This window comes from Crinia signifera, chromosome 2, assembly GCF_055691185.1.
Source record: "Crinia signifera chromosome 2, ASM5569118v1, whole genome shotgun sequence".
Taxonomy (NCBI): Eukaryota; Metazoa; Chordata; class Amphibia; order Anura; family Myobatrachidae; genus Crinia; species Crinia signifera.
This window is the reverse complement of record NC_139218.1, coordinates 402,412,136-402,700,493: the sequence shown is the minus strand read 5'-3', so window position 1 is coordinate 402,700,493 and position 288,358 is coordinate 402,412,136. Positions and strand designations below refer to the sequence as shown.

The window sequence follows — 288,358 nt, the reverse complement described above, 5'->3', positions numbered from 1 at the left end:
GGTATATCGCCCAGATCCCCGGTCCGCGCCACAGTCGGCTTCGCTGCAGAGCCTATTAGAGAGGAGGATGATGCAGTTCTGGACCATAAGCCGAGCCAAGGCTTAAGAAGGCCACGGAAGGACAGCACAGAAGGGGGGAATCAAGAAACCCCTGGAAAACTTCACAGAAGGCACACACTGGCCTGCCTCCCTTACAAAGGGGCAATGACCATGCAGGCCATCCTCCTTTCCTCCCCAGCTGGACATTCTAATCCACCCCAAGACATAGAAGCTGAAACCTTTGTCTACCCTTCTCCTCCTTGCACCCCTAACACAGGATCCCTTAGCCGAGTCCGGAAGCCTCGGACTATAGAGAGTTCACCGAAGGACTCCGCTTCTCCTCCTAATTCATTCAGGCTGGGAGGAATATTTCAAAAGAAAGGATGTCTGAAAAGTCCGGAGCCTCCAATGGTTCCCCTGGCAGAGGATTCCCCACGAGGAGGTAACGAGGCCTCGGCACTTACCACCTTCCTCAGACGGTTTGATACTGCACTGCGCTCGCCTAAATAGGTGCAACTGGATTTTATCCCTAAATTGGAAACTTTGTGTATCCAGGTTTGTAGACCCATCGTCCAATTCCTACATGACTTCGCACATTAGTGTCCTGCGCAGGAGAACCGCTGGTCTTCTGCATGGAACCGGCCAGGGAGACTGGGTTATACGCAGCGCGATGATCACTTCATATATATATATATATATATGGAATCTTGGTTTTAATCTTGGAATATTTAGAAATGCTACAGACAAGTGAGGGGAGAAATGAACAGCGGACAAGTGACTGGGCCGGGTCACACAGAACGCGGGAGACCCCTCACCCCGATAATAGCACTTTATGGGTACTAGAAGAGACAGAATTAGAGCTGGCATTTTATCTGTTCTAACAATTATTTAGAAGTACAAACCGGACTGTCCTGCTCCAGCCATCATGTTCCCATCATGCACCTGGTTGGATTTGCGTGGCGTGCGTCTAAATTGTTTTTTTATTTTTATCTGCAGACAAAGACGGTTTGTAAGTGGATTTAATAAAGGGGATGTATACTGGAGAGAGTGTGAGATTTCTGCCCTAGAAGGGGGTGTAAGCGTGCCTGGTCATGTGACCCTGCCAGTTATGTCCAGCATGGACTGTGGCTTATTGCCTATAGCACGGGTTCCCAAACTTTTTTGAGTCACGGCGCCCTAGAGCATCAAAATGTTTTCAAGGCGCCCAGAGGCCAAATGTTTCTTATTGAGAAATTCGGGAAAAAATATAAAAGTAAGTGCATTATGTTTATGTCACAGTTATCTGGTGAGGGACAGGATTTGCTTCTGTTTGTCCACATACTGTATGTTATGATTGGCAGCCACAAGCACTGGTTTTGCCTGTTACATAATATGAATTGATCCTGGTCCACCAAACCAAGGCAACCCTGATGTCCTGATGCACCCCAGGGTGTCCAGGCACACAGTTTGGGAACCACCCCCCCCCCCCCCCCACGTGCACCACTACAAATCAGACTAGTGTATGGGAACTGTAACGGTCCTCTGTTAGTGATGTCCAGGCTTGAGCACAGGTGACATAATTAGTACCTCAGCTATTTTATACACCTGCACTGTTAGTGCACACCAGTCCCCGGGGTCCAGGGGGCCCCACACTGCAAATGGCTGCCATTTCCCAGAGATAGGCGCACTACACCTTGGGACAGTGATAGGGTCCCCTAGTGGCCGGCTAGAGATGAGGGGGCTCAGCCACATGGCACCTGCACACAGACCATCTCCCATGTCTCCAGCAGGGACCACCATCATTGTCCTACTCCTTTCTCTCTACAGCCTTGGTCGGATGCTATGTTACTGCCGGCTTGCGTTGGGGTTCTCCGGGGTAGTTACACCAGCCACCACTCTCCTGGTGCATATTAGTGTCTGCTGCCCCCTCTGGACGAGTTTGGTATTACATGTGCATTGTGCAGGCATTCCACCTCTGACGTAGCCAGCCACCACTCTCCTGGTGCATATTAGTGTCTGCTGCCCCCTCTGGACGAGTTTTCTTATTACATGTGCATTGTGCAGGCATTCCATCTCTGACGTAGCCAGCCACCACTCTCCTGGTGCATATTATATGTCTGCTGCCCCCTCTGGACAATCTTGGTATTACATGTGCTGGGATTACATTTCTGAGCCACCCACCGCTCTCATATACTGATTTCGAATCTGGGTCCGACATAAGTCACCCATTATACACAGGGCGATCTGGGTTTTAGGGGAGCGATTTATAGCGCATGCGCAGTCATTTATGCACATGTGCAGCTGCTGTGTGCTAGTAGCCGGGCGCTCGCACACAACAGTGGGCCGGGGGGAACGCCTAGCGTTTCATGGGTGTTCCCATGGTAATTCCCCGATGGGTGTCTCAGATCTGCGAGCGCTGGAGAAATTATTCGATGGTTGGCTACCATAAAATGATTTCTCCCCCGCATCCAAGGCTGCAAATGGATGTTTTGGTGCTTTCAACCCGGGTCTAACCGGTAATTACCCGGGTTAAAAGTAGGATGTGAATGGGGTAATAGTAAACCCTCATACAATGGCGCCTGCTGCCCTCCAGTGGTCACTTTATGATTTACTACTGCCATGCTGAGGGGAACATCATTCTGGTCACTTTCTCCATGCGGCATATTCCTGTCTGTCCGGCCACTACACCTGATATCTCTACTCAGCCTTCCATACATGGAGTCACCTCAACGTTGGTTCCCTCTTCTTGTGGGCCCAGTTTACCACCCATGGCCTCAGGCGGTCACTCTACTCCTGACCCTTGTACATCCGTGACCTCTATGTCTCCATACTGTAACTCTTCTATAACCATCTGCAGTCCCTACCAGACTGGACATCCAATTGTTGGAGAAAAGGATTCAGCACCAAAGAAGCAGAAACCAAGTACTGTTATCCCAGCGGGAACCTTACTGCTGCGGCCTGTTTCCTGTCACCTCAGTCTCCCGTGGGACTGTGGAAGGTCCAGGTAAATATCCTGTCACCAACCTGCATCTTTATGGTCTAGATCAGTGGTAGCCAACTCCAGTCCTCGAGAGCTACCAACAGTTCACACTTTCCAGACTGCTGCACAGGTGCACTCATTACTCGCTGACACGTTTTAAAAGATCCACAGGTGGAGCTAATTACTTCACTTGTGATTCTGTGAGGAGATCTGGAAAACATGCACTGTTGGTAGCTCTCGAGGGCTGGACTTGGCTACCCCTGGTCTAGATCAATGTTTCCTCCCTTCAGTCTGACCTCATGCAATTGGTGGACCGGGTAGTGTTGTCTGGGGGCCACAGGGAAAGTGGACACTGAACCTTTTCTCCAGTCAGTCAGTTTTGACGAATGATTGGGCGGTGGATGGGTGATATTGACAATACGGATCACCAGGACTGCGGACCAGGACCCTCACAGTCACCATTGTTAGTCATGACCATGATGGTCGGATATAGATTCACTGGAATATACAGCGGATCGGCTGGAAGGTGTCAGTGGTGGGAGGGGATTTGGGACATTTTCCGCTGGGGTAAAGATCATTACGTTGATAGGTCAACATACATTTGGTCGACACAAGCAAAAAGGTCAACGATTTTTTCCCCCCAGTTTTTATCAGTATGTGGGAGTGGACTCTGTATTAGGGAACCGTGTCTTTCAGACCGCCGCTGCCCAATAACCCTGCAATTACTCTCTACCGCCGCTGCCCAATAACCCTGCAATTACTCTCTACCGCCGCTGTCCAATAACCCTGCAATTACTCTCTACCGCCGCTGCCCAATAACCCTGCAATTACTCTCTACCGCCGCTGCCCAATAACCCTGCAATTACTCTCTACCGCCACTGCCCAATAACCCTGCAATTACTCTCTACCGCTGCTGTCCAATAAACCTGCAATTACTCTCTACCGCCGCTGTCCAATAACCCTGCAATTACTCTCTACCGCCGCTGTCCAATAACCCTGCAATTACTCTCTACCGCCGCTGTCCAATAACCCTGCAATTACTCTCTACCGCCGCTGTCAGACCCCTTCCCAAAGAGCAAATGTACAGATCCCGGTCATTTGCAGGGACGGAGACCCAGAGTTTGAGATCCAGAATGATCCTTTCACACAGAGAAAGGACCCGTGTATTTCATGATATTCCCAGGTGAAAATCTCATTTTCTGTCTGAAAGGGGTATTATTACTCTGTTTAAAAATCATGACCTTTTCGCTGTGTTTGTATCATACCTTCTGCCTGACAACCAATAGTGATTGACTTAATGACCACATTCCCTTCCTCTGATGCTCCTCAATCTTCTCTCCAAGAAGCCAGAAAGTTTAGACATCTCTTAAGGCCCATAAACACTAGAAGATTATCTGTACAATCTGGCTGGTTGGAATGAAAATGAAAATTGACCATTTGCTCCCAAACATGGAAAACAGACACAAATTGGTCAATTTAAGGCCCATACACACTAGAAGAGGTGAAAAACTAAATATATTGGTGACCATTTTCCCTTGAGCTGAAAGATATTGTGCATCCATACTGATGGGTGCATGAGCAATATTGCCATCAATATCACTCAGAAGCCCCTTTGTGAACAAGATTGTTGCCAATATCGTATAGTGTTACACAATATTCACCTAGTGGATTCCTTGGAGACTTGTGTGTTATCGCTTTACAAACACCCCCCCAATATCGATACTATTTGTGTAAATGCCAGATCTAACCATGCCCCCAATCCCTTTGACTCTGAATAGGATTCTATAAGATCCAGTTCATATCACATGAAGGCTGCCCTCTCTCCCCATTGGTCTTTGTATGGCGGCCCTGGTAGAGTAATACCAGCTAATTTGAATATTAATGGTTTGTGGGTCCTGACACCCCCACTCCCCCTTTCCCCGAACTCATCAATGACCTTGTCCTCCTACATCTCCCCTGCTGCCTCTTACCACGTCTTAGTAGCTGGACCCATATTGCCAGCATATGGGTCATTCCTACAGGGCCCAGCTTCCACCAATGTCCCAGGTTGTCTTTCATGGCCCTGCAGGTTTGCAGTATTAGTGCATATCTCCCCCGTGGAGTCCACCATGAAGTTCTCCTCATGCAGGGTCCTCCAGTGATAAATGCAGGGTCCTCTGTCCAACATCTGACACTGAGCAGAAACTGGAACAATAACCCTAAACCAACCAATGTTCTGGTATAGCCAAGCCCGGTACTCCGCCCCAACCAGATGCTGGGATGGAACCGTATGAGCCTGGGCACAAACAAATGGGTCCTACACCGTAGAAGTGGAGGAGATCTGGGTGTGGCAATAGCCCACAGATACAATAGAAGATGCTTTGTATTTTGTGGGTTTGTACCACACGGCTCTCACTGCAGGCATCAGATGGTGGGACTGTCCCCCATGCAGCAGCCCCAGCACTGTGTTCCTGGGAGCAGGAACGTGAGAACATCGACTCCTATAACAGACGCCACTAATGGGAGGTAATGGAGATAAAATGTGGGGGTACAACAGCAGTAACCAGGCTGTGGGGTGGTGTGACAAGGGTTTATTTGCAGCGAGCTGTTCAATCCGGACTCCCATATAAAGTGTATAATACAAGGGTCCAAAATTCAGGACCTGAAAATAGATACACAAGTCCCAGCATCGCCTCAGAATCTCACACTCCCATTGTCTCCTAAACCGTCTTTCATTACTCTTACTCACATGCCCCACCACACTGTAACACGTTACCCCCTTCCCAAATTCCATACGGTCTACTAATCTTCTCAGCAATCCTTGATCACACTTACCGAAAAAGAGCCAAGAACAATCCACATTCTCTAGTTCAGTGGTTCTCAAACTCGGTCCTCTGGACCCCACACGGTTCACATTTCCCAGGTCCCCCGGCAGGTGCACAGGTGCACTCATTACTCACAGACACATTATAAAAGAGCCACAGGTGGAGCTAATTACTTCACTTGCGATTCTGTGAGGAAACCTGCGAAACATGCACTGTGTGGGGTCCTGAGGACAGAGTTTGAGAACCTGTGCTCTAGATTCATTCCCCAAATGTCATTTTATAAATCCCACTTGTGCTTTTTTAAAACCTGTAGAGACAGCTAGTGTAAGGTACTAGTGAGGAACCGGATGCTTGTAGTCATAGACCATCCAAGCTGGTGGCAGGTACTAGTGAGGGACCATACAGAGTGGATGACCTCTGGCTAGGAAGATCCGGTTCCTCACTAGTGCCTGACATCACTCAGTCATGGACCATCCATACTGATGCCAGGCACTAGCGAGGAACAAGACGCTCATAGCCATAGACCATCCACACTGATGCCAGGCACTAGTGAGAGACCGGACACTCGTAGCCATAGACCATCCACACTGATGCCAGGCACTAGTGAGAGACCGGACACTCGTAGCCATAGATAGACCATCTACACTGATGCCAGGCACTAGTGAGGGACCGGACACTCGTAGCCATAGATAGACCATCCACACTGATGCCAGGCACTAGTGAGGGACCGGACACTCGTAGCCATAGATAGACCATCCACACTGATGCCGGGCACTAGTGAGGGACCGGACGCTCGTAGCTATAGATAGACCATCCACACTGATGCCAGGCACTAGTGAGGGACCGGACACTCGTAGCCATAGATAGACCATCCACACTGATGCCAGGCACTAGTGAGGGACCGGACACTCGTAGCCATAGATCATCCACACTGATGCCAGGCACTAGTGAGGGACCGGACACTCGTAGCTATAGATAGACCATCCACACTGATGCCAGGCACTAGTGAGGGACCGGACACTCGTAGCCATAGATAGACCATCCGCACTGATGCCAGGCACTAGTGAGGAACCGGACACTCGTAGCCATAGATCATCCACACTGATGCCAGGCACTAGTGAGGGACCGGACACTCGTAGCCATAGATAGACCATCCACACTGATGCCAGGCACTAGTGAGGGACCGGACACTCGTAGCCATAGATCATCCACACTGATGCCAGGCACTAGTGAGGGACCGGACACTCGTAGCCATAGATAGACCATCCACACTGATGCCAGGCACTAGTGAGGAACCGGACACTCGTAGCCATAGATCATCCACACTGATGCCAGGCACTAGTGAGGGACCGGACGCTCGTAGCCATAGACCATCCACACTGATGCCAGGCACTAGTGAGGCACCGGGCACTCGTAGCCATAGATAGACCATCCACACTGATGCCAGGCACTAGTGAGGGACCAGGCACTAGTGAGGGACCGGACACTCGTAACCATAGATAGACCATCCACACTGATGCCAGGCACTAGTGAGGGACCGGACGCTCGTAGCCATAGACCATCCACACTGATGCCAGGCACTAGTGAGGGACCAGACGCTCATAGCCATAGACCATCCACACTGATGCCAGGCACTAGTGAGGAACCGGACGCTCATAGCCATAGACCATCCACACTGATGCCAGGCACTAGCGAGGAACCAGACGCTCATAGCCATAGACCATCCACACTGATGCCAGGCACTAGTGAGGGACCAGACGCTCATAGCCATAGACCATCCACACTGATGCCAGGCACTAGCGAGGAACCAGACGCTCATAGCCATAGACCATCCACCCTGATGCCAGGCACTAGTGAGGAACCGGACACTCGTAGCCATAGACCATCCACACTGATGCCAGACACTAGTGAGGAACCGGACACTCGTAGCCATAGACCATCCACACTGATGCCAGGCACTAGTGAGGGACCAGGCACTAGTGAGGGACCGGACACTCGTAACCATAGATAGACCATCCACACTGATGCCAGGCACTAGTGAGGGACCGGACACTCGTAGCCATAGACCATCCACACTGATGCCAGGCACTAGCGAGGGACCAGACGCTCATAGCCATAGACCATCCACACTGATGCCAGGCACTAGCGAGGAACCAGACGCTCGTAGCGATAGACCATTCACCCTGATGCCAGGCACTCATAGCCATAGACCATCCACACTGATGCCAGGAACTAGTGAGAGACCGGACACTCGTAGCCATAGACCATCCACACTGATGCCAGGCACTAGCGAGGGACCAGACGCTCATAGCCATAGACCATCCACACTGATGCCAGGCACTAGCGAGGAACCAGACGCTCGTAGCGATAGACCATTCACCCTGATGCCAGGCACTCATAGCCATAGACCATCCACACTGATGCCAGGAACTAGTGAGAGACCGGACACTCGTAGCCATAGACCATCCACACTGATGCCAGGCACTAGTGAGGAACCGGACACTCGTAGCCATAGACCATCCACACTGATGCCAGGCACTAGTGAGGGAACGGACGCTCTTAGCCATAGACCATCCACACTGATGCCAGGCACTAGTGAGGAACCGGACGCTCGTAGCCATAGACCATCCACACTGATGCCAGGCACTAGTGAGGGACCGGACACTCGTAGCCATAGACCATTCACCCTGATGCCAGGCACTAGTGAGGGACCAGACACTCATAGCCATAGATAGACCATCCACACTGATGCCAGGCACTAGTGAGGGACCGGACGCTCATAGCCATAGACCATCCATACTGATGCCAGGCACTAGTGAGGGACCGGACGCTCATAGCCATAGACCATCCACACTGATGCCAGGCACTAGTGAGGGACCGGACACTCGTAGCCATAGACCATCCACACTGATGCCAGGCACTAGTGAGGGACCGGACACTCGTAGCCATAGACCATCCACACTGATGTCAGGCACTAGTGAGGGACCGGACGCTCATAGCCATAGACCATCCACACTGATGCCAGGCACTAGTGAGGGACCGGACACTCGTAGCCATAGACCATCCACACTGATGTCAGGCACTAGTGAGGGACCGGACGCTCATAGCCATAGACCATCCATACTGATGCCAGGCACTAGTGAGGGACCGGACGCTCATAGCCATAGACCATCCACACTGATGCCAGGCACTAGTGAGGGACCGGACACTCATAGCCATAGACCATCCACACTGATGCCAGGCACTAGTGAGGGACCGGACACTCGTAGCCATAGACCATCCACACTGATGCCAGGCACTAGTGAGGGACCGGACGCTCATAGCCATAGACCATCCACACTGATGCCAGGCACTAGTGAGGGACCGGACACTCATAGCCATAGACCATCCACACTGATGCCAGGCACTAGTGAGGGACCGGACACTCGTAGCCATAGACCATCCATACTGATGCCAGGCACTAGTGAGGGACCGGACACTCGTAGCCATAGACCATCCACACTGATGTCAGGCACTAGTGAGGGACCGGACGCTCATAGCCATAGACCATCCACACTGATGCCAGGCACTAGTGAGGAACCGGACACTCGTAGCCATAGACCATCCACACTGATGCCAGGCCCTAGTGAGGGACCAGACACTCGTAGCCATAGACCATCCACACTGATGCCAGGCACTAGTGAGGGACCATCCACACTGATGCCAGGCACTAGTGAGGGACCGGACGCTCATAGCCATAGACCATCCATACTGATGCCAGGCACTAGTGAGGGACCGGACGCTCATAGCCATAGACCATCCACACTGATGCCAGGCACTAGTGAGGAACCGGACACTCGTAGCCATAGACCATCCACACTGATGCCAGGCCCTAGTGAGGGACCGGACACTCGTAGCCATAGACCATCCACACTGATGCCAGGCACTAGTGAGGGACCGGACACTCGTAGCCATAGACCATCCACACTGATGCCAGGCACTAGTGAGGGACCGGACGCTCATAGCCATAGACCATCCACACTGATGCCAGGCACTAGTGAGGGACCGGACGCTCATAGCCATAGACCATCCACACTGATGCCAGGCACTAGTGAGGGACCAGACGCTCATAGCCATAGACCATCCATACTGATGCCAGGCACTAGTGAGGGACCGGACGCTCATAGCCATAGACCATCCACACTGATGCCAGGCACTAGTGAGGGACCGGACGCTCGTAGCCATAGACCATCCACACTGATGCCAGGCACTAGTGAGGGACCGGACACTCGTAGCCATAGACCATCCACACTGATGCCAGGCACTAGTGAGGAACCGGACACTCGTAGCCATAGACCATCCACACTGATGCCAGGCACTAGTGAGGGACCGGACACTCGTAGCCATAGACCATCCACACTGATGCCAGGCACTAGTGAGGGACCGGACACTCGTAGCCATAGACCATTCACCCTGATGCCAGGCACTAGTGAGGGACCGGACACTCGTAGCCATAGACCATCCACACTGATGCCAGGCACTAGTGAGGCACCGGACACTCGTAGCCATAGACCATCCACACTGATGCCAGGCACTAGTGAGGGACCGGACACTCGTAGCTATAGACCATCCACTCTAATGCCGGGCTCTAGTGAGGCACCGTACCTCACGCACCTTAACCATCTACTCATATGAAAGACAGATGTCACATTCAGAGTAGACCCAGTTCAACCCACACTAAAATTGCCCTGCTCCATACTGCATTGCTCATTGTGTTCATCCTCTCACACTACAGTCACCAGAGACTCCGCTTTCTCCCTCGCCACCCCTATCCCGGTCCTACAGGGTAACCAGGAATCACAGCGATCATTATATCCATGGTTAGTCAGCTCCCGTCCCCGCGTCATTACTCACTACAGATGCTGGTGGTACGTATGTGTGGCTCGGCGAGAGGCGTTACATTCAGAATGTGAATTCATTAAACAGTGTATATAAAATAAAATATCATTAAAAAAAATAAAATAATACAAATACAAATGGCAAAAAACAAGTAAAAAAAACACGATATGCAGACTGAAAAGGCGTAAATCCCAAACATTGGCGGGTCCTCATCACGGCACAATGATGTGCCCCCTGCAGGGTCACTTACCGGAGGCTGCACATGTCACTTCATACGTGTACGAAGGTCCTATATACTGGTACAGGGAAGGAGAGAGGGGACAATGTCCTGTAGGGGGGGTGAGGCGGAAGGTCCTATAACCTGGCAAGGAAGGAAGGAGAGAGGGGACTATGTCCTGTGGTGGGGGTGAGGGGGAAGGTCCTATACCATGGTAAGGAAGGAAGGAGAGAGGGGACTATGTCCTGTGGTGGGGGTGAGGGGGAAGGTCCTATACCATGGTAGAAGGAAGGAGAGAGGGGACTATGTCCTGTGGTGGGGGTGAGGGGGAAGGTCCTATACCATGGTAGAAGGAAGGAGAGAGGGGACTATGTCCTGTGGTGGGGGTGAGGGGGAAGGTCCTATACCATGATAGAAGGAAGGAGAGAGGGGACTATGTCCTGTGGTGGGGGTGAGGGGGAAGGTCCGATACCATGATAGAAGGAAGGAGAGAGGGGACTATATCATGTGGTGGGGGTGAGGGGGAAGGTCCTATACCCTGGCAGGGAAGGAGAGTGGGGACTATGCCCTGTGGTGGGGGAAAGGGGACTATGCCCTGTGGTGGGGGAAAGGGGACTATGCCCTGTGGTGGGGGAAAGGGGGAAGGTCCTATACCATGGTAGAAGGAAGGAGAGAGGGGACTATGTTCTGTAGGGGGGTGAGGGGGAAGGCCCTATACCCTGAAAGAGGGGTGGAGATAGGGGACTATGTTCTGTAAGGGGGTGAGGGGGAAGGTCCTATACCCTGGCAGGGAAGGAAGAAGAGAGGGGACTATGTCCTGTGGTGGCGGTGAGGGGGAAGGTCCTATATACTGGTACAGGGAAGGAGAGAGGGGACTATGTCCTGTGGTGGGGGTGAGGGTCCTATATACTGGTACAGGGAAGGAGAGAGGGGACTATGTCCTGTGGTGGCGGTGAGGGGGAAGGTCTTATATACTGGTACAGGGAAGGAGAGAGGGGACTATGTCCTGTGGTGGTGGTGAGGGGGAAGGTCTTATATACTGGTACAGGGAAGGAGAGAGGGGACTATATCCTGTGGTGGTGGGGAGGGGGAAGGTCCTATATACAGGTACAGGGAAGGAGAGAGGGGACTATGTCCTGTGGTGGGGGTGAGGTTCCTATATACTGGTACAGGGAAGGAGAGAGGGGACTATGTCCTGTGGTGGTGGTGAGGGGGAAGGTCCTATATACTGGTACAGGGAAGGAGAGAGGGGACTATATCCTGTGGTGGTGGGGAGGGGGAAGGTCCTATATACTGGTACAGGGAAGGAGAGAGGGGACTATATCCTGTGGTGGTGGGGAGGGGGAAGGTCCTATATACAGGTACAGGGATGGAGAGAGGGGACTATGTCCTGTGGTGGTGGTGGGGGGAAGGTCCTATATACTGGTACAGGGAAGGAGAGAGGGGACTATGTCCTGTGGTGGGGGTGAGGTTCCTATATACTGGTACAGGGAAGGAGAGAGGGGACTATGTCCTGTGGTGGTGGTGAGGGGGAAGGTCCTATATACTGGAACAGGAAAGGAGAGAGGGGACTATATCCTGTGGTGGCGGTGAGGGGGAAGGTCCTATATACAGGTACAGGGATGGAGATAGGGGACTATGTCCTGTGGTGGCGGTGAGGGGGAAGGTCCTATATACTGGTACAGGGAAGGAGAGAGGGGACTATGTCCTGTGGTGGGGGTGAGGTTCCTATATACTGGTACAGGGAAGGAGAGAGGGGACTATGTCCTGTGGTGGCGGTGAGGGGGAAGGTCCTATATACTGGAACAGGGAAGGAGAGAGGGGACTATATCCTGTGGTGGCGGTGAGGGGGAAGGTCCTATATACAGGTACAGGGATGGAGATAGGGGACTATGTCCTGTGGTGGCGGTGAGGGGGAAGGTCCTATATACTGGTACAGGGAAGGAGAGAGGGGACTATGTCCTGTGGTGGGGGGAAGGTCCTATATACTGGTACAGGGAAGGAGAGAGGGGACTATATCCTGTGGTGGCGGTGAGGGGGAAGGTCCTATATACTGGTACAGGGAAGGAGAGAGGGGATTATGTCCTGTGGTGGCAGTGAGGGGGAAGGTCCTATATACTGGTACAGGGAAGGAGAGAGGGGACTATGTCCTGTGGTGGGGGTGAGGTTCCTATATACTGGTACAGGGAAGGAGAGAGGGGACTATGTCCTGTGGTGGCGGTGAGGGGGAAGGTCCTATATACTGGAACAGGGAAGGAGAGAGGGGACTATGTCCTGTGGTGGGGGTGAGGTTCCTATATACTGGTACAGGGAAGGAGAGAGGGGACTATGTCCTGTGGTGGCGGTGAGGGGGAAGGTCCTATATACTGGAACAGGGAAGGAGAGAGGGGACTATGTCCTGTGGTGGCGGTGAGGGGGAAGGTCCTATACCCTGGTACAGGGAAGGAGAGAGGAACCTATACGGTGAAAGGGCTGGTGGCAGATGTATAGAGGCGCTTATACCTAAGTTGGGGGGGACAATGCTGTATCCTTTGAAAGGAATGGTGGTGGGATGTACAGAAGAACCTGAGCCCTAGCCAGAAAAAACAGTGAAGTGGTTGGGGGTCCTATACACTGAGATCCATGTAGATATAGCCCTGACACAGTCTGGAACCCTGCAGGGGTCACAATATGAAATAAATGCTGGGAAACCCTGTAACTGCTCCATGTGGAGACCCTGTTTACCCTCCAACAAGTTACATTCAGGAGCTGCCACGCACCGGTCTCCTCATATCTTCTTGTATAAGTAGTAAGATGCCGGTTCCACCTTCGTGTAACTCCCAGCGTCCAGGAGACCTCTGTAGTGCAGCCATACAACCACGGGTGTCCATATACTGATGTACACAACGTCACCGCCTGCCAGTGGGTGTAAGTTCAACAGGAACCATTTCCAGTCAGTGCAAATATCCATGGGCAGCCATCTTTCCCACAGCAGCCAGGTGGCAGCCATCTTTCCCACAGCAGCCAGGCGGCAGCCATCTTTCCCACAGTAGCCAGGCGGCAGCCGTCTACCCCCACAGCAGCCGGGCGGCAGCCATCTTTCCTGTGGCAGTCATGTGGCCGCCATCTTTCCCACTGCAGCCAGCTTTGTGGTGGTAGACATCCACAGTGGTGCAGCTGGTTGGACCCATGGAGCAAGAGGCCAGTCATAAGTCTTTATGTAAGCGCCCACTTTGGCCTGTAAACATTGGTGTAAGGACCAGGGGATCTCCCAGCATTCCCTGCACGGATACACATTCAGCAGCCATCCTTAGTAGTAGATCGTTGGGATCGGGGAACTGCAACGACAAGAGCAGGGTCACCGGGAGAAGCAGAAGGTCGCAAGGAAGCATGGCGGCTCAGTAGACCTTATTGTGCTGAGCAGAAGTCATTTGGCAGAACACAGAAGGGTACAGCGGTGTTTACACGTTGCGCCTGGCACTAGGACAAGAACTGGCACTCGCGGCTTATAGAACAGACAGGAAGGAGACACCACATCAGGACGGACTGGGCAGGCCGCTGGCATGCATGTGGCAATGTGCCAGCCGTGGCTCCTTTCCCCACACCATCACTGGAGGTACCGGTAGACTTTGAAGCAATGGTTTCCGGAGTCAGCCACCACCACGTGACCATCGGAGGTGAGCGCCAGCCCCTGCGGCCCATACAGAGGATCAGCCATGGTGTTAATGTAGGATAAAAAGGAGCCGGAACTGTCAAACACCTGAGATGGGAGACAACGGAGTATGAGGAAGACGAGGAGAAGAGACGTTATTAGGATCATTCAGCATGGTCATCGGCATACATACAACGCAATCCCATAATGCTCCATGTCAGATACTATATCCCACCAATCACATGCCACCCCTGCTGTGCCCATGCCCACTCACACATACCAGGTAATACCCACTTCCTCATTCATCCTTTCTGCTCTTTCTCCAATAGGGTCAACTCCCACCAGATTCCATCCCCACCATATGACAAGCTCAGGACCTGCTTCAGTAGTAACGGGTGTGCACCACGATGCCGCCAAGTTACCACCACCCAGGAACGCCCACTTCTCCCTGCATGCACCAAGCCATCTCCCTGTTGCCACCCAGGAACGCCCACTTCTTCCTGCATGCACCAAGCCGTGTCCATGTTGCCACCCAGGAACGCCCACTTTTCCCTGCATGCAGCAAGCCGTCTGCATGTTGCCACCCAGGAACGCCCACTTTTCCCTGCATGCAGCAAGCCGTCTCCATGTTGCCACCCAGGAACGCCCACTTCTCCCTGCATGCACCAAGCCGTCTCCATGTTGCCACAAAGGAACGCCCACTTCTCCCTGCATGCACCAAGCCGTCTCCATGTTGCCACCCAGGAACGCCCACTTCTCCCTGCATGCAGCAAGCCGTCTCCATGTTGCCACCCAGGAACGCCCACTTCTCCCTGCATGCACCAAGCCGTCTCCATGTTGCCACCCAGGAACGCCCACTTCTCCCTGCATGCACCAAGCCGTCTCCATGTTGCCACCCAGGAACGCCCACTTTGCCCTGCATGCACCAAGCCGTCTCCATGTTGCCACCCAGGAACGCCCACTTCTCCCTGCATGCACCAAGCCGTCTCCATGTTGCCACCCAGGAACGCCCACTTCTCCCTGCATGCACCAAGCCGTCTCCATGTTGCCACCCAGGAACGCCCACTTCTCCCTGCATGCACCAAGCCGTCTGCATGTTGCCACCCAGGAACGCCCACTTCTCCCTGCATGCACCAAGCCGTCTCCATGTTGCCACCCAGGAACGCCCACTTCTCCCTGCATGCAGCAAGCCGTCTGCATGTTGCCACCCAGGAACGCCCACTTCTCCCTGCATGCACCAAGCCGTCTCCATGTTGCCACCCAGGAACACCCACTTCTCCCTGCATGCAGCAAGCCGTCTGCATGTTGCCACCCAGGAACGCCCACTTTTCCCTGCATGTGCTTCAGATAACCACTGTCACAATCAGGATACAAGCGCAGTAGCACCACTACATTCTCCTCTGCGGCCATTACTGCGGCAGCCTGTCCCAGCCATGACGTGGTCCCCACCTGAATACGGCTGTTGCCCCAGTCAGCAACAATAATGTTTCCATTTGAATCCACAGCAACTCCAGTGGGAGCGTTAAACTGGCCGTTCCCCTCCCCGTGGGAGCCGAACTTGTAGAGGAACTCTCCTTCGGCACTGTATACCTACAGGGGGGGCAGTGAGATAGAACGTTTTACATATCTGACCACACAGTATAATATATCTCACATGTCGGATACACCGGTAACACTCACAATATAATGTAGAGCAATGGCGCCCTCTACTGGTGGTAGAAAGACCCACGAATTATAGGGAAAGAGTAGCACATGGCTATGCCGGGAGCACTAGTTCTCCAATAACACAGAGGGTAGTGGTCAGGCTGCATGTGCTGGAAGTAGAGGACTACAGCCAGGTGCACTTAGTCCCAATAACTTAGCTTTGAAGGACAGTAGAAATACACAGGAACTAGAGAATGGTGTGGAGTAAATTAGGTGTCATTGTCATACATACAGAGATGGTGTAAAGGGAGAAGTCAAGGGGACAGAAACAAACCGTGGAGCACACCAGCAGTGAGAGAGAGGAGCGCGACGAAAGTGGTTGATGCATATCTAGTAGGGAGCGCGGCGATAGTGGTTGGGGCATATCTAGGAGGGAACGCGGCGATAGTGGTTGGGGCATATCTAGTAGGGAGCGCGGCGATAGTGGTTGGGGCACATCTAGGGGGGAACACGACACAAGCATTTGGGGCACATCTGGGAGGGAGTAGGATGCAAGTGGTTGGATCAGGACTAGGAAAGAATATGATGCAAGTGGTTGGAATAGGAGGAAAGTGGTTGGAGCCGATCTAGGAAGGAACGGAACGCAAGTGGTTTTAGTCTTGCATAAGTGGTTCCAGCATATGTAGGCGGAAGTGGGACCTAAGTGGTTGGAGCAGGAATAGGAGGAAAATGGGACATAAATGGTTGGAGCAGGTCTAGGAAGGAATGGGATGCAAGTTTTGGGAGTGGGACGTAAGTGGTTGGAGCATATCTAGGCTTAAGTGTGAGGCAAATGGTTGAAGCAGTACTAGGACGGAATGGGACGATAGTGGTTGGAATAGGACACAAGTAATTAGAGCGGGTCAAGGAAGGAAGTGGCTAGAGAATATATCTAGGATGAAGCTGGACATAAATGGTTGGAGCACATCTAGGAGGGAGTGGGACGTAAGTGGTTGGAGTAGGTCTAGGATGGAATGGGATAGAGGTGGTTGGAGTGGAACGCAAGCAGATGGAGCACGTCTAGGAGGAAGTGACATGTACAGATGGAGTAGCCATCAGCCTGCCTGATTGACAGATCTCATGTGCTGGATGGTGGACGGCAGCTCCATCTGACAGGGACACGCGAGCGTCTCACTCACTTGCGCTTCCCTGTCAGCAAGGCGTCGGGGAGCGGCTTCCCTGCCCATCTCCGCTTCAGTAAGATGGGCAGGGTGCGAGGGCAGAGCGGGCAGAGGGCTGCTACAGCCTCCAACAGGACGGTGCGCGCGAGCATCTCGTGTCGGAGGATGGCAGCTGGCAGCGATTGGTGATCGAATCACCAGGAGCAGCTCAAATGAGAGCTGCTCCAACTATAAGTGGTTGGAGCACATCTAGATGCTCCATATAAGCGGTTGGAGTGGGACGTAAGTGGTTGGAGCATATAAGCGGTTGGAGTGGGACGTAAGTGGTTGGAGCATATAAGCGGTTGGAGTGGGACGTAAGTGGTTGGAGCATATAAGCGGTTGGAGTGGGACGTAAGTGGTTGGAGCATATAAGCGGTTGGAGTGGGACGTAAGTGGTTGGAGCATATAAGCGGTTGGAGTGGGACGTAAGTGGTTGGAGCATATAAGCGGTTGGAGTGGGACGTAAGTGGTTGGAGCATATAAGCGGTTGGAGTGGGACGTAAGTGGTTGGAGCATATAAGCGGTTGGAGTGGGACGTAAGTGGTTGGAGCATATAAGCGGTTGGAGTGGGACGTAAGTGGTTGGAGCATATAAGCGGTTGGAGTGGGACGTAAGTGGTTGGAGCATATAAGCGGTTGGAGTGGGACGTAAGTGGTTGGAGCATATAAGCGGTTGGAGTGGGACGTAAGTGGTTGGAGCATATAAGCGGTTGGAGTGGGACGTAAGTGGTTGGAGCATATAAGCGGTTGGAGTGGGACGTAAGTGGTTGGAGCATATAAGCGGTTGGAGTGGGACGTAAGTGGTTGGAGCATATAAGAGGTTGGAGTGGGACGTAAGTGGTTGGAGTACAGTAATGCAAGTCTATACATACAGTTGTGCTCATAAGTTTACATACCCTAGCAGAATTTGGGATTTTCTGGCCATTTGTCAGAGAATATGAACGTTTCTCTCACACCATGGTTAGTGGTTGGGTGACGCCATTTATTGTCAAACAACTGCGTGACCCGGATCAAAAGTTTACATACCCCAGTACTTAATACCATGTATTGCCCCCTTTAACATCAATGACCGCTTGAAGTCTTTTGTGGTAGTTGTGGATGAGGCTCTTTATTTTCTCAGATGGTAAAGCTGCGCATTCTTCTTGGCAAACAGCCTCCAGTTCCTGTAAGCTCTTGGGCCGTCTTGCATGAACTGCACATGTGCGATCTCCCCAGATTGGCTCAATGAAAGTCAGGAGACTGAGATGGCCACTCCGGAACCTTCACTTTATTCTGCTGTAGCCAATGACAGGTGGACTTGGCCTTGTGTTTTGGGTCATTGTCATGTTGGAACGTCCAAGTACGTCCCATGTGCAGCTTCCGGGCTGATGAGTGCACATTTTCCTCCAGTATTTTCTGATAACATGCTGCATTCATCTTGCCATCAATTCTGACCAAGTTTCCAGTGCCTTTGTAGCTCACACATCCCCAAAACATCAGCGATCCACCTCCGTGTTTCACAGTAGGAATGGTGTACCTTTCATCATAGGCCTTGTTGACTCCTCTCCAAATGTAACGTTTACGTCCAAATGACTTTGTTCCACAAGTTTTGAGGCTTGTCTCTGTGCTGTTTGGAGTATTGTAGGCAGGATGCTTTGTGGCATTTGCGTAGTAATGGCTTTCTTCTGGTGACTCGACCATGCAGCCCATTTTTCTTCTAATGCCTCCTTATTGTGCATCTTGAAACAACCACAGCACTTTATTTCAGAGAGTTCTGTATTTCAGCTGAAGTTATTTGTGGATTTTTCTTTGTATCCCGAACAATTTTCCTGGCAGTTGTGGATGAAATTTTTGTTGGTCTACCTGATCGTGATTTGGTTTCCACAGAATCCCTCATTATCCACTTCTTAATTAGAGTAGGAACACTGCTGATTGGCATTCTCAATTGCTTGGATATCTTTTTATACATATATATCGTATTATACAGTTCAATTATCTTTTCCTGAAGATCCTTTGAAAATTTGGTACTTATTTCCTAGCACGGCGCCCATCGCATAAGATTGTATGCCTTAATTAAAGCATACAATCTTATGCGATCACATACAATTGAAAAGATTTTTAATTGTATGTACAATATTGCATCTTATGGATCTCATCTTATGGATCTTATGCATCCATGAGATCCATAAGATGCCTTAAGATAAAAGATCCATCAACACCAACCCGAAGCATGGCGAGCGCAGCGCGCCCCGCGAGGGGACGCATAATACATGTGAAGTAATGCGCGTCACCCCGCGGGGCTCGTCACACTATATAAAATCAACTCCACACCGACGTGGATAGTGGGGGTATGAAAAGGTCGGAGGACGCGTACCGCTGCGCTCGCCACGCTTCAGGTTGGCGTCAATAGTGGGGTGGCGTTAACAATGGGGGGGGGGGGGGCAGCAATTGAAATTGGGGTTTTGGGGGCTTTTTACATTGGAATCAATGTAAAATTGACACATTGATTCCAATGTAAACTTCTCGGCGATCGCATCGCATGCATCTTATGCCGCACAAACACATAAGATGCATGCAATGCTTGCGATATCAGCCCGACACATACAATGTAGATCGTGGGCACCGTGCTAGGATACCGAAAATTATTTTGCTTTCCCAATGACTCAGAATCCAGACATGTCAGTGCAGCACTGAATGAAAGATGCAAGGGTCTTTCAGGAGACCAGAAAGTCACTGACCTTTTATACATATACACACCGATTACAAGCAAACAGATTTGTGTCGACTTGTGTGCATGTTATCAGGCCAAAATCTCCAGGGTATGTAAACCTTTGATCAGGGTCATTTGGGAAGTTTCTGTTGTCATTATGATGTAAAAAGAGTAAACACAGTTGTGTGACAATAAATGGCGTCACCCAACCACTGACCATGAGTGACAGAAAAGTGTGAGAGTTATCATTCAAATTCTCTGACAAATGGCCAGAAGATCACACATTCTGCTGCCAGGGTATGTAAACTTATGGGCACAACTGTATATATCCATAGCAGAAATACATCATCATAAATAACACTTTTCTGATGCCATTGCCTGAGTGCATCATATACCAAATTAACGCTCTTGCTCTGTAGATGTGCAGTATTATTTTGGCGTTGTTATCAGCCACTTCATTTTGGAGTTATGAAGCAAAAAATCCACCAGCCATTTACAGTTCATCACCATTGTGCTCTGGAAAATATGACAGTTGGAGAACTCTCCCTGTGCACCTGCTAGGTGACCTGGAACATGTAAACTGCTGGGTGGTATGGAAACTGTGACAGTTATTTGCAGCCACCCACTAAGCAGGGATATTATGGGGTATTGTCTCCTAAGGGGTCAAACGTTCTACACAGCAAATTTTTACCCACTTGAATCCGGACACATCAGCTGGCATTAAGTTCAACTTCTAGGTACAGTACATTCATTAATATGCTAGCTGCAGTACAGAGCAGATTGCTGGACGGTAGACACTCACCTTTACAGAATGGTTGTGGAAATCAGTCACTATAATCTCATTCTTGTTATTAACAGCAACAAAATGAGGGCCTAAAACACAGCATATTCATGTATGTCAATTACTGGTAACATGACACAACATCAGCCTCACCCACCAACCTCCAAACCCACTGCCCAGCCTCGTCCACACACCCTACAAACCCACTGCCCAGCCTCACCCACACGCCCTACAAACCCACTGCCCAGCCTTGTCCACCCCACCTCCACTCTACCCACTGCCCAGCCTCACCCACCCGGCCTACAAACCCACTGCCCAGCCTCGCCCACACGCCCTACAAACCCACTGCCCAGCCTCGTCCACACACCCTACAAACCCACTGCCCAGCCTCACCCACACGCCCTACAAACCCACTGCCCAGCCTCGTCCACACACCCTAAAAACCCACTGCCCAGCCTCGTCCACCCCACCTCCACTCTACCCACTGCCCAGCCTCGCCAACCCGGCCTGCAAACCCACTGCCCAGCCTTGCCCATCCAGACTACAAACCCACTGCCCAGCCTAGCCCATCCTACCTCCAAACCCACTGCCCAGCCTAGCCCATCCTACCTCCAAACCCCACTGTCCAGCCTAGCCCATCCTACCTCCAAACCCCACTGCCAAGCCTAGCCCATCCTACCTCCAAACCCCACTGTCCAGTCTCACCCACCCTACAAACCAACAGCCCAGCCTAGCCCATCCTACCTCCAAACCCCACTGCCCAGCCTCGCCCATCCTACCTCCAAACCCCACTGCCCAGCCTAGCCCATCCTACCTCCAAAACCCATTGCCCAGTCTCACCCACCCTACAAACCAACAGCCCAGCCTAGCCCATCCTACCTCCAAACCCCACTGCCCAGCCTCGCCCACCCGGCCAACAAACCAACAGCCCAGCCTAGCCCATCCTACCTCCAAACCCCACTGCCCAGCCTAGCCCATCCTACCTCCAAAACCCATTGCCCAGTCTCACCCACCCTACAAACCAACAGCCCAGCCTAGCCCATCCTACCTCCAAACCCCACTGCCCAGCCTCGCCCACCCGGCCAACAAACCCACTGCCCAGCCTCGCCCACACGCCCTACAAACCAACAGCCCAGCCTAGCCCATCCTACCTCCAAACCCACTACCCTACCTCCACTCTACCCACTGCCCAGCCTCACCCACCCAGCCTACAAACCAACTGCCCAGCCTCACCCGCCCTATCTCCACTCTACCCACTGCTCTGCCTCACCCACCCGACCTAGGAACCCACTGCCCAGCCTCGTGCACTTGGCCTAGAAACCCACTGCCCAGCCTCGTGCACCTGGCCTACAAACCCACTGCCCAGCCTCGCCCACCCGGCCTACAAACCAACTGCCCAGCCTCGCCCACCTGTCCTACAAACCCACAGCCCAACCCATCCTACTTACAAACCCACTTCCCAGCCTCACCCACCATACCTCCACTCAACCCACTGCCCAGCCTCACCCGCCCGGCCTACAAACCCACTGCCCAGCCTCACCCACTTGGCCTAGAAACCCACTGCCCAGCCTCGCCCAACCGGGCCTACAAACCCACTGCCCAACCTCACTTGCCCTACCTCCACTCTACAAGTGGAGTACCCCAGGGATCTGTACTTGGACCAGGGCTTGTTAATATCTTTATTGGTGATATTGAAAATGGAATTGAGGGTAAAATGTGCCTTTTTGCAGAGGATACAAAAGGTATGCAACAGGGTAGACCCACCAGGAGGGGTAAAACAAATGATTGATGATCTAGGTAGATTAGAGGAATGGTCAAGAGCATGGCAACTACAGTTTAATGCCAAAAAATGCAAAATCATGCACTTGGGTTGCAAAAATCCAAAGACTAAATATAGTATAAATGGCACTATAATGGAAACTACTGAGGAAGAGAGGAATCTAGGTGTCACTATTTCAGGGGACTTAAAAGCAGGTAGGCAATGTAACAAAGCAATGAAGAAGGCAAGTCAGATGCTTGGTTGCATAGGGAGAGGTATCAGCAGTAGAAAGAAAGAAGTAATAATGCCACTGTATAGGTCATTGGTACGACCTCACCTAGAGTATTGTGTTCAGTTCTGGAGGCCATATCTCCAGAAGGATATAAATACATTAGAGACTGTACAAAGAAGAGCAACTAAAATGGTGCATGGCCTACATCACAAAACGTACCAGGAAAGACTAAAAGATCTTAATATGTATACTTTAGAGCAGAGAAGGGAAAGGGGGGACATGATAGAAACTTTCACATATATCAAGGGCTTTAACAAGGTACAGGTGGGAGACATTCTTCACAGGAAGAGGAGCAGCAGAACACGAGGACATGCACTGACACTAGGGGGAGGAAGGTACAGGTGGGAGACATTCTTCACAGGAAGAGGAGCAGCAGAACACGAGGACATGCACTGACACTAGGGGGAGGAAGGTACAGGTGGGAGACATTCTTCACAGGAAGAGGAGCAGCAGAACACGGGGACATGCACTGACACTAGAGGGAGGAAGGTACAGGTGGGAGACATTCTTCACAGGAAGAGGAGCAGCAGAACACGAGGACATGCACTGACACTAGGGGGAGGAAGGTACAGGTGGGAGACAATAGTCACAGGAAGAGGAGCAGCAGAACACGAGGACATGCACTGACACTAGAGGGAGGAAGGTACAGGTGGGAGACATTCTTCACAGGAAGAGGAGCAGCAGAACACGGGGACATGCACTGACACTAGAGGGAGGAAGGTTCAGGTGAGAGACATTCTTCACAGGAAGAGGAGCAGCAGAACACGGGGACATGCACTGACACTAGAGGGAGGAATGTACAGGTGGGAGACATTCTTCACAGGAAGAGGAGCAACAGAACACGAGGACATGCACTGACACTAGGGGGAGGAAGGTACAGGTGGGAGACATTCTTCACAGGAAGAGGAGCAACAGAACACGAGGACATGCACTGACACTAGGGGGAGGAAGGTACAGGTGGGAGACATTCTTCACAGGAAGAGGAGCAACAGAACACGAGGACATGCACTGACACTAGAGGGAGGAAGGTACAGGTGGGAGACATTCTTCACAGGAAGAGGAGCAGCAGAACACGAGGACATGCACTGACACTAGAGGGAGGAAGGTACAGGTGGGAGACATTCTTCACAGGAAGAGGAGCAACAGAACATGAGGACATGCACGGACACTAGAGGGAGGAAGGTACAGGTGGGAGACATTCGTCACAGGAAGAGAAGCAGCAGAACACAAGGACATACACTGACACTAGAGGGAGGAAGGTACAGGTGGGAGACATTCTTCACAGGAAGAGGAGCAGCAGAACAGGAGGACACGCACTGACACTGGAGGGAGGAAGGTACAGGTGGGAGACATTAGTCACAGGAAGAGGAGCAGCAGAACACGAGGACACACACTGACACTAGGGGGAGGAAGGTACAGGTGGGAGACATTAGTCACAGGAAGAGGAGCAGCAGAACACGAGGACACGCACTGACACTAGAGGGAGGAAGGTACAGGTGAGAGACATTCTTCACAGGAAGAGGAGCAGCAGAACACGAGGACATGCACTGACACTAGGGGGAGGAAGGTACAGGTGGGAGACATTAGTCACAGGAAGAGGAGCAACAGAACACGAGGACATGCACTGACACTAGGGGGAGGAAGGTACAGGTGGTAGACATTAGTCACAGGAAGAGGAGCAGCAGAACACGAGGACATGCACTGACACTAGAGGAAGGAAGGTACAGGTGGGAGACATTAGTCACAGGAAGAGGAGCAACAGAACACGAGGACATGCACTGACACTAGAGGGAGGAAGGTACAGGTGGGAGACATTAGTCACAGGAAGAGGAGCAACAGAACACGAGGACATGCACTGACACTAGAGGGAGGAAGGTACAGGTGGGAGACATTAGTCACATGAAAAGGAGCAGCAGAACACGAGGACATGCACTGACACTAGAGGGAGAAAGGTACAGGTGAGAGACATTCTTCACCGGAAGAGGAGCAGCAGAACACAAGAACAGGCACTGACACTAGGGGGAGGAAGGTACAGGTGGGAGACATTAGTCACAGGAAGAGGAGCAGCAGAACACAAGGACACGCACTGACACTAGGGGGAGGAAGGTACAGGTGGGAGACATTAGTCACAGGAAGAGGAGCAGCAGAACACGAGGACACGCACTGACACTAGGGGGAGGAAGGTACAGGTGGGAGACATTAGTCACAGGAAGAGGAGCAGCAGAACACGAGGACACGCACTGACACTAGGGGAAGAAAGGTACAGGTGGGAGACATTAGTCACAGGAAGAGGAGCAGCAGAACACGAGGACACGCACTGACACTAGGGGAAGGAAGGTACAGGTGGGAGACAGTCACAGGAAGAGGAGCAGCAGAACACGAAGACACGCACTGACACTAGAGGGAGGAAGGTACAGGTGGGAGACATTAGTCACAGGAAGAGGAGCAGCAGAACACGAGGACACGCACTGACACTGGGGGGAGGAAGGTACAGGTGGGAGACATTAGTCACAGGAAGAGGAGCAGCAGAACACGAGGACATGCACTGACACTAGAGGGAGGAAGGTACAGGTGGGAGACAGTCACAGGAAGAGGAGCAACAGAACACGAGGACATGCACTGACACTAGAGGGAGGAAGGTACAGGTGGGAGACATTAGTCACAGGAAGAGGAGCAGCAGAACACGAGGACACGCACTGACACTAGGGGGAGGAAGGTACAGGTGGGAGACATTAGTCACAGGAAGAGGAGCAGCAGAACACGAGGACATGCACTGACACTAGAGGGAGGAAGGTACAGGTGGGAGACATTAGTCACAGGAAGAGGAGCAACAGAACACGAGGACATGCACTGACACTAGAGGGAGGAAGGTACAGGTGAGAGACATTCTTCACCGGAAGAGGAGCAGCAGAACACAAGGACAGGCACTGACACTAGGGGGAGGAAGGTACAGGTGGGAGACATTAGTCACAGGAAGAGGAGCAGCAGAACACAAGGACACGCACTGACACTATGGGGAGGAAGGTACAGGTGGGAGACATTAGTCACAGGAAGAGGAGCAGCAGAACACGAGGACACGCACTGACACTAGGGGGAGGAAGGTACAGGTGGGAGACATTAGTCACAGGAAGAGGAGCAGCAGAACACGAGGACACGCACTGACACTAGGGGGAGGAAGGTACAGGTGGGAGACATTAGTCACAGGAAGAGGAGCAGCAGAACACGAGGACACGCACTGACACTAGGGGGAGGAAGGTACAGGTGGGAGACATTAGTCACAGGAAGAGGTGCAGCAGAACACGAGGACACGCACTGACACTAGGGGAAGGAAGGTACAGGTGGGAGACATTAGTCACAGGAAGAGGAGCAGCAGAACACGAGGACACGCACTGACACTAGGGGAAGGAAGGTACAGGTGGGAGACAGTCACAGGAAGAGGAGCAGCAGAACACGAGGACACGCACTGACACTGGGGGGGGGAAGGTACAGGTGGGAGACATTAGTCACAGGAAGAGGAGCAGCAGAACACGAGGACATGCACTGACACTAGAGGGAGGAAGGTACAGGTGGGAGACATTAGTCACAGGAAGAGGAGCAACAGAACACGAGGACATGCACTGACTAGAGGGAGGAAGGTACAGGTGGGAGACTTTAGTCACAGGAAGAGGAGCAACAGAACACGAGGACATGCACTGACACTAGAGGGAGGAAGGTACAGGTGGGAGACATTAGTCACAGGAAGAGGAGCAGCAGAACACGAGGACACGCACTGACACTAGAGGGAGGAAGGTACAGGTGGGAGACATTAGTCACAGGAAGAGGAGCAGCAGAACACGAGGACACGCACTGACACTGGGGGGAGGAAGGTACAGGTGGGAGACATTCTTCACAGGAAGAGGAGCAACAGAACACGAGGACACGCACTGACACTAGGGGAAGGAAGGTACAGGTGGGAGACAGTCACAGGAAGAGGAGCAGCAGAACACGAGGACACGCACTGACACTGGGGGGGGGAAGGTACAGGTGGGAGACATTAGTCACAGGAAGAGGAGCAGCAGAACACGAGGACATGCACTGACACTAGAGGGAGGAAGGTACAGGTGGGAGACATTAGTCACAGGAAGAGGAGCAGCAGAACACGAGGACATGCACTGACACTAGAGGGAGGAAGGTACAGGTGGGAGACATTAGTCACAGGAAGAGGAGCAACAGAACACGAGGACATGCACTGACACTAGAGGGAGGAAGGTACAGGTGGGAGACTTTAGTCACAGGAAGAGGAGCAACAGAACACGAGGACATGCACTGACACTAGAGGGAGGAAGGTACAGGTGGGAGACATTAGTCACAGGAAGAGGAGCAGCAGAACACGAGGACACGCACTGACACTAGAGGGAGGAAGGTACAGGTGGGAGACATTAGTCACAGGAAGAGGAGCAGCAGAACACGAGGACACGCACTGACACTAGAGGGAGGAAGGTACAGGTGGGAGACATTAGTCACAGGAAGAGGAGCAACAGAACACGAGGACATGCACTGACACTAGAGGGAGGAAGGTACAGGTGGGAGACATTAGTCACAGGAAGAGGAGCAGCAGAACACGAGGACATGCACTGACACTAGAGGGAGGAAGGTACAGGTGGGAGACATTAGTCACAGGAAGAGGAGCAACAGAACACGAGGACATGCACTGACACTAGAGGGAGGAAGGTACAGGTGGGAGACATTAGTCACAGGAAGAGGAGCAGCAGAACACGAGGACACGCACTGACACTGGGGGGAGGAAGGTACAGGTGGGAGACATTCTTCACAGGAAGAGGAGCAACAGAACACGAGGACATGCACTGACACTAGAGGGAGGAAGGTACAGGTGGGAGACATTAGTCACAGGAAGAGGAGCAACAGAACACGAGGACATGCACTGACACTAGAGGGAGGAAGGTACAGGTGGGAGACATTAGTCACAGGAAGAGGAGCAGCAGAACACGAGGACATGCACTGTTAGTAGGGGGAGGATGGTACAGGTGGGAGACATTCTTCACAGGAAGAGGAGCAGCAGAACACGAGGACCTGCACTGACACTGGGGGGGAAGGTACAGGTGGGAGACATTAGTCACAGGAAGAGGAGCAGCAGAACACGAGGACACGCACTGACACTAGCGGGAGGAAGGTACAGGTGGGAGACATTAGTCACAGGAAGAGGAGCAGCAGAACACGAGGACACGCACTGACACTAGGGGGAGGAAGGTGCAGGTGGGAGACATTCTTCACAGGAAGAGGAGCAGCAGAACACGAGGACATGCACTGACACTAGAGGAAGGAAGGTACAGGTGGGAGACAGGTCACAGGAAAAGGAGCAGCAGAACACGAGGACACGCACTGACACTAGGGGGAGGAAGATTCAGGGGAAAAGTGAGGATGAATTTTTTCACAGAAAGAGTAGTAGATAAGTGGAATAGCCTCCCATCAGAGGTGGTAGAGGCAAATACAGTAGTACAATGTAAACATGCTTGGGATAGGCATATTGATATCCATACAAAGAAATAAGGATAAAATATTGTTTGAGGCAATATATTTAAAAAAGGGGCAGACTAGATGGGCCAAGCGGTTATCTGCCATCAAATTCTACGTTTACACGCTGCCCAGCCTCACCCACTCTACCTCCAAACCCATTACCCAGCCTCCCCCATCCTACTTTCAAACCCACTGCCCAGTTGCACTCATCCTACCTCCAAACCCACTGTCCAGCCTAATCCATCCTACCTCCCCCCTTCGCTCACTGCCCAGTCTCATACATTCAGCCTTTAATCCCACTGCCCAGCATCACCCACCCTACCTCCAAACCCACTGCCCAGACTCACCCATACAACCTCCACTCTATCCACTGCACAGCCTCACCCCATCTCCAAAACCCATGCCCAGCCTCCACTCTACCCACTGTCCAGCCTCACCCACCCTACCTCCAAACCCCATTAACCAGCCTCCCCCATCCTACTTCTAAACCCACTGCCCAGCCTAATCCGTCCTACCTCCCTCCGCACACTGCCCAGCCTCACCCACCCTACCGCCAAACCCACTGCGTAGCCTCACCCATCCAGCCTTAAAACCCTCTTCCCAGCCTCACCCAACCTACCTCAAAAGCCACTACCCAGCCTCCCTCATCCTACCTCTGCTCACTGCCCAGCCTCACCCAACCTACCTCCAAACCCACTGCCCAGTCTCACCCATCCTACCCCCCTCCGCTCACTGCCCAGCCTCACCACCTTCACACCCCCTGCCCAGCCTCACCCACCCAATCTCCAAAACCACTGCCCAGCCTCACCCACCCAACCTCCACTCTACCCATTGCCTAAACTCACCCACCCAATCTCCAAAACCACTGCCCAGCCTAACCCATTAGACCCCCCCCCTGCTCACTGCCCAGCCTCACCAATCAGGCCTTCAAACCCATTGTCCAGCTTCACCCACCCTACCTCCAAACCCATTACCCAGCCTCCCCATCCCACTACCAAACCCACTGCCCAGCCTCACCCACCCTACCTCCAAACCCACTGCCCAGCCTCACCCATCCTACCTTCACTGTAATACAGCAACCTTCAACTCTGTAGACCACCGACTAACCCACCCCTCTCCCCAATGCTGCTGCCACACTTTCATACTTCCGCACTTTTGCCCCTCTCTTGCTAATCCTCCCCAAAACTGCCTCCCCCTTTATAATTCGTCATAAGCACTCCCCTACAAAGCTGTTGCCCCCTTTTTGTTTAGCTACATCTCCAAATGTCCCGCCACTCTCCCACCCATCAGCCAATGACCTCCACACTCCCTCCTGTCAGCTAGTGACCCACAGCACAGTTACACATATTCTGGATCAGTCTCCACCAACATCATGAACCAGACTCATCGCCCCTTCCCCCATACAGTGTCTGCGTACCATCGCACTCCCCCTCTCCAGACTCCACCCACTGCCTACCATCGCACACCCCCTCTCCAGACTCCACCAACTGCCTACCATCACACCCCCCCCCCTCGCCAGACTCAACCCACTGCCTACCATCGCACACCCCCTCTCCAGACTCCACCAACTGCCTACCATCACACCCCCCCTCGCAAGACTCCACCCACTGCCTACCATCGTACACACCAACGCCAGACTCCACCCACTGCCTACCATCACACACACCCACGCCAGACTCCACCCACTGCCTACCATCACACACCCCCTCTCCAGGCTCCACCCACTGCCTACCATCGCACAACTCCTCTCCAGACTCCACCCACTGCCTACCATCGCACACCCCCTCACCAGGCTCCACCCACTGCCTAACATCGCACCCGCCCCTCTGCAGGCTCCACCCACTGCCTACCATCGCACACCCCCTCTGCAGACTCCACCCACTGTCTACTATCGCACACCCCCTCTGCAGACTCCACCCACTGTCTACAATCGCACACCCCCTCTCCAGGCTCCACCCACTGCCTACCATCGCACACCCCCTCTCCAGACTCCACCCACTGCCTACCATCGCACACCCTCTCCAGACTCCACCCACTGCCTATCATCGTACACCCCCTCGCCAGACTCCACCCACTGCCTAACATCACACCCGCCCCTCTGCAGGCTCCACCCACTGCCTACCATCATAGCCCCCGCTCCAGACTCCACCCACTGCCTACCATCGCACACACCCACGCCAGACTCCACCCACTGCCTACCATCACACCCGCCCCTCTGCAGGCTCCACCCACTGCCTACCATCGCACCCCCCATACAAAGTTCCTCTTTTCAGCCACATCAGCTGCTAATTACCATCCAGGGTTCCTGCTAAGTGCTTGTCTCCTGGACCACGACCTCCAAATCTCCCCACTAGTTTTCCATTGGACTGGAAGATGAAGATGCAACAGGACTTGTTATCCACCACGATGAGATGGCCATTGCGGTCTACGGCCACTCCTTTGGGACCCATCAGACGACCAACACCCACTTTGTTCTAGAAGCAGAGGAGGAGAAGCGAGTAAGAAAACATTGAGCATGTACGGGGAGCGGTCGCTGGGACACAGAAACAATGACGTTCTCCTCCGCTCTGTGCTCCTCAACTACCTTGAACTTGCCCTCTGGTGAGAAGATGCTGACCCAACGATTGTCATAATCTGCCACGATAATGTCACCATTCATGTCCACTGCCACACCAGTGGGGCGCTGCAACTGTCCTGGCGATCTCCCCCGGACCCCAAAACGCAGCTTAAACTGACCCTCATTTGAGAAGACCTACAGCAGAGATAAAAGCAGAGGAACATCAGGAACCCTAAGAGAAGGGGTGACGGGACGAGCAGAAGACTGAGGCACAACATTACCTGTATACACTGATTGTTACTGTCCGCCACCACGATGCGATTGTTACTGGATGCAGAGATGCCCTGTAGGTTGGAGAATTCCCCTTTTTCTCGGCCACGGGACCCTAAGGAGGAACAAGTCATGAGAAACAGACGCTCTGTCCCTACACGGTCTCCTCTTTATACTGCCAGCTGCTGACTATAACGGTACAGTCCCAATACCGGATCAGCCAATGCCCCACTTCTGCTAACCTAGTTACCCCAATCCACGGTCACCTAATGGCCTGGAAACTGTGGCTTCCTGGGATATTCACCAGCATCTCAGCTAGGACTAATGGGCCCCATACATCAGCAATTAATTGTGACAATCCTGAGATCTGGAGATAATTGCCACAATTAATTTTAGATGTGTAGGCTCCCCCTTTTGGCAATCCCAATCAAAAATGAATAGGGATCGCCAATCGATTGCTTAATCAGATTTTTAAACATGCTTAATAATCTGGTATTATCTGCGGATCTTTTTTATATGTGTGGGCATTCCCAATTCGTCTTCCTCATCTATTTACATTATGAACAGCAATCGATTGGGCAATTTCCAGATATGAAGATGCAATCTTTAGATGGAAAAATCTGCCGATCACTGAAATAAATCTGTAATGTGTGGGCAAAGTCAGATAGATTGTAAAATCCATTTATCTGGCAAAAATATCCCTGGATCTGGAAAATCCATTAATTGCGATTGCTGATGTATGGGGCCCATTACACTGGGTACACACACAGGCGTTTCCTGCTGACTACATACAGGTCACATCGGGGGGGGAAGAGTCCTGTAGATACCCCTAGCAGTGACGCCAGGGAGCCTGTCCCCAACACCCATCCTGCCCCCTCATGCTGACCCGTACCCCAGCACCATTCCTTCATCCTAGAAGTATCACTATAACACAGGGGTTCCCAAAGTCTTTGAATCACAGCACCAAAGCATCAATGTTTTCACGGTACCTTTAGTCTAGGTTTCTCATTGAGAAAGTCAGAAACAAATAATCAGATAAATAAATAGTGTTTATATCTCATCCTTAGGATCAGTTATGTGGTAATGGACAGGATTCCCTTCTGTTTGTCCACAATTTTATTATAATGGACATAAATAGCTTGAATTGGTCCTGGAGCACCAACCCAGGGCACCCCTGCAATCCACCAAGGCACCCCAAGGTGCCACGGCACACAGTTTGGGAACCACGGCTATAACATACACCAGACTCTAGGCACCATGGGCCACAGGACACTTGCAGGGGTACCTCGGATCGGTGGTCCAGGACCAAACCATATGAATTCTGGGCAAACGGATCAGGCACATGTGGACAACCAGAGGCAGGGATGCGCCATTTACCTCATTTCACCCAACTTTGCAGTGAGGAATGCACAAAATATCACTTTAGTTATTGCCGGCAAATGATCTTTAGTTAAATATTGCACCCAAAAAATAAATAAGTCGCTGTGAGCGAGGCCGGCATGTTTAGCGGATATTTTGCACATCTCACAGTAACACTGGCACTCAAAGAGTTAATAATGTTTTCCCAAAATGCTGATACTCTAGGGGGCTGCGATTCCAGAAAGTTTGTGAACCACTGACATATTGTGGGAAACTCACTAAGATTGGGAAATACGACTGGCCTCGTTCGTATTTTTGGGAAAATACAATTTGTAAATAGTGGAAAGTCGGCTCCTGATTGGCTGGTCGGTGGCCAATAGCGATATTCGGAGTAAAGGAGCGCTGGTCACTGTTCACACTGGTATAGGTACTTGGTTTGTTTTTTGCCAAGTACGTGGATTCTACAGGGGAAGAAGAAGATCCTCGCCAAGGAGCTGGTAAGTATCATTTCCATTACAGGTACCCATATGAAATATCTACTGGACAGGGTCCCAATACCTACGTGTCAATATAGTGTAGGGGAGTATAGTATGTATGGGGTGTGTGTAATAAAGTTAGACATTTCTGCCATGTGTCTGGCTATTGGTTCTGTTGCGGAACGAAGAGTCCCAGCATGACCATTAATGCTGGGACTTGTGGTTCTCCAAGTCCCAGTATGCGGGGTAGGCTTGCTGGGACTAGTTTATTCTTTATATTACACAAACGCTACCAGCCCGATGCCCACCGCCCTGGGGCAACAGAGACAACCCCAGGCTTCAGCCCGAGCAGGGTTAATCCTGGAAGGGGGGCACGCCGTTTAATATTTGTAAATATGACTGATCCATGCAGGCTTCTGTAATAATTTACTAAGCGGCTGTATGTAATATACGGCCGGTAATTGCCGCGAAAATACAACTCATTTCCCAGGCATATTATCACGGCAGTTACCAGCCATATATTACATGCGACCGCTTAGTAAATTAGGAATCATGATTGGACTGAATGGCGATTCCTACTCGTATTCTTTCAATGGCGTATCGTATACATTTGTAAATAACACTAATGTGCCATGAATACGAATAGGCGGATTTTCGGCATAGTAACTGGCAAAAATACATGCGGGCAATCGTATTTGCAGTAATACGCCAAATCCAGGAGTATGTCGGAATTGGCTACCCCGGCTGATGTTTGGCCAGGGGCGTTCTCTGACCCAGCACTCACCGACTCGGAGGATCATCTCATCTTCTATGGGATTTTCCTTCTTCTTGTTGGTGCTGTACATACTGGACGGCCTTCTCACAGCCTTCTGCCGTATGTGACCCCCGCTTGGAGACTTCACCCTGCGCTTCACATCCTCAGGCGAGGCTGGAATGTCTCCAGGCTTCACCGCTCTCACCTTGTATGGGCTCCCACGTAAGGGCTGGCCATAGAGGCGCAGGGAGAGGTGATGCTCTCCGTCATGACGTGGAGTGTAGAGAACCTCATAAGTCCCATTCTTATTATCCGTCACCTCCCCGTCCAGCGTTGCCCCGTCTGGACTGGTCAGTTGGGCCTTTAGGGTGGCGTTGCCAGTTTTGACCAGTTCTCCATCTTTGTCTTTAGTGGTGACAGTGACAGAAGTTTGGTGACCCACCAGGGCCTGGCGTAGGCCCTCTCCCGTAGCGACAGAGGAATAGGCCACGGCATTGGTGGTAAGAAGAGCTCCCAGATTCTGTAGGGAGCGACGGAGCCCTTCTGTCTCCACTCGGAATTCCAGCTGTGGGTTCTGCTGGGGGTGCAGATGGAAGTCGCGAGAACCCAGCTCATTCAGTCTCTCGCTCATCTGCTTCCTGACCAAGAGGACTTCTGTCTCCGAACCATGACCAAGAGCTTGCTCGGTGAAACGCAAGCTGCTCTCCATGTTATCCAGGCCTTGCCTCAGAGAGGAGAGCTGGGCTTGCAGAACCTGGCAGAGACACAGACAAAAGGAACATGAGGACTTAGAGAGAACGAGGTGAAACCAAATCTACATTCCCCTGTACACGGAGGTTACCGCTATGTGGGAGGAAACCTGGAGAACGTGGAGAGTCAGGTTCTTGGTGGGCCTCTAACCCCAGTGCTGCGAGTCTAAACTGGTAACCACTACCCCAACCGTGCTGGGTTATATATGAAAGGAAAACCAAAAGGGGTCTTCTGCTGGAACGTGTCCCGGTGGTGCTGGAACGGGTCACGGTGGTGCTGGAACGGGCCACGGTGGTGCTGGAAATGCCTGTATACATGGTGTAGGCCTAAACCAAACATCCACAGAGGGCTTCTAATCTGACCCTGGACATCTTCCAGGTGATTGGTTTACCGGCCCATACGTGTACTGCACCCAGATACGGCGGCAATGGAGGATCCGTGTACCAGGTGTACGAGATTCAGCAGATTATTTATCGCAGAGCTTTTATTAAAGGGTATTTCACAGAAGATTTTTTTGAGCTGGTTCCGATAATCATCAGGATATTCATGTTATAGGGTAACACAGGGTATAAACGTCTGCTTTCCTATCCGCTGGCATAGAGCTAGACACCCCAGCCACCTGCTGCCTGGCACACCTACCCACCACCTGCTGCCTGGCACACCTACCCACCACCTGCTGCCTGGCACACCTACCCACCACCTGCTGCCTGGCACACCTACCCACCGCCACATCTACCAGACACCTGCTGCCTGGCATGCACACCGCATCCTGCTGCCTGGCACACCTACCCACCACCTGCTGCCTGGCACACCTACCCACCACCTGCTGCCTGGCACACCTACCCACCACCTGCTGCCTGGCACACCTACCCACCACCTTCTGCCACATCTACCAGACACCTGCTGCCTGGCATGCACACCGCATCCTGCTGCCTGGCACACCTACCCACCACCTGCTGCCTGGCACACCTACCCACCACCTGCTGCCTGGCACACCTACCCACCACCTGCTGCCTGGCACACCTACCCACCACCTGCTGCCGGGCACACCTACCCACCACCTGCTGCCTGGCACATCTACCCACCACCTGCTGCCTGGCACACCTACCCACCACTTGCTGCCTGGCACACCTACCCACAACCTGCTGCCTGGCACACCCACCCACCACCTTCTGATACATCTACCAGACACCTGCTGCCTGGCATGCACACCGCATCCTGCTGCCTGGCACAACTTCCCACCACTTGCTGCCTGGCACACCTACCCACCACTTGCTGCCTGGCACACCTACCCACCACCTGCTGCCTGGCACACCTACCCACCACCTGCTGCCTGGCACACCTACCCACCACCTGCTGCCTGGCACACCTACCCACCACCTGCTGCCTGGCACACCTACCCACCACCTGCTGCCTGGCACACCTACCCACCACCTGCTGCCTGGCACATCTACCCACCACCTGCTGCCTGTCACTCCCACCCACCACCTTCTGCCTGGCACACCTACCCACCACCTTCTGCCACATCTACCAGACACCTGCTGCCTGGCATGCACACCGCATCCTGCTGCCTGGCACACCTACCCACCACCTGCTGCCTGGCACACCTACCCACCACCTGCTGCCTGGCACACCTACCCACCACCTGCTGCCTGGCACACCTACCCACCACCTGCTGCCTGGCACACCTACCCACCACCTGCTGCCTGGCACACCTACCCACCACCTGCTGCCTGGCACACCTACCCACCACCTGCTGCCTGGCACACCTACCCACAACCTGCTGCCTGGCACACCCACCCACCACCTTCTGATACATCTACCAGACACCTGCTGCCTGGCATGCACACCGCATCCTGCTGCCTGGCACAACTTCCCACCACTTGCTGCCTGGCACACCTACCCACCACCTGCTGCCTGGCACACCTACCCACCACCTGCTGCCTGGCACACCTACCCACCACCTGCTGCCTGGCACACCTACCCACCACCTGCTGCCTGGCACACCTACCCACCACCTGCTGCCTGGCACATCTACCCACCACCTGCTGCCTGTCACTCCCACCCACCACCTTCTGCCACATCTACCAGACACCTGCTGCCTGGCATGCACACCGCATCCTGCTGCCTGGCACATCTACCCACCACCTGCTGCCTGGCACACTTACCCACCACATGCTGCCTGGCACACCTACCCACAACCTGCCGCATGTCACTCCCACCCACCACCTTCTGCCACATCTACCAGACACCTGCTGCCTGGCATGCACACCGCATCCTGCTGCCTGGCACACATTCCCACCACCTTCTTACACTGCCTGGCACTCCCACCCACCACCTGACACTCCCACCCGCTGCCTGGCATGCACACTGCATCCTGCTGCCTAGCACACCTTCCCACACTGCCTGTCACTCCCACCCACCACCTGCTGCCTGGCATGCACACACTTTCATGCTGTTTGGCACACCTACCCACCACCTGCTCCCGCCTGGCACTCCTACCCGCTATTTTATTTATTATTAAATTAATAACTAATACCCACTATCTGATTTTTTTGCACGTACACCACTCCCTGCTGTCTGGCACACCCACCCGTTATTTGCTCCTGGCTGTCATGCCCACCAGCCACCTCCTGCTTCTGATGCTGGCAGAGACACCCACCTCCTGCTATGGCGGCAGGGACACCCACCTCCTGCTATGGCGGCAGAGACACCCACCTCCTGCTATGGCGGCAGAGACACCCACCTCCTGCTATGGCGGCAGAGACACCCACCTCCTGCTATGGCGGCAGAGACACCCACCTCCTGCTATGGCGGCAGAGACACCCACCTCCTGCTATGGCGGCAGAGACACCCACCTCCTGCTATGGCGGCAGAGACACCCACCTCCTGCTATGGCGGCAGAGACACCCACCTCCTGCTATGGCGGCAGAGACACCCACCTCCTGCTATGGCGGCAGAGACACCCACCTCCTGCTATGGCGGCAGAGACACCCACCTCCTGCTATGGCGGCAGAGACACCCACCTCCTGCTATGGCGGCAGAGACACCCACCTCCTGCTATGGCGGCAGAGACACCCACCTCCTGCTATGGCGGCAGAGACACCCACCTCCTGCTATGGCGGCAGAGACACCCACCTCCTGCTATGGCGGCAGAGACACCCACCTCCTGCTATGGCGGCAGAGACACCCACCTCCTGCTATGGCGGCAGAGACACCCACCTCCTGCTATGGCGGCAGAGACACCCACCTCCTGCTATGGCGGCAGAGACACCCACCTCCTGCTATGGCGGCAGAGACACCCACCTCCTGCTATGGCGGCAGAGACACCCACCTCCTGCTATGGCGGCAGAGACACCCACCTCCTGCTATGGCGACAGAGACACCCACCTCCTGCTATGGCGACAGAGACACCCACCTCCTGCTATGGCGGCAGAGACACCCACCTCCTGCTATGGCGGCGGAGACACCCACCTCCTGCTATGGCGGCGGAGACACCCACCTCCTGCTATGGCGGCGGAGACACCCACCTCCTGCTATGGTGGCAGAGACACCTACCTCCTGCTATGGCGGCAGAGACACCCACCTCCTGCTATGGCGGCAGAGACACCCACCTCCTGCTATGGCGGCGGAGACACCCACCTCCTGCTATGGCGGCGGAGACACCCACCTCCTGCTATGGCGGCGGAGACACCTACCTCCTGCTATGGCGGCGGAGACACCTACCTCCTGCTTGGTGGCGGAGACACCTACCTCCTGCTTGGTGGTGGAGATGGCCTCCAGGTCCTGGAGCAGGGAATTCTTCCTTTGCTGTAGGGCTCTTTCTAACTCCTCAAAGGTCGAGCAAATCTCGTTGACGGCGGCGCTTTTCCTCTCACTCAGCTGCCGACTGATCTCACTCACCAGGTCAATGGCGGAGGTCAACTGGGGATTCTGGGAGGAAAAGACGACATCTTTTATATGGGGTTATTTAATACCATCCTCTTTGGTCACATGTACCAGACACTGCCTGTGGTCACATGTACCAAACACTGCCTGTGTATAGGACACCCGTACCCACAAAGGTGCTGTGTGCAATGTGACAAGTATGGTGCATGCTGGAACACCACACTTTGTATAATAATAATTACATGTATGAGATATTTCCATTCATTCCGGAACCTCAAAGTACAGTCTGAGAAAAGGAGATTCCCTCATTGCCCCATGTTAGGGTTATACCCCACTCAGCACATGATGAACGCAGCAACATCCCCCCACCCTCCAACCACAGACCTTCAATGTGCCATGCCACATACCCAGCACACCACCCCCCAGCCACAGACCCCCACCACCCTCCAGCCACAGACCCCCACCACCCCTCCAGCCAACGCCCCCCAGCACACCACCCTCCAGCCACAGAACCACACCACCCTCCAGCCAAAGTCCCCCACCACCCTCCAGCCACAGAACCAGACCGCCCTCCAGCCACAGTCCCCCACCGCTCTCCAGCCACAGAACCCCACCGCCCTCCAGCCACAGTCCCCCACCGCCCTCAAGCCACAGTCCCCCACCGCCCTCAAGCCACAGTCCCCCACCGCTCTCCAGCCACAGTCCCCCACCGCTCTCCAGCCACAGTCCCCCACCGCTCTCCAGCCACAGTCCCCCACCGCTCTCCAGCCACAGTCCCCCACCGCCCTCCAGCCACAGTCCCCCACCGCTCTCCAGCCACAGAACCAGACCGCCCTCCAGCCACAGTCCCCCACCGCTCTCCAGCCACAGAACCAGACCGCCCTCCAGCCACAGTCCCACAGACAAGCTCCATGTGCAGACATTCACAGCGACACACCACCCTCCAGCTGCGGACCCCCGCCATGGCACCCTCCAGCTGCAGACCCCCGCCATGGCACCCTCCAGCTGCGGACCCCCGCCATGGCACCCTCCAGCTGCGGACCCCCGCCATGGCACCCTCCAGCTGCGGACCCCGCCATGGCACCCTCCAGCTGCAGACCCCCGCCATGGAACCCTCCAGCTGCAGACCCCATCCACTGCAGCCTCCAGCTGCGGACCCCCGCCATGGCACCCTCCAGCTGCGGACCCCCGCCATGGCACCCTCCAGCTGCGGACCCCCGCCATGGCACCCTCCAGCTGCGGACCCCCGCCATGGAACCCTCCAGCTGCGGACCCCCGCCATGGCACCCTCCAGCTGCGGACCCCCGCCATGGCACCCTCCAGCTGCGGACCCCCGCCATGGCACCCTCCAGCTGCAGACCCCCGCCATGGCACCCTCCAGCTGCGGACCCCCGCCATGGAACCCTCCAGCTGCGGACCCCCGCCATGGCACCCTCCAGCTGCGGACCCCCGCCATGGCACCCTCCAGCTGTGGACCCCCGCCATGGCATGCCACACACAGCTCCACTATACCTGCTCTTGATGCTGTCCAGCTGGATGCGCAGTGACGCTTTGTGCTGCTCTAGAACGTCTTTCAGGGGTACAGTACAATGTTCCCGGTGCTCTCCCTCTGTGCACTCCACACACATGGCGGTCTCACAGGGGCCACAGTAATACTCCATGGTCTGTAGGAGAAAGGGGAGTACACAGTTATGGGGTGGACACTCACCTACGTTACAGGAGGACAGCTACTTACCTTTCCCTGGTGGTTTGGGCAGGACAGCGGTACTGCGGGAGTGTGGCCCTCACTCGGGAGCACGCTCTGCTCTTGTCGGCCACTCTCTGGGCTCCGCTGCAGAACCTCCATTAGGTTTGTGATGAAGAAGTTGTTCTGCAGAGCCGAGACCCCGCGTTCGGGCAGGATGGAGGTCTGGCGGCACACTGGGCAGGAGAGGGTCAGGCTCTGAGGTGGGATGTAGCTCTGCAGACACCTGGAGGGGGCAGAGAGGGAGATTGTACCATAAGCCTGTTAAGCCCACATTGCTCCGTGGCCCCGGCTGCACCAATCAGTAGCAGGGCCCCATCTAGTGACTAACATGTGCACAGTGCCAGCAGGTTCCGGTAAGGAAGGCCCTGCTCGTAGTACCATGCAGTACATATCCTGCCATACCTCATTACCAGCACGCTATACCCCTCTGTCCTGCCATACCTCATTACCACCACTCTAACCCCTCTGTCCTGCCATACCTCATTACCACCACTCTATACTATCCCTATAACCCCTCTGTCCTGCCATACCTCATTACCAGCACTCTATACCCCTCTTTCCAGCCATACCTCATTACCACCACTCTATAACCCCTCTGTCCTGCCATACCTCATTACCACCACTCTATAACCCCTCTGTCCTGCCATACCTCATTACCACCACTCTATAACCCCTCTGTCCTGCCATACCTCATTACCACCACTCTATACTACCCCTATACCCCCTCTGTCCTGCCCTACCTCATTACCACCACTCTATACGCCCTCTGTCCTGCCTTACCTCATTACCACCACTCTATACACCCTCTGTCCTGCCATACCTCATTACCACCACTCTATACGCATCTGTCCTGCCATACAACATTACCAGCACTCTATAACCCCTCTGTCCTGCCATACCTCATTACCACCACTCTATAACCCCTCTGTCCTGCCATACCTCATTACCACCACTCTATAACCCCTCTGTCCTGCCATACCTCATTACCACCACTCTATACGCATCTGTCCTGCCATACAACATTACCAGCACTATATACTACCCCTATACCCCTCTGTCCTGCCATACCACATTACCAGCACTCTATACCCCCTCTGTCCTGCCATACCTCATTACCAGCACTCTATACCCCCTCTGTCCTGCCATACCTCATTACAACCACTCTATACTACCCCTATACCCCCTCTGTCCTGCCCTACCACATTACCACCACTTTATAACCCCTCTGTCCTGCCATACCTCATTACCACCACTCTATACGCATCTGTCCTGCCATACCTCATTACCACCCCTATACCCCGTCTGTCCTGCCTTACCATCACTATATACTACCCATATACCTCCTCTGTACTGCCCTACCTCATTACCAGCACTCTATACGCCCTCTGTCCTGCCATACCTCATTACCACCACTCTATACTACCCCTATACCCCCTCTGTCCTGCCCTACCTCATTACCACCACTCTATACGCCCTCTGTCCTGCCTTACCTCATTACCACCACTCTATACCCCCTCTGTCCTGCCATACCTCATTACCACCACTCTATAACCCCTCTGTCCTGCCATACCTTATTACCACCACTCTATACTACCCCTATACCCCCTCTGTCCTGCCATACCACATTACAAGCACTCTATACGCCCTCCGTCCTGCCATACCTCATTAACACCACTCTATACTACCCCTATTCCCCCTCTGTCCTGCCATACCTCATTATCACCACTCTATACACCCTCTGTCCTGCCCTACCTCATTACCACCACTCTATACCCCTCTGTCCTGCCATACCTCATTACCAGCACTCTATACCCCCTGTCCTGCCATACCTCATTACCACCACTCTAACCCCTCTGTCCTGCCATACCTCATTACCACCACTCTATACTACCCCTATAACCCCTCTGTCCTGCCATACCTCATTACCACCACTCTATACTACCCCTATAACCCATCTGGCCTGCCTTACCTCATTACCACCACTCTATACCCCCTCTGTCCTACCATACCTCATTTCCCAGCAATCTATACCCCCTCTGTCCAGCCATACCTCATTACCACCTCTCTATATCCACTCTGTCCTGCCATACCTCATTACCATCACTATATACTACCCATATACCCCCTCTGTCCTGCCATACCTCATTACCAGCACTCTATACGCCCTGTGTCCTGCCCTACCTCATTACCACCACTCTATACCCTGTCTGTCCTGCCATACCTCATTACCAGCACTCTAACCCCTCTGTCCTGCCATACCCCATTACCACCACTCTATACTATCCATATAACCCCTCTGTCCTGCCATACCTCATTACCAGCACTCTATACCCCCTCTTTCCAGCCATACCTCATTACCACCAGTCTATACTACCCCTATCCCCTCTCTGTCCTGCCATACCTCATTACCACCTCTCTATATCCCCTCTGTCCTGCCATACCTCATTACCATCACTATATACTACCCATATACCCCGTCTGTCCTGCCATATCTCATTACCAGCACTCTATACCCCCTCTGTCCTGCCATACCTCATTACCACCACTCTATACTACCCCTATACCCCCTGTCCTGCCATACCTCATTACCACCACTCTATACCCCCTCTGTCCTGCCATACCTCATTAACACCTCTCTATATCCCCTCTGTCCTGCCATACCTCATTACCATCACTATATACTACCCATATACCCCGTCTGTCCTGCCATACCTCATTACCAGCACTCTATACCCCCTCTGTCCTGTCATACCTCATTACCACTCTATACTACCCCTATAACCCCTCTGCCCTGCCATACATCATTACCACCACTCTATACCCCCTCTGTCCAGCCATACCTCATTACCACCTCTCTATATCCCCTCTGTCCTGCCATACCTCATTACCATCACTATATACTACCCATATACCCCGTCTGACCTGCCTTCCCTTATTACCATCACTATATACTACCCATATACCCCGTCTGACCTGCCTTCCCTTATTACCATCACTATATACTACCCATATACCCCGTCTGTCCTGCCTTACCTCATTACCAGCACTCTATACCCTCTGTCCTGCCATACCTCATTACCAGCACTCTATACCCCCTCTGTCCTGCCATACCTCATTACCACCACTCTATACTATCCCTATACCCCCTCTGTCCTGCCATACCTCATTACCACCACTCTATACCCCCTCTGTCCTGCCATACCTCATTACCATCACTATATACTACCCATATACCCCATCTGTCCTGCCATACCTCATTACCAGCACTCTATACCCCCTCTGTCCTGCCATACCTCATTACCACTCTATACTACCCCTATACCCCTTCTGCCCTGCCATACCTCATTACCAGCCCTCTATACACCCCTGTCCTGCCATACCTCATTACCAGCACTCTACACTACCCCTATACCCCCTCTGTCCTGCCATACCTCATTACCACCTCTCTATATCCCGTCTGTCCTGCCTTACCTCATTAGCAGCACTCTATACTACCCCTATACCCCATCTGTCCTGCCATACCTCATTACCACCACTCTATACCCCCTCTGTCCTGCCATACCTCATTACCACCCCTATACCCCGTCTGTCCTGCCTTACCATCACTATATACTACCCATATACCCCATCTGTTCTGCCATACCTCATTACCATCACTATATACTACCCATATACCCCATCTGTCCTGCCATACCTCATTACCTGCACTCTATACCCCCTCTGTCCTACCATACCTCATTACCACTCTATACTACCCCTATACCCCTTCTGCCCTGCCATACCTCATTACCAGCCCTCTATACCCCCCTGTCCTGCCATACCTCATTACCACCACTCTATACTACCCCTATACCCCTCTATCCTGCCATACCTCATTACCATCACTCTATACTACCCCTATACCCCCTATGTCCTGCCATACCTCATTACCACCACTCTACACTACCCCTATACCCCCTCTGTCCTGCCATACCTCATTACCACCTCTCTATATCCCGTCTGTCCTGCCTTACCTCATTACCAGCACTCTATACTACCCCTATACCCCATCTGTCCTGCCATACCTCATTACCACCCCTATACCCCGTCTGTCCTGCCTTACCATCACTATATACTACCCATATACCCCCTCTGTCCTGCCATACCTCATTACCACCCCTATACCCCGTCTGTCCTGCCTTACCATCACTATATACTACCCATATACCCCGTCTGTCCTGCCTTACCTCATTACCAGCACTCTATATCCCCTCTGTCCTGCCATACCTCATTACCAGCACTCTATACCCCCTCTGTCTTGCCATACCTCATTACCACTCTATACTACCCCTATACCCCCTCTGCCCTGCCATACCTCATTGCCAGCCCTCTATACCCCCTCTGTCATGCCATACCTCATTACCACCTCTCTATATTCCCTCTGTCCTGCCATACCTCATTACCATCACTATATACTACCCATATACCCCGTCTGACCTGCCTTACCTGATTAATATCACTATATACTACCCATATACCCCGTCTGTCCTGCCTTACCTCATTACCAGCACTCATTACCCTCTGTCCTGCCATACCTCATTACCAGCACTCTATACCGCCTCTGTCCTGCCATACCTCATTACCACCACTCTATACTACCCCTATACCCCTCTATCCTGCCATACCTCATTACCATCACTCTATACTACCCCTATACCCCCTATGTCCTGCCATACCTCATTACCAGCACTCTACACTACCCCTATACCCCCTCTGTCCTGCCATACCTCATTACCACCTCTCTATATCCCGTCTGTCCTGCCTTACCTCATTACCAGCACTCTATACTACCCCTATACCCCATCTGTCCTGCCATACCTCATTACCACCACTCTATACCCCCTCTGTCCTGCCATACCTCATTACCATCACTATATACTACCCATATACCCCGTCTGTCCTGCCATACCTCATTACCACCACTCTATACTACCCCTATACCCTTTTATCCTGCCATACCTCATTACCACCACTCTATACTACCCCTATACCCCATCTGTCTTGCCTTATGTCATTACCACCACTTTACCCCCTCTGTCCTGCCATACCTCATTACCACCACTCTATACTACCCATACACCCCCTCTGTCCTGCCATACCTCATTACCACTCCTATACCCCGTCTGTCCTGCCTTACCATCACTATATACTACCCATATACCCCATCAGTCCTGCCATACCTCATTACCACCACTCTATACCCCCTCTGTCCTGCCATACCTCATTACTACCCCTATACCTCGTCTGGCCTGCCTTACCATCACTATATACTACCCATATACCCCGTCTGTCCTGCCTTACCTCATTACCAGCACTCTATATCCCCTCTGTCCTGCCAAACCTCATTACCAGCACTCTATACCCCCTCTGTCTTGCCATACCTCATTACCACTCTATACTATCCCTATACCCCCTCTGTCCTGCCATACCTCATTACCACCACTCTATACCCCCTCTGTCCTGCCATACCTCATTACCATCACTATATACTACCCATATACCCCATCTGTCCTGCCATACCTCATTACCAGCACTCTATACCCCCTCTGTCCTGCCATACCTCATTACCACTCTATACTACCCCTATACCCCTTCTGCCCTGCCATACCTCATTACCAGCCCTCTATACACCCCTGTCCTGCCATACCTCATTACCAGCACTCTACACTACCCCTATACCCCCTCTGTCCTGCCATACCTCATTACCACCTCTCTATATCCCGTCTGTCCTGCCTTACCTCATTAGCAGCACTCTATACTACCCCTATACCCCATCTGTCCTGCCATACCTCATTACCACCACTCTATACCCCCTCTGTCCTGCCATACCTCATTACCACCCCTATACCCCGTCTGTCCTGCCTTACCATCACTATATACTACCCATATACCCCATCTGTCCTGCCATACCTCATTACCATCACTATATACTACCCATATACCCCATCTGTCCTGCCATACCTCATTACCTGCACTCTATACCCCCCTGTCCTGCCATACCTCATTACCACCACTCTATACTACCCCTATACCCCTCTATCCTGCCATACCTCATTACCATCACTCTATACTACCCCTATACCCCCTATGTCCTGCCATACCTCATTACCACCACTCTACACTACCCCTATACCCCCTCTGTCCTGCCATACCTCATTACCACCTCTCTATATCCCGTATGTCCTGCCTTACCTCATTACCAGCACTCTATACTACCCCTATACCCCATCTGTCCTGCCATACCTCATTACCACCCCTATACCCCGTCTGTCCTGCCTTACCATCACTATATACTACCCATATACCCCCTCTGTCCTGCCATACCTCATTACCACCCCTATACCCCGTCTGTCCTGCCTTACCATCACTATATACTACCCATATACCCCGTCTGTCCTGCCTTACCTCATTACCAGCACTCTATATCCCCTCTGTCCTGCCATACCTCATTACCAGCACTCTATACCCCCTCTGTCTTGCCATACCTCATTACCACTCTATACTACCCCTATACCCCCTCTGCCCTGCCATACCTCATTGCCAGCCCTCTATACCCCCTCTGTCATGCCATACCTCATTACCACCTCTCTATATTCCCTCTGTCCTGCCATACCTCATTACCATCACTATATACTACCCATATACCCCGTCTGACCTGCCTTACCTGATTAATATCACTATATACTACCCATATACCCCGTCTGTCCTGCCTTACCTCATTACCAGCACTCATTACCCTCTGTCCTGCCATACCTCATTACCAGCACTCTATACCGCCTCTGTCCTGCCATACCTCATTACCACCACTCTATACTACCCCTATACCCCTCTATCCTGCCATACCTCATTACCATCACTCTATACTACCCCTATACCCCCTATGTCCTGCCATACCTCATTACCACCACTCTACACTACCCCTATACCCCCTCTGTCCTGCCATACCTCATTACCACCTCTCTATATCCCGTCTGTCCTGCCTTACCTCATTACCAGCACTCTATACTACCCCTATACCCCATCTGTCCTGCCATACCTCATTACCACCACTCTATACCCCCTCTGTCCTGCCATACCTCATTACCATCACTATATACTACCCATATACCCCGTCTGTCCTGCCATACCTCATTACCACCACTCTATACTACCCCTATACCCTTTTATCCTGCCATACCTCATTACCACCACTCTATACTACCCCTATACCCCATCTGTCTTGCCTTATGTCATTACCACCACTTTACCCCCTCTGTCCTGCCATACCTCATTACCACCACTCTATACTACCCATACACCCCCTCTGTCCTGCCATACCTCATTACCACTCCTATACCCCGTCTGTCCTGCCTTACCATCACTATATACTACCCATATACCCCATCGGTCCTGCCATACCTCATTACCACCACTCTATACCCCCTCTGTCCTGCCATACCTCATTACTACCCCTATACCTCGTCTGGCCTGCCTTACCATCACTATATACTACCCATATACCCCGTCTGTCCTGCCTTACCTCATTACCAGCACTCTATATCCCCTCTGTCCTGCCAAACCTCATTACCAGCACTCTATACCCCCTCTGTCTTGCCATACCTCATTACCACTCTATACTACCCCTATACCCCCTCTGCCCTGCCATACCTCATTGCCAGCCCTCTATACCACCTCTGTCCTGCTATACCTCATTACCACCACTCTATACTACCCCTATACCCCGCCATACCTCATTATCATCACTCTATACTACCCCTATGTCCTGCCATACCTTATTACCAGCACTCTATACTACCCCTATACCCCCTCTGTCCTGCCATACCTCATTACCACCACTATACCCCCTCTGTCCTGCCATACCTCATTACGAGCTCTCTATATCCCCTCTGTCCTACCATACCTCATTACCATCACTATATACTACCCATATACCCCGTCTGTCCTGCCAAACCTCATTACCACCACTCTATACTACCCCTATACCCTTCTATCCTGCCATACCTCATTACCACCACTCTATACTACCCCTATACCCCATCTGTCTTGCCTTATGTCATTACCACCACTTTACCCCCTCTGTCCTGCCATACCTCATTACCACCACTCTATACTACCCCTATACCCCGCCATACCTCATTACCATCACTCAATACTACCCCTATGTCCTGCCATACCTTATTACCAGCACTCTATACTACCCCTATACCCCCTCTGTCCTGCCATACCTCATTACCACCACTCTATACCCCCTCTGTCCTGCCATACCTCATTACCATCACTATATACTACCCATATACCCCGTCTGTCCTGCCATACCTCATTACCACCACTCTATACTACCCCTATACCCTTTTATCCTGCCATACCTCATTACCACCACTCTATACTACCCCTATACCCCATCTGTCTTGCCTTATGTCATTACCACCACTTTACCCCCTCTGTCCTGCCATACCTCATTACCACCACTCTATACTACCCATACACCCCCTCTGTCCTGCCATACCTCATTACCAGCACTCTATACCCCCTCTGTCCTGCCATACCTCATTGCCATCACTCTATACTACCCCTATACCTCATTGCCATCACTTTATACTACCCCTATACCCCCTCTGTCCTGCAATACCTCATTGCCATCACTCTATACTACCCCTATACCCCCACTGTCCTGTTCTACTTCATTACTATCACTCTACTATACTACTACACCCACCCTCCCCATACACCCTCCAAAAAGATTGCCTCCCATACCCACACTCCCCAAACACCGTCTCCCACACCCACCATTCCCAAATACCGCCTCCCACACCCACCCTGCCCCAAGTACCACCCCCTAACCCACCCTCCCCAAATAGCGCTTCCAACAACCACCCTCCCCAAATACCAGGTTGTGCCCACTTAGTGGTGGCTGTCATGGACACTCGGAGTGACCCAGCATCCCATGCGAGGGCCACCTACCCGGCTGTGACAGGAACACCCCCATGCAAGGACCTTTGGGGTGACCCGGCCATGATAGGAATAACTCACGAGAGGACCTTCTACTCAGCAGAGACAGGAACTCCCCATGCAAGGACCTCACCTCTCGCAGAACGTGTGCAGACATGGGAGGACCTTGGGAATGTGGTACCTCTCCAAGCAGATGCTGCAGACGAGGAACTGCTTGTCTATCTGACGCACCACGGGGCTCGCCATGGTTACCCCCAGAGACACCAATCCAATACCTGCACACAAATCATATACAACACATCACTAATAAGGAAGGGAGGACAGGCAGAGGGAGGGGAGGCCAGGAGAGGGCAGGCAGGCAGTAGGAAGGGAGATGCATGCAGAAAGAAAGAGGGAGTCAGGCAGAGAAAGGGGCGGGAATGGACAGGCAGGTAGAGGAATGGGAGGCCGGGAGAGGGCAGGCAGGCAGAGGGAGGTGAGGTTGGGAGAGGACAGGCAGGCAGAGGGAGGTGAGGCCGGGAGGGGAAAGGCAGGCAGAGGGAGGGGAAAGGCAGGCAGAGGGAGGGGAAAGGCAGGCAGGCAGGCAGAGGGAGGGGGAGGGGGGGGGGGGGGCAAGAGGGGACAGGCAGATAGAGAGAGAGCAGGTAGGGAGAGGGCAGGCAGAGGTAGGAGAGGCCGGGAAGGTGCAGGTATAGGGAGGGGAGGCCGGGAGGGTGCAGGTAGGCAGAGGGTGGGGAGAGGACAGGCAGGGAGAGGGAGGGGAGGCCGGGAGGGTGCAGGGAGGCGGGCAGAGAGAGGGGAGGCCGGGAGGGTGCAGGTAGGCAGGTAGAGGAGGGAGGGTGCAGGTAGGCAGAGCAAGGGGAGGTCTGGAGGGTGCAGGCAGGCAGGTAGGGGAGGCCGGGAGAGTGCAGGCAGGAAGGTAGAGGGAGGGGAGGTCGGAAGAGGACAGGCAGGGAGATGGGAGGGGAGGCCAGGAGAAGGCAGGCAGTAGGAAGGGAGATGCATGCAGAAAGAAAGAGGGAGTCAGGCAGAGAAAGGGGCGGGAATGGACAGGCAGGTAGAGGGAGGGGAGGCCGGGAGAGGTCAGGCAGGGAGGGTACAGGCAGGTAGAGGGAGGGGAGGTCGGGAGGGTGCAGGCAGGCAAAGGGAGGGGAGGTCGGGAGGGTGCAGGCAGGCAAAGGGAGGGGAGGTCGGGAGGGTGCAGGCAGGCAAAGGAAGGGGAGGTCGGGAGGGTGCAGGCAGGCAGGCAAAGGGAGGGGAGGTCGGGAGGGTGCAGGCAGGCAGGCAAAGGGAGGGGAGGTCGGGAGGGTGCAGGCAGGTAGGTCGAGGGAGGGGAGGTCCGGAGAGTGCAGGCAGGCAGGGAGAGGGTCGGCAGATGGAGAGGGTCGGCAGAGGGAGGCCGAGAGGGTGCAGGCAGGTAGGTCGAGGGAGGGGAGGTCCGGAGAGTGCAGGCAGGGAGAGGGTCGGCAGAGGGAGAGGGTCGGCAGAGGGAGGGGAGGGTCGGCAGGGGAGGCCGAGAGGGTGCAGGCAGGCAGGGAGGGTACAGGCAGGTAGAGGGTGCAGGTAGGCAGGTAGAGGGAGGGGAGGTTGGGAGAGTGCATGCAGGCAGGTAGAGGGAGGGGAGGTCGGGAGAGGGCAGGTAGAGGGATGAGAGGTCGGGAGAGGGCAGGCAGGTAGAGGGATGAGAGGTCGGGAGAGAGCAGGCAGGTAGAGGGATGAGAGGTCGGGAGAGAGCAGGCAGGGAGGGTGCAGGCATGCAGAGTAGGTCGGGAGAGGGCAGGCAGGGAGGGTACAGACAGGTAGAGGGAGGGGAGGCTGGGAGGATGCAGGCAGGCAAAGGAAGGAGAGGTCGGGAGAGGGCAGGGAGGGTGCAGGCAAGCAGACGGAGGGGAGGTCTGGAGGGTGCAGGCAGGCAGGTAGAGGTAGGGGAGGCCGGGAGAGGGCAGGCAGGCAGAGGTAGGTGTGGCCGGGAGGGTGCAGGCCGGAAAGGTAGAGGGAGGGGAGGTTGTGAGAGGACAGGCAGGGAGAGGGAGGGGACCCGGGTAGAGGGCAGGCAGTCAGAGGGAGGGGAGGCCGGGAGGGGGCAGGCAGTCAGAGGGAGGGGAGGCCGGGAGGGGGCAGGCAGTCAGAGGGAGGGGAGGCCGGGAGGGGGCAGGCAGTCAGAGGGAGGGGAGGCCGGGAGGGGGCAGGCAGTCAGAGGGAGGGGAGGCCGGGAGGGGGCAGGCAGTCAGAGGGAGGGGAGGCCGGGAGGGGGCAGGCAGAGGGAGAGGTAGGGGAGGGTGCGGGCAGGCAGAGGGAGAGGTAGGGGAGGGTGCAGGCAGGCAGAGGTAGGGGAGGGTGCAGGCAGGCAGAGGGAGGAGAGGGGAGGTCGGGGAGGGTGCAGGCAGGCAGAGGGAGGAGAGGGGAGGTCGGGGAGGGTGCAGGCAGGCAGAGGGAGGGGAGGGTGCAGGCAGGCAGAGGGAGGGGAGGCCGGGGAGGGTGCAGGCAGAGGGAGGGGAGGCGGGGAGGGTGCTGCAGGCAGAGGGAGGGGAGGCCGGGAGGGTGCAGGCAGGCAGAGGGAGGGGAGGGGAGGGTGCAGGCAGGCAGAGGGAGGGGAGGGGAGGGTGCAGGCAGGCAGAGGGAGGGGAGGGTGCAGGTAGGCAGAGGGAGGGGAGGCCGGGAGGGTGCAGGCAGGCAGAGGGAGGGGAGGGTGCAGGCAGGCAGAGGGAGGGGAGGGTGCAGGCAGGCAGAGGGAGGGGAGGGGGCAGGCAGAGGGAGGGGAGGGTGCAGGCAGGCAGAGGGAGGGGAGGCCGGGAGGGTGCAGGCAGGCAGAGGATGGGGAGGCCGGGAGGGTGCAGGCAGGCAGAGGGAGGGGAGGCCGGGAGGGTGCAGGCAGGCAGAGGGAGGGGAGGCCGGGAGGGTGCTGCAGGCAGAGGGAGGGGAGGCCGGGAGGGTGCAGGCAGGCAGAGGGAGGGGAGGCCGGGAGGGTGCAGGCAGGCAGAGGGAGGGGAGGCCGGGAGGGTGCAGGCAGGCAGAGGGAGGGGAGGCCGGGAGGGTGTAGGCAGGCAGAGGGAGGGGAGGCCGGGAGGGTGCTGCAGGCAGAGGGAAGGGGAGGCCGGGAGGGTGCAGGCAGGCAGAGGTAGAGGTAGGGGAGGGTGCAGGCAGGCAGTGGGAGGGGAGGCCGGGAGGGTGCAGGCAGGCAGAGGGAGGGGAGGCCGGGAGGGTGCAGGCAGGCAGAGGGAGGGGAGGCCGGGAGGGTGCAGGCAGGCAGAGGTAGAGGTAGGGGAGGGTGCAGGCAGGCAGTGGGAGGGGAGGCCGGGAGGGTGCAGGCAGGCAGAGGGAGGGGAGGCCGGGAGGGTGCAGGCAGGCAGAGGGAGGGGGGGCCGGGAGGGTGCAGGCAGGCAGAGGGAGGGGAGGCCGGGAGGGTGCAGGCAGGCAGAGGGAGGGGGGGCCGGGAGGGTGCAGGCAGGCAGAGGGAGGGGGGGCCGGGGGATTATGGAGCCGGTGTAGCGGGCTGGGAGGCGGCGGGACACTCACTGTCAGGCCGCTGTCTGTGTCTCAGTCCCGGAGGCCGCAGCTTCCTTCTCCCCGGCTGCCATTGTACAGAGAACAGCTGAGCCTGACGTCACCGGCCCGCCCATAATGACGTCACTGTGACATCTCTGCCGCCCAGGGCATATATATATAGCAGCAGCGCTCTGCCTGGTATATACAGCATATAGTATAGTGTGTGTGTGTATATAGTGCAGTGTATATGTGTTATATTGTATATAGCATAGTATGTATCATATTGTATATATCAGCAGCGCTCTGCCTGGTATATACAGTATATAGTATAGTGTGTATATAGTGCAGTGTATATGTGTTGTATAGTGTATATAGTGCAGTGTATATGTATCATATTGTATATAGCAGCAGCGCTCTGCCTGGTATATACAGTATATAGTATAGTGTGTATATAGTGCAGTGTATATGTGTTGTATAGTGTATATAGTGCAGTGTATATGTATCATATTGTATATAGCAGCAGCGCTCTGCCTGGTATATACAGTATATAGTATAGTGTGTATATAGTGCAGTGTATATGTGTTGTATAGTGTATATAGTGCAGTGTATATGTATCATATTGTATATAGCAGCAGCGCTCTGCCTGGTATATACAGTATATAGTATAGTGTGTATATAGTGCAGTGTATATGTGTTGTATAGTGTATATAGTACAGTATATATGTATCATATTGTATATAGCATAGTGTGTATGTATCATATTGTATATAGCATAGTGTATATAGTACAGTATATATGTATCATATTGTATATAGCATAGTGTGTATAGTGCAGTGTATATGTATCATATTGTATATAGTGCAGTGTGTATAGTACAGTATATATGCATCATATTGTATATAGTACAGTATATATGTATCATATTGTATATAGTGTAGTGTGTATAGTACAGTGTATATGTATCATATTGTACATAGCATAGTGTATATAGCACAGTAAATATGTATCATATTGTATATAGCATAGTGTGTATAGTGCAGTATATATGTATCATATTGTATATAGTGCAGTGTGTATAGTACAGTATATATGTATCATATTGTATATAGCATAGTATGTATAGTACAGTGTATATGGTACAGTATATATGTATCATATTGTATATAGCATAGTGTATATAGTACAGTATATATGTATCATATTGTATATAGCATAGAATTAGTATGTATATAGTACAGTATATATATATATATATATGTATCATATTGTATATAGCATAGTGTGTATAGTGCAGTGTATATGCATCATATTGTATATATCATAGTGTATATAGTACAGTATATATGTATCATATTGTATATAGCACAGTATATATGTATCATATTGTATATAGCATAGTGTATATAGTACAGTATATATTTATCATGTTGTATATAGCATAGTGTGTATAGTACAGTATATATATCGTATTGTATATAGCACAGTGTATATAGTACAGTATATATGTATCATATTGTATATAGCGTAGTGTGTATAGTATAGTGTATATATCATATTGTATATAGCACAGTATGTATAGTACAGTATATATGTATCATATTGTATATAGTATAGTACAGTATATATGTATCATATTGTATATAGCACAGTGTATATAGCACAGTATATATGTATCATATTGTATATATCATAGTGTATATAGTACAGTATATATGTATCATATTGTATATAGCATAGTGTATATAGTACAGTATATATGTATCATGTTGTATATAGCATAGTGTGTATAGTACAGTGTATATGTATCATATTGTATATAGCGTAGTGTGTATAGTACAGTATATATGTATCATGTTGTATATAGCATAGTGTATATAGTACAGTGTATATGTATCATATTGTATATAGCACAGTATGTATAGTACAGTATATATGTATCATATTGTATATAGCATAGTGTATATAGTACAGTGTATATGTATCATATTGTATATATCATAGTGTATATAGTACAGTATATATGTATCATATTGTATATAGCATAGTGTGTATAGTACAGTGTATATGTATCATATTGTATATAGCATAGTGTATATAGTACAGTGTATATGTATCATATTGTATATAGCACAGTATGTATAGTACAGTATATATGTATCATGTTGTATATAGCATAGTGTATATAGTACAGTGTATATGTATCATATTGTATATAGCACAGTATGTATAGTACAGTATATATGTATCATATTGTATATAGCATAGTATGTATAGTACAGTGTATATGTATCATATTGTATATAGCATAGTGTGTATAGTACAGTGTATATGTATCATATTGTATATAGCGTAGTGTGTATAGTACAGTGTATATGTATCATATTGTATATAGCATAGTGTGTATAGTACAGTGTATATGTATCATATTGTATATAGCGTAGTGTATATAGTACAGTATATATGTATCATATTGTATATAGCGTAGTGTGTATAGTACAGTGTATATGTATCATATTGTATATAGCGTAGTTTGTATAGTACAGTGTATATGTATCATATTGTATATAGCGTAGTGTGTATAGTACAGTATATATGTATCATATTGTATATAGCGTAGTGTGTATAGTACAGTGTATATGTATCATATTGTATATAGCGTAGTTTGTATAGTACAGTATATATGTATCATATTGTATATAGAGTAGTGTGTATAGTACAGTATATATGTATCATATTGTATATAGCATAGTGTATATAGTACAGTGTATATGTATCATATTGTATATAGCACAGTATGTATAGTACAGTATATATGTATCATGTTGTATATAGCATAGTGTATATAGTACAGTGTATATGTATCATATTGTATATAGCACAGTATGTATAGTACAGTATATATGTATCATATTGTATATAGCATAGTATGTATAGTACAGTGTATATGTATCATATTGTATATAGCATAGTGTGTATAGTACAGTGTATATGTATCATATTGTATATAGCGTAGTGTGTATAGTACAGTGTATATGTATCATATTGTATATAGCATAGTGTGTATAGTACAGTGTATATGTATCATATTGTATATAGCGTAGTGTGTATAGTACAGTATATATGTATCATATTGTATATAGCGTAGTGTGTATAGTACAGTGTATATGTATCATATTGTATATAGCGTAGTTTGTATAGTACAGTATATATGTATCATATTGTATATAGAGTAGTGTGTATAGTACAGTATATATGTATCATATTGTATATAGCGTAGTGTGTATAGTACAGTGTATATGTATCATATTGTATATAGTGTAGTGTGTATAGTACAGTGTATATGTATCATATTGTATATAGCAGAGTGTATATAGTACAGTATATATGTATCATATTGTATATAGCATAGTGTATATAGTACAGTGTATATGTATCATATTGTATATAGCATAGTGCGTATAGTACAGTGTATATGTATCATATTGTATATAGCGTAGTGCGTATAGTACAGTGTATATGTATCATATTGTATATAGCGTAGTGTGTATAGTACAGTGTATATGTATCATATTGTATATAGCGTAGTGTGTATAGTACAGTGTATATGTATCATATTGTATATAGCATAGTGTATATAGTACAGTGTATATGTATCATATTGTATATAGCATAGTATGTATAGTACAGTGTATATGTATCATATTGTGTATAGCGTAGTGTATATAGTACAGTATATATGTATCATACTGTATATAGCATAGTGTATATAGTGCAGTGTATATGTATCATATTGTATATAGCGTAGTGTGTATAGTACAGTATATATGTATCATATTGTATATAGCGTAGTGTGTATAGTACAGTATATATGTATCATATTGTATATAGCACAGTGTATATAGTACAGTACATATGTATCATATTGTATATAGCACGGTGTATATAGTACAGTATATATGTATCATATTGTATATAGCATAGTGTATATAGTACAGTGTATATGTATCATATTGTATATAGCACAGTATGTATAGTACAGTATATATGTATCATATTGTATATAGCATAGTGTGTATAGTACAGTATATATGTATCATATTGTATATAGCACAGTGTATATAGTACAGTACATATGTATCATATTGTATATAGCACGGTGTATATAGTACAGTATATATGTATCATATTGTATATAGCATAGTGTATATAGTACAGTATATATGTATCATATTGTATGTAGCATAGTGTATATAGTACAGTACAGTATATATGTATCATATTGTGTATAGCGTAGTGTGTATAGTACAGTATATATGTATCATATTGTATATAGCATAGTGTGTATAGTACAGTATATATGTATCATATTGTATATAGCATAGTGTATATAGTACAGTATATATGTATCATATTGTATATAGCATAGTGTATATAGTACAGTGTATATGTATCATATTGTATATAGCATAGTGTATATAGTACAGTGTATATATATATTTTTTGAAAAAGCCACAAGCTAGTGGCGAAACGCGTCAGGTGTGGCCTCTCATCTCTATCCAATTGGATCCTCTAGCACCCTCCAGCTCACCATCTGCCTACTGTTGGGACCAAATCCACCGACTCCTTTCTGGGACCCTTCATATACACAGAACTCCAGGTGAGCCATTACCATCGCAGCCACCTGTTTGAGGTTCAGGCCCCCACTCAAGTGTCACACCTTTTAGACCCCACGCCCTTCCTCCTTGCTAGTGTGTGTAATACCAGCAGTGACTTTTATCTACAAGCCACACACAGGAGGTCCCCACTGTTTGGGTACATTGTGCCCTAAATCCTTCTCAAAGTCTTCAGAAGGGCCCTGGATATAGGGACCCAAACGGACATCCCCCCACTGATTCCTCCAGCGGCGTCAATCAAATTCCGTGATAATAGAGAGGACCAGTGAACCGTTCCCTCATACAATCCCATATCTTTCCCACTCGGCAGAGAACTTAAATGGTTAAGTGCACTTACCAATTGGACTGATACTGATCTGGGCAGTGGCCCCTGTGAATTCCGATCCAACTATAGAGTGAGACCATTCTTTTTATAAATTTATTTTTATTTGTGTTATAAGTATGTGTGTAAATGTCATTTAAATCGTGCAAATCTATATATAAAGGTAATTTTTCACTTTCAATTGTTTTTGTGTTCATTGTAACTCCAGCGCTGCTTCTTTGTTCTTTTTTGGTTATTCCTGGTGAATACCAACAGGGATTGACTACCCCTGTACCCCAGCAGCTGCTTTGAAAGAACACCTCCTACACCAGGCGCCCACTCTCTGTTCTCCAGTAGAACAGCTCTTTTTGGTACATACTGGCAAATGCCTCCTTCTCAAACCCCCACTATCCATGCCAGCCCGATGCGCAGCGACCCCCGTGAGGGGATGCGGTACGCCTCCTCCCGACTTGTTCATTCCCCCACTATCCACATTGGCGTGAAGTTGATTGTATAAAGTGTGACGAACGTAGCGATCCACTATGCCCGAAGCGTGGTGAACGCAGCGAGCCCCGCCACACATTAAATTGTAACTGACTACATAACTGCTGTCATGAAACTACACAAGTACCTTTTTATTTGTCCCCCATATTGTTGTAACCAGGACCAGTCCAAGAGCCTGGTGCTGGTTCAGGAAATACAAGGGACCCCCCTGTATTTCTGCAACCAGGATGTCTCAAAGAGCCCTGGTTATATTCGAGGAATGGGGGAAGGGGGGCACCACACTTTTTTTTTAATGATTTATTTTTCTCTTTTTTTACACTGAGAACCAGGGCACGGAACAGACTGATCTGACTGATACTGTGTGACTGATCTGACTGATACTGTGTGACTGATCTGACTGATACTGTGTGACTGATCTAACTGATACTGCGTGACTGATCTGACTGATACTGCGTGACTGATCTGACTGATACTGCGTGACTGATCTGACTGATACTGTGTGACTGATCTGACTGATACTGCGTGACTGATCTGACTGATACTGTGTGACTGATCTGACTGATACTGTGTGACTGATCTAACTGATACTGCGTGACTGATCTGACTGATACTGCGTGACTGATCTGACTGATACTGCGTGACTGATCTGACTAATACTGCGTGACTGATCCGACTCATACTGCGTGACTGATCCGACTGATACTGCGTGACTGATACTGCGTGACTGATCCGACTCATGATGCGTGACTGATCCGACTTCATGATGCGTGCTGATCCGACTCATGCTGCGTGCTGATCCGACTCATACTGCGTGGCTGATCTGACTCATACTGCGTGACTGATCTGACTTATCTGAATCATACTGCTTGGCTGATCCGACTCATACTGCGTGACTGATCCGACTGATACTGCGTGACTGATACTGCGTGACTGATCCGACTCACGCTGCGTGACTGATCCGGCTGATACTGCGTGACTGACCCGACTCATATTACGTGACTGATCCGACTCATACTGCGTGACTGATACGACTCATATTGCGTGACTAATCCGACTCATACTGCGTGACTGATACGACTCATATTGCGTGACTGATCCGACTCATACGGCGTAGCTAAACCGACTCATACTGCGTGGCTGATCTGGCTCATACTGCGTGGCTGATCTGGCTCATACTGCGTGACTGATCTGACTCATACTGCGTGACTGATCTGACTCATACTGCATGACTGATCTGAATCATACTGCGTGACTGATCTGACTCATACTGCATGACTGATATGACTTATCTGAATCATACTGCTTGGCTGATCCGACTCATACTGCGTGGCTGATCTGGCTCATACTGCGTGACTGATCTGACTCATACTGCGATACTGATCTGACTCATACTGTATGACTGATATGAATGATCTGACTCATACTGCGCGACTGATCTGACTGATACTGTGTGACTGAACTGACTCATACTGTGTGACTGATCTGACTGATACTGTGTGACTGATCTGACTCATACTGCGTGACTGATCTGACTCATACTGTGTGACTGATCTGACTCATACTGTGTGACTGATCTGACTCATACTGTGTGGCTGATCCGTGCAGGCTCCAGCCATATACACCTGGGAAATGTGTCACATTTACCATTCATATTTTGTGTGCCCTACAAATAATCGTACATGAGCCGACCACCATAGAACTCATGGTCATATACGACCGTGTTCTATCATAGTAATGCTGGGTACACACCAGGACGACTAGGGCACGATTCTGTCAATTTAGATCCAATTCCGACCGGTTGTATGCAGATTGTATGTACTATCGTGTGTTTTTGACATTTATTTGATCCGATTCCGATCAAATGCGCGTTCACGCCGCTCGTTTGGTCGCATCTTTGGTCCTACGTGCTGCAGGTAGGATCTGTCAATCCCAGGCCGACCGACCGTCAATCGTATGCAGATCGTGAGTGTTTTTTGCCGCCTCCGTCGTCCGTCCGTCGGTGCGTCCGTCGTTTGATCCAGCCTATTTGAGTGGCATTTCCTAAACACTCCCCCGGCGCCATGTTTTTCCACATAGCAAACAGCGCTGGCGCAGCAGTTGGACTCTCCTTCTTGTCTCATCTCCCAGAACAACAACCTGGTATGTTTGCACTCCCAATGCTCTTCTATGCATGCCCACTGTTGCCACCAATGTATATAGTGTGTATAAAGCACTGGTTTGGCAACCGTGCACCCGACCATGTCACTGTTTTTTTTGGGTGGGCCCCATGTCTGTGTGTATACATATAACCAATGTCCACCATTGCAGTATTCAAAGCACTCCTCTCTGCTAGGCCCCATTCACCTGTGTGTGTGTGTTTGTGTATATATAGATATATATACATAAACCATTGTCCACCATTGCAGTATTCCAAGCACTCCTCTCTGCTAGGCCCCATTCACCTGTGTGTGTGTGTTTGTGTATATATAGATATATATACATAAACCATTGTCCACCATTGCAGTATTCCAAGCACTCCTCTCTGCTAGGCCCCATTCACCTGTGTGTGTGTGTTTGTGTATATATAGATATATATACATAAACCATTGTCCACCATTGCAGTATTCCAAGCACTCCTCTCTGCTAGGCCCCATTCACCTGTGTGTGTGTGTTTGTGTATATATAGATATATATACATAAACCATTGTCCACCATTGCAGTATTCCAAGCACTCCTCTCTGCTAGGCCCCATTCACCTGTGTGTGTGTGTTTGTGTATATATAGATATATATACATAAACCATTGTCCACCATTGCAGTATTCCAAGCACTCCTCTCTGCTAGGCCCCATTCACCTGTGTGTGTGTGTTTGTGTATATATAGATATATATACATAAACCATTGTCCACCATTGCAGTATTCCAAGCACTCCTCTCTGCTAGGCCCCATTCACCTGTGTGTGTGAATAGCAATCTGCACAATAAAATGTATAGTGGTTTTCATAAAAGTTTATTAACATTTTAAATACTTAAAACATAAGAACTAGGTAAACTGGTAACTATAACTATAAAAATTTAAATATGAAACAAAACATGGGTATAACTATAACAACTAAAATGGTTTTATCTTTTTACAGTCCCAATGTCCAACGCAAAGGAACAAGAGTTTTTGGAAGGGTTTATTGAAAAATATCGTACACACGAATGCCTGTGGAGAACCAAATCCAAGGAGTATTCAAACAAAATGAAAAGAAACCAAGCCTTGGAGGAGTTGGCACGCTACAGTCTTCCATTTCACCCAGAGGCCAATGTTGAATGGGTGAGGAAACGCATCCAGAATATGCGCACGGTGTTCTTAAAGGAACACAAGAAGATGGAGGCTGCAAAGAAGTCTGGTGCTGGAGTCGACGAGATGTATCAAACATCGCTCTGGTACTATGACCGGTTGACATTCACCCTCAGCCAGGAGTCGATGAGGACAGGAGTAGTCCTTATGGTCGAACAGGAAAACCAAGAAGTCGCGGCGCAGGAGGAGGAGGAGAATTCGCAGTCTGCATCGGTGAGTCTATTTTTTTGGCTATCTAATTGATTCCTCCTGCCAATCCACAGCGCCCTCCCCATTAAAGTAGGCCATGTACTCTTCCCTCACCTGTTTGGCTCGTGCACTCCCTGTGTAGCGTTGTGTTGGGGTTTGCAAGGAGGATATCTGCACTACCTCCTCTGGCAGTTCTTGGTCTTCTTGGAGTGCTGTGCCTGTAGCCCTTTGCTGTGTGGCTTTTCTGCGGAGCAAATTGTGCAGGACACAGCACGCCGTGACAACCCAGTCAATTTTGTCCACCCTCAGGTTAATGGCAGTGTGAAAAATGCGAAACCGGCTTGCCAGGATGCCAAAAGCATTTTCCACAACACGCCGTGCCCTGGATAGCCTGTAGTTAAAGATCCTTTTGTCATGGTTCAGGCCCCTTTGCGCATATGGCTTCATGACATGCTCGTGCAGGCCAAAAGCCTCGTCAGCCACAAAAACAAAGTTAAGCCCCTGTTTAGTTTCCTGGACAGACGGCAAGTGAAGGGTGTTCGCTATGAGCCTTTCGTAGAACTTTGTGTCCTTGAAAGTGCCACCATCCGATGCACGGCCATTCCTTCCTACATCCAGGAAGATAAACTCATAGTTGGCATTCACCACAGCCATTAGTACAATGCTAAAATAGCCCTTGTAATTAAAATAGTAGGAACCACTATTGATAGGCTGGGCTATGCGGACATGTTTGCCATCAATGGCTCCACCGCAATTTGGGAAGTTCCATCGCTGTTCAAACTCCTCTGCGATGACTTTCCATTCATTCACGCTGGTAGGGAACTGAAATTAGAAGTAAATAGAATTGATTAGTAAACATGTTCAATTTTTTTACAGCTTGGTGACTACCCACCTGCAACCCCAGACCTATCTGTCCTATCTGATAATGCATGCACATCTAACGAAGTTCCTACTCCGGCACGCACTCCGCCACCCACCCTGGAACCCACTCCACCACTCCCCCGTGCCAAAAAAATGCGTGGCAAAGGAAAAAAAGGAGAAGCAGCGGCACATGAAGAATTTATGATGCGGGCACATCAAGTCCTGCAAAGAAACCCGGACAAACATGACAACTACTTCACTTATGTGGCAGAGTGTGTTCGCAACATGGCTCCTGACCAGCAACTTACTTTTGAAAAGTTATGCATGGAGTTGGTGTATAATGGCAGTTTAGGGTATCTCAACAGTGGCACTAAAATAGTTGGCATTGGTAGTGCACCAGACACACCACTGTCATTAGAATCACCAGTGCCTACTCCGCCTGCCACCGTAGCAGGCCAGTCGAGCACAATTCCAACACATACCCAGTCAACACCTACACAGCCTTCTCAACCCCCCCAGTACCGTCAATTCTACAGTTCTTTACTGATAGAAGATCCAGAGTGTCCTGTTTTTGAGGATCTGTCTTAAAAAATAGGCTACTTTATCATTTACCATCGACATGGTCTCAGCTGCAGGTATGTGATGGCCACTGCTCACATGGCGTATGGCGCACATCAATGGGGCCGGGACCATTGCATCTGCGCCATGCGCCATGTGGGCCGCAGCCTTTACATATCTGCAGCAGACATCCTCTGCCACACAAGGGCCACAGTGTGTATTTTTGTTTATTTATATGCTGCTACCTGTACCTGCATTACCAGAGGGAGAACAGGATTCTCCTCAATCTGGATAGCAAACTCCATTTATTGCCCTTTTGTCTTTACCAATAGTATGGGGTACTGTGCGGCAGACATGGTCTCGGCTGCAGGTATGTGATGGCCACTGCTCACATGGCGTATGGCGCACATCAATGGGGCGGGGGCCATTGCATCTGCGCCATGCGCCATGTGGGCCGCAGCCTTTACATATCTGCAGCAGACATCCTCTGCCGCACAGTACCTTATCCCTACTGTTGTAAGGGCATGTTCCAGAAGTTACCAGAGTGTGTTTTTTTTGTTTATTTATATGCTGCTACCTGTACCTGCATTACCAGAGGGAGAACATGATTCTCCTCAATCTGGATAGCAAACTCCATTTATTGCCCTTTTTTCTTTGCCAATAGTATGGGGTACTGTGCCGAAGACATGGTCTCAGCTGCAGGTATGTGATGGCCACTGCTCACATGGTGTATGGCGCACATCAATGGGGCGGGGGCCATTGCATCTGCGCCATGCGCCATGTGGGCCGCAGCCTTTACATATCTGCAGCAGACATCCTCTGCCACACAGTACCTTATCCCTACTGTTGTAAGTGCCTGTTCCAGAAGTTACCAGAGTGTGTTTTTTGTTTTTTTATATGCTGCTACCTGTACCTGCATTACCAGAGGGAGAACAGGATTCTCCTCAATCTGGATAGCAAACTCCATTTATTGCCCTTTTGTCTTTACCAATAGTATGGGGTACTGTGCGGCAGACATGGTCTCAGCTGCAGGTATGTGATGGCCACTGCTCACATGGCGTATGGCGCACATCAATGGGGCCGGGACCATTGCATCTGCGCCATGCGCCATGTGGGCCGCAGCCTTTACTTATCTGCGGCAGACATCCTCTGCCACACAGTAGCCCGTACTTATTGGGAAAGTTTAAACTGGGTCATACATACTTAAATCTTTATATATAGTGTGTGTTTTTGTACAATATCTTTTATATATGGTATTATAATATATTTTTGTTGACACAATCTATTTACTATTTTACATGTTTTAACCATGAAAGGCCTAAAAAACCTGTTTCTGTCCTAGGCCTAAATTATAAATAAAAATATTTTGTTTGCACAATAAAGTGTACAGTGTATATTTCATCCTTACCTTGCAATACTGGTACTGCAGCACCTTCACAATGGCTTTGCAGGTCTCCGGGATGATGAGGCCCAAAGCTTGCGGGGAGATGAGGGATCCAAACTTTAGGTCAGCAAGAGACCGTCCTGTCGCCAGAAACCTCAGGGTGACCACCAGCCGTTCCTCAGCAGGGATAGCCATGCGATACTTGGTATCCTGCTTCTCGATGTGGGGAGTCACCAGACGCAGCAATTCCTGGAATGTGGCATCATCCATCCTCAAGAAGTTACGGAAATCGTCTGGGTTATTCTCCCTGATGTCCCTGAGCAGTGGCATGTGCGAACGAGTCTGACGCTGAAGTAGCCACTGCTTTGTCCAGCATGATCTTTCTCTCCTGCGCTGGGCTCTCTGACGCCTGAGCTTCAAAACTGCATAATAGAGCAGGTACTGTTGCTGGTGACTACCCATCACTGCATTCTCCATAGTGCAGGGTTAAAAGACACTTTGTAATGGCAGGCAAAACAAAGTAATGTGTAAATAGCTATGTCCAGCGTTCAGCAGGTATAAACCAAGCCTCACTAGTAACAAAGCAGAAATACACTGGTTTAAAATGGCTGCTGCTATTCCTATCCCCCTCTGCTAGTCCTCCCCCTCTGCTAGTCCAGCCCCTTCATTCAAATTTCAAAGGCCCATCTGACGACGGTCGCATGTGTTCTTGCAAAAAAAACAAAAACCAGCGATCCGACCGTCTTAACGACCATCGCGGGCGCATCGGGATCGGATCTAGATCGTTCCGCAAAAAAACACAATTTTTGCTAATCGTTTGCTGGGGACTGCCTGGGAGCTCCCGGGAAGTCCAAGGGAAATCGTTCCATGGTCGTCTATCGGTCGTGAACGACGGTGGTCGTCCTGGTGTGTACCCCACATAACATAGTAATTAAGGCTGACAAGTCAGTCCATCGAGTCCAACCTATCTGACCTGTAACTACTGACATGAGTAAGTCATATCTATAGGATTCCCCTAGTGGCCAGTTCTGATATAAATTCATTATCAGTAGTTGCTGTAATCACCCCACCGGCAATGAGATCCAGAATGTTAAGGTGCGTACACACGGGGGCAATTTTGTACACTTTCGCGGGAAATATGGTTGCTAAGCGACCATATTGCCCACGATGGGAGTGTGCACCAGCGATATATCGCCGGGTGCGCGCTCCCGTTTTTACCCCTGTAGTGATCGCTGGTCGCTGCGAACATGCTGCTGCGACCAGCTGATTACCTCTGCGGCTCCCCGGCAGTTTCTTTTTTTTTCAGCGACTATCTCTGGTCACTGATGCACACGGGACACTGAGCGATATATCCCCCCGTGTGTACGGGGCTTAACTGCTCTGATGGTGAAGAATCCTCTTAATTCAGTCGGAATTTCTTTTCCGTCAATGGTTTATTGATCCGTACAACCGAACGACTGATCCCGGCCATAGGACCTTATTCTGATTGACTCGCAAGGCTGTGAAATTCTCTGCCTTGCAAGTCCCGTATCCCGCGAGGGGACGCGGATACCTTCACAGCTATCCGCCTCCCCTCGTGGGCTTCACAGGTGTCAGCGTCCGCTCGCCACGCTTCGGGCTCGGTGGATTGCTGCGCTCGCCACACTAATCTATTCTCAACTCCACGCCGACGTGGATAGTGGGGGTATGAAAAGGTCGTAGGACGCCTACCGCCGCCTCTCGCCATGATCGGGTGGGCGTGGATAGTGAGGCTGATTCAGGAACACATTCACCTCAGTGTCTCATACAGGGCTACTGCTGACTGACTGACTGACTGACTACGCAAACTGCTTAGCTCTCTGACTGACTACGTAACGCTGTCCGCGCGCGTCTAAGCCGAAGTGCTGGGAGTGTGAATTGAGACGCTAAAAGCGTCTCAAAACGGAATATAAGTTAGCGTCTACATTCGGGACACCCCCTGTGGTAGCGGTGTGCCGGGGTGTGCGATTTATAAGCCCCGTTTAGCCCTGTTTGTCTCCTTTTTACACTTCATTACATTTCAACTAGATTGGCACGCGCGCAGCGCTACGCTACATCACGTTACACTATAACACTTTAGCTAGAGCGGCATGCGAGCCTCTGGCAGGCTGCCAAGTTTCTGTTACTTCCGGCGCCGTGAAACTACAGAAGTACCTTATCCACTACTGCCGGAGGGCCGTAAGAAAGTGGAAATTCCACCGGGGGTAGATTCATCTGTTTCACGACTGTCTAAAAAGACTGTCCTTCCAGTCCCTGGGGCTACCACCCTCAAGGACGTCTCTGACCGTAGGTTGGAGATGACCTTGAAAAGCATCTTTTCAGCAGCTGGCGTGTTACAGCATCCGGCGCAGATTGGTTGTTGGGTGAACAAGGCAATAGGTGTATGGGCGTCACAAATCTCGGCTGAGGTGAGTGACAGGTCAGACCCAGCTACTATTATGTAGTTGTCTGAACAGATCCAGGATGCTTCAGCTTTCCTAATAGAGGCATCCTCAGATATATGTGTGGTGGCGGCTAGAATTTCTGCCTTATCCATTTCAGCCCGCAGAGGCCTCTGGCTGCGACAGTGGCAGGCTGATGCGGAATCAGAGGGCGGTGGAATCCATGGCCTTTAACGGCGAGCTCCTGTTCGGTCCAGAACTGGATAGATGGATATCCCAGGCCACAGGCGGGAAGTCACACTTCCTCCTGCTGGCAGCTCCACCCCGTCTTGCAGAACCGCTCACATGCCTGCCTTTGTCCCTCCAGTAGGTTCAGAGGTAGATCCAGGAGAGGTGTCCCTTCCCAGAGGGGGACCAGAGGTCGTGGAAGAGGCACTTTCACAACCACACTGGACCCCAAGGCAACCAAGCCTACTGCATGACGGTCCACCGTCACACTTGGGTGATCCCAGGGTGGGAGCTCGTCTACAGGACTTCGGCTCCGTTTGGCTCCAGTCCTGTCAGGACGCCTGGGTAAGAGAGCTTGTGACCCTAGGGTACAAGATTCGCTTCAGCATGTCTCTCCCAAACAGGTTTTTCAAGACCGGACTTCCACTTCCTCCAGAGAAAGGACAACAGCTATTGGCTGCCATCACCAAGCTTCAGGACATGGGAGTAGTGGTTCCGGTTCATGTAGAACAGCGTACCTGGGGCTACTACTCCAGTCTGTTCCTCGTGCCAAAGCCCGACGGCTCGGTACGTCCTATTCTCAATCTAAAGGATCTGAACCCGTACTTGCACGTGGTCAAATTCAAGATTGAGTCTCTACAGTCCGTGATCCAGGGTTTGGAAGAAGGAGAGTTCTTGGTATCCATAGATATCAAGGACGCCTACTTGCACATTCCCATTTGGCCCCCGCACCAAGCATATCTTCGGTTCGCTGTGCAGGAACGACACTGGCAATTTCAGGCCCTTCCGTTTGGCCTCTCGTCCGCACCTCGGATTTTCACCAATGGATGGATGGAGGTCCTCCGCAGGCAGGGAGTTACTATCATCCCCTACTTGGACGACCTTCTGCTGAAGAGTTGTTCCCGGGACACCCTGCTGGAGCTGATTCTTTTCACACAGAAGATCCTCACATCCCACGGGTGGATCCTCAACTTCACCAAGTCGCAGCTTCACCCCACTCAGCGTCTCTTGTTTCTAGGGATGATCCTGGACACCAGTCAGATGCGGGTGTTTTTGCCAGCGGACAAGATCCAGTCCTTACAGGCCTTGGTCAGGCTTGTCCTACGCCGCAGACAGGTGTCAGTGCACCTGTGCACCAGACTGCTGGGGAGGATGGTATCCACCTTCGAGGCGATACAATACGCCCGGTTTCATTCTCGCCCCTTCCAGCTATCGCTCCTCAATGGTCGGGCTCTCACCTGCATCTGCAGCAGAGGGTGACCCTGTCCCCTCGGGCTCGCTTGTCCCTGCTCTGGTGGCTCAACACCGCCAACCTACAACAGGGAAGGAGCATTGGGATTTGGGATTGGACCCTCATCACCACGGACGCCAGCCTCCATGGTTGGGGTGCGGTCACCCTGGACAGTCAGTTCCAGGGGTTATGGACACAACAGGAGAGTCTCCTCTCGATCAATGTTCTGGAGCTGCGAGCTGTCTATTACGCTCTTCTCCAGGCCAGACCCCTCCTACAGGGCAAGGCCGTTCGTGTCCAGTCCGACAACTCCACGACGGTGGCATATATCAACAAGCAAGGAGGCACCCGCAGTTGCGCAGCCATGAAGGAGGTCAGCAGAATCCTGATTTGGGTGCAGGCCCATGCACTGGCCCTGTCAGCCGTGTTCATTCCTGGAGTGGAGAACTGGGAGGCCGACTTTCTCAGTCGGCGGGACGTACATCAGGGAGAGTGGTGCTTGCACCCTCAAGTCTTTCAGAAGCTGGTCCATCGCTGGGGCTGCCCCCAAGTGGACCTGATGGCGTCCCGCCACAACTTTCAGCTTCCCCGGTGCTTCGCAAGAACGCGAGATCCTCAAGCAGAAGGGGTAGACGCGCGTGTGGCTCCTTGGCCCTTCCAGTATGTGTACCTCTTTCCACCATTTCCGTTGATACCCCGAGTACTTCAACGGATCTGGAGAGAGGGGGTCACGGCTCTGTTGGTGGCACCAGACTGGCCACGTCGGTCTTGGTACACCAATCTTCAGGACGACCTTCTTAGCCAGGGACCCTTTAACTACCCATATTTAGGTCGTCTTCATTTGACAGTGTGGCTGCTGAAAGGTCCATCCTGAGGAGGGCTGGCATACCTCGTGCGGTTATACCCACCATGCTACGTGCCAGGAAAGAGGTCACTTCATATGTGGTATGGTGCGAGAGGCGTGGGGTTTCCACGTGCCTGTTCAAGAAGGCGAGGCTCCTCCTTTTTCTGCAGGAAGGTTTGACTGCGGGGCTGAAGCTGAATACCTTAAAGGTTCAGGTCTCGGCTCTCTCCATCTTTTTTCAGAAGAAGTTAGCATTTCTTCCAGAGGTGCAAACCTTTTTCCAGGGGGTGCTTCATTTGCAGCCACCCATTCGCCCTCCAACGGCTCCCTGGGACCTGGACTTGGTGCTGCAGTACCTTCAGTCCTCTGTATTTGAGCCCTTGGAGGAGGTGGACCTTCGCTACCTCACGTGGAAGGTCGTATTATTGCTGGCTCTGGCATCTGCCAGACGTGTATCGGAACTGGGGGCTCTTTCTTGTCGCTCCCCTTTTCTTCAATTCCATTCTGACAGAGCGGAGCTCCGTAACAGCCTGGCCTTCCTTCCAAAGGTAGTGTCGGCCTTTCATTTGAATCAGCCCATTGTGGTTCCTGCTTTTCCAGAGGACTCACCTGAAGCGAGTTCCTTGGATGTGGTTAGGGCTCTGTGGATTTGTGTAGCCCGCACAGCCCCCATCAGGAAGTCTGATTCGCTTTTTGTTACCTATGACCATTTGCGTCGTGGATGGCCAGCTTCTAAACAAATGCTGTCCAGGTGGATTCGGTTGACTATCCGTCAGGCAATGTCACCTCTTCTCAGACTCCTCCTGCTTGCATAACGGCGCATTCAACCAGGTCGGTGGGGTCCTCTTGGGCGGCTGCCCGAGGGGTTTCTCTACAGCAGCTCTGCCGAGCGGCTACCTGGTCTGGCTGTAGAACCTTTGTTAAGTTCTACAGGTTTGATACCTTTCCGGCTCCTGCTTCAGTGTTTGGCCGCAGGGTATTAAGGGGTTCTCAGCGCTCACTCACCTGGGATTGAGGGCTCTGGGACGTCCCCAGTGTAACTCCAGTGACACCTAGTGGATGAAGGAGAAAGAGGGATTTTGTACTTACCATAAATCCTTTTCTCCGAGTCCACAGGTGTCACTGGACGCCCACCACAGCGCTGTTCTCTTTTATTCCCTTCGTGCTTATATCCTACAAGGACCATTATCTTGGAGTTTTCCTGCTAGGGTTACGTTGGTTATGTTAGTATGTTACATTGTCTGTTGACTATGTATGTTTGAATTTTCAGTGTTTTCTCACTGTTTTTCTTCTTTACTTTTTGTATTGAATGATGTATGTGGTATTAACCTCCTCTTCGGAAGTGTGTTTTATCTTCCTGCTCCCTTCCGGGCACAACCTTTCTGACTGACCTGGAGGGGAAGTAGAAGGGGAGGAGTTAGCCACTCTAATCTTTTATTTAAAGTGCCCATGCTCCCTGTGGTTGCCTTCTATTCCCCAGTGTAACTCCAGTGACACCTGTGGACTCGGAGAAAAAGATTTACGGTAAGTACAAAATCCCTCTTTCATGGCTGTTCATGTTGGGCAGATTTCTCTGGAACCAAACAGCCCAGTTTCACGGGGACAAAATCATTCGCCCACATGTAAATGGGTCAGTTGGTTCCAAAGATATAGCTGGTTGGTTAAAGGGGGGTAGGGAGAGGGAAGTGGTTGTCTCTCCCCCTCACACCAGAAAATGCAGGGACTAGGCTGGTGTAAAAGGGGCCAGCCCAGGAATGTCCCTGCATGATCCTGGGACCATATTCCCGGGTAAATCCCTGCATTTTCTGGTGTGAAAGGGGTATTATTTCAAATAGCCGGGACCTGCAGTGCTCTAAATACAGCCGGGCAGCCCCCTGCTCTCTGCCCAGTTGTCAATGGCTATCACTTCTGCCCGGGCAGCCCCCAGTTACTGCAAGCATGTATCCCCCCTTCGCAATGAGCATGTAATCCCACATGGCAACGAGCATTGAATCCCTGGCAATGAGCATGGAACCCTGTGCAATGAGCATGTAGGTAAGCAGCACTTATGCAGCATAATTTTTAATTGGCATTATGGTGTTTGGCATAATTCGTAATGGACATTATGGTGTGTGGCTTAACATGTAATGGGCATTATGGTGTAAATTTTATAAAGCGCTCCTTTGGCGCGCAATGACCTTGTTTATGAAGCATATTGTGCGATATTGCTCAATCTGTTTGGTATAGTGTGTATTTTGACTCAATCCATGTGGCAAAATGTGAATTTTGTATTAATCTGTGTGGCATAACATGAATTTTGACTCAATCCGTGTGGCATAGTGTGAATTTTGGCTCATTCCATGTGGCATAATGTGTAAGAGGCAAGTACAGTATAAGGGAGTTACTATTGTGTTGCATGATTTGTATAAGGGGTATATGGTGTGGTAAACTTAGGTGACCACATAAAAGGTGCTGAAATGTTGTCTACCAAGTTTCGGCTTTCAGTGTTTTTTATGACTGGAGTGCCGTCTCACCCCGCAAGTATCTTAGGACATCGGCATCCTGCGGGTGCACCCGCCAATATATCTTTCTGCATTTTTCCTATGCCAGCCCCCTGCCTATTCCAGACATACCATATATACTCGAGTATAAGCCTACTTTTTCAGAACATTTTTTATGCTGAAAAAGCCCCCTCGGCTTATACTCGAGTGAGGGTCCCACTTGAGTCAATAAGTTTTCCCAGTTTTTTGTTGTAAAATTATGTGCCTCGGCTTATTTTCGGGTCGACTTATACTCGAGTATATAGGTATATAATTAGTATTTACACAAATAGAGACACACCCATGAGCAGACCACCCAACCAGAACACTGGCCACGCCCCCCACATTATTAGGTGCTGGCCACAACCCCTATTATTGCGCAGAATAGGCCCTTGATAATTTTCAGATCCAGGCCCATTTAGACCTTAATCTGGCACTGCCCAACCCCCCTTATCTCTCTCTGACACTCTGATAGGCGTGCGGGGAGGGTGTTGCCAAGCCAGAGTGGCGCTCCCCTGCACCAGTGTGAGGGAGCTTTAAAAGGAAAACAAAAAAAAATATCCATTTTTCGATTGGTCAAAAGATTTCAGCTTTGAGTCTATGATGCCAAAAACAAAAATATTAGTCTTTGGACTCCCTTTACCCCTACAGATACAGCAAGGTTGCCGACTCCCCCGGAATGTCCGTGAGACTCCCGGAATCCTGGGACATCTCACGGACTCCGGGGAGAGGACCCTTTTCTCCCGGAGCTGCCTCTTTGCCTGCGCGATGCGTACTGCGCATGCGCAAGATAACGGCGATGACACCGCCTCATCATCGCGCCGGCGGCATCATCGCGATTACGCTGTCAGACAGACACAGAACAGAGACAGAGAACTGCGTGTCTAATAGGCGGGGCAAGTATTCACTCTCTTCTCTGTATGTTCCGTGTCGCTGCCTATATGACAGTCCTCTGCTACCTCTCCGGCACTGTCCCCACTAAAGTACACTACTCCTTCCTTGCCCTCCCCTCTGCCTGCTCTCCTGGCACTGCCCCCACTACTCCTTCCCTGCCCTCTCCCCTGACTCCTCTCTGCTCTCCCAGCATTGTCCCCACTACTCCTTCCATGCCCTCCCCTGACTCTTCTCTGCTCTCCCAGCATTGTCCCCACTACTCCTTCCCTGCCCTCTCCCTGACTCTTATCTGCTCTCCCAGCATTGTCCCCACTACTCCTTCCCTGCCCTCTCCCCTGACTCCTCTCTGCTCTCCTGGCACTGTCCCCACTACTCCTTCCCTGCCCTCTCCCTGACTCTTATCTGCTCTCCCAGCATTGTCCCCACTACAGTACACTACTCCTTCCTTGCCCTCCCCTCTGCCTGCTCTCCTGGCACTGTCCCCACTACTCCTTCCCTGCCCTCTCCCCTGACTCTTCTCTGCTCTCCCAGCACTGTCCCCACTACTCCTTCCTTGCCCTCCCCTCTGCCTGCTCTCCTGGCATTGTCCCCACTACTCCTTCCCTGCCCTCTCCCTGACTCTTATCTGCTCTCCCAGCATTGTCCCCACTACTCCTTCCCTGCCCTCTCCCTGACTCTTATCTGCTCTCCCAGCATTGTCCCCACTACTCCTTCCCTGCCCTCCCCCTGACTCTTATCTGCTCTCCCAGCATTGTCCCCACTACTCCTTCCCTGCCCTCTCCCCTGACTCTTCTCTGCTCTCCCAGCATTGTCCCCACTACTCCTTCCCTGCCCTCTCCCCTGACTCTTATCTGCTCTCCCAGCACTGTCCCCACTACTCCTTCCCTGCCCTCTCCCCTGACTCTTCTCTGCTCTCCCAGCACTGTCCCCACTACTCCTTCCTTGCCCTCTCCATGACTCTTCTCTGCTCTCCCAGCACTTTCCCCACTACTCCTTCCTTGCCCTCCCCTCTGCCTGCTCTCCTGGCATTGTCCCCACTACTCCTTCCCTTCCCTCTACCCTGACTCTTCTCTGCTCTCCCAGCATTGTCCCCACTACTCCTTCCCTGCCCTCTCCATGACTCTTCTCTGCTCTCCCAGCACTTTCCCCACTACTCCTTCCTTGCCCTCCCCTCTGCCTGCTCTCCTGGCATTGTCCCCACTACTCCTTCCCTGCCCTCTCCCCTGACTCCTCTCTGCTCTCCCAGCATTGTCCCCACTACCCCTTCCCTGCCCTCTCCCCTGACTCTTCTCTGCTCTCCCAGCATTGTCCCCACTACTCCTTCCTTGCCCTCTCCCCTGACTCCTCTCTGCTCTCCCAGCACTGTCCCCACTACTCCTTCCCTGCCCTCCCCTGACTCCTCTCTGCTCTCCCAGCATTGTCCCCACTACTCCTTCCATGCCCTCCCCTGACTCTTCTCTGCTCTCCCAGCATTGTCCCCACTACTCCTTCCCTGCCCTCTCCCTGACTCTTATCTGCTCTCCCTGCATTGTCCCCACTACTCCTTCCCTGCCCTCTCCCTGACTCTTATCTGCTCTCCCAGCATTGTCCCCACTACTCCTTCCTTGCCCTCTCCCCTGACTCCTCTCTGCTCTCCCAGCACTGTCCCCACTACTCCTTCCCTGACCTCCCCCTGACTCCTCTCTGCTCTCCCAGCATTGTCCCCACTACTCCTTCCCTGCCCTCCCCTCTGCCTGCTCTCCTGGCACTGTCCCCACTACTCCTTCCCTGCCCTCCCCTGACTCCTCTCTGCTCTCCCAGCATTGTCCCCACTACTCCTTCCATGCCCTCCCCTGACTCTTCTCTGCTCTCCCAGCATTGTCCCCACTACTCCTTCCTTGCCCTCCCCTCTGCCTGCTCTCCTGGCATTGTCCCCACTACTCCTTCCCTGCCCTCTCCCTGACTCTTATCTGCTCTCCCAGCATTGTCCCCACTACTCCTTCCCTGCCCTCTCCCTGACTCTTATCTGCTCTCCCAGCATTGTCCCCACTACAGTACACTACTCCTTCCTTGCCCTCCCCTCTGCCTGCTCTCCTGGCACTGTCCCCACTACTCCTTCCCTGCCCTCTCCCCTGACTCTTCTCTGCTCTCCCAGCACTGTCCCCACTACTCCTTCCTTGCCCTCCCCCTGACTCTTCTCTGCTCTCCCAGCATTGTCCCCACTACTCCTTCCCTGCCCTCTCCCTGACTCTTATCTGCTCTCCCAGCATTGTCCCCACTACTCCTTCCCTGCCCTCTCCCCTGACTCCTCTCTGCTCTCCCAGCACTGTCCCCACTACTCCTTCCCTGCCCTCTCCCCTGACTCTTCTCTGCTCTCCCAGCATTGTCCCCACTACCCCTTCCCTGCCCTCTCCCCTGACTCTTATCTGCTCTCCCAGCATTGTCCCCACTACTCCATCCCTGCCCTCCCCCTGACTCTTATCTGCTCTCCCAGCATTGTCCCCACTACTCCTTCCCTGCCCTCTCCCTGACTCTTCTCTGCTCTCCCAGCATTGTCCCCACTACTCCTTCCCTGCACTCTCCCCTGACTCCTCTCTGCTCTCCCAGCACTGTCCCCACTACTCCTTCCCTGCCCTCTCCATGACTCTTCTCTGCTCTCCCAGCACTGTCCCCACTACTCCTTCCCTGCCCTCCCCCCTGACTCCTCTCTGCTCTCCCAGCATTGTCCCCACTACTCCTTCCCTGCCCTCTCCCTGACTCTTCTCTGCTCTCCCAGCACTGTCCCCACTACTCCTTCCCTGCCCTCCCCCCTGACTCCTCTCTGCTCTCCCAGCATTGTCCCCACTACTCCTTCCCTGCCCTCTCCATGACTCCTCTCTGCTCTCCTGGCACTGTCCCCACTACTCCTTCCCTGCCCTCCCCCCTGACTCCTCTCTGCTCTCCCAGCATTGTCCCCACTACTCCTTCCCTGCCCTCTCCCCTGACTCTTCTCTGCTCTCCCAGCATTGTCCCCACTACTCCTTCCCTGCCCTCCCCCTGACTCCTCTCTGCTCTCCCAGCATTGTCCCCACTACTCCTTCCCTGCCCTCCCCCTGACTCCTCTCTGCTCTCCCAGCATTGTTCCCACTACTCCTTCCCTGCCCTCTCCCCTGACTCTTCTCTGCTCTCCCAGCATTGTCCCCACTACTCCTTCCCTGCCCTCTCCATGACTCTTCTCTGCTCTCCCAGCACTGTCCCCACTACTCCTTCCCTGCCCTCTCCCCTGACTCCTCTCTGCTCTCCCAGCATTGTCCCCACTACTCCTTCCCTGCCCTCTCCCCTGACTCCTCTCTGCTCTCCCAGCACTGTCCCCACTACTCCTTCCCTGCCCTCCCCCTGACTCCTCTCTGCCTGGCATACAGACAGCTGTACATAGACAATCGGTCACCATACCTATGTCTATAAAGATGTAAAGAAGCAGCTGAAGGAATGGGCCTGCAGAGAGCGGTGGCTGATGGGCCATGGAACTTTCTGTTTTTTTCTCTCACATCAAGGCCGCCGCTAAGCACTAGATCTAGAACTGTTATTAAACTTTTCACAGTAAATATTATTCCAAACAACTGATGGAGCAGCAGCCATCTTTCTGGAGACCTAAATGTGTACAATAACATGCAATTGTCTACATCAAAATGACTCCTTAACTGAAGACACTGTTTTTGCATGTATTTAACCACAGTCAGTGCCATTCTCTGGTCATGTTAATAACATGTCATTTTAGAAATAGCATCGCCCCCTGGCAAATTGCGTCACCCCCTGGCGACGCAAGGCCCATCCCTTGGTGACACAAGGCCCGCCCCCTGGATTTTACTTTTCTCCCTGAAATGATTTTTCAAAAGTAGGCAACCCTGAGATACAGTCTACTTGCTTTAGAAATCCACCTCTTTTTGCTTCATATTTAGTATTTCTAGCTTTATATTTTTCGTCTGTCACTATTTCCAAGGGTCCTTGTTCCGATGTTGTGCGATGTATGTTCTGCGCATATCTGTAACAAGCGAACTCGGTGAGAAGTCCGGTCGCCGAGTGCTCGCTCCTGGCCTTCTGAGCAGGGGGCGGAGAGGGGCGTTGCGGCCTGATCAGGGTCATTAGCATACACACACAGCCTGCATTTTATGGGGGGGCGAACAGCTTACTTAACTGGATGTCAGCTGCCCGTCGGTATCCCTGCTTTTCTTCGCTCATATGTACGAGTGGTCGGTGACCATCGAGTGATGGGGGAGGTTCCCACAGGTTCGCCCATTCGCATGCTGAGCGCCTGAATTCGGCGTGCGAATGGGCGGGGCGGCTGATCCATTAACTAGGCGGGGTTAGTGCATTTGCTTCGGCCCGTGCACATGATCAGAATAAGGCCCTTTTTTCATGGGTTTTATAAGTTAATCACTGTTTATATTAAATTGATATGGCACAGGTAGAAGAGTGACACTGTGCACATACCGTATATAGCAGTTCAAGCAATCATTTGTCTAATGGACCTACAGTACCTAGTGATTATTGAAGATAAGAAAGACTTCACCATCAGTAGCTGAGTTGGATTTGAGCTTGTAATCCTCCGTGGCAGTGAGCATGTAATCCCCCATGGGAATAAGCATGTATTCCTCCCCCATGGCAACAAGCATGTTATCCCCATCACCAATAGGCATGTATTCCCCCATGGCAACAAGCATGTTATCCCCATCGTCAATAGGAATGTATTCCCCCATGACAACAAGCATGTTATTCCCTTCGTCAATGAGCATGTATTCCACCAAGGCAATGAGCATGTTCCTCCCTTACCAGCAAGTATGTAACCCCTGGTATCAAGCAAGAAACCCCTGTCAAGCATGTAACTCCTGGTATGTGGGTAAGCAGCAACTGTGGGTGAAATTTACTAATATGAATTCGTAAAAAATAGGTGTATTCCTAGGCAGAAATACACCTATTTTTTACACATTTGTATTTTCGGGATTTACTATCCCAAAAATACAGCAATAGAAGGCCGCCTAGCGGCCAATCAGGAGCCAAGAAAGTCGGCTCCTGATTGGCCAGAAATCATTCTGAGTAGAGGCGCAGAGGAGGAAGGATCTCTGTGCCTCTGACAGTCCGCAGCGGGGAGATGCCGGAGTTGCCGGCAGCTTGAAGAACCTGAAAGAAAACCTGGACTACATCGGATGAAGACTGAAGAACTGCCTTGGAGGACCTGGGTGAGTTGGATTTCCTTCCACAGGTCCACCATGGATTTCTTCGGACCCCGGACCGGACGCCGACATGGAAATCGACATGCTGAAGAATGGCAACATGGATCCGGAACCAGGACAAGGCACCAGATCAAGACTCTGGGACCTACCTACGGGATCAAGATAGGTAAGTATCAGTATGTGTGTAATGTATGTATTAAACTTTTATTTTTCATGTGTCAGTGTGTATTTATTGATCTATTTTTTTTACTGTGGAACTACAAGACCCAGCGGGCCCTTTAATGCCCCACAGGCTGGGACTTGTGGTTCTCCAAGTTCCAGCTTGCGGGGGAGGCTTGCTGGGACTCATAGTTCCACAGTTTAAAACAATATTTTATTCATCTATTTTTTTTACACCACTATCAGCCCGGTGACCACCGCACAGGGCCACCGGGGACAGCACCAGGCTTCAGCCTGGTCAGGTAAGTCCTGGAGGGGGGGACCCCTTTATTGGGGGGGGTCCCTACTCCCCCAGGGCCCCTGGCCAGGCTGACTGGTCAGGGGGTTAATGCTTTGGCCGGGGGGACTTGTATAAAAAGTCTCCTCCCGGCTGCGGCATTACCCTGCTGTCTGGTTTGGCCTGGGGCTGGTTCTTAAAATACGGGGGACCCCTAGTCATTTTGTCCCCTGTATTTTGGGAACCAGCCCCGGACCTGGAGCCTGGGGCTGGTTGATAAAAATCGGGGAACCCCTATTTGTCGGGTTCCCTGATTTTTAATTACCGGCCCGGCTCTTTCAGCCTGGTTCTGGTTATGGCTGTGGGGGGGACCCCACGCTTTTTTTTTTTATTATTATTTTTTCTATTCTTTTTACACCTTGCAGCCTGCACGGATCTGACTGATATGATGGATCTGACTGATATGATGGATCTGACTGATCCGTGCAGACTGCCTCCACTAATTCGTATTAGCGTCCGTATATACGACCAGCTAATACGAATTAGTACGACATCGGAGGGTCGTATCTGACTGCTTTGTAAATCCCCCTCCGGAACACGACTTTGCATACGACTGAAACAGTCGTATGCAGTCGTAGGGAAAATACTAATACAAAAAACTAGGTTTTTCATATTAGTAAATTTCCCCCTATATGTCAGAATATGTAGTATAGGGAGTTATGCTTATCCATTTGAAATGATTTCACTGTGGTGGATCCATGCTGTACACACCTACTACCTTGAAAATATTATTGTATGGGTTCCATCCTGCTGAGCCTTACACCACGAAACAATCTTATTTTGAAGACAATCTTGGTTTTCGTGTTATTTTCCTGTCTGGATTATATTGAGAACACCACTCTGGATGCCTTTTGTTTGGATATACATAGTTGTATCGGTTGCATTGTTGCCCCTGATGAAGTCATAACCATGATGAAACGCGTTGGAATTTTTCCTCTGACTGAATCTATCAACCCACCAGAGTTGTACCTGTATTTGTGATAAATTAAAACTTTGTATACCTGTAACACCCTAATAAGGGTTTTTATGTTATTGTACTTTTTTATTCTTTTTTATGTTTTAAATATCAACTGTCAATTCAAATTGGTTTATTACGTGAGCGCCCTCTGAAACCCCATTTCTTTTCATTTCTATTTCTTGGATCCTCTCTAACAGGGGATCCCTCAGAGGTGCTGCCCTGAGTGCAGAGAGGGGACCACCACATTATATATATATATATATATATATATATATATTATACATGTAATCTTCTCATACCATAGTGCATCACCTGTGTACACATTCTGGATCAGTCTCGATCACGTGATTGGTTACGTTATTACTATCTCGTCTTTATCCTGTGGCGATTATCTGACAACGTTCCGTCTCCTGGATGCCTTGCAGGACGTATCTCCAGCATGAATACAGCTATGAGGAGGGAGAACTGGAGGGGCCCTCGTGTCAGGTTCTGAGGGGCCCTGAGATTCCCAGTGGTTGCCAATAGCAGCGGACAGGATATTAGGATTGTGTTGGTGTTGCCAGGGAACGATATAATGAAGATGAGATGATGGATCCTCCGTCCATGACGTAGTACATATGTGTCCTTAGCAGCCACTATTCTGCATGTGTAAAAGGGGCCCCAGGGGCAAGAACCGATGGGGCGCCAAAATCTCTATTGCTGGCCCTGACAGGACTTGTGAGAGAGTCTGGGCAGAACCTCGGGACAGCTGGAGACACCTGAACATCTGGACCTTATCTGTCGGCCACACCATACACGCAGACAGAGGACTCCTGACGCCAGATGTGTATTACATCCAAATAAAATCTCCACAATTATTCCCCATGGGATATCTACAGATGTTGTCCAACAAGATCCACACGCGTGACCGAACGCCTCTTCCACGCGCTTAGTGCATGTTTGGCTATTAGGATTAGATCACAGATTTGCATTTTGTACAGGTGCCCGTCCTTGTATGATCCACCATCAGGAGACTATGGCGTCGTTAGAGGACAGCAACCCCCCAACTGCGCTCCTCCTTTATACACAGAATTATAGCAGTATGACATTGTGGATCCAGCTCTGTACCATCCTTAATGCCCCATAGCGCCCGTATGCCGATGTGGTTTATGCGGTAGATGGTAAATCTGAACGTCCCTTAGCAGCTGACCGCACCATTTATGTGACATTTAGATGTGACTAGTCCGCCAATCAAGCTGAATCTTCCTTGTCAATCTGCAGCCCAGTAGAGCTGCTCCACCCAGTGGACGTGGGTAGTAAATACAGTTTATGTGTATTATCTTGGTATTTCCCAGCGGTGATACTGGTACGCCACCTCCACCGCAATACATCCGGCCCATTGTCGGCTACCTGATGCATGTGTGTGGATGTACTAACCCTTGGAGAGAGATAAGGTACCAGACAAAATGCTCCTACTGTAACATGGCAGTCAGGGGCCAATTGGCTGCTACTTTATCTCTCACCACTCTTCAAGGCTTGGTACATCTGGCCCATAGTCTTTTGACACTTGCAGGCAATAGTGTTTTCCCAAACTCATTGGAACAGCCTATAAGCATGGTGACCTTTCCTATACACTTGGTTATATGAAATAGGGCGTGAGTTCAGCGACAAAACTCACACATGTCATAGGCTGCAAGAGCATGCAAACTCACAAGTATCTGTGCAGGGGGGCATGTGAGGGAACAGCTGGTGAGCGAGGGGGCATGTGAGGGAAAAGCTGGTGTGCGAGGGGGCATGTGAGGGAAAAGCTGGTGAGCGAGGGGCATGTGAGGGAAAAGCTGGTGAGCGAGGGGGCATGTGAGGGAAAAGCTGGTGAGCGAGGGGGCATGTGAGGGAAAAGCTGGTGAGCGAGGGGCATGCGAGGGAAAAGCTGGTGAGCGAGGGGGCATGCGAGGGAAAGGCTGGTGTGCGAGGGGGCATGTGAGGGAAAGGCTGGTGTGCGAGGGGGCATGTGAGGGAAAAGCTGGTGAGCGAGGGGCATGCGAGGGAAAAGCTGGTGAGCGAGGGGGCATGCGAGGGAAAGGCTGGTGTGCGAGGGGGCATGTGAGGGAAAGGCTGGTGTGCGAGGGGGCATGTGAGGGAAAAGCTGGTGAGCGAGCGGGCATGTGAGGGAAAAGCTGGTGAGCGAGGGGGCATGTGAGGGAAAAGCTGGTGAGCGAGGGGGCATGTGAGGGAAAAGCTGGTGAGCGAGGGGGCATGTGAGGGAAAAGCTGGTGAGCGAGGGGGCAGGTGAGGGAAAAGCTGGTGTGCGAGGGGGCATGTGAGGGAAAAGCTGGTGAGCGAGGGGGCATGTGAGGGAAAAGCTGGTGAGCGAGGGGCCATGTGAGGGAAAGGCTGGTAAACGAGGGGGCATGTGAGGGAAAAGCTGGTAAACGAGGGGGCATGTGAGGGAAAAGCTGGTGAGCGAGGGGGCATGTGAGGGAAAAGCTGGTGAGAGAGGGGGCATGTGAGGGAAAAGCTGGTGAGAGAGGGGGCATGTGAGGGAAAGGCTGGTGAGCGAGGGGGCATGTGAGGGAAAAGCTGGTGAGCGAGGGGGCATGTGAGGGAAAAGCTGGTGAGCGAGGGGGCATGTGAGGGAAAGGCTGGTGAGCAAGGGGGCATGTGAGGGAAAAGCTGGTGAGCGAGGGGGCATGTGAGGGAAAAGCTGGTGAGCGAGGGGGCATGTGAGGGAAAAGCTGGTGAGCGAGGGGGCATGTGAGGGAAAAGCTGGTGAGTGAGGGGGCATGTGAGGGAAAAGCTGGTGTGCGAGGGGGCATGTGAGGGAAAAGCTGGTGAGCGAGGGGGCATGTGAGGGAAAAGCTGGTGAGCGAGGGGGCATGTGAGGGAAAAGCTGGTGAGCGAGGGGCCATGTGAGGGAAAGGCTGGTGAGCGAGGGGGCATGTGAGGGAAAAGCTGGTGAGCGAGGGGGCATGTGAGGGAAAGGCTGGTGAGCGAGGGGGCATGTGAGGGAAAAGCTGGTGAGCGAGGGGGCATGTGAGGGAAAAGCTGGTGAGCGAGGGGGCATGTGAGGGAAAAGCTGGTGTGCGAGGGGGCATGTGAGGGAAAAGCTGGTGAGCGAGGAGGCATGTGAGGGAAAAGCTGGTGAGTGAGGGGGCATGTGAGGGAAAAGATGGTGTGCGAGGGGGCATGTGAGGAAACAGCTGGTGTGCGAGGGGGCATGTGAGGGAAAAGCTGGTGTGCGAGGGGGCATGTGAGGGAAAGGCTGGTGAGCGAGGGGGCATGTGAGGGAAAAGCTGGTGTGCGAGGGGGCATGTGAGGGAAAAGCTGGTGAGTGAGGGGGCATGTGAGGGAAAGGCTGGTGAGCGAGGGGGCATGTTAGGGAAAAACTGGTGAGCGAGGGGGCATGTGAGGGAAAAGATGGTGTGCGAGGGGGCATGTGAGGGAAAGGCTGGTGAGCGAGGGGGCATGTGAGGGAAAAGCTGGTGAGCGAGGGGGCATGTGAGGGAAAAGCTGGTGAGTGAGGGGGCATGTGAGGGAAAGGCTGGTGAGCGAGGGGGCATGTTAGGGAAAAACTGGTGAGCGAGGGGGCATGTGAGGTAAAAGATGGTGAGCGAGGGGGCATGTGAGGAAACAGCTGGTGTGCGAGGGGGCATGTGAGGGAAAAGCTGGTGAGCGAGCGGGCATGTGAGGGAAAAGCTGGTGAGCGAGCGGGCATGTGAGGGAAAAGCTGGTGAGCGAGCGGGCATGTGAGGGAAAGGCTGGTGAGCGAGGGGGCATGTTAGGGAAAAGATGGTGAGCGAGGGGGCATGTTAGGGAAAAGATGGTGAGCGAGGGGGCATGTGAGGGAAAAGCTGGTGAGCGAGGGGCATGTGAGGGAAAAGCTGGTGAGCGAGCGGGCATGTGAGGGAAAAGCTGGTGAGCGAGGGGGCATGTGAGGGAAAAGCTGGTGTGCGAGGGGCATGTGAGAGAAAAGCTGGTGAGCGAGGGGGCATGTGAGCGAGGGGGCATGTGAGGGAAAAGCTGGTGAGAGAGCGGGCATGTGAGGAAACAGCAGGTGAGCGAGGGGGCATGTTAGGGAAAAGCTGGTGAGCGAGGGGGCATGTGAGGGAAAAGCTGGTGAGCGAGGGGGCATGTGAGGGAAAAGATGGTGAGCAAGGGGGCATGTGAGGGAAAAGATGGTGAGCGAGGGGCATGTGAGGGAAAAGCTGGTGAGCGAGGGGGCATGTGAGGGAAAAGCTGGTGAGCGAAGGGGCATGTGAGGGAAAAGCTGGTGAGCGAGGGGGCATGTGAGGGAAAAGCTGGTGTGCGAGGGGGCATGTGAGGAAACAGCTGGTGAGCGAGGGGGCATGTGAGGGAAAAGCTGGTGAGCGAGGGGGCATGTGAGGGAAAAGCTGGTGAGCGAGGGGGCATGTGAGGGAAAAGCTGGTGTGCGAGGGGCATGTGAGGAAACAGCAGGTGAGCGAGGGGCATGTGAGGGAAAAGCTGGTGAGCGAGGGGCATGTGAGGGAAAAGCTGGTGAGCGAGGGGGCATGTGAGGGAAAAGATGGTGAGCGAGGGGCATGTGAGGGAAAAGCTGGTGAGTGAGGGGGCATGTGAGGGAAACGCTAGTGAGCGAGGGGGCATGTGAGGGAAACGCTAGTGAGCGAGGGGCATGTGAGGGAAAAGCTGGTGAGCGAAAGGGCATGTGAGGGAAAAGCTGGTGAGAGAGGGGCATGTGAGGAAACAGCTGGTGTGCGAGGGGGCATGTGAGGGAAAAGCTGGTGAGTGAGGGGGCATGTGAGGGAAACGCTAGTGAGCGAGGGGGCATGTGAGGAAACAGCAGGTGAGCGAGGGGGCAAGTGAGGGAAACGCTAGTGAGCGAGGGGGCATGTGAGGGAAAAGCTGGTGAGCGAGAGGGCATGTGAGGGAAAAGCTGGTGAGCGAAAAGGCATGTGAGGGAAAAGCTGGTGAGCGAGGGGGCATGTGAGGGAAACGCTAGTGAGCGAGGGGGCATGTGAGGAAACAGCAGGTGAGCGAGGGGGCATGTGAGGGAAACGCTAGTGAGCGAGGGGGCATGTGAGGGAAAAGCTGGTGAGCGAGGGGGCATGTGAGGGAAAGGCTGGTGAGCGAGGGGGCATGTTAGGGAAAAGATGGTGAGCGAGGGGGCATGTGAGGGAAAAGCTGGTGAGCGAGGGGCATGTGAGGGAAAAGCTGGTGAGCGAGCGGGCATGTGAGGGAAAGGCTGGTGAGCGAGGGGGCATGTTAGGGAAAAGATGGTGAGCGAGGGGGCATGTTAGGGAAAAGATGGTGAGCGAGGGGGCATGTGAGGGAAAAGCTGGTGAGCGAGGGGGCATGTGAGGGAAAAGCTGGTGAGCGAGGGGCATGTGAGGGAAAAGCTGGTGAGCGAGCGGGCATGTGAGGGAAAAGCTGGTGAGCGAGGGGGCATGTGAGGGAAAAGCTGGTGTGCGAGGGGCATGTGAGAGAAAAGCTGGTGAGCGAGGGGGCATGTGAGCGAGGGGGCATGTGAGGGAAAAGCTGGTGAGAGAGCGGGCATGTGAGGAAACAGCAGGTGAGCGAGGGGGCATGTTAGGGAAAAGCTGGTGAGCGAGGGGGCATGTGAGGAAACAGCAGGTGAGCGAGGGGGCATGTGAGGGAAAGGCTGGTGTGCGAGGGGGCATGTTAGGGAAAAGCTGGTGAGCGAGGGGGCATGTGAGGGAAAGGCTGGTGTGCGAGGGGGCATGTGAGGGAAAGGCTGGTGAGCGAGGGGCATGTGAGGGAAAAGCTGGTGAGCGAGGGGGCATGTGAGGGAAAAGCTGGTGAGAGAGCGGGCATGTGAGGGAAAAGCTGGTGAGCGAGGGGGCATGTGAGGGAAACGCTAGTGAGCGAGGGGGCATGTGAGGGAAACGCTAGTGAGCGAGGGGGCATGTGAGGGAAACGCTGGTGAGCGAGGGGGCATGTGAGGGAAACGCTGGTGAGCGAGGGGGCATGTGAGGAAAAAGCTGGTGAGCGAAGGGGCATGTGAGGGAAAAGCTGGTGAGCGAGGGGGCATGTGAGGGAAAAGCTGATGAGCGAGGGGGCATGTGAGGGAAAAGCTGGTGAGGCAGCGGGCATGTGAGGAAACAGCAGGTGAGCGAGGGGGCATGTGAGGGAAACGCTGGTGAGTGAGGGGGCATGTTAGGTAAAAACTGGTGTGCGAGGGGCATGTGAGGGAAAGGCTGGTGAGTGATGGGCATGTTAGGGAAAATATGGTGTCCAAGGGGGCATGTTAGGGAAAAGATGGTGAGCGAGGGGCATGTTAGGGAAAAGCTGGTGTGCGAGGGGCATGTGAGGGAAAAGCTGGTGAGAGAGCGGGCATGTGAGGGAAAAGCTGGTGAGCGAGGGGGCATGTGATGGAAAAGCTGGTGAGTGAGGGGGCATGTGAGGAAACAGCTGGTGAGCGAGGGGCATGTGAGGGAAAGGCTGGTGAGTGAGGGGGCATGTTAGGGAAAATATGGTGTCCAAGGGGGCATGTTAGGGAAAAGATGGTGAGCGAGGGGCATGTTAGGGAAAAGCTGGTGTGCGAGGGGCATGTGAGGGAAAAGCTGGTGAGCAAGGGGGCATGTGAGGAAACAGCTGGTGAGCGAGGGGGCATGTGATGGAAAAGCTGGTGAGCGAGGGGCATGTGAGGGAAAGGCTGGTGAGTGAGGGGGCATGTTAGGGAAAAGATGGTGAGCGAGGGGCATGTTAGGGAAAAGCTGGTGTGTGAGGGGCATGTGAGGGAAAAGCTGGTGAGCGAGGGGGCATGTGAGGAAACAGCTGGTGAGCGAGGGGGCATGTGATGGAAAAGCTGGTGAGTGAGGGGGCATGTGAGGGAAAAGCTGATGAGCGAGGGGGCATGTGAGGGAAAAGCTGGTGAGGCAGCGGGCATGTGAGGAAACAGCAGGTGAGCGAGGGGGCATGTGAGGGAAACGCTGGTGAGTGAGGGGGCATGTTAGGTAAAAACTGGTGTGCGAGGGGCATGTGAGGGAAAGGCTGGTGAGTGATGGGCATGTTAGGGAAAATATGGTGTCCAAGGGGGCATGTTAGGGAAAAGATGGTGAGCGAGGGGCATGTTAGGGAAAAGCTGGTGTGCGAGGGGCATGTGAGGGAAAAGCTAGTGAGAGAGCGGGCATGTGAGGGAAAAGCTGGTGAGCGAGGGGGCATGTGATGGAAAAGCTGGTGAGTGAGGGGGCATGTGAGGAAACAGCTGGTGAGCGAGGGGCATGTGAGGGAAAGGCTGGTGAGTGAGGGGGCATGTTAGGGAAAATATGGTGTCCAAGGGGGCATGTTAGGGAAAAGATGGTGAGCGAGGGGCATGTTAGGGAAAAGCTGGTGTGCGAGGGGCATGTGAGGGAAAAGCTGGTGAGCGAGGGGGCATGTGAGGAAACAGCTGGTGAGCGAGGGGGCATGTGATGGAAAAGCTGGTGAGCGAGGGGCATGTGAGGGAAAGGCTGGTGAGTGAGGGGGCATGTTAGGGAAAAGATGGTGAGCGAGGGGCATGTTAGGGAAAAGCTGGTGTGCGAGGGGCATGTGAGGGAAAAGCTGGTGAGCGAGGGGGCATGTGAGGAAACAGCTGGTGAGCGAGGGGGCATGTGATGGAAAAGCTGGTGAGTGAGGGGGCATGTGATGGAAAAGCTGGTGAGTGAGGGGCATGTGAGGGAAAGGCTGGTGAGTGAGGGGGCATGTTAGGGAAAAGATGGTGAGCGAGGGGCATGTTAGGGAAAAGCTGGTGTGCGAGGGGCATGTGAGGGAAAAGCTGGTGAGCGAGGGGGCATGTGAGGAAACAGCTGGGGAGCGAGGGGGCATGTGATGGAAAAGCTGGTGAGTGAGGGGGCATGTGAGGAAACAGCTGGTGAGCGAGGGGCATGTTAGGGAAAAGCTGGTGTGCGAGGGGCATGTGAGAGAAAAGCTGGTGAGCGAGGGGGCATGTTAGGGAAAAGCTGATGAGCGAGGGGGCAAGAGAGGGAAAAGCTGGTGAGTGAGGGGGCATGTGAGGGAAAAGCTGGTGAGTGAGGGGGCATGTGAGGGAAAAGCTGGTGAGTGAGGGGGCATGTTAGGGAAAAGCTGGTGTGCGAGGGGCATGTGAGGGAAAAGCTGGTGTGCGAGGGGGCATGTGAGGTAACAGCTGGTGAGCGAGGGGGCATGTGAGGTAACAGCTGGTGAGCGAGGGGGCATGTGAGGTCATCTCAAGCTTCTCATTCACCAGGACCCTCCTCCTCAGTCACCAGGACCGTCCCCCTCAGTCACCAGGGCCATCCCCCTCAGCCACCAGGACCCTCCCCCTCAGCCACCAGGACCGCCCCCTCAGTCACCAGGACCCTCCCCCTCAGCCACCAGGACCCTCCCCCTCATCCACCAGGACCCTCCACCTCATCCACCAGGACCCTCCACCTCAGTTACCAGGACCCTCTGCCTCAGTCACCAGGACCATTTCCCTCAGTCACCAGGACCCTCCACCTCATTGACCAGGACCATTTCCCTCAGTTACCAGGACCCTCCGCCTCAGTCACCAGGACCGTCCCCCTCAGTCACCTGGACCTTCCCCCTCAGTCACCAGAACCGTCCCCCTCAGTCACCAGGACCATTTCCCTCAGTCACCAGGACCATTTCCCTCAGTCACCAGGACCATTTCCCTCAGTCACCAGGACCCTCCACCTCATTGACCAGGACCGTCCCCCTCAGTCACCAGGACTGTCCCCCTCAGTCACCAGGACCATCCCCTTTAGTCACCAGACCATCCCCCTAAGTCACCAGGAATGTCCACCTCAGTCTCCTACACCCCAGAACCTCACCACCAGGACCCACATCCCATCTCCCCATCCCCTCGTACACCCCACCTGTAACAGACACTCACTGCGACTCCAGAATTCTCATTTACTTTATTACAAAGAGATTTCCACATGTAAAAAGGAAGTTTGTATAAAAGTTGGCACTTGTGAACTGGTAACACGAAGGGGTGGTAGGGTACATAGCAGTGCCCCCCTCGTGCCCAATATCCACCCTGTAATACAATAATGACATACATCCCCTTTTCCCCAACACAGGCTTAAATACATAGAAAATGAAGCAACGCTGTTGTTTCTCTGGAGTATAATAAATAAGGATCTGAAATATATTGTTCATGAGCTGCGATGTGGAGGGTAAATCTTCTGTGCTGGACACCTGGGAGAACACAGACACCTGTAACTGCTGGCACATCATAGGCTGGGAAAATGCTGGCGCATCATAGGCTGGGGAAATGCTGGCGCATCATAGGCTGGGAAAATGCTGGCGCATCATAGGCTGGGGAAATGCTGGCGCATCATAGGCTGGGGAAATGCTGGCGTATCATAGGCTGGGGAAATGCTGGCGCATCATAGGCTGGGGAAATGCTGGCGCATCATAGGCTGGGGAAATGCTGGTGCATCATAGGCTGGGGTAATGCTGATGGGCGAGGAGCGGGCTACCAATACTCTCCTGTAATACTGATGGGAGAGGAGCGGGCTACCAATACTTTCCTTTAATACTGATGGGCGAGGAGCGGGCAACCAATACTCTCCTGTAATACTGATGGGCAAGGAGCGGGCTACTTATACTCTCCTGTAGTACTGATGGGCAAGGAGCGGGCAACCAATACTCTCCTTTACTAATGATGGGTGAGGAGCGGGCTACCAATACTTTCCTTTAATACTGATGAGCGAGGAGCGGGCAACCAATACTCTCCTTTACTAATGATGGGTGAGGAGCGGGCTACCAATACTCTCCTGTGATACTGATGGGCGAGGAGCGGCCTACTAATACTCTCCTGTACTACTGATGGGTGAGGAGAGGGCTACCACTACTCTCCTGTAATACTGATGGGCGAGAAGCGGGCTACCAATACTCTCCTGTAATACTGATGGGCGAGGAGCGGGCTACCAATACTCTCCTGTAATACTGATGGGCGAGGAGGGGGCTACCAATACTCTCCTGTAATACTGATGGGTGAGGAGCGGGCTACCAATACTCTCCTGTAATACTGATGGGCGAGGAGCGGACTACCAATACTCTCCTGTAATACTGATAGGTGAGGAGCGGGCTACCAATACTCTCCTGTAGTACTGATGGGTGAGGAGCGGGCTACCACTACTCTCCTGTAATACTGATGGGCGAGAAGCGGGCTACCAATACTCTCCTGTAATACTGATGGGCGAGGAGCGGGCTACCAATACTCTCCTGTAATACTGATGGGCGAGGAGCGGGCTACCAATACTCTCCTGTAATACTGATGGGCGAGGAGCGGGCTACCAATACTCTCCTGTAATACTGATGGGCGAGGAGCGGGCTACCAATACTCTCCTGTAATACTGATGGGCGAGGAGGGGGCTACCAATACTCTCCTGTAATACTGATGGGCGAGGAGCGGGCTACCAATACTCTCCTGTACTACTGATGGGCGAGGAGCGGGCAACCAATACTCTCCTGTAATACTGATGGGCGAGGAGCGGGCTACCAATACTCTCCTGTACTACTGATAGGCGAGGAGCGGGCTACCAATACTCTCCTGTACTACTGATGGGTGAGGAGCGGGCTACCAATACTCTCCTGTACGACTGATGGGTGAGGAGCGGGCTACCAATACTCTCCTGTACTACTGATGGGTGAGGAGCGGGCTACCAATACTCTCCTGTACTACTGATGGGCGAGGAGCGGGCAACCAATACTCTCCTGTAATACTGATGGGTGAGGAGTGGGCTACCAATACTCTCCTGTAATACTGTAGGGTGAGGAGTGGGCTACCAATACTCTCCTGTACTACTGATGGGTGAGGAGCGGGCTACCAATACTCTCCTGTACGACTGATGGGCGAGGAGCGAGCTACCAATACTCTCCTGTAATACTGATGGGCGAGGAGCGAGCTACCAATACTCTCCTGTAATACTGATGGGCGAGGAGCGGGCTACCAATACTCTCCTGTAATACTGATGGGCGAGGAGCGAGCTACCAATACTCTCCTGTAATACTGATGGGCGAGGAGCGGGCTACCAATACTCTCCTGTACTACTGATGGGCGAGGAGCGGGCTACCAATACTCTCCTGTAATACTGATGGGCGAGGAGCGGGCTACCTATACTCTCCTGTAATACTGATGGGCGAGGAGCGGGCTACCAATACTCTCCTGTAATACTGATGGGCGAGGAGGGGGCTACCAATACTCTCCTGTAATACTGATGGGCGAGGAGCGGGCTACCAATACTCTCCTGTACTACTGATAGGCGAGGAGCGGGCTACCAATACTCTCCTGTACTACTGATAGGTGAGGAGCGGGCTACCAATACTCTCCTGTACTAATGATGGGTGAGGAGCGGGCTACCAATACTCTCCTGTACTAATGATGGGTGAGGAGCGGGCTACCAATACTCTCCTGTACTAATGATGGGTGAGGAGCGGGCTACCAATACTCTCCTGTACTACTGATGGGTGAGGAGCGGGCAACCAATACACTCCTGTAATACTGATGGGCGAGGAGCGGGCTACCAATACTCTCCTGTAATACTGATGGGCAAGGAGCGGGCTACCAATACTTTCCTGTAATACTGATGGGGGAGGAGCGGGCTACCTATACTCTCCTGTAATACTGATGGGTGAGGAGCGGGCAACCAATACTCTCTTGTAATACTGATGGGCGAGGAGCGGGCTACCAATACTCTCCTGTACTACTGATGGGCGAGGAGCGGGCTACCAATACTCTCCTCTCACTCTTGGCCCAGTGACATTAGCTGCAAGGGCATGATGGGAAATATTCAACCATCTTATAGCTTGGACAGATGGGTGCAAAGTGGAGATGGCAGCATAGAAAGTGCAGGGTCTGTCATATGAGGGAAAGTTCCACAACGTCACTTTGTGAAAGAATAGAGGGCAGGGAGGCTGCAGGGCAACGCAGGGGGAAATAAGAGGGGTGCAATTATACAACACAAAGGTATTTGGAGGTGCTAGACCTAGCACCCCCTCTACACTAACTGGTGTGGGAGCAATGTGGTGCTGGGATCTCCCACGGCTAACAATACTGTGAAATAATGGAGAAGGGAATACACACAAGTGGTACATGTCCTCAGGAACATGTAGACTCTGCAATATATACGACACACATGTAGGGGGGGGGGGCCTGCGCCCCTTCTCGCATCCTTATTACTTTATATAAAGTGATAGGTACCGTACTTAACACACATTGGGGTGCATGGGAGGGCGGTCGCAGTGACATCAGGGTACAGGCCCCAGCAAGACAAACACAGATCACGGAATCACCCCGCTGACGCAGGAGTACAGAACTGAGTATATATTCTGCATGGTCCACACTTTCATTTTCTAATCTAAGGGATCCTAAATTCCCTGACTTTAGACAGGTAGGTAAAGAGATCTGTATAAGTGCACTGACTACTTTATTGGGCCATAAAGGTGCATGCGGTGACAGCCTGCAGGGAGCGGTGTGACGGTGGCTGGGGGGAAGTGCTGGAAGTGTTCCATGCAGAACGTATATACAGGACATGATATAACCTCCTATAGAACAGTATACAGTAAGTCAGTATATTGCTGGAAGGCGTTAGACTTACGGCAGCAGTGATATGTATTCTCTCACTATAAATATATGACATGGTTGGAGATGAGGCTTTCTGCCTGGGTGACTAATGGGCATCATGCATAATTCTGCAACGGATACTTTAACATACAGTATCTCATTCAATTTGGGCCTATCATTTGCCAAACAATTTTTTTTTGGTGCACTCCTTCTGTTAGTTACATGTTCCTCCACCAACTTCCTGTCTAGGTCACACATTCCAACACTGACTTTCTGTCTAGGTCACACATTCCTCCAGAAAACTTCCTGTCTAGTTCACGCGTTCCACTAGAAAACTTCTATCTAGGTCATTCCTTCCATCACAGACTTCCTGTCTAGTTCACGCGTTCCACCAGGAAACTTCCTGTCTAGGTCACACCTTCCATCACAGACTTCCTGTCTAGTTCACGCATTCCACCAGAAAACTTCCTGTCTAGTTCATGTGTTCCACCAGAAAACTACCTATCTAGGTCATGCGTTCCACCAGAAAACTACCTATCTAGGTCACGGGTTCCATCACAGACTTCCTGTCTAGTTCATGCGTTCCATCAGAAAACTTCCTGTCTAGTTCATGCGTTCCACCAGAAAACTACCTATCTAGGTCATGGGTTTCATCACAGACTTCCTGTCTAGTTCACGCGTTCCACCAGAAAACTTCCTGTCTAGGTCACTCCTTCCATCACAGACTTCCTGTCTAGTTCACGTGTTCTACCAGAAAACTTCCTGTCTAGTTCACGTGTTCCACCATATACTTTCTGTTCTGGGCACATTTTACATGGTAAAACTTCTTTCCTGGGCGCATTACACCATAAGCTCATAATATATTCATATCCTAATCATTGATGCAGACTACATATATTTTATGTTATCTTAAACTACAGTATAATGACCTTCTTATATGCAGCCCTTTAGGATGTAGAAAAATTACCAGGTGCAATTTTTTTACATAGTATTCCTAACAATGTGCATCCTTAATTTTAATTTTGATTACATCCAGGACATGTTGGGGGTGTAGTGTCCAATGTCTGTATAGGGTGTAATAGATGTATTATGGCCAGTGGTCAGGACATGTTGGGGTGTAGTGTCCTATGTCTGTATAGGGTGTTATAGATGTATTATGGCCAGCGGTCAGGACATGTTGGGGTGTAGTGTCCTATGTCTGTATAGGGTGTAATAGATGTATTATGGCCAGTGGTCAGGACATGTTGGGGTGTAGTGTCCTATGTCTGTATAGGGTGTAATAGATGTATTATGGTCAGTGGTCAGGACATGTTGGGGTGTAGTGTCCTGTCTGTATAGGGTGTAATAGATGTATTATGGTCAGCGGTCAGGTCCTGTTGGGGGAGTAGTGTCCTGTCTGTATAGGGTGTAATAGATGTATTATGGCCAGTGGTCAGGACATGTCGGGTGTAGTGTCCTATGTCTGTATAGGGTGTAATAGATGTATTATGGCCAGTGGTCAGGACATGTTGTGGTGTAGTGTCCTATGTCTGTATAAGGTGTAATAGATGTATTATGGCCGGCGGTCAGGACATGTTGGGGTGTAGTGTCCTATGTCTGTATACGGTGTAATAGATGTATTATGGCCAGTGGTCAGGACATGTTGTGGTGTAGTGTCCTATGTCTGTATAGGGTGTAATAGATGTATTATGGTCAGCGGTCAGGACATGTTGGGGTGTAGTGTCCTATGTCTGTATAGGGTGTAATAGATGTATTATGGTCAGCGGTCAGGACATGTTGGGGTGTAGTGTCCTATGTCTGTATAGGGTGTAATAGATGTATTATGGCCAGCGATCAGGACATGTCGGGGTGTAGTGTCCTATGTCTGTATAGGGTGTAATAGATGTATTATGGCCAGTGGTCAGGTCATGTTGGGGTGTAGTATCTTATGTCTGTATAGGGTGTAATAGATGTATTATGGCCAGCGGTCAGGACATGTCGGGATGTAGTGTCCTATGTCTGTATAGGGTGTAATAGATGAATTATGGTCAGTGGTCAGGACATGTTGGGGTGTAGTGTCCTATGTCTGTATAGGGTGTAATAGATGTATTATGGTCAGTGGTCAGGACATGTTGGGGTGTAGTGTCCTATGTCTGTATAGGGTGTAATAGATGTATTATGGCCAGTGGTCAGGACATGTTGGGGTGTAGTGTCCTATGTCTGTATAGGGTGTAATAGATGTATTATGGTCAGCGGTCAGGACATGTTGGGGTGTAGTGTCCTATGTCTGTATAGGGTGTAATAGATGTATTATGGCCAGCGGTCAGGACATGTTGGGGTGTAGTGTCCTATGTCTGTATAGGGTGTAATAGATGTATTATGGTCAGCGGTCAGGACATGTTGGGGTGTAGTGTCCTATGTCTGTATAGGGTGTAATAGATGTATTATGGCCAGCGGTCAGGACATGTTGGGGTGTAGTGTCCTCTGTCTGTATAGGGTGTAATAGATGTATTATGGCCAGCGGTCAGGACATGTTGGGGTGTAGTGTCAAATGTCTGTATAGGGTGTAATAGATGTATTATGGCCAGCGGTCAGGACATGTTGGGGTGTAGTGTCCTATGTCTGTATAGGGTGTAATAGATGTATTATGGCCAGCGGTCAGGACATGTTGGGGTGTAGTGTCCTATGTCTGTATAGGGTGTAATAGATGTATTATGGCCAGAGGTCAGGACATGTTGGGGTGTAGTGTCCTATGTCTGTATAGGGTGTAATAGATGTATTATGGTCAGCGGTCAGGCCATGTTGGGGTGTAGTGTCCTATGTCTGTATAGGGTGTAATAGATGTATTATGGTCAGCGGTCAGGTCATGTTGGGGTGTAGTGTCCTATGTCTGTATAGGGTGTAATAGATGTATTATGGCCAGTGGTCAGGACATGTTGGGGTGTAGTGTCCTATGTCTGTATAGGGTGTAATAGATGTATTATGGCCAGCGGTCAGGACATGTTGGGGGTGTAGTGTCCTATGTCTGTATAGGGTGTAATAGATGTATTATGGCCAGCGGTCAGGACATGTTGGTGTGTAGTGTCCTATGTCTGTATAGGGTGTAATAGATGTATTATGGCCAGTGGTCAGGACATGTTGGGGTGTAGTGTCCTATGTCTGTATAGGGTGTAATAGATGTATTATGGCCGGCGGTCAGGACATGTTGGGGTGTAGTGTCATATGTCTGTATAGGGTGTAATAGATGTATTATGGTCAGCGGTCAGGACATGTTGGGGGTGTAGTGTCCTATGTCTGTATAGGGTGTAATAGATGTATTATGGTCAGCGGTCAGGACATGTTGGGGGTGTAGTGTCCTATGTCTGTATAGGGTGTAATAGATGAATTATGGTCAGCGGTCAGGACATGTTGGGGGTGTAGTGTTCCATGTCTGTATAGGGTGTAATAGATGTATTATGGCCGGTGGTCAGGACATGTTGGGGTGTAGTGCCCTATGTCTGTATAGGTGTAATAGATGTATTATGGCCAGCGGTCAGGACATGTTGGGGTGTAGTGTCCTATGTCTGTATAGGGTGTAATAGATGTATTATGGCCAGTGGTCAGGACATGTTGGGAGTGTAGTGTCCTATGTCTGTATAGGGTGTAATAGATGTATTATGGCCGGTGGTCAGGACATGTTGGGGTGTAGTGCCCTATGTCTGTATAGGGTGTAATAGATGTATTATGGTCAGTGGTCAGGACATGTTGGGGTGTAGTGTCCTATGTCTGTATAGGTGTAATAGATGTATTATGGTCAGCGGTCAGGACATGTTGGGGTGTAGTGTCCTATGTCTGTATAGGGTGTAATAGATGTATTATGGTCAGCGGTCAGGACATGTTGGGGTGTAGTGTCCTATGTCTGTATAGGGTGTAATAGATGTATTATGGCCGGTGGTCAGGACATGTTGGGGTGTAGTGCCCTATGTCTGTATAGGTGTAATAGATGTATTATGGCCAGCGGTCAGGACATGTTGGGGTGTAGTGTCCTATGTCTGTATATAGTGTAATAGATGTATTATGGTCAGTGGTCGGGACATGTTGGGGTGTAGTGTCCTATGTCTGTATATAGTGTAATAGATGTATTATGGTCAGTGGTCGGGACATGTTGGGGGTGTAGTGTCCTATGTCTGTATAGGGTGTAATAGATGTATTATGTACAGTGGTCAGGACATGTTGGGGTGTAGTGTCCTATGTCTGTATACGGTGTAATAGATGTATTATGGCCAGCGGTCAGGACATGTTGGGGTGTAGTGTCCTATGTCTGTATAGGGTGTAATAGATGTATTATGGCCAGTGGTCAGGACATGTTGGGAGTGTAGTGTCCTATGTCTGTATAGGGTGTAATAGATGTATTATGGCCGGTGGTCAGGACATGTTGGGGTGTAGTGCCCTATGTCTGTATAGGGTGTAATAGATGTATTATGGTCAGTGGTCAGGACATGTTGGGGTGTAGTGTCCTATGTCTGTATAGGGTGTAATAGATGTATTATGGTTTGTGGTCAGGACATGTTGGGGTGTAGTGTCCTATGTCTGTATAGGGTGTAATAGATGTATTATGGCCGGTGGTCAGGACATGTTGGGGTGTAGTGTCCTATGTCTGTATAGGGTGTAATAGATGTATTATGGCCAGTGGTCAGGACATGTTGGGGTGTAGTGTCCTATGTCTGTATAGGGTGTAATAGATGTATTATGGTCAGCGGTCAGGACATGTTGGGGTGTAGTGTCCTATGTCTGTATAGGGTGTAATAGATGTATTATGGTCAGCGGTCAGGACATGTTGGGGTGTAGTGTCCTATGTATGTATAGGGTGTAATAGATGTATTATGGCCAGCGGTCAGGACATGTTGGGGTGTAGTGTCCTATGTATGTATAGGGTGTAATAGATGTATTATGGTCAGCGGTCAGGACATGTTGGGGTGTAGTGTCCTATGTATGTATAGGGTGTAATAGATGTATTATGGCCGGCGGTCAGGACATGTTGGGGTGTAGTGTCCTGTGTCTGTATAGGGTGTAATAGATGTAGTATGGCCAGTGGTCAGGACCTGTTGGGGTGTAGCGTCCTATGTCTGTATAGGGTGTAATAGATGTATTATGGCCGGCGGTCAGGACATGTTGGGGTGTAGTGTCCTATGTCTGTATAGGGTGTAATAGATGTATTATGGCCGGCGGTCAGGACCTGTTGGGGTGTAGCGTCCTATGTCTGTATAGGGTGTAATAGATGTATTATGGCCAGCGGTCAGGACATGTTGGGGTGTTGTGCCCTGTGTCTGTATAGGGTGTAATAGATGTATTATGGTCAGCGGTCAGGACATGTTGGGGTGTAGTGTCCTATGTCTGTATACGGTGTAATAGATGTATTATGGCCAGCGGTCAGGACATGTTGGGGTGTAGTGTCCTATGTCTGTATAGGGTGTAATAGATGTATTATGGCCAGTGGTCAGGACATGTTGGGAGTGTAGTGTCCTATGTCTGTATAGGGTGTAATAGATGTATTATGGCCGGTGGTCAGGACATGTTGGGGTGTAGTGCCCTATGTCTGTATAGGGTGTAATAGATGTATTATGGTCAGTGGTCAGGACATGTTGGGGTGTAGTGTCCTATGTCTGTATAGGGTGTAATAGATGTATTATGGCCAGTGGTCAGGACATGTTGGGGTGTAGTGTCCTATGTCTGTATAGGGCGTAATAGATGTATTATGGCCAGCGGTCAGGACATGTTGGGGTGTAGTGTCCTATGTCTGTATAGGGTGTAATAGATGTATTATGGCCAGCGGTCAGGACATGGTGGGGTTTAGTGTCCTATGTCTGTATAGGGTGTAATAGATGTATTATGGCCGGCGGTCAGGACCTGTTGGGGTGTAGCGTCCTATGTCTGTATAGGGTGTAATAGATGTATTATGGCCAGCGGTCAGGACATGTTGGGGTGTAGTGTCCTATGTCTGTATAGGGTGTAATAGATGTATTATGGCCAGCGGTCAGGACATGTTGCGGTGTAGCGTCCTATGTCTGTATAGGGTGTAATAGATGTATTATGTCCAGCGGTCAGGACATGTTGGGGTGTTGTGTCCTATGTCTGTATAGGGTGTAATAGATGTATTATGGCCAGCGGTCAGGACATGTTGGGGTGTAGTGTCCTATGTCTGTATAGGGTGTAATAGATGTATTATGGCCAGCGGTCAGGACATGTTGGGGTGTAGTGTCCTATGTCTGTATAGGGTGTAATAGATGTATTATGGCCAGCGGTCAGGACATGTTGGGGTGTAGTGTCCTATGTCTGTATAGGGTGTAATAGATGTATTATGGCCAGCGGTCAGGACATGTTGCGGTGTAGTGTCCTATGTCTGTATAGGGTGTAATAGATGTATTATGGCCAGCGGTCAGGACATGTTGGGGTGTAGTGTCCCATGTCTGTATAGGGTGTAATAGATGTATTATGGTCAGCGGTCAGGACATGTTGGGATGTAGTGTCCTATGTCTGTATAGGGTGTAATAGATGTATTATGGCCAGCGGTCAGGACATGTTGGGGTGTAGTGTCCTATGTCTGTATAGGGTGATATAGATGTATTATGGCCAGCGGTCAGGATATGTTGGGGTGTAGTGTCCTATGTCTGTATAGGGTGTAATAGATGTATTATGACCAGCGGTCAGGATATGTTGGGGTGTAGTGTCCTATGTCTGTATAGGGTGTAATAGATGTATTATGGCCGGCGGTCAGGACATGTTGGGGGTAGTGTCCTATGTCTGTATAGGGTGTAATAGATGTATTATGGCCAGCGGTCAGGACATGTTGGGGTGTAGTGTCCTATGTCTGTATAGGGTGTAATAGATGTATTATGGCCAGCGGTCAGGACATGTTGGGGGTGTAGTGTCCTATGTCTGTATAGGGTGTAATAGATGTATTATAGCCAGTGGTCAGGACATGTCGGGGTGTAGTGTCCTATGTCTGTATAGGGTGTAATAGATGTATTATGGCCAGCGGTCAGGACATGTTGGGGTGTAGTGCCCTATGTCTGTATAGGGTGTAATAGATGTATTATGGTCAGCGGTCAGGACATGTTGGGGTGTAGTGTCCTATGTCTGTATAGGGTGTAATAGATGTATTATGGTCAGCGGTCAGGACATGTTGGGGTGTAGTGTTCCATGTCTGTATAGGATGGGCTGTATCTTATACTGAAGCAATATTAAGGGGGTTGGATAGCCCCCAATGATCAAATATCCAACCCACAGGATATATTCTGTACGGAGCAATTCAGCATTGCTCCGGTGTTAGGGCTGCAGCTGTTACATGGTCAGTAAATACTGTTTGCTACAGTACTTCATTAGTCCCGTCACCAGATTCTGAGGTCACATGCGCAGAGCCGCTGGTCACACAGTAGGGAGGCGGCAGAGAAGTCCAAGCGGATACCTCTCAGCATCCCCAGAACTCCCATGGGAAGGAGCCCTGCAAACAAGCACTATCTGTAGAGAGCATTAATGTGACCTCATCACACAAGGCCATTGGGGAATTGGTTATGTCTAATGAGCTTTTACTGAGATTTGCAATATGTGTTCTAAGATCCAAATCCTTATCTGCAACCAAGAGACACATTATATGTACCCCTCCTCACACCCATCATCACCTGCCTTCTGTCTATGCCACCTGAGCCACTGAGGGTCACATAACATGAGGAAATGCAGTAATACATAATACATAGTATGTTCTACTAAGTTATCACCTTCACACTAAATGTATCACACGTGACATCACATTCTTGTCTGGGTCACATGTCTTTAATGCCAGCACCTGTTCCAGTGGCGTCAGCCTGGTCACTTCCTTTGTTGGCTGCATGCAGCTGCTGGTGAGCAGGTCCTGCCTGATGCGGAGAAGATGCTGAAAGGAAAGTAGCTGCCAGTGTGGGGCAGGACTGCGTCGGACAGCGGTATTGCTGAAGAATACGTTACAAGAAGAAATTAGACTAAAAGTCTCCAACCCAACTCTTTCGTTGTACGCTGCACCAGTCACGTAAGGCTACCCCTGGTCAACAGAGGGGGCACGAGAAGGATATACCATAGAAGAATTACCTATTAATAAAGCCTCCAAAAATAGCTCTGATCAGGGAGAGGTTTGTCCTAAACCGCATGATGCATCGTCTTTATCTTCCATTTTAGGCAGATTTTATGTCTTTTAAAGTTTTAGCCTCTTTCCATAAAATACTTTCTGACCAATCCTGACTACTGTTGGTTTTTAACTCTCTTCTATTTCTTAGGTGTCCTGTACCCTCCTGGACGGTTGGATGTTACTAAATGCTTAGCTCCCCATCACCAGCAGGGTCAAGGCTGTGCTCTGTGCTAAGGATAGATGCTGATGGACCTTGCGAGATACCAAAAGGGGACACAACAGGAGAGCGAGCTGCCAGTGGAGACAGAGATGGCGAGAAGCTGGGTGGTATAGCTGAGCTTGAAAGGGATGCCTCGTGAGTTATAGGGGAACGACGTAGAGAGGAGAAATTAGGGAAGGTTCTAGTGGCAGCAGGTTTAGGGGGCACGGTTTTCGCACCGGGGTGGGCAACAGAGGTGATAAGAGGAGGTGGATCAATGCGGGGTTGAGGAATGGCTTTGGGCTTTGGTTGGAAAGGTCTTCTCAATGCTGACTCATCCTTGAGCCTTGCAATCTCCATGAACACACTGGCCAGCGGCTGAAACTGAGGGCACCAATTCAGTAAATAATCCCAGTTGTAGCTGCCACGCAACTCCTCATCACTAGCCACAATAGCGGTCAGAGAGCCTTCCACGGATGGTTTGCCATCTTCGGGGAAAGTGTAGTCCTTGGGATGAGACATGTTAAGTCCACAACCTACCCCCATAAAAGCACCTCCTCCGCTATCATCTCGATAAAGTTGTGACTGACAAGAAGCCTTTTTGTTCTTGAACCATTGCCCACTATCCATGGAGGGGTCGCAGGAGATATCAGACAGTTGGTCAGCATCTTGCTGGATTCCAGAGTCAGGTCCACGTGCAGATATGTGCTCTTGCATGGAGGATGTAATACTTGCAACTCGAGGATATTCATTGATCATACGGATTTCATCATCTTCAGCAGCTTCAGCCGATCCACGACCACTGGAATGTGAGGGGTCTAGAGACCCTCCTCTAGTATACGAGCCATCTACGGTGGAAGATTCCATGGAGTAGCCTGGAAGAGTCTGGTGATAAATGCGATCACCACCGCCGAGTGCAGATTTGTCATGCCCAATCCTTTGCAAAGTACTGCCTTGTAAATTGTCCAATTGGGCATCAGCTTCTTGTCGTTTCTTCTGTGCCCCCCGAGACCTACAAACCACCAGAATAATGGCTACTGCAGCTAGTACCACCACCACTGCCAATGAAGAAGCCACAGATACTATGAGTAACAAATTCAGGTCAGGGGCCAAACCAAATGAAGTGTGAGTGATGTCCACAGTAAGCTGAGCCACAGCAACACGGGAAGATGGTAATGGGCTGTGGGCATGGACCTCCACTGTCATCTCCCTAGTCTCTCTTTTGGAACGGCCAGAACGGTGTCTTTGACCATCTACTTTCAAGTAAACATAACCAGTGGTTTCGTTGATCCCAAAGTATGGGGATGATTTGGAGAATGAGTAAAGAACCACCCCATCAGCTCCTTCATCTTCATCTGTGGCCTGAACACGCCCAATGGTCTGACCTTTAGCAGCTCCCTCTGGCACCTCAAAATTGAAGTATTGGGACACAAACACAGGGTCATACTCGTCTTCCCCAGTCACGAGGACCTGCACAGTGACTGTTGCTGAAAAGTTTCCAGCATCCGTTGCTTTTATAATCATATTGAAGGCTTTGCTCCGCTCATAGTCAAAGCTCTGCCGCGACAGCAGCTCCCCTGAAGTCCTGTTGACAGAGAACACATCTTTGCCAGTGAGCAGACCTGGTTCTGTTGCTGGGAGCTCCAGAACGGAGTAGAGCAGCTGACCAAACATGCCTGTGTCTAGATCAATGGCATGAATGACCGTGAGCAAGGTGTTTGCTGGCCGGTTTTCTCTAATATTGGTGGTCAGAATCTGGACTGGAAAGTAAGGCTTGTTGTCATTGATATCGCGCACCTCCACAGTAACAGGCACCAGAGCAAAATTGGCTTGACCACTGTTGCCATCAAAAGCCAGGACTACCAGGGTATGCGTAGCCTGCCTCTCCCTGTCCAGCTGGCGGACTAGCTTTATTGCCCCTGTCGCCTCGTTGATCTGGAAAAGCCGGCTCTCATCTCCAGATGTGATTCTGTAATGTATCATACCGTTGTCACCAGAATCAGAGTCCTGCGCCAAGACCCGGAGCACCTCGGCCCCCACAGGAGCAGCTTCGCTAAGGAGCACGTTGTAATCCGGCCGTGGGAATATTGGAGGATTATCATTGATGTCCAATATGGAGATGAGGACATGGACAGAGTGGCTTCGTTGGGGGACACCTCTGTCAGATGCCCCCAATGTCAGGTTATAAGTGTGAATGGTCTCGAAATCTAGGACGTCCATCAAGATGACTGAGGCAATGTGCTGAAAGTGACCGTTCCACAGGCGCACTCCACCCTGTACCTGGAAAACATTTCCAGCATTGCCGCTCAGAATGGTATAATCCAGCACTGAGTTTTCTGGAGTCAGGTCTGCATCCGTGGCCTCTAGAATCAGAAGAGTGCTCCCGAGTGGAAGGTCCTCGGGAACTGTAGCCGTGTATTGCTCTTGTGGGAAGGTCGGAGAATGGTCATTAATATCCATTATGAGGATTTGTACGGTTACAAGGGATGCGAGACTCGGTGAACCATGATCTCGGGCTTCTACCAACACATCCACCAGTGGCCTCGAGGCTTCCAACTCCATGGCCTGTGTTGTAAATAGGGTCCCTGAAAGAGAGAAGATGCATTATTGGCCAACAACCTTCAGACAGAAAGCGTGGACCCCCCCAGGCCAGCATGAGACATGGTCTATCGCACATCACTGGTGACAGCAGAGCGGGTCACATGGCTCCGTTATGCAGAGCCCTATGGGTGGCAGCACATGCAGGAAGAGACAGTAATGTGATCATACCATTGTCTGGGTGGATGTAAAATGTTCCGCTTCCGGCTGAAAGCACTTTGTAGGTGATTCTGCTGTTCTCACCGGAGTCACGATCGCTGGCTGAGATGCTGATCAGCGGGGTCCAAGCCTGAGTGTGCTCCGACACGGTCACCTGAGGAGATGGAGTGCGTGACTATCACTGCAATAGCAGGTTACCAACAGCAGAGGGCGTTCTCTACAATACAATATAATCCTACGAGACACGCGGGGCTTCCATCACAAATGCTGGGGCCCGGGACTGACAGAATGGTGGGGCCCCCATAGGGGAAAGGCGGGGTGCTACAGCATAACACACACATTCCATAATTCTATTTTATTTTACATTTGCTTAATGTCTCAGGTCACTGCTATTCCTTCATGCACCTCTCATAGGGGCTCATTTATCATTCAATATTTGGGCAAATTCCCCGAAAAATAGCAGCAAATATTAAATGTCCCCCGAATGAAAAAGCAGAGACCGCTGAAGGTATCTCCAATATCTGCTACGTCCCCCATGGGTTTCTATGGGGATGTGATGCTGCCATTTAGCAATATCCAGAATGCAAAGAATTCCAGATATTGGCTCCTGCGGCTCCTGCTGCTACCAGCATCTGAAATGGCGATAACCCATTGCAGCCTTCCGGCTACAAACCGCACTGCTGGACAGTGTTGCAGGGGCGGATTTGGATTGAAATCCGGCCCGTGAAGGGGGGACGCTACAGCCTGGGGGGTGTGTGTGTGTGTGTGCATGTGTGTGTGTTTGCGGTCGCCACAGGGGGGGGGGGGGTTCGGGGGTGGCGGGGGTGCGGACACTACTGACCACCGCCGCGCTTCCGTCGACATCCTGCTCACACAGTGCAGCATAGCTTAAAATAAATATGGCCGCCGCATATGTGCATTAAATATATGCATATATGCCGCGGCCATATTTGTTTTGGGCAATGCTGCCGTTTGTGACCAGGCTGGGCTGCGGCCGCTTCTAACCAAGGTAAGCGGCCCAGCCAAAGTGAAATCTGGTCCGGCCCACCGGGAACCGGCCCGGTTTCCCGGTGGGCCAATCCGCCTCTGTATTGTTGCCACGGAACCCACCCCAGAATCAGCTGATGTGCATAGCCGTCTGTACCTCTCATTCCCTTCATTTGCTCCAACTCCTCTCCTACTTAAATCTTCCATCTCTAACCACTGTACCTCACTCCATCCTTCTATGAGCCTTCCACCTCTTCTCCTCCTTCCACCGGAACCCTTGTATCTCTCTGTCCCTCCTCCCACCCGGAACCCTTGTACCAAAGGCGTAACTACCATAGGTGCAGGGGTGCAGCTGCTATGGGGCGCAGAGCTGAAGGGGGCCCATCTTTACTGTCTAAGTAATATGTTTTACACACATTTATCACCATCAGTTGCTAAATAGGGGCCCTTTAAAACCTTTTTTACTATGGGGCCTATGTATATCTAGTTACGCCCCTGCCTTGTTCATCTCCCTCCTTTCATCCAGAACCTTTGTACCTCTCCCTCCCTCCTTCCACTTGGAACCCTTGTACATCTCACGCTCTCCTTCCACCCGAACCCCTCTACTGGTTTATGTGCGGGTAGTCTGCACCCGTCCTTCATCCTCATGCGGCCTCCTGGACTCCAGAGCTCAGGGAGGGGAGTGGGGGACATGAAACAATGGAGGGGGCACCTGTTAGGCTGGAGCTGCAGAGACGGTGGGCACTGGTTGGTAGCAGGAGTGGGAAATGGAGCCGCTTATGCCGCCAGCTACCCATCAGCTCCCCCTCCTCACCTGCCTGGCAGAGCCGGGGATCACTAACAGCTCGTCCATGCACTACCCTTGCCAGAGACGCAAACAGAGCCACCAGCACCAGGATTACCAATATGGCTCCTGATTGGCTGGCAATCAGGAAGCTGGTGGCTAGTGCATCTGTAATGTGCTACTGCTGTCCGCGTCTCTGGCAGTGCACAGTACTAATCGCAATGCTGCCCTCCGGGCCCCAATTCTAGCTGGGCCCGGGACTCTGGTACCCCTAGGTGGATGGGGGTAAATGGATGGGGGGTAGCAGTGATAGGTCGGACACATATACTGAGCTATACCTGGTACAGGTTCTGCTTGAACTCTGGAGCATTATCATTGACGTCTTCCAGTGTCAGCCTCAGGTCTGCCCGTGTCTGGTGCTTCCCATCTGACGTCTGTATGGTTAGCGTGTACGATGTACGGTCCTCATAGTCCAACGGCTCCGTCAGCCATATCTGTCCACCGAAACGGAAGATGCTAAATGGTCCACCTGGAGATCCATCCACCGACAGGGAGTACCACAAGGGCGGGGACGAGTCCACGTCATTGGCGGTCACATGAGCAATCTCAGAGCCAATCAGCCCATCTGGAAAAGAGTCACCAGCGGTTATTCTGTATGGTGCACAATGAGGAGTCTGAATGAGGACCTTCTCTTCCAACAAGTGACCCACCACCATCTTCCCCCTACGCCCTCCGCAGGCATGGCACAGTAGAGGTGCCCTTATGTATGCAGAGAGGTGGCATGTAAAGGTTAGCTCCACCTATAACCGATCCCCCGGGGACTATGTACCCACCATGCAGACCCTCCATGCTCTTACACTACCAGATACAATGTGGACCAGGATATTCCACCTCATGTGGGCAGCATGCGGTACCGTACCCTCACGGACGCTCAGCTCCAGCTGCAGAGGAATAGTCGGACTGTTATCATTCACATCCATTACCACCAGGGTGAGGGTCGCTGTGCCGGTGAGAGGCGGAGATCCCCGGTCTGCTGCCATCACAACCAACCTGGAGAGTAAATCAGAGACTATCGTCATACGGATCCTCCTTTCCCCCATATACAGTAACGGTGGATCCTTCCTCCCCCTATATACAGTAATGCTGGATCCTCCCTCCCCTATATACGGAAACGCTGGATCCTTCCTCCCCTATATACAGTAACACCGGATCCTTCCACTCCGATATACGGTAACACCGGATCCTTCCTCCCCTATATACGGAAACAGGGCCGGCGCTACCCACTCAGCAGCTCCAGCAAAGCAGGGAGGCGCCATGCTGAAAAGGCGCTGTCTCTCTCCCTGCTCTGCTAAAGCTGCCTCAGCCCTCACTGTCACTGCCTCCTGCACGCCGCTCGCAGCGCCTGTCTGACAGCGGGTGTCAGTATGGAGAAGCTGAGCAGCTCCCTGCACCGCACACACACTGTCCTCCCCCTGAGACCTGCCCCCTCTTCCTCACGGACACTTGCACTGAGGCATGTAGTGATGTCTGTGAATGCCTGGATGACATGTCATGTCCGGATCCGCCCCCTACCCATTGCTCCCTGCGCCTGTCAGCTGTCAATCAAATGATGAACAGGCAGCAGGGAGCAATGGTTAGGGGGCGGATCCTCCCCTCTTATTCCAACTCCTCCCTCTCTCCCCTCCTTTCCCCCTCAGTCACGAGAGGGGTGTAATGGCGTCCTCAGCGTCCTGCCTACGCAGATAGAAGAGGAGGGACTGCACAAGAATTAAACAGCAAAAGAACTGAGTCTGTTATTATACATGTTTATAACAAATTTTTTAATCATTTTAATAATTGTAGATTTTTCTATATTAATTTAGACACTTTTCAAATAATGGGCTGGGTTATGTGTCTAATGGTGGCCATACACGCTGCAATAGCAGCGTGCGATGCGATGTGTGCTCCTGCGGGCATCGCACAGTACAAAAAGTATGTGCTGCACATACTTTTTGTACTGCTTTCGGATCGCATCGCACACACATTGCATGCATGCCGTGCGATGCGATCTAGCACATAACGTGTACGATTCTTGCAGCGTATATGGGCACCTTTAGTGCCTGCAACATTTTGCGGACACAGCACTGAGATGGTGTATGCATACATGTACATGCACCCGAGATCCTCCATAGGATCGCATGTTGCATATACTCCCACAATCGGGCTGCAGCTTGTTGCAAAGGCAATGTGAAAGGGCGCAAAATTCATGGTTTGCAGGAGGGCGCCGGACACCCTAGCACCGGCCCTGTACGGAAACACTGGATCCTTTCTGCCTTATATACGGTAACACGATTTCCTCCCTCCCCTATATACGGTAACACCGGATCCTCCCTCCCCTATATATGGTAACACGATTTCCTCCCTCCCCTATGTACGGTAACACCAGATCCACCCTCCCCTATATACGGTAACACCGGATCCTCCATCCCCTATATACGGTAACACTGGATCCTCCCTCCTCTATATACGGTAACACTGGATCCTCCCTCCCTTATATACGGTAACACGATTTCCTCCCTCCCCTATATACGGTAACACCGGATCCACCCTCCCCTATATACGGTAACACCGGATACTCCCTCCCCTATATACGGTAACACCGGATCCTTCCTCCCCTATATACGGTAACGTCTGACCTTTCCTCCCCTATATATGGTAACACCGGATCCTCCCTCCCCTATATACGGTAACGCTGGATCCTCCCTCCCCTATATACAGTAACGCTGGATCCTCCCTCCCCTATATACGGAAACGTGGATGTGTGTTACGGCCGCAGTGTATCACAGGCAGTGGGGGAGATGAGGGCCGCAGTGTGTCACAGGCAGTGGGGGAGGTTAAGGCCGCAGTGTATCACAGGCAGTGGGGGAGATGAGGGCCGCAGTGTGTCACAGGCAGTGGGGGAGATGAGGGCCGCAGTGTATCACAGGCAGTGGAGGAGGTTAGGGCCGCAGGGTATCACAGGCAGTGGGGGAGATGAGGGCCGCAGTGTGTCACAGGCAGTGGGGGAGATGAGGGCCGCAGTGTATCACAGGCAGTGGGGGAGATGAGGGCCGCAGTGTATCACAGGCAGTGGGGGAGATGAGGGCCGCAGTGTGTCACAGGCAGTGGGGGAGGTTAAGGTCACAGTGTATCACAAGCAGTGGGGGAGATGAGGGCCGCAGTGTGTCACAGGCAGTGGGGGAGGTTAAGGCCGCAGTGTATCACAAGCAGTGGGGGATGTTAAGGCCGCAGTGTATCACAGGCAGTGGGGGAGGTTAAGGCCGCAGTGTATCACAGGCAGTGGGGGAGATGAGGGCCGCAGTGTGTCACAGGCAGTGGGGGAGGTTAAGGTCACAGTGTATCACAAGCAGTGGGGGAGATGAGGGCCGCAGTGTATCACAGGCAGTGGGGGAGGTTAAGGCCGCAGTGTATCACAGGCAGTGGAGGTGGTTAGGGCCGCAGGGTATCACAGACAGTGAGGGAGATGAGGGCCGCAGTGTATCACAGGCAGTGGGGGAGATGAGGGCCGCAGTGTGTCACAGGCAGTGGGGGAGATGAGGGCCGCAGTGTATCACAGGCAGTGGGGGAGGTTAAGGCCGCAGTGTATCACAGGCAGTGGGGGAGATGAGGGCCGCAGTGTGTCACAGGCAGTGGGGGAGATGAGGGCCGCAGTGTATCACAGGCAGTGGGGGAGGTTAAGGCCACAGTGTATCACAAGCAGTGGGGGAGATGAGGGCCGCAGTGTATCACAGGCAGTGGGGGAGGTTAAGGCCGCAGTGTATCACAGGCAGTGGGGGAGGTTAAGGCCGCAGTGTATCACAGGCAGTGGGGGAGATGAGGGCCGCAGTGTGTCACAGGCAGTGGGGGAGGTTAAGGCCGCAGTGTATCACAGGCAGTGGGGGAGATGAGGGCCGCAGTGTGTCACAGGCAGTGGAGGAGGTTAGGGCCGCAGGGTATCACAGGCAGTGGGGGAGATGAGGGCCGCAGTGTGTCACAGGCAGTGGGGGAGGTTAAGGCCGCAGTGTATCACAAGCAGTGGGGGATGTTAAGGCCGCAGTGTATCACAGGCAGTGGGGGAGGTTAAGGCCGCAGTGTATCACAGGCAGTGGGGGAGATGAGGGCCGCAGTGTGTCACAGGCAGTGGAGGAGGTTAGGGCCGCAGGGTATCACAGGCAGTGGGGGAGATGAGGGCCGCAGTGTGTCACAGGCAGTGGAGGAGGTTAGGGCCGCAGGGTATCACAGGCAGTGGGGGAGATGAGGGCCACAGTGTGTCACAGGCAGTGGGGGAGGTTAGGGCCGCAGGGTATCACAGGCAGTGGGGGAGATGAGGGCCACAGTGTGTCACAGGCAGTGGGGGAGGTTAGGGCCGCAGTGTATCACAGACAGTGTGTGTGTATGGGGGAGGGGGTAGCTCCGCAGTGTATCATGGGCAGCGTGTGTGTCTGTGTGTGTGTGGGGGGGGGGGGTTTAGGGCCACAGTGTGTCACAACCCCAGAATATCATACACATGAGAGATGTGGACACATGAGAGACGTGGACGCAAGAGAGACGTGGCCTGGCACACACGAGCTGACACAGGTACATATCTTGGTACTTGTTTCCTAGCACGGCGCCACCGATTTTACTTGTATGCAATCGGGTTTCAAAAAAATCGGGCCAATTGCATCGCATGCAACCAAATTGCATGCAATGCGATTGACCCGACCGACTCGATGCCCCCCAGACCCCATTTTTCATTGTATGCCCCCTATTGTTAACGACACACCACGTTCAACGTGAACCCGAAGCGTGGCAAGCACAGCGAGCCCGCGAGGGGCGGCGGCACACGTCCTCTGACCTTTTCATACCCCCACTATCCACGTCGGCGTGGAGTTGATTTTATATAGTGTGGCGAGCGCAGCGAGCCAGAAGCGTGGCGAGCCCTTGCGAGCCCCACGAGGGGACGCGCATTACTTCACAGGTATTACGTGGCCCCTCGCCACACTATGTAAAATCAACTCCACGCCAACGTGGATAGTGGGGGTATGAAAAGGTCGGAGGACGCGTACCGCCGCCGCTCGCCACGCTTCGGGTTGGAGTTCATCGTGGGGTGGCGTTAACAAGGGGGGGGGGGGCATTTTACATACAAATTACCCATCAGGATGGGTATACAATCAAAAATTGGGTATGGGGGGGCATTTAACAATGGTTACTATGTAAAATCGGGTCCATCGTATTGGTCGCATTATAATGGCATGTGATGGACCCGATTTTAAATTTGTCGGGAAACCCAGGGCCGGTGCTACCACTAGGCAGCTTTAGGCAGCCTCAAAAATTTGTACCAAAGGATGGGTTAGTACACTACTGTGTACACCCTCAGGAGCGCTTAATTAGAGTTGCTGACTCAATAGGAGCAGCTGCTTGGGTGGGGAGGGTCAGTCCCCACACAACATAAGAAAAAAACACAATACAAAAAGCAGCGCTCACAATTAATGATGAGTGAATCAGATTTCAAAATTCATATAACAATTTATTAAAAAACAATATTAAAAATAATTCATATATAGCAGCATATTTTTAGACATATAATTGATGTAATTCAAGTGTACACTATTACAAAAAAACTGTTGTAGTAATTCATGAATAAAAAAAAAGAGGTTGTTTGTAAAAGCAATAACTGGTGACCAGATCTCACGTGTATCAGGATTTCCCCGTCCGGGGTAGGAGGAATAATGAAACCCGCACTGTCCACACTAGATGATAGTCCCAAAATTGTGATGGAGTCCGTAAACGGCGATTTGTAATCCTTGTGGGCACACTGAGGGAGTGGCTGATGTTGTGTTTGCCTACCTTCAACCTCGTGGCCAGGTATCCAGATGGAATTAGATGGTAAATTGAGCCGTAGACTTCCAATATTAGGTTGGTGTGTCACCTTGACAAAGCTGACGTTTGGACAGCGAAACGCGTTGGTTCTGCTGGTGCCAGATCCTGGATAACAGTTTGGAGGCTCCACCTGCTTAATCGTCTGACCACCAACCCACCCAACCTAATATTGGAAGTCTACGGCTCAATTTACCATCTAATTCCATCTGGATACCTGGCCACGAGGTTGAAGGTAGGCAAACACAACATCAGCCACTCCCTCAGTGTGCCCACAAGGATTACAAATCGCCGTTTACGAACTCCATCACAATTTTGGGACTATCATCTAGTGTGGACAGTGCGGGTTCCATTATTCCTCCTACCCCGGACGGGGAAATCCTGATACACGTGAGATCTGGTCACCAGTTATTGCTTTTACAAACAACCTCTCTTTTTTTTTATTCATGAATTACTACAACAGTTTTTTTGTAATAGTGTACACTTGAATTACATCAATTATATGTCTAAAAATATGCTGCTATATATGAATTATTTTTAATATTGTTTTTTAATAAATTGTTATATGAATTTTGAAATCTGATTCACTCATCATTAATTGTGAGCGCTGCGTTTTGTGTTGAGCTTTAGGCAGCTGCCTAGGGCGCCAGCCACTGGAGGGCGCCTCTTCAGCCCAACAATTAAATCCAATATAATTGTGGCAGGTGCTGGGAATAGCTATCTCTATTTTCCCAGCACCATTCTAAATCCCATCCCTGGTCCCTGCTGCTGGCGATGGCTGCCTAGCGCTGCTACCGCTGCCGCTGGTGGTGAGACACTGGTCCCAGAAGATGCCGCCCGCCCCTCACCATTGGCGTCAGCGGGGAACAGTGCCTCCGTGGCAGCAGCACTAGGCAGTCAGCGGCTGCAGCAGGGACTAGGGATGGGTCTCCCCACCAGCTGAGCTGCAGAAGAAGGAACCGCGAGGCGAGTGTCACCAGCGGCCTCCGATAACCCCCGCCACCCCCACCCCCAGCCCCGGGAAATGACGACGCGGCGGCCTGCCACCGCATCACACCGGGCATCACCCCCCCGCCCCGGAACACCGCGGTGGGCTGCTGGCGCAATCACCGCCACCCCCCCTGTACAGCGACCGGGGACAGATAGTAGCAGACCACCACATCCAGGTAAGTAACAGACCACCACATACAGGTAAGTAGCCCCATCAGAGATATCTCTCATAGACATAATATAATGACCTGTATACTGGGATGCTATATATTCAGGTTACACAGTAGTATATAGACGGATGGGATGAGGGCTCGGGGCACTTACTGTGCTATAATGACCTGTATACTGGGATGCTATATATATATAGACTGATGGGATGAGGGCTCGGGGTACTTACTGTGCTTCTGACCAGATCTCTCGGTCTAATATGGCTGTGGTTGTAACAACCCCGGTCTGGGGATCGATGCGGAACAGGTTCTTCATGGACTGCAGCTGCTGAAATGTATAAGTGACCTGTCCATTCAGCCCCTGGTCCGGATCCTCAGCGAGAACCTGATGGACAGAAGCAACAGTCTAATCTGATCCATCAGAGCCCGTAACGGCTGTCTAATTACTGTCCCAGCACCCGTACCTGCTGTCTAATCACTGCTCTGTGCCCTTACCTGCTGTCTAATTACTGTCCCAGCGTCCTTACCTGCTGTCTAATTACTGTCCCAGCACCCTTACCTGCTGTCTAATTACTGCTCTGCACCCTTACCTGCTGTCTAATTACTGTCCCAGCGCCCTTACCTGCTGTCTAATTACCGGCCTGCACCCTTACCTGCTGTCTAATTACCGGCCCGCACCCTTAACTGCTGTCTAATTACTGCTCCGCGCCCTTACCTGCTGTCTAATTACTGTCCCAGCGCCCTTACCTGCTGTCTAATTACTGCTCCGCGCCCTTACCTGCTGTCTAATTACTGTCCCAGCGCCCTTACCTGCTGTCTAATTACTGTCCCAGCACCCTTACCTGCTGTCTAATTACTGTCCCAGCGCCCTTACCTGCTGTCTAATTACTGCTCTGCGCCCTTACCTGCTGTCTAATTACTGCTCTGCGCCCTTACCTGCTGTCTAATTACTGCTCTGCACCCTTACCTGCTGTCTAATTACCGGCCTGCACCCTTAACTGCTGTCTAATTACCGGCCCGCACCCTTAACTGCTGTCTAATTACTGCTCTGCGCCCTTACCTGCTGTCTAATTACTGTCCCAGCACCCTTACCTGCTGTCTAATTACTGCTCCGCACCCTAACCTGCTGTCTAATTACTGCTCCGCGCCCTTACCTGCTGTCTAATTACTGCTCTGTGCCCTTACCTGCTGTCTAATTACTGCTCCGCACCCTTACCTGCTGTCTAATTACTGGGTACGCTTCCTTACCTGCTGTCTAATTACTGCTCCGCACCCTTACCTGCTGTCTAATTACTGCTCCGCACCCTTACCTGCTGTCTAATTACTGGGTCCGCTTCCTTACCTGCTGTCTAATTACTGCTCCGCACCCTTACCTGCTGTCTAATTACTGTCCCAGCACCCTTACCTGCTGTCTAATTACTGCTCTGCGCCCTTACCTGCTGTCTAATTACTGTCCCAGCACCCTAACCTGCTGTCTAATTACTGCTCTGCGCCCTTACCTGCCCTCTAATTACTGCTCTGCGCCCTTACCTGCTGTCTAATTACTGCTCTGCGCCCTTACCTGCCCTCTAATTACTGTCCCAGCGCCCTTACCTGCTGTCTAATTACTGTCCCAGCACCCTTACCTGCTGTCTAATTACTGCTCTGCGCCCTTACCTGCTGTCTAATTACTGGCTCCGCGCCCTTACCTGCTGTCTAATTACTGGCTCCGCGCCCTTACCTGCTGTCTAATTACTAGCTCCGCGCCCTTACCTGCTGTCTAATTACTGCTCTGCGCCCTTACCTGCTGTCTAATTACTGGCTCCGCGCCCTTACCTGCTGTCTAATTACTGGCTCCGCGCCCTTACCTGCTGTCTAATTACTGCTCTGCGCCCTTACCTGCTGTCTAATTACTGCTCTGCGCCCTTACCTGCTGTCTAATTACTGGCTCCGCTTCCTTACCTGCTGTCTAATTACTGCTCTGCGCCCTTACCTGCTGTCTAATTACTGCTACGCGCCCTTACCTGCTGTCTAATTACAGCTCTGCGCCCTTACCTGCTGTCTAATTACAGCTCTGCGCCCTTACCTGCTGTCTAATTACTGGCTCCGCGCCCTTACCTGCTGTCTAATTACTGCTCTGCGCCCTTACCTGCTGTCTAATTACTGCTCTGCGCCCTTACCTGCTGTCTAATTACTGGCTCCGCTTCCTTACCTGCTGTCTAATTACTGGCTCCACTTCCTTACCTGCCGTGTAATTACTGCTCCACACCCTTACCTGTTGTCTAATTACTGCTCCGCACCCTTACCTGCTGTCTAATGACTGCTCCGCGCCCTTACCTGCTGTCTAATTACTGGCCCAGCGCCCTTACCTGCCATCTAGTTACTGCTCCACGCCCTTACCTGCTGTCTACTGCTCCGCACCCTTACCTGCTTTCTAATGACTGCTCCAGGCCCTTACCTGCTGTCTAATTACTGCTTCGCGCCCTTACCTGCCGTCTAATTACTGCTCCGTGCCCTTACCTGCTGTCTAATAACTGCTCCGCCCCCTTACCTGCTGTCTAATAACTGGCTCAGTGCCCTTACCTGCTGTCTAATTACTGGCCCAGCGCCCTAATCTGCTGTTTAATTACTGGCCCAGCACCCTTACCTGCTGTCTAATTACTGGCCCAGCGCCCTTACCTGCTGTCTAATTACTGTCCCCCGCACCCTTACCTGCTGTCTAATTACTGCTCCACGCCCCTTACCTGCTGTCTAATTACTGCTCTGCGCCCTTACCTGCTGTCTAATCACTGGCCCAGTGCCCTTACTTGCAGTCTAATCACTGGCCCAGCGCCCTTACCTGCTGTCTAATTACTGCTCCGCGTCCTTACCTGCCGTCTAATTACTGGTTTAGCGCCCTTACCTGCCGTCTAGTTACTGCTCCGCGCCCTTACCTGCTGTCTAATTACTGGCCCGCGCCCTTACCTGCTGTCTAATTACTGGCCCAGCGCCCTTACCTGCTGTCTAATTACTGGCCCACGCCCTTACCTGCTGTCTAATTACTGGCCCACGCCCTTACCTGCTGTCTAATTACTGGCCCACGCCCTTACCTGCTGTCTAATTACAGCTCTGCGCCCTTACCTGCTAATTACCGGCCCGCACCCTTACCTGCTGTATAATTACCCGGACCGCACCCTTACCTGCTGTATAATTACCGGCACGCACCCTTACCTGCTGTCTAATTACCCGGCCCGCACCCTTACCTGCTGTCTAATTACCGGCCCGCACCCTTATCTGCTGTCTAATTACCCGGCCCGCACCCTTACCTGCTGTCTAATTACCGGCCTGCACCCTTACCTGCTGTCTAATTACCGGCCCGCACCCTTACCTGCTGTCTAATTACCGGCCCGCACCCTTACCTGCTGTCTAATTACCGGCCCGCACCCTTACCTGCTGTCTAATTACTGGCCCCGCACCCTTACCTGCTGTCTAATTACCGGCCCGTACCCTTACCTGCTGTCTAATTACCGGCCCGCACCCTTACCTGCTGTCTAATTACCGGCCCGCACCCTTACCTGCTATCTAATTACCGGCCCGCACCCTTACCTGCTGTCTAATTACCGGCCCGCACCCTTACCTGCTGTCTAATTACCGGCCCGCACCCTTACCTGCTGTCTAATTACCGGCCCGCACCCTTACCTGCTGTCTAATTACCGGCCCGCACCCTTACCTGCTGTCTAATTACCGGCCCGCACCCTTACCTGCTGTCTAATTACCGGCCCGCACCCTTACCTGCTGTCTAATTACTGGCCCGCACCCTTACCTGCTGTCTAATTACCGGCCCGCACCCTTACCTGCTGTCTAATTACCGGCCCGCACCCTTACCTGCTGTCTAATTACTGGCCCGCATTCTACCTGCTGTCTAATTACCGGCCTGCACCCTTACCTGTATTATGCGGCTCCCGTCAGCCTGCGCCTCCCTTATATAAGCTGTGTAGTGCGGGAGCTGGAAGCGGGGAGCGTTGTCGTTGGCGTCCTGCAGTAGGATGGTGACGGTGGTGAACGTGTAATATTGGGGCGTCTCTCCCTGCACCACCAGCTTGTGTCGGGCGTTCTGTTCATAGTCCAGCAATGCCGGCTTCCACACTGTGATTTGTCCTGCAGAAGAGACCAGCATCAGTGACCCCACGTTGCAGCATTTATCACAGTATTATCGCTGTACATGTGTGTCACATGTACGCGGCTGTTAGTACATACAATCTGATATTGCTGTAGATACGTGTCACGTGTACGCGGCTGTTAGTACATACAATCTGATATTGCTGTAGATACGTGTCACATGTACGCGGCTGTTAGTACATACAATCTGATATTGCTGTAGATACGTGTCACGTGTACGCGGCTGTTAGTACATACAATCTGATATTGCTGTAGATACGTGTCACATGTACGCGGCTGTAAGTACATACAATCTGATATTGCTGTAGATACGTGTCACATGTACGCGGCTGTTAGTACATACAATCTGATATTGCTGTAGATACGTGTCACATGTACGCGGCTGTTAGTACATACAATCTGATATTGCTGTAGATACGTGTCACATGTACGCGGCTGTAAGTACATACAATCTGATATTGCTGTAGATACGTGTCACGTGTACGCGGCTGTTAGTACATACAATCTGATATTGCTGTAGATACGTGTCACATGTACGCGGCTGTTAGTACATACAATCTGATATTGCTGTAGATACGTGTCACATGTACGCGGCTGTTAGTACATACAATCTGATATTGCTGTAGATACGTGTCACATGTACGCGGCTGTTAGTACATACAATCTGATATTGCTGTAGATACGTGTCACATGTACGCGGCTGTTAGTACATACAATCTGATATTGCTGTAGATACTTGTCACATGTATGTGGCTGTGAGTACATGTACCTACATCCACATACATGTAACATGTATCTGATGCAAAATCCTACCTCATGTACTATGACATTGTTGCAGATACATGTCACATGCTTGTCGCTGTCAGTATGAGCAGTTCCACCACCTGTATTTGTGATTACCTGCAGTGTGGATATCGCTGTGAGTATCTGAGGAATTGATATCGCTGTGAGTATCTGAGGCATGGCTATCACTGTGAGTACCTGAGGTAGAGATATTACTGTGAGTACCTGTAGTGTGGATTTCGCTGTGAGTACCTGAGGTATGGATATCGCCATGAGTATCTGAGGAATGGATATCGCTGTGAGTATCTGAGGAATGGATATCGCTGTGAGTATCTGAGGAATGGATATCGCTGTGAGTATCTGAGGAATGGATATCGCTGTGAGTATCTGAGGAATGGATATCGCTGTGAGTATCTGAGGAATGGATATCGCTGTGAGTATCTGAGGAATGGATATCGCTGTGAGTATCTGAGGAATGGATATTACTGTGAGTACCTGTAGTGTGGATATCACTGTGTGTATCTGAGGAATGGATATCGCTGTGAGTATCTGAGGAATGGATTTCGCTGTGAGTATCTGAGGAATGGATATCACTGTGAGTATCTGAGGAATGGATATAGCTGTGAGTATCTGAGTAATGGATATCGCCGTGAGTATCTGAGGAATGGATATCGCTGTGAGTATCTGAGGAATGGATATTACTGTGAGTACCTGTAGTGTGGATATCACTGTGTGTATCTGAGGAATGGATATCGCTGTGAGTATCTGAGGAATGGATATCGCTGTGAGTATCTGAGGAATGGATATCGCTGTGAGTATCTGAGGAATGGATATCGCTGTGAGTATCTGAGGAATGGATATCGCTGTGAGTATCTGAGGAATGGATATTACTGTGAGTACCTGTAGTGTGGATATCACTGTGTGTATCTGAGGAATGGATATCGCTGTGAGTATCTGAGGAATGGATATCGCTGTGAGTATCTGAGGAATGGATATTACTGTGAGTACCTGTAGTGTGGATATCACTGTGTGTATCTGAGGAATGGATATCGCTGTGAGTATCTGAGGAATGGATATCGCTGTGAGTATCTGAGGAATAATTATCGCTGTGAGTATCTGAGGAATGGATATCGCTGTGAGTATCTGAGGAATGGATATCGCCGTGAGTATCTGAGGAATGGATATCGCTGTGAGTATCTGAGGAATGGATATCGCTGTGAGTATCTGAGGAATGGATATCGCTGTGAGTATCTGAGGAATGGATATCGCTGTGAGTATCTGAGGAATGGATATCGCTGTGAGTATCTGAGGAATGGATATCGCTGTGAGTATCTGAGGAATGGATATCGCCGTGAGTATCTGAGGAATGGATATCGCTGTGAGTATCTGAGGAATGGATATTACTGTGAGTACCTGTAGTGTGGATATCACTGTGTGTATCTGAGGAATGGATATCGCTGTGAGTATCTGAGGAATGGATATCGCTGTGAGTATCTGAGGAATGGATATCGCTGTGAGTATCTGAGGAATGGATATCGCCGTGAGTATCTGAGGAATGGATATCGCTGTGAGTATCTGAGGAATGGATATCGCTGTGAGTATCTGAGGAATGGATATTACTGTGAGTACCTGTAGTGTGGATATCACTGTGTGTATCTGAGGAATGGATATCGCCATGAGTATCTGAGGAATGGATATCACTGTGAGTATCTGAGGAATGGATATTGCTGTGAGTACCTGAGGTTACGGATATCGTTTTGAGAAGTACAAATATCGCTGTGAGTACCTGTAGTGTGGATATTGCTGCGAGTATCTGAGCTATGGATATAACTATGAGGTTCTGGAGTGTGGGTATCGCTGTGAGTTGCAGAGGCATATACAGTAGTTGTAAGTACCTGTAGCAGTAGTACGTTTATTTATATACCTGTAGTATAAATATAATATGTGATATAAGGAGAGAGTACATGTAGTATAAATATAATATATGACATAAGGAGAGAGTAGGTGTAGTATAAATATAATATGTGATATAAGGAGAGAGAGTAGGTGTAGTATAAATATAATATGTGATATAAGGAGAGAGTAGGTGTAGTATAAATATAATATATGACATAAGGAGAGAGTACCTGTAGTATAAATATAATATGTGATATAAGGAGAGAGTACGTGTAGTATAAATATAATATATGATGTAAGGAGAGAGTACCTGTAGTATAAATATAATATATGTCATAAGGAGAGAGAGTACCTGTAGTATAAATATAATATATGATATAAGGAGAGAGTAGGTGTAGTATAAATATAGTTTATGATATAAGGTGAGAGAGTAGGTGTAGTATAAATATAATATATGATATAAGGAGATAGTAGGTGTAGTATAAATATAATATATGATATAAGGAGAGAGTACCTGTAGTATAAATATAATATGTGATATAAGGAGAGAGAGAGTACCTGTAGTATAAATATAATATATGATGTAAGGAGAGAGTAGGTGTAGTATAAATATAATATATGATATAAGGAGAGAGTAGGTGTAGTATAAATATAGTTTATGATATAAGGAGAGAGAGTAGGTGTAGTATAAATATAATATATGATATAAGGAGATAGTAGGTGTAGTATAAATATAATATATGATATAAGGAGAGAGTACCTGTAGTATAAATATAATATGTGATATAAGGAGAGAGAGTACCTGTAGTATAAATATAATATATGATATAAGGAGAGAGTAGGTGTAGTATAAATATAGTTTATGATATAAGGAGAGAGAGTAGGTGTAGTATAAATATAATATATGATATAAGGAGAGAGTAGGTGTAGTATAAATATAATATATGATATAAGGAGAGAGTACCTGTAGTATAAATATAATATGTGATATAAGGAGAGAGAGTACCTGTAGTATAAATATAATATATGATATAAGGAGAGAGTAGGTGTAGTATAAATATAGTTTATGATATAAGGAGAGAGAGTAGGTGTAGTATAAATATAATATATGATATAAGGAGAGAGTAGGTGTAGTATAAATATAATATATGATATAAGTAGAGAGTACCTGTAGTATAAATATAATATGTGATATAAGGAGAGAGAGAGTACCTGTAGTATAAATATAATATATGATATAAGGAGAGAGTAGGTGTAGTATAAATATAGTTTATGATATAAGGAGAGAGAGTAGGTGTAGTATAAATATAATATATGATATAAGGAGAGAGTAGGTGTAGTATAAATATAATATATGATATAAGGAGAGAGTAGGTGTAGTATAAATATAATATGTGATATAAGGAGAGAGTAGGTGTAGTGCAAATATAATATGTGATATAAGGAGAGAGTAGGTGTAGTATAAATATAATATGTGATATAAGGAGAGAGTAGGTGTAGTATAAATATAATATGTGATATAAGGAGAGAGTAGGTGTAGTATAAATATAATATGTGATATAAGGAGAGAGTACGTGTAGTATAAATATAATATATGATATAAGGAGAGAGTAGGTGTAGTATAAATATAATATATGATATAAGGAGAGAGTAGGTGTAGTATAAATATAACATATGATGTAATGAGAGAGTAGGTGTAGTATAAATATAATATATGATATAAGGAGAGAGTACGTGTAGTATAAATATAATATAAGGAGAGAGTAGGTGTAGTATAAATATAATATATGATATAAGGAGAGAGAGTAGTTGTAGTATAAATATAATGTATGATGTAAGGAGAGAGTACGTGTAGTATAAATATAATGTATGATGTAAGGAGAGATAAGTGTAGTATAAATATAATATATGATATAAGGAGAGAGTACCTGTAGTATAAATATAATATATGATATAAGGAGAGAGAGTACGTGTAGTATAAATATAATATGTGATATAAGGAGAGAGAGTACGTGTAGTATAAATATAATATATGATATAAGGAGAGAGTAGGTGTAGTATAAATATAATATATGATATAAGGAGAGAGTAGGTGTAGTATAAATATAATATATGATATAAGGAGAGAGTAGGTGTAGTATAAATATAATATATGATATAAGGAGAGAGTACGTGTAGTATAAATATAATATATGATATAAGGAGAGAGTTGGTGTAGTATAAATATAATATATGATATAAGGAGAGAGTACCTGTAGTTAGAATATATAATATACAGTGGCAGATTCAGGGGGGGGGGCACCCGGGCACGTGCCCCCCTGTCATTTCATTTTGTAGCTGAGGACCAGGGCTTTCCAACGAGCCCAGCCCCGTGTCTCTAGCCCCCCGGGAACCAGAGATATCGCCTGGCAAAGCTGTAACGGTTTTTCTCCATAGGATAATATGGGACCCGTCAATTCCGACCCCCACCCGGTTCCGAAGGCTGCCAGTTCCCCCCCCTGGCATCAGAGAAGCTTATGATTGATTAAATTAAATTCCAAATCGCTGGGCCTTCAATATGATACCAGGCTGGTCCATATCGGTCAATCGGTTCCAGAGATATAGCGTGTAAACCGATTTTTTTATTTTTTAAATGTAATTTCATGGCTGTTCATGTTCTTTGAGGGCAGATTACTCTGGAACCAAACGTTCCAGTTTCACAGGACCAAAATCATTCAAAGCCCACTCAAAAGTTCTTCAATATGATACTTGTCTCATGTAAATGGGTTAGTTGGTTCCAAAGATATAGCCGGTTAAATGAGATAACTGGTTAAAGGGGGGAGGGGTGGTTTTCTCTCCCCCTCACACCAGAAAATGCAGGGACTAGGCTGGTGTAAAAGGAGCCAACCTGGGAATGCATTTTCTGGTGTGAAAGGGGTATTATTTCAAATAGCCGGGACCTGCAGTGCTCTGAATACAGCCAGGCTCTGCCACTGTCAGCGGCTATCACTTCTGCCTGGCGGCGGTTGTCCCCCATTTACCGCGAGCATGTATTCCCCCTTGGCAATGAGCATGTAATCCCACATGGCAACGAGCATGGAACCTCTGGCAATGAGCATGGAACCCTTGGCAATGAGCATGTAGATAAGCAGCACTTATGTAGCATCATTTTTAATAGGCATTATGGTGTTTGGCATAATACATAATGGATATAATGGCGTGTAACTTAACGTGTAATGGACATTATGGTGTAAATGTTTAATGCGCGCCTTTGGTGGACAATGTCCCTGTTTATGAAGCGTATTGTGAATTTTGGCTAAATCTGTGTGGCATTATGTGAATTCTGGCTCAATCCATGTGGCATTATGTGAATTTTGGCTCAATCCATTTGGCATTTTATGAATTTGGCTCAATCCATGTGTTATTATGTGAATTTTGACACAATCCGTGTGGCATTATGTGAATTGTGGCTCAATCCGTGTGGCATTATATGAATTTTGGCTCATTCCATTTGGCATCATGTGTAAGGGGCAAGTATAATGGGGTCTAGTATTTTGTTGCATAATGTGTAGAAGTTGTTGTACACTACACTCAAGGACACGCCCCCTGTTGAGTGGCCACACCCCCTTTTCCGGAGCGCGCTTTAGGCGCGCGCACAACTACATCCTTCACTTTTGTTGCCATGGTGGGCCTGCGCACTTTAAATGCCAGGGCCTATTTTTAATCCCATTCCCACCCTCTCTCTGCCGCTCTCTTAGCATGTACACTGGCACCACTAACACCGCCCCTCCCCCACCTAAACCCTCTTTTATCATGGTGCCCCCCCTGTCATTTTATCCTGGATCCGCCCCTGATAATATATAATATATAATATACCATTAGCAGGGGCGTAACTATAGCACCGCAGCCCCCGCGGTCGCGGGGGGGCGCTGTGCATGTGGGGGCTCTGGGGGCCTGCGGTGCTATAGTAATGCCCCCGCCCCCCATCCCCCGCAGGCTTACCTGTCTGCGCGTCCCGGCTCCCCTCTTGGCTACAATCAATTCTATGGGGACGGACCACGATAAAATGGCCGTCCCATAAAGCAAACAGTTCTCTGAAACTGTCTGCGGTATGGGGGCGGCCATTTTATCGTGGTCTGTCTGCATAGAATTACTTGAAGCCAGGAAGGGCGCCGGGAGTAGTTGGGAGGTATGCATCAGCGCGTTGGACAGGACAGAAAGTGCGGGGACCCTGCATGTGCCCAGCCCGATATACGAGTCCAATAATGCAGCTACTGGCCCAGAGTGTAAGGGTGAATGTGCTGCTACACCAGACCACTCTGCTGACACACCGCCCGGGACGCGCAGACAGGTAAGCCGGCCGGCGGGGCGGGGGGGGGGGGGGGGGGTTGGGAAGACTGGCGGGGAGTGGGGGCGCCCCCCATTAACGACGGGGGGGCGCCCCAAAACAAGCTACGCCACTGACCATTAGAACGTATATGTTTAGATGAACCCCTTAAGAAGGGAGTGATCTCGTCAATATATAATCTGTTATTGCATTCATCCGAATCTCCCGCCTCCAAATTTGAACGACAATGGGAGGAAGATTTGGGAGACCCCCCAGATGAAGAGTCTTGGTCACTAATCCGTGAGAGATTATCCAAAAATTCTATCTCTACTCTGGTTAAGGAGAATGCATATAAGATTTATTATCGCTGGTACTTGGTTCCAGTTAGACTAAATAAGATGTATAGCTCTGCTTCACCTTTATGCTGGAGAGGCTGTGACGAGTTGGGCTCTTTCTTGCACATATGGTGGACTTGTCCTAAAATTAAGTATTTTTGGAACAAAGTAGCAAATCTATTAAGTAAGGTTTTGCTAACTACTGTAATTAGTAGAGACAGGATTATATGCATTTGCATATTTGCATATGCATTTGCATATTTTGCCTATTCTCACTGGTTATTGCATATTTGGTACTTGTTTCCTAGAACGGCGCCCATCGCGGGCATCGCATGTACATCGCATGCCATTATAATGGCATGCGATGCGACCGATGCGATGTCCGCGATTTTACATAGAAATGCATGGTAAAATGTAAATCGCGTGCGATGCGACCAGCGCGATTACCGATTTTACATAGGGAACAATGTTAAATGGCCCACAGACCCCAAATAGCCCCCTGAAGTGTGAAATGCCCCCCCCCAATTGTTAACTCCACCCCACGATCAACATCAACTCAAAGCGTGGCGAGCGCAGCGAGCCAGCGAGGGGCGGCGGTACGCGTCCTCTGACCTTTTCATACCCCCACTATCCACGTCGGCGTGGAGTTGAGAATAGAAAGTGTGGCGAGCGCAGCGAGCCACCGTGCCCGAAGCATGGCGAGCGCAGTGAGCCCCGCGAGGGGACGCAGATACCTGTGAAGCCCGCGAGGGGACGCGTATAGCTGTGAAGGTATCCGCGTCCCCTCGCTGCGCTCGCCACGCTTCGGGCTCGGTGGCTCGCTGCGCTCGCCACACTTTCTATTCTCAACTTCACGCCGACGTGGATAGTGGGGGTATGAAAAGGTCGCGTTTTGCCGCCCCTCGCGGGCTCGCTGCGCTCGCCACGCTTCGGGTTGATGTTGATCGTGGGGTGGCGTTAACAATTGGGGGGGCCATTTCACACTTCAGAGTGGCTATTTGGGGTCTGTGGACCATTTAACATTGTTCCCTATGTGAAATCGGGTCAATTGGGCCATTTAACATTGTTCCCTATGTAAAATCGCGGTAATCTTTGCGATGCCTAAGATCAATATCGTGGGCACCGTTCTAGGAAACAAGTACCGCATATTTTACCTAAAATCTAGTGATGGTGCATATTTTAGGCCCCGTCCTCTTCCCACCCGCGAGTCACATCACTGCTTTCCCTGCTGCTGCTGGCCAGGTAGTGGTAGAGTGTGCAGGCTGGGGCAATATGTGTGCAGTGTAGGGAACCTTGGATGTACGCTATGTCTGACACTGCTCTAGGCTGCCAATCCATGTTGATAAAAGTCAGTCGGGGCGGATACCATTATGAAGCTCCTGATTCTTTGCCTGCCCCTGACACCAAGAGACAGACTTCTGCAGCAGAGGAGGCAGGCGGAAGGGTTGTGACATCACGTGGCGCGGAGGAAATGCAGTGTCACAGTGAATATGTGGTGCAGGGAGGCAGCCTTCCACTGCGCCGCCCTCACACGCTATGCTGACATTTGATCCATCGGCGCTGGAGATGAGGCTCCGTGCAGTTGATGCAAGAAGAGCCTAGGACGCTGCAGTCTGCTGTAGCAGCCAGGGAGAAAAAAATCCTGTGTACAGCACTAGACATCTGCAGATGCTGTGGGCCTATTTTTGAGGTTTATTTGCAACTAATTGTATGCTAATTTTCAAATAATAAGTTAAAAATAGCTTTTTTTATTATGTAATGTACCATATTTTAACAATTTTCAAGCATATTTTAAGTATTTTTCATGCATATTTGCATGCATATTTCAAGCTTTTTATGTTGCATATAATCCTTTCTCTAGTAATTAGGGATCCATGGTCTTTCCTGCTAGGACATCCAATAAACTACCTAGATCCTCTATCAGAAAAATTAGCAAACCAGATATTAAGTGCAGCAAGATGTCTTATTGCATCACATTGGAAATGCGTAGAACCCCCTTCGTCTCAGATCTTGTCAAATAGAATTTGGTTTATTGCTTCAATGGAAAAGATTTCAGCATTTTTACAAAATAGATCCGTAAAATTTATTCAGATTTGGAACCCTTGGTTTGTTTATGCACAATCTCTACATGGTGGGGAAAAACGTGCCAAACTTGATCAATATGTATTCTGAATATTATATATGTCCTCTGTAAATAAGAATAGATGGGATAAGGGAAACACTTAACTGTGTTTTGTTTTGTTTTTCTTCTTTATATGATATGTATATAAATATATATATAAAACCTTCCGGGCAATTATTACTTTTTTTTTTTTTATTTATTTATTTTTTTTTTTTTTTTTTTTGTCTTGTTTTAATGTCATTTCATAATTTTAAGATTTGTAACTAATTTTGAGTTGAAAATAGAAATTCCAATGTTCTGAAAAATGTCAAAATGTTCTATGCAAATTATAAAACTGTAAAGCTGAATATTTCGAACTATATATATGTATATGTGTCTATTGATACGCTTGAACATTGTAAACTGTATATTAAATGTTAAATTGAATAAAATATATCAGTTAAAAAAAAAAAAAAAAAAAAAAATATATGATATAAGGAGAGAGTAGGTGTAGTATAAATATAATATATGATATAAGGAGAGAGAGTAGGTGTAGTATAAATATAATGTATGATGTAAGGAGAGAGTAGGTGTAGTATAAATATAATATGAGATATAAGGAGAGAGTAGGTGTAGTATAAATATAACATATGATGTAAGGAGAGAGTAGGTGTAGTATAAATATAATATATGATATAAGGAGAGAGAGTACCTGTAGTATAAATATAATATATGATGTAAGGAGAGAGTACGTGTAGTATAAATATAATATATTATATAAGGAGAGAGAGTACGTGTAGTATAAATATAATATATGATGTAAGGAGAGAGTACGTGTAGTATAAATATAATATATGATGTAAGGAGAGAGTACGTGTAGTATAAATATAATATATGATATAAGGAGAGTCTACCTGTACTTGGGTTGATGCTGAAAGCTGCATTCTCATTTCCACTGAGGAAGCTGTAAGTGATCTTTCCAGATGACCCACCCGTGTGAGCAGCCCTCACTGCCCCAACCACCACTCCTGTAATAGACAAACACAGAAACTAGATACATGGTAGTATCAAAGGTTGTAGAGCAGTGGCATCAGAGGTGGGACAGTGATAGTATCAGAGGGGCAAGTGATGGTATCAGCAGAGGGGCGAGGGATGGTATCAGAGAAGGGACAGCGATGGTATCAGAGAAGGGACAGCGATGGTATCAGAGAGGGGACAGCGATGGTATCAGAGAGGGGACAGCGATGGTATCAGAGAGGGGACAGCGATGGTATCAGAGAGGGGACAGCGATGGTATCAGAGAAGGGACAGCGATAGTATCAGAGAAGGGACAGCGATAGTATCAGAGAGGGGACAGCGATGGTATCAGAGAGGGGACAGCGATGGTATCAGAGAGGGGACAGCGATGGTATCAGAGAGGGGACAGCGATGGTATCAGAGAAGGGACAGCGATGGTATCAGAGAAGGGACAGCGATGGTATCAGAGAAGGGACAGCGATAGTATCAGAGAGGGGACAGCGATGGTATCAGAGAAGGCAAAGGGATGGTATCAGAGAAGGGACAGCCATACCCTCCAACTGTACCAAATTTGCCGGTACAGTACCGTTTTTTAACGAGCTGTACCGGCAAATTAAACTTGTACCGAATGTACCGATTTTTTTAAGAATTGACAGCCGGGCAGAGAGCGCTGTCTGTACGCTGCCCGGCTGGATCTAGTTTCTGACTTCTGCCGTATAGTCATGTCAAAGCAGCGGCAGCAGCCTGGTCCGACGCTGTTATCAATTCTCCCTAGTCTGGACGGCCGCGAGCCAATAGGAGCTCGCGGTCCGGCAGCCGCTCATGATTGGCTGCTTGGACCGGGAGCTCCTATTGGCTCGCGGCCGTCCAGTGGGATAATTGAAAATAGACCAGGCTGCTGCCGCTACTCAGCCATCTTACTACACCCCCCCTGCGGCGACCGCACTCCGATCTCCTCCGAGTCCCATGGGATCCCGGCGCCGACATCAGCCTGGGTGCACTGGGCGCATGTGTACACATCACTCTGCAAGGTAACGGCTGGCTATGCGGGAGACCGCCACGGGTGTCTTCCGTTCTGGAGAACTTGGGAGTATAAAGATGGCGGGTATACAGTGAAAGGAGGGCACAGTGGGGAGAGAGCACGCAGGAGACCATACCCATCCAGCCAGGCAGCGCACAGACAGCTCTCTCTGCCCCGCTGTCAATTCTGTGGCTCAGGCTGCACTGACTGAATAATAAAATCTCCTCACTTGACTCTGTAATACTCTGTCCATCATGTGACATGTGCCCCTGCTGCAGCTCATGTCACATGGTGGCTTGGTGGACTGCTAGCATATTAATTAAGTATATTTATTATACTTATCTATTATTTATTAAATAAGTATTAAATATACTTATTTAATATGCTAGCAGTACACCAAGCCACCATGTGACATGAGCTGCAGCAATTGCTGGGCCAGGGGGCAGGGTCCCTGGGGATGTGACAACGCCCACTTTACCCAAGGCCACACCCACTTTACCCATGGCCACGCCCCTTCCTAAATGTGTACCAATTTCTGCCCTTCAAATGTTGGAGGGTATGGACAGCCATGGTATCAAAGAGGGGACAGCGATGGTATCAGAGAGGGGAGTCAGCGATGGTATCAGAGAAATGAGGCAGTGATGGTATTAGAGAAATGAGGCAGCAAAGTCAGCAAAAGGGACAGTGATGGAATCAGAGAAGGGACAGCGATGGTATCAGAGAGGGGAGGCAGTGACGGTATCAGAGAGGGGAGGCAGTGACGGTATCAGAGGGGGACAGCGATGGTATCAGAGAAGGGACAGCGATGGAATCAGAGAAGGGAAAGCGATGGTATCAGAGAAGGGAAAGCGATGGTATCAGAGAAGGGAAAGCGATGGTATCAGAGAAGGGAAAGCGATGGTATCAGAGAAGGGACAGCAATGGTATCAGAGAGGGGACAGCAATGGTATCAGAGAAGGGAAAGGGGTGGTATCAGAGAGGGGACAGCGATGGTATCAGAGAGGGTACAGCGATGGTATCAGAGAGGGGAGTCAGCAATGGTATCAGAGAGGGGAGTCAGCGAAGGTATCAGAGAAACGAGGCAGCAATGGTATTATAGAAGGAAAAGCAATGGTATCAGAGAAGGGAGAGCGATGGTAACAGAGAAGGGACAGCGATGGTATCAGAGAAGGGACAGTGATGGTATCAGAGAAGGGACAGTGATGGTATCAGAGAGGGGAGGCAGTGAAGGTATCAGAGAGGGGAGGCAGTGACAGTATCAGAGAGGGGAGTCAGCGATGGTATCAGAGAAACAAGGCAGCGATGGTATTAGAGAAGGGACAGCGATGGTATTAGAGAAGGAAAAGTGATGGTATCAGAGAAGGGAGAGCGATGGTAACAGGGAAGGGACAGCGATGGTATCAGAGAGGGGACAGCGATGGTATCAGAGAAGGGACAGCGATGGTATCAGAGAAGGGACAGCGATGGTATCAGAGAAGTGAAAACTATGGTATCAGAGAAGGGACAGCGATGGTATCAGAGAAAGGACAGCGATGGTAACAGAGAGGGGGACTGCGATGGCATCAGAGAGGGACAGCGATGGTATCAGAGAGGGGACAGCGATGGTATCAGAGAGGGGACAGCGATGGTATCAGAGAGGGGACAGCGATGGTATCAGAGAAGGGACAGTGATGGTATCAGAGAGGGGAGGCAGTGATGGTATCAGAAAGACAACAGCGATGGTAACAGAGAGAGGACAGCGATGGTAACAGAAAGGGGGACTGCGATGGTATCAGAGAAGGGACAGCGATGGTATCAGAAAAGGGACAGCGATGGTATCAGAGAAGGGACAGCGATGGAATCAGAGAAGGGACAGCGATGGAATCAGAGAAGGGACAGCGATGGAATCAGAGAAGGGACAGCGATGGAATCAGAAAGAGGAGGCAGTGACGGTATCAAAGGGGGACAGTGATGGTATCAGAGAAGGGACAGCGGTGGTATCAGAGAGAGTAGGCAGTGACGGTATCAGAGGGGGACAGAGATGGTATCAGAGAAGGGACAGCGATGGTATCAGAGAAGGGACAGCGATGGTATCAGAGAAGGGACAGCGATGGTATCAGAGAAGGGACAGCGATGGTATCAGAGAAGGGACAGCGATGGTATCAGAGAAGGGACAGCGATGGTATCAGAGAAGGGACAGCGATGGTATCAGAGAAGGGACAGCGATGGTATCAGAGAAGGGACAGCGATGGCATCAGAGAAGGGACAGCGATGGTATCAGAGAAGGGACAGCGATGGTATCAGAGAGGGGAGTCAGCGATGGTATCAGAGAGGGGAGTCAGCGATGGTATCAGAGAAATGAGGCATCAATGGTATCAGAGAAGGGACAGCGATGGTATCAGAGAGGGGACAGCGATGGTATCAGAGAGGGGAGTCAGCGATGGTATCAGAGAGGGGAGTCAGCGAAGGTATCAGAGAAACGAGGCAGCAATGGTATTATAGAAGGAAAAGCAATGGTATCAGAGAAGGGAGAGCGATGGTAACAGAGAAGGGACAGCGATAGTATCAGAGAAGGGACAGCGATGGTATCAGAGAAGGGACAGTGATGGTATCAGAGAGGGGAGGCAGTGAAGGTATCAGAGAGGGGAGGCAGTGACGGTATCAGAGAGGGGAGTCAGCGATGGTATCAGAGAAACAAGGCAGCGATGGTATTAGAGAAGGGACAGCGATGGTATTAGAGAAGGAAAAGGGATGGTATCCGAGAAGGGAGAGCGATGGTAACAGAGAACGGACAGCGATGGTATCAGAGTGGGGACAGCGATGGTATCAGAGAGGGGACAGCGATGGTATCAGAGAGGGGACAGCGATGGTATCAGAGAGGGGACAGCGATGGTATCAGAGAGGTTAGTCAGCGAAGGTATCAGAGAAACGAGGCAGCAATGGTATTATAGAAGGAAAAGCAATGGTATCAGAGAAGGGAGAGCGATGGTAACAGAGAAGGGACAGCGATGGTATCAGAGAAGGGACAGTGATGGTATCAGAGAGGGGAGGCAGTGAAGGTATCAGAGAGGGGAGGCAGTGAAGGTATCAGAGAGGGGAGGCAGCAATGGTATTATAGAAGGAAAAGCAATGGTATCAGAAAAGGGAGAGCAATAGTAACAGAGAAGGGACACCGATGGTATCAGAGAAAGGACAGCGATGGAATCAGAGAAGGGACAGCGATGGAATCAGAGAAGGGACAGCGATGGAATCAGAGAAGGAACAGCGATGGAATCAGAGAAGGGACAGCGATGGAATCAGAGAAGGGACAGCGATGGTATCAGAGAGGGGAGGCAGTGAAGGTATCAGAGAGGGGTGGCAGTGAAGGTATCAGAGAGGGGAGGCAGTGAAGGTATCAGAGAGGGGAGTCAGCGATGGTATTAGAGAAGGGACAGCGATGGTATTAGAGAAGGAAAAGCGATGGTATCAGAGAAAGGAGAGCGATGGTAACAGAGAAGGGACAGCGATGGTATCAGAGAGGGGACAGCGATGGTATCAGAGAGGGGACAGCGATGGTATCAGAGAAGGGACAGCAATGGTATCAGAGAAGGGACAGCAATGGTATCAGAGAAGGGACAGCATTGGTATCAGAGAAGGGACAGCGATGGTATCAGAGAAGGGACAGCGATGGTATCAGAGAAGGGACAGCAATGGTATCAGAGAAGGGACAGCGATAGTATCAGAGAAGTGAAAACGATGGTATCAGAGAGGGGACAGCGATGGTATCAGAGAAACGAAGCAGCGATGGTATCAGAGAAACGAGGCAGCGATGGTATTAGAGAAGGAAAAGCAATGGTATCAGAGAAGGGAGAGCGATGGTAACAGAGAAGGGACAGCGATGGTACCAGAGAAGGGACAGCGATGGTACCAGAGAAGGGACAGCGATGGTATCAGAGAAGGGACAGCGATGGTATCAGAGAGGGGAGGCAGTGACGGTTTCAGAAAGACAACAGCGATGGTAACAGAGAGAGGACAGCGATGGTAACAGAGAGGGGGACTGCGATGGCATCAGAGAGGGACAGCGATGGTATCAGAGAGGGGACAGCGATGGTATCAGAGAGGGGACAGCGATGGTATCAGAGAGGGGACAGCGATGGTATCAGAGAGGGGACAGCGATGGTTTCAGAGAGGGGACAGCGATGGTATCAGAGAGGGGACAGCGATGGTAACAGAGGGGACAGCAATGGTAACAGAGGGGACAACGATGGTATCAGAGAGGGGGACTGTGATGGCATCAGAGAGAGGGACAGCGATGGTATCAGAGAGACAACAGCGATGGTATCAGAGAGGAGGGGGGGTGATGGTATCAGACATAATTGTGCTGGTGTAAATTATAGTCTATAGATACTTGTTTCCTAGCACGGCGACCAATGTTTTGATCATAGTACATCTTATACAATCGCATCGCATTGCATGCAATATAGCGGCATGCAATGTGATTCGATTTTTAATTGTACAAGCAATGCTTTCAATGTTAAATGCACCCCCATTGGCACTGCCACCCCCACTGTCAACACCAACCCGAAGCGTGGCGAGCGCAGCGAGCCCGCGAGGGGCGGCGGTACGCGCCCTCCAACCTTTTCATACCCCCACTATCCACGTTGGTGTGGAGTTGATTTTAGAAAGTGCGGCGAGTGCAGTGAGCCATCGAGTCCGAAGCGTGGCGAGCGGACACGGATTACTTTACATGTATTCCGCATCCGCTCGCCACGCTTCGGGGTCGTATTCCACGTCCGCTCGCCACGCTTCGGGCACGGTGGCTCGCTGCGCTTGCCACACCGTCAAAATTCAACTCTGCGCCGACGTGGATAGTGGGGGTATGAAAAGGTCGGAGGATGCGTACCGTCGCCCCTCACGGGCTCGCTGCGCTCGCCACGCTTCGAGTTGGCGTTGATAGTGGGGGTGGCGTTGACAATGGGGGTGCATTTAACATTGTAAGCACCCATCAGGGTGCTTGTACAATTAAAAATTGCATCGCATCGCATGCCATTTGCTAACATGCAATGCTATGCGATATTTTTGTACAAGCACTCCTGTTAATTTAACATGAATATTGCATCGCATCGCACGCATTGCACACCACTAAGTACGGTATGCCATGGGCGCCGTGCTAGGAAACAAGTACCAGTCTATACCTTCATCCCTATTGATCTCAGTGCCTAGTAGATACACTGCCGGTTTGTGTAACACTTTGCACTGACCCATCTGTGGTTTCCTCTATCCCGTTACCTTGTTGGCTATTTTCAGACAAGCTAAACTCAACGGCATCTCGTGGGAAGCGTGGACCCCGTGGCGCCTCCTCTCGCAGGTGGATGACCAGAACCGCCGTGGTTGATAGTGGCTGTTCTCCCAGATCGGAGGCCTGCACAAACACTGTGCGCTCTCGTGGACCCATGTCTTGTAGCGGCTCCAGTAGACGCACCTCGCCCGTGTAGGGGTCCACAGAAAACCCTCCTTTAGATGAATGTGGGGCCAGACGATACAAAATGGAAGCATTAGCGCCAGCATCCTTGTCTTCCGCTCTCATGGCAGCCAGTGTCCGCTTTATAGGGGTGTTACGGGACAGATTGAGGTGGAAAGGACTGCGCAGAAACGCCGGCGGATTGTCATTGACATCCTTCACTATCACTGTCACAGTGGCCTCCGTACTGCGTGGGCCGCAGGGGTCAGAGTCCATGACCCACGCCAGGAAGGTATAAGAAGATCGGCGTTCACGGTCCAGCTGAATGGCGGTGGTGATGTGTCCGGTCAGACCGTCTACATGGAAGGCGCCCTGCGTACCATTAGAGAGATGGAACGTCATCTGACCATTGGGACCATGGTCAGGGTCTAGGCCGGTCAGCTGCAGGACTGTACTGCCCACAGGGGTATCTTCTGGAACCTCCGCATGGAAGGATGCTGCGGTGAAGGACGGAGCATTGTCATTGAGGTCTAGCAAAGAGACGGTGACACTAGTGGTGGCACTTAGAGGTGGCGTGCCGGAATCTTGGACTAGCACCGCCAGCCGGTACTCAGACACAGACTCCCGGTCCAAAGCGCGTGACGTTGACAGTGCTCCGGACGTGGGATCCAGGGAGAAGTCATGCGATGGGTCTCCACCTATGGGAGAACAAAGTCATGTTAGAGATTCTGCACAATCTAGAACCATCCGCAACTCGGTACAGACAGACGCTGATGCGAGATTTACTAACGCTTCTAAAACAGACAAGAGGTTGTGATCCCCGAAGCATCCAATCAGATTTTAGCTCTCATTCTCTGGAGTGCAATAAATTAAAACTCAAATCTGATTGGTTGCTCAGGGCATGACCAGCACGTGTCTTAGTAAATCTGATGTTGCCGTATGGCAGAAAGAGGCCGCACGCTACATATACAGTCCCCGCGGTATCTAGTGTTCTTCCATCATAAATGAGGACGTGTGGCATGTAATGTGTCCAGAACTGGGATGGGCGCTTACCCAGGGCCAGATTAACAATGGGCCTGATGGAGCTACAGCTCCAGGCCCACTCTCCAAACAGGCCATTTATGATCCTGGGACCATATTTCTGGGTAAGTCCCTGCATTTTCTGGTGTGAAAGGGGTATTATTTAAAATAGCCGGGACCTGCAGTGCTCTGAATACAGCTGGGCAGCCCCCTGCTCTCTGCCCAGCTGTCAATGGCTGTCATTACTGACTGGCGGCGGCTGTCCCCCAGTTACCACGATCATGTAATCCCACATGGCAACAAGCATTGAACCCCAGGCAATGAGCATGGACCCCTGACAATGAGCATGTAGGTATGCAGCACTTTTGCAGCATAATTTTTAATAGGCATTATGGTGTTTGGCATAATATGTAATGGACATTATGGTCTGTGGCTTATAGGGTTACCACCTTTTTGTTGAGAGATTCCCGGACAGTGGCCCGCCCGTTGACCCACCCATTGACCCAGCCCCGCCACCTTGACCCACCTTAAAATGGCTTTTAACCTTTGCTTCAATTCTAGTATTGACTTTGCATACCATAATGCCACACACCATAATGCCCATTACACATTATGCCACACCGTGATGCCCATTACACGTTATGCCACACCGTAATTCCCATTACGCCATACACTGTGATGCCCATTGTATGCTATGCCATACACTGTGATGCCCATTACACATTAAGCCACACACTGTGATGCCCTATGCACATTACGCCACACATGGTGATGCCATTACACCACAGTCAATGATGCTCATTACACGTTACGCCACACACCGGGATGCCCATTACATGCTATGCCAACACCATGATGCCCATTACATGTTATGCCACACCGTGATGCCCAATGCACATTATGCCAGGGCTTGACAATTTATTTATTAAATCTAGAAGCCAGGATAAAAATGTAGGAGCCAGACAAAATAAAAATAGGGACAGTGCACGCCGTAAATCAAAAATGTACAACGTTATGTCTATTACACCCCACACATCCATTACATATTATATCACATGCCATAATACTCATTACACGTTATGCCACACATCGTAATGTCCGTTACATGTTACACCACATGCCGTAATGCCCATTACAAGTTATACCAAACACCATAATGCCCATCACACATTATACTAAACACGTAATGCCTATTACATATTATGTCACATAAGTGCCGCTTACCTACATGGTCGATGCTATGGGTTTCTTGCTCGATGCCAGGAATTGCATGCTCTTTGCCAGCAGGGGCCAGGGGGGCAACTTAGGGCTCCTCAGACAGCCACTGCCAGTCTGCCACACAGCAGAAGCCACAGGAGGGCTGTAGACTGGAGCACAGCACTTGCTGTTACTGGGGCAGCATTGGTAGGCAGTGGAGGCACAATAGAACTGGCCTGTTACCAGCCACCCTTGTAATTAAAACGGCGCCAGATCAGATAAGGAATTTAAAGATCTTCAGATCAAAGAAGCATGGCACCCCTATACTGTGTCGACCCTCTCCCAGCTGTATAACTCAATGGGTCTTAAATCCTTTCTACAGCTGAGGGAGGAATTCGTAATACGGCATACACATCGTTTCCGCTTCCTACAATTGAGAAGCGTTTTGGTTGGCTACTCTCTGGGTCAACCACCAACGTTTGGCGATTCCCCGATTAAACTGATACTGAGATCTAACAATAGAAAAAAAGTAGTCTCTAGACTGTATTGTACCTTGGATAGGAAGCGACATGAGGATGGGCTAAGTAAGCTGAGGGAGAAATGGGAGGTGGACCTGGGGACTTTGGGGGAAGACGAATGGACAGTGGCAAAGTCCTCTGCAGCGAAAGCCACAAACGCTCTTTGTACAACAGATACAACTGTACATTCTCCATAGAGCATAAATATCCGCCACTACATTATCCAAGTTCGCCGGCAGAGCATCTGCAACCTGCCCGAAGTGTGGATTATTCCCGGGTACCTTCAGGGCCCTGCAGTGATGCGCGCTATCCGGCAGCCAGGCGGCGCGGGAAGCGCTGATGGGTTTGAAAACTCGCCGCACGCTGATTGGCTGAATCTCAGCCAATCAGCATGCGGAATGTTTTAAAACCCAGCAGCGCTTCCCGCACCGCCGCCTGGCTGCCGGATAGCGCGCATCACTGCAGGGACCCCGCCGCCAGATCACACAGCGCCGCAGGTACCCGGCACGGACACCCCTGCAGCCTCCATGCGAGAGACAAAGGGCGAAGTGCCGCCCTCCAGTGGCTGGCGCCCTAGGCAAATGCCTAGATTTGCCTAGTGGTGGCGCCGGCCCTGGGTACCTTCATACATCTGTTATGGGAATGTCAGGTTGTAGCAGAATTCTGGGGTAGAGTCATTCAAACTATGGCGGATACTGGCCTCGCGAAGGAAGTCTTATCTGCCAAGTGTCGCATACTAGGGATAGTAGGAGATAGAATTCTGGGATATGAAAGATCCTATATAATTAACCTCTGCTCATTGGCAAAAGTAATAATAGCAAGAACATGGGTGTCTAATAAAGGCCCCGATTATAATAAATGGACGCCACTCGTCAACTACACCTATAGACAAGAAAAAACTATATATACTAAAGGGAACACCAGGGCTAAATTCGACAAGATCTGGCAATACTGGGCAAATTCTACCTTTCTCCAGGTCAATAACCACGATAAATAGAGATAGACGTCACATTACACTTTTAGAGTTATAAATAGGATATAGGATAGTAATATCTACGACCTCGGTACACGGCTATAAAGCCACGATAGATTCATAAATTATACACCTCATGCTGAATTGATATTCGATGGCCAGTCACTTACACGTAAGCAAGACGAAGGATATCGCTTTCTCTAACTTTAAGAAAAAAAGGGGGGGGGGGGGAATAGATATATACTCTCTCTGCTTTTTTTTTTTCTTTTTATTTCTTTCCTGGACACTTTATTAATTTTGTATGACGCTCGCGATATAACGCGACACACAAATACTCACCTACACGATAAAATGACGACACTTGATTGACACCATTTTACTACCATGATAAACACAATACTATTCAGGTAGAACTGAAGAATAAAGGCCCACCGATACTGTAGCATCTTTTTAATAGTCCGGGATAGGCCAAGAGATATTCCATATTAATAAGTAATAATTACACATCTAACTATTTCACTATATTGACATCGGACTCTGCCCCATCCAAATGAACTCAGAGGAAGGTTAAGTAGTTCCCTCTCCTACAACAAGCCCAATGTATTCCTCATGTGATATAGTGCTGTACCAATTAGGGGTAAACGACTCGATTACAGTAGTTCCCTATACGGCTCTGACTATGCCGAGCTAATATTCTCCCGATGTGGTTAGTTGAATAGCGCAGCCCCTAAGTAGATATTGTTTTTTGCTGTTTTTTCTATTAATTATGTTCCTTTTTTTCCTCTGCATTGTTTGGGTCATTTCTCTGCCATACGATCTGTACCAGTATATGTGTGTATGTTTACATGTTTATGTGATTGTATCTGTAATTTGTATGAAATATGAAATAAAGATTTGAAGTAGGAAAAAAAAAACGGCGCCAGCGTCTTTGAGGAGCTTTTGGTCATGTTCTGGAAAGAGTCAGCCCGGGCTGCGCCTGCTTTGGAAGCAGTTATGTTGCATAGTGTGCCACGCACAGGCAGAGCACACTCGGGTCGGCTACAGACGGCTGCGCGTCACCGTTCTCGCAGCATCCTCACGTGGTGTCACTGTTTATCAGCGCCACCGCGCCGGGGCCAGGGGGACTGCCTGCCACTGCTGCTGAGTGTGCCCAGTTGCCAGACTTTTAATAGTCCGGGAACGCCACCCGTCCGGACTCCAGACACCCGGCTTAATTACTGGACTGTCCAGAGTAATCCCGGACGGGTGGTAACCCTAGTGGCTTAACATGTAATGCGCATTATGGTGTAAATTTTTAATGCGCTCCTTTGGCGCGCAATGCCCTGAAGGATATTGTGCGTTATTGCTCAATCCATTTGGAATATTGTGTATTTTGGCTCAATCCATGTGGCATAACATGAATTTTGACTCAATCCCTGTGCCATAGTGTGAATTTTGGCTCAGTCGGGTGTGAATTTTGGCTCATTCCATTAGGGCATAATGTGTAAGAGGCAAGTACAGTATAAGGGGGTTACTATTGTGTTGCATCATTTGTATAAGGGGTATAAGGTGTGGTAACCTTAAGTGACCACATAAAAGGTGCTGAAATGTTGTCTACCAAGTTTCGGCTTTCAGTATTTTATGACCGGAGTACCGCCTCACCCCGCAAGTATATTAGGACATCGGCGTCCTGCGGATCCACCTTTGGAGTGCACCCGTGACCCGCCAATATTTCTCCCTGCATTTTTCCTATGCCAGCCCCCTGCCTTTTCCAGACATATATAATTAGTATTTACACAAATAGATACACACCCATGAGCAGACCACCCAACCAGAACACTGGTCACGCCCCCACATTATTAGGTGCTGGCCACAACCCCTATTATTGCGCATAATAGGCCTGTGATCATTTTCAGCTCCAGGCCCATTTAGACCTTAATCTGGCTCTGCACTCACCTATCAGCAGGTAAGTCAGCCGTCCATTGCTCCCAGTGTCCGGGTCCCAGGCACTGAGGACACACAGAGTAATCGGCTCCTGGTTCTCGGGGACTTCTAGGAAAACGTTGTCACTCTCAAATTTAGGGGTGTTGTCATTTTCATCGCCGACTGTGACGTGTACCCTGATCTCAGCCACACGTGGTGGAGAGCCCCCATCCCGGGCATACACTGCAATACAAAACGGAGCACATGGTCACTATGAAGTGTAAGGGTTGGTGGCCGTCTGGTGTCACCTGTAGTCGGCACTCACCGGCCAGCTTGTACATCTGCCTGACCTCTCTGTCCAGGGGCCGCCTTGTGGTCAGTACTCCAGTGTCGGCATCAAGGGAGAAGTCATCGCCAGTCACCCCGCCATAGGTGATATGCCCGCCAGGACCTGCAGCGACAGATCATACGGTGAGATATATATATAACGGGGATCTCCAGGGTAAGTTCCCTCATAACAGGAGTGTCTACCATACATAACGTGTCGGCAGCTTTGTGCCCTTTGATGAGCCACCAATATCACTGCGGCTGTATGCCTGTCCACTACAGGTTCTGTGCCTGAGCCCAGCGGCTGTACGCCCGTCCACTACAGGTTCTGTGAATGAGCCCAGTGGCTGTACGCCCGTCCACTACAGGTTCTGTGCCTGACTTTAGCGGCTGTACGCCCGTCCACTACAGGTTCTGTGCCTGACTCTAGCGGCTGTACACCCATCCACTACAGGTTCTGTGCCTGAGCCCAGTGGCTGTACACCCGTCCACTACAGGTTCTGTGCCTGAGCCCAGTGGCTGTACGCCCGTCCACTACAGGTTCTGTGCCTGACTCTAGCGGCTGTACACCCGTCCACTACAGGTTCTGTGCCTGAGCCCAGTGGCTGTACGCCTGTCCACTACAGGTTCTGTGCCTGAGCCCAGCGGCTGTACACCCGTCCACTACAGGTTCTGTGCCTGAGCCCAGTGGCTGTACGCCCGTCCACTACAGGTTCTGTGCCTGACTCTAGCGGCTGTACACCCGTCCACTACAGGTTCTGTGCCTGAGCCCAGTGGCTGTACGCCCGTCCACTACAGGTTCTGTGCCTGACTCTAGCGGCTGTACACCCGTCCACTACAGGTTCTGTGCCTGAGCCCAGCGGCTGTACACCCGTCCACTACAGGTTCTGTGCCTGAGCCCAGTGGCTGTACGCCCGTCCACTACAGGTTCTGTGCCTGAGCCCAGTGGCTGTACGCCCGTCCACTACAGGTTCTGTGCCTGAGCCCAGCGGCTGTACACCCGTCCACTACAGGTTCTGTGCCTGAGCCCAGTGGCTGTACGCCCGTCCACTACAGGTTCTGTGCCTGACTCTAGCGGCTGTATGCCCATCCACTACAGGTTCTGTGCCTGACTCTAGCGGCTGTACACCCATCCACTACAGGTTCTGTGTCTGAGCCCAGTGGCTGTACGCCCGTCCACTACAGGTTCTGTGCCTGACTCTAGCGGCTGTACACCCGTCCACTACAGGTTCTGTGCCTGAGCCCAGTGGCTGTACGCCCGTCCACTACAGGTTCTGTGCCTGACTCTAGCGGCTGTACACCCGTCCACTACAGGTTCTGTGCCTGAGCCCAGTGGCTGTACGCCCGTCCACTACAGGTTCTGTGCCTGACTCTAGCGGCTGTACACCCGTCCACTACAGGTTCTGTGCCTGAGCCCAGCGGCTGTACACCCGTCCACTACAGGTTCTGTGCCTGAGCCCAGTGGCTGTACACCCGTCCACTACAGGTTCTGTGCCTGACTCTAGCGGCTGTACACCCGTCCACTACAGGTTCTGTGCCTGAGCCCAGCGGCTGTACACCCGTCCACTACAGGTTCTGTGCCTGACTCTAGTGGCTGTACACCCGTCCACTACAGGTTCTGTGCCTGAGCCCAGCGGCTGTACGCCCGTCCACTACAGGTTCTGTGCCTGACTCTAGCGGCTGTACGCCCGTCCACTACAGGTTCTGTGCCTGAGCCCAGCGGCTGTACACCCGTTCACTACAGGTTCTGTGCCTGAGCCCAGTGGCTGTACACCCGTCCACTACAGGTTCTGTGCCTGTGCCCAGCGGCTGTACGCCCGTCCACTACAGGTTCTGTGCCTGAGCCCAGCGGCTGTACACCCGTCCACTACAGGTTCTGTGCCTGAGCCCAGCGGCTGTACGCCCGTCCACTACAGGTTCTGTGCCTGAGCCCAGCGGCTGTACACCCGTCCACTACAGGTCTTGTGCCTGACTCTAGCGGCTGTACATCCGTCCACTACAGGTTCTGTGCCTGAGCCCAGCGGCTGTACACCCGTCCACTACAGGTTCTGTGCCTGAGCCCAGCGGCTGTACACCCGTCCACTACAGGTTCTGTGCCTGAGCCCAGCGGCTGTACACCCGTCCACTACAGGTTCTGTGCCTGAGCCCAGCGGCTGTACACCCGTCCACTACAGGTTCTGTGCCTGAGCCCAGCGGCTGTACACCCGTCCACTACAGGTTCTGTGCCTGAGCCCAGTGGCTGTACACCCCCCCAGCGGGTCTGCCCTCCCCCCATCTGCGGCAGGTCTGACCGCAGACCCACTTCGGCATCGGCTGGGTTGGCTGGTGTGCTTAGGGCTTAGAGTACAGTATATATTGATAATAATACAATGCCTCCTGTGTCTGCCCGCCGGTAGATCTTCCACTATGGTGTCCTGAATGACGTGGGATGGAATAATGGAATAATCTGGGGTCTGGAGAACAGACGTGTAACCATGCTGCGTGTGCCGGGTAGGGCATGTCCTGTCCCCGGGATGGGTGTGGAGGTGACGTGGGACAATGATGAGGAAAGCAGATAGTTTGGACTGTAGCCTAGACAGGATCAGGGGGGATAGTATTAGGTAATTGGGTGTTTCATGGGGTAGAAGAGCACAGGCAGGAATATTGATATGGGCTAATGAGCGGATAACAGGATGTGCAGAGGACAGAGATAAACGGACATTACTCCACATGGGGTTGGGTGGTGGATGTTCTGCACTGAATGGATCCTGCAACCAGAGAAGGCCAGAGCCTGCCACCATAACCATTACATACCAAAAGCTGCTCACCACCTCCACCAGTGACAGCTCTGGCCATAGATAATCCGTGCCAGGGAATAGTGAGACTCAGAGGCATAGGTCTGGGAGGCAGTGGGGCTCCTGCTCCCAAGGGGTCACCTCTCTTCCACTATGAGTTTGGATCAGGTAATTGAAGGCTGTCTATAGCACTTCTGTGGCTGACTCCCACTCCTAACATCATTTTTGCAAGTGTCACACCCTGTATTAGACCCATGACCTGTCTTACTGGAGACAGACACCTTACTGACTGAGCTATTTGGGGGTCACTAATATTTATCTTGCCTCCGGGCAACTAGGACGAACATACACCACTGGTGAGACTCTCTGGGTACTTATATGTGAGACCCCCTGTAATAGAACTGTACCCCGACTTACCAAGGTCTCGGTCCACCGCCTGCAGTCTCAGCACAATGGAGCCAGCCGCCTGGTTTTCTGTAACTGTGGCTTCATACTGAGTTTTCTCAAATGCTGGTGTTTCATCGTTCACATCAAGAACACTGATAGAAAGTGTCTGTGTGGAGGACAGACGTGGAGAGCCGTGGTCCACAGCAACCACAGAAAGGTTATATCCTGGTGTCTCCTCCCGGTCTAATGCCCTCACCACAGAGAGAGCACCTATGTGGGAGGAACAGTGGTTATGGCAGGGGAACATACATCTCACACCTCTACGCCAACAATGATTCACTCCATTTACCACCAACTACTACTGCTACCCGTAACTCAGCGACCACCAACTACTACTGCTACCCGTAACTCAGCGACCAACAACACTACTGCTACCCGTAACTCAGCGACCACCAACTACTACTGCTACCCGTAACTCAGCGACCACCAACTACAACTGCTACCCGTAACTCAGCGACCACCAACTACTACTGCTATTCGTAACTCAGCGACCACCAGCTACTACTGCTACCCGTAACTCAGCGACCACCAACACTACTGCTACCCGTAACTCAGCGACCACCAACTACTACTGCTATCCGTAACTCAGCGACCAACAACACTACTGCTACCCGTAACTCAGCGACCAACAACACTACTGCTACCCGTAACTCAGCGACCACCAACTACTACTGCTACCCGTAACTCAGCGACCACCAACTACTACTGCTACCTGTAACTCAGCGACCACCAACTACTACTGCTACCCGTAACTCAGCGACCAACAACACTACTGCTACCCGTAACTCAGCGACCAACAACACTACTGCTACCCGTAACTCAGCGACCAACAACACTACTGCTACCCGTAACTCAGCGACCACCAACACTACTGCTACCCGTAACTCAGCGACCACCAACTACTACTGCTATCCGTAACTCAGCGACCAACAACACTACTGCTACCCATAACTCAGCGACCACCAACTACTACTGCTACCCGTAACTCAGCGACCAACAACACTACTGCTACCCGTAACTCAGTGACAGGGACCACCAACACTACCACTAACTCAGTGACAGGGACCACCAACACTACTGCTACCTGTAACTCAGCGACCAACAACACGAACCCTAAATCAGTGACAGGCACCACCCACACTACTACTACTACCCGTAATTCAGCGACCAACAACACTACCCCTAACAGTGACAGGGACCAATAACACTACTACTACCCGTAACTCAGCAACCACCAACATTACCCCTAACTCAGTGACAGGGACCACCAACACTACTACTACCCGTAACTCAGCGACCAACAACATTACCCCGAACTCAGTGACAGGGACCACCAACACTACTACTATCCATAACTCAGCAACCACAAACTCTACCCCTAACTCAGTGACAGGGACCACCAACACTACAACTACCCATAACTCAGCAACCACCAACACTACCCATAACTCAGTGACAGAGACCACCAACACTACTACTACCCGTAACTCAGCAACCACCAACACTACCCATAAGTCAGTGACAGGGACCACACACACTACTACTACCCGTAACTCAGCGACCAACAACACTTCCCCTAACTCAGTGACAGGGACCACCAACATTACTACTACCCATAACTCAGCGACCAACAACATTACCCCAAACTCAGTGACAGGGACCACCAACACTACTACTACACGTAACTCAGCAATCACCAACACTACCCCTAACTCAGTGACAGGGACCACACACACTACTACTACCCGTAACTCAGCGACCAACAACATTACCCCGAACTCAGTGACAGGGACCACCAACACTACTACTATCCATAACTCAGCAACCACAAACTCTACCCCTAACTCAGTGACAGGGACCACCAACACTACAACTACCCATAACTCAGCAACCACCAACACTACCCATAACTCAGTGACAGAGACCACCAACACTACTACTACCCGTAACTCAGCAACCACCAACACTACCCATAAGTCAGTGACAGGGACCACACACACTACTACTACCCGTAACTCAGCGACCAACAACACTACCCCTAACTCAGTGACAGGGACCACCAACATTACTACTACCCATAACTCAGCGACCAACAACATTACCCCAAACTCAGTGACAGGGACCACCAACACTACTACTACACGTAACTCAGCAATCACCAACACTACCCCTAACTCAGTGACAGGGACCACCAACACTACTACTACCCATAACTAAGCAACCACCAACACTACCCCTAACTCAGTGACAGGGACAACCAACACTACTACTACACGTAACTCAGCAACCACCAACACTACCCCTAACTCAGTGACAGGGTCCACCAACACTACTACTACCCATAACAAAGCAACCACCAACACTACCCCTAACTCAGTGACAGGGACAACCAACACTACTACTACCCGTAACTCAGCGACCAACAACACTACCTCTAACAGTGACAGGGACCACCAACACTACTACTACTACCCATAACTCAGCAACCACCAACACTACCCCTAACTCAGTGACAGGGACCACCAACACTACTACTACCCATAACTAAGCAACCACCAACACTACCCCTAACTCAGTGACAGGGACAACCAACACTACTACTACACGTAACTCAGCAACCACCATCACTACCCCTAACTCAGTGACAGGGACCACCAACACTACTACTACCCGTAACTAAGCAACCACCAACACTACCCCTAACTCAGTGACAGGGACCACCAACACTACTACTACCCGTAACTAAGCAACCACCATCACTACCCCTAACTCAGTGACAGGGACAACCAACACTACTACTACCCGTAACTAAGCAACCACCAACACTACCCCTAACTCAGTGACAGGGACCACCAACACTACTACTACCCGTAACTAAGCAACCACCATCACTACCCCTAACTCAGTGACAGGGACCACCAACACTACTACTACCCGTAACTAAGCAACCACCATCACTACCCCTAACTCAGTGACAGGGACAACCAACACTACTACTCAATACTACCACAACCAACATCACCACTGAGACCCCAGATACTACCAACATCACGAAAAGCATCCCCCAATAATACTACAACCAACATCACAATACCAAACAGCAATTCGTATATCCTCAATGCACAAGGTCGGTCTCCCCTTCAACAGATAACACAAGTCACATCTTCCCTGGAATCTCTGCCTCTTACCCCCTCATGTAGAAAGGGCTCTGATTGTATCTCACCTGTGCTTGGATGGATCTGGAACCTGCCCTCTTCATTGCCTCCAGTTAGTTGATAGCCAATCCTACCATTTTCACCCAGGTCTGGGTCTTGTGCCACCAGGAAGAGAGCTGTAGATCCCACAGGTAGGTCCTCGGACAACCATGCCGTAGACGGCATAATGAAGTGTGGTGTGTGGTCATTTCGGTCACTGAGAAATATTCTAGCGGTGACTGAAGTGGAGCGACGTTGGCTGGCATTTAATGCGCAGTCTCTAGCCTCCACCATTAGTAGGTAAGAGGGCACTGTTTCCCGATCCAGTGGGCGTGCGATACTCATGACACCCGTCTCTGCATCCATAAGAAATGTGCTTTCAGCTTGCTCTGGTTCCTGGCGCAATAAGGAATAACGGACCTGACTGTTGGGACCTGGCCCATCAAGGTCCAGAGCCTGGAAAGTGAAAATGGAGGAACCAACCTGAGCATCCTCTGGAACTACCAATGTCAATGGGTCTTCTGGAAACATTGGTGAGTGGTCATTTTTGTCCTGGACTTCAATCTCCACTTGGACAACTTGTGGAGGTCGGTACACTCCAGTCATCTTCCGGCCTTCTTCAACACTCACCTGAAGGCTATACCTAGATTGGGTCTCATAATCTAGCTCCTTTACTAGGAAGATATTGCCTGTTTGTCCATCCACCATGAAGGTCCCATGCGGGTCATCCAGTAAGGTGTAAATTGCAGAGTCATGGTGAATTTTGGGGGAAACAGAGCCCAAAAGAGATCCTGGCGGTAACCCTTCCACCGGTGTTAAAACAAGAACGCTGGGGTTAGGCTTTGATGGGTAACGGGAGGAAGGCAAGACCTGAAAGTAACAGATATCATGAGTGTAGTATTTATACCCCGATGTAGGAGTGTAGTAGTTATACCCCGATGTAGGAGTGCAGTAGTTATACCCCGATGTAGGAGTGCAGTAGTTATGTAGGAGTTAAGTAGTTATATCCCAATGTAGGAGTGTAGTAGTTATACCCCAATGTAGGAGTTTAGTAGTTATACCCCGATGTAGGAGTGTAGCCCAATGTAGGAGTGCAGTAGTTATACCCCGATGTAGGAGTGCAGTAGTTATACCCCGATGTAGGAGTGCAGTAGTTATACCCCGATGTAGGAGTGCAGTAGTTATACCCCAATGTAGGAGTGCAGTAGTTATACCCCGATGTAGGAGTGCAGCAGTTATACCCCGATGTAGGAGTGCAGCAGTTATACCCCGATGTAGGAGTGCAGCAGTTATACCCCGATGTAGGAGTGCAGCAGTTATACCCCGATGTAGGAGTGCAGCAGTTATACCCCGATGTAGGAGTGCAGCAGTTATACCCCGATGTAGGAGTGCAGTAGTTATACCCCGATGTAGGAGTGCAGTAGTTATACCCCGATGTAGGAGTGCAGTAGTTATACCCCGATGTAGGAGTGTAGTAGTTATACCCCGATGTAGGAGTGTAGTAGTTATAACCCGATGTAGGAGTGCAGTAGTTATACCCCGATGTAGGAGTGTAGTAGTTATAACCCGATGTAGGAGTGCAGTAGTTATACCCCGATGTAGGAGTGTAGTAGTTATACCACGATGTAGGAGTGTAGTAGTTCTACCCCGATGTAGGAGTGTAGTAGTTATCTGTCCGGGCCAAAATGTAATTCCCATAAAATACATTTTTGAGTGCTTTTTTTTCAGAATTATATATATTTTTTCTACTATCTATATATATATACAGTATAGGTTTTTGTAAATACCTCCCATAGTTCCTGAACTTAATTGGTAATATGTAATGGGCATTACGGTGAGGGGCGTAATTGTAATGGGAATTATGGTGTGAGGCAAAATATGTAATGGACATTATCGTGTGGGGCATAATATGTAATGGGCATTATGGTGTAGGGCATAATATGTAATGGGAATTATGGTGTGAGGCAAAATATGTAATGGGCATTACGGTGTAGGGCGTAATATGTAATGGGAATTATGGTGTGGGGTGTAATATGTAATGGACATTACGGTGTAGGGCGTAATATGTAATGGGAATTATCGTGTGGGGCATAATATATAATGGGCATTACGGTGTAGGGCGTAATATGTATTGTGCATTACAGTGTAGGGCATAATATGTAATGTGCATTACGGTGTGGGGCGTAATATGAAATGGGCATTACGGTGTGGGGCGTAATATGTAATGGGCATTATGGTGTTGGGCATTATAATAGGTAATGGTGGTTCTTCATTAATTGGATTGATTTCCCTTAGCTGCTTATTAGCGCACGGTCTATTAGTCTGAATTCTCTTTCCGTGCTCTGTAATATGTAATGGGCATTACGGTGTAGGGCATAATATGTAATGGGCATTACAGTGTAGGGCATAATACGTAATGGGCATTACGGTGTAGAGCGTAATATGTAATGGGCATTACGGTGTAGGGCATAATACGTAATGGGCATTACGGTGTAGAGCGTAATATGTAATGGGCATTACGGTGTGGGGCATAATGCGTAATGGGCATTACGGTGTAGGGCATACTATGTAATGTGCATTACGGTGTGGGGCATAATATCTAATGGGCATTACGGTGTGGGGCATAATATGTAATGGGCATTACGGTGTAGGGCGTAATATGTATTGTGCATTACAGTGTAGGGCATAATATGTAATGTGCATTACGGTGTGGGGCGTAATATGAAATGGGCATTACGGTGTGGGGCGTAATATGTAATGGGCATTATGGTGTTGGGCATTATAATAGGTAATGGTGGTTCTTCATTAATTGGATTGATTTCCCTTAGCTGCTTATTAGCGCACGGTCTATTAGTCTGAATTCTCTTTCCGTGCTCTGTAATATGTAATGGGCATTACGGTGTAGGGCATAATATGTAATGGGCATTACAGTGTAGGGCATAATACGTAATGGGCATTACGGTGTAGAGCGTAATATGTAATGGGCATTACGGTGTAGGGCATAATACGTAATGGGCATTACGGTGTAGAGCGTAATATGTAATGGGCATTACGGTGTGGGGCATAATGCGTAATGGGCATTACGGTGTAGGGCATACTATGTAATGTGCATTACGGTGTGGGGCATAATATCTAATGGGCATTACGGTGTGGGGCATAATATGTAATGGGCATTATGGTGTGGGGCATAATGCATAATGGGCATTACGGTGTAGGGTGTAATATGTAATGGGCATTACGGTGTAGGGTGTAATATGTAATGGGCATTACAGTGTAGGGCGTAATATGTAATGGGCATTACGGTGTAGGGCGTAATATGTAATGGGCATTACGGTGTAGGGTTTAATCCATCCATGAGGCGATAAATAGAGGGGTGTGGCCCGCGCACAATTTCTCATGGCAGCCCTGACGGTCACCATTATTACGGTCTGGTGATACTTACCGGACCGAGATAATTAATGAATATATCCCCCTCTCCTCTGTGGACAGACACTACACTGCTCCCAGAAATGCAGAGAACTATTATTAACATGGATTATTACTATTTACAGGACAGCACTAGAAGTCCACAGCGTAATGCCAGGTGTCCGGTGCTCTCAGCCCGCACTACAATCACTTGCAAAGAGGTGCTGCAGCAGCTCCGCCCACACCTAGTGTATATGCCAGCACTTACTACTGAGGCCACATCTAGTGACACCAGCAGGAGAGAGGGAGAAGGACAGCCGCCCCGTCATTACCTGTATGCGGAGGGTGGTCTCTGTACTCCTGGGTGGAGATCCTGAATCCCTGGCATGCACAGTCATGGTGTAGAGGGAACGTTCTGCATGGTGCAGAGCAGTTGCGGTGCGCAGCTCCCCAGTGTGTGGGTGCAGAGTGAAGCGTTCCACCCATGGTCCTGCAGGAGAATAAGGTGGATATCAGAACGCAGCCACGTGCAGCCACGTACAGCGTACATACAGATGTGGCCGCACTCATCAATTGCCATGTGCGACTCCTGGGGTGATTGGCGTGGTCCCAGTACCATGTGTGTGTGCCTAATTTGGGCGACAAATGGTAGCGAGCGGTGGCGATCTGGCAACGATAACGCGGCATCTGTACATACACATTGGTACTGTATACAGCGTATACAGAGCTCGCATTGGTATCTGCTAAATCACATTTTATATATATATATATATATATATATATATATATACACACACACACACACACACACACACACACACACACACACACACTGTATACAGTATATAACATGTTTGTGGGTACTCCCCCAGTCCCCCCACGTCTAATACGTACCGGACAAGCTGTACGTCACTGTGCCATTCTCCCCCTCATCCGCATCCTTGGCCAAGAGCAGGGCCACAAGCACACCGGATGTTTTCCCTTCCATCACCTGTAGGGGGCAGTGTGGTGCTAGGTCACAGATGGACATAAGGAACAGCAATATAGTGTCACTGGTGCCCTCTCCCCTACATTACCTGGATGGGGGTCTCCCTCCAATATTATTACCTGGATGGGGGTCTCCCTCTCCTATTGTTACCTGGATGGGGGTCTCCCTCCCCTATTGTTACCTGGATGGGGGTCTCCCTCTCCTATTGTTACCTGGATGGGGGTCTCCCTCCCCTATTGTTACCAGGATGGAGGGTCTCCCTCTCCTATTGTTACCTGGATGGGGGTCCCCCTCCCCTATTGTTACCTGGATGAGGGTCTCCCTCTCCTATTGTTACCTGGATGGGGGTCTCCCTCCCCTATTGTTACCAGGATGGAGGGTCTCCCTCCCCTATTATTACCTGGATGGGGGTCTCCCTCCCCAATAGTTACCTGGATGGGGGTCTCCCTCCCCTATTATTACCTGGATGGGGGTCTCTCTCCCCTATTATTACCTGGATGGGGGTCTCCCTTCCCTATAGTTACCTGGATGGGGGTCTCTCTCTCCTATTATTACCAGGATGGGGGTCTCTCTCCCTGATAGTTACCTGGATGGGGGGTCTCCCTCCCTGATAGTTACCTGGATGGGGGGTCTCCCTCCCTGATAGTTACCTGGATGGGGGGTCTCCCTCCCCTATTATTACCTGGATGGGGGGTCTCCCTCCCCTATTATTACCAGGATGGAGGGTCTCCCTCCCCTATGATTACCAGGATGGAGGGTCTCCCTCCCCTATTGTTACCTGGATGGGGGTCTCCCTCCCCTATTATTACCTGGATGGGGGTCTCCCTCCCCTATTATTACCAGGATGGAGGGTCTCTCTCTCCTATTGTTACCTGGATGGGGGTCTTCCTCCCCTATTGTTACCTGGATGGGGGGGTCTCCCTCCCCTATTGTTACCTGGATGGGGGGGTCTCCCTCCCCTATTGTTACCTGGATGGGGGGGGGGTCTCCCTCCCCTATTGTTACCTGGATGGGGGGGTCTCCCTCCCCTATTGTTACCTGGATGGGGGGGTCTTCCTCCCCTATTGTTACCTGGATGGGGGGTCTCCCTCCCCTATTGTTACCTGGATGGGGGGGTCTCCCTCCCCTATTATTACCAGGATGGAGGGTCTCTCTCCCCTATTGTTACCTGGATGGGGGTCTCCCTCCACTATCGTTACCTGGATGGGGTCTCCCTTACCTATTGTGACCTGGATGGGGGTCTCCCTCCCTTATCGTGACCTGGATGGGGGGTCTCCCTCCCCTATTGTTACCTGGATGGGGGGTCTCCCTCCCCTATCGTTACCTGGATGGGGGTCTCCCTCCCCTATAGTTACCTGGATTGGGGTCTCCCTCCCCTATAGTTACCTGGATGGGGGTCTCCCTCCCCTATTGTTACCTGGATGGGGGTCTCCCTCGCCGATAGTTACCTGGATGGGGGTCTCCCTCCCTGATAGTTACCTGGATGGGGGGTCTCCCTCCCCTTTCGTTACCTGGATGGGGGTCTCCCTCCCCTATTGTTACCTGGATGGGGGTCTCCCTCCCCTATTGCTACCTGGATGGGGGTCTCCCTCCCCTATTATTACCAGGATGGAGGGTCTCTCTCCCCTATTGTTACCTGGATGGGGGTCTCCCTCCACTATCGTTACCTGGATGGGGTCTCCCTTACCTATTGTGACCTGGATGGGGGTCTCCCTCCCTTATTGTGACCTGGATGGGGGGTCTCCCTCCCCTATTGTTACCTGGATGGGGGGTCTCCCTCCCCTATCGTTACCTGGATGGGGGTCTCCCTCCCCTATAGTTACCTGGATTGGGGTCTCCCTCCCCTATAGTTACCTGGATGGGGGTCTCCCTCCCCTATTGTTACCTGGATGGGGGTCTCCCTCCCCTATTGTTACCTGGATGGGGGTCTCCCTCGCCGATAGTTACCTGGATGGGGGTCTCCCTCCCCTATAGTTACCTGGATGGGGGTCTCCCTCCCCTATAGTTACCTGGATGGGGGTCTCCCTCCCCTATTGTTACCTGGATGGGGGTCTCCCTCCCCTATTGTTACCTGGATGGGGGTCTCCCTCGCCGATAGTTACCTGGATGGGGGTCTCCCTCCCTGATAGTTACCTGGATGGGGGTCTCCCTCCCCTATAGTTACCTGGATTGGGGTCTCCCTCCCCTATAGTTACCTGGATGGGGGTCTCCCTTCCCAGGCTGGGATTCAGAAACATTGGCGCATTATCATTGTCATCCAGGACAGATATGTGGATGATGCCAGTCACACTGCGTGGTGGTGCCCCTCCATCTTGGGCGATTACCAGCAGCTGGTAGGTTGCCTGATGTTCCCGATCTAGACTCCGTCTTACCGATAACTCTCCTGTATGGGGAAGGACATCAGAGACTTATGGTCAGTATATGGTGGCCCCCAGCGTCCTAGGGCCGGGATTGAAGGCAGCGATACATTTATACAATCATTATATAGGTCACTGCTTATAATAGTATAATGGAATGCAGTGTGCCTCCTGTGTGTGAGTATACAATACAGATGTAGAGATACAATACAGTGAACGTTCCTGTGTGTTGGTGTAAGCTGAGAGGTACTATACAGGGAACATACCAGTGTGTGGATAAATACTGAACAGTACCATACAGGGAATGTACCTGTGTGTGGGTGAATGTTGAGAGGTACCATACAGGGAACGTACCTGTGTGTGGGTGAATGCTGAGAGATACCATACAGAGAACGTACCTGTGTGTGGGTGAATGCTGAGAGGTACCATACAGGGAACGTACCTGTGTGTGGGTGAATGCTGAAGTCCGTTTCTTGTGCTGGAAGCCGATACGTCACACGGCCGTTCTGTCCCGCATCTCTGTCTGAGGCACTGACCCTTCCCACAACCTCGCCAGGAGGCCGGTTCTCAGAGATGCTCATAAAATATCTCTCCTCACTCAGCCGTGGAACGTTGTCATTCTCATCCGTCACTCGGACACGTACCGTGCAGGTGGCAGTGCGGCTGCCGGAACCCCCAGATGCCAACACTGCAAGCACATACACTTCCCGGCTTTCCCTGTCCAAGGCTCCTCGTACGTACAACCATCCCGTCTCTGGCTCCACGCTGAATCCCAGCGCATCCGCATCGGGCCTCAGCCTATAGCGCAATGGATTCTCACCACCTTCAGGAAGCAGCGCTTGGACCTGCACCAGCCTGTTCATTGGGGCGCTGGCCTCCCGAACTTCCACGCGATAATCCTGAGCTCCGCATGCTGGCTCCGACTCCTGCTCCATCACAAGGACGGTCACCTCCAACTTTGAGGACAGCTGGGGGAATCCGCCATCAAGAGCCAGAACCAGGAGCTCGTAGCTCTGCTGGGTCAGGGGTCCGGTGATTTGGATCTGTCCATGACTGTCGATGCTGAAGGGCCCCTGTGACAGCATCTGATAATGAACCTGTCCATTGGAACCGTCATCAGCATCTGTTGCTTTAGCAGTAAGGACGATGGACCCCGCGGGGGTGGAACCCTGGAGCCTCAGTGTATGAGATGAGGAGCTGAACGTTGGGGGGTTATCATTAACATCTGTAATTCTCAGGGATACGCGGGCTCGGGTGTAGGCTGGGGGGGACCCGCTGTAAGCCTGAACCTCGACATTCAGCTCAGCATCCTGTTCCCGATCCAGCTGCCGACGTGTCGACAATATTCCAGAATGGGCATCAAGAGACAGGAGTCCACGGGGATCACCAAAAGCTAAGGCGTACAGGATCTCACTGCTCACACCTAGACAGGACGGGCAAAGGATAACCATCATAATACTGTAATAATCATCATCACTGCTCACACCTAGACGGGACGGGCAAAGGATAACCATCATAATACTGTAATAATCATCATCACTGCTCACACCTAGACGGGACGGGCATAGGATAACCATCATAATACTGTAATAATCATCATCACTGCTCACACCTAGACGGGACGGGCAAAGGATAACCATCATAATACTGTAATAATCATCATCACTGCTCACACCTAGACGGGACGGGCATAGGATAACCATCATAATACTGTAATAATCATCATCATCACCGCTCACACCTAGACGGGACGGACATAGGATAACCATCATAATACTGTAATAATCATCATCACTGCTCACACCTAGACGGGACGGACATAGGATAACCATCATAATACTGTAATAATCATCATCACTGCTCACACCTAGACAGGACGGGCAAAGGATAACCATCATAATACTGTAATAATCATCATCACTGCTCACACCTAGACATAGGATAACCATCATAATACTGTAATAATCATCATCACTGCTCACACCTAGACATAGGATAACCATCATAATACTGTAATAATCATCATCACTGCTCACACCTAGACGGGACGGGCATAGGATAACCATCATAATACTGTAATAATCATCATCACTGCTCACACCTAGACGGGACGGGCATAGGATAACCATCATAATACTGTAATAATCATCATCACTGCTCACACCTAGACGGGACGAGTAAAGGATAACCATCATAATACTGTAATAATCATCATCACTGCTCACACCTAGACGGGACGGGCATAGGATAACCATCATAATACTGTAATAATCATCATCACTGCTCACACCTAGACAGGACGGGCATAGGATAACCATCATAATACTGTAATAATCATCATCACTGCTCACACCTAGACAGGACGGGCAAAGGATAACCATCATAATATTGTAATAATCATCATCATCACCGCTCACACCTAGACGGGACGGACATAGGATAACCATCATAATACTGTAATAATCATCATCACTGCTCACACCTAGACGGGACGGACATAGGATAACCATCATAATACTGTAATAATCATCATCACTGCTCACACCTAGACAGGACGGGCAAAGGATAACCATCATAATACTGTAATAATCATCATCACTGCTCACACCTAGACATAGGATAACCATCATAATACTGTAATAATCATCATCACTGCTCACACCTAGACATAGGATAACCATCATAATACTGTAATAATCATCATCACTGCTCACACCTAGACGGGACGGGCATAGGATAACCATCATAATACTGTAATAATCATCATCACTGCTCACACCTAGACGGGACGGGCATAGGATAACCATCATAATACTGTAATAATCATCATCACTGCTCACACCTAGACGGGACGGGCAAAGGATAACCATCATAATACTGTAATAATCATCATCACTGCTCACACCTAGACGGGACGGGCATAGGATAACCATCATAATACTGTAATAATCATCATCACTGCTCACACCTAGACAGGACGGGCATAGGATAACCATCATAATACTGTAATAATCATCATCACTGCTCACACCTAGACAGGACGGGCAAAGGATAACCATCATAATATTGTAATAATCATCATCATCACCGCTCACACCTAGACGGGACGGACATAGGATAACCATCATAATACTGTAATAATCATCATCACTGCTCACACCTAGACGGGACGGACATAGGATAACCATCATAATACTGTAATAATCATCATCACTGCTCACACCTAGACAGGACGGGCAAAGGATAACCATCATAATACTGTAATAATCATCATCACTGCTCACACCTAGACGGGACAGGCAAAGGATAACCATCATAATACTGTAATAATCATCATCACTGCTCACACCTAGACGGGACGGGCATAGGATAACCATCATAATACTGTAATAATCATCATCACTGCTCACACCTAGACGGGACGGGCATAGGATAACCATCATAATACTGTAATAATCATCATCACTGCTCACACCTAGACGGGACGGGCATAGGATAACCATCCTAATACTGTAATAATCATCATCACTGCTCACACCTAGACGGGACGGGCAAAGGATAACCATCATAATACTGTAATAATCATCATCACTGCTCACACCTAGACGGGACGGGCATAGGATAACCATCATAATACTGTAATAATCATCATCACTGCTCACACCTAGACAGGACGGGCATAGGATAACCATCATAATACTGTAATAATCATCATCACTGCTCACACCTAGACAGGACGGGCAAAGGATAACCATCATAATATTGTAATAATCATCATCATCACCGCTCACACCTAGACGGGACGGACATAGGATAACCATCATAATACTGTAATAATCATCATCACTGCTCACACCTAGACGGGACGGACATAGGATAACCATCATAATACTGTAATAATCATCATCACTGCTCACACCTAGACAGGACGGGCAAAGGATAACCATCATAATACTGTAATAATCATCATCACTGCTCACACCTAGACGGGACAGGCAAAGGATAACCATCATAATACTGTAATAATCATCATCACTGCTCACACCTAGACGGGACGGGCATAGGATAACCATCATAATACTGTAATAATCATCATCACTGCTCACACCTAGATGGGACGGGCAAAGGATAACCATCATAACACTGTAATAATCATCATCACAATCATTATTTTCTGTAATAATAATAACCACAAACACTATCTGTCTATGGGGGAAATTGCCTAAGATTTACGAATATGGCCGATGCCGGATATGATTGGAGATGACCGGCATCGGCCGTATTTTGGGAACAATATGACCTGTAAATGTAATAATCTGCCGTATTTCCATATTTATCTTATTTGTGTTTCCCGATGGCGTAGGTGATCGTATCTGTTTGTATTTAGCGGAGGCTGCTCTTGATTGGCTGGGTACGTGTGTCATCACCTGCCGGGATGCCTAGTTCGGGACAAAGCGGACAGGATCTTGGCTTGGTGCCTCGGTAAGTAGAATTTCCTTCTACAGGCACCCGCACTTGGATGTCTACGGGAGAAGGGATGGCCATCGTTGGAAGCCATAGGTAAGTATCATGTGATTTGGGATAACCAATAAGATCCTGCTTTGAAATCAGAGTAAATCAGAACCGTCACATCTCTGGTATATTTGGGAATGGATGTAGAGTGTATTAAAGTTGTATTTTTCTTGTTATATTGTCTGTATTATTGAACTATTTGTTCTGCCCGTTAATGCCCCGCATGATGGGACTTGTGGTTGAACACAAGGGTGGGGGACACCTTTATTGGGGGAGACCCCACTCCCTGCCAGTCAGGGGGATTATGCTTTGGCCGGGGGAACTAGTGTATGTAGTTTCCCCTGGCTGTGGCATTACCCTGCTGGCTAATTGGTTCCAGTGCTGGTTACCAAAATAAGGGGAACCCTTAGTCATTTTATCCCCACGTATTTTGGGAACCGGGACAAGCCCTTAAGCCTCGTACTGGTTTTATAAACAAGGGGGAACCCCATTCTTTTTGCGTTGTCTAATTATATATTTGTTTTATCTATTTGTACACTTCTGACTGATCCGTGCAGGCTTCTGCCATATATTGCTGGAAGATGAGGAGTATTTTACAGCCGTATTTTTGGGTAAATTTGGACTCACCATTCGAACGAATGGTGATTCCTATTCGAATTCTTTCGATGGCGTATAGGAATACGAATACCCCTCTCAATAGAATAGTAATGGACGTGCATTATACTGGTAGTAACAGATACGAATGCCTATTATACAGTGTGTATAGAGAGTAACCGCGCCCAGTGCTCCTCCTAGTATAATAATGTGCCAGGATCGCACCAGGTGGAGAGAAGGTGGACGTGTACCTGGAGGGTTGGTGGCCCTTATGCTGCCCAGGCTGGTTCCAGGAGGCGTGTCTTCTGGCACAATGATATCATATTGGGGTTTCAGGAAAGTAGGTATGTGGGCGGAGCTTGGTAGGATGCTGACATTCACCCGAGCATTCAGCTCAGCCCTGACTCCGCCTCCATCCTGTGCCCCCACTTCCAGATGCAGAACAGAGCCAGCCCATGCCGACAGAGACCGCGCCACCAAGAGCGTACCTGCAAGACATGGCATTACTCAAGTGCAAGTACCACAATTCAGTGCACCATCACCACCACACAGTGTACTGCTGCCCCTTACACGCCACTGCTGCCACCCTGTACACGCCACTGCTGCCACCCCTTACACGCCACTGCTGCCACCACACAGTGTACTGCCGCCCCTTACACGCCACTGCTGCCACCCCGTACACGCCACTGCTGCCACCACACAGTGTACTGCCGCCCCTTACACGCCACTGCTGCCACCCCTTACACGCCACTGCTGCCACCCCTTACACGCCACTGCTGCCACCACACAGTGTACTGCCGCCCCTTACACGCCACTGCTGCCACCCCTTACACGCCACTGCTGCCACCCCTTACACGCCACTGCTGCCACCACACAGTGTACTGCCGCCACCACACAGTGTACTGCCGCCACCACACAGCTCAATGCTGCCAGTATACAGTCCACTGCTGCCACCACACAGTGTACTGCCGCCACCACACAGCTCAATGCTGCCACCACACAGTCCACTGCTGCCACCACACAGTCCACTGCCGCCACCACACAGTCCACTGCCGCCACCACACAGTCCACTGCCGCCACCTCACAGTCCACTGCTGATACCACACACTCCACTGCTGCCACCACACAGTCCACTGCTGCCACCACACAGTCCACTGTCACACACCCCCACAGTTCACTGTCACCCTCTAACACTCCACTGCTGCCACCACACAGTCCACTGCCACCACTACACAGTCACCTGCCACCTTCCACTTCTACCACCACACAGTCCATTGCCACCCCCCACCACTACACTGCCACCACCACACAATCTACTGCCATCCCCTCAAATGCCACTGCTGCTGCCACCACACTCCATCCCGCACTCAGGAGACCCCCTCCATCCGGCACTGCAGAGACCCCTCCATCCACGCACTGCGGAGACCCCTCCATCCCGCACTGCGGAGACCCCTCCATCCCGCACTCACGAGACCCCCTCCCCCTCCTATTCCGCACTGCGGAGACCCTTCCATCCCACACTGCGGAGACCCCTCTATCCCGCACTGCGGAGACCCCCTCCATCCCGCACTGCGGAGACCCCCTCCATCCCGCACTGTGGAGACCCCCTCCATCCCGCACTGCGGAGACCCCCTCCATCCCGCACTGCGGAGACCCCCTCCATCCCGCACTGCGGAGACCCTAACATCCCGCACTGCGGAGACCCCTCTATCCCGCACTGTGGAGACCCCCTCCACCCCGCACTGTGGAGACCCCTCCATCCCGCACTGCGGAGACCCCCTCCATCCCTCACTGCAGAGACCCCCTCCATCCCGCACTGCGGAGACCCCTCTATCCCGAACTGCGGAGACCCCTCTATCCCGAACTGCGGAGACCCCTCTATCCCGAACTGCGGAAACCCCTCTATCTCGCACTGCGGAGACCTCTCCATCCTGCACTGCGGAGACCGCTCCATCCCGCACTGCAGAGACCCCTCCATCCCGCACTGCGGAGACCCCTCTACCCCGAACTGCGGAGACCCCTCCATCCCGCACTGCGGAGACCCCTCCATCCCGCACTGCGGAGACCCCTCCATCCCGCACTAATAAGTGCCCTCTATAGTGGTCAGCACTGGGAATGCGGATGGTAATTGCGGCCTGTATTCTGACCTGTGTCAGGCTCGATGCGTAGACGTGGCGGTTTATTTCCAGATACGATATGGTAGGTGAGAATGCCGTGGACGCCTTCATCCTTGTCACGGGCGGTCACACTTATTATGGGGGTTCCTGGTGGGCTGAGGGAACTTGTGCTGCATCCATACTCCAATGGATAGAAGACCGGCCGGTTATCGTTGACATCTTCTACAGAGACCCGGACAAGGCACTCGCTGCTGAGACCGCCCTTCAGGAGACAGGAGAGATGCGGGTTACATACAGTACATGGTGCAGATGGCCCCTGCCTACATCTGTGTGGCTGAGATGTGTAACCATCGGGTAGTATCACCATCGGGACATGTAACCATCGGGACGTGTAACCGGCTGTGTAACCATTGGGACGTGTAACCATCTGGTAGTATCACCATCGGACGTGTAACCATCGGACGTGTAACCATCGGGTCGTGTAACCGGCTGTGTAACCATCGGGTAGTATCACCATCGGACGTGTAACCATCTGACATGTAACCATCGGGATGTGTAACCATTGAGACGTGTAACCATCGGGACATGTAACCGGCTGTGTAACCATTGTGACATGTAACCATCGGGACGTGTAACCATTGTGACGTGTGACCATCGGGACGTGTAACCATCGGGACGTGTAACCATCGGGACCTGTAACCATCGGGACGGATAACCATCGGGACCTGTAATCATTGTGACGTGTAACAATCGGGTAGTATCACCATCAGGACGTGTAACCATTTGGAAGTGTACCCATTGTGATGTGTCACCATTGGGATGTATAACCATCGGAAATTATAACAATCGGGGTGTGTAACCATCGGGATGTATAACCATCGGGATGTGTAACCATCGGGACATATAACCATCGAAAAGTATAATTATAGGGACGTATAACCATCGGGACATGTAACCATCAGGACATATAACCATCGGGATGTATCGTGACGTATAACCATCGTGAAGTATAATTATAGGGACGTATAACCATCGGGACATATAACCATCAGGACATATAACCATCGGGATGTATCAGGACATATAACCATCGGGATGTATCGGGATGTGTAACCATCAGGACATATAACCATCGGGATGTATCGTGACGTATAACCATCGTGAAGTATAATTATAGGGACGTATAACCATCGGGACATGTAACCATCAGGACATATAACCATCGAGATGTATCAGGACATATAACCATCGGGATGTATCAGGACATATAACCATCGGGATGTATCAGGACATATAACCATCGGGATGTATCAGGACATATAACCATCGGGATGTATCAGGACATATAACCATCGGGATGTATCAGGACATATAACCATCGGGATGTATCAGGACATATAACCATCGGGATGTATCAGGACATATAACCATCGGGATGTGTAACCATCGGGACATGTGACCATCAGGACATATAACCATCGGGATGTATCAGGACATATAACCATCGGGATGTATCAGGACATATAACCATCGGGATGTATCAGGACATATAACCATCGGGATGTATCAGGACATATAACCATCGGGATGTATCAGGACATATAACCATCGGGATGTATCAGGACATATAACCATCGGGATGTGTAACCATCGGGACATGTGACCATCAGGACATATAACCATCGGGATGTATCAGGACATATAACCATCGGGATGTATCAGGATGTGTAACCATCAGGACATACAACCATCTGGATGTATCGGGATGTGTAACCATCGGGACATGTGACCATCAGGACATATAACCATCGGGATGTATCAGGACATATAACCATCGGGATGTATCAGGACATATAACCATCGGGATGTATCAGGATGTGTAACCATCAGGACATACAACCATCTGGATGTATCGGGATGTGTAACCATCGGGACATGTAACCATCGGGATGTATCAGGACGTATAACCATCGGGATGTGTAACCATCGGGACATGTAACCATCAGGACATATAACCATTGGGATGTATCAGGACATATAACCATCGAGATGTATCAGGACATATAACCATCGAGATGTATCAGGACATATAACCATCGGGATGTATCAGGACATATAACCATCGGGATGTGTAACCATCGGGACATGTAACCATCAGGACATATAACCATCGGGATGTATCGGGACGTATAACCATCAGGACATATAACATCGGGATGTATCGGGACGTATAACCATCAGGACATATAACCATCGGGATGTATCAGGACATATAACAATCGGGATGTATCAGGACATATAACCATCGGGATGTGTAACCATCGGGACATATAACATCGGGATGTATCGGGACGTATAACCATCAGGACATATAACCATCGGGATGTATCAGGACATATAACAATCGGGATGTATCAGGACATATAACCATCGGGACGTATAACCATCAGGACATATAACCATCAGGACATATAACCATCGGGATGTATCAGGACATATAACTATCAGGACATATAACCATCGGGATGTGTAACCATGGGGACATGTAACCATCAGGACATATAACCATCGGGATGTATCAGGACATATAACCATCGGGATGTATCAGGACATATAACCATCGGGATGTATCAGGACATATAACCATCGGGATGTGTAACCATCGGGACATGTAACCATCAGGACATATAATATAACCATCGGGATGTATCAGGACATATAACCATCAGGATGTGTAACCATCGGGACATGTAACCATCAGGACATATAATATAACCATCGGGATGTATCAGGACATATAACCATCGGGATGTGTAACCATCGGGACATGTAACCATCAGGACATATAACATCGGGATGTATCGGGACGTATAACCATCGGGATGTATCAGGACATATAACCATCGGGATGTATCAGGACATATAACCATCAGGATGTGTAACCATCGGGACATGTAACCATCAGGACATATAATATAACCATCGGGATGTATCAGGACATATAACCATCGGGATGTGTAACCATCGGGACATGTAACCATCAGGACATATAACATCGGGATGTGTAACCATCAGGACATACAACCATCGGGATGTATCGGGATGTGTAACCATCAGGACATACAACCATCGGGATGTATCGGGATGTGTAACCATCAGGACATACAACCATCGGGATGTATCGGGATGTGTAACCATCAGGACATATAACCATCGGGATGTATCAGGACGTATAACCATCGGGATGTGTAACCATCGGGACATGTAACCATCAGGACATATAATATAACCATCGGGATGTATCAGGACATATAACCATCGGGATGTGTAACCATCGGGACGTGTAACCATCGGGACATATAACCATCGGGATGTATCGGGACATATAACCATCGGGATGTATCAGGACATATAACCATCGGGATGTGTAACCATCGGGACATGTAACCATCAGGACATATAACCATCGGGATGTATCGGGACATATAACCATCGGGATGTATCAGGACATATAACCATCGGGATGTATCGGGACATATAACCATCGGGATGTATCAGGACGTATAACCTTTGGGACATGTAACCATCAGGACATATAATATAACCATCGGGATGTATCAGGACATATAACCATCGGGATGTGTAACCATCGGGACGTGTAACCATCGGGACATATAACCATCGGGATGTATCGGGACATATAACCATCGGGATGTATCAGGACATATAACCATCGGGATGTGTAACCATCGGGACATGTAACCATCAGGACATATAACCATCGGGATGTATCGGGACATATAACCATCGGGATGTATCAGGACATATAACCATCGGGATGTGTAACCATCGGGACATGTAACCATCAGGACATATAACCATCGGGATGTATCGGGACGTATAACCATCGGGATGTATAGTTAGACACTTGCCCGCCCCAGTATCGCCCCTGCGTCTGCACTCTCTGTGGTCTGGAACCTGTGGCCGATGGTTCCGACATACACTACATTACACACGGGTGTCTCACCCCATCTGTGGCCGTCACACGGAGGAGGAAGAATCGCTCCCCGTCATCTCGGTCCAGGCTCTCTGAGAGGCAGATGTCACCACTGTCTGGATGGATCCGAAATTGAGAGGAGTATGTTGGGGTAAGAGAGTAAGAGACTGTTCCGAGACTGCCACTATCTGCATCCGATGCCGAGACCTGCCGAATATAGTAGGGAAGAGACATGAGACAGACAGTAGTAGGGTAACCTCACCATGCACCCCAGTACAGCTACACGAGGGAACCCCAAGGCTTCATCTCCCACATCATCCATTGTTCCAGTTGGAACCCCAGAAATGAATGGCTTAGGTTATTATGGTGCCAGAGTTGCTTAATGTCTGCTGCCATATATGTGACAAAGTTCTGTTCACAGCTAAAGTTACAGGGGAAATGTACTAAGATCCGGTTGGTAAATATGCACCATGCACCCATTCGATCTTACTGCCGGGATCAGCTGAATGCCGTACGAATTCTGGTGTATTAATGAATACATCATCGATAGAACATGGCCATGAATTCTATGGCGATGTGCTCATTTCATATCGTTAGTAACGCTGAATGCAGGCGGTAATTCAGCAGAAAATACAGTCATGTCAGTCAGATCAGTCATCAGTCATGTCAGTCAGATCAGTCATGTCAGTCAGATCAGTCATCAGTCATGTCAGTCAGATCAGTCAGGTCAGTCAGATCAGTCATCAGTCAGATCAGTCATGTCAGTCATAACAATCAAATCAGTCATCAGTCAAATCAGTCATGTCAGTCAGATCAGTCATGTCAGTCAGATCAGTCAGATCAGTCATGTTAGTCAGATCAGTCATAACAATCAAATCAGTCATCAGTCATGTCAGTCAAATCAGTCATGTCAGTCAGATCAGTCATAACAATCAAATCAGTGATATCAGTCATGTCAGTCAGATCAGTCATGTCAGTCAGATCAGTCATGTCAGTCAGATCAGTCATGTCAGTCAGATCAGTCATGTCAGTCAGATCAGTCAGGTCAGTCAGATCAGTCAGATCAGTCAGGTCAGTCAGATCAGTCATATCGCGCTGAGTAACCCTTCCCCTCCCGCACACTGACCGGCCTAGCGCTGAATAACCCTTCCCTTCCCTCACACTGACCGGCCTAGCGCTGAGTAACCCTTCCCTTCCCTCACACTGACCGGCCTATCGCTGAGTAACCCTTCCCTTCCCTCACACTGACCCGCCTAGCGCTGAGTAACCCTTCCCCTCCCGCACACTGACCGGCCTAGCGCTGAGTAACCCTTCCCCTCCCGCACACTGACCGGCCTAGCGATGAGTAACCCTTCCCCTCCCGCACACTGACCGGCCTAGCGATGAGTAACCCTTCCCCTCCCGCACACTGACCGGCCTAGCGATGAGTAACCCTTCCCCTCCCGCACACTGACCGGCCTAGCGCTGAGTAACCCTTCCCCTCCCGCACACTGACCGGCCTAGCGCTGAGTAACCCTTCCCCTCCCGCACACTGACCGGCCTAGCGCTGAGTAACCCTTCCCCTCCCGCACACTGACCATCCTAGCGCTGAGTAACCCTTCCCCTCCCGCACACTGACCGGCCTAGCGCTGAGTAACCCTTCCCCTACCGCACACTGACTGGCCTAGCGCTGAGTAACCCTTCCCCTCCCGCACACTGACCGGCCTAGCGCTGAGTAACCCTTCCCCTCCCGCACACTGACTGGCCTAGCGCTGAGTAACCCTTCCCCTCCCGCACACTGACCGGCCTAGCGCTGAGTAACCCTTCCCCTCCCTCACACTGACCGGCCTAGCGCTGAGTAACCCTTCCCCTCCCGCACACTGACCGGCCTAGCGCTGAGTAACCCTTCCCCTCCCTCACACTGACCATCCTAGCGCTGAGTAACCCTTCCCCTCCCGCACACTGACCGACCTAACGCTGAGTAACCCTTCCCCTCCCGCACACTGACCGGCCTAGCACTGAGTAACCCTTCCCCTCCCGCACACTGAACGGCCTAGCGCTGAGTAACCCTTCCCTTCCCTCACACTGACCGGCCTATCGCTGAGTAACCCTTCCCTTCCCTCACACTGACCGGCCTAGCGCTGAGTAACCCTTCCCCTCCCGCACACTGACCGGCCTAGCGCTGAGTAACCCTTCCCCTCCCGCACACTGACCGGCCTAGCGCTGAGTTACCCTTCCCCTCCCGCACACTGACCGGCCTAGCGCTGAGTAACCCTTCCCCTCTGTCACACTGACCGGCCCAGCACTGAGTAACCCTTCCCCTCCCGCACACTGACCGGCCTAGCGCTGAGTAACCCTTCCCCTCTGTCACACTGACCGGCCTAGCCCTGAGTAACCCTTCCCCTCCCGCACACTGACCGGCCTAGCGCTGAGTAACCCTTCCCCTCCCGCACACTGACCGGCCTAGCGCTGAGTAACCCTTCCCCCCCTCGCACACTGACCCGCCTAGCGCTGAGTAACCCTTCCCCTCCCCCACACTGACCAGCCTAGCACTGAGTAACCCTTCCCCTCCGTCACACTGACCGGCCTAGCCCTGAGTAACCCTTCCCCTCCCGCACACTGACCGGCCTAGCGCTGAGTAACCCTTCCCCTCCCGCACACTGACCGGCCTAGCGCTGAGTAACCCTTCCCCTCCCCCACACTGACCGGCCTAGCGCTGAGTAACCCTTCCCCTCCCGCACACTGACCGGCCTAGCGCTGAGTAATCCTTCCCCTCCCGCACACTGACCGGCCTAGCGCTGAGTAACCCTTCCCCTCCCGCACACTGACCGGCCTAGCGCTGAGTAACCCTTCCCCTCCCGCACACTGACCGGCCTAGCGATGAATAACCCTTCCCCTCCCACACACTGACCGGCCTAGCGCTGAGTAACACTTCCCCTCCCGCACACTGACCGGCCTAGCCCTGAGTAACCCTTCCCCTCCCGCACACTGACCGGCCTAGCCCTGAGTAACCCTTCCCCTCCCGCACACTGACCGGCCTAGCGCTGAGTAACCCTTCCCTCCCCGCACACTGACCGGCCTAGCGCTGAGTAACCCTTCCCCTCCCGCACACTGACTGGCCTAGCGCTGAGTAACCCTTCCCCTCCCGCACACTGACCGGCCTAGCGCTGAGTAACCCTTCCCCTCCCCCACACTGACCGGCCTAGCTCTGAGTAACCCTTCCCCTCCCGCACACTGACCGGCCTAGCGCTGAGTAACCCTTCCCCTCCCGCACACTGACCGGCCTAGCGCTGAGTAACCCTTCCCCTCCCGCACACTGACCGGTCTAGCGCTGAGTAACCCTTCCCCTCCCCCACACTGACCTGCCTAGCGCTGAGTAACCCTTCCCCTCCCGCACACTGACCTGCCTAGCGCTGAGTAACCCTTCCCCTCCCGCACACTGACCGGCCTAGCGCTGAGTAACCCTTCCCTTCCCTCACACTGACCCGCCTAGCGCTGAGTAATCCTTCCCCTCCCGCACACTGACCAGCCTAGCGCTGAGTAACCCTTCCCCCCTCGCACACTGACCGGCCTAGCGCTGAGTAACCCTTCCCCTCCCCCACACTGACTGGCCTAGCGCTGAGTAACCCTTCCCCTCTGTCACACTGACCGGCCTAGCGCTGAGTAACCCTTCCCCTCTGTCACACTGACCGGCCTAGCGCTGAGTAACCCTTCCCCTCCCGCACACTGACCGGCCTAGCGCTGAGTAACCCTTCCCCTCCCGCACACTGACCGGCCTAGCCCTGAGTAACCCTTCCCCTCCCGCACACTGACCGGCCTAGCGCTGAGTAATCCTTTCCCTCCCGCACACTGACCGGCCTAGCGCTGAGTAACCCTTACCCTCCCGCGCACTGACCGGCCTAGCGCTGAGTAACCCTTCCCCTCCCGCACACTGACCGGCCTAGCGCTGAGTAACCCTTCCCCTCTGTCACACTGACCAGCCTATCGCTGAGTAACCCTTCCCCTCCGTCACACTGACCGGCCTAGCGCTGAGTAACCCTTCCCCTCCCTCACACTGACCGGCCTAGCGCTGAGTAACCCTTCCCTTCCCTCACACTGACGGGCCTAGCGCTGAGTAACCCTTCCCCTCCCGCACACTGACCGGCCTAGCGCTGAGTAACCCTTCCCCTCCGTCACACTGACCGGCCTAGCGCTGAGTAACCCTTCCCCTCCCGCACACTGACCGGCCTAGCGCTGAGTAACCCTTCCCCTCCCGCACACTGACCGGCCTAGCGCTGAGTAACACTTCCCCTCCCGCACACTGACCGGCCTAGCGCTGAGTAACCCTTCCCCTCCGTCACACTGACCGGCCTAGCACTGAGTAACCCTTCCCCTCCCGCACACTGACCGGCCTAGCACTGAGTAACCCTTCCCCTCCCGCACACTGACCGGCCTAGCGCTGAGTAACCCTTACCCTCCCGCGCACTGACCGGCCTAGCGCTGAGTAACCCTTCCCCTCCCGCACACTGACCGGCCTAGCGCTGAGTAACCCTTCCCCTCTGTCACACTGACCAGCCTAGCACTGAGTAACCCTTCCCCTCCCGCACACTGACCGGCCTAGCACTGAGTAACCCTTCCCCTCCCGCACACTGACCGGCCTAGCACTGAGTAACCCTTCCCCTCCCGCACACTGACCGGCCTAGCGCTGAGTAACCCTTACCCTCCCGCACACTGACCGGCCTAGCGCTGAGTAACCCTTCCCCTCCCGCACACTGACCGGCCTAGCGCTGAGTAACCCTTCCCCTCCCGCACACTGACCGGCCTAGCGCTGAGTAACCCTTCCCCTCCCGCACACTGACCGGCCTAGCGCTGAGTAACCCTTCCCCTCTGTCACACTGACCAGCCTAGCACTGAGTAACCCTTCCCCTCCCGCACACTGACCGGCCTAGCGCTGAGTAATCCTTCCCCTCCCGCACACTGACCGGCCTAGCGCTGAGTAATCCTTCCCCTCCCGCACACTGACCGGCCTAGCGCTGAGTAACCCTTCCCCTCCCGCACACTGACCGGCCTAGCGCTGAGTAACCCTTCCCCTCCCGCACACTGACCGGCCTAGCGCTGAGTAACCCTTCCCCTCCCCCACACTGACCGGCCTAGCGCTGAGTAACCCTTCCCCTCCCGCACACTGACCGGCCTAGCGCTGAGTAACCCTTCCTCTCCCTCCCACTGACCGGCCTAGCGCTGAGTAACCCTTCCCCTCCCGCACACTGACCGGCCTAGCGCTGAGTAACCCTTCCCCTCCCGCACACTGACCGGCCTAGCGCTGAGTAACCCTTCCCCTCCCGCACACTGACCTGCCTAGCACTGAGTAACCCTTACCCTCCCGCACACTGACCTGCCTAGCGCTGAGTAACCCTTCCCCTCCCCCACACTGACCGGCCTAGCCCTGAGTAACCCTTCCCCTCCCCCACACTGACCGGCCTAGCGCTGAGTAACCCTTCCCCTCCCGCACACTGACCGGCCTAGCGCTGAGTAACCCTTCCCCTCCCGCACACTGACCGGCCTAGCCCTGAGTAACCCTTCCCCTCCCGCACACTGACCGGCCTAGCGGTGAGTAACCCTTCCCCTCCCGCACACTGACCGGCCTAGCGATGAGTAACCCTTCCCCTCCCGCACACTGACCGGCCTAGCGCTGAGTAACCCTTCCCCTCCCCCACACTGACCGGCCTAGCGCTGAGTAACCCTTCCCCTCCCCCACACTGACCGGCCTAGCGCTGAGTAACCCTTCCCCTCCCTCACACTGACCCGCCTAGCGCTGAGTAATCCTTCCCCTCCCGCAAACTGACCAGCCTAGCGCTGAGTAACCCTTCCCCTCCCGAACACTGACCGGCCTATCGCTGAGTAACCCTTCCCCTCTGTCACACTGACCAGCCTATCGCTGAGTAACCCTTCCCCTCCCGCACACTGACCGGCCTAGCGCTGAGTAACCCTTCCCCTCCCCCACACTGACCAGCCTAGCCCTGAGTAACCCTTCCCCTCCCGCACACTGACCGGCCTAGCGCTGAGTAACCCTTCCCTTCCCGCACACTGACCGGCCTAGCGCTGAGTAACCCTTCCCCTCCCGCACACTGACCGGCCTAGCGCTGAGTAACCCTTACCCATACCTCCCAACTGTCACGATTCCGTCGGGACAGTCCCGATTTTCGGGTCCTGTCCCGACGTCCCACCCGCGGCAGGCATTGTCCCGCTGCGGGGGGTGGCAGTTGGGAGACCCCCCAATCTAGTAGAATAGACGCTGTGCGCATGCGCACAGCGTCTATTCTCGTATGAAAATGAGGTCGCGGCTAATTAGCATAAGCCGCGCCCTCATTTGCATACACCCCGCCCCCTTTTAGGGCGCTCGCGCGGCTTCGCCGCGCGAGTGTCCCTATTTCCTCCGGCCAGAAGTTGGGAGGTATGCCTTACCCTCCCGCACACTGACCGGCCTATCGCTGAGTAACCCTTCCCCTCCCACACACTGACCGGCCTAGCGCTGAGTAACCCTTCCCCCCTCGCACACTGACCGGCCTAGCGCTGAGTAACCCTTCCCCTCCCCCACACTGACCGGCCTAGCCCTGAGTAACCCTTCCCCTCCCGCACACTGACCGGCCTAGCGCTGAGTAATCCTTTCCCTCCCGCACTCTGACCAGCCTAGCGCTGAGTAACCCTTACCCTCCCGCGCACTGACCGGCCTAGCGCTGAGTAACCCTTCCCCTCCCGCACACTGACCGGCCTAGCGCTGAGTAACCCTTCCCCTCTGTCACACTGACCAGCCTAGCACTGAGTAACCCTTCCCCTCCCGCACACTGACCGGCCTAGCACTGAGTAACCCTTCCCCTCCCGCACACTGACCGGCCTAGCGCTGAGTAACCCTTACCCTCCCGCGCACTGACCGGCCTAGCGCTGAGTAACCCTTCCCCTCCGTCACACTGACCGGCCTATCGCTGAGTAACCCTTCCCGCACACTGACCGGCCTAGCACTGAGTAACCCTTCCCCTCCCGCACACTGACCGGCCTAGCGCTGAGTAACCCTTCCCCTCCCGCACACTGACCGGCCTAGCACTGAGTAACCCTTCCCCTCCCGCACACTGACCGGCCTAGCGCTGAGTAACCCTTCCCCTCCCGCACACTGACCGGCCTAGCGCTGAGTAACCCTTCCCCTCTGTCACACTGACCAGCCTAGCACTGAGTAACCCTTCCCCTCCCGCACACTGACCGGCCTAGCGCTGAGTAACCCTTCCCCTCCCGCACACTGACCGGCCTAGCGCTGAGTAACCCTTCCCCTCCCCCACACTGACCGGCCTAGCGCTGAGTAACCCTTCCCCTCCCGCACACTGACCGGCCTAGCGCTGAGTAACCCTTCCTCTCCCTCCCACTGACCGGCCTAGCGCTGAGTAACCCTTCCCCTCCCGCACACTGACCGGCCTAGCGCTGAGTAACCCTTCCCCTCCCGCACACTGACCGGCCTAGCGCTGAGTAACCCTTCCCCTCCCGCACACTGACCTGCCTAGCACTGAGTAACCCTTACCCTCCCGCACACTGACCTGCCTAGCGCTGAGTAACCCTTCCCCTCCCCCACACTGACCGGCCTAGCCCTGAGTAACCCTTCCCCTCCCCCACACTGACCGGCCTAGCGCTGAGTAACCCTTCCCCTCCCGCACACTGACCGGCCTAGCGCTGAGTAACCCTTCCCCTCCCGCACACTGACCGGCCTAGCCCTGAGTAACCCTTCCCCTCCCGCACACTGACCGGCCTAGCGGTGAGTAACCCTTCCCCTCCCGCACACTGACCGGCCTAGCGATGAGTAACCCTTCCCCTCCCCCACACTGACCGGCCTAGCGCTGAGTAACCCTTCCCCTCCCCCACACTGACCGGCCTAGCGCTGAGTAACCCTTCCCCTCCCTCACACTGACCCGCCTAGCGCTGAGTAATCCTTCCCCTCCCGCAAACTGACCAGCCTAGCGCTGAGTAACCCTTCCCCTCCCGAACACTGACCAGCCTATCGCTGAGTAACCCTTCCCCTCCCGCACACTGACCGGCCTAGCGCTGAGTAACCCTTCCCCTCCCCCACACTGACCAGCCTAGCCCTGAGTAACCCTTCCCCTCACACACACTGACCGGCCTAGCGCTGAGTAACCCTTCCCTTCCCGCACACTGACCGGCCTAGCGCTGAGTAACCCTTCCCCTCCCGCACACTGACCGGCCTAGCGCTGAGTAACCCTTACCCATACCTCCCAACTGTCACGATTCCGTCGGGACAGTCCCGATTTTCGGGTCCTGTCCCGACGTCCCACCCGCGGCAGGCATTGTCCCGCTGCGGGGGGTGGCAGTTGGGAGACCCCCCAATCTAGTAGAATAGACGCTGTGCGCATGCGCACAGCGTCTATTCTCGTATGAAAATGAGGTCGCGGCTAATTAGCATAAGCCGCGCCCTCATTTGCATACACCCCGCCCCCTTTTAGGGCAAGCCGCGCGAGTGTCCCTATTTCCTCCGGCCAGAAGTTGGGAGGTATGCCTTACCCTCCCGCACACTGACCGGCCTATCGCTGAGTAACCCTTCCCCTCCCACACACTGACCGGCCTAGCGCTGAGTAACCCTTCCCCTCCCGCACACTGACCGGCCTAGCGCTGAGTAACCCTTCCCATACCTCCCAACTTTTCATGCGAAGAAATAGGGACACTCGCGCGGCGAAGCCGCGCGAGCGCCCGAAAAGGGGGCGTGGCGTATGCAAATGAGGGCACGGCTTATGCTAATTAGCCGCGACCTCATTTTCATACGAGAATAGACGCTGTGCGCATGCGCACAGCGTCTATTCTACTACATTGGGGGGTCTCCCAACTGCCACCCCCCGCAGCGGGACAATGCCTGCCGCGGGTGGGACGTCGGGACAGGACCCGAAAATCGGGACTGTCCCGACGGAATCGTGACAGTTGGGAGGTATGCTTCCCCTCCCCCACACTGACCGGCCTAGCGCTGAGTAACCCTTCCCCTCCCCCACACTGACCGGCCTAGCGCTGAGTAACCCTTCCCCTCCCGCACACTGACCGGCCTAGCGCTGAGTAACCCTTCCCCTCCCCCACACTGACCGGCCTAGCGCTGAGTAACCCTTCCCCTACCGCACACTGACTGGCCTAGCGCTGAGTAACCCTTCCCCTCCCGCACACTGACCGGCCTAGCGCTGAGTAACCCTTCCCCTCCCGCACACTGACTGGCCTAGCGCTGAGTAACCCTTCCCCTCCCGCACACTGACTGGCCTAGCGCTGAGTAACCCTTCCCTTCCCTCACACTGACCGGCCTAGCGCTGAGTAACCCTTCCCCTCCCCCACAGTGACTGGCCTAGCGCTGAGTAACCCTTCCCCTCCCGCACACTGACCGGCCTAGCGCTGAGTAACCCTTCCCCTCCCGCACACTGACCGGCCTAGCGCTGAGTAACCCTTCCCCTCCCGCACACTGACCTGCCTAGCGCTGAGTAACCCTTCCCCTCCCGCACACTGACCGGCCTAGCGCTGAGTAACCCTTCCCCTCCCGCACACTGACCGGCCTAGCGCTGAGTAACCCTTCCCCTCCCGCACACTGACCGGCCTAGCGCTGAGTAACCCTTACCCTCCCGCGCACTGACCGGCCTAGCGCTGAGTAACCCTTCCCCTCCCGCACACTGACCGGCCTAGCGCTGAGTAACCCTTCCCCTCCCGCACACTGACCGGCCTAGCGCTGAGTAATCCTTCCCCTCCCGCACACTGACCGGCCTAGCGCTGAGTAACCCTTCCCCTCCCACACACTGACCGGCCTAGCGCTGAGTAACCCTTCCCCTCCCGCACACTGACCGGCCTAGCGCTGAGTAACCCTTCCCCTCCCCCACACTGACCGGCCTAGCGCTGAGTAACCCTTCCCCTCCCCCACACTGACCGGCCTAGCGCTGAGTAACCCTTCCCCTCCCGCACACTGACCGGCCTAGCGCTGAGTAACCCTTCCCCTCCCCCACACTGACCGGCCTAGCGCTGAGTAACCCTTCCCCTACCGCACACTGACTGGCCTAGCGCTGAGTAACCCTTTCCCTCCCGCACACTGACCGGCCTAGCGCTGAGTAACCCTTCCCCTCCCGCACACTGACTGGCCTAGCGCTGAGTAACCCTTCCCCTCCCGCACACTGACTGGCCTAGCGCTGAGTAACCCTTCCCTTCCCTCACACTGACCGGCCTAGCACTGAGTAACCCTTCCCCTCCCCCACACTGACTGGCCTAGCGCTGAGTAACCCTTCCCCTCCCGCACACTGACCGGCCTAGCGCTGAGTAACCCTTCCCCTCCCGCACACTGACCGGCCTAGCGCTGAGTAACCCTTCCCCTCCCGCACACTGACCTGCCTAGCGCTGAGTAACCCTTCCCCTCCCGCACACTGACCGGCCTAGCGCTGAGTAACCCTTCCCCTCCCGCACACTGACCGGCCTAGCGCTGAGTAACACTTCCCCTCCCGCACACTGACTGGCCTAGCGCTGAGTAACCCTTCCCCTCCCGCACACTGACCGGCATAGCGCTGAGTAACCCTTCCCCTCCCGCACACTGACCGGCCTAGCGCTGAGTAACCCTTCCCCCCCCGCACACTGACTGGCCTAGCGCTGAGTAACCCTTCCCCTCCCCCACACTGACCGGCCTAGCGCTGAGTAACCCTTCCCCTCCCGCACACTGACCGGCCTAGCCCTGAGTAACCCTTCCCCTCCCGCACACTGACCGGCCTAGCGCTGAGTAACCCTTCCCCTCCCGCACACTGACCGGCCTAGCGCTGAGTAACCCTTCCCCTCCCGCACACTGACCGGCCTAGCGCTGAGTAACCCTTCCCCTCCCCCACACTGACCTGCCTAGCGATGAGTAACCCTTCCCCTCCGTCACACTGACCGGCCTATCGCTGAGTAACCCTTCCCGCACACTGACCGGCCTAGCGCTGAGTAACCCTTCCCCTCCCGCACACTGACCGGCCTAGCGCTGAGTAACCCTTCCCCTCCCGCACACTGACCGGCCTAGCCCTGAGTAACCCTTCCCCTCCCCCACACTGACCGGCCTAGCGCTGAGTAACCCTTCCCCTCCCGCACACTGACCGGCCTAGCGCTGAGTAACCCTTCCCCTCCCGCACACTGACCGGCCTAGCGCTGAGTAACCCTTCCCCTCCCCCACACTGACCTGCCTAGCGATGAGTAACCCTTCCCCTCCCGCACACTGACTGGCCTAGCGCTGAGTAACCCTTCCCCTCCCGCACACTGACCGGCCTAGCCCTGAGTAACCCTTCCCCTCCCGCACACTGACCGGCCTAGCGCTGAGTAACCCTTCCCCTCCCGCACACTGACCGGCCTAGCGCTGAGTAACCCTTCCCCTCCCGCACACTGACCGGCCTAGCGCTGAGTAACCCTTCCCCTCTGTCACACTGACCGGCCTAGCGCTGAGTAACCCTTCCCCTCCCGCACACTGACCGGCCTAGCGCTGAGTAATCCTTCCCCTCCCGCACACTGACCGGCCTAGCGATGAGTAACCCTTCCCCTCCCGCACACTGACCGGCCTAGCGCTGAGTAACCCTTCCCCTCCCCCACACTGACCGGCCTAGCGCTGAGTAACCCTTCCCCTCCCGCACACTGACCGGCCTAGCGCTGAGTAATCCTTCCCCTCCCGCACACTGACCGGCCTAGCGATGAGTAACCCTTCCCCTCCCGCACACTGACCGACCTAACGCTGAGTAACCCTTCCCCTCCCGCACACTGACTGGCCTAGCGCTGAGTAACCCTTCCCCTCCCGCACACTGACCGGCCTAGCGCTGAGTAACCCTTCCCCTCCCGCACACTGACCGGCCTAGCGCTGAGTAACCCTTCCCCTCCCACACACTGACCGGCCTAGCGCTGAGTAACCCTTCCCCTCCCGCACACTGACCGGCCTAGCACTGAGTAACCCTTCCCCTCCCGCACACTGACCGGCCTAGCGCTGAGTAACCCTTCCCCTCCGTCACACTGACCGGCCTAGCGCTGAGTAACCCTTCCCCTCCCGCACACTGACCGGCCTAGCGCTGAGTAACCCTTCCCCCCCCCGCACACTGACCGGCCTAGCGCTAAGTAACCCTTCCCCTCTGTCACACTGACCGGCCTAGCCCTGAGTAACCCTTCCCCTCTGTCACACTGACCGGCCTAGCGCTGAGTAACCCTTCCCCTCCCGCACACTGACCGGCCTAGCGCTGAGTAACCCTTCCCCTCCCGCACACTGACCGGCCTAGCACTGAGTAACCCTTCCCCTCCCGCACACTGACCGGCCTAGCGCTGAGTAACCCTTCCCCTCCCGCACACTGACCGGCCTAGCGCAGAGTAATCCTTCCCCTCCCGCACACTGACCGGCCTAGCGATGAGTAACCCTTCCCCTCCCGCACACTGACCGGCCTAGCGCTGAGTAACCCTTCCCCTCCGTCACACTGACCGGCCTAGCGCTGAGTAACCCTTCCCCTCCCGCACACTGACCGGCCTATCGCTGAGTAACCCTTCCCCTCCCGCACACTGACCGGCCTAGCGCTGAGTAACCCTTCCCCTCCCGCACACTGACCGGCCTAGCGCTGAGTAACCCTTCCCCTCCCGCACACTGACCGGCCTAGCGCTGAGTAACCCTTCCCCTCTGTCACACTGACCGGCCTAGCGCTGAGTAACCCTTCCCCTCCCGCACACTGACCGGCCTAGCGCTGAGTAACCCTTCCCCTCCCCCACACTGACCGGCCTAGCGCTGAGTAACCCTTCCCCTCCCGCACACTGACCGGCCTAGCGCTGAGTAACCCTTCCCCTCCCCCACACTGACCGGCCTAGCGCTGAGTAACCCTTCCCCTCCCGCACACTGACCGGCCTAGCGCTGAGTAACCCTTCCCCTCCCCCACACTGACCGGCCTAGCGCTGAGTAACCCTTCCCCTCCGTCACACTGACCGGCCTAGCGCTGAGTAACCCTTCCCCTCCCGCACACTGACCGGCCTAGCGCAGAATAATCCTTCCCCTCCCGCACACTGACCGGCCTAGCGATGAGTAACCCTTCCCCTCCCGCACACTGACCGGCCTAGCGCTGAGTAACCCTTCCCCTCCGTCACACTGACCGGCCTAGCGCTGAGTAACCCTTCCCCTCCTGCACACTGACCGGCCTATCGCTGAGTAACCCTTCCCCTCCCGCACACTGACCGGCCTAGCGCTGAGTAACCCTTCCCCTCCCGCACACTGACCGGCCTAGCGCTGAGTAACCCTTCCCCTCCCGCACACTGACCGGCCTAGCGCTGAGTAACCCTTCCCCTCTGTCACACTGACCGGCCTAGCGCTGAGTAACCCTTCCCCTCCCGCACACTGACCGGCCTAGCGCTGAGTAACCCTTCCCCTCCCCCACACTGACCGGCCTAGCGCTGAGTAACCCTTCCCCTCCCGCACACTGACCGGCCTAGCGCTGAGTAACCCTTCCCCTCCCCCACACTGACCGGCCTAGCGCTGAGTAACCCTTCCCCTCCCGCACACTGACCGGCCTAGCGCTGAGTAACCCTTCCCCTCCCCCACACTGACCGGCCTAGCGCTGAGTAACCCTTCCCCTCCCGCACACTGACCGGCCTAGCGCTGAGTAACCCTTCCCCTCCCCGCACACTGACCGGCCTAGCGCTGAGTAACCCTTCCCCTCCCCCACACTGACCGGCCTAGCGCTGAGTAACCCTTCCCCTCCCGCACACTGACCGGCCTAGCGCTGAGTAACCCTTCCCCTACCGCACACTGACCGGCCTAGCGCTGAGTAACCCTTCCCCCCCCGCACACTGACCGGCCTAGCGCTGAGTAACCCTTCCCCTCCCCCACACTGACCGGCCTAGCGCTGAGTAACCCTTCCCCTCCCGCACACTGACCGGCCTAGCCCTGAGTAACCCTTCCCCTCCCGCACACTGACCGGCCTAGCGCTGAGTAACCCTTCCCCTCCCGCACACTGACTGGCCTAGCGCTGAGTAACCCTTCCCCTCCCCCACACTGACCGGCCTAGCGCTGAGTAACCCTTCCCCTCCCGCACACTGACCGGCCTAGCGCTGAGTAACCCTTCCCCTCCCGCACACTGACCGGCCTAGCGCTGAGTAACCCTTCCCCTCCCGCACACTGACTGGCCTAGCGCTGAGTAACCCTTCCCCTCCCGCACACTGACCGGCCTAGCGCTGAGTAACCCTTCCCCTCCCGCACACTGACTGGCCTAGCGCTGAGTAATCCTTCCCCTCCCGCACACTGACCCGCCTAGCGCTGAGTAACCCTTCCCCTCCCGCACACTGACTGGCCTAGCGCTGAGTAACCCTTCCCCTCCCCCACACTGACCGGCCTAGCGCTGAGTAACCCTTCCCCTCCCGCACACTGACCGGCCTAGCGCTGAGTAACCCTTCCCCTCCCGCACACTGACCGGCCTAGCGCTGAGTAACCCTTCCCCTCCCGCACACTGACTGGCCTAGCGCTGAGTAACCCTTCCCCTCCCGCACACTGACCCGCCTAGCGCTGAGTAACCCTTCCCCTCCCGCACACTGACTGGCCTAGCGCTGAGTAACCCTTCCCCTCCCCCACACTGACCGGCCTAGCGCTGAGTAACCCTTCCCCTCCCGCACACTGACCGGCCTCGGGTGGAGCATGACACGCCTATTGGGTGGAGCATGACACGCCTCCTCAATGGGCACTATGAAAAATTCTGTTTCCAACTATAATCTCCCTGAAGCTAGTTTTCAAAAGTAGGCAAGTTTGGTTACCACACACATGAGCTGAACAATAATTAATCTCTAGTGCAAAGTAAATATTAAGAGGTCACATTCCCAGCAGGGACTAATCTCCTGCACACCAAAAGCAGTCACATGCCCCATCCAGGGAAGCCTAGTAATTAACCCTTATATCCCTATAGCAAGGTTGTGTCACCCTGCAGTGGGAGGGGCAGGCTCCGTGGCTCATAGGTCCTCTGTCTGTGTCACCCTGCAGTGGGAGGGGCAGGCTCTGTGGCTCATATCGCCTCTGTCTGTGTCACCCTGCAGTGGGAGAGGCAGGCTCCGTGGCTCATAGCGCCTCTGTCTGTGTGTCACCCTGCAGTGGGAGGGGCAGGCTCCGTGCCTCATATCGCCTCTGTCTGTGTCACCCTGCAGTGGGAGAGGCAGGCTCCGTGGCTCATAGGTCCTCTGTCTGTGTGTCACCCTGCAGTGGGAGGGGCAGGCTCCGTGCCTCATATCGCCTCTGTCTGTGTCACCCTGCAGTGGGAGGGGCAAGGTCCATGGCTCATAGCGCCTCTGCCTGTGTCACCCTGCAGTGGGAGGGGCAGGCTCCGTGGCTCATAGCGCCTCTGTCTGTGTCACCCTGCAGTGGGAGGGGCAAGCTCCGTGGCTCATAGCGCCTCTGCCTGTGTCACCCTGCAGTGGGAGGGGCAGGCTCCGTGGCTCATAGCGCCTCTGTCTGTGTCACCCTGCAGTGGGAGGGGCAAGCTCCGTGGCTCATAGCGCCTCTGCCTGTGTCACCCTGCAGTGGGAGGGGCAGGCTCCGTGGCTCATAGGTCCTCTGTCTGTGTCACCCTGCAGTGGGAGGGGCAAGCTCCGTGGCTCATAGCGCCTCTGTCTGTGTCACCCTGCAGTGGGAGGGGCAAGCTCCATGGCTCATAGCGCCTCTGTCTGTGTCACCCTGCAGTGGGAGGGGCAGGCTCCGTGGCTCATATCGCCTCTGTCTGTGTCACCCTGCAGTGGGAGGGGCAAGCTCCGTGGCTCATAGCGCCTCTGTCTGTGTCACCCTGCAGTGGGAGGGGCAAGCTCCATGGCTCATAGCGCCTCTGTCTGTGTCACCCTGCAGTGGGAGGGGCAAGCTCCGTGGCTCATAGCGCCTCTGTCTGTGTCACCCTGCAGTGGGAGGGGCAAGCTCCGTGGCTCATATCGCCTCTGTCTGTGTCACCCTGAAGTGGGAGGGGCAAGCTCCGTGGCTCATAGGTCCTCTGTCTGTGTCACCCTGCAGTGGGAGGGGCAAGCTCCGTGGCTCATAGCGCCTCTGTCTGTGTCACCCTGCAGTGGGAAGGGCAGGCTCCATGGCTCATAGCGCCTCTGTCTGTGTCACCCTGCAGTGGGAGGGGCAGGCTCCGTGGCTCATATCGCCTCTGTCTGTGTCACCCTGCAGTGGGAGGGGCAAGCTCCGTGGCTCATAGGTCCTCTGCCTGTGTCACCCTGCAGTGGGAGGGGCAGGCTCCGTGGCTCATAGCGCCTCTGTCTGTGTCACCCTGCAGTGGGAGGGGCAGGCTCCATGGCTCATAGCGCCTCTGTCTGTGTCACCCTGCAGTGGGAGGGGCAGGCTCCATGGCTCATAGCGCCTCTGTCTGTGTCACCCTGCAGTGGGAGGGGCAGGCGCCGTGGCTCATAGCGCCTCTGTCTGTGTCACCCTGCAGTGGGAGGGGCAGGCTCCGTGGCTCATAGCGCCTCTGTCTGTGTCACCCTGCAGTGGGAGGGGCAGGCACCATGGCTCATAGCGCCTCTGTCTGTGTCACCCTGCAGTGGGAGGGGCAGGCGCCGTGGCTCATAGCGCCTCTGTCTGTGTCACCCTGCAGTGGGAGGGGCAAGCTCCGTGGCTCATAGGTCCTCTGTCTGTGTCACCCTGCAGTGGGAGGGGCAAGCTCCGTGGCTCATTGCGCCTCTGTCTGTGTCACCCTGCAGTGGGAAGGGCAGGCTCCATGGCTCATAGCGCCTCTGTCTGTGTCACCCTGCAGTGGGAGGGGCAGGCTCCGTGGCTCATATCGCCTCTGTCTGTGTCACCCTGCAGTGGGAGGGGCAAGCTCCGTGGCTCATAGGTCCTCTGCCTGTGTCACCCTGCAGTGGGAGGGGCAGGCTCCGTGGCTCATAGCGCCTCTGTCTGTGTCACCCTGCAGTGGGAGGGGCAGGCTCCATGGCTCATAGCGCCTCTGTCTGTGTCACCCTGCAGTGGGAGGGGCAGGCTCCATGGCTCATAGCGCCTCTGTCTGTGTCACCCTGCAGTGGGAGGGGCAGGCGCCGTGGCTCATAGCGCCTCTGTCTGTGTCACCCTGCAGTGGGAGGGGCAGGCTCCGTGGCTCATAGCGCCTCTGTCTGTGTCACCCTGCAGTGGGAGGGGCAGGCACCATGGCTCATAGCGCCTCTGTCTGTGTCACCCTGCAGTGGGAGGGGCAGGCGCCGTGGCTCATAGCGCCTCTGTCTGTGTCACCCTGCAGTGGGAGGGGCAAGCTCCGTGGCTCATAGGTCCTCTGTCTGTGTCACCCTGCAGTGGGAGGGGCAGGCTCCATGGCTCATAGCGCCTCTGTCTGTGTCACCCTGCAGTGGGAGGGGCAGGCGCCGTGGCTCATAGCGCCTCTGTCTGTGTCACCCTGCAGTGGGAGGGGCAGGCTCCGTGGCTCATAGCGCCTCTGTCTGTGTCACCCTGCAGTGGGAGGGGCAGGCACCATGGCTCATAGCGCCTCTGTCTGTGTCACCCTGCAGTGGGAGGGGCAGGCTCCGTGGCTCATAGCGCCTCTGTCTGTGTCACCCTGCAGTGGGAGGGGCAGGCTCCGTGGCTCATAGCGCCTCTGTCTGTGTCACCCTGCAGTGGGAGGGGCAGGCTCCGTGGCTCATAGCGCCTCTGTCTGTGTCACCCTGCAGTGGGAGGGGCAGGCGCCGTGGCTCATAGCGCCTCTGTCTGTGTCACCCTGCAGTGGGAGGGGCAAGCTCCGTGGCTCATAGGTCCTCTGTCTGTGTCACCCTGCAGTGGGAGGGGCAGGCTCCATGGCTCATAGCGCCTCTGTCTGTGTCACCCTGCAGTGGGAGGGGCAGGCGCCGTGGCTCATAGCGCCTCTGTCTGTGTCACCCTGCAGTGGGAGGGGCAGGCTCCGTGGCTCATAGCGCCTCTGTCTGTGTCACCCTGCAGTGGGAGGGGCAGGCACCATGGCTCATAGCGCCTCTGTCTGTGTCACCCTGCAGTGGGAGTGGCAGGCTCCGTGGCTCATAGCGCCTCTGTCTGTGTCACCCTGCAGTGGGAGGGGCAGGCTCCGTGGCTCATAGCGCCTCTGTCTGTGTCACCCTGCAGTGGGAGGGGCAGGCTCCGTGGCTCATAGCGCCTCTGTCTGTGTCACCCTGCAGTGGGAGTGGCAGGCTCCGTGGCTCATAGCACCTCTGTCTGTGTCACCCTGCAGTGGGAGGGGCAGGCTCCGTGGCTCATAGGTCCTCTGTCTGTGTCACCCTGCAGTGGGAGGGGCAGGCTCCGTGGCTCATATAGCATAGTGTGGCGCATGTGATCTCACACTCACGTTACACAATACAGCACAACAGGACCTGGGTACGATGCGAATGCTCAGTGCTACAGGCAGCACGTTTGCATGTATGTACACCTGTGCTCACCCACATCGACGTGTCTGCCAAGAGTAGTGTGCACGCCATTATTCACCGTATGCACACGCTTCCAAGGGAAATGCCCCACAGTGCCAAATACATATATGCCCCCACAGTACCTGTGCCGGCGACGAGGGAGGAGGATTGCGGTGGGACACTGGTGGGTGAGACGCTGCTGAGCTACTCAGGCAGTGTGCGCTATGCGCGCTGTCAGATGCCGGCGCCGCACAGCACACACAAGCTGGTCCACCCCACGTCCGCATATCACTCCGTGGACGGAATACACCATTCCCGCCGTCCCGGCATGCTGTTTCCCAGGCCGTGGGTCCGGCAATGCGGGTGCTGCAGCCGCAAATTAGCAGGTTTATACGGCTCAGACCCGTGGGTGCTCATCAATTTCCGTGGGTGCTCGGGCTCACAGAATCGGCGCCTATGTTTCCATGTATTAAAACATATAAATACATAATATCATATAAATATCTGCAATAGAAATTATATAAACAAAGTATTTACATATGACACACAAATACCTACTATTCCCAAATTGTACGGTAACACTGAGCAAGGTGCTATGGTGTATGCAAAGCTATGCCATCATCACATACATATTACACACGTCTATGGGACCAGCCAGACTCAGGAGGACCTCTACCACCTGCTCCATGAGGTAACCCTTCCAACAGGACCACCATCCTCCTCTCCTTATAATCCTCCACCACCATCCTCTCCTTATCCACAACCACCATCCTCTCCTTATCCACCACCACCATCCTCTCCTTATCCACCACCACCATCCTCTCCTTATCCATCACCACCATCCTCTCCTTATCCACCACCACTAATCTCTCCTTATCCACAACCACCACCATCCTCCTCTCCTTATAATCCTCCACCACCATCCTCTCCTTATCCATCACCATCCTCTCCTTATAATCCTCCACCACCATCCTCTCCTTATCCACCACCACATCCTCTCCTTATCCACCACCACATCCTCTCCTTATCCACAACCACCATCCTCTCCTTATCCACCACCGCCACCATCCCCTCCTTATCCACCACCATCCTCTCCTTATCATCCACCACCACCATCCTCTCCTTATCCACCACCACTAATCTCTCCTTATCCACAACCACCACCATCCTCCTCTCCTTATAATCCTCCACCACCATCCTCTCCTTATAATCCTCCACCACCATCCTCTCCTTATCACCACCACATCCTCTCCTTATCCACCACCACATCCTCTCCTTATCCACAACCACCATCCTCTCCTTATCCACCACCGCCACCATCCCCTCCTTATCCACCACCATCCTCTCCTTATCATCCACCACCACCATCCTCTCCTTATCCACCACCACTAATCTCTCCTTATCCACAACCACCACCATCCTCCTCTCCTTATAATCCTCCACCACCATCCTCTCCTTATAATCCTCCACCACCATCCTCTCCTTATCCACCACCACATCCTCTCCTTATCCACCACCACATCCTCTCCTTATCCACAACCACCATCCTCTCCTTATCCACCACCGCCACCATCCCCTCCTTATCCACCACCATCCTCTCCTTATCATCCACCACCACCATCCTCTCCTTATCCACCACCACTAATCTCTCCTTATCCACAACCACCACCATCCTCCTCTCCTTATAATCCTCCACCACCATCCTCTCCTTATAATCCCCACCCATCTCCTTATCCACCACCACATCCTCTCCTTATCCACCACCACATCCTCTCCTTATCCACAACCACCATCCTCTCCTTATCCACCACCACCACCATCCCTCCTTATCCACCACCATCCTCTCCTTATCATCCTCCCACCACCATCCTCTCCTTATCATCCTCCACCACCATCCTCTCCTTATCCACCACCACATCCTCTCCTTATCCACCACCACCATCCTCTCCTTATCCACCACCACCATCCTCTCCTTATCCACCACCACACCACCATCCCCTCCTTATCCCCACCATCCTCTCCTTATCATCCTCCACCACCATCCTCCTCTCCTTATCCACCACCATCCTCCTCTCCTTATCCACCACCATCCTCCCCTCCACCACCATCCTCCTCTCCTTATCCACCACCACCATCCCCTCCTTATCCACCACCACCACCCTCTCATTTTCCATCACCATCCTCTCCTTATCCACCACAATCCACCACCCTCTCCTTATCCACCAGCCATCCTCTCCTTATCCATCACCATCCACCATCCTCTCCTTATCCACCACCATCCACCATCCTCTCCTCATCCACCACAATCATCCTCTCCTTATCCACCACCATCCACCATCCTCTCATTTTCCACCACCACCATCCTCTCCTTATCCACCACCATACACCATCCACTCCTTATCCACCACCATCCTCTCCTTATACACCACCACCATCCTCTCCTTATACACCACCACCATCCTCTCCTTATACACCATCTACCACCCTCTCCTTATCCACCACCACCATCCTCTCCTTATACAACACCATCATCATCTCCTTATCCACCACCATACACCATCCTCTCCTTATACACCACCACCATCCTCTCCTTATCCACCACTACCATCATCTCCTTATACAACACCATCATCATCTCCTTATACAACACCATACACCATCCTCTCCTTATACACCACCACCACCCTCTCCTTATCCACCACCACCACCATCCTCTCCTTATACAACACCATCATCATCTCCTTATCCACCACCATACACCATCCTCTCCTTATACACCACCACCATCCTCTCCTTATCCACCACTACCATCATCTCCTTATCCACCACCACCATCCTCTTCTTATCCACCACCATCCACCATCCTCTCGTTATCCCCCACCACCATCCTCCTCTCCTTATCCACCACCATCCTCCTCTCCTTATCCACCACCATGATTCTCTCCTTATCCACCACCACCATCCTCTCCTCATCCACCACTATCCTCCTCTCCTTATTCACCACAGTCCATCCTTCCTTATGCACCACCACCCATCCTCTTGTACTTATCCACCACCATCCTCTTCTCCTTATCCACCACCATCCTCCTCTCCTTATCCACCACCATCCATCCTCTCCTTGTTCACCACCATCATCATCCTCTCCTTATCCACCACCATTATCCTGTCTTTATCCACCACATTCATCCTCTCCTTATCCACCACCATCCATCTTATCCTTATCCACCACCTTCCATCTTCTCCTTATCCACCACCATCATCCTCTCCACCTCCTTCAGATTCGCAGGGGAGACCTGACGCCAAGCCATATGCGATACCTAAAGAGCGGTTAAATTAAATATGGTTTGGATGCTCCATGGGCCTGAAAGGCATAGGATACGAAAAGCGTTATGTCTTGTACAGTAAAGTGGCACCTGGTGAGGTAGTGGACCATGGTCTCCGCCTACCTGAGGGCAACCACCATCATTGACACTTCCCTCTAGTGGTATCTCTGTGAAACCGTACCTTCCATCACCTGTAGGGGGATCCGTCCTTGCCTAGTACAGTATCTCAGTCACCCAGTACCTTCTGTCACCTGTAAGGGGGAAGCTCCCTTGTCTAGGACAGTGTTTCTGTTATGTAGTATCTTCTGTCGCCTATAGGGTCACCTCCCTTGTCTGATAGCTCTGCCACCTGTAGTGGGCACTTGACTGGTGTGGTATCTCTGTGAAGCAGTACTATCTATCACATGTAGGGGGCAACTCCCTGGTGTGGTATCTCTGTGAAGCAGTACCTTCTATCACATGACCAAATACCTGCTAAAGCATAGATGTAGAAGATATCCATAGTACATCCCCCACCACTGTCCTTCTGACTTTTCTGACCATACTAAAGTACATTGTGTTAATAGTGTAATGTTTCTCATCTAACCTTTAGGAAGCAGCTTCCCCGTGCAGTTCCCTCGCTCAGCGTTGCGTTATAGATGGCATTGGCAAAGATGGGCTCATTATCATTAACATCCATTAACTGGACCTTGACAATGGCTGTGGAGGTGAGAGCTGGCTTGCCACGGTCTGAAGCCACCACTGTTATCTTTGGCTGTGGGTCTTTCTCATAATCCAACCAGGGCTGCTGTTGTAATTACCCCAGTTTCAGAGTTTATGTGGAACCAAGGTGTGTCCAGTAAGCTGTATATTACATCTCCATTTTCTCCTTTATCCTTATCCCGGGCTGTCACCTGGAGGAGGAAACTCCCAGGGTGCACTGCTTCAGGCACACTGTGGATGTACTCTTGGCGGTCAAATATTGGTGGGTTATCATTGATGTCAGTCACTTCAAGGACAAATGAGGATTCTGCTCTCAATGGAGGACTACCTGTATCTGTAGCGAGCACCCGTAGGCGGTAAGAGTCTCTCTCCTCCCGGTCTAGTAACTTGTCCACACAAATGAGGTAGATGATGCTATCTTTTGTGGTCAAAGCAAACTTGCCCTCCCCACCCTCCAGAGTTACGTCCACATCGGGATGCTCTCCATAGTCCGGATCTGATACAGAAATTCGGGCTACGTATTGCCCAGGTGTAGCCCCCTCTGACACTCTTGGAGCCCCATCTTCACTCAGGAAGATGATGGTCATGCTTGGCTGGTTATCATTGGAATCCCGAACATGAATAGAAACAAACGCAGTACCTACTTCTGGCTGCGCTGCTCCATCCCTGGCTTGGACAACTAGTTCATGAGCTTTCCGAGTCTCATAATCCAAAGGTTTGCTAAGCTGAATAAGTCCAGAATTTGGATTGATGCTAAAGAAACCTTCAGGATCACTCTGCCTACGGTTAATTTCATAAGTGATTTCTCCATTTTGGCCCAGGTCGGCATCAGTGGCATAGACCTGAAGAACACTCGCCCCTGGCAAAAGGCTTTCCGAAATGAGTGTCTGGTAGCGGCTCTGGTTGAAAGTTGGGGCATGGTCATTGATGTCTAAGATGGTGACATGCAGTTTTGATTGTGTGCTGCGACTCGGGGAGCCACCATCATAGGCTTCCAGAGTTAAGGAGTAGGATGAACGGTTCTCACGGTCCAGATCTGAGTTTACAACCAGCTCTACAGAGAGTCCACCGCTGGACGTTCTGCGACTTTCTAGCCGAAATGTTTGCATGGGATCGCCACTTTGAATGAGGTAGCCCTGAATTCCCAGCACCCCACTGTCCTTATCCACAGCTGGTTCTAGTGGGTAGCGAGTGCCTTTAGGTGTGTGCTCTGGAATATCCAGCTGTGCACGATCTTTACTAAAAGTGGGTGAGTGGTCATTGATGTCATCCACATGAATATCCACCTCCACGGTAACACCATCTGGCGTGACGGCTATAAAACTATAGAGGTCGCGTTGCTCCCTGTCCAGGACTCGAGCAGTTTTGATGATCCCAGTGTGTTCATCTATATCTAAATCACTGGTAACACCGCTTCCTTCCTGTGCAGATATGAAGAACATGTGCCCGCTGGAGCCAGGTGGAAGACCGGCACTGATGTCACCAATTATAGTACCAGCAGGTTGCTCTTCATCAATGTGCAGCTCCAGTGTGCCCGGAGAGGAGGAAGATGGGGAACATGCCAAGAGCAAAAACAGGTAGAGCCTGGGTGCCAGCATAGTTCATACATCCACTTCAAGGTCAAAGATGCCTACGGTCCATTCTAAAGGAGACAATAAACAAGGATCCAGTGTGAGAAGTGTCTGTACACAACGGATGCAAGAGTCACATCAAGCTCTAGCTGAGGGAGGAGCTGACCCCATATCTAATGGCTGTCATATGTCGGTTACTCAGCTGTGGGAGGAGCTGACCCCAAGTACAATGGTTCTAATACGTCTGTCACTCAGCTGTGGGAGGAGCTGACCCCAAGTACAACGGTTCTAATACGTCTGTCACTCAGCTGTGGGAGGAGCTGACCCCAAGTACAACAGTTCTAATACGTCTGTCACTCAGCTGTGGGAGGAGCTGACCCCAAGTACAACGGTTCTAATATGTCTGTCACTCAGCTGTGGGAGGAGCTGACCCCAAGTACAACGGTTCTAATATGTCAGTCACTCAGCTGTGGGAGGAGCTGACCCCAAGTACAATGGTTCTAATATGTCAGTCACTCAGCTGTGGGAGGAGCTGACCCCAAGTACAATGGTTCTAATATGTCTGTCACTCAGCGGTGGGAGGAGCTGACCCCAAGTGCAATGGTTCTAATATGTCTGTCACTCAGCTGTGGGAGGAGCTGACCCCAAGTGCGATGGTTCTAATACGTCTGTCACTCAGCTGTGGGAGGAGCTGACCCCAAGTACGATGGTTCTAATATGTCGGTCACTCAGCTGTGGGAGGAGCTGACCCCAAGTACAATGGTTCTAATATGTTGGTTACTCAGCTGTGGGAGGAGCTGACACCAAGTACAATGGTTCTAATACGTCTGTCACTCAGCTGGGGGAGGAGCTGACCCAAAGTCCAATGGCACCTGTGTGTCTGTCACCCTGCAGTGGGAGGACTGACCCCATGCCACATAGCTCCCATGTGTGTTACCCTGCAGTGGGAGGAGTTGACCCCATACGCATAGCTCCCATATGTGTGTCACCCTGCAGTGGGAGGAGCTGGTTCATTTCTATCTTTGCTCATTCTCTCTCAGATGTCCGCTGCTCTCCTCCACCCTCAGGGCAGCTGCAGATTCCCAGTTATATTGGGCCTGCAGCTGCTTTTACTCTGAAATGTAGAGGAAACGAGTATTTGTATGATTTCTCTGTAATGTGAGAACTACTTCCCCTGTGCAGACTAATCACGTATTCTTCCCCGCACCACCTGTGTTACCCCATCACGTATCCTTCCCCGCACCACCTGTGTTACCCCATCACGTATCCTTCCCCGCACCACCTGTATTACCCCATCAGATATCCTTCCCCGCACCACCTGTATTACCCCATCACGTATCCTTCCCCGCACCACCTGTATTACCCCATCACGTATCCTTCCCCGCACCACCTGTATTACCCCATCACGTATCCTTCCCCGCACCACCTCTATTACCCCATCACATATCCTTCCCTGCACCACCTGTGTTACCCCATCACGTATCCTTCCCCCCACCACCTGTATTACCCCATCACGTATCCTTCCCCCCACCACGTGTATTACCCCATCACCTATCCTTCCCCGCACCACCTGTATTACCCAATCACCTATCCTTCCCAGCACCACCTGTATTACCCCATCACGTATCCTTCCCCGCACCACCTGTATTACCCCATCACGTATCCTTCCCCGCACCACCTGTATTACCCCATCATGTATCCTTCCCCGCACCACCTGTATTACCCCATCACGTATCCTTCCCCCCACCACCTGTATTACCCCATCACGTATCCCTCCCCGCACCACCTGTATTACCCCATCACGTATCCTTCCCCGCACCACCTGTATTACCCCATCACGTATCCTTCCCTGCACCACCTGTATTACCCCATCACGTATCCCTCCCCGCACCACCTGTATTACCCCATCACGTATCCTTCCCCCCACCACCTGTATTACCCCATCACGTATCCTTCCCCGCACCACCTGTATTACCCCATCACGTATCCTTCCCCGCACCACCTGTATTACCCCATCATTTATTCTGTTTGAGTGCACGGTCACGTCTACATAGTATACTCCCCATTAGATTGTCAGCTTTTTGGGATAGGTGATAACTGTCACTGTGTGAGTGCACAGTCACATATACATAGTATACACACCATTAGAGCGTCAGCTCTGTGGGATAGGTGATAACTGTCACTGTGTGAGTGCTCGGTCACATATACATAGTATACTCCCCATTAGAGTGTCAGCTCTGTGGGATAGGTGATAACTGTCACTGTGTGAGTGCACGGTCACGTATACTTAGTATACACACCATTAGAGCGTCAGCTCTGTGGGATAGGTGATAACTGTCACTGTGTGAGTGCACGGTCACGTATACTTAGTATACACACCATTAGAGTGTCAGCTCTGTGGGATAGGTGATAACTGTCACTGTGTGAGTGCACAGTCACATATACATAGTATACACACCATTAGAGCGTCAGCTCTGTGGGATAGGTGATAACTGTGTCTGTGTGAGTGCTCGGTCACGTAAACATAGTATACTCAGCATTAGAGCGTCAGCTCTGTGGGATAGGTGATAACTGTCACTGTGTGAGTGCACGGTCACGTCTACATAGTATACTCCCCATTACTCCCCATTAGAGTGTCAGCTCTGTGGGATAGGTGATAACTGTGTCTGTGTGAGTGCACGGTCACGTATACGTAGTATACTCCCCATTAGAGTGTCAGCTCTGTGGGATATGTGATAACTGTCACTGTGTGAGTGCACGGTCACGTATACGTAGTATACTCAGCATTAGAGTGTCAGCTCTGTGGGATAGGTGATAACTGTCACTGTGTGAGTGCTCGGTCACGTATACGTAGTATACTCACCATTAGAGTGTCAGCTCTGTGGGATAGGTGATAACTGTCACTGTGTGAGTGCTCGGTCACGTATACGTAGTATACTCAGCATTAGAGTGTCAGCTCTGTGGGATAGGTGATAACTGTCACAGTGTGAGTGCTCGGTCACGTATACATAGTATACTCACCATTAGAGTGTCAGCTCTGTGGGATAGGTGATAACTGTCACTGTGTGAGTGCACGGTCACGTATACGTAGTATACTCACCATTAGAGTGTCAGCTCTGTGGGATAGGTGATAACTGTGTCTATGTGAGTGCACGGTCACGTATACGTAGTATACTCACCATTAGAGTGTCAGCTCTGTGGGATAGGTGATAACTGTCACAGTGTGAGTGCTCGGTCACGTATACATAGTATACTCCCCATTAGAGTGTCAGCTCTGTGGGATAGGTGATAACTGTCACTGTGTGAGTGCACGGTCACGTATACGTAGTATACTCACCATTAGAGTGTCAGCTCTGTGGGATAGGTGATATCTGTAACTGTGTGAGTGCACGGTCACATATACGTAGTATACACACCATTAGAGTGTCAGCTCTGTGGGATAGGTGATAACTGTCACTGTGTGAGTGCTCGGTCACGTATACGTAGTATACTCCCCATTAGAGTGTCAGCTCTGTGGGATAGGTGATAACTGTGTCTGTGTGAGTGCTCGGTCACGTATACGTAGTATACTCCCCATTAGAGTGTCAGCTCTGTGGGATAGGTGATAACTGTGTCTGTGTGAGTGCTCGGTCACGTATACGTAGTATACTCAGCATTAGAGTGTCAGCTCTGTGGGATAGGTGATAACTGTCACTGTGTGAGTGCTCGGTCACATATACATAGTATACTCACCATTAGAGCGTCAGCTCTGTGGGATAGGTGATAACTGTCACTGTGTGAGTGCTCGGTCACGAATACATAGTATAATCCCCATTAGAGTGTCAGCTCTGTGGGATAGCTAATAACTGTCACTGTGTGAGTGCTCGGTCACATATACATAGTATACTCCCCATTAGATTGTCAGCTCTGTGGGATAGGTGATACCTGTGTCTGTGTGAGTGCTCGGTCACGTATACATAGTATACTCCCCATTAGATTGTCAGCTCTGTGGGATAGGTGATAACTGTGTCTGTGTGAGTGCTCGGTCATATATACATAGTATACTCCCCATTAGAGTGTCAGCTCTGTGGGATAGGTGATAACTGTGTCTGTGTGAGTGCACGGTCACGTATACGTAGTATACTCACCATTAGAGTGTCAGCTCTGTGGGATAGGTGATAACTGTCACAGTGTGAGTGCTCGGTCACGTATACATAGTATACTCCCCATTAGAGTGTCAGCTCTGTGGGATAGGTGATAACTGTCACTGTGTGAGTGCACGGTCACGTATACATAGTATACTCACCATTAGAGTGTCAGCTCTGTGGGATAGGTGATAACTGTCACTGTGTGAGTGCACGGTCACGTATACATAGTATACTCAGCATTAGAGTGTCAGCTCTGTGGGATAGGTGATAACTGTCACTGTGTGAGTGCTCGGTCACGTATACGTAGTATACTCACCATTAGAGTGTCAGCTCTGTGGGATAGGTGATATCTGTAACTGTGTGAGTGCACGGTCACATATACGTAGTATACACACCATTAGAGTGTCAGCTCTGTGGGATAGGTGATAACTGTCACTGTGTGAGTGCTCGGTCACGTATACGTAGTATACTCCCCATTAGAGTGTCAGCTCTGTGGGATAGGTGATAACTGTGTCTGTGTGAGTGCTCGGTCACGTATACGTAGTATACTCCCCATTAGAGTGTCAGCTCTGTGGGATAGGTGATAACTGTCACTGTGTGAGTGCACGGTCACGTATACTTAGTATACACACCATTAGAGTGTCAGCTCTGTGGGATAGGTGATAACTGTCACTGTGTGAGTGCTCGGTCACATATACATAGTATACTCACCATTAGAGCGTCAGCTCTGTGGGATAGGTGATAACTGTCACTGTGTGAGTGCTCGGTCACGAATACATAGTATAATCCCCATTAGATTGTCAGCTCTGTGGGATAGGTGATAACTGTCACTGTGTGAGTGCTCGGTCACGAATACATAGTATAATCCCCATTAGAGTGTCAGCTCTGTGGGATAGCTAATAACTGTCACTGTGTGAGTGCTCGGTCACATATACATAGTATACTCCCCATTAGATTGTCAGCTCTGTGGGATAGGTGATACCTGTGTCTGTGTGAGTGCTCGGTCACGTATACATAGTATACTCCCCATTAGATTGTCAGCTCTGTGGGATAGGTGATAACTGTGTCTGTGTGAGTGCTCGGTCATATATACATAGTATACTCCCCATTAGAGTGTCAGCTCTGTGGGATAGGTGATACCTGTGTCTGTGTGAGTGCTCGGTCACGTATACATAGTATACTCAGCATTAGAGTGTCAGCTCTGTGGGATAGGTGATGACTGTGTCTATGTGAGTGCACGGTCACGTATACATAGTAAACTCAGCATTAGAGTGTCAGCTCTGTGGGATAGGTGATAACTGTCACTGTGTGAGTGCTCGGTCACGTATACATAGTATACTCACCATTAGAGTGTCAGCTCTGTGGGATAGGTGATAACTGTCACTGTGTGAGTGCTCGGTCACATATACATAGTATACTCCCCATTAGAGTGTCAGCTCTGTGGGATAGGTGATAACTGTCACTGTGTGAGTGCACGGTCACGTATACGTAGTATACTCCCCATTAGAGTGTCAGCTCTGTGGGATAGGTGATAACTGTCACTGTGTGAGTGCACGGTCACGTATACATAGTATACTCCCCATTAGAGGGTCAGCTCTGTGGGATAGGTGATAACGGTCACTGTGTGAGTGCACGGTCACATATACATAGTATACTCAGCATTAGAGTGTCAGCTCTGTGGGATAGGTGATAACTGTCACTGTGTGAGTGCACGGTCACGTATACATAGTATACTCCCCATTAGAGTGTCAGCTCTGTGGGATAGGTGATAACTGTCACTGTGTGAGTGCTCGGTCACGTATACATAGTATACTCCCCATTAGAGTGTCAGCTCTGTAGGATAGGTGATAACTGTCACTGTGTGAGTGCTCGGTCACGTATACATAGTATACTCCCCATTAGAGTGTCAGCTCTGTGGGATAGGTGATGACTGTCACTGTGTGAGTGCACGGTCACATATATGTAGTATACTCCCCATTAGATTGTCAGCTCTGTGGGATAGGTGATGACTGTCACTGTGTGAGTGCTCGGTCACATATACGTAGTATACTCCCCATTAGAGTGTCAGCTCTGTGGTATAGGTGATACCTGTGTCTGTGTGAGTGCACGGTCACGTATACATAGTATACTCCCCATTAGAGTGTCAGCTCTGTGGGATAGGTGATAACTGTCACTGTGTGAGTGCTCGGTCACGTATACATAGTATACTCCCCATTAGAGTGTCAGCTCTGTGGGATAGGTGATAACTGTCACTGTGTGAGTGCTCGGTCACGTATACATAGTATACTCCCCATTAGAGTGTCAGCTCTGTGGGATAGGTGATAACTGTCACTGTGTGAGTGCTCGGTCACATATACATAGTATACTCACCATTAGAGTGTCAGCTCTGTGGGATAGGTGATAACTGTCACTTTGTGAGTGCTCGGTCACGTATACATAGTATACTCCCCATTAGAGTGTCAGCTCTGTGGGATAGGTGATAACTGTCACTGTGTGAGTGCACGGTCACGTATACATAGTATACTCCCCATTAGAGTGTCAGCTCTGTGGGATAGGTGATAACTGTCACTGTGTGAGTTCATGGTCACGTATACATAGTATACTCCCCATTAGAGTGTCAGCTCTGTGGTATAGGTGATAACTATCACTGTGTGAGTGCACGGTCACATATATGTAGTATACTCCCCATTAGATTGTCAGCTCTGTGGGATAGGTGATGACTGTCACTGTGTGAGTGCTCGGTCACGTATACATAGTATACTCCCCATTAGAGTGTCAGCTCTGTGGGATAGGTGATAACTGTCACTGTGTGAGTGCACGGTCACGTATACGTAGTATACTCACCATTAGATTGTCAGCTCTGTGGGATAGGTGATAACTGTGTCTGTGTGAGTGCTCGGTCACATATACGTAGTATACTCCCCATTAGAGTGTCAGCTCTGTGGGATAGGTGATAACTGTGTCTGTGTGAGTGCTCGGTCACGTATACATAGTATACACACCATTAGAGTGTCAGCTCTGTGGGATAGGTGATAACTGTCACTGTGTGAGTGCTCGGTCACATATACATAGTATACTCCCCATTAGAGTGTCAGCTCTGTGGGATAGGTGATGACTGTCACTGTGTGAGTGCTCGGTCACGTATACATAGTATACTCACCATTAGAGTGTCAGCTCTGTGGGATAGGTGATAACTGTCACTGTGTGAGTGCACGGTCACGTATACTTAGTATACACACCATTAGAGTGTCAGCTCTGTGGGATAGGTGATAACTGTCACTGTGTGAGTGCTCGGTCACGTATACGTAGTATACTCAGCATTAGAGTGTCAGCTCTGTGGGATAGGTGATAACTGTCACTGTGTGAGTGCTCGGTCACGTATACATAGTATACTCACCATTAGAGTGTCAGCTCTGTGGGATAGGTGATGACTGTCACTGTGTGAGTGCTCGGTCACGTATACTTAGTATACTCAGCATTAGAGTGTCAGCTCTGTGGGATAGGTGATAACTGTCACAGTGTGAGTGCTCGGTCACGTATACATAGTATACTCCCCATTAGAGTGTCAGCTCTGTGGGATAGGTGATAACTGTCACTGTGTGAGTGCTCGGTCACGTATACATAGTATACTACCCATTAGAGTGTCAGCTCTGTGGGATAGGTGATAACTGTCACTGTGTGAGTGCACGGTCACGTATACATAGTATACTCCCCATTAGAGTGTCAGCTCTGTGGGATAGGTGATAACTGTCACTGTGTGAGTGCTCGGTCACGTATACATAGTATACTCACCATTAGAGTGTCAGCTCTGTGGGATAGGTGCTGACTGTCACTGTGTGAGTGCTCGGTCACGTATACATAGTATACTCACCATTAGAGTGTCAGCTCTGTGGGATAGGTGATGACTGTCACTGTGTGAGTGCTCGGTCACGTATACTTAGTATACTCAGCATTAGAGTGTCAGCTCTGTGGGATAGGTGATAACTGTCACAGTGTGAGTGCTCGGTCACGTATACATAGTATACTCCCCATTAGAGTGTCAGCTCTGTGGGATAGGTGATAACTGTCACTGTGTGAGTGCACGGTCACGTATAAGTAGTATACTCACCATTAGAGTGTCAGCTCTGTGGGATAGGTGATGACTGTCACTGTGTGAGTGCTCGGTCACATATACGTAGTATACTCCCCATTAGAGTGTCAGCTCTGTGGGATAGGTGATAACTGTCACTGTGTGAGTGCTCGGTCACGTATACGTAGTATACTCAGCATTAGAGTGTCAGCTCTGTGGGATAGGTGATAACTGTCACTGTGTGAGTGCTCGGTCACGTATACGTAGTATACTCACCATTAGAGTGTCAGCTCTGTGGGATAGGTGATAACGGTCACTGTGTGAGTGCACGGTCACATATACGTAGTATACTCCCCATTAGAGTGTCAGCTCTGTGGGATAGGTGATAACTGTCACTGTGTGAGTGCTCGGTCACGTATACATAGTATACTCCCCATTAGAGTGTCAGCTCTGTGGGATAGGTGATAACTGTGTCTGTGTGAGTGCACGGTCACATATACGTAGTATACTCCCCATTAGATTGTCAGCTCTGTGGGATATGTGATAAGTGTCACTGTGTGAATGCACGGTCACGTGCACATAGTATACTCACCATTAGAGTGTCAGCTCCTGTGACGGCTGTATCGCAGTGTGTTGGTTGGCAGTCACACTTGGGTTAGATCCAGTTTCCATCCTACAGAGTCCGCACTCTCTCCTGTCCTAGGCCAGCGCCAAGCTGTCTCCTTTCTGTACCTGCCTTGGTGACGTCTCCTCTCCATATAGATGTCTCACAGGCCCTTACATCTGTGTGGAGTATTCCGGCTCTCTCTGCGCTTTGTTCTCACCCCAGGGATGTCTCTTTCATCCCCTTTGTGCACATTCTTAGGGCGGTCCCTTTGCAGTGGGTGACTATTGTTCTGTGTCAGAGATGTCTCCTGAGCAGAGGGCAGTCTCCCAGATGTGCGGTCTCAGCTGCTCTGCTGCGGTCTCTGCGCTCTCCCTGCAGTCTCTTTCTGTCTGCCTGTCTCTCTGGCTGGGACAATGGATTGAGACAGCTGTGGATGTGAGAGAGTGCAGCCAGAGCTGGGGGACTGAGAGCGCCAGGGCTGAAACATGACTCCCCCCCCCCCCCATCCTCCTCCAGCATCACCCCCCACTCACCTCCTCCTCCTCCTCCTCCTCCATCCTCTCCCTCCCCGCTATCCTCCATGCCTCATCTGGGTAATTTATGCTGGATTCCAGGACCAGGCTCTGCCCTGTGACATGCACACAGCTGGCACTTATTGTCTCCTGTGCCTCTGACATGTAGCGTGTGCGAGACATGTTACACTGTGTGCTGTGTGTGTGAGACATGTTACACTGTGTGCGTGAGACATGTTACACTGTGTGCTGTGTGTGTGAGACATGTTACACTGGGGGTTATGTGTGTGCAAGATTTGTTACACCTGGGGTTGTGTGTGTGTGTGCACAGGACATGTTACACTGAGAGAGATATTGCACTGTGTTCTGTGTGTGTGCGAGAAATGTTAGACTGGGGTTGTGTGTGTGCGAGACAGATTACAGGGGGGGCTGTGTGTGTGTGTGTGCATGACATGTTACACTTGGGGCAGCTCTGTGTTTGCGAGACATGTTACACTATGTTTCGTGTGTGTGTGAGACATGTTATACTGGGGGCTGTACGTGTAAGAGACATGTAACAATGTACTGTGCTCCTGTGTGGGGTGAGGTAAGTAGCAGTGGGGTAGGGGAGCTATGCTCATGTGTGGGGTGAGGTAAGTAGCAGTGGGGGTAGGGGAGCTATGCTCCTGTGTGGGGTGAGGTAAGTAGCAGTGGGATAGGGGAGCTATGCTCCTGTGTGGGGTGAGGTAAGTAGCAGTGGGGGTAGGGGAGCTATGTTCCTGTGTGGGGTGAGGTAAGTAGCAGTGGGGGTAGGGGAGCTATGCTCCTGTGTGGGATGAGGTAAGTAGCAGTGGGATAGGGGAGCTATGCTCCGGTGTGGGGTGAGGTAAATAGCAGTGGGGATAGGGGGCTATGCTCCTGTGTGGGGTGAGGTAAGTAGCAGTGGGGTAGGGTAGCCATGCTCCTGTGTGGGGTGAGGTAAGTAGCAGTGGGGTAGGGGAGTTATGCTCCTGTGTGGGGTGAGGTAAGTAGCAGTGGGGTAGGGGAGCTATGCTCCTGTGTGGGGTGAGGTAAGTAGCAGTGGGGATAGGGGAGCTATGCTTCTGTGTGGGTTGAGGTAAGTAGCAGTGGGGGTAGTGGAGCTTTTCTCCTGTGTGGGGTGAGGTAAGTAGCAGTGGGGTTGGGGAGCTATGTTCCTGTGTGGGGTGACATAAGTAGAAGTGGGGTAGGGAAGCTATGCTCCTGTGTGGGGTGAGGTAAGTAGCAGTAGGGGAATGGGATCAATGTTCCTATGTGGGGTGAAGTAAGTAGCAGTGGGGTAGGGGAGCTATGCTCCTGTATGGGGTGAGGTAAGTAGCAGTGGGGATAGGGGGCTATGCTCCAGTGTGGGGTGAGGTAAGTAGCAGTGGGGGTAGGGGAGCTATGTTCCAGTGTGGGTGAGGTAAGTAGCAGTGGGGATATGGGGCTATGCTCCTGTGTGTGGTGAGGTAAGTAGCAGTGGGGGTAGTGGAGCTATGTTCCAGTGTGGGTGAGGTAAGTAGCAGTGGGGATATGGGGCTATGCTCCTGTGTGGGGTGAGGTAAGTAGCAGTGGGGTAGGGGAGCTATGCTCCTGTGTGGGGGTGAGGTAAGTAGCAGTGGGGTAGTGGAGCTATGCTCCTGTGTGTGGTGAGGTAAGTAGCAGTGGGGTAGGGGAGCTATGCTTCTGTGTGGGTTGAGGTAAGTAGCAGTGGGGGTAGTGGAGCTTTTCTCCTGTGTGGGGTGAGGTAAGTAGCAGTGGGGTAGGGGAGCTATGTTCCTTTGTGGGGTGACATAAGTAGAAGTGGGGTAGGGAAGCTATGCTCCTGTGTGGGGTGAGGTAAGTAGCAGTGGGGATAGGGGGCTATGCTCCTGTGTGGGGTGAGGTAAGTAGCAGTGGGGGTGGGGGAGCTATGCTCCTGTGTGGGGTGAGGTAAGTAGCAGTGGGGGTAGGGGAGCTATGTTCCAGTGTGGGGTGAGGTAAGTAGCAGTGGGGGTGGGGGAGCTATGCTCCTGTGTGGGGTGAGGTAAGTAGCAGTGGGGGTAGGGGAGCTATGTTCCAGTGTGGGGTGAGGTAAGTAGCAGTGGGGGTGGGGGAGCTATGCTCCTGTGTGGGGTGAGGTAAGTAGCAGTGGGGGTAGGGAGCTATGCTGCTGTGTGGGGTGAGGTAAGAAGCAGTAGGGGAATGGGATCAATGTGGGGTAAGGTAAGTAGCTGTGGGGTAGGGGAGCTATGTTCCTGTGTGGGGTGAGGTAAGTAGCAGTCGGGGTAGGAGATCTATGCTGCTGTGTGGGGTGAGCTAAGTAGAAGTGGGGTAGGGAAGCTATGCTCCTGTGTGGGGTGAGGTAAGTAGCAGTGGGGTAGGGGAGCTATGCTCCTGTGTGAGGTGAGGTAAGTAGCAGTAGGGTAGGGGAGCTATGCTCCTGTGTGGGGTGAGGTAAGTAGCAGTGGGGTAGGGGAGCTATGCTCCTGTGTGGGGTGAGGTAATATGTAGTGGGGGTAGGGGCGCTCTGCTCCTGTGTGGGGTGAGGTCAGTAGCAGTGGGGTCGGGGAGCTATGCTCCTTTGTGGGGTGAGGTAAGTAGCAGTGGGGGTAGGGGAGCTCTGCTCCTGTGTTGGGTGAGGTAATTTGTAGTGGGGGTAGGGGCGCTCTGCTCCTGTGTGGGGTGAGGTAAGTAGCAGTGGGGTCGGGGAGCTATGCTCCTGTGTGGGGTGAGGTAAGTAGCAGTGGGGGTAGGGGAGCTATGCTCCTGTGTGGGGTGAGGTAAGTAGCAGTGGGTCAGGGAGCTATGCTCCTGTGTGGGATGAGGTAAGTAGTAGTGGGGGTAGGGGAGCTCTGCTCCTGTGCGGGGTGAGGTAAGTAGCTAAGTAGCAGTGGGGTAGGGAGCTATGCTCCTGTGTGGAGTGAGGTAATTTGTAGTGGGGGTAGGGGAGCTATGCTCCTGTGTGGGGTGAGGTAAGTAGCAGTGGGGGTAGGGGAGCTATGCTCCTGTGTGGGGTGAGGTAAGTAGCAGTGAGGTAAGGGGTGAGGTAAGTAGCAGTGGGGGTAGGGGAGCTATGCTCCTGTGTGGGGTGAGGTAAGTAGCAGTGGAGTAGGGGAGCTATGCTCCTGTGTGGGGTGAGGTAAGTAGCAGTGGGGTAGGGGAGCTATGCTCCTGTGTGGGGTGAGGTAAGTAGCAGTTGGGTAGGGGAGCTCTGCTCCTGTTTGGGGTGAGGTAAGTAGCAATGGGGTAGGGGAGCTATGCTCCTATGTGGGGTGAGCAGTGGGGGTAGGGGAGCTCTGCTCATGTGTTGGGTGAGGTAAGTAACAGTGGGGTAGGGTAGCTATGCTCCTGTGTGGGGTGAGGTAAGTAGCAGTGGGGTAGGGGAGCTATGTTCCTGTGTGGGTTGAGGTAAGTAATAGTGCGGGTAGGGGAGCTATGCTCCTGTGTGGGGTGAGGTAAGTAGCAGTGGGGGTAGGGGTGCTATGCTCCTGTGTGGGGTGAGGTAAGTAGCAGTGGAGGTAGGGGAGCTATGCTCCTGTGTGGGGGTGAGGTAAGTAGCAGTGGGGGTAGGGGAGCTATGCTCCTGTGTGGGGTGAGGTAAGTAGCAGTGGGGTAGGGGAGCTATGCTCCTGTGTGGGGTGAGGTAAGTAGCAGTGGGGGTAGGGGAGCTATGTTCCTGTGTGGGGTGAGGTAAGTAGCAGTGGGGGTAGGGGAGCTATGCTCCTGTGTGGGATGAGGTAAGTAGTAGTGGGGGTAGGGGAGCTCTGCTCCTGTGCGGGGTGAGGTAAGTAGCTAAGTAGCAGTGGGGTAGGGGAGCTATGCTCCTGTGTGGGGTGAGGTAAGTAGCAGTGGGGTAGAGGAGCTATGCTCCTGTGTGGGGTGAGGTAAGTAGCAGTGGGGGTAGGGGAGCTATGCTCCTGTGTGGGGTGAGGTAAGTAGCAGTGAGGTAAGGGGTGAGGTAAGTAGCAGTGGGGGTAGGGGAGCTATGCTCCTGTGTGGGGTGAGGTAAGTAGCAGTGGAGTAGGGGAGCTATGCTCCTGTGTGGGGTGAGGTAAGTAGCAGTGGGGTAGGGGAGCTATGCTCCTGTGTGGGGTGAGGTAAGTAGCAGTTGGGTAGGGGAGCTCTGCTCCTGTTTGGGGTGAGGTAAGTAGCAATGGGGTAGGGGAGCTATGCTCCTATGTGGGGTGAGCAGTGGGGGTAGGGGAGCTCTGCTCATGTGTTGGGTGAGGTAAGTAGCAGTGGGGTAGGGGAGCTATGCTCCTGTGTGGGGTGAGGTAAGTAGCAGTGGGGGTAGGAGAGCTATGCTCCTGTGTGGGGTGAGGTAAGTAGCAGTGGGGTAGGGGAGCTATGCTCCTGTGTGGGGTGAGGTAAGTAGCAGTGGGGTAGGGGAGCTATGCTCCTGTGTGAGGTGAGGTAAGTAGCAGTGGGGTAGGGGAGCTGTGCTCCTGTGTGGGGTGAGGTAAGTAGCAGTGGGGTAGGGGAGCTATGTTCCTGTGTGGGTTGAGGTAAGTAATAGTGCGGGTAGGGGAGCTATGCTCCTGTGTGGGGTGAGGTAAGTAGCAGTGGGGGTAGGGGAGCTATGTTCCTGTGTGGGGTGAGGTAAGTAGCAGTGGAGTAGGGGAGCTATGCTCCTGTGTGGGGTGAGGTAAGTAGCAGTGGGGTAGGGGAGCTATGCTCCTGTGTGGGATGAGGTAAGTAGCAGTTGGGTAGGGGAGCTCTGCTCCTGTTTGGGGTGAGGTAAGTAGCAATGGGGTAGGGGAGCTATGCTCCTGTGTGGGGGTGAGGTAAGTAGCAGTGGGGTGGTGGAGCTATGCTCTTGTGTGGGGGTGAGGTAAGTAGCAGTGGGGTAGGGGAGCTATGCTCCTGTGTGGGGTGAGGTAAGTAGCAGTGGGGGTAGGGGAGCTATGTTCCTGTGTGGGGTGAGGTAAGTAGCAGTGGGGTAGGGGAGCTATGCTCCTGTGTGGGGTGAGGTAAGTAGCAGTGGGGTAGGGGAGCTATGCTCCTGTGTGGGATGAGGTAAGTAGCAGTGGGGGTAGGGGAGCTATGTTCCTGTGTGGGTTGAGGTAAGTAGCAGTGGGGTAGGGGAGCTATGCTCCTGTGTGGGGTGAGGTAAGAGGCAGTGGGGTAGGGGAGCTATGCTCCTGTGTGGGGGTGAGGTAAGTAACAGTGGGGTAGGGGAGCTATGCTCCTGTGTGGGGGTGAGGTAAGTAACAGTGGGGTAGGGGAGCTATGCTCCTGTGTGGGGGTGAGGTAAGTAACAGTGGGGTAGGGGAGCTATGCTCCTGTGTGGGGGTGAGGTAAGTAGCAGTGGGGTGGTGGAGCTATGCTCTTGTGTGGGGGTGAGGTAAGTAGCAGTGGGGTAGGGGAGCTATGCTCCTGTGTGGGGTGAGGTAAGTAGCAGTGGGGGTAGGGGAGCTATGTTCCTGTGTGGGGTGAGGTAAGTAGCAGTGGGGTAGGGGAGCTATGCTCCTGTGTGGGGTGAGGTAAGTAGCAGTGGGGTAGGGGAGCTATGCTCCTGTGTGGGGGTGAGGTAAGTAACAGTGGGGTAGGGGAGCTATGCTCCTGTGTGGGGTGAGGTAAGTAGCAGTGGGGGTAGGGGAGCTATGTTCCTGTGTGGGGTGAGGTAAGTAGCAGTGGGGGTAGGGGAGCTATGCTCCTGTGTGGGGTAAGGTAAGTAGCAGTGGGGTAGGGGAGCTATGTTCCTGTGTGGGGGTGAGGTAAGTAGCAGTGGGGTAGGGGAGCTATGCTCCTGTGTGGGGGTGAGGTAAGTAGCAGTGGGGTAGGGGAGCTATGCTCCTGTGTGGGGTGAGGTAAGTAGCAGTGGGGTAGGGGAGCTCTGCTACTGTGTGGGGTGAGGTAAGTAGCAGTGCGGGTAGGGGAGCTATGCTCCTGTGTGGGGTGAGGTAAGTAGCAGTGGGGGTAGGGGAGCTATGTTCCTGTGTGGGGTGAGGTAAGTAGCAGTGGGGGTAGGGGAGCTATGTTCCTGTGTGGGGCGGTGGACACTATTTCCAGTGGTGGATGGGGTAGGACACCCGCAGGTCCAGGTGTCACAGGCTCTCCGGGGCCCCTGCTCGCCATGTAGTAGGCATGAGGGGATAGGGATTCGGGATCTTTCCCAGGAAGATAAAAGGTAGCTGGATATTTATATGTATCAGGGTGTGTACCAGAGATATCCCAAACTGGGAGTCTCGCAGACCTTGGCCACAGAGCTTACAGTCTGCAGTGCACACACTTTGGCCCCTATTTTGGTTCACTCACAAAGGCAAATTCCTTCTCAAATGGACATAACCATGTGCACTGCAGGTGGGGCAGATGTAACATGTGCAGAGAGAGTTAGATTTGGGTGGGGTGTGTTGAAACTACAATCTAAATTGCAGTGTAAAAATAATGCAGTCGGTATTTACCCTGCACAGAAACAAAATAACTCACCCAAATCTAATTCTCTCTGCACCTGTTACATCTGCCCCATCTGCAGTGCACATGGTTTTGTCCATTCGAGAAGGAATTTGCCTTAGCGTGTGAACCAGAATAAGGGCCTAGGAGTATGGCTGCTGTCCTGCATATCTACCAAGTAAGTGGGAATGAAAGTGTTAACAGGGTCGTCTCTGAAGGACTCCACCTTGATGGTCGGCATTGGGAATCTTTGGGACTTTCAGAGTTCAGTGCAGAGGACATGGAGGTACCCCCCACCCCTATTATGTGGTACCCCGATAACACCCCATTCTCCCTCTGCAGCCACAGTAGCGGATAGAGGAGACATGGCTGATAGAGGGGGGAGAGCAGCTGAGAGAACAGTTACAGGGGAGGGGAGCGGGAAGCAGCAGCTCACAGACAAAGAGGGGAGGAGACCACAGTAAGAGGGGGACGGTGGTCTCATCTCCATCGCTTCCCCCGTCCAACACACTGCACAGTCACAGCGGGTCCCCCAACTGCACAGTCACCCCACTAATCACTGCCACAGCGGGTCCCCCAACTGCACAGTCACCCTACTAATCACTTCCACAGCATATCCCCCAACTGCACAGTCACCCCACTAATCACTGCCACAGCGGGTCCCCCAACTGCACAGTCACCCCACTAATCACTGCCACAGCATGTCCCCCAACTGCACAGTCACCCCACTAATCACTGCCACAGCGGGTCCCCCAACTGCACAGTCACCCCACTAATCACTGCCACAGCGGGTCCCCCAACTGCACAGTCACCCCACTAATCACTGCCACAGCATATCCCCCAACTGCACAGTCACCCCACTAATCACTGCCACAGCGGGTCCCCCAACTGCACAGTCACCCCACTAATCACTGCCACAGCATGTCCAACACACTGCACAGTCACCCCACTAATCACTGCCACAGCGGGTCCCCCAACTGCACAGTCACCCCACTAATCACTGCCACAACATGTCCCCCAACTGCACATTCACCCCACTAATCACTGCCACAGCATGTCCCCCAACTGCACATTCACCCCACTAATCACTGCCACAGCGGGTCCCCCAACTGCACAGTCACCCCACTAATCACTGCCACAGCATATCCCCCAACTGCACAGTCACCCCACTAATCACTGCCACAGCGGGTCCCCCAACTGCACAGTCACCCCACTAATCACTGCCACAGCATATTCCCCAACTGCACAGTCACCCCACTAATCACTGCCACAGCGGGTCCCCCAACTGCACAGTCACCCCACTAATCACAGCCACAGCAGGTCCCCCAACTGCACAGTCTCCCCACTAATCACAGCCACAGCATATCCCCCAACTGCACAGTCACCCCACTAATCATTGCCACAGCGGGTCCCCCAACTGCACAGTCACCCCACTAATCACTGCCACAGCGGGTCCCCCAACTGCACAGTCACCCTACTAATCACTGCCACAGCGGGTCCCCCAACTGCACAGTCACCCTACTAATCACTTCCACAGCATATCCCCCAACTGCACAGTCACCCCACTAATCACTGCCACAGCGGGTCCCCCAACTGCACAGTCACCCCACTAATCACTGCCACAGCGGGTCCCCCAACTGCACAGTCACCCCACTAATCACTGCCACAGCATGTCCCCCAACTGCACAGTCACCCCACTAATCACTGCCACAGTGAGTCCCCCAACTGCACAGTCACCCCACTAACTAGTGTCACCACATCTCCCTCACACTGCACAGTCACCCCACTAATCACTGCCACAGCATGTCCCCCAACTGCACAGTCACCCCACTAATCACTGCCACAGCATGTACCCCAACCAACCAGTGTCACCACATCTCCCTCACACTGCACAGCCACCCCACTAATCACTGCCACAGCATATTCCCAAACTGCAGTCACTCCAATAATCACTGCCACAGCATGTACCCCAACTGCACAGTCACCCCACTAATCGCTGCCACAGCATATCCCCCAACTGCAATCACCCCACTAATCACTGCCATAGTATGTCCCCCACTACACAGCCACCCCACCAATCACTGCCATAGCACACACCCCAACTTCAGTCAACCCACTAATCGCTGCCACAGCATGTCCCCCAACTGCAGTCACCCCAATAATCACTGCCACAGTAAATCTCCAACTGCACAGTCACCCCACTAATCACTGCGACAGCATGTACCCCGACTGCACAGTCACCCCACTAATCACTTCCACAGCATGCAACCAACTGCACAGCACACACCCCAACTGCACAGTCACCCCACTAATCACTGCCAGAGCATGTCACCAATTTCACAGTCACCCCAATAATCAGGGCCGGCTCGACCATTAGGCAGCTGCCTAGGGCGCCAGGTTATGGGGTGGCGCCACCATGTCTGTCCAAGAAAAAATCAAATATTTCTATTGGGATCCTTCTACTTAATGTAGGTGGCTGCTGTGCAAATTCTAAAGCTGTGTCCACACACATTGATTTGCTTTAGATTCAATGTTAGATCGATTTTCTATTAGATCTGGCATTAGATCTGTACTTTTGCATTAGATCTCTTATATATTTGGCTACATCTGTCACTCAAAGTGTGTCTGGAGCTCTAACGCTGGGTGGAGCCTCTGACTCACATGACTGACTCACATGACAGAGAACCAGCCCAGTGAGCCCACAGACAGTGCCAGACACCCTCTGCCTCTCCATGTTTCACAACAAAGACACAGCTACTCACCAGACACACCAGGTGAGCGCCCCACACCTCCATACCTCCCAACATGACCCTCTCCAGGAGGGACAGAATGCTCTGTTTGTGGACTTCCATCTTAATCTATGATTGTCATCACCTGTTTTAAACAGGGTAATTGATAAGAGAGGTGTTTAAGCACAGGTGATGGTAATCCATAAATTAAGAAGAAAGTCCAGAAACAGAGCAATGTGTCCCTCCTGGAGAGGGTCATGTTGGGTATGCACCTCCCTCCCCCCCCCCCCCATTCACGGCATCCCCACGAATAAATGGCACATGCAAAACACTGACATGGCTATGGTCGACAATGAAAAAGGTTGACAAGATTTATTTTTCACTTTTTCAATGTTTTCATATTCATTCTCATGTGTCGACCTGGACACCAATGAAGTGCCACACTTATGTCAACATTTACATGTGTTGACCTTTCTGTGTTGATATTTTCTTGTGGCGATTCGCGGCACCCCTCGCGACCCCCCTCCCGCGATTTGCAGCCCCCCCCCACAATTCGCGGCACCCCCGGTGACTCCCACAATTCGCGGCCCCACCCTGTTACACCCCCCCCCCTCCTGCGATTCGCGGCACCCCCCCCCCCCCCCCCCCCCCTGTCATACATGGGATGGGCACTGATGTCATACATGGGATGGGCACTGATGTCATACATTATACAGGGGATGCGCACTAATGTCATACATGATACATGCACTTGCTTCGGTTCCCACAGTCTGTTCCCTTCCTCCGGATCCCGCCAGGCGTTCTAGTACTTTATGCAGGAAATGTACAGAAATAGCCGTTCCTGCACTCGCTCACAGCGGATGTCACTGTACACACATATACACAGGTGGAGTGCACTCTAGTGCAACAAGCGCCCAGTACCATAGAGGAGACTGACCCGTTCCTGCACTCGCTCACAGCGGATGTCACTGTACACACATATACACAGGTGGAGTGCACTCTAGTGCAACAAGCGCCCAGTACCATAGAGGAGACTGACCCGTTCCTGCACTCGCTCACAGCGGATGTCACTGTACACACATACACAGGTGGAGTGCACTCTAGTGCAACAAGTGCCCAGTACCATAGAGGAGACTGACCCGTTCCTGCACTCGCTCACAGCGGATGTCACTGTACACACATACACAGGTGGAGTGCACTCTAGTGCAACAAGCGCCCAGTACCATAGAGGAGACTGACCCGTTCCTGCACTCGCTCACAGCGGATGTCAGTGTACACACATATACACAGGTGGAGTGCACTCTAGTGCAACAAGCGCCCAGTACCATAGAGGAGACTGATCCGTTCCTGCACTCGCTCACAGCGGATGTCACTGTACACACATGTGGAGTGTACTCTAGTGCAACAAGTGCCCAGTACCATAGAGGAGACTGATCCGTTCCTGCACTCGCTCACAGCGGATGTCACTGTACACACATATACACAGGTGGAGTGCACTCTAGTGCAACAAGTGCCCAGTACCATAGAGGAGACTGACCCGTTCCTGCACTCACTCACAGCGGATGTCACTGTACACACATATACACAGGTGGAGTGTACTCTAGTGCAACAAGTGCCCAGTACCATAGAGGAGACTGACCCGTTCCATTTGTGGCTAGCAGAAAATTAGGTACTTGTGTAGTTTCACGGCGTGATAGTAACCAGAGTGGGCTTCCTCCACCACTAGCGTCTCCACCTCACTGTCAGTAACAGCCTGCTACCGACTGTGGTAATAGCACCTGAACCTACGTCTCCCAGGCCCCTATCACCGGAACCTGGAACCTAGCACCTGGCTCCTACCACTAACACCTGGAACCTAGCACCTGGCTCCTACCACCGGCACCTGGAACCTAGCACCTGGCTCCTACCACTAACACCTGGAACCTAGCACCTGGCTCCTACCACCGGCACCTGGAACCTAGCACCTGGCTCCTACCACCGGCACCTGGAACCTAGCACCTGGCTCCTACCACAAACACCTGGCTCCTACTACCGGCACCTTGAACCTAGCACATGGCTCCTACCACTAACACCTGGAACCATGTCTCCCTGCCCCTTACCACTGGCACCAGGAACCACATCTCCCTGCACATTACCACTTTTCCCACTCCCTACTACCGACACCTGGAACCTACCACTTGGAACCACGTCTCCCAGACTCCTGCCATCGGCAACTGGAACCATGTCTCCCTGGCTCTTACCTCCAGCACCTGAAACCATACAGTACCTCACAGGCTCTGACCACCGGCCCCTTACCACTGACACCTGGAAACTAGCACCTGGCTCCTAGCACCGGCACCTGGAACCTAGCACATGGCTTCTACCACCGGCACCTGGAACCACATCTCCCTGCCCTCTACTACTGGCACCTCGAACCATGTCTCACAGCCCCTTACCACTGGCACCTGGAACCATATCTCACAGGCTCTGACCACCGGCCGCTTACCACCGACACCTGGAACCTAGCATCTGGCACCTACCACCGGCACCTGGTTTCTACCACTGGCACCTGGAACCACATCTCCTTGCCCTCTACTACTGGCACCTGGAACCTAGTCTCACAGCCCCTTACCACTGGAACCATGTCTCACAGCCCCTTACCACCTGCAACTGGAACCACGTCTCCCTGGCTCCTATCTCTGGCACCTGAAACCATATCTCACAGACTCTGACCACCGGCCCTTTACCACTGGAACCTAGCACCTGGCTTCTACCACTGGCACCTGGAAGCATGTCTCCCAGTCCCTTACTACTGGCACATGGAACCACATTTCACTGGCTCCTACCATCGGCACCTGGAACCTAGCACCTGGCTCCTTCCACTGGCACCACATCTCCCTGCCCTCTACCACTGGCACCATGTCTCCCTAACCCCTACCACTGTGGCACCTAGCACCTGGCTCCTTCCACTGGCTCCACGTCTCCCTGCCCTCTACCACTGGCACAATGTCTCCCTAACCCCTACCACTGGCACCTGGAACCATGTCTCCCAGCCCTTACCACTGGCACCTGGAACCATGTCTCCCAGCCCTTTACCACTGACACCTGGAAACACATCTCCCTGGCTCCTACCACCAGCATCTGGAACCTACAACCTGGCTCCTACCACTGGCACATGGGACCTACTACCACCAGACTCATATCACTGGTACCTGGAACCATGTCTCCCTGCCCCTTACCACTGGCACCTGGAACCACATTTCAAAGGCTCCTACCACTGGCACCATATCTCCCTGGCTCCAACCACCGGCACCTGGAACCACTTTTCCCACGCCCCTACTACCGGTACCTGGAACTTACCACCTGCCTTCTACCACCAGCACCTGAAACTGTATCTCCCTGGCTCCTACCACTGGCACCTGGAACCACATCTCACAAGCTGCTACCACCCGCACCTCGAACCACATCTCAAAGTTCTTACCACCGGCACCTGGAACCACATCTCACAGGCTCCTCCACCGGCACCTGGAACCACATCTCACAGGCTCCTCCACCGCCACCTGGAACCACATCTCCCAGGCTCCTCTTCGGGACCTGGAACCACATCTCACACGCTCCTACCACCGCCACCTGGAACCATATCTAACAGGTTCCTACCCCCGGCACCTGGAACCACATCTCCAAGGCTCCCACCACCGCCACCTGGAACCACATCTCACAGGTTCTTACCCCCGGCACCACATCTCCAAGGCTCCTACCACCGAGACCTGGTACCACGTATCTCAGGCTCCGGTTCTTGTGTATTATCACGGCTCCCACGATTTCCATCTTATGGCATCTTATACAATTTAAAATTGTATACCATTGTATATGGCATACAATGGCATACGATGAGATGAGATTTTAAATTGTATAAGCACACTAATGGGTGCTTCAAGGTCAATTGGCCCCCCTATAAGATTTTTAATTGTATAAGCACCCTAATGGGTGCTTACAATGTTAAATGCACCCCCACGCCACCACCACTATCAACGCCAACCCGAAGCGTGGCGAGCCCGCGAGGGGCGGCGGTACGCTTCCTCCGACCTTTTCATACCCCCACTATCCACGTCGGGGTGGAGTTGATTTTATATAGTGTGGCGAGCGCACTGAAGAAGCTGGGTGTTTTGACCCAGGGAAACGCGTTGAGCCCTATATCATTGGACATATCCACATTGCATCACCCCACCGGGCCTATTCAAGACCACAGCGGACCTACGCCCTGTGCAATCTGCACCATCCCATCCGGACTCATCATCCGAGGCAGCGACCAGGAAAATTCAATCATCCTCCAGGTTTACCATCTTTCCCACCAGAGGAACCTAATTCCACCATTGGACTCTGTGTTTTGGGACTGCTTTTGGCCACCTGGCTATCTGCTGCTTTATGGGACTACCATCTGCGACATCCGTGTGGTAATATAAATCAATTGCCCGTTTAATCCATTAATTGTGATGCTTATGGAATGTCATATTGTGCTATTTTTATTGTAACCCCCTGTTTTACACAAAAGCATACCTAATATATCAATGGTACAGCTATTTTAGCATATTTTATTGACAAATAAATTTTGTAAAGGATACCGCTCTATCTATTATCATTTTTTTACAGCCAGCGCTGGTACATTTTTCTCTTTTCCTACCACAGGTACCTGGTACCACGTCTCTCAGGCTCCTACCACTGGCATCGGGAAACACATCTACCAGGCTTCTTGCGCCTACACCTATAACCACATCTCACAGGCTCCTTCCACTGACACCTGGAACCACATCTCACAGGCTCTTAGCACCGACACCTGGAACCACATCTCACAGGCTCCTTCCACCGCCACCTGAAACTACATCTCTCAGGCTCCTTCCACCGGAACCATGTCTCCCACGCTGGGGAGTCGGGGAGATGGCTGCTCTGTCAGGGGGTCAGGGAGGCGGCTGCACTATCAGGGGGTCAGGGAGGCAGCTGCTATGTCAGGGAGATGGCTGCTATGTCAGGGGGTCAGGGAGATGGCTGCTATGTCAGAGGGTCAGGGAGATGGCTGCTATTTCAGGGGGTCAGGGAGATGGCTGCTATTTCAGGGGGTCAGGGAGATGGCTGCTATGTCAGGGGGTCAGGGAGATGGCTGCTATGTCAGGGGGTCAGGGAGATGGCTGCTATGTCAGGGGGTCAGGGAGATGGCTGCTATGTCAGGGGGTCAGGGAGATGGCTGCTATGTCAGGGGGTCGGGGAGATGGCTGCTATGTCAGGGGGTCGGGGAGATGGCTGCTATGTCAGAGGGTCAGTGAGATGGCTGCTATGTCAGGGGGTCGGGGAGATGGCTGCTATGTCAGGGGGTCGGGGAGATGGCTGCTATGTCAGGGGGTCGGGGAGATGGCTGCTATGTCAGGGGGTCGGGGAGATGGCTGCTATGTCAGGGGGTCGGGGAGATGGCTGCTATGTCAGGGGGATGGCTGCTATGTCAGAGGGTCAGGGAGATGGCTGCTATGTCAGGGGGTCGGGGAGATGGCTGCATTATCAGGGGGTCGGGAGATGGCTGCACTATCAGGGGGTCGGGAGATGGCTGCACTATCAGGGGGTCGGGGAGATGGCTGCTATGTCAGGGGGTCGGGGAGATGGCTGCTATGTCAGGGGGTCGGGGAGATGGCTGCTATGTCAGGGGGTCGGGGAGATGGCTGCTATGTCAGGGGGTCGGGGAGATGGCTGCTATGTCAGGGGGTCGGGGAGATGGCTGCTATGTCAGGGGGTCAGGGAGATGGCTGCTATGTCAGGGAGATGGCTGCTATGTCAGGGGGTCAGGGAGATGGCTGCTATGTCAGGGGGTCAGGGAGATGGCTGCTATGTCAGGGGGTCAGGGAGATGGCTGCTATGTCAGGGGGTCAGGGAGATGGCTGCTATGTCAGGGAGATGGCTGCTATGTCAGGGAGATGGCTGCTATGTCAGGGGGTCGGGGAGATGGCTGCTATGTCAGGGGGTCGGGGAGATGGCTGCTATGTCAGGGGGTCGGGGAGATGGCTGCTATGTCAGGGGGATGGCTGCTATGTCAGAGGGTCAGGGAGATGGCTGCTATGTCAGGGGGTCGGGGAGATGGCTGCATTATCAGGGGGTCGGGAGATGGCTGCACTATCAGGGGGTCGGGGAGATGGCTGCACTATCAGGGGGTCGGGGAGATGGCTGCTATGTCAGGGGGTTGGGGAGATGGCTGCTATGTCAGGGGGTCGGGGAGATGGCTGCTATGTCAGGGGGTCGGGAGATGGCTGCTATGTCAGGGGGTCGGGGAGATGGCTGCTATGTCAGGGGGTCGGGGAGATGGCTGCTATGTCAGGGGGTCAGGGAGATGGCTGCTATGTCAGGGAGATGGCTGCTATGTCAGGGGGTCAGGGAGATGGCTGCTATGTCAGGGGGTCAGGGAGATGGCTGCTATGTCAGGGGGTCAGGGATATGGCTGCTATGTCAGGGGGTCAGGGAGATGGCTGCTATGTCAGGGTGTCAGGGAGATGGCTGCTATGTCAGGGGGTCAGAGAGATGGCTGCTATGTCAGGGGGTCAGAGAGATGTCTGCTATGTCAGGGGGTCAGAGAGATGGCTGCTATGTCAGGGGGTCAGAGAGATGGCTGCTATGTCAGGGGGTCGGGGAGATGGCTGCTATGTCAGGGGGTCGGGGAGATGGCTACTATGTCAGAGGGTCAGTGAGATGGCTGCTATGTCAGAGGGTCAGTGAGATGGCTGCTATGTCAGGGGGTCAGGGAGATGGCTGCTATGTCAGGGGGTCGGGGAGATGGCTGCTATGTCAGGGGGTCGGGGAGATGGCTGCTATGTCAGCGGGATGGCTGCTATGTCAGAGGGTCAGGGAGATGGCTGCACTATCAGGGGGTCGGGGAGATGGCTGCACTATCAGGGGGTCGGGGAGATGGCTGCACTATCAGGGGGTCGGGGAGATGGCTGCACTATCAGGGGGTCGGGGAGATGGCTGCACTATCAGGGGGTCGGGGAGATAGCAGCCATCTCCCCGACCCCCTGATAGTGCAGCCATCTCCCCGACCCCCTGATAGTGCAGCCATCTCCCCGACCCCCTGATAGTGCAGCCATCTCCCCGACCCCCTGATAGTGCAGCCATCTCCCCGACCCCCTGATAGTGCAGCCATCTCCCCGACCCCCTGATAGTGCAGCCATCTCCCTGACCCTCTGACATAGCAGCCATCCCGCTGACATAGCAGCCATCTCCCCGACCCCCTGACATAGCAGCCATCTCCCCGACCCCCTGACATAGCAGCCATCTCCCCGACCCCCTGACATAGCAGCCATCTCCCCGACCCCCTGACATAGCAGCCATCTCCCCGACCCCCTGACATAGCAGCCATCTCCCCGACCCCCTGACATAGCAGCCATCTCCCCGACCCCCTGACATAGCAGCCATCTTCCCGACCCCCTGACATAGCAGCCATCTTCCCGACCCCCTGACATAGCAGCCATCTCCCCGACCCCCTGACATAGCAGCCATCTCCCCGACCCCTGACATAGCAGCCATCTCCCCGACCCCCTGACATAGCAGCCATCTCCCCGACCCCCTGACATAGCAGCCATCTCCCCGACCCCCTGACATAGCAGCCATCTCCCCGACCCCCTGACATAGCAGCCATCTCCCCGACCCCCTGACATAGCAGCCATCTCCCCGACCCCCTGACATAGCAGCCATCTCCCCGACCCCCTGACATAGCAGCCATCTCCCCGACCCCCTGACATAGCAGCCATCTTCCTGACCCCCTGACATAGCAGCCATCTTCCTGACCCCCTGACATAGCAGCCATCTTCCTGACCCCCTGACATAGCAGCCATCTCCCTGACCCCCTGACATAGCAGCCATCTCCCTGACCCCCTGACATAGCAGCCATCTCCCTGACCCCCTGACATAGCAGCCATCTCCCCGACCCCCTGACATAGCAGCCATCTCCCTGACATAGCAGCCATCTCCCTGACCCCCTGACATAGCAGCCATCTCCCCGACCCCCTGACATAGCAGCCATCTCCCCGACCCCCTGACATAGCAGCCATCTCCCCGACCCCCTGATAGTGCAGCCATGTCAGGGGGTCGGGGAGATGGCTGCTATGTCAGGGGGTCGGGGAGATGGCTGCTATGTCAGGGGGTCGGGGAGATGGCTGCTATGTCAGGGGGTCGGGGAGATGGCTGCTATGTCAGGGGGTCAGGGAGATGGCTGCTATGTCAGGGGGTCAGGGAGATGGCTGCTATGTCAGGGAGATGGCTGCTATGTCAGGGGGTCAGGGAGATGGCTGCTATGTCAGGGGGTCAGGGAGATGGCTGCTATGTCAGGGGGTCAGGGAGATGGCTGCTATGTCAGGGGGTCAGGGAGATGGCTGCTATGTCAGGGAGATGGCTGCTATGTCAGGGAGATGGCTGCTATGTCAGGGGGTCGGGGAGATGGCTGCTATGTCAGGGGGTCGGGGAGATGGCTGCTATGTCAGGGGGTCGGGGAGATGGCTGCTATGTCAGGGGGATGGCTGCTATGTCAGAGGGTCAGGGAGATGGCTGCTATGTCAGGGGGTCGGGGAGATGGCTGCATTATCAGGGGGTCGGGAGATGGCTGCACTATCAGGGGGTCGGGGAGATGGCTGCACTATCAGGGGGTCGGGGAGATGGCTGCTATGTCAGGGGGTCGGGGAGATGGCTGCTATGTCAGGGGGTCGGGGAGATGGCTGCTATGTCAGGGGGTCGGGAGATGGCTGCTATGTCAGGGGGTCGGGGAGATGGCTGCTATGTCAGGGGGTCGGGGAGATGGCTGCTATGTCAGGGGGTCAGGGAGATGGCTGCTATGTCAGGGAGATGGCTGCTATGTCAGGGGGTCAGGGAGATGGCTGCTATGTCAGGGGGTCAGGGAGATGGCTGCTATGTCAGGGGGTCAGGGAGATGGCTGCTATGTCAGGGGGTCAGGGAGATGGCTGCTATGTCAGGGTGTCAGGGAGATGGCTGCTATGTCAGGGGGTCAGAGAGATGGCTGCTATGTCAGGGGGTCAGAGAGATGGCTGCTATGTCAGGGGGTCAGAGAGATGGCTGCTATGTCAGGGGGTCAGAGAGATGGCTGCTATGTCAGGGGGTCGGGGAGATGGCTGCTATGTCAGGGGGTCGGGGAGATGGCTGCTATGTCAGGGGGTCGGGGAGATGGCTGCTATGTCAGAGGGTCAGTGAGATGGCTGCTATGTCAGGGGGTCAGGGAGATGGCTGCTATGTCAGGGGGTCGGGGAGATGGCTGCTATGTCAGCGGGATGGCTGCTATGTCAGAGGGTCAGGGAGATGGCTGCACTATCAGGGGGTCGGGGAGATGGCTGCACTATCAGGGGGTCGGGGAGATGGCTGCACTATCAGGGGGTCGGGGAGATGGCTGCACTATCAGGGGGTCGGGGAGATGGCTGCACTATCAGGGGGTCGGGGAGATGGCTGCTATATCAGGGGGTCGGGGAGATGGCTGCTATGTCAGGGGGTCGGGGAGATGGCTGCTATGTCAGGGGGTCGGGGAGATGGCTGCTATGTCAGGGGGTCAGGGAGATGGCTGCTATGTCAGGGAGATGGCTGCTATGTCAGGGGGTCGGGGAGATGGCTGCTATGTCAGGGGGTCAGGGAGATGGCTGCTATGTCAGGGGGTCAGGGAGATGGCTGCTATGTCAGGGGGTCAGGGAGATGGCTGCTATGTCAGGGGGTCAGGGAGATGGCTGCTATGTCAGGGGGTCAGGAAGATGGCTGCTATGTCAGGGGGTCAGGAAGATGGCTGCTATGTCAGGGGGTCAGGAAGATGGCTGCTATGTCAGGGGGTCGGGGAGATGGCTGCTATGTCAGGGGGTCGGGGAGATGGCTGCTATGTCAGGGGGTCGGGGAGATGGCTGCTATGTCAGGGGGTCGGGGAGATGGCTGCTATGTCAGGGGGTCGGGGAGATGGCTGCTATGTCAGGGGGTCGGGGAGATGGCTGCTATGTCAGGGGGTCGGGGAGATGGCTGCTATGTCAGGGGTCGGGGAGATGGCTGCTATGTCAGGGGATCGGGGAGATGGCTGCTATGTCAGGGGGTCGGGAAGATGGCTGCTATGTCAGGGGGTCGGGAAGATGGCTGCTATGTCAGGGGGTCGGGGAGATGGCTGCTATGTCAGGGGGTCGGGGAGATGGCTGCTATGTCAGGGGGTCGGGGAGATGGCTGCTATGTCAGGGGGTCGGGGAGATGGCTGCTATGTCAGGGGGTCGGGGAGATGGCTGCTATGTCAGGGGGTCGGGGAGATGGCTGCTATGTCAGGGGGTCGGGGAGATGGCTGCTATGTCAGGGGGTCGGGGAGATGGCTGCTATGTCAGGGGGTCGGGGAGATGGCTGCTATGTCAGGGGGTCGGGGAGATGGCTGCTATGTCAGGGGGTCGGGGAGATGGCTGCTATGTCAGGGGGTCGGGGAGATGGCTGCTATGTCAGGGGGTCGGGGAGATGGCTGCTATGTCAGGGGGTCGGGGAGATGGCTGCTATATCAGGGGGTCGGGGAGATGGCTGCTATGTCAGGGGGTCGGGGAGATGGCTGCTATATCAGGGGGTCGGGGAGATGGCTGCTATGTCAGGGGGTCGGGGAGATTGCTGCTATGTCAGGGGTCGGGAAGATGGCTGCTATATCAGGGGGTCGGGGAGATGGCTGCTATATCAGGGGGTCAGAGAGATGGCTGCTATGTCAGGGGGTCAGGGAGATGGCTGCTATGTCAGGGGGTCAGGGAGATGGCTGCTATGTCAGGGGGTCGGGGAGATGGCTGCTATGTCAGGGGGTCTGGGAGATGGCTGCTATGTCAGGGGATCGGGGAGATGGCTGCTATGTCAGGGGGTCGGGGAGATGGCTGCTATGTCAGGGGGTCGGGGAGATGGCTGCTATGTCAGAGGGTCAGGGAGATGGCTGCTATGTCAGGGGGTCGGGGAGATGGCTGCTATGTCAGGGGTCGGGGAGATGGCTGCTATATCAGGGGGTCGGGGAGATGGCTGCTATGTCAGGGGGTCAGGGAGATGGCTGCTATGTCAGGGGGTCGGGGAGATGGCTGCTATGTCAGGGGGTCGGGGAGATGGCTGCTATGTCAGGGGGTCGGGGAGATGGCTGCTATGTCAGGGGGTCGGGGAGATGGCTGCTATGTCAGGGGGTCGGGGAGATGGCTGCTATGTCAGGGGGATGGCTGCTATGTCAGAGGGTCAGGGAGATGGCTGCTATGTCAGGGGGTCGGGGAGATGGCTGCTATGTCAGGGGGTCGGGGAGATGGCTGCTATGTCAGAGGGTCAGGGAGATGGCTGCTATGTCAGAGGGTCAGGGAGGCGGCTGCTATGTCAGGGGGTCGGAGAGATGGCTGCTATGTTGGTGGGTCGAGGAGATGGCTGCTATGTCGGGGGGTCAGGGAGATGGCTGCTATGTCAGGGGGTCGGGGAGATGGCTGCTATGTCAGAGGGTCGGGGAGATGGCTGCTATGTCAGGGGGTCGGGGAGATGGCTGCTATGTCAGGGGGTCGGGGAGATGGCTGCTATGTCAGGGGTCGGGGAGATGGCTGCTATGTCAGGGGGTCAGGGAGATGGCTGCTATGTCAGGGAGATGGCTGCTATGTCAGGGAGATGGCTGCTATGTCAGGGGTTCAGGGAGGCGGCTGCTATGTCAGGGGGTCGGGGAGGCGGCTGCTATGTCAGGGGGTCGGGGAGATGGCTGCTATGTCAGAGGGTCGGGGAGATGGCTGCTATGTCAGGGGGTCGGGGAGATGGCTGCTATATCAGGGGGTCGGGGAGATGGCTGCTATGTCAGGGGGTCAGGGAGATGGCTGCTATGTCAGGGGGTCGGGGAGATGGCTGCTACAGTATGTTGGGGGGTCGGGGAGATGGCTGCTACATTATGTCGGGGGGTCAGGGAGGCGGCTGCTATGTCAGGGGGTCTATCTTGCATACAGCGGATGTGGACAAGTCATCTCAGGACCGGCCATAGTAATGTCTCACAGGTCTGAGCTGATGCAGACACCAGGGCTGGTCCTCCATCATTACAGCACAGTAATAGGTGGCAGTGGGTACCGCATGTAGCTCAGGGGACAGATCCATCGCTGCTGTATCGCTGACCTGCGCTGTCTATTTGTGATCTGCCTGCTCAGCACTGAGATTGGCGGCTGCACAGTGGGATCTGGTTCCTACTGAAACGTAATAAGATCTGATGCAGCCGAAAACATGGAAAGTGCAATCTGTGGGGGAGAGAGAGTGCACATAAGAGGCGCAGCTATACACCCCCTCACAGCACACCACAGACACAGCAATATACCCCTCACAGCACACCACAGACGCAGCTATACTCCCCCCCACAGCACACCACAGACGCAGCAATATACCCCTCACAGCACACCACAGACGCAGCTATACTCCCCCCACAGCACACCACAGACACAGCAATATACCCCTCACAGCACACCACAGACGCTGCTATACTCCCCCCCACAGCACACCACAGACGCAGCAATATACCCCTCACAGCACACCACAGACGTAGCTATACACCCCCACAGCACACCACAGACACAGCAATATACCCCTCACAGCACACCACAGACGCAGCTATACTCCCCCCACAGCACACCACAGACACAGCAATATACCCCTCACAGCACACCACAGACGCTGCTATACTCCCCCCCACAGCACACCACAGACGCAGCAATATACCCCTCACAGCACACCACAGACGTAGCTATACACCCCCACAGCACACCACAGACACAGCAATATACCCCTCACAGCACACCACAGACGCAGCTATACTCCCCCCACAGCACACCACAGACACAGCAATATACCCCTCACAGCACACCACAGACGCTGCTATACTCCCCCCCACAGCACACCACAGACGCAGCAATATACCCCTCACAGCACACCACAGACGTAGCTATACACCCCCACAGCACACCACAGACACAGCAATATACCCCTCACAGCACACCACAGACGCAGCTATACTCCCCCCCACAGCACACCACAGACGCAGCAATATACCCCTCACAGCACACCACAGACGTAGCTATACTCCCCCCACAGCACACCACAGACGCAGCAATATACCCCTCACAGCACACCACAGACGCAGCTATACTCCCCCCCACAGCACACCACAGACGCAGCAATATACCCCTCACAGCACACCACAGACGCAGCTATACTCCCCCCACAGCACACCACAGACACAGCAATATACCCCTCACAGCACACCACAGACGCAGCTATACTCCCCCCACAGCACACCACAGACACAGCAATATACCCCTCACAGCACACCACAGACGCAGCTATACTCCCCCCCACAGCACACCACAGACGCAGCAATATACCCCTCACAGCACACCACAGACGTAGCTATACACCCCCACAGTGCACCACAGACGCAGCAATACACCCCCTCACAGCACACCACAGACGCTGCTATACTCCCCCCCACAGCACACCACAGACGCAGCAATATACCCCTCACAGCACACCACAGACGTAGCTATACACCCCCACAGCACACCACAGACACAGCAATATACCCCTCACAGCACACCACAGACGCAGCTATACTCCCCCCACAGCACACCACAGACACAGCAATATACCCCTCACAGCACACCACAGACGCTGCTATACTCCCCCCCACAGCACACCACAGACGCAGCAATATACCCCTCACAGCACACCACAGACGTAGCTATACACCCCCACAGCACACCACAGACACAGCAATATACCCCTCACAGCACACCACAGACGCAGCTATACTCCCCCCCACAGCACACCACAGACGCAGCAATATACCCCTCACAGCACACCACAGACGTAGCTATACTCCCCCCACAGCACACCACAGACGCAGCAATATACCCCTCACAGCACACCACAGACGCAGCTATACTCCCCCCACAGCACACCACAGACGCAGCAATATACCCCTCACAGCACACCACAGACGCAGCTATACTCCCCCCACAGCACACCACAGACACAGCAATATACCCCTCACAGCACACCACAGACGCAGCTATACTCCCCCCACAGCACACCACAGACACAGCAATATACCCCTCACAGCACACCACAGACGCAGCTATACTCCCCCCCACAGCACACCACAGACGCAGCAATATACCCCTCACAGCACACCACAGACGTAGCTATACACCCCCACAGTGCACCACAGACGCAGCAATACACTCCTCACAGCACATAACAGGCGCAGCTATACACCCCCCCACAGTGCACCACAGACGCAGCTATACACCCCCCCACTGCACACCACAGACGCAGCAATATACCCCTCACAGCACACCACAGACGCAGCTATACACCCCCACAGTGCACCAGACGCAGCAATACACCCCCACAGCACATAACCGACGCAGCTATACACCCCCCCACAGTGCACCACAGACACAGCTATACACCCCCTCACAGTGCACCACATACGCAGCAATACACCCCTCACAGCACATAGTAATGTCTCACAGGTCTGAGCTGATGCAGACACCAGGGCTGGTCCTCCATCATTACAGCACAGTAATAGGTGGCAGTGGGTACCGCATGTAGCTCAGGGGACAGATCCATCGCTGCTGTATCGCTGACCTGCGCTGTCTATTTGTGATCTGCCTGCTCAGCACTGAGATTGGCGGCTGCACAGTGGGATCTGGTTCCTACTGAAACGTAATAAGATCTGATGCAGCCGAAAACATGGAAAGTGCAATGTGTGGGGGAGAGAGAGTGCACATAAGAGGCGCAGCTATACACCCCCTCACAGCACACCACAGACACAGCAATATACCCCTCACAGCACACCACAGACGCAGCTATACACCCCCTCACAGCACACCACAGACACAGCAATATACCCCTCACAGCACACCACAGACGCAGCTATACTCCCCCCCACAGCACACCACAGACGCAGCAATATACCCCTCACAGCACACCACAGACGCAGCTATACTCCCCCCCACAGCACACCACAGACGCAGCAATATACCCCTCACAGCACACCACAGACGTAGCTATACACCCCCACAGTGCACCACAGACACAGCAATATACCCCTCACAGCACACCACAGACGCAGCTATACTCCCCCCACAGCACACCACAGACGCAGCAATATACCCCTCACAGCACACCACAGACGCAGCTATACACCCCCACAGTGCACCACAGACGCAGCAATACACTCCTCACAGCACATAACAGGCGCAGCTATACACCCCCCCACAGCACACCACAGACGCAGCAATATACCCCTCACAGCACACCACAGACGCAGCTATACTCCCCCCACAGCACACCACAGACACAGCAATATACCCCTCACAGCACACCACAGACGCTGCTATACTCCCCCCCACAGCACACCACAGACGCAGCAATATACCCCTCACAGCACACCACAGACGTAGCTATACACCCCCACAGCACACCACAGACACAGCAATATACCCCTCACAGCACACCACAGACGCAGCTATACTCCCCCCCACAGCACACCACAGACGCAGCAATATACCCCTCACAGCACACCACAGACGTAGCTATACACCCCCACAGCACACCACAGACACAGCAATATACCCCTCACAGCACACCACAGACGCAGCTATACTCCCCCCCACAGCACACCACAGACGCAGCAATATACCCCTCACAGCACACCACAGATGTAGCTATACTCCCTCCACAGCACACCACAGACGCAGCAATACACTCCTCACAGCACATAACAGGCGCAGCTATACACCCCCCCACAGTGCACCACAGACGCAGCTATACACCCCCCCACAGCACACCACAGACGCAGCAATATACCCCTCACAGCACACCACAGACGCAGCTATACACCCCCACAGTGCACCAGACGCAGCAATACACCCCCACTGCACATAACCGACGCAGCTATACACCCCCCCCCACAGTGCACCACAGACACAGCTATACACCCCCTCACAGTGCACCACATACGCAGCAATACACCCCCACAGGACATAACAGACGCAGCTATACACCCCCTCACAGCACACCACAGACGCAGCTATACACCCCCCCACAGACGCAGCAATATACCCCTCACAGCACACCACAGACGTAGCTATACACCCCCACAGTGCACCACAGACGCAGCAATACACCCCTCACAGCACATAACAGGCGCAGCTATACACCCCCCCAGTGCACCACAGACGCAGCTATACACCCCCCCACAGCACACCACAGACGCATTAATATACCCCTCACAGCACACCACAGACGCAGCTATACACTCCCACAGTGCACCAGACGCAGCAAAACACCCCCACAGCACATAACAGACGCAGCTATACACCCCCCCACAGTGCACCACAGACGCAGCTATACACCCCCCCACAGCACATAACAGACACAGCTATACACCCCCTCAGTGCACCACAGACGCAGCAATACACCCCCACAGGACATAACAGACGCAGCTATACACCCCCTCACAGCACATAACAAACGCAGCTATACACCCCCTCACCGTGCAGCAATACACCCCCACAGTGCACCACAGACGCAGCAATATACCCCTCACAGCACACCACAGACACAGCTATACACCCCCTCACAGCACATAACAGACGCAGCTATACACCCCCTCACCGTGCAGCAGTGCACCACAGATGCAGCAATATACCCCTCACAGCACACCACAGGCGCAGCTATACACCCCCTCACAGCACACCACAGACGCAGCTATACACCCCCTCACAGTGCAGCAATACACCCCCACAGTGCACCACAGACGTAGCAATATACCCCTCACAGCACACCACAGACGCAGCTATACACCCCCACAGCGCACCACAGATGCAGCAATATACCCCTCACAGCACACCACAGGCACAGCTATACACCCCCTCACAGCACACCACAGACGCAGCTATACACCCCATCACAGTGCAGCAATACACCCCCACAGCACACCACAGACGCAGCTATACACCCCCTCACAGTGCAGCAATACACCCCCACAGTGCACCACAGACATAGCAATATACCCCTCACAGCACACCACAGACGCAGCTATACACCCCCTCACAGTGCAGCAATACACCCCCACAGCGCACCACAGATGCAGCAATATACCCCTCACAGCACACCACAGGCGCAGCTATACACCCCTCACAGCACACCACAGACGCAGCTATACACCCCCTCACAGTGCACCACAGACGTAGCAATATACCCCCTCACAGCACACCACAGACGCAGCTATACACCCCCTCACAGTGCAGTAATACACCCCCACAGCTCACCACAGACGCAGCAATATACCCCTCACAGCACACCACAGGCGCAGCTATACACCCCCTCACAGCACACCACAGACGCAGCTATACACCCCCTCACAGTGCAGCAATACACCCCCACAGTGCACCACAGACGTAGCAATATACCCCTCACAGCACACCACAGACGCAGCTATACACCCCCTCACAGTGCAGTAATACACCCCCACAGCGCACCACAGATGCAGCAATATACCCCTCACAGCACACCACAGGCGCAGCTATACACCCCCTCACAGCACACCACAGACGCAGCTATACACCCCCTCGCAGTGCAGCAATACACCCCCACAGTGCACCACAGACGTAGCAATATACCCCTCACAGCACATAACAGGCGCAGCTATACACCCCCTCACAGTGCAGCAATACACCCCCACAGTGCACCACAGACGCAGCAATATACCCCTCACAGCACATAACAGGCGCAGCTATACACCCCCTCACAGTGCAGTAATACACCCCCACAGCGCACCACAGACGCAGCAATATACCCCTCACAGCACACCACAGGCGCAGCTATACACCCCCTCACAGCACACCACAGGCGCAGCTATACACCCCCTCACAGCACACCACAGACGCAGCTATACACCCCCTCACAGTGCAGCAATACACCCCCACAGTGCACCACAGACGTAGCAATATACCCCTCACAGCACATAACAGGCGCAGCTATACACCCCCTCACAGTGCAGCAATACACCCCCACAGTGCACCACAGACGCAGCAATATACCCCTCACAGCACATAACAGGCGCAGCTATACACCCCCTCACAGTGCAGTAATACACCCCCACAGCGCACTACAGACGCAGCAATATACCCCTCACAGCACACCACAGGCGCAGCTATACACCCCCTCACAGCACACCACAGACGCAGCTATACACCCCCTCACAGTGCAGCAATACACCTCCACAGCGCACCACAGACGCAGCAATATACCCTTCACAGCACACCACAGGCGCAGCTATACACCCCCTCACAGCACACCACAGACGCAGCTACACACACCCTCACAGTGCAGCAATACACCCCCACAGCTCACCACAGACGCAGCAATATACCCCTCACAGCACATAACAGGCGCAGCTATACACCCCCTCACAGTGCAGCAATACACCCCCACAGTGCACCACAGACGTAGCAATATACCCCTCACAGCACATAACAAGCGCAGCTATACACCCCCTCACAGTGCAGTAATACACCCCCACTGCGCACCACAGACGCAGCAATATACCCCTCTAAGCACACCACAGGCGCAGCTATACACCCCCTCACAGCACACCACAGACGCAGCTATACACCCCCTCACAGTGCAGCAATACACCTCCACAGCGCACCACAGACGCAGCAATATACCCTTCACAGCACACAACAGGCGCAGCTATACACCCCCTCACAGTGCAGCAATACACCCCCACAGTGCACCACAGACGCAGCAATATACCCCTCACAGCACATAACAGGCGCAGCTATACACCCCCTCACAGTGCACCACAGACGCAGCAATATACCCCTCACAGCACACCACAGACGCAGCTATACACCCCTTCACAGTGCAGTAATAAACCCCACAGCTCACCACAGATGCAGCAATATACCCCTCACAGCACACCACAGACGCAGCAATACATACCTCACCACGCACACAGATGCAGCAATACACCCCTCACAGCACATCACAGGCACAGCTATACACCCCCTCACAGTGCAGCAATACACCCCCACAGTGCACCACAGACGCAGCAATATACCCCTCACAGCACATAACAGGCGCAGCTATACACCCCCTCACAGTGCACCACAGACGCAGCAATACACCAACACAGCACATAACAGGCGCAGCTATACACCCCCTCACAGTGCAGCAATACACCCCTCACAGCACATAACAGGCGCAGCTATACACCCCCTCACAGTGCAGCAATACACCCCCACAGTGCACCACAGACGCAGCAATACACCAACACAGCACATAACAGGCGCAGCTATACACCCCCTCACAGTGCAGCAATACCCCCCACAGCGCACCACAGATGCAACAATATACCCCTCACAGCACATAACAGGCGCAGCTATACACCCCCTCACAGTGCAGCAATACACCCCCACAGTGCACCACAGACGCAGCTATACACCCCTTCACAGTGCAGTTATACACCCCAACAGCTCACCACAGACGCAGCAATATACCCCTCACAGCACACCACAGATGCAGCAATACATACCTCACCACGCACACAGACGCAGCAATACACCCCTCACAGCACACCACGCACACAGACGCAGCAATACACCCCTCACAGCACATCACAGGCACAGCTATACACACCCTCACAATGCAGCAATACACCCCCACAGTGCAGCAATACACACCCACAGTGCACCAGACGCAGCTATACACCCCCTCACAGTGCAGCAATACACACCCACAGTGCACCAGACACAGCTATACACCCCCACAGTGCAAAAATACACCCCCACAGTGCAAAAATACACCCCCACAGTGCACCACAGATGCAGCAATACACCAACACAGCACACAACAGGCGCAGCTATACACCACCTCACAGTGCAGCAATACACCCCCACAGTGCACCACAGACGCAGCAATATACCCCTCACAGCACACCACAGAAGCAGCTATACACCCCTTCACAGTGCAGTAATACACCCCCACAGCTCACCACAGACGCAGCAATATACCCCTCAAAGCACACCACAGACGCAGCTATACACCCCCTCACAGTGCAGTAATACACCCTCACAGCACACCACAGACGCAGCTATACACCCCCTCACAGTGCAGCAATACACCCCCACAGCGCACCAGGCACAGCAATATACCCCTCACAACACACCAGACACAGCAGTACACCCCCATAGTGCACCAGGCACAGCAATACATACCTCACCGCGCACGCAGCAATATACCCCTCACAGCACACCACAGACGCAGCAATACATACCTCACCATGCACACAGACACAGCAATACAATCCTCACAGCACATCACAGGCACAGCTATACACACCCTCACAATGCAGCAATACACCCCCACTGTGCAGCAATACACCCCCTCACAATGCAGCAATACACCCCCACAGTGCACCAAACATGGCAATACATACCTCACCGCGCACACAGACGCAGCAATATACCCCTCACAGCACACCACAGACGCAGCTATACACCCCCTCACAGTGCAGCAATACACCCCCACAGCGCACCACAGACGCAGCAATATACCCCTCAAAGCACACCACAGACATAGCTATATACCCCCTCACAATGCAGCAATACACCCCCACAGTGCACCAGGCACAGAAATATACCCCTCACAACACACCACAGACGCAGCAGTACACCCCCTCACAATGCAGCAATACACCCCCATAGTGCACCAGGCACAGCAATACATACCTCACTGCGCACGCAGACGCAGCAATATACCCCTCACAGCACACCACAGATGCAGCAATACATACCTCACCACGCACACAGACACAGCAATACACCCCTCACAGCACATCACAGGCACAGCTATACACACCCTCACAATGCAGCAATACACCCCCACCGTGCAGCAATACACCCCCACAGTGCACCAGACGCAGCAATACATACCTCACTGCGCACACAGACGCAGCAATATACCCCTCACAGCACACCACAGATGCCGCTATATACCCCTCACAGCGCACCACAGACACAGCTATACACCCCTCACAGCACACCACAGACACAGCTATACACCCCCTCACAATGCAGCAATACACCCCCACAGTGCACCAGACGCAGCAATATACCCCTCACAGCACACCACAGACGCATCTATACACCCCCTCACAATGCAGCAATAGACCCCCACAGTGCACCAGACACAGCAATACATACCTCACCGCGCACACAGACGCAGCTATACACCCCCTCACATCGCACCACAGATGCAGCAATACACCCCCTCACAATGCAGCAATACACCCCTACAGTACACCACAGATGCAGCAATACACCCCCTCACAATGCAGCAATACACCCCTACAGCGCACCACAGATGCAGCAATACACCCCCTCACAATGCAGCAATACACCCCCACAGCGCACCACAGATGCAGCAATACACTCCTTCACAATGCAGCAATACACCCCCACAGCGCACCACAGATGCAGCAATACACCCCTCACAGCGCAACACAGATGCAGCAATACACCCCCTCACAATGCAGCAATACACCCCTACAGCGCACCACAGATGCAGCAATACACTCCTTCACAATGCAGCAATACACCCCTCACAGCGCACCACAGATGCAGCAATACACTCCTTCACAATGCAGCAATACACCCCTCACAGCGCACCACAGATGCAGCAATACACCCCTCACAGCGCACCACAGATGCAGCAATACACTCCTTCACAATGCAGCAATACACCCCCACAGCGCACCACAGATGCAGCAATACACCCCTCACAGCGCACCACAGATGCAGCAATACACCCCCTCACAATGCAGCAATACACCCCTACAGCGCACCACAGATGCAGCAATACACTCCTTCACAATGTAGCAATACACCCCTCACAGCCCACCACAGATGCAGCAATACACCCCTCACAGCGCATCACAGATGCAGCAATACACCCCTCACAATGCAGCAATACACCCCTACAGCGCACCACAGATGCAGCAATACACCCCTCACAGCGCACCACAGATGCAGCAATACACCCCTCACAGCGCACCACATGTACTCAGGTTAGATGAGACGTTCAGATGGGATTTGAGGGTCTGTGGGGATGGTAGTGAGTTTCGCATGGGTCATGTGATTGGCTGCAGAATCCCCCTGCACCCGGGGGACCAGCAGGCCTTGCTCGCACGCGTTTGATATTGGGTTTTGTGGCCCTCTGGGGTGAATCACTGACCCGTAACTTGTCATATCCTCACATTCCATCCTCTGGCTGTAAACTCACACTCACTATGTCATGTTTCCCATAACCCCCCACTCGCACTTTCCATTACACAAAGCCACATCTGAATATAATCAGACGCAGCAGCAGCAGCAGCACGTGAGAGGACGCTGGAAGGCCTCAGTGGGTCCAGCTGTTCGGCCCCTGGAGAGGAAACACGGACAGGGGAGAGCAGAGCACTTCCCAGTCAGCTCTTATCAGCTTCTGTTCCCCAACTCAGCCTGTGCTGGAAGGAGGGCCTTCAGTGCAGCAATAGGCTTAGACAACAGGCACAGACTGGTATAGTAACAGGGCCAGACAACAGGCACAGACTGGTATAGCAACAGGGCCAGACAACAGGCACAGACTGGTATAGCAACAGGGCCAGACAACAGGCACAGACTGGTATAGCAACAGGGCCAGACAACAGGCACAGACTGGTATAGCAACAGGGCCAGACAACAGGCACAGACTGGTATAGCAACAGGGCCAGACAACAGGCACAGACTGGTATAGCAACAGGGCCAGACAACAGGCGCAGACTGGTATAGTAATAGGGCCAGACAACAGGCGCAGGCTGGTATAGCAACAGGGTCAGACAACAGGCACAGACTGGTATAGCAACAGGGCCAGACAACAGGCACAGACTGGTATAGCAACAGGGCCAGACAACAGGCGCAGACTGGTATAGCAACAGGGCCAGACAACAGGCGCAGACTGGTATAGTAATAGGGCCAGACAACAGGCGCAGGCTGGTATAGCAACAGGGCCAGACAACAGGCGCAGACTGGTATAGCAACAGGGCCAGACAACAGGCGCTGACTGGTATAGCAACAGGGCCAGACAACAGGCGCAGACTGGTATAGCAACAGGGCCAGACAACAGGCGCTGACTGGTATAGCAACAGGGCCAGACAACAGGCGCTGACTGGTATAGCAACAGGGCCAGACAACAGGCGCTGACAAATGTGAGGAGTAATGTATATACAGTATAAGGTAAAGCGGTACTACTGTGTGATGTAACGGGAATAAGGGACACCATCGCATGATCTAATGTGAGGAGTAATGTATATACAGTATATGGTAAAGTGGTACTACTGTGCGATGTAATGGGAATAAGGGACACCATCGCATGATCTAATGTGAGGAGTAATGTATATACAGTATAAGGTAAAGTGGTACTACTGGGCGATGTAACGGGAATAAGGGACACCATCGCATGATATAATGTGAGGAGTAACGTATATACAGTATAAGGTAAAGTGGTACTACTGTGCGATGTAACGGGAATAAGGGACACCATCGCATGATCTAATGTGAGGAGTAATGTATATACAGTATAAGGTAAAGTGGTACTACTGTGCGATGTAACGGGAATAAGGGACACCATCGCATGATCTAATGTGAGGAGTAATGTATATACAGTATAAGGTAAAGTGGTACTACTGTGCGATGTAACGGGAATAAGGGACACCATCGCATGATCTAATGTGAGGAGTAATGTATATACAGTATAAGGTAAAGCGGTACTACTGTGCGGTGTAACGGGAATAAGGGACACCATCGCATGATCTAATGTGAGGAGTAACGTATATACAGTATAAGGTAAAGTGGTACTACTGTGCGATGTAACGGGAATAAGGGACACCATCGCATGATATAATGTGAGGAGTAATGTATATACAGTATAAGGTAAAGCGGTACTACTGTGTGATGTAACGGGAATAAGGGACACCATCGCATGATCTAATGTGAGGAGTAATGTATATACAGTATATGGTAAAGTGGTACTACTGTGCGATGTAACGGGAATAAGGGACACCATCGCATGATCTAATGTGAGGAGTAATGTATATACAGTATAAGGTAAAGCGGTACTACTGTGTGATGTAACGGGAATAAGGGACACCATCGCATGATCTAATGTGAGGAGTAATGTATATACAGTATATGGTAAAGTGGTACTACTGTGCGATGTAATGGGAATAAGGGACACCATCGCATGATCTAATGTGAGGAGTAACGTATATACAGTATAAGGTAAAGTGGTACTACTGGGCGATGTAACGGGAATAAGGGACACCATCGCATGATATAATGTGAGGAGTAACGTATATACAGTATAAGGTAAAGTGGTACTACTGTGCGATGTAACGGGAATAAGGGACACCATCGCATGATCTAATGTGAGGAGTAATGTATATACAGTATAAGGTAAAGTGGTACTACTGTGCGATGTAACGGGAATAAGGGACACCATCGCATGATCTAATGTGAGGAGTAATGTATATACAGTATAAGGTAAAGTGGTACTACTGTGCGATGTAACGGGAATAAGGGACACCATCGCATGATCTAATGTGAGGAGTAACGTATATACAGTATAAGGTAACGTGGTACTACTGTGCGATGTAACGGGAATAAGGGACACCATCGCATGATCTAATGTGAGGAGTAATGTATATACAGTATAAGGTAAAGCGGTACTACTGTGTGATGTAACCGGAATAAGGGACACCATCGCATGATCTAATGTGAGGAGTAATGTATATACAGTATAAGGTAAAGCGGTACTACTGTGCGATGTAACGGGAATAAGGGACACCATCGCATGATCTAATGTGAGGAGTAATGTATGTACAGTGTAAGGTAAAGTGGTACTACTGTGCGATGTAACGGGAATAAGGGAAACCATCGCATGATATAATGTGAGGAGTAACGTATATACAGTATAAGGTAAAGCGGTACTACTGTGCGATGTAACGGGAATAAGGGACACCATCGCATGATATAATGTGAGGAGTAATGTATGTACAGTATAAGGTAAAGCGGTACTACTGTGTGATGTAACGGGAATAAGGGACACCATCGCATGATATAATGTGAGGAGTAATGTATGTACAGTATAAGGTAAAGTGGTACTACTGTGTGATGTAACGGGAATAAGGGACACCATCGCATGATCTAATGTGAGGAGTAACGTATATACAGTATATGGTAAAGTGGTACTACTGTGCGGTGTAATGGGAATAAGGGACACCATCGCATGATCTAATGTGAGGAGTAATGTATATACAGTATAAGGTAAAGTGGTACTACTGTGTGATGTAACGGGAATAAGGGACACCATCGCATGATCTAATGTGAGGAGTAATGTATATACAGTATAAGGTAAAGTGGTACTACTGTGCGATGTAACGGGAATAAGGGACACCATCGCATGATCTAATGTGAGGAGTAATGTATATACAGTATAAGGTAAAGTGGTACTACTGTGCGATGTAACGGGAATAAGGGACACCATCGCATGATCTAATGTGAGGAGTAACGTATATACAGTATAAGGTAAAGTGGTACTGTGTGATGTAACGGGAATAAGGGACACCATCGCATGATCTAATGTGAGGAGTAATGTATATACAGTATAAGGTAAAGTGGTACTACTGTGCGATGTAACGGGAATAAGGGACACCATCGCATGATCTAATGTGAGGAGTAATGTATATACAGTATAAGGTAAAGCAGTACTACTGTGTGATGTAACGGGAATAAGGGACACCATCGCATGATCTAATGTGAGGAGTAACGTATATACAGTATAAGGTAAAGTGGTACTACTGTGTGATGTAACGGGAATAAGGGACACCATCGCATGATCTAATGTGAGGAGTAATGTATGTACAGTATAAGGTAAAGTGGTACTACTGTGCGATGTAACGGGAATAAGGGACACCATCGCATGATCTAATGTGAGGAGTAACGTATATACAGTATAAGGTAAAGCGGTACTACTGTGTGATGTAACGGGAATAAGGGACACCATCGCATGATCTAATGTGAGGAGTAACGTATATACAGTATAAGGTAAAGCGGTACTACTGTGCGATGTAACGGGAATAAGGGACACCATCGCATGATCTAATGTGAGGAGTAACGTATATACAGTATAAGGTAAAGCGGTACTACTGTGCGATGTAACGGGAATAAGGGACACCATCGCATGATATAATGTGAGGAGTAATGTATATACAGTATAAGGTAAAGCGGTACTACTGTGTGATGTAACGGGAATAAGGGACACCATCGCATGATATAATGTGAGGAGTAATGTATATACAGTATAAGGTAAAGCGGTACTACTGTGCGATGTAACGGGAATAAGGGACACCATCGCATGATCTAATGTGAGGAGTAACGTATATACAGTATAAGGTAAAGTGGTACTACTGTGCGATGTAACGGGAATAAGGGACACCATCGCAGGATCTAATGTGAGGAGTAATGTATGTACAGTATAAGGTAAAGTGGTACTACTGTGTGATGTAACGGGAATAAGGGACACCATCGCATGATATAATGTGAGGAGTAATGTATATACAGTATAAGGTAAAGCGGTACTACTGTGCGATGTAACGGGAATAAGGGACACCATCGCATGATCTAATGTGAGGAGTAACGTATATACAGTATAAGGTAACGTGGTACTACTGTGCGATGTAACGGGAATAAGGGACACCATCGCATGATCTAATGTGAGGAGTAACGTATATACAGTATAAGGTAAAGCGGTACTACTGTGCGATGTAACGGGAATAAGGGACACCATCGCATGATATAATGTGAGGAGTAATGTATATACAGTATAAGGTAAAGCGGTACTACTGTGTGATGTAACGGGAATAAGGGACACCATCGCATGATCTAATGTGAGGAGTAACGTATATACAGTATAAGGTAAAGTGGTACTACTGTGTGATGTAACGGGAATAAGGGACACCATCGCATGATCTAATGTGAGGAGTAACGTATATACAGTATAAGGTAAAGTGGTACTACTGTGCGATGTAACGGGAATAAGGGACACCATCGCAGGATCTAATGTGAGGAGTAATGTATGTACAGTATAAGGTAAAGTGGTACTACTGTGTGATGTAACGGGAATAAGGGACACCATCGCATGATATAATGTGAGGAGTAATGTATATACAGTATAAGGTAAAGCGGTACTACTGTGCGATGTAACGGGAATAAGGGACACCATCGCATGATCTAATGTGAGGAGTAACGTATATACAGTATAAGGTAACGTGGTACTACTGTGTGATGTAACGGGAATAAGGGACACCATCGCATGATCTAATGTGAGGAGTAACGTATATACAGTACAAGGTAAAGCGGTACTACTGTGTGATGTAACGGGAATAAGGGACACCATCGCATGATCTAATGTGAGGAGTAATGTATATACAGTATAAGGTAAAGCGGTACTACTGTGTGATGTAACGGGAATAAGGGACACCATCGCATGATCTAATGTGAGGAGTAATGTATATACAGTATAAGGTAAAGTGGTACTGTGTGATGTAACGGGAATAAGGGACACCATCGCATGATCTAATGTGAGGAGTAATGTATATACAGTATAAGGTAAAGCGGTACTGTGCGATGTAACGGGAATAAGGGACACCATCGCATGATCTAATGTGAGGAGTAATGTATATACAGTATAAGGTAAAGTGGTACTACTGTGCGGTGTAATGGGAATAAGGGACACCATCGCATGATCTAATGTGAGGAGTAACGTATATACAGTATAAGGTAAAGTGGTACTACTGTGCGATGTAACGGGAATAAGGGACACCATCGCATGATCTAATGTGAGGAGTAACGTATATACAGTATAAGGTAAAGTGGTACTACTGTGCGATGTAACGGGAATAAGGGACACCATCGCATGATCTAATGTGAGGAGTAATGTATGTACAGTATAAGGTAAAGTGGTACTACTGTGCGATGTAACGGGAATAAGGGACACCATCGCATGATCTAATGTGAGGAGTAACGTATGTACAGTATGAGGTAAAGTGCTACTACTGTGTGATGTAACGGGAATAAGGGACACCATCGCATGATCTAATGTGAGGAGTAATGTATATACAGTATAAGGTAAAGTGGTACTACTGTGCGATGTAACGGGAATAAGGGACACCGTCGCATGATATAATGTGAGGAGTAACGTATGTACAGTATAAGGTAAAGTGGTACTACTGTGCGATGTAACGGGAATAAGGGACACCATCGCATGATATAATGTGAGGAGTAATGTATGTACAGTATAAGGTAAAGTGGTACTACTGTGCGGTGTAATGGGAATAAGGGACACCATCGCATGATCTAATGTGAGGAGTAACGTATATACAGTATAAGGTAAAGTGGTACTACTGTGCGATGTAACGGGAATAAGGGACACCATCGCATTCTATAATGTAAGGAGTAATGTATGTACAGTATAAGGTAAAGTGGTACTACTGTGCGGTGTAATGGGAATAAGGGACACCATCGCATGATCTAATGTGAGGAGTAACGTATATACAGTATAAGGTAAAGTGGTACTACTGTGCGATGTAACGGGAATAAGGGACACCATCGCATGATCTAAAGTGAGGAGTAATGTATGTACAGTATAAGGTAAAGTGGTACTACTGTGCGGTGTAATGGGAATAAGGGACACCATCGCATGATCTAATGTGAGGAGTAATGTATATACAGTATAAGGTAAAGTGGTACTACTGTGTGATGTAACGGGAATAAGGGACACCATCGCATGATATAATGTGAGGAGTAATGTATGTACAGTATAAGGTAAAGTGGTACTACTGTGCGGTGTAATGGGAATAAGGGACACCATCGCATGATCTAATGTGAGGAGTAATGTATATACAGTATAAGGTAAAGTGGTACTACTGTGCGATGTAACGGGAATAAGGGACACCATCGCATGATCTAATGTGAGGAGTAATGTATATACAGTATAAGGTAACGTGGTACTACTGTGCGATGTAACGGGAATAAGGGACACTATCGCATGATCTAATGTGAGGAGTAACGTATGTACAGTATAAGGTAAAGTGGTACTACTGTGTGATGTAACGGGAATAAGGGACACCATCGCATGATCTAATGTGAGGAGTAACGTATATACAGTATAAGGTAAAGTGGTACTACTGTGTGATGTAACGGGAATAAGGGACACCATCGCATGATCTAATGTGAGGAGTAATGTATATACAGTATGAGGTAAAGTGGTACTACTGTGCGATGTAACGGGAATAAGGGACACCATCGCATGATCTAATGTGAGGAGTAATGTATATACAGTATAAGGTAAAGTGGTACTACTGTGTGATGTAACGGGAATAAGGGACACCATCGCATGATATAATGTGAGGAGTAATGTATATACAGTATAAGGTAAAGTGGTACTGTGCGATGTAACGGGAATAAGGGACACTATCGCATGATCTAATGTGAGGAGTAACGTATATACAGTATAAGGTAAAGTGGTACTGTGCGATGTAACGGGAATAAGGGACACCATCGCATGATCTAATGTGAGGAGTAATGTATATACAGTATAAGGTAAAGTGGTACTACTGTGTGATGTAACGGGAATAAGGGACACCATCGCATGATATAATGTGAGGAGTAATGTATATACAGTATAAGGTAAAGTGGTACTACTGTGTGATGTAACGGGAATAAGGGACACCATTGCATGATCTAATGTGAGGAGTAATGTATATACAGTATAAGGTAAAGTGGTACTACTGTGTGATGTAACGGGAATAAGGGACACCATCGCATGATATAATGGCCCTTATTCAGAATCGTGCGGTACGGCCCGCGTGCGGCCGTACCGCCGATGTTTTTTGTCTGCACATGCGCAGAGGTCATTCTGCGCATGTGCAGCCCCCTTCGCCGCAGACGGATTTCGTCCGCCGCAAAGGGGGCGGATAGGGGCGTGAGGGGCTTCAGCCCCTCATTTCCCTATGTGTACGCCCCGCGTTTCATGGGCGTTCCCATGCAAACGCGGGGCGTATGCATGGTAATGAGGGCATGACGCCCTCATTACCATGACATGGGGGCGGAAAGCTGACGTCGCCGGATGTCAGCTTTCAGCCCCCTTACAAGCTCCCACACGGACGATTGTCCGTGTGGTCTGAGCTTGCGGGAGCTGCCGCGGCGTGCGGGCCTGCCTTCGATGGTCGTCGACCATCGAAGGCAGGGGGCAGCTCCCACCATGGTGGAGGCGTAGCCTCCACCATTTTTGAGCGGATCGCCAGCCGTCCGTGTATGGACGGCCGTGGCGATCCGTCTGGTGGGCGGCCCTTGGTTTGTGCGGTCGGAGCCCCGTGTGCGGCTCTGACCGCACCAACCAGAATAAGGGCCAATGTGAGGAGTAATGTATATACAGTATAAGGTAAAGCGGTACTACTGTGCGATGTAACGGGAATAAGGGACACCATCGCATGATATAATGTGAGGAGTAACGTATATACAGTATAAGGTAAAGTGGTACTACTGTGTGATGTAACGGGAATAAGGGACACCATCGCATGATCTAATGTGAGGAGTAATGTATATACAGTATAAGGTAAAGCGGTACTACTGTGTGATGTAACGGGAATAAGGGACACCATCGCATGATCTAATGTGAGGAGTAATGTATATACAGTATAAGGTAAAGCGGTACTACTGTGTGATGTAACGGGAATAAGGGACACCATCGCATGATCTAATGTGAGGAGTAATGTATGTACAGTATAAGGTAAAGTGGTACTACTGTGTGATGTAACGGGAATAAGGGACACCATCGCATGATATAATGTGAGGAGTAACGTATATACAGTATAAGGTAAAGTGGTACTACTGTGCGATGTAACGGGAATAAGGGACACCATCGCATGATATAATGTGAGGAGTAATGTATATACAGTATAAGGTAAAGTGGTACTGTGCGATGTAACGGGAATAAGGGACACCATCGCATGATCTAATGCAGGGCTGGGCAACACCGGCCCTCCAGATGTTGATGAACTACACATCCCAGCATGCCTTGCATCAGTTTCAGCATGGCCACATAGCAAAACTAATGCAAAGCATCCTGGGATGTGTAGTTCACTAACATCTGGAGGGCCGGGGTTGCCCAGCCCTGATCTAATGTGAGGAGTAACGTATATACAGTATAAGGTAAAGTGGTACTACTGTGTGATGTAACGGGAATAAGGGACACCATCGCATGATCTAATGTGAGGAGTAATGTATATACAGTATAAGGTAAAGTGGTACTACTGTGTGATGTAACGGGAATAAGGGACACCATCGCATGATCTAATGTGAGGAGTAATGTATATACAGTATAAGGTAAAGCGGTACTACTGTGTGATGTAACGGGAATAAGGGACACCATCGCATGATCTAATGTGAGGAGTAATGTATATACAGTATAAGGTAAAGTGGTACTACTGTGCGATGTAACGGGAATAAGGGACACCATCGCATGATCTAATGTGAGGAGTAATGTATGTACAGTATAAGGTAAAGTGGTACTACTGTGCGATGTAACGGGAATAAGGGACACCATCGCATGATCTAATGTGAGGAGTAATGTATATACAGTATAAGGTAAAGCGGTACTACTGTGCGATGTAACGGGAATAAGGGACACCATCGCATGATCTAATGTGAGGAGTAATGTATATACAGTATAAGGTAAAGTGGTACTACTGTGCGATGTAACGGGAATAAGGGACACCATCGCATGATCTAATGTGAGGAGTAACGTATATACAGTATAAGGTAAAGTGGTACTACTGTGCGATGTAACGGGAATAAGGGACACCATCGCATGATATAATGTGAGGAGTAATGTATATACAGTATAAGGTAAAGCGGTACTACTGTGCGATGTAACGGGAATAAGGGACACCATCGCATGATCTAATGTGAGGAGTAACGTATATACAGTATAAGGTAAAGTGGTACTACTGTGCGATGTAACGGGAATAAGGGACACCATCGCATGATATAATGTGAGGAGTAACGTATATACAGTATAAAGTAAAGTGGTACTACTGTGCGATGTAACGGGAATAAGGGACACCATCGCATGATCTAATGTGAGGAGTAACGTATATACAGTATAAGGTAAAGTGGTACTGTGCGATGTAACGGGAATAAGGGACACCATCGCATGATCTAATGTGAGGAGTAACATATATACAGTATAAGGTAAAGTGGTACTACTGTGCGATGTAACGGGAATAAGGGACACCATCGCATGATCTAATGTGAGGAGTAATGTATATACAGTATAAGGTAAAGTGGTACTACTGTGCGGTGTAACGGGAATAAGGGACACCATCGCATGATCTAATGTGAGGAGTAACATATATACAGTATAAGGTAAAGTGGTACTACTGTGCGATGTAACGGGAATAAGGGACACCATCGCATGATCTAATGTGAGGAGTAACGTATATACAGTATAAGGTAAAGTGGTACTACTGTGCGGTGTAACGGGAATAAGGGACACCATCGCATGATCTAATGTGAGGAGTAACGTATATACAGTATAAGGTAAAGCGGTACTACTGTGCGATGTAACGGGAATAAGGGACACCATCGCATGATCTAATGTGAGGAGTAACATATATACAGTATAAGGTAAAGTGGTACTACTGTGCGGTGTAACGGGAATAAGGGACACCATCGCATGATCTAATGTGAGGAGTAATGTATATACAGTATAAGGTAAAGTGGTACTACTGTGCGATGTAACGGGAATAAGGGACACCATCGCATGATCTAATGTGAGGAGTAACATATATACAGTATAAGGTAAAGTGGTACTACTGTGCGATGTAACGGGAATAAGGGACACCATCGCATGATCTAATGTGAGGAGTAATGTATGTACAGTATAAGGTAAAGTGGTACTACTGTGTAATGTAACGGGAATAAGGGACACCATCGCATGATCTAATGTGAGGAGTAATGTATATACAGTATAAGGTAAAGCGGTACTACTGTGCGGTGTAACGGGAATAAGGGACACCATCGCATGATCTAATGTGAGGAGTAACGTATATACAGTATAAGGTAAAGCGGTACTACTGTGCGGTGTAACGGGAATAAGGGACACCATCGCATGATCTAATGTGAGGAGTAACGTATATACAGTATAAGGTAAAGCGGTACTACTGTGTGATGTAACGGGAATAAGGGACACCATCGCATGATATAATGTGCGGAGTAATGTATATACAGTATAAGGTAAAGCGGTACTACTGTGTGATGTAACGGGAATAAGGGACACCATCGCATGATCTATTGTGAGGAGTAATGTATATACAGTATAAGGTAAAGTGGTACTGTGCGATGTAACGGGAATAAGGGACACCATCGCATGATCTAATGTGAGGAGTAATGTATATACAGTATAAGGTAAAGTGGTACTACTGTGCGATGTAACGGGAATAAGGGACACCATCGCATGATCTAATGTGAGGAGTAATGTATATACAGTATAAGGTAAAGCGGTACTACTGTGCGATGTAACGGGAATAAGGGAAACACCATCGCATGATCTAATGTGAGGAGTAATGTATATACAGTATAAGGTAAAGTGGTACTACTGTGCGATGTAACAGGAATAAGGGACACCATCGCATGATCTAATGTGAGGAGTAACGTATATACAGTATAAGGTAAAGTGGTACTGTGCGATGTAACGGGAATAAGGGACACCATCGCATGATCTAATGTGAGGAGTAATGTATGTACAGTATAAGGTAAAGTGGTACTACTGTGCGATGTAACGGGAATAAGGGACACCATCGCATGATCTAATGTGAGGAGTAATGTATATACAGTATAAGGTAAAGTGGTACTAATGTGTGATGTAACGGGAATAAGGGACACCATTGCATGATCTAATGTGAGGAGTAATGTATATACAGTATAAGGTAAAGTGGTACTACTGTGTGATGTAACGGGAATAAGGGACACCATCGCATGATATAATGTGAGGAGTAATGTATATACAGTATAAGGTAAAGCGGTACTACTGTGCGATGTAACGGGAATAAGGGACACCATTGCATGATATAATGTGAGGAGTAACGTATATACAGTATAAGGTAAAGTGGTACTACTGTGTGATGTAACGGGAATAAGGGACACCATCGCATGATCTAATGTGAGGAGTAATGTATATACAGTATAAGGTAACGTGGTACTACTGTGTGATGTAACGGGAATAAGGGACACCATCGCATGATATAATGTGAGGAGTAATGTATATACAGTATAAGGTAAAGTGGTACTACTGTGTGATGTAACGGGAATAAGGGACACCATTGCATGATCTAATGTGAGGAGTAATGTATATACAGTATAAGGTAAAGTGGTACTACTGTGTGATGTAACGGGAATAAGGGACACCATCGCATGATATAATGTGAGGAGTAATGTATATACAGTATAAGGTAAAGCGGTACTACTGTGCGATGTAACGGGAATAAGGGACACCATTGCATGATCTAATGTGAGGAGTAATGTATATACAGTATAAGGTAAAGTGGTACTACTGTGTGATGTAACGGGAATAAGGGACACCATCGCATGATCTAATGTGAGGAGTAATGTATATACAGTATAAGGTAAAGCGGTACTACTGTGTGATGTAACGGGAATAAGGGACACCATCGCATGATCTAATGGGCGGGATGCTATATGACTCACCGCCGCGGCCCCGGGTGTTTTTCTGCGCCGCTGTATGTTATATCCTCAGGCGGATCAGTGCTTCTCTCAGCACTTCCGCATTCTTGATGTTATCGGTGCGCGCTGCTCTCCCCATAGGGTTGTGCAGGAGAAGCGCGCGCACCCTATGCTGTTACATCCGCCGCGCTAGTACAAGCTGTGTGGTAACTCGCCTCCCTTGGCTGGCGGAGAGGCCAGCGGTAATAGAACAAATGTACACATACATACATTTAAACCATGGTGACCCATACCACACGATGACCCGTTTCACAAATATTTGGGCGCCATAATACATAGGAAACTTACTTGTCCCCGAGTGAAATGGCTGCCCTGACACAATTATGCAAGACGCGCACTTCTAGCTGAGCAGCGTCCAGGAAGGTGCCCAGTGCGCATGTCCGCTATGCACACAGCGGGCGCATGCGCACTAGACTAAAAACGGAGATCGCGCAGGGGTCAGTTACCGCAAACAGATTGCGGTAACTGAATTCTTACAGCATATGGAGATGAGAAGAGCGGAAACGCCGCGAAGTAGTGACGGTCACCTTGCGGTAAGTATGCACATTCGCCGCGATTATACCAGCATCCCGCCCAATGTGAGGAGTAATGTATATACAGTATAAGGTAAAGCGGTACTACTGTGTGATGTAACGGGAATAAGGGACACCATCGCATGATCTAATGTGAGGAGTAATGTATGTACAGTATAAGGTAAAGTGGTACTACTGTGTGATGTAACGGGAATAAGGGACACCATCGCATGATATAATGTGAGGAGTAACGTATATACAGTATAAGGTAAAGTGGTACTACTGTGCGATGTAACGGGAATAAGGGACACCATCGCATGATATAATGTGAGGAGTAATGTATATACAGTATAAGGTAAAGTGGTACTGTGCGATGTAACGGGAATAAGGGACACCATCGCATGATCTAATGCAGGGCTGGGCAACACCGGCCCTCCAGATGTTGATGAACTACACATCCCAGCATGCCTTGCATCAGTTTCAGCATGGCCACATAGCAAAACTAATGCAAAGCATCCTGGGATGTGTAGTTCACTAACATCTGGAGGGCCGGGGTTGCCCAGCCCTGATCTAATGTGAGGAGTAACGTATATACAGTATAAGGTAAAGTGGTACTACTGTGTGATGTAACGGGAATAAGGGACACCATCGCATGATCTAATGTGAGGAGTAATGTATATACAGTATAAGGTAAAGCGGTACTACTGTGTGATGTAACGGGAATAAGGGACACCATCGCATGATATAATGTGAGGAGTAACGTATATACAGTATAAGGTAAAGTGGTACTACTGTGCGATGTAACGGGAATAAGGGACACCATCGCATGATATAATGTGAGGAGTAACGTATATACAGTATAAAGTAAAGTGGTACTACTGTGCGATGTAACGGGAATAAGGGACACCATCGCATGATCTAATGTGAGGAGTAACGTATATACAGTATAAGGTAAAGTGGTACTGTGCGATGTAACGGGAATAAGGGACACCATCGCATGATCTAATGTGAGGAGTAACATATATACAGTATAAGGTAAAGTGGTACTACTGTGCGATGTAACGGGAATAAGGGACACCATCGCATGATCTAATGTGAGGAGTAATGTATATACAGTATAAGGTAAAGTGGTACTACTGTGCGGTGTAACGGGAATAAGGGACACCATCGCATGATCTAATGTGAGGAGTAACATATATACAGTATAAGGTAAAGTGGTACTACTGTGCGATGTAACGGGAATAAGGGACACCATCGCATGATCTAATGTGAGGAGTAACGTATATACAGTATAAGGTAAAGTGGTACTACTGTGCGGTGTAACGGGAATAAGGGACACCATCGCATGATCTAATGTGAGGAGTAACGTATATACAGTATAAGGTAAAGCGGTACTACTGTGCGATGTAACGGGAATAAGGGACACCATCGCATGATCTAATGTGAGGAGTAACATATATACAGTATAAGGTAAAGTGGTACTACTGTGCGGTGTAACGGGAATAAGGGACACCATCGCATGATCTAATGTGAGGAGTAATGTATATACAGTATAAGGTAAAGTGGTACTACTGTGCGATGTAACGGGAATAAGGGACACCATCGCATGATCTAATGTGAGGAGTAACATATATACAGTATAAGGTAAAGTGGTACTACTGTGCGATGTAACGGGAATAAGGGACACCATCGCATGATCTAATGTGAGGAGTAATGTATGTACAGTATAAGGTAAAGTGGTACTACTGTGTAATGTAACGGGAATAAGGGACACCATCGCATGATCTAATGTGAGGAGTAATGTATATACAGTATAAGGTAAAGCGGTACTACTGTGCGGTGTAACGGGAATAAGGGACACCATCGCATGATCTAATGTGAGGAGTAACGTATATACAGTATAAGGTAAAGCGGTACTACTGTGCGGTGTAACGGGAATAAGGGACACCATCGCATGATCTAATGTGAGGAGTAACGTATATACAGTATAAGGTAAAGCGGTACTACTGTGTGATGTAACGGGAATAAGGGACACCATCGCATGATATAATGTGAGGAGTAACGTATATACAGTATAAGGTAAAGCGGTACTACTGTGTGATGTAACGGGAATAAGGGACACCATCGCATGATATAATGTGAGGAGTAACGTATATACAGTATAAGGTAAAGCGGTACTACTGTGTGATGTAACGGGAATAAGGGACACCATCGCATGATCTAATGTGAGGAGTAACGTATATACAGTATAAGGTAAAGCGGTACTACTGTGTGATGTAACGGGAATAAGGGACACCATCGCATGATATAATGTGAGGAGTAACATATATACAGTATAAGGTAAAGTGGTACTACTGTGCGGTGTAACGGGAATAAGGGACACCATCGCATGATCTAATGTGAGGAGTAATGTATATACAGTATAAGGTAAAGTGGTACTACTGTGCGATGTAACGGGAATAAGGGACACCATCGCATGATCTAATGTGAGGAGTAACATATATACAGTATAAGGTAAAGTGGTACTACTGTGCGATGTAACGGGAATAAGGGACACCATCGCATGATCTAATGTGAGGAGTAATGTATGTACAGTATAAGGTAAAGTGGTACTACTGTGTAATGTAACGGGAATAAGGGACACCATCGCATGATCTAATGTGAGGAGTAATGTATATACAGTATAAGGTAAAGCGGTACTACTGTGCGGTGTAACGGGAATAAGGGACACCATCGCATGATCTAATGTGAGGAGTAACGTATATACAGTATAAGGTAAAGCGGTACTACTGTGCGGTGTAACGGGAATAAGGGACACCATCGCATGATCTAATGTGAGGAGTAACGTATATACAGTATAAGGTAAAGCGGTACTACTGTGTGATGTAACGGGAATAAGGGACACCATCGCATGATATAATGTGAGGAGTAACGTATATACAGTATAAGGTAAAGCGGTACTACTGTGCGATGTAACGGGAATAAGGGACACCATCGCATGATCTAATGTGAGGAGTAACGTATATACAGTATAAGGTAAAGCGGTACTACTGTGTGATGTAACGGGAATAAGGGACACCATCGCATGATATAATGTGCGGAGTAATGTATATACAGTATAAGGTAAAGCGGTACTACTGTGTGATGTAACGGGAATAAGGGACACCATCGCATGATCTATTGTGAGGAGTAATGTATATACAGTATAAGGTAAAGTGGTACTGTGCGATGTAACGGGAATAAGGGACACCATCGCATGATCTAATGTGAGGAGTAATGTATATACAGTATAAGATAAAGTGGTACTACTGTGCGATGTAACGGGAATAAGGGACACCATCGCATGATCTAATGTGAGGAGTAATGTATATACAGTATAAGGTAAAGTGGTACTACTGTGCGATGTAACAGGAATAAGGGACACCATCGCATGATCTAATGTGAGGAGTAACGTATATACAGTATAAGGTAAAGTGGTACTGTGCGATGTAACGGGAATAAGGGACACCATCGCATGATCTAATGTGAGGAGTAATGTATGTACAGTATAAGGTAAAGTGGTACTACTGTGCGATGTAACGGGAATAAGGGACACCATCGCATGATATAATGTGAGGAGTAACGTATATACAGTATAAGGTAAAGCGGTACTACTGTGCGATGTAACGGGAATAAGGGACACCATCGCATGATATAATGTGAGGAGTAATGTATATACAGTACAAGGTAAAGCGGTACTACTGTGCGATGTAACGGGAATAAGGGACACCATCGCATGATCTAATATAAGGTAAAGTGGTACTACTGTGCGATGTAACGGGAATAAGGGACACCATCGCATGATCTAATGTGAGGAGTAATGTATGTACAGTATAAGGTAAAGTGGTACTACTGTGTGATGTAACGGGAATAAGGGACACCATCGCATGATCTAATGTGAGGAGTAATGTATGTACAGTATAAGGTAAAGTGGTACTACTGTGTGATGTAACGGGAATAAGGGACACCATCGCATGATATAATGTGAGGAGTAATGTATATACAGTATATGGTAAAGTGGTACTACTGTGCGATGTAACGGGAATAAGGGACACCATCGCATGATCTAATGTGAGGAGTAACGTATATACAGTATAAGGTAAAGCGGTACTACTGTGCGATGTAACGGGAATAAGGGACACCATCGCATGATATAATGTGAGGAGTAATGTATATACAGTATAAGGTAAAGTGGTACTACTGTGCGATGTAACGGGAATAAGGGACACCATCGCATGATCTAATATAAGGTAAAGTGGTACTACTGTGCGATGTAACGGGAATAAGGGACACCATCGCATGATCTATTTTGAGGAGTAATGTATGTACAGTATAAGGTAAAGTGGTACTACTGTGTGATGTAACGGGAATAAGGGACACCATCGCATGATCTAATGTGAGGAGTAATGTATATACAGTATAAGGTAAAGTGGTACTGTGTGATGTAACGGGAATAAGGGACACCATCGCATGATCTATTGTGAGGAGTAATGTATATACAGTATAAGGTAAAGTGGTACTGTGCGATGTAACGGGAATAAGGGACACCATCGCATGATCTAATGTGAGGAGTAATGTATATACAGTATAAGGTAAAGTGGTACTGTGCGATGTAACGGGAATAAGGGACACCATCGCATGATATAATGTGAGGAGTAATGTATATACAGTATAAGGTAAAGCGGTACTACTGTGCGATGTAACGGGAATAAGGGACACCATCGCATGATCTAATGTGAGGAGTAATGTATATACAGTATAAGGTAAAGCGGTACTACTGTGCGATGTAACGGGAATAAGGGACACCATCGCATGATCTAATGTGAGGAGTAATGTATATACAGTATAAGGTAAAGTGGTACTACTGTGCGATGTAACGGGAATAAGGGACACCATCGCATGATCTAATGTGAGGAGTAATGTATGTACAGTATAAGGTAAAGTGGTACTACTGTGCGGTGTAACGGGAATAAGGGACACCATCGCATGATCTAATGTGAGGAGTAATATATGTACAGTATAAGGTAAAGTGGTACTACTGTGTGATGTAACGGGAATAAGGGACACCATCGCATGATCTAATGTGAGGAGTAACGTATATACAGTATAAGGTAAAGCGGTACTACTGTGCGATGTAACGGGAATAAGGGACACCATCGCATGATCTAATGTGAGGAGTAATGTATATACAGTATAAGGTAAAGTGGTACTACTGTGCGATGTAACGGGAATAAGGGACACCATCGCATGATCTAATGTGAGGAGTAATGTATATACAGTATATGGTAAAGTGGTACTACTGTGCGATGTAACGGGAATAAGGGACACCATCGCATGATCTAATGTGAGGAGTAATGTATGTACAGTATAAGGTAAAGTGGTACTACTGTGCGATGTAACGGGAATAAGGGACACCATCGCATGATCTAATGTGAGGAGTAATGTATATACAGTATAAGGTAAAGTGGTACTACTGTGCGATGTAACGGGAATAAGGGACACCATCGCATGATCTAATGTGAGGAGTAATGTATGTACAGTATAAGGTAACGTGGTACTACTGTGTGATGTAACGGGAATATGGGACACCATCGCATGATATAATGTGAGGAGTAATGTATGTACAGTATAAGGTAAAGTGGTACTACTGTGCGATGTAACGGGAATAAGGGACACCATCGCATGATCTAATGTGAGGAGTAATGTATGTACAGTATAAGGTAAAGTGGTACTGTGCGATGTAACGGGAATAAGGGACACCATCGCATGATCTAATGTGAGGAGTAATGTATATACAGTATAAGGTAAAGTGGTACTACTGTGCGATGTAACGGGAATAAGGGACACCATCGCATGATCTAATGTGAGGAGTAATGTATGTACAGTATAAGGTAAAGTGGTACTACTGTGCGATGTAACGGGAATAAGGGACACCATCGCATGATCTAATGTGAGGAGTAATGTATATACAGTATAAGGTAAAGCGGTACTACTGTGCGATGTAACGGGAATAAGGGACACCATCGCATGATCTAATGTGAGGAGTAATGTATATACAGTATAAGGTAAAGTGGTACTACTGTGCGATGTAACGGGAATAAGGGACACCATCGCATGATCTAATGTGAGGAGTAATGTATGTACAGTATAAGGTAAAGTGGTACTACTGTGCGATGTAACGGGAATAAGGGACACCATCGCATGATCTAATGTGAGGAGTAATGTATATACAGTATAAGGTAAAGTGGTACTACTGTGCGATGTAACGGGAATAAGGGACACCATCGCATGATCTAATGTGAGGAGTAATGTATGTACAGTATAAGGTAAAGTGGTACTACTGTGTGATGTAACGGGAATAAGGGACACCATCGCATGATCTAATGTGAGGAGTAATGTATGTACAGTATAAGGTAAAGTGGTACTACTGTGCGATGTAACGGGAATAAGGGACACCATCGCATGATCTAATGTGAGGAGTAATGTATATACAGTACAAGGTAAAGCGGTTCTACTGTGCGGTGTAACGGGAATAAGGGACACCATCGCATGATCTAATGTGAGGAGTAATGTATATACAGTACAAGGTAAAGCGGTTCTACTGTGCGGTGTAACGGGAATAAGGGACACCATCGCATGATCTAATGTGAGGAGTAATGTATATACAGTATAAGGTAAAGTGGTACTACTGTGCGATGTAACGGGAATAAGGGACACCATCGCATGATCTAATGTGAGGAGTAATGTATATACAGTACAAGGTAAAGCGGTACTACTGTGCGGTGTAACGGGAATAAGGGACACCATCGCATGATCTAATGTGAGGAGTAATGTATGTACAGTATAAGGTAAAGTGGTACTACTGTGCGATGTAACGGGAATAAGGGACACCATCGCATGATCTAATGTGAGGAGTAATGTATGTACAGTATAAGGTAAAGTGGTACTACTGTGCGATGTAACGGGAATAAGGGACACCATCGCATGATCTAATGTGAGGAGTAATGTATGTACAGTATAAGGTAAAGTGGTACTACAGTGCGATGTAACGGGAATAAGGGACACCATCGCATGATCTAATGTGAGGAGTAATGTATATACAGTACAAGGTAAAGCGGTTCTACTGTGCGGTGTAACGGGAATAAGGGACACCATCGCATGATCTAATGTGAGGAGTAATGTATATACAGTACAAGGTAAAGCGGTTCTACTGTGCGGTGTAACGGGAATAAGGGACACCATCGCATGATCTAATGTGAGGAGTAATGTATATACAGTACAAGGTAAAGCGGTTCTACTGTGCGGTGTAACGGGAATAAGGGACACCATCGCATGATCTAATGTGAGGAGTAATGTATATACAGTATAAGGTAAAGTGGTACTACTGTGCGATGTAACGGGAATAAGGGACACCATCGCATGATCTAGGGCGGGATGCTGGTATAATCGCGGCGAATGTGCATACTTACCGCAAGGTGACCGTCACTACTTCGCGGCGTTTCCGCTCTTCTCATCTCCATATGCTGTAAGAATTCAGTTACCGCAATCTGTTTGCGGTAACTGACCCCTGCGCGATCTCCGTTTTTAGTCTAGTGCGCATGCGCCCGCTGTGTGCATAGCGGACATGCGCACTGGGCACCTTCCTGGACGCTGCTCAGCTAGAAGTGCGCGTCTTGCATAATTGTGTCAGGGCAGCCATTTCACTCGGGGACAAGTAAGTTTCCTATGTATTATGGCGCCCAAATATTTGTGAAACGGGTCATCGTGTGGTATGGGTCACCATGGTTTAAATGTATGTATGTGTACATTTGTTCTATTACCGCTGGCCTCTCCGCCAGCCAAGGGAGGCGAGTTACCACACAGCTTGTACTAGCGCGGCGGATGTAACAGCATAGGGTGCGCGCGCTTCTCCTGCACAACCCTATGGGGAGAGCAGCGCGCACCGATAACATCAAGAATGCGGAAGTGCTGAGAGAAGCACTGATCCGCCTGAGGATATAACATACAGCGGCGCAGAAAAACACCCGGGGCCGCGGCGGTGAGTCATATAGCATCCCGCCATTTATGTGAGGAGTAATGTATATACAGTACAAGGTAAAGCGGTACTACTGTGCGGTGTAACGGGAATAAGGGACACCATCGCATGATCTAATGTGAGGAGTAATGTATGTACAGTATAAGGTAAAGTGGTACTACTGTGCGGTGTAACAGGAATAAGGGACACCATCGCACAATATAATGGGCGGGATGTTATAACATCCGCGGCCCCCCTTCGCCGGACATCGCATTTTTAATAACGGCATATGCTATAACATATGCCGTTATTCATGCAAGGGACAGCTCTTGCGGTAAGAGCTGTCCCTTGCGATGCGGTGCCGGCGCTGGACTTCCGGGTCTGTGACCCGGGAGTCCATCTGCGCATGCGCAGACCCCGGCGCCGGCCGCAGGGCACGCTGGGAGGGATCCGTGACGGATCCCTCAAACAGCGCTGCGGTAAGAAGCCCATAGGCTTCTGCAGGGATTCGCCAGCTTTAGCTGGCGATTCCCTCCGCAGCGCTGACACTGCGGAGGCGCCATATAGCATATAGAAATGCGGTAGAAACCCCGAAAACGGGGTTTTTACCGCATTTCTGCTATATAGCATCCCGCCCTATGTGAGGAGTAACGTATATACAGTATAAGGTAAAGTGGTACTACTGTGCGATGTAACGGGAATAAGGGACACCATCGCATGATCTAATGTGAGGAGTAATGTATGTACAGTATAAGGTAAAGTGGTACTACTGTGCGATGTAACGGGAATAAGGGACACCATCGCATGATCTAATGTGAGGAGTAATGTATGTACAGTATAAGGTAAAGTGGTACTACAGTGCGATGTAACGGGAATAAGGGACACCATCGCATGATCTAATGTGAGGAGTAATGTATGTACAGTATAAGGTAAAGTGGTACTACTGTGCGATGTAACGGGAATAAGGGACACCATCGCATGATCTAATGTGAGGAGTAATGTATATACGGTATAAGGTAAAGTGGTACTACTGTGCGATGTAACGGGAATAAGGGACACCATCGCATGATCTAATGTGAGGAGTAATGTATGTACAGTATAAGGTAAAGTGGTACTACTGTGCGGTGTAACGGGAATAAGGGACACCATCGCACGATATAATGTGAGGAGTAACGTATATACAGTATAAGGTAAAGTGGTACTGTGCGATGTAACGGGAATAAGGGACACCATCGCATGATCTAATGTGAGGAGTAATATATGTACAGTATAAGGTAAAGTGGTACTACTGTGCGATGTAACGGGAATAAGGGACACCATCGCACGATATAATGTGAGGAGTAATGTATGTACAGTATAAGGTAAAGTGGTACTACTGTGCGATGTAACGGGAATAAGGGACACCATCGCACGATATAATGTGAGGAGTAATGTATATACAGTATAAGGTAAAGTGGTACTACTGTGCGATGTAACGGGAATAAGGGACACCATCGCATGATATAATGTGAGGAGTAATGTATGTACAGTATAAGGTAAAGTGGTACTACTGTGTGATGTAACGGGAATAAGGGACACCATCGCATGATATAATGTGAGGAGTAATGTATGTACAGTATAAGGTAAAGTGGTACTACTGTGCGATGTAACGGGAATAAGGGACACCATCGCATGATATAATGTGAGGAGTAATGTATGTACAGTATAAGGTAAAGTGGTACTACTGTGCGATGTAACGGGAATAAGGGACACCATCGCATGATATAATGTGAGGAGTAATGTATGTACAGTATAAGGTAAAGTGGTACTACTGTGTGATGTAACGGGAATAAGGGACACCATCGCATGATATAATGTGAGGAGTAACGTATATACAGTATAAGGTAAAGCGGTACTACTGTGTGATGTAACGGGAATAAGGGACACCATCGCATGATCTAATGTATGTACAGTATAAGGTAAAGTGGTACTACTGTGCGATGTAACGGGAATAAGGGACACCATCGCATGATCTAATGTGAGGAGTAACGTATATACAGTATAAGGTAACGTGGTACTACTGTGCGATGTAACGGGAATAAGGGACACCATCGCATGATCTAATGTGAGGAATAATGTATGTACAGTATAAGGTAAAGCGGTACTACTGTGTGATGTAACGGGAATAAGGGACACCATCGCATGATCTAATGTGAGGAGTAATGTATATACAGTATAAGGTAAAGCGGTACTACTGTGCGATGTAACGGGAATAAGGGACACCATCGCATGATCTAATGTGAGGAGTAATGTATGTACAGTATAAGGTAAAGCGGTACTACTGTGTGATGTAACGGGAATAAGGGACACCATCGCATGATCTAATGTGAGGAGTAATGTATATACAGTATAAGGTAAAGTGGTACTACTGTGTGATGTAACGGGAATAAGGGACACCATCGCATGATCTAATGTGAGGAGTAATGTATGTACAGTATAAGGTAAAGTGGTACTACTGTGCGATGTAACGGGAATAAGGGACACCATCGCATGATCTAATGTGAGGAGTAATGTATATACAGTATAAGGTAAAGTGGTACTACTGTGTGATGTAACGGGAATAAGGGACACCATCGCATGATCTAATGTGAGGAGTAATGTATATACAGTATAAGGTAAAGTGGTACTACTGTGTGATGTAACGGGAATAAGGGACACCATCGCATGATATAATGTGAGGAGTAAATTTGCACTGCTGTGTGGCATAATTTGAAATGGGGTACTATTGTGTGGCCATGCCCCTTCCCAGCAAGTATTTAGATGGGAGAAGGGTAGTAAAGGGGATCTGGTAACTGAGCACATGCGACACTGGAAGGTTTTATCTCTAATTAAGTTCAGAAGGTAGTTACCACAGTGATTCTTGGTCAAGCAACCAATTAATTGTTGTATGGTGACGTGGCGGTGCTCCCCTGAGAGTAAGAGTCATGTATCGAAAATAAAGATGGAAAAGTACTCTCTTCTGTTTGGGGGCACTCTTTTAATTGTCAAATTATATGTCAAGGTTTTTTTAAATACAATGTAACTTTTAATGTTTTTTTTTTTTAAATAATTTTGTCAGACAGACAGACAGACAGAATTAATCATTGAGAGTGAACAGTTGAGTAATAATTTTATAGAATAAATTTGTATTCAACTGTTTGTATAGACCACACTGATTGTCTGATAGGAAAACACCTTGATCGGACAGTAACGGCTTGTATTTGAATGCCAGCCTGTGCCGGAATCCTGTTTAGGATTCGCTGCACATTCGCCACTGCCCGCCGCGTTCCGGAGCCTCGCCGGCTCCAGTATTCAACAAATCAGGGGCTCACTGCCCCTGACTGGCGAATTTTAACTTCTGCGGCGATGCCGCAGGGAGCCTGAGGACGGCGGCAGGCAGGGAGATGGAAGTCTCCCTGCCTGCCCCAGAATGTTTGTGGGGGGGAGGTGGGCCCCCCGGGATAGCCAACAGGGGACCGGGTATTCACTACACCCGATCGTGCATATGTAATGATCGGGTGCAGTGAATATATGAATATCTAATGAGAGGCTCGGCTCCCGGCCCCCTGCTCTGTGTAAAAAAGAAAAAAAAAAAATCCTTTTTTTTTTTATTAAATATACATTCAGTTGCTTACAGCACATGAATAAAAATAGCATGCCCCTCCTCAGAATAAAATTCCTGATTTTTTGACACCAAATGTAAAAAACAAAACACTTTATTTTAAAAGTTCACATTCCACTTCTCCATAAAAAGATAGCGATTGCTACTCGGTGAATCATGGCGAAAAAACCCTTGAAATGTATTCGCCATCTGGTCATTGAATAGGGTGATTCACCGTTTTAGTCAAAAAAAATCGCCTTACAGCACGAAAATAGCACAAAATCGCCATAAAACATGCCTAATCAGCCTCATTGAATACCGCCCAGTGAACGTTTGGCAATATTATTACTGTATGAACAGAGTGTCAGAATTTAGGAAAATGGGTTATCTGCTTTCTCCAGTTAGTAGCGCAGGTACCTTGTTGTATTGGATACAGTGCAGGGTTAAGTGCTATCTATGCTTGGTTGGAGATGAGAGTACCCCTAGAGGTTGGGGTTGTGTTAGTGGGATATAGTATATCAGGCGTCTTACTCTTGGGGGTAGGTGCACTGCTTTCTGCTATGTGCTATGGGGTAGAGCATTGATAGCAGATGAGCGGCACCTGCCTCCTGTCAGCGTGAGAGAGTAGTAATAGAATCTGGTGCCTGGGAGTCAAGGAGAGGAACAAACTGCTGTTTGCGGTGTGACAATGGTGGATTGCAGCAGTACAATAAGAAAATAGTAGCGGTTACCGCCGCTTACCTAAGAGTGGGTAAGGGCTGCATAAGCCAGAAATCCATATAAGAGCCCTGACTTAGGTTCATAGAAAGTTCAGCAAGATAGAAAAGCTTAGGGCTGTTTCACACAGTACGGTTCCTGCCGCACGGTGAAATCCCGTACGGTCAGGGAGCCGCGCCGCACTCAGAATTTTATAATGGCAGGGATGGCCACAGCCCGGCAGCCGTCCCTTCCAGTGGGGGGATCCGGCTGCAGCCGTGCGGCCGGGCCGTGGCCGTCCCGTGTGAATGGACACAATAGTGTCCATTCACAACTGCTGAGTGCGGCACGGCTCCCTGGCCGTACGGGATTTCACCGTGCGGCAGGAACCGTACTGTGTGAAACAGCCCTTAGGCTGGTTTCTGCCTGGATACAAGCTGGTGATGCAGGCATTGACCAATCAGGGGTTTAAGGGGAGTAGCCAGGCAAAGGTTATATAGGCCAGATGATCATGTGACCTCATCCTTCTTCTTGCCATTTTGAAGTGCTGGTGCTCCTGCGCGGATCTGAGGTAAGGATTTTTTCTCTGCTTTATAGCCAATTCATTGAACTATGCCCCGTCCAAGACGTTCTGCACCCCCCCCACGCCGCCTTGTGGACGCGGCCCGGCCGTTATCTGCGGCGGGGTACCGCCGACCGCGGGTGAGGGTGGTTGGAGTGCAGGAGGCCTCTTCACAGACAGGCTCACCTGTGGTGAGCCTGGCGTCTGATGTGCTGCTGCCCCCTGTGTTACAGGAATGCCCGGTGAGCGTGGCCAGCGCTGCACCGGGAACTGGGTATGCAGCTCCCACCGTGAGGGAGCCGCTTGTCCGTGTGGTCGCCGAGGTCCGGACGTCTCCGGGTCCCTCGGCGGGTGGCAGCGCCCCGCTGCTGCCTCAGGCCGCGTCCGTTATGGACGCGACGCTGGAGGCCGCCGAACCGGCGCCTGAGGTTCCCGCGGACACTCAGGCGGCGGTCGGGTATGGGGCGATGACGCGGGCCTCAGCGCCGGCTGGCGCGAGGCCCGCTCCTAACAGTGAAGCGGAGGGCGGGCTGGTGGGGATGCCGCGGGCTTCGGCGCCGGATGGCGCGGGGCCCGCGGCGGCGGCACGTATCGCCGACGGGGCTCCGAGTGGACAGGAGGCCCCGGGCATGCCGCGGGCCTTGGCGCCGGCTGGCGCGGGGCTCGCGGCGCTTTTACATGTAATGGACGCGGCTCAGGGAGGGCAGCAGGTCTCGGCGCCGGCTGACGCGTTGGTAGCGTCATCAAGGCCGGAGCCGGGGAGCCTGGCTGCTCCCGTCTCATTAAGCCAGGTCGCGTCGTCGGAGGGCGCGCGGCCTGGGCTTCCAAGTGTAATGCATGATGGAGAGGTGTCTTCCCTTGCGGGAAGAGGCCTCAGCAGTGTCGCTGCTGGTGGGGGAAGAACAAGTGGGGGGGATACAGGCAGTGGTGGGGGAGGAAGCGGGCAGGTGAACCCCAGGTTTTGCACGGGGATGGGAAGAGATATTGGTGGAAGGGGGGCATTAGAGTCTGCAGCAGCAGCTGCTGCAGGCACAGGGAATGGTGATCTGAGGGCAGGGGGTTATGCTGGGCTGGGGGGGATGAGCATGCCACATGCAGTTTTAGGAGTAAATCCCATGGGCAGTGCTGGGAGGGGGGTAGGGGTTCATTCACTATGGAACCCAGTTGTGTTTTCAACAGGGCTGCCCATCGGGTCTGGGACTATGGGGCAGATGGTTTATTCCAGTAGTACAGTGGCAACATCTTTGCAGTTGCAGGGCCCTCACCCAGGGGTCCAGCCCACAGCTTCTTGGGGGGGGGGAATGTCCACGCCATCTTGGCAGGGGGCTCATTTAGGAGTATCCGCACAAGTTGCCCCTACCGGGGGTTTCCACGGGCAGTGGCCCCTCACGGGTTCCCCGTATTTTCAGGCTCCCTTGGGGGGGGGGGGGGGGCTATGGGTCGTGGCCCCAAATCCCACCCTGGAGACACCAGGCGGTCCCAGGTGCCGGACCACATTTTTCCTCGGGGTATCAGGGTGTTCCCACCACCCAGCCACTCCTGTGGTCCACGGGGGCTCAGGCTTACAGCCCTCATAGTTCTGTCGGGTATGGGTGAGATCAGGGTTTCGCCCCTCCAGGTCCCTGGACATCCCCAAGATGCCAGGGTGGGCAATTACCCCAGGGCGGGGGTGGGGTTACGGGGACGCAGAGTGTGTTTCATCCAGCAGGGGTCCCACCAATGCCAAGGGGTCCCCCACCCAGTGCCACCATGTCAGTTCCACCTCCCCCTCCATTGGCCTCGCCGGTGGGGACAGGAGGTAGGGGCGGTTTGTTGTCATCTCTCCCCCCCCCAGCTGTGTGTTCACAGGATACAAGCATTCTAACAACATCGGGAGCGACCAGAAGGAGAAGTCGGGACATCAGAGAGGAGTCAAGGACGGCGTCGGAGTCAACATCAGCAGTTTCCAGGTCGGCCGTTGCGGCTGATGAAGTTCCGGGGACATCGGGTGCCGGTGAGTGTACGGTTCCTGATTCTTCATGTGATTCCTCTGTTAGCGATAGTACTAGCGGGGGGTCGGATTCCCCGCGGCGCCCGCGTAAGCTGGCCAGGCTTATTGCGCGTCACGTAGCGAAGGCAACGAGTAAGGATAAGGTCGCGAGCCCTGCGCCACCTCCTGCGGACCCCCCTTTGTTTACCGAAATGGTGCATTGCGCGAATACAGCAGTGACCAGGGGTCTCCGTAAGAGGATGAGGGAGAAGATCAGGAAAGGGAAATACGTTGACATGTTCACCCTTACGGAGGACATGAGACAGGCCTTTGATAAGGCAAAGAAGGCTGATGGCATAGGGGAGAATGCTTTTCGGAATTTCCATCAGTGGTTGAGGGGTTTCTTGGTTTTTGCGGCCTGTTACGCCGAAACCAGGCCTGCTGAATATCCCAACGTGGTTAAGTACTTGTTTTTGGTACATGAAATGTACCTAAAAACAAAAGGCTACTCGTGGAGGGATTACGACGAAAAGTTTCGCCGTAAGCAGGATGGGAATGCAGTTTTGCCCATGGGGTTCAAGGATGTGGAAGTCTGGTTAGAGGTCACACAACAGACCAAGCCACCAGGGGAGGGGGTGGCTAAGAAAGCAGTTGTGGTGGCATCCCCAGCCTCTAAGATAGTAGGAAAGGGCAAGTGCTTTGCTTTCAATGACGGCAAGTGTGCCAGAGGGGCGAATTGTCGTTTTCGTCACTCATGCAGAGTCTGTGGTGGCAACCATGCAGCAAAGGACTGCTCCGCAGCCCCTGCTGGGAAGTCAGCTGATACTGGGGATGCCGGGGGAAGTCACAAGTAAGGCGGATTCGCCGGTTGTGGTTTCCGAGCTTGTTAAGTGGCTCAGGGGGTACCCTGATGTAGAGGGGTCTCGTTTTTTAAGGGAGGGTTTTAGTTCAGGGTTTCGGTTGCCCGTTACGGGTTCAGTTCATGTAGTGGCGGCTAGAAATTTGAAATCTGCAAGGGATTTCCCTCATATCGTTAGGGAGAAAGTTGATGCCGAGATTAAGCTGGGGCGCATGTGTGGCCCTTTTAGTTTCCCTCCTTTGCAGGGTTTATGTATTTCCCCAGTGGGGGTGGTTCCCAAAAGCTCTCCTGGGAAGTTTAGATTAATTCAGCATCTTTCGCACCCGCATGGGGCCTCGGTTAATGATGCCATACCTGAGGAGCTCTGCAGGGTCAAGTACCAGCTGTTTGAGGATGCGCTTGTTTTGGTTCAAGGGTGTGGGCAGAATGCATTAATGGCAAAGGTGGATATTGAGGCTGCTTTCAGGTTACTCCCGATTCACCCAGAATCTTTGCGGTTTCTGGGTTTTAAATTAAAAGGGGAGTTTTTTGTGGATAGGTGTTTGCCTATGGGCTGCTCAATATCTTGCGCATATTTTGAAAAGTTTAGCTGTTTTCTACATTGGTGCATTCAGAGAGCTTCAGGTTGTCAGGGTATTGCGCACTATCTTGACGATTTCCTCTTTGTGGGCCCAGAGGGTAGCCCAGTTTGTGAGAATCTGTTGAAAGTTACGGAGCAGGTTTTAGGGGTGTTGGGGGTCCCCATTGCAGAGGGTAAGACGGAGGGACCCACGCACTGTCTGTGTTACCTTGGGATCGAGATTGATACAAGGGAGGGTTGTTGTCGTTTGCCAGCTAGCAAGGTACATAAATGGTTGGGCCTCATTCAGGATTGTCTGGAAAAAAGGAAGGTGAGGCTAAAGCAAGTCCAGTCTTTGCTGGGGTGCTTTAACTTTGCATGCAGGATTATCCCAATGGGCCGAGCTTTCAGCAGAAAGTTGGAGCGGGCGACGGCAGGGGTCGCCAGGCAGCACCATTCGGTGTACCTGTCTAAGGAGATCAAGGACGATCTGCGGACTTGGTCTTCCTTTTTGCAGTCATTTAACAGGGTGGTGTTGTGGCCGTCCCCTCCTTGCTTTAATAGTACGTTACAGCTTTTCACCGATGCATCGGGCAGTGTAGGTTTTGGTGCTTTCTTTGGGGTGGAATGGTGTGCCGAGGGGTGGCCGGAATCATGGGTGGATAGGGGTTTCACCAGGAACTTATTGCTGTTGGAATTGTTCCCAATAGTAGTAGCCTTGGAGTTGTGGGCCCGGGAGTTGGCGGACAAGCAGGTTGTTTTCCGTTGTGACAACATGGGTGTCGTCCACACCATTAACAATCAAAGGACTTCATGCCCTCTGGCCTTGCGGTTACTTAGGCATTTGGTCTTGCAGTGTCTGCGCTTTAATGTGGTTTTCTCGGCTTGTCACGTTCCGGGCATAGATAACAATATAGCGGATGCCTTGTCCCGTTTTCAGTGGGACAGGTTTAGAGAATTGGTGCCGGAAGCATCGGATGTAGGCTTACCTTGCCCACCTTATATCTGGCAGATTATCGAGCCGGTATAGTGGGATTGGCCAGAAATGCACTGGCGCCTTCCACGCAGAAGGCTTATGATGCGGCTTGGAGGGATTGGCAGGCTTTTCTGAGCAGGTATGGTCAGGAAGGTGAGTCCTTGGAGGATAGGTTATGTGTTTTTGCCTGGGAACACTTCAAGGCAGGGAGGGCAAAAGGGGCCATGTCCGCTGCCCTTGCGGGCATTGCTTTCCATTCGCGGATACGGGGGCAGGAAGACCCCACTCGGTCTTTTGTCCTAAAAAAGGCTATGAAAGGGTGGGCTAAGGTTTTTCCGGCAGGGAAGGACTCAAGGAGGCCCATTGACTTAGCATTATTAAAAGAACTAGTTAGGGTTTTAGCGGAAGTTGGCGAGTCCGAATACGAGATACTGCTTTTTCGCACTGCGTTTGTTTTGGCATTTTTTGGGGCTTTTAGGGTCAGCGAGCTGGTTGCCAAGAGTAAGACGGATGGTAAGTCTGGGTTGCTTAGCAGCGAGGTGCAACTTCGCAGCGATAGCGTGTGCTGCAAGATAGCTAGATCCAAGACGGATCAGGCTGGGAGAGGTAAGTGGGTTATCTTGCAAGCGCACAATGACGCGGAGATTTGCCCAGTTCAGTTGGTTCAGTCTTACTTGGGGATCCGACCAATAGGGGTTGGGGGGCAGTTTTTATTGCACGTTGATAAGTCCGCGCTTTCTAAATTTCAGTTTGCAGCTGTGTTAAAGCGATGTTTGAGTGTGTTGGGGCTCCCGCCTCAAGAGTATGGTACCCATTCCTTTCGGATTGGGTCAGCTACACAGGCTGCGGCAGCTGGGTTGTCCCCAGGGGCGATCCAGGCGCTAGGCCGGTGGAAGTCTGATGCGTATAAGAGTTATGTTAGATTAGATAAATTGTAGTTGCGCCTGTTGCGCCAACCCTAAAACGAAGTTTACTCCCGGTTTTTGAACGACAGCGTTCAGAAATCGTGGGTGTGAAGGTTGCTTTTACTTTTTCCTCCGAGGGGGCCTTAATTCAATTGGCAAACCAAGGTCCACGGGAGGTTTTTTAAGTTTTCTCCTTCACATGGGTTGATTATTTAAGTTTTGTAATATTGATAAGTTACTGACGGTAGGGATTTTTTTTTTTTCAGTTGCAATGGAATCCTCGGGGGAAATATGGCTCATTGGCCATTCCTTTATTTATTGGGCAGGGAGGCACCCAATGGGAAGGAGGTCGCATGATTATTTAGGAGACAGGACGGTCAGGTGGATAGGTGTGAGAGGCATGCGCTGGGGCGAGTTCTTGAACGAGCTTTTCAGGCATGAGAGGAGTTGGGGGCGTCCCCAGTGGCTGGTCATCCACTTGGGCGGCAACGACATGGGTGTGGTCAAGGGAATCGACTTGATCTTAAGTATTAAGTCCGATTTGGTGGCCGTTAAGGCACATTGGCCTGAGGTAAGGATAGTCTGGTCTGAGATTATCCCTCGGTTTCATTGGCGGGGTGCTGTTCGGACCTCAGCCATTGAAAAGGCAAGGAAAAAGGTGAACTCTGCCATAGGAGTCTTTGTTAGAGCGATGGGGGGTAGTGTGGTAAGGCATCCCTCATTGGTTCTAGATAATGTTAGGTACTATAGAGAGGATGGGGTGCATCTTTCCCTTGCGGGAAACTGCATGTTTCTGGAGGACATCTACCGGTTGTGGGCTTAAATAGTGGTTTAGGTTTTTTGAGGTTTTCTGAGTTTTATTGGGGATGGCGGCTGTTGTTAGTCAACCTTGTGGTGGCGGGAAGTCGCTACCAGCCAGCGGTCAAAGGGGGGCACAAGCGGTCATCGTGGGGCACCATCCCCTTCGTAGGACGGCGGGTGGTCCTTCCCGTGCGGGTGGACAGGGGGCGTTCCCCTGCGGGACCGTCCGCTAAGGGCTCAGCCAGGTTAGGGGGTGGTGAGACCCTCACGATGCAGGTTGTGCCATTAGGAGGCGGTGGTGAACCCCTCCTGCAGTTTTTTACGTTTATCAAGTTGACTGGGCTGGCGTGTTGGTAGCGGCTTAGTCTTTGCCATCCTCCAACCTTTAGTTTAAAAGTTAGGGACTGAAATCCAAATTCAAACCCAAATTCTTCTAGTTTAGTTACAAGGTCTTCAATAAACATTCCTCTGACCTTTTTAAATTTAACTCTCGGTGTCAGTGTGGTTATTTCTTGTCAGCGTGAGTTATTTGGTGTCGTCTCAATTATTTTAGTTAAGGGTTTTCGTTTGAATAATAATGTAAAGGTATTTTAAGGTATGGGCTACTTATAGCCTCTGCCCGGTCTGCTGTAACATTGGATCCGGATCTGCTGTGGCCGCTAGTGCGGCGGGGAGTGGGGGCTGGATCAGATGGCCGTTTCGCTGGGGGTGGAGCTTCCTCAGTGTCCGTGACCATGTTGGTCACGGCAGGGTTTATATAAGCCCTTGATTGGCTGATTTGAAACAGTGCGTGTGCATGCTGGGATGGCTGATTGGTAATCATAGCATTACCTATTTCAGCTGACATCGGGGGAAGGTTTCTTACCAGTAATCAGGAATAGTTGAGCTTTTGATATTCTAACATTACTATGCTTTAATTGGTAAACATATTGGGTGACATTCTATTTCGCTCCACATCGCCACTCTTCGCACTTTCTGAATTCGCATTTTTTAGTAATAAATCGCATATTTAATGGGATGCGCTTTGGAGGCTGAAAAGTGTGATGTAGTGCGATTTGCGGCGAAGTGGTGCGATTTTATGACACATAAAAGTGCGATTTCTTCCGCTGGTCATGTGCGAATTTTGGACCAACCAGAGTGCGATTTACAAGTCTCCGCATTCCTCCCTCCTGCGCAGCTCCTCCAAATGGGCCACATCACAAATCAGCAACTCCAAACCACTCTGCAAAATCTCCATGTCTCAAACTCTCACAGGAGTCCTTAATGATGTTGGGGTTTATGTAGAGGTGTTTCTGAGTGAAATTGAGAGCACCTGTGTTGAAATTAACCATTTGTGCACTTGATCAAAGTGAGTTCTGGGCCAAATCGCCCAACAGAACCTGGTCTGAAAAAAGTGCAATTATTAGACACCTAAAAAGTGCGATTTACAAAAACGCATTCCATTAAATAAGCGATTTCTATACTTTTCTGTACGAAAACATCTGGATGCGATAAAAGTGCGAACTTTTCCCACACTTTCAGTCCGCATGAGTTATCGCACATAATATGCGATATCCGTCCCTTAGCGCATCCTATTAAATATGCGATTTCAAGGAAAAATGCGATGTCGCCATTTATTTTTACTAATAATCGCCAAAAAACACACATCTCATCCCATAGAATGTCACCCGTTCTGTGATAATGTTGCATTTTTATTCCGCTGGTGCTGAATGATGTATAAAGGATTCATTCCGTGCTTTAAATGACTTCTCAGCGGGTTGTAAACTATATGGGCACCATTCTATATGTATCTCCGCATATGGAAAGACAACACAAAACGGTACTTATGTAGTATCTGGGCGTCCGATTTAGAAATCGGATCGGATCGCATCGGATCGCATCGGATCGCATCGCATCGCATGCGACCAAATCGTATGCGATGCGATGGTCAAGATTTTCCCATAGGATTCAATGTTAAAATGGTCTGAGTCCATTTTAACATAGAATTCATTGGGAAAAAGGGGTCCTTTTCCTTTCCCCACTATCCAAGTGGGCATGGAGTTGGATATAAACCTGTGGCGAGCCACCGAGCCCGAAGCGTGGCGAGCGTAGCGAGCCCCGCAAGGGGACACAGAATACTTTTTAAGAAATATGCGTCCCCTCGCGGGGCTCGCTTCGCTCGCCACGCTTCGCTCGCCACGCTTCGGGCTCGGTGGCTCGCTGCGCTCGCCACACTATATAAAATCAACTCTATGCCCACTTGGATAGTGAGGAAATGAACAGGACCTTCTTAACATTGAATCCTATGCAAAATCGCATCGAATCGCATCGAATCGCATCTGATTGTATGCCTTAAGGTAAGGCATACAATCACAAAATCGGCAGCCCAGATACTACATAAGTACCCACAAAACTATCTGTGCATATCGCTGTCATATGGGTTAAGATTGCTGGTTGTAGGTTAATGGCAGTATATTCTGTTTAGTGAGATTCTTAAGTTGGTGGTATTGGAATAATGGGATCTGTGGGAGGGAGAAGGTTAATATGAGCTGGATGAGTAGATGATTGAAAAACATCTCCTATATATTTGGCTACATCTGTCACTCAAAGTGGGTGTCTGTGTCTATAACGCTCTGTTCCTGGACTTTCCTCTTAATGTGTGATTGCCTTCATCTGTGCTGAACACCTTTCTGAGAAATTAACCTGTTTAAAACAGGTGATGGCAATCATACATTAAGGGGAAGTCTAGAAACAGAGCATTGTGTCCCTCCTGGAGAGGGTCATGTTGGGAGGTATGTGACAGAGAACCAGCCCAGTGAGCCCACAGACAGTGCCAGACACCCACTGCCTTCCCATGTTGCCCAGCACTGCTACTCCACAGCCACCAGGTGGGCGCCCCCCTCCCGCGATTTGCGGCAAAACCTCCCCCCCCCCCCCCCCGCACGCCCCCCCCCCCCCCCGCGATTCGCGGCAAAAACACCCGCTCCCCCGCGACCCCCCCTACCGCGATTCGCAGCAAAAACACCCCCGTGACCCCCCCTCCCGCGATTCGCTGCAAAAAGAACCCCCCCACGACCCCTCCCGCAATTCGCGGCATAACCACCACCCCGCGACCCCCCCCTCCCGCGAATCGCGGAAAAAACACCCCCCCCCGCGACCTCCCTCCCGCAATTCGCGGCAAAAAGAACCCCCCCGCGACCCCCCCTTGCACGATTGGCGGCACCCCCCCTGCGACCCCCCCCCCCGCAATTCGCAGCAGCCCCAGAATTAAATTGCACATGGAAAACACTGACATGGCTATGGTCGACAATGAAAAAGGTTGACATGAGTTTTTGAAGATTTATTTTTAATTTTTTTAATTTTTTCATATTCATTGTCATGTGTCGACATGGACACCAATGAAGTGGCACACTTATGTCAACATTTACATGTGTTGACCTTTCTGTGTTGATTTTTTCTTGTGGCGATTCGCGTCACACCCCCCCGCAACCCCCCCTCCCGCGATTCGCGGCACCCCACCCCGTGACCCCCCCTCCCGTGATTCACGGCACACCCCCCGCGACCCCCCCTACCATGATTCGCCGCAACCCCCGCCCCCGTAACCCCCCTCCCGCGATTTGCGGCAACCCACCCCGCGACCCCCCTCCCGCGATTCTCTGCAATCCCTCCCCTCCCGCGATTCGCAGCATCCACCCCCCCCACAACCCCCCTCCTGCAATTCGTGGCACCCCCCGCGACCCCCCCTCCTGCAATTCGCGGCACCCTCCGCGACCCCCCCTCCCGCGATTCGCGGACACCTAAGTTGCAATACAGGGCATCTTTCATACAATTCTAACCATATTTCTCATATACAAACGTTCACAAATTAAGGGGGCGCAGCCCCTTATGACGGTGTGAAGAGCGCCCGTAGGGCGCGATGAATCACCTAGTTGTTATATATTTGTTTAAATAGTTTGGGATACATGGTAACATCGAGAGTAATGTTGCTAGTTGTCTGCTATATGCTGGGCTATCGTCTACTATGATGTTCTTATGTGTGTTAGTTAAAAAGTTAAATATTGAGCTAATGTGAGGTTGTGCTGGGCTATTTTGGGGTTGCGGGTTTAAAGTGGGGGTAGCAGTGTCGATTGACATCTGTGAACCTAATGGCTAAAGGGGTGATAAGTGTTTTGAATACGGTGCTGAGTGAAAACTGTACAAATCGCTGTGTGAAAAGGGAATAGTAATAGTAAAGTGAGTGCTAGTGTATTAGAGTGATAGTGTTGTGAGAAATGGTCTGAGAAACATTCATGTTGGTATTTTAACCTAAGATGAGTGTCAGTGTTGGAGAGATAAAGTGGGGGTCTACAATTATTGACTGTGATTGTGGTGTATGTTATAATTGTGGCTGTTTTGTGTGCTGATTCTAGCTTAGCTACGGTGTCTTATTGGGGTGAAAGGCAGTAGTACCGCATGATCGCTGTAGACGGTGCATAAAAAGGGATATATGAAAGAGGCGGTGTGTTACTATTGTATCTTCAAAGGGAAAAAAATGTGCAGTTGTGTGGTTACACAGTGTGTGTTGCAGTATATATATGTGCAGTTGTGCGGTTACACAGTGTGTGTTGCAGTATATATAACGTGCAGTTGTGCGGTTACACAGTGTGTGTTGCAGTATATATATGTGCAGTTGTGCGGTTACACAGTGTGTGTTGCAGTATATATAACGTGCAGTTGTGCGGTTACACAGTGTGTGTTGCAGTATATATAACGTGCAGTTGTGTGGTTACACAGTGTGTGTTGCAGTATACATAACGTGCAGTTGTGCGGTTACACAGTGTGTGTTGCAGTATATATATGTGCAGTTGTGCGGTTACACAATATGTTGCAGTACAGTGTCAGTGTGTATATATTGTGCGGTTACACAGTGTGTTGCAGTACAGTGTCAGTGTGTATATATTGTGTGGTTACACAGTGTGTTGCAGTACAGTACAGTGTCAATGTGTATATATTGTGCAGTTGTGCGGTTACACAATGTGTTGCAGTACAGTGTCAGTGTGTATATATTGTGCGGTTACACAGTGTGTTGCAGTAAAGGTGTCAGTGTGTATATATTGTGCGGTTACACAGTGTGACAGTACAGTACAGTGTCAGTGTGTATATATTGTGTGGTTACACAGTGTGTGTTGTAATATATATGTGCAGTTGTGTGGTTACAGTGTGTGTGTGTGTGTTGCAGTATATATAATGTGAAGTTGTGTGGTTACACAATGTGTTGCAGTACAGTGTCAGTGTTTATATATTGTGCGGTTACACAGTGTGTTGCAGTACAGTACAGTGTCAGTGTGTATATATTGTGCGGTTATACAGTGTGTGTTGCAGTATATATATAAGAGCAGTTGTGTGGTTACAGTGTGTGTGTTGTAGTATATATAATGTGAAGTTGTGCGGTTACACAGTGTGTGTTGCAGTATATATATATGTGCAGGTGTGTGGTTACACAATGTGTTGCAGTACTGTGTCAGTGTGTATATATTGTGCGGTTACACAGTGTGTTGCAGTACAGTACAGTGTCAGTGTTTATATATTGTGCGGTTACACAGTGTGTTGCAGTACAGTGTCAGTGTGTATATATTGTGTGGTTACACAGTGTGTTGCAGTACAGTGTCAGTGTGTATATATTGTGTGGTTACACAGTGTGTTGCAGTACAGTGTCAGTGTGTATATATTGTGCGGTTACACAGTGTGTTGCAGTACAGTACAGTGTCAGTGTGTATATATTGTGCGGTTACACAGTGTGTTGCAGTACAGTACAGTACAGTGTCAGTGTGTATATATTGTGCGGTTACACAGTGTGTTGCAGTACAGTACAGTACAGTGTCAGTGTGTATATATTGTGCGGTTACACAGTGTGTTGCAGTACAGTGTCAGTGTGTATATATTGTGTGGTTACACAGTATGTTGCAGTACAGTACAGTGTCAGTGTGTATATATTGTGCGGTTACACAGTGTGTTGCAGTACAGTACAGTGTCAGTGTGTATATATTGTGCAGTTGTGCGGTTACACAATGTGTTGCAGTACAGTGTCAGTGTGTATATATTGTGCGGTTACACTGTGTTGCAGTAAAGCAGGGTTGCCGACCCCATACCTCCCAACTTTTCATTGGAAGAAATAGGGACACTCGCGCGGCGAAGCCGCGCGAGCGCCCGAAAAGGGGGCGTGGCGTATGCAAATGAGGGCGCGGCTTATGCTAATTAGCCGCGACCTCATTTTCATACGAGAATAGACGCTGTGCGCATGTGCACAGCGTCTATTCTACTACATTGGGGGGTCTCCCAACTGCCACCCCCCCGCAGCGGGACAATGCCTGCCGCGGGTGGGACGTCGGGACAGGACCCGAAAATCGGGACTGTCCCGACGGAATCGTGACAGTTGGGAGGTATGCGACCCTCCCGAAATTTCCGGGAGTCTCCCGAAAATCGGGGCTCCCTCCCGGTCCCCCGGAAGGGTGGGCAACCCTCCCGGATTCAGGGGGGACCCCCGCTGTCCCCCGGATCGCGGCATTAAAATGCCGCAATCCCCGGGTCTCAGAGGAGGGGGCGGAGCTAAAATGACACAATTGCGTCATTTTAGCCCCGCCCCCTCCACGGAGATCACTGAATTCCTTGGTTTTACAGCATGGGGGCGGGGCTTAGTGATGTCACGATTAAGCCCCGCCCCCTGAGCGGCTATTGAATCTCTCCTCTCCGGGCTTCTCCCGGAGAGGAGAATAACAAAGTCGGCAACCCTGCAGTAAAGGTGTCAGTGTGTATATATTGTGCGGTTACACAGTGTGTTGCAGTACAGTACAGTGTCAGTGTGTATATATTGTGTGGTTACACAGTGTGTGTTGCAGTATATATATATGTGCAGTTGTGTGGTTACAGTGTGTGTGTGTGTGTGTGTGTGTGTGTGTGTGTGTTGCAGTATATATAATGTGAAGTTGTGTGGTTACACAGTGTGTTGCAGTATATATATGTGCAGTTGTGTGGTTACAGTGTGTGTGTGTTGCAGTATATATAATGTGAAGTTGTGCGGTTACACAGTGTGTGTTGCAGTATATATATGTGCAGTTGTGTGGTTACACAATGTGTTGCAGTACAGTGTCAGTGTGTATATATTGTGTGGTTACACAGTGTGCTGCAGTACAGTGTCAGTGTGTATATATTGTGTGGTTACACAGTGTGTTGCAGTACAGTGTCAGTGTGTATATATTGTGCGGTTACACAGTGTGTTGCAGTACAGTACAGTGTCAGTGTGTATATATTGTGCAGTTGTGCGGTTACACAATGTGTTGCAGTACAGAGTCAGTGTGTATATATTGTGCGGTTACACAGTGTGTTGCAGTAAAGGTGTCAGTGTGTATATATTGTGCGGTTACACAGTGTGTTGCAGTAAAGGTGTCAGTGTGTATATATTGTGCGGTTACACAGTGTGTTGCAGTACAGTGTCAGTGTGTATATATTGTGTGGTTACACAGTGTGTGTTGCAGTATATATATATGTGCAGTTGTGTGGTTACAGTGTGTGTGTGTTGCAGTATATATATTGTGCAGTTGTGCGGTTACACAGTGTGTTGCAGTACAGTGTCAGTGTGTATATATTGTGCAGTTACACAGTGTATTGCAGTACAGTGTCAGTGTGTATATATTGTGCGGTTGCACAGTGTGTGTTGTGGCATGTGACTCCCGTGTTTGATCTATGTATAACTCTTTCCCTTTGTGTCTGTGCTGCTGGCGGCCTCCTCGCTCCTCACGTCATCGGGAATCAGGAAATGAAAACATCCTGTGGCCCCCGTACACGTGTGTGCTCATACATGGCTGATTACTGGAGCTGAGTCCTGTGGGCTTTACATGTATGTAGCGTTACAGCGGCATCCTATGTATGTATGGTGTGACAGCTGGCTAATCATGCAATTTATCCATGTATGTGATATTACAGGTACCCCGTATCCGTGTATGTCATATTACAGGTACCCCGTATCTGTGTATATGATATTACAGGTACCCCGTATCCGTGTATATGATATTACAGGTACCCCGTATTCGTGTATATGATATTACAGGTACCCCGTATCTGTGTATATGATATTACAGGTACCCCGTATCCGTGTATATGATACTAGGTGATTCATCGCGCCCTACGGGCGCTCTTCACACCGTCGTAAGGGGCTGCGCCCCCTTAATTTGTGAACGTTTGTATATGAGAAATATGGTTAGAATTGTATGAAAGATGCCCTGTATTGCAACTTAGGTGTCCGCGAATCGCGGGAGGGGGGGTCGCGGAGGGTGCCGCGAATTGCAGGAGGGGGGGTCGCGGGGGGTGCCGCGAATTGCAGGAGGGGGGTTGTGGGGGGGGTGGATGCTGCGAATCGCGGGAGGGGAGGGATTGCAGAGAATCGCGGGAGGGGGGTCGCGGGGTGGGTTGCCGCAAATCGCGGGAGGGGGGTTACGGGGGCGGGGGTTGCAGCGAATCATGGTAGGGGGGGTCGCGGGGGGTGTGCCGTGAATCACGGGAGGGGGGGTCACGGGGTGGGGTGCCGAGAATCGCGGGGGGGTGTGTGTGTGCCGTGAATCGCGGGAGTGGGGGTTGCGGGGGGGGGTGGGGGGGGGGTGTGACGCGAATCGCCACAAGAAATAATCAACACAGAAAGGTCAACACATGTAAATGTTGACATAAGTGTGGCACTTCATTGGTGTCCATGTCGACACATGAGAATGAATATGAAAACATTCAAAAAATGAAAAAAAAAACTTAAAAAACTCATGTCAACCTTTTTCATTGTCGACCATAGCCATGTCAGTGTTTTCCATGTGCAATTTAATTCTGGAGCTGCCGCGAATCGCGGGGGGGTGCCGCGAATTGCGGGAGGGGGGGTCGCGGGGGTGGGTGCCGCGAATCGCGGGTGGGGGGGGTTACGGGGCGGGGGTTGCGGGGAATCATGGGAGGGGGGGTCGCGGGGGTGTGCCGTGAATCACGGGAGGGGGGGTCACGGGGTGGGGTGCCGAGAATCGCGGGGGAGGTGTGTGTGTGCCGTGAATCGCGGGAGTGGGGGTTGTGGGGGGGGGTGGGGTGGGGGGGGGTGTGACGCAAATCGCCACAAGAAAAAATCAACACAGAAAGGTCAACACATGTAAATGTTGACATAAGTGTGGCACTTCATTGGTGTCCATGTCGACACATGAGAATGAATATGAAAATATTCAAAAAATGACAAAAAAACTTCAAAAACTCATGTCAACCTTTTTCATTGTCGACCATAGCCATGTCAGTGTTTTCCATGTGCAATTTAATTCTGGAGCTGCCGCGAATCATGGGGGGAGGTGCCGCGAATTGCGGGAGGGGGGGTCTCGGGGGTGTGTGCCGCGAATCGCGGGAGGGCGGGGTTCACAGGGGTTCCGGTGGGGGGTTGCCACGAATTGCGGGAGGTGGGGGGTCACGGGGGGTGCCGCGAATCGCGGGAGGGGGGGTTGCGGGGGGGTGTGACGCGAATCGCCACAAGAAAAAATCAACACAGAAAGGTCAACACATGTAAATGTTGACATAAGTGTGCCACTTCATTGGTGTCCATGTCGACACATGACAATGAATATGAAAAAATTAAAAAAATTAAAAATAAATCTTCAAAAACTCATGTCAACCTTTTTCATTGTCGACCATAGCCATGTCAGTGTTTTCCATGTGCAATTTAATTCTGGGGCTGCTGCGAATTGCGGGGGGGGGGGTCGCAGGGGGGGTGCCGCCAATCGTGCAAGGGGGGGTCGCGGGGGGGTTCTTTTTGCCGCGAATCGCGGGAGGGAGGTCGCGGGGGGGGGTGTTTTTTCCGCGATTCGCGGGAGGGGGGGGTCGCGGGGTGGTGGTTATGCCGCGAATTGCGGGAGGGGTCGTGGGGGGGTTCTTTTTGCAGCGAATCGCGGGAGGGGGGGTCACGGGGGTGTTTTTGCTGCGAATCGCGTTAGGGGGGGTCGCGGGGGAGCGGGTGTTTTTGCCGCGAATCGCGGGAGGGGGGGGGCGTGCGGGGGGGGGGGAGGTTTTGCCGCAAATCGCGGGAGGGGGGCGCTCACCTGGTGGCTGTGGAGTAGCAGTGCTTGGCAACATGGGAAGGCAGTGGGTGTCTGGCACTGTCTGTGGGCTCACTGGGCTGGTTCTCTGTCACATACCTCCCAACATGACCCTCTCCAGGAGGGACACAATGCTCTGTTTCTAGACTTCCCCTTAATGTATGATTGCCATCACCTGTTTTAAACAGGTTAATTTTTCAGAAAGGTGTTCAGCACAGATGAAGGCAATCACACATTAAGAGGAAAGTCCAGGAACAGAGCGTTATAGACACAGACACCCACTTTGAGTGACAGATGTAGCCAAATATATAGGAGATTACAGGTACCCCGTATCCGTGTATATGATATTACAGGTACACCGTATCCGTGTATGTGATATTACAGGTACCCCGTATCCGTGTATGTAATATTACAGGTAAGCCGTATCCGTGTATGTAATATTACAGGTACCCCGTATCCGTGTATGTAATATTACAGGTACCCCGTATCCGTGTATGTGATGATATTACAGGTACGCAGTATCCGTGTATGTGATATTACAGGTACCCCGTATCCGTGTATGTAATATTACAGGTATGCCGTATCCGTGTATGTGATATTACAGGTACCCCGTATCCGTGTATATGATATTACAGGTACCCCGTATCCGTGTATGTGATGATATTACAGGTACGCAGTATCCGTGTATGTGATATTACAGGTACCCCGTATCCGTGTATGTAATATTACAGGTATGCCGTATACGTGTATGTGATATTACAGGTACGCAGTATCCGAATATGTAATATTACAGGTAAGCCGTATCCGTGTATGTAATATTACAGGTACCCTGTATCCATGTATGTGATATTACAGGTACGCCGTATCCGTGTATGTAATATTACAGGTAAGCCGTATCCGTGTATGTAATATTACAGGTACGCAGTATCCGTGTACGTGATATTACAGGTACGCCGTATCCGTGTATGTAATATTACAGGTAAGCCGTATCCGTGTATGTAATATTACAGGTACCCCGTATCCGTGTATGTGATATTACAGGTACCCCGTATCCGTGTATGTGATATTACTGGTACGCCGTATCCGTGTATGTGATATTACAGGTACGCAGTATCCGTGTATGTGATATTACAGGTACCCCGTATCCTTGTATGTAATATTACAGGTACCCCGTATCCGTGTATGTGATATTACAGGTACGCAGTATCCGTGTATGTAATATTACAGGTACCCCGTATCCGTGTATGTGATATTACAGGTACCCCGTATCCGTGTATGTAATATTACAGGTACGCAGTATCCGTGTATGTAATATTACAGGTACGCCGTCCCCGTGTATGTAATATTACAGGTAAGCCGTATCCGTGTATGTGATATTACAGGTACCCCGTATCCGTGTATGTAATATTACAGGTACCCCGTATCCGTGTATGTAATATTACAGGTAAGCCGTATCCGTGTATGTGATATTACAGGTACGCAGTATCCGTGTATGTAATATTACAGGTACCCCGTATCCGTGTATGTAATATTACAGGTACCCCGTATCCGTGTATGTGATATTACAGGTCTTCCGTATCCGTGTATGTGATATTACAGGTACGCAGTATCCGTGTATGTGATATTACAGGTACGCCGTATACGTGTATGTAATATTACAGGTACGCAGTATCCGTGTATGTGATATTACAGGTAAGCCGTATCCATGTATGTGATATTACAGGTACGCAGTATCCGTGTATGTGATATTACAGGTACGCCGTATCCGTTTATGTGATATTACAGGTACGCCGTATCCGTGTATGTGATATTACAGGTACGCAGTATCCGTGTATGTAATATTACAGGTACGCCGTATCCGTGTATGTGATATTACAGGTACGCAGTATCCGTGTATGTGATATTACAGGTCTTCCGTATCCGTGTATGTAATATTACAGGTACGCAGTATCCGTGTATGTGATATTACAGGAACGCAGTATCCGTGTATGTAATATTACAGGTACGCAGTATCCGTCTATGTGATATTACAGGTACGCAGTATCCGTGTATGTGATGATATTACAGGTAAGCCGTATCCGTGTATGTAATATTACAGGTACGCCGTATCCGTGTATGTAATATTACAGGTACGCCGTATCCGTGTATGTGATATTACAGGTACGCCGTATCCGTGTATGTGATATTACAGGTACGCCGTATCCGTGTATGTGATATTACAGGTACGCAGTATCCGTGTATGTGATATTACAGGTCTTCCGTATCCGTGTATGTAATATTACAGGTACGCAGTATCCGTGTATGTGATATTACAGGAACGCAGTATCCGTGTATGTAATATTACAGGTAGGCAGTATCCGTGTATGAGATATTACAGGTACGCAGTATCCGTCTATGTGATATTACAGGTACGCAGTATCCGTGTATGTGATGATATTACAGGTAAGCCGTATCCGTGTATGTGATATTACAGGTACCCCGTATCCGTGTATGTGATATTACAGGTACGCAGTATCCGTGTATGTAATATTACAGGTACGCAGTATCCGTGTATGTAATATTACAGGTACGCCGTATCCGTGTATGTAATATTACAGGTACGCAGTATCCGTGTATGTAATATTACAGGTACGCCGTATCCGTGTATGTAATATTACAGGTACGCAGTATCCGTGTATGTAATATTACAGGTACCCCGTATCCATGTATGTAATATTACAGGTAGGCAGTATCCGTGTATGTGATATTACAGGTACCCCGTATCCGTGTATGTGATATTACAGGTACGCAGTATCCGTGTATGTGATGATATTACAGGTAAGCCGTATCCGTGTATGTGATATTACAGGTACCCCGTATCCGTGTATGTGATATTACAGGTACCCCGTATCCATGTATGTAATATTACAGGTACGCCGTATCCGTGTATGTGATATTACAGGTACGCCGTATCCGTGTATGTAATATTACAGGTCACCGTATCCGTGTATGTAATATTACAGGTATGCAGCATCCGTGTATGTGTTATTACAGGTACCCCGTATCCGTGTATGTAATGTTACAGGTACGCAGTATCCGTGTATGTGATATTACAGGTACCCCGTATCCGTGTATGTGATATTACAGGTACCCCGTATCCGTGTATGTAATATTACAGGTATGCAGCATCCGTGTATGTGTTATTACAGGTACGCCGTATCCGTGTATGTAATATTACAGGTATGCGATGGGTGTGATATGGGGGGATATAGGAGGGATGGGTGTGATGGGGGGTGGGATTCAGGAGGTATGGGTGTGATGGGGGGTGAGATACAGGAGGGATGGGTGTGATGGGGGGTGGGATACAGGAGGGATGGGTGTGATATGGGGGTACAGGAGGAATGTGAGGGATGGGTGTGATGGGGGGATACAGGAGGGATGGGTGTGATGGGGGGATACAGGAGGGATGGGTGTGATGGGGGGGATACAGGAGGGATGGGTGTGATAGGGGGGTACAGGAGGAATGGGTGTGATGGGGGGATACAGGAGGGATGGGTGTGATGGGGGGATACAGGAGGGATGGGTGTGATGGGGGGGATACAGGAGGGATGGGTGTGATAGGGGGGTACAGGAGGAATGGGTGTGATGGGGGGATACAGGAGGGATGGGTGTGATGGGGGGTGGGATACAGGAGGGATGGGTGTGATGGGGGGTGGGATACAGGAGGGATGGGTGTGATGGGGGGGATACAGGAGGGATAGGTGTGATATGGGGATACAGGAGGGATGGGTGTGATATGGGGATACAGGAGGGATGGGTGTGATATGGGGATACAGGAGGGATGGGTGTGATGGGGGGTGGGATACAGGAGGAATGGGTGTGATAGGGGGGATGCAGGAGGGATGGGTGTGTTAGGGGGGGTGCAGGAGGGATGGGTGTGATAGGGGGGATACAGGAGGGATGGGTGTGATAGGGGGGATACAGGAGGGATGGGTGTGATAGGGGGGATACAGGAGGGATTGGTGTGATGGGGGGTGGGATACAGGAGGGATGGGTGTGATAGGGGGGATACAGGAGGGATAGGTGGGGTGGGGGGGATACAGGAGGGATTGGTGTAATGGGGGGGATGCAGGAGGGATGGGTGTGATGGGGGGTGGGATACAGGAGGGATGGGTGTGATATGGGGATACAGGGGGGATGGGTGTGATATGGGGGTACAGGAGGGATGGGTGTGATGGGGGGGATACAGGGGTGATGGGTGTGATATGGGGGTACAGGAGGGATGGGTGTGATGGGGGGGTACAGGAGGTATGGGTGTGATATGGGGGTACAGGAGGGATGGGTGTGATGGGGGGATACAAGGGGGATGGGTGTGGGTACAGGAGGGATGGGTGTGATATGGGGATACAGGAGGGATGGGTGTGATGGGGGGGATACAGAAGGGATGGGTGTGATATGGGGGTACAGGAGGGATGGGTGTGATGGGGGGGTGGGATACAGGAGGGATGGGTGTGATGGGGGGGATACAGGGGGGATGGGTGTGGGTACAGGAGGGATGGGTGTGATATGGGGATACAGGAGGGATGGGTGTGATGGGGGGTGGGATACAGGAGGGATGGGTGTGATGGGGGGGATACAGGGGGGATGGGGGGGATACAGGAGGGATGGGTGTGATAGGGGTGGGTACAGGAGGGATGGGGGGTGGGATACAGGAGGGATGGGTGTGATGGAGGGTGATACAGGAGGGATGGGTGTGATGGGGGGTGATACAGGAGGGATGGGTGTGATAGGGGGGATACAGGAGGGATGGGTGTGATGGGGGGGATACAGGAGGGATGGGGGGATACAGGAGGGATGGGGGGTGGGATACAGGGTGGATGGGTGTGATAGGGGGGATACAGGAGGGATAGGTGTGATATGGGGGTACAGGAGGGATGGGTGTGATGGGGGGTGGGATACAGGAGGGATGGGTGTGATATGGGGGTACAGGAGGGATGTGTGTGATGGAGGGGATACAGGAGGGATGGGTATGATATGGGGGTACAGGAGGGATGGGTGTGATATGGGGGTACAGGAGGGATGGGTGTGATGGAGGGGGATACAGGAAAGATGGGTGTGATGGGGTAGGATACAGGAGGGATGGTTGTGATGGGGGGGGGATACAGGAGGTATGGGCAGAGGGCGGCAGCATAGCCAGGTAAGCATGGTGGGTGTGGGGGGACTCTCCCTTTGTCGGCTATCCCCGCTGGATCTCCAGCACCCGCTGTATAAATATATAAACCCCACGGGAGCCAGAATAAGTGGACGCACAGAGATGGGGGCCCCAGGGGTACCTCTAGCGTCTACATAAAATACAAAGGTGATAACACTACACACTTTAGGCGCACCTATACAGAATTATAACAAAATACCAAACATCCCTTTTTGTTAGTTGGACTTTGGGGGCATTCAGTCCCGTTCTCGGTCCGCTCGACTGTATCCCATGTCCCGCCTGCCGAGTGCCAAAAAGGGGTTATGGCAGCGAGATCCGGCTGTGAGCTCGATAGTCGGCAACATTTGCTTTTAAAGTTGTTTGACGAGATGCCTATCGGGAAAGATGGCACTGAAGAGGTGCCCACCGCTATTTCCCCCATCAATAATAGCTGCGGGGGATTGAATACCCCCCCTAAGTGTAGTTCCAGTTACTCATCTGTTTATCCAAACTCAGAATATCATATACAAAAGAAGACAAACAATGTGAGAACGTCCTACGCCACAATAAACCAATCTGGTCATCCTGGCCACCTGGGGCACACGCTGACTCTTAGTAAAGTATGGGAGGGTGCAGGGGGCGCCGGACACCCCTCTATATAGTATTAGAACTGCTGTACCACCGTATGTATTACTGTACTGCACCTGTACATACAGTACAGAGTATTTAAGGAGCATGACCTCGTTAGTAGGGGGTGTGGCTTTGCATGAATCGCTGTCACAATCCCCGCCCCCATTTTGGCACTATGTGGGGGGCGTGCCCAGTGCTCTCTCTCCCTCACAGCATAGCAGCGAGTGACAGGTGGTCTCCCAACTACCCCCCCCCCCCCCCGCACAATGGGACCCTGCGGTCTGTGGGTGGGATAGTCCCCACAAATAGGGCCTCATTTGGTAAGTAGACAGGTAAGTGTCCAGAACAGAAGGAAATAATCCCCAGTTACAGATAATATACAGTACACAGGTAACTTTGTCCTCAGGGGAATAGTAATCTCCATCTACCCCTGCCCCCTGGGTGCTCAGCGAGTCCCAGCAGCGGCTTATCCCCGGGGCCACAGACCCTGTATGAGGGCTGATATGGGCATAGTGACACATTGCCATGTATGGAGGGAGCGGATTGTCACCGCGCCTGGTGCACACATGTCCTCTGTCACCACAAGGGACTAATAAAAGTATTCTAATAAAAGGGCCAAATGTTTTCCGGAATCCCAGCTGCTCGCGTCTGATCCCGATCCCAGAACATATATAGTGGCATGTGCTGTGCGTGTTCTCACATCTCCCCCGCGTCACTCATCCCTGTCACTGGCAAACACCGCGGGACCGCTGCTATTATAGGGGGTGGGGGTGTACATTATACACAGGGTGTCACATTATACACAGGGTGTCACATTATACACAGGGTGTCACATTATACACAGGGTGTCGCTGAGCAGCACATTATACACAGGGTGTCACATTATATACAGGGTGTCACATTATATACAGGGTGTCACATTATACACAGGGTGTCACATTATACACAGGGGGTCACATTATACACAGGGTGTCACATTATGCTCAGGGTGTCACATTATACTCAGGGTGTCACATTATACACAGGGTGTCGCTGAGCAGCACATTATACACAGGGGGTCACATTATACACAGGGTGTCACATTATACACAGGGTGTCACATTATACACAGGGTGTCGCTGAGCAGCACATTATACACAGGGTGTCACATTATACACAGGGTGTCACATTATACACAGGGTGTCGCTGCACATTATACACAGGGTGTCACATTATACACAGGGTGTCACATTATACACAGGGTGTCGCTGCACTGCACATTGTACACAGGGTGTCACATTATACACAGGGTGTCGCTGCACTGCACATTATACACAGGGTGTCACATTATACACAGGGTGTCACATTATACACAGGGTGTCACATTATACACAGGGTGTCGCTGCACTGCACATTATACACAGGGTGTCACATTATACACAGGGTGTCACATTATACACAGGGTGTCGCTGCACATTATACACAGGGTGTCACATTATACACAGGGTGTCGCTGCACATTATACACAGGGTGTCACATTATACACAGGGTGTTGCTGACCTGCACATTATACACAGGGTGTCACATTATACACAGGGTGTCACATTATACACAGGGTGTCACATTATACACAGGGTGTCGCTGCACTGCACATTATACACAGGGTGTCACATTATACACAGGGTGTCACATTATACACAGGGTGTCGCTGCACATTATACACAGGGTGTCACATTATACACAGGGTGTCGCTGCACATTATACACAGGGTGTCACATTATACACAGGGTGTTGCTGACCTGCACATTATACACAGGGCGTCACATTATACACAGGGTGTCACATTATACACAGGGTGTCACATTATACACAGGGTGTCGCTGAGCAGCACATTATACACAGGGTGTCACATTATACACAGGGTGTCACATTATACACAGGGTGTTGCTGACCTGCACATTATACACAGGGTGTCACATTATACACAGGGTGTCACATTATACACAGGGTGTTGCTGACCTGCACATTATACACAGGGTGTCACATTATACACAGGGTGTCGCTGAGCAGCACATTATACACAGGGTGTCACATTATACACAGGGTGTCGCTGAGCAGCACATTATACACAGGGTGTCACATTATACACAGGGTGTCACATTATACACAGGGTGTCACATTATACACAGGGTGTCGCTGCACTGCACATTATACACAGGGTGTCACATTATACACAGGGTGTCGCTGCACATTATACACAGGGTGTCACATTATACACAGGGTGTTGCTGACCTGCACATTATACACAGGGCGTCACATTATACACAGAGTGTCGCTGAGCAGCACATTATACACAGGGTGTCACATTATACACAGTGTGTCACATTATACACAGGGTGTTGCTGACCTGCACATTGTACACAGGGTGTCACATTATACACAGGGTGTCACATTATACACAGGGTGTTGCTGACCTGCACATTATACACAGGGTGTCACATTATACACAGGGTGTCGCTGAGCAGCACATTATACACAGGGTGTCACATTATACACAGGGTGTCGCTGAGCAGCACATTATACACAGGGTGTCACATTATACACAGGGTGTCACATTATACACAGGGTGTCACATTATACACAGGGTGTCGCTGCACTGCACATTATACACAGGGTGTCACATTATACACAGGGTGTCGCTGCACATTATACACAGGGTGTCACATTATACACAGGGTGTTGCTGACCTGCACATTATACACAGGGCGTCACATTATACACAGAGTGTCGCTGAGCAGCACATTATACACAGGGTGTCACATTATACACAGTGTGTCACATTATACACAGGGTGTTGCTGACCTGCACATTATACACAGGGTGTCACATTATACACAGGGTGTCACATTATACACAGGGTGTTGCTGAGCAGCACATTATACACAGGGTGTCACATTATACACAGGGTGTCGCTGCACTGTACATTATACACAGGGTGTCACATTATACACAGGGTGTCGCTGAGCAGCACATTATACACAGGGTGTCACATTATACACAGGGTGTGCCCATGTCCGGCCTGAGCTTAGTGTCGCACTAGTGTCACAGCGCACATGTCCAGCCTGAGCTTAGTGTCGCACTAGTGTCACAGCGCACATGTCCAGCCTGAGCTTAGTGTCGCACTAGTGTCACAGCGCACATGTCCAGCCTGAGCTTAGTGTCGCACTAGTGTCACAGCGCACATGTCCGGCCTGAGCTTAGTGTCCCACTAGTGTCACAGGACACATGTCCTTCCTGAGCTTAGTGTCGCTCTAGTGTCACAGCGCACATGTTCGGCCTGAGCTTATTGTCGCGCTAGTGTCACAGCCCACATCTCCGGCCTGAGCTTAGTGTCCCGCTAGTGTCACAGCGCACATGTCTGGCCTGAGCTTAGTGTCGCACTAGTGTCACAGTGCACATGTCCGGCCTGAGCTTAGTGTCGCACTAGTGTCATAGGGCACATGTCCGTCCTGAGCTTAGTGTCGCAGGGCACATGTCTGTCCTGAGCTTAGTGTCGCACTAGTGTCACAGCGCACATGTCCGGCCTGAGCTTAGTGTCGCACTAGTGTCACAGGGCACATGTCTGTCCTGAGCTTAGTATCGCACTAGTGTCACAGCGCACATGTCCATCCTGAGCTTAGTGTCGCACTAGTGTCACAGCACACATGTCCGCAATGAGCTTAGTGTCGCACTAGTGTCACAGCGCACATGTCCGTCCTGAGCTTAGTGTCGCACTAGTGTCACAGCGCACATGTCCGTCCTAAGCTTAGTGTCGCACTAGTGTCACAGAGCACATGTCCGGCCTGAGCTTAGTGTCGCACTAGTGTCACAGGGCACATGGCCGTCCTGAGCATAGTGTCGCACTAGTGTCACAGCGCACATGTCCGGCCTGAGCTTAGTGTCGTACTAGTGCCACAGGGCACATGTCCGTCCTGTGCTTAGTGTCGCACTAGTGTCACAGCGCACATGTCCGTCCTGAGCTTAGTGTCGCACTAGTGTCACAGCGCACATGTCCAGCCAGAGCTTAGTGTCGCACTAGTGTCACAGCGCACATGTCCGGCCTGAGCTTAGTGTCGCACTAGTGCCACAGCGCACATGTCTGGCCTGAGCTTAGTGTCACACTAGTGTCACAGCGCACATGTCCAGCCTGAGCTTAGTGTCGCACTAGTGTCACAGCCCACATGTCCGGCCTGAGCTTAGTGTCGCACTAGTGCCACAGCGCACATGTCCGTCCTGAGCTTAGTGTCGCACTAGTGTCACAGCCCACATGTCCAGCCTGAGCTTAGTGTCGCACTAGTGTCACAGTACATATGTCCGTCCTGAGCTTAGTGTCGCACTAGTGTCACAGCGCACATCTCCGGCCTGAGCTTAGTGTCGCACTAGTGTCACAGGGCACATGTCCGTCCTGAGCATAGTGTCGCACTAGTGTCATAGGGCACATGTCCGTCCTGAGCTTAGTGTCGCAGGGCACATGTCTGTCCTGAGCTTAGTGTCACAGCGCACATGTCCGTCCTGAGCTTAGTGTCGCACTAGTGTCACAGCGCACATGTCCGGCCTGAGCTTAGTGTCGCACTAGTGTCACAGGGCACATGTCTGTCCTGAGCTTAGTATCGCACTAGTGTCACAGCGCACATGTCCATCCTGAGCTTAGTGTCGCACTAGTGTCACAGCACACATGTCCGCAATGAGCTTAGTGTCGCACTAGTGTCACAGCGCACATGTCCGTCCTGAGCTTAGTGTCGCACTAGTGTCACAGCGCACATGTCCGTCCTAAGCTTAGTGTCGCACTAGTGTCACAGAGCACATGTCCGGCCTGAGCTTAGTGTCGCACTAGTGTCACAGGGCACATGGCCGTCCTGAGCATAGTGTCGCACTAGTGTCACAGCGCACATGTCCGGCCTGAGCTTAGTGTCGTACTAGTGCCACAGGGCACATGTCCGTCCTGTGCTTAGTGTCGCACTAGTGTCACAGCGCACATGTCCGTCCTGAGCTTAGTGTCGCACTAGTGTCACAGCGCACATGTCCAGCCAGAGCTTAGTGTCGCACTAGTGTCACAGCGCACATGTCCGGCCTGAGCTTAGTGTCGCACTAGTGCCACAGCGCACATGTCTGGCCTGAGCTTAGTGTCACACTAGTGTCACAGCGCACATGTCCAGCCTGAGCTTAGTGTCGCACTAGTGTCACAGCCCACATGTCCGGCCTGAGCTTAGTGTCGCACTAGTGCCACAGCGCACATGTCCGTCCTGAGCTTAGTGTCGCACTAGTGTCACAGCCCACATGTCCAGCCTGAGCTTAGTGTCGCACTAGTGTCACAGTACATATGTCCGTCCTGAGCTTAGTGTCGCACTAGTGTCACAGCGCACATCTCCGGCCTGAGCTTAGTGTCGCACTAGTGTCACAGGGCACATGTCCGTCCTGAGCATAGTGTCGCACTAGTGTCACAGCGCACATGTCCGTCCTGAGTTTAGTGTCGCACTAGTGTCACAGCGCACATGTCCGGCCTGAGCTTAGTGTCGCACTAGTGTCACAGCGCACATGTCCGTCCTGAGCTTAGTGTCGCACTAGTGTCACAGGGCACATGTCCGTCCTGATCTTAGTGTCGCACTAGTGTCACAGCGCACATGTCCGGCCTGAGCTTAGTGTTGCACTAGTGTCACAGCGCATATGTCCAGCCTGAGCTTAGTGTCGCACTAGTGTCACAGCGCACATGTCCAGCCTGAGCTTATATAAAGGTGTGGTAATAAGCAGGTACATCCCGGTGTATTACTGTAATGGAGTAGAACGTTTCAGGGATCAGCACAGAGGTGGCGGGTGATACCACATGCTGTTATTGGTGCTCCTCTACCGCCGGGGCATCTGCGTCAGGGAGGTCTGGTGACGACAGACAATAACTGACGTCATCGCTGCGATGATACGGGACAGTACAGTAATATACTGCTGGCTATATACACAAATATGGCCCAGTGGTCAGAGAAGCTGGGTGTGACGCCGCGGAATGTCAGCCATGTACCACATCTGGTGACCGTGGCGGCTGTAAAAGTGTCAGAATGACACGGTTGCTAATGTTTCCCAGCATCCCCCTCCCCACCAGCCCTCACATATTTGTGCTGCATGTTCTGTCCCCTGGGGGGCTCCGGGCTGACCCGTACTGACCCCAGCACCTCTGCGGGGAGCCCACTCCTGCTTCCTATCACTCCCTTTCCTCTCCCAGTACACGGCTCTGCTTGTCTGGCCTCTCGCTCCCTGCAGGTAGCTGTCACATATCTGACAGGCCACTCTCCCCTCGTCTGAGACCCTCACTGGCCTTATCCGGGATCTGTCTGTTCCTCATCCGCTTCCTGCACCATCAGAGGCTCAGAGACCCCACCACCACCTTCCACGGCCTCCGTCTACACACCCAGTCATGCCCAGAGCGTCCCTGCCAGCGCCTGATGGGTGCCAGCAATGACACCCGACACACCTGGGTCACTGTGCCTCTATATACCTCTCACACAGACCCGCCACACCTGGGTCACAGTGCCTCCATATACCACACATCAGTGTCACAATGCCTCCGTATACCCACCACACCTGGGTCACCGTGCCTCCGTATACCTCCCACACAGACCCGACACACCTGGGTCACCGTGCCTCCGTATACCTCCCACACAGACCCGACACACCTGGGTCACCGTGCCTCCATGACATTTTCATGTGTCGACCATTGCCATGCCGACTTGGAATGGTGCAGACTGGTTACCTGGGCCCCTGTGCGCCGCCATGTGTAGTGCTGCAGCTCCCCAGGAGTGACGTGCGCCGCCATGTGCAGTGCTGCAGCTCCCCAGGAGTGACGTGCGCCGCTATGTGTAGTGCTGCAGCTCCCCAGGAGTGACGTGCGCCGCCATGTGTAGTGCTGCAGCTCCCCAGGAGTGACGTGTGCCGCCATGTGTAGTGCTGCAGCTCCCCAGGAGTGACGTGCGCCGCCATGTGTAGTGCTGCAGCTCCCCAGGAGTGACGTGCGCCGCCATGTGCAGTGCTGCAGCTCCCCAGGAGTGACGTGCGCCGCCATGTGTAGTGCTGCAGCTCCCCAGGAGTGACGTGCGCCGCCATGTGTAGTGCTGCAGCTCCCCAGGAGTGACGTGCGCCGCCATGTGCAGTGCTGCAGCTCCCCAGGAGTGACGTGCGCCGCTATGTGTAGTGCTGCAGCTCCCCAGGAGTGACGTGCGCCGCCATGTGTAGTGCTGCAGCTCCCCAGGAGTGACGTGTGCCGCCATGTGTAGTGCTGCAGCTCCCCAGGAGTGACGTGCGCCGCCATGTGTAGTGCTGCAGCTCCCCAGGAGTGACGTGCGCCGCCATGTGCAGTGCTGCAGCTCCCCAGGAGTGACGTGCGCCGCCATGTGTAGTGCTGCAGCTCCCCAGGAGTGACGTGCGCCGCCATGTGCAGTGCTGCAGCTCCCCAGGAGTGACGTGCGCCGCTATGTGTAGTGCTGCAGCTCCCCAGGAGTGACGTGCGCCGCCATGTGTAGTGCTGCAGCTCCCCAGGAGTGACGTGTGCCGCCATGTGTAGTGCTGCAGCTCCCCAGGAGTGACGTGCGCCGCCATGTGTAGTGCTGCAGCTCCCCAGGAGTGACGTGCGCCGCCATGTGCAGTGCTGCAGCTCCCCAGGAGTGACGTGCGCCGCCATGTGTAGTGCTGCAGCTCCCCAGGAGTGACGTGCGCCGCCATGTGTAGTGCTGCAGCTCCCCAGGAGTGATGTGCGCCGCCATGTGTAGTGCTGCAGCTCCCCAGGAGTGACGTGCGCCGCCATGTGCAGTGCTGCAGCTCCCCAGGAGTGACGTGCGCCGCTATGTGTAGTGCTGCAGCTCCCCAGGAGTGACGTGCGCCGCCATGTGTAGTGCTGCAGCTCCCCAGGAGTGACGTGTGCCGCCATGTGTAGTGCTGCAGCTCCCCAGGAGTGACGTGCGCCGCCATGTGTAGTGCTGCAGCTCCCCAGGAGTGACGTGTGCCGCCATGTGTAGTGCTGCAGCTCCCCAGGAGTGACGTGTGCCGCCATGTGTAGTGCTGCAGCTCCCCAGGAGTGACGTGCGCCGCCATGTGTAGTGCTGCAGCTCCCCAGGAGTGACGTGCGCCGCCATGTGCAGTGCTGCAGCTCCCCAGGAGTGACGTGCGCCGCCATGTGTAGTGCTGCAGCTCCCCAGGAGTGACGTGCGCCGCCATGTGTAGTGCTGCAGCTCCCCAGGAGTGACGTGTGCCGCTATGTGTAGTGCTGCAGCTCCCCAGGAGTGATGTGCGCCGCCATGTGTAGTGCTGCAGCTCCCCAGGAGTGACGTGCGCCGCCATGTGCAGTGCTGCAGCTCCCCAGGAGTGACGTGCGCCGCTATGTGTAGTGCTGCAGCTCCCCAGGAGTGACGTGCGCCGCCATGTGTAGTGCTGCAGCTCCCCAGGAGTGACGTGTGCCGCCATGTGTAGTGCTGCAGCTCCCCAGGAGTGATGTGCGCCGCCATGTGTAGTGCTGCAGCTCCCCAGGAGTGACGTGCGCCGCCATGTGCAGTGCTGCAGCTCCCCAGGAGTGACGTGCGCCGCCATGTGTAGTGCTGCAGCTCCCCAGGAGTGACGTGCGCCGCCATGTGTAGTGCTGCAGCTCCCCAGGAGTGACGTGCGCCGCTATGTGCAGTGCTGCAGCTCCCCAGGAGTGACGTGCGCCGCTATGTGCAGTGCTGCAGCTCCCCAGGAGTGACGTGCGCCGCTATGTGTAGTGCTGCAGCTCCCCAGGAGTGACGTGCGCCGCCATGTGCAGTGCTGCAGCTCCCCAGGAGTGACGTGCGCCGCTATGTGTAGTGCTGCAGCTCCCCAGGAGTGACGTGCGCCGCCATGTGTAGTGCTGCAGCTCCCCAGGAGTGACGTGCGCCGCCATGTGTAGTGCTGCAGCTCCCCAGGAGTGACGTGCGCCGCCATGTGCAGTGCTGCAGCTCCCCAGGAGTGACGTGCGCCGCCATGTGTAGTGCTGCAGCTCCCCAGGAGTGACGTGCGCCGCCATGTGTTGTGCTGCAGCTCCCCATGAGTGACGTGCGCCGCTATGTGCAGTGCTGCAGCTCCCCAGGAGTGACGTGCGCCGCTATGTGCAGTGCTGCAGCTCCCCAGGAGTGACGTGCGCCGCTATGTGTAGTGCTGCAGCTCCCCAGGAGTGACGTGCGCCGCTATGTGCAGTGCTGCAGCTCCCCAGGAGTGACGTGCGCCGCTATGTGTAGTGCTGCAGCTCCCCAGGAGTGACGTGCGCCGCCATGTGTAGTGCTGCAGCTCCCCAGGAGTGACGTGCGCCGCCATGTGTAGTGCTGCAGCTCCCCAGGAGTGACGTGCGCCGCCATGTGTAGTGCTGCAGCTCCCCAGGAGTGACGTGCGCCGCCATGTGCAGTGCTGCAGCTCCCCAGGAGTGACGTGAGCCGCCATGTGTAGTGCTGCAGCTCCCCAGGAGTGACGTGCGCCGCCATGTGCAGTGCTGCAGCTCCCCAGGAGTGATGTGCGCCGCCATGTGTAGTGCTGCAGCTCCCCAGGAGTGACGTGAGCTGCCATGTGTAGTGCTGCAGCTCCCCAGGAGTGACGTGCTCCGCCATGTGTAGTGCTGCAGCTCCCCAGGAGTGACGTGCGCCGCCATGTGTAGTGCTTCAGCTCCCCAGGAGTGACGTGCGCCGCCATGTGTAGTGCTGCAGCTCCCCAGGAGTGACGTGCGCCGCCATGTGTAGTGCTGCAGCTCCCCAGGAGTGACGTGCGCCGCCATGTGTAGTGCTGCAGCTCCCCAGGAGTGACGTGCGCCGCCATGTGTAGTGCTGCAGCTCCCCAGGAGTAACGTGCGCCGCAATGTGTAGTGCTGCAGCTCCCCAGGAGTGACGTGCGCCGCCATGTGTAGTGCTGCAGCTCCCCAGGAGTGACGTGCGCCGCCATGTGTAGTGCTGCAGCTCCCCAGGAGTGACGTGCGCCACCATGTGCAGTGCTGGAGTGACATGCGCCGCTATGTGCAGTGCTGCAGCTCCCCAGGAGTGACGTGCGCCGCTATGTGCAGTGCTGCAGCTCCCCAGGAGTGACGTGTGCCGTCATGTGTAGTGCTGCAGCTCCCCAGGAGTGACGTGCGCCGCTATGTGCAGTGCTGCAGCTCCCCAGGAGTGACGTGCGCCGCTATGTGCAGTGCTGCAGCTCCCCAGGAGTGACGTGCGCCGCCATGTGCAGTGCTGCAGCTCCCCAGGAGTGACATGCGCCGCCATGTGTAGTGCTGCAGCTCCCCAGGAGTGACGTGTGCCGCTATGTGCAGTGCTGCAGCTCCCCAGGAGTGACGTGCGCCGCTATGTGCAGTGCTGCAGCTCCCCAGGAGTGACGTGCGCCGCCATGTGTAGTGCTGCAGCTCCCCAGGAGTGACGTGCGCCGCCATGTGTAGTGCTGCAGCTCCCCAGGAGTGACGTGCGCCGCCATGTGTAGTGCTGCAGCTCCCCAGGAGTGACGTGCTCCGCCATGTGTAGTGCTGCAGCTCCCCAGGAGTGACTTGCGCCCATGCAGTGTAACAGGGAGGACATCCCGTCCGGTGACATACTGTAGCCTTGAAAAGTTTTATTTTTCCTCAGTGAGAAAAACAAAATAGCAATCTAGCAAGTAGCCTTCCGTCACCAGCCTCCGCTTCCCTGGACCGGCCGGGGATACTAGCGGAAGTGTGTGCGGGTAATGACACCAGGTGCAGAGGAGGCGAGGAGACTGGGGCGGGGGGCGGGCTGTCACCTACGGTACGCAGCCACAGTACACAGCCACCGCCGCCCACTACTACTGAGTGACAGCAAACGTTGTATCCGTACAGGACAGCAGGTATTTTTCAGTGCGCCCCGAGACCGCTGGCTCCCCCAAGCCACAGCTGGGGCTGCCACACCATAGTTACACCACTGCCTGGAGCCAGCCTGTGCGGTGTCTGACGTCATACGCCAGCACCACATAGTGCCCACTGAGTAGTGCAGCCCACCGCACTCCCCCCTTGTCCACCGGCACAGGTGCTATGGCGGTATATCTGGCATGTTAGGGGGCATTTATGTACCTGGCACTGCTGGGGGGCATATCCTGTGTATCTGGCACTGTGAGGGCATTTATGTACCTGGCACTGCTGGGGGGCTTATCCTGTGTATCTGGCACTGCTGGTGGGGACATCCTGTGTAGCTGGCACTGCTGGGGGTCATATCCTGTGTAGCTGGCACTGTTGGGGGGCATATCCTGTGTAGCTTGCACTGTTGGGGGGCATATCCTGTGTAGCTGGCACTGCTGGGCGGCATATCCTGTGTAGCTGGCACTGCTGGGGGGCTTATCCTGTGTATCTGGCACTGCTGGGGGGCATATCCTGTGTAGCTGGCACTGCTGGGGGGCATATCATGTGTAGCTGGCACTGCTGGGGGGGGGGCATATCCTGTGTTTCTGGCACTGCTGGGGGGCTTATCCTGTGTATCTGGCACTGCTGAGGGGCTTATCCTGTGTAGCTGGCACTGCTGGGGGGCATAACCTGTGTAGCTGGCACTGCTGGGGGCATATCCTGTGTAGCTGGCACTGCTGGGGGGCACATCCTGTGTAGCTGGCACTGCTGGGGGGCTTATCCTGTGTAGCTGGCACTGCTGGGGGGCATAACCTGTGTAGCTGGCACTGCTGGGGGGCATATCCTGTGTAGCTGGCACCGCTGGGGGGCACATCCTGTGTAGCTGGCACTGCTAAGGGGCATAACCTGTGTAGCTGGCACTGCTGGGGGGGCATATCCTGTGTAGCTGGCACTGCTGGGGGGGGGGGCATATCCTGTGTAGCTGGCACTGCTGGGGGGCTTATCCTGTGTAGCTGGCACTGCTGGGGGGCACATCCTGTGTAGCTGGCACTGCTGGGGGGCATAACCTGTGTAGCTGGCACTGCTGGGGGGCACATCCTGTGTAGCTGGCACTGCTGGGGGGCACATCCTGTGTAGCTGGCACTGCTGGGGGGCACATCCTGTGTAGCTGGCACTGCTGGGGGGCACAACCTGTGTAGCTGGCACTGCTGGGGGGCACATCCTGTGTAGCTGGCACTGCTGGGGGGCACATCCTGTGTAACTGGCACTGCTGGGGGGCACATCCTGTGTAGCTGGCACTGCTGGGGGGGCATATCCTGTGTAGCTGGCACTGCTGGGGGGGCATATCCTGTGTAGCTGGCACTGCTGGGGGGCATATCCTGTGTAGCTGGCACTGTTGGGGGGCATATCCTGTGTAGCTGGCACTGTTGGGGGGCATATCCTGTGTAGCTGGCACTGCTGGGGGGCATATCCTGTGTAGCTGGCACTGTTGGGGGGCATATCCTGTGTAGCTGGCACTGTTGGGGGGCATATCCTGTGTAGCTGGCACTGCTGGGGGCACATCCTGTGGAGCTGGCACTGCTGGGGGGCATATCCTGTGTAGCTGGCACTGCTGGGGGGGGCATATCCTGTGTAGCTGGCACTGCTGGGGGGGGCATATCATGTGTAGCTGGCACTGCTGGGGGGCTTATCCTGTGTAGCTGGCACTGCTGGGGGGCACATCCTGTGTAGCTGGCACTGCTGGGGGGCATAACCTGTGTAGCTGGCACTGCTGGGGGGCACATCCTGTGTAGCTGGCACTGCTGGGGGGCACATCCTGTGTAGCTGGCACTGCTGGGGGGCACATCCTGTGTAGCTGGCACTGCTGGGGGGCACAACCTGTGTAGCTGGCACTGCTGGGGGGCACATCCTGTGTAG

At 51.5% G+C, this 288,358-nt stretch overlaps 3 protein-coding genes across 3 annotated transcripts in view; 1 reads left to right on the top strand and 2 right to left on the bottom strand.

The window, feature by feature from the left end:
• The window catches only part of LOC146058340 (FH2 domain-containing protein 1-like), a 41,036-nt gene extending 39,954 nt beyond the window's left edge, over positions 1-1,082 (top strand). Inside the window, exon 12 of the mRNA XM_083170618.1 lies at positions 1-1,082. This exon is cut by the window's left edge and continues 213 nt beyond it. Within this exon, the coding sequence (XP_083026744.1) occupies positions 1-549 (549 nt within the window). The 3' untranslated portion in view covers positions 550-1,082.
• Positions 1,083-5,285: 4,203 nt separating this feature from the next.
• TRIM3 (tripartite motif containing 3) lies at positions 5,286-52,842 on the bottom strand. The gene is made up of 12 exons (XM_083170617.1): positions 52,714-52,842; positions 49,331-49,472; positions 40,198-40,432; positions 39,962-40,126; positions 38,328-38,507; positions 33,855-34,578; positions 31,247-31,350; positions 30,993-31,160; positions 30,702-30,882; positions 20,865-20,935; positions 15,978-16,118; positions 5,286-14,636 (listed from the first exon to the last, which is right to left on the bottom strand). The coding sequence occupies exons 2-12, from the start codon at positions 49,441-49,443 to the stop codon at positions 14,484-14,486; spliced, it is 2,235 nt and encodes a 744-aa protein (XP_083026743.1). The 5' UTR covers positions 49,444-49,472; positions 52,714-52,842; the 3' UTR covers positions 5,286-14,483.
• Positions 52,843-88,074: 35,232 nt separating this feature from the next.
• On the bottom strand, positions 88,075-196,176 carry DCHS1 (dachsous cadherin-related 1). The gene is given in 22 exon segments (XM_083170616.1): positions 88,075-102,645; positions 102,830-102,971; positions 104,927-105,213; positions 105,508-105,638; positions 111,853-112,007; positions 115,527-115,738; positions 126,095-126,208; positions 132,466-133,335; positions 138,281-138,490; positions 138,573-138,698; positions 141,766-142,005; positions 145,019-145,859; positions 148,727-148,884; positions 149,289-149,385; positions 151,578-151,765; positions 152,182-153,162; positions 157,097-157,333; positions 158,993-159,224; positions 162,990-163,166; positions 185,193-185,384; positions 185,386-186,950; positions 195,668-196,176. Coding segments are annotated over 21 exon segments (9,714 nt in total). The 5' UTR covers positions 186,907-186,950; positions 195,668-196,176; the 3' UTR covers positions 88,075-100,042.
• Between the last annotated feature and the right edge of the window lie 92,182 nt (positions 196,177-288,358).

Coding starts and splice junctions, on each gene's coding strand:
- TRIM3 (XM_083170617.1), bottom strand. CDS start 49,443: ATGGCGAGCCCCGTGGTGCGTCAGATAGACAAGCAGTTCCTCGTCTGC. Junction 40,127..40,197: donor GCCCAAACCACCAGGGAAAG/GTAAGTAGCTGT, acceptor TTTCTCCTACAG/ACCATGGAGTATTACTGTGG. Junction 38,508..39,961: donor AGAGCAGGTATAGTGGAGCT/GTGTGTGGCATG, acceptor TTTTCCTCCCAG/AATCCCCAGTTGACCTCCGC.